The following is a 240,411-nucleotide window of genomic DNA, read 5'->3' as shown; positions in this document are numbered from 1 at the left end:
CAAAAAACATGCTATGGGCATCTCAGGCCTCAGTGCAATGCACACATACTGCTAGTTGAGGTAGATGTCTGTCCACAATAACAGACATAGCAAGACGATAAATCTGTCTTGCATCAAGAACAGTGCAGATAAAAGTAGAATTCTTTGTCCAATTATATTTAAACAAGTGAAGATGAAGGCTACAGTCATATATAATCCAAATTATCTTCATCTGAGCGTAGACTAATAATAAAAGCTGCTGCTAAGTGTTGCTGATTTGGCCACAGAGACTACAGAGGAGTTCCGTTTTTATGAACCACAACACTCGGTACTCTAGTGAGAGAGGCAGGCTGGGCCTTCGTATGTTTGAAGTAAGGTAACTATTTGCAAACTTTATACACATTTCCCTACATTTTTTCTAAATTTTAGAATTATGTACCTATTACACAAACATGTTTCCTTCATGTGCTTTTTTTCCTATAGCATTAAGAGGACTAAGAAATTACACTATATTATAAACCCTTGGGCTAGAAAATGAAAAGAGCACAGTGTATATACCCACAACCTGTCAATCTACAATAACTTCAATAACTTACTTCTGAATAACAGTCAATGACAATTGATGCATTTTTCATATATTGACATTTTAAATCATTATAGTAAGTACAAATAAATACTAGGGCATTTGTATATGCTTATATTTTTATCTTATTTTGAAGGATATCTTAGGTCAGGTGGACTAGCTTGTACATTAATTTCATTAAAATACTCAGGGGTATTTTAGCTAGTTACTCTCAGGTACCTGTTTTCAGCTTTCCAAAACATCTTAGGATGAAAGACTGCTAGGCATCATCCATCCCTTCATTATTTGTAGATTTTCTTGAGAAAAAAAGGTCATATAAGGTTAGCATCTTGCCAACAGATGACCCTGTCCTCTTGAAATCGACAGGCTACCGAGCTAGATATAACTACATACAACTTGCCTCTTCTCTGCAAATAAGACATGGTGAATTATGGCTCTAGGGTATGGGGCTCATTCTTCTTATTTCCCTTGGCAATACAAAAGGGAAAATAGGCTCTCAAATTATTGCAGTGGAAAAAATATAAATGCTATGAGGATGTCCACAAATCTCATTCTTCTGCAGAGAAAGTGAGCTCAATGTTGTCTGGGTAAACCACTGGGTCCCACTGTCTCAGGCACATTTCTGGGAGCTGGACTCAGTAACTGTGATTGCATTAGAGTAATACATCAAACATAAGACAAACTCGAAGAATCTCACTTCTCTGCACTGCAGATCCTAAGCAATGAAATTGTTATTTCTGTTTTTTAACTGGAAACTACTCCTCTTGCCAACCATTTAGTTTCAGGTCTGTACTGTTTCAGATATATACTTTTTTCTTCCCTGTATACACAAAATTCTGCTGAAGTTTTCAACAGTGAAACATAAGATAAATAATTTTAAGTGCATAGTAACTCTGGGATAAGATTAATTCAAGTTATTCAATTCCACAAGTCTCACAATTCAAATACACTTACTTTTTAAATGACACAATTCTCTAAAATTCTAATAGGCTTGCCCTATAAGGATGTCATAATTCTTAGGGATTTAACCAAATTTAACAGACAGTTGTGCTTACAAATCAATTATATGAAGTTATTTCTAAATCCCAACCTATGTTTAGGTATGAAAATATGAGCTATTCATGTGAGCCACAGAGTAGTTGCAGAAATAACACAATATGACTTTTAAGAAATTTACAAAGATAGGTTGTTTCCCTTTTGGGTACATCTGATGTTTTAGTTTCTAAGTATGGATCTTGTTTTCATTTGGTTATTTTGAGGATCCTAATTTTACAGAACAGCCAACCCTCTCAGAATGGTTGTCTTTAAAATCAGCCGGGGCTATGGCAGGACACAGTCCTCTGTTAGCAGTGGCTACTGACGCCCCTTCTCTAAACTGTTCTAAGATGCTCAGTTCTTTTCAGTACTAGAAGGCCTCAGATTGGCGCCCAAGGGGACACTTAGACGGATTGCTGAGAGCAAGAATTTATTAGGAAAGTTACTAATGCTGTGGACAGGCAGACAGTTAGGGACAGCATAAAAGGGACTGTGAGAGGGTTCAGTCCCAGCACCACACAGACAACACAGCAGGGGTTCTGGAGAAAGGAAATCAAATCTCAGCAGCAGAAGCCAGGGCCTCACAGTTTTCTGGAGGGGGCAGTGCACATAAGAGCACAAGTCTCCAGCCAGGTTCTGATCCCTGTGCTGGAGGCTGGAGGTGGGGATGGATGGGAAACGGAACCTGTGGCCACCAATACCCCATTTGCTGGACACTCAGTCCCCGAGGGACAGATCATGGAACCTGAGTCTCTTAGCTAGAAACGCAGAGACAGTGCCTAGGCTGGGTACCTGAAGGAATCTGTGAAAGAGGAAGGGGGCTGTGTGCACTGTATTCTGGGCAGCAGCTGATTCTAACATTGCATTCCTACAAGTATTTTGGGGAAGCCGTCACTTGGCCAGCTCACATGTCATGACCTTTGTGGAGGGTTCTGTAGTAATTAAGGGAATTAGACTGCCATTCTAAGTCTCTGTCACAGCACTAGCTTGGTGTCACTTTAGCACACATTTTAAAACTGTATCATAAGCCAAAAACTTAGGTGGCTAAGTGGAAGTGTGCTTGCCTATCATGCACACGGACCTCAGTTTTGTTTTTAGCATCACTAAAAAGATAATTGTATCAATTAACAGCTGGGATGTACCCCAATGATAAAGGAACTGCCTCATATGGAGAAAACCCCATTCAATCTACCGTAGCATTTAAAAAGAAATTTGGATCACAGCTAGCAGTTAATTGTATGTGCTTTCCCCTCTTATTTCTAAATATGTTGGATTTACACTTCCTCAGTCATCACCTAATAATGTTCTGTTCAGTTTGCTGAACTACACGCAACCCACTATACCTGTGTATCAATCAAACAGTGGTGGGAAGCTCCCACTGTCCTTTGCCTGCCCAGGTGTATTCTTTTTTCAGACTTTAGGACATTCACACACCCAGAATGCAGACCACAACCTCCCCCATATCAAATCCATCACCGCTGAGTGGTTGAGGATGGATGTGACAATCGATGGCGAGTTCTATAAAACTCAGGACAAACTTAAGGACACTTAAGAAAGTGTCTAATGGCTGGGCGGTGGTGGCGCATGCCTTTAATCCCACCACTCGGGAGGCAGAGGCAGGCAGATCTCTGTGAGTTTGAGGCCAGGCTGGACCGACAGCCTCCAAAACAATACAGAGAAACCCTGTCTCGTAAAACCAAAAAAAAAAAAAATTAAAAAAAGTGTCTAATGAAAACATAATGATACTTATAATAAAAACGTTTACAGCTTTGGTATTTCCTTGTTTATGCTATTTTTAAATAAAAAGTTCACACCCTAGACTTTATTTTAGGACTCTGAGTATTTATGTCTCTCTGTGTTTCTGTGTAATCCGACAGAGCACTGCAGCTGGTTTCTATGGACCTGACACTAAATCAGTGAGTGCCATTGTACACACAGAAACACAGGAGCTCCAAGTCTGCTGGAAAAGGTGTTTAAAATCGATGGTTGTTGCTATTTCAACTTGGTGCCAAACTTCACTCTCACTTGTAAAGCATCTACTGTTTTTGTTTTACCACAAAAAAAAATCATGTAGACAAAAGACTAATTTTAAATGCCTACCTGTGAGCTGAATGAAAATTCCACCAACTTCTAAATGATACTGACAATCAGGGTGAGAATATTCACTCAAGGATTCAGTAACACAAAAACTTAAATGAAGATGTGTTCTTGGCAGTCTATGATGCATGAAATGCATACCTGCGATTCTCTAACAAGGACATAAAACCCATAATACAGATACCATGATATCAAATACAATCAATGAGTACACCTGAAGTCATTTATTAAATTATTGCTGCAGCCTGTTAACTAAAAATAATCCTAAGTATCTCCTCTTTAGCTAGAATTCAATTTTCAGGAAGTAGAAACATTTCCCAATTTGACTTAATATTTTAAAATATTTTATTTGAATTTTCTGAAATTTCTGAAATTTACACTTCAATGTTTTCTAGAGACATTTATGAAAATGTTCACTTGCCTATTCTCTTTATTGTTTTACATTCTAAACTAAATGCAATTCTATTTTATTTTTATTTGTCTATACAGTTATTTAACTCTTTAAACTTATAATACCACAAAAGTGGCTAGCAGTGTCCTCACTCAGGACACTGAGACAGTCTAGAAAACACATAAAGATTCAGCCTAGTGACTGAGTGTGCAGAATTCAAGTTTGCTTTATACGAGAACCTGTGACACAAAGTCTTGTCATGCAAGTTTAGACAAATGACCTCTAGAAATGAGATACAGTACCCAAGTGCCCTTTCTTTGGCCTACTCCCGAGACGCACAGGGAATGAACAGCACCATGCTCTCCTAATTCAACTGCGCAGTCCTGACACTTTGTCAGTGAAGAGATGCTCCTCCCAAAGGTGTTAATGACCTCTCTATTCTATTTGCCACATATTTTAATTTCTAATCAAACTGTGTCTTAATGTCTTGTTAAAATAAGCTTTCAAACATTAGTAGATGTTGATGGTTTTGTTAATAACCTTTGTGTTGAGTTTATAAAATATAACCCTTTCTGTAATGGTAGCTTATTTTTTCCTGCTGTGGCAAGAGACTGGACGCAAACCCTGCAAAGGAGTAAAGAATGCTTAAGCTCACGGTTTCGGGTGTTTTCTCTCATGACTGCTTCGCTCCATGGGGCTCAGCAGTGCATCACGGTGGTCGAAGGTGGCTGGGAAGGCTGTCATCTCCTGGCAGCAGAAAGCAAAAAGAGGAAGTGACTAGAAATGAAGTGTAATGGCCACAAGTATGCCCCCAGGAACCTACTTCTTCCTACAAACCTCTCAAAGTTTCCATCTGCTTCCAAAATTCTTCTAGGAAGCATTCAACACACCAACTTTTGTCACTAAGTCATCAACGGGTGAGCCTTTGAGGGGCATTTCATACTCTGAGTTTAGCAAGCCTATAATGGCATTTCAAAGCTAATGAAGAAAACTACACTTATGTGCCAACCTGTGGAAAATACTACATTTTCAAACTTTACATTCTAGATCTGCTATTGTCAATTCTACTGTGAGAAAACATCACCCTGCAGGTGCACTGTTTAAGTTCCAGTGATGTCACTGAGGTCAAATCTATTTGGTTCCAAAGCACAGAAACTCCCCTTTCCCCATAAGGCATGGTCAAGGACGGGATAGTGCAATCTCTATTCAGCTTTCCCTCTAGGGGAGCAGCTGCTAGCCTTAGTCAAACTTTCATTTCATTCCACATGAAATGAGTGCATTTTGTGTTCTGAATCTAGTTCAGGCCAGGGTGAGTAAGCAGTGCATGATATTTGGTTCCATTGACTGCTTATTCCAGCATACTCCAGAAGGTCTTAAGTCAATGAAATCAGTGATCACACCATAAGTCATTCTTAACTTTCACATTCAGGTCAGTATTTTAAATCAGCATCAGTACTGTTTAATAACAATGTTTTAGCTACCTTTTTATATAGAGCAGGTATTGGTAAAATCAGGAAGCTAATAGAAACAATGGCTTATGAAAATTAAGTGCCTATTTAATGTATCTTGCTTACTTTGCTTTTATTCAGTCCTATGAAACTTTAAGACGAACTCATTGCAAAAGTAGCCTGTCCACGTTACACACTGGCAGGTTTGTGATCATAAGTCTGATGGTCATCAAACAAAACAACAAAATAAATTCTTCCCCATCAAAATAATGGCAATGATTGTGAAGGTAACCTGACTGGGATAAACCCTCCAGTACCAGGGTCCATTTCCTTCAGCCATGCCCACACATCTTTTCTCTTTCTGGTCCAGATTTGCAATCCTACTTTAAAATAAGTATGGCTTCAATAAAGTGGTTGATAGAAAAATACTGTTTTCATGTATCTTTTTGTAGGCTATATGTTAATTACAGCCAACTGATACATTAAAAATTCACACATATATGTAGATACCCTTAAATCAGAAACAGAGATTGATTTCTATTTAAGCCAAGACTAAATGTTTTTAAAATATAGAGTGGGATTTTTTTTGTACACTAAAGAATACAAATACAATTCAAGGACAAATCACATTATAAAGAGGAAAAACAAAACAAGTGGCTACTTTGGGGAATGAAGATGTTAAAATTTAGAGCAGTACAAATGATAAGAGGTGTGTTAAAATCCTTTAAACTACTGACAAGAATAATTTGTGAAATTCAAAAATATTAATATATAATGAGGCCATTTGGGAAACAAACAAAAGCCTGTTTGCAGGATGGGGTCAGGACTCAGCAAACAGACTAGACTTAGAAGACATCATGAGATTTTTATCACCTTTGGCCTTGGTCTTATTGCATATTTACAGATTTGGTACCTCCAGAAAAAAGGCTGGGCTACTGCTACAGTGTTTAGACCATGAAGATTCTTCATAATATTTGTTGTCTCCTTGACTGAGTGTCTGAGTCTAGTCTATCAAGGCACATTACCTACCTCTTTGTAACTCAGCGTTCATCTGCAAAATGGGATAAGAACACCAGCTCCTGAGAGGATTAAATGAATATTTCTAGCATAGAATGAGACAGATGGCATTGATAAAGCACAAGTTATAATAAGTATTCATTAGCTATATAAGTGAAAAATAGGAAGAAACAGATCTAAAAGTTTTAGAGATTCTAATTTGATTCTAATTCTAATTTGATAAAAGTGAATATGATTTACACAATATCCTATATTTTATCCATTCATGTGTCATGTTTTTGTATTATCATAACTTTACGTGGAGCTAAATTTATACTGTGGAGCTAAATTTATACCATCAGGCCTACTTTGTATATGTTGTTGGATGAGTACATATGTTATCAACTGATTTACAAAATAAAATATTTATTAAACTGCATTTTACACTTTCAGGTAGAGTCACTTTTAAAATGTTTCTAAGTCTGTTAAAACACTTTAAGCAAGATCAATAAAAAATACTATTAAAATACCCCATATGCCTCAAATACCATTAATGCATATAAAATATTTAAATACACTATGTAATATTGCCTCAAATATTCATCACACTTTTACTCACAAAATACTGACAAGGATTTATAGTGAAGGATATCTACAATATAAACATGTCTGATGATATTGATTGTGATGAAGTGTTTACTTTGTCATTTCTAAAAGTAAATATGTTGAACATTAAAACACATATCCAGAGGTGTGCACTAACAATATGTAAAACTCTAAACTTCACATGATTTTACTTAATCATATTTCTATTATGACTTTTTCACAACATACATTGAACACTTTTCAAACATAAATGGGACAAGCACAGTATTAGTGCCAGCCTATAATCCCAATACTCAGAAGTTGAAATGAGGAGGATCAGGAGTTCGAGGCCAACCTTGGCTATATAGGGAGTTTGAAGCCAGTCTAAACTGCATGATACTTGATGTCAAAAATATACTATTTTTTTCAAAATAAAGAAATCCACTCACCTTGGAAGATTAAGTAATTTAGAGCAATCATCCTGCAGAAGGCAACTAGAACATCTACACAGAATCAATGTTTCTTCAAGCAACTGGGAAATTCAAAGCATAGGGGAAAAGTTATGAGACCAAGAGACTCAAATATGAAGTCTGATATTCTCTGCATGTTTGCCCTAAGAATGCTTCATGCCTTCAGTCATATGCGAAGAGGCTAAAGAACACATGTTGGTAGTTCAGGGGCTAAAAGTTTCAAAGTGTGGTCAAGTTTCACAGATGAGTCTCCAGTAACCTCCCCATATTTCAGTCTGTGGCCTACTGAGCTGATGGTGCACGGAGACTGAAGCTCAAGCAAGCCTCCCATGAACTGCTGGGTCACCAATGGAAAGACCATTGCAGAGTATGTGGGTCACCAATGGAAAGACCATTGCAGAGTATGTGGGTCACCAATGGAAAGACCATTGCAGAGTATGTGGGTCACCAATGGAAAGACCATTGCAGAGTATGTGGGTCACCAATGGAAAGACCATTGCAGAGTATGTGGGTCACCAATGGAAAGACCATTGCAGAGTATGTGGGTCACCAATGGAAAGACCATTGCAGAGTATGTGGGTCACCAATGGAAAGACCATTGCAGAGTATGTGGGTCACCAATGGAAAGACCATTGCAGAGTATGTGGGTCACCAATGGAAAGATCATTGTTGAGTATGTGGGTCACACTGGCCCCATGGTTGTTGGGGCCTTGGACTTTTTAAAGAGCTAGCATGGTCTCTGAGCTGAACTTGACTTCATACATTTTTGAAGCAGAACATCTCCCATGTTATCAAAACTAAAAGTGTACACACAGTTATCAGTCAATATGCACAAGGGCAGAAGGAAAGGGCGATGGGAAGAGAGCCACTGGATCTCCTTAGGATACTCAGACTTGGAACACAAAATAAATGTGCTTGCTGTACTCAAAGGCTACAGGACGATACTGGAAATTTCAGCAATAGATTAGAAACATAAACTACCTAGCAAAATTTAAAATAATGTAGTCAGAACTTGGAAAAATTACTGAAATTAATGATTCCATTGACAGCATACCATTCCGAGTTTAAAGGAATGGTGAATCTGAAGACAAGCCTCAGGCAATGTCTGAATGTCACCCGTGTAGCAGATACGGGTGCAGAAGAGGAGGGGCCTGTGCAGGCGCATGCCTGACAGGTTTCTAAGTAGGTAACAGATTCCCCAGTTGTCAGTCCAGAGTCCGCTGTCTCTGTGGGTTCCCCATCATGGTCTTGACCCTTCTGCTCATATTATCACTCTTCCCTCTCTTTGACTAGACTCCAGAGATTGGCTCAGTGCCTGGCTGTGGATCTTTGCATCTATTTCCATCAGTTACTGGATAAAGGTTCTATGATGACAATTAGGGTAGTCACCAATCTGACTATAAGTGAATGGCAGCTTAGGTACCCGCTCCACTACTGTTATACATTTTAGCTGGGTTCATCCTTGTGGATTCCTGGGAATTTCCCTAGTGTCAGGCATGGGACTGAATTAGACCCTCTGAATGTGGGTGACAGTTGTGTGGCTGGGGCAGTTTATGGGGCCACTGGCAGTGGGACCAGAATTTATCCCTGGTGTATGAACTGGGTTTTGGGGTCCACTGCCTATGGAGGGACACTTTTCTCAGCCTAGATATGGGAGGGGCCTGATTCTGTCTCAAGGTGAGTGATGGGACAGACTTTTTTGACTCTCCAGGGGAGGACTCACCCTCTCTGAGGAGTAGATAGGGGTACTAGGAGGTGAGGGAGTAGGAGGAGGGGAGGGAGGGGGAAGTGGAACTGGTATGTAAAATAAAAAGATTGTTTCAATGAAAATAGAAGGCAGACAACAATCTATTGAAGAACTCCTAAGTAGCAGCCTTGCAATGAAACAGAGAAAAAAATAAGTTGAAAATGCTAAACATTTCCAGAAGAAACATTTACAAAAATAAAATAATGTTAGCAGTTTATATCAAAAGAAGCCATGGAATTATGAAGGCAGCTAAGCAACTTGAGCACCTCAAAGGAAAAGGCAGTTGATGGAGAATTGCACATCCAGACAGAGCTGGTGTCTGACAACTGAGAGTGGCTGCAAATACTTATTGAAAGTCATAGTAGTCATTTCCATTTACCTCTTCCATATGTCTAGTCTTTTCATGTATGGTCGTACTATGTATTTTGAAGAATTGTTTTTCTTTTTTCTTACATGCATGTCTGTCTGTGTATCATGTTGTAACTGATGCTCCCAGATGTCACAGGAGGGCACCAGATGCCCAGGGACTAGAGTTACAGATGGTTGTGAGCTACCAGGTGAGTTCTAGGAATTGAACCCAGATCCTGCAAGAGCACTAAGTGCTGAGCAATAGCTACTGTGTAATCTATCCAGCCACAATCATTTTCCTTTACATTTTTCCTATTTGTCTGTGGTGCAGGGTACATGTGTGGAGGTGAGGGGACAACTTGTAGGACACAGTTCGTGTTTCTATCATGTGGTTTCCCCAGGACCAAACTTGCATCATGAGGCTTGGCAATAGGCACCTTCAGCCTCTAAGCCATCTTGCCAGATGTACTTAAAAAAACTAGGACTACATTAATCATTTTTCTAGAATTTATTACTTCTACCATCACTACAAATCTTTTCTTCTGAAAAAAAACCTGGTATTATATTTAGTAAATTTGTGGTGAAGTCTTTCTGCTTTCATCTGAAACATCTTTATATCAATTGCTTCTCTAAAAAGTAAGGATATCAAATGATAAAGAATAAACTGCCACTGGATGTTTCAAATACAAGTGTTTGCTATATATGATAGTTTCATATGTAACCGAGGCAACAATTAGGAGAAAAATAATCATAGTATATAAAGGTGTGAGATACATGGATCTGACTTAACGGATATGTTGTCTTCACGAAAAAATCACAGGATGCTAATGCTTCATGAGCACATGTGGAAAATTTACAATCAATGAATTTACACTGAGTCATAAGAAAGACTCACTATAAAGAACTGACAGCACACAGATAAAACCTCAATGACAGTCTAACCAAACTAGCTCAACAAGAACAACACAAAATTCAGCATGTGTTGAAAATCAAGACAAGATATCTTATAGGAAGGAGTCACAATAGGTTATAAATCGTCTATACATGGTCAACAACAAAAGGAAGAGAAGCCGTAGAAACTGGGGAGTGGAGAGGAGACTGGCCTTAGAGTCTACAGACAGCAAGAGGAGGGGAACACTACAGGATGGGAGAAGTCTGCTTCTTCTAGGACAGAATGTGACTTTCTTCCCATACCTTCCTTGACTATTACAATTTCTCAACTTGGCACAACAAAGAAAGGTGGAAAGATTACACCTGTGTTAAGACTTGGGCTCTGAAGGAAACCATCAATAGTTCCTGGGTTTCACTTGTGCCATCAGGCTCAGGGAGAAAAAGACAAGTCAAAGGACAGGGAAAAGGTGATCCAATGGCAGGGAAGGCAAGCAGCTTTGAGATACTCTACAGAATGTACAGTGATCCTCCACATATAGAACACCAAACAAGCCATGGGCCAGTCTAGCATAATGTCAAAGTTAAAGGTGAGACTACAAGAGCCCATACTGAACATCACAGAGCTTCTAGGAAATAACTGGAGGGTAAGTGTGAATGAGAACTATCTGACAGGACAGTCGATGTTAATGAAATTAACATCAGAACAGTTCATTCTGGAAGCATATAGTAAGCACATCAGGGATTTACCAAGACAGTATCCAGGATATTGAGACATGCTCAACACTGTTTTTCTTAACATTTTGTGGAATTATACAAGATTTAAATGAAAGCCTCTATTAAAATACTAAACAACTCTAGAACACCCAAGAATTTGAGTGACCATGTATTCTTCATTTAATACTAACACACCATGAAGGGGGAAAAAAGCCTAGATAACAACACTTTCTGAAGACTGTGTTTTCACTTTTTAAGATAAAGGACTCACACTGTAGCCCATGCTAGCCTAGAATTACTTAATGTAGGCTAGCCTCAGCCTCCTAAGTATAGGGTTTCAGATAAACCACCATCAATGGGTAAAGAATGTTTTGTAAACTGCTTTGTTTCATAAAGGCAAGAACTGTGAAACTTGACAGATTTCAGTTTAACCATAAAGACACTCATCTGTGTATGCCCACGAGGGTGCTCCCAGAAGGAGCAACACTGTCTCATGGGTTGGGGTCTCTTTTCTTTTCCTGTGTGGATTTATTTATTCCATATTTTATTTTTTTATATTTTATTTTCCAGTTTAAATTTAGATAAGAAACGAGGTTGCTTCTCTTAAAGAATGAAGAGAAATCAAACCAAACACCAGCATTCATCTCTCTCCCTTCTGACAGCAGACACAACTCAAACTGCTGTCTTCAAGAATCCCTCATTATGATGGACTGTATCCCCAACTGTTTCCCAAAATAAACCGTCTTCCTTAAGTTGCTTTGTTGGCTACTGTGTCACAAAAATGAAAAAAGGAACTAATAGAAGAAATTGGTACCAAGAATGAGGCTATTGTGATAAAACTGACCATGTAGATTTGGGTTGTGAGAATGAATAGGAAAGTATTTGAAACTATATACACCTATATACACAAGATGCCCTCAAATGTTGAGCTTGAAGTCCCCTCATAAGATTTGAGAGGGGAACAAAGATTCTCTTGGGACCTTGACTAGAAGCCATTCATTTTATGGTCAGCCAAAGAATCCGGTTTAATCCTGCTCATGTCCTAAAAACCTGAATGAAACTGAGTCAAAACTTAGTGGGCTAGGACCAGTGAGATGGTGCAGCCAGTGAAAGCACTTATCACCACATATCTGACTTCAAGTCCTAGGACTCATATGGAAAAAGGAAAGAATAGACATTCATAAGTTGTCCTCTGACCAATACACATATGCCAGAGCAAGCATGTTCCTTCATATACATACAAAAACAAATAGTATCAAAAGCTAATAGCATATAAGGGACTCAGGCTGCAGCATGGCTCCTGCTTCCAATTGTTATCCAGAAAGATTAAAACATGTGCACAGATCCAGACTAGTTAAAGTGCTGAGAATACCTAAGTGCTCACCCACAAACTGACACCTCCCTCACTCTCTCCATGGCTCAGCAAACACTGTATATGGCAGCACAGAAAGAATAGCTGAAGGATGAGAATGAGTACTGGGAAACACTGTCTTCTCGACACGACAGTCATTACTCCCATGAATTCAGAGCATCTGTGGTTATCTACACACCTCTACAAGATTGGTCTGTCTACATCCCATCATGGATTAGGATGGTCATGTTTCCCATGTTCCAGTAAATAACACTGTTCATGTGAGAAGTACTAATTACATTCAGTGGTATGGAAATAGGAGGGACACTTGATGGAAAGAAGGGGTGTAGCAGAAGTATGAAAGAAAAAGAGAGGGTAATGTGGCCTGGTAGGTAAAATTATTAAGGAATAAAGTGTTTTATGTGCATCCTGGAGAGAAAAGGAACATAAGCAAGTTTAATTTTTAGACAAGGTGGAAAGAAAGCTTCTTTAATTATTAAGTATAGTCACACTACTAAGTAGAAACACTCATCACTAGACTTCTTTAAAAAGATGCCATGAAGGCAAGACTTCCCCCCACACCTCCCACCACACACCAAAGATTGCCACTTGGGAAAACTCAAGTTCATTTTTAAAGGGGGAGTCTGCACTGTGAAGGCCACTAGACCTTCCTTGCTCCACAGTGGACCTTGTGGAAGTATCTCGTACAGTCAGCCTCACTAGACCTTCCTTGCTCCACAGTGGACCTTGTGGAAGTGTTCCCTACAGTCAGCCTCAAAAGGACAGAGCCTGCTACAAAATGTGGTCCAAGAGGGCTAAGCTACACCTCAGTTTGGTTGCCTAACATGGCAGCATCATCCATATGTAACTATTTTTCAGGTATCAAAGATACAAAAAAGGGGGGTGAGTGTTACATCAACGTGTAAGAAAGCTGCAGAGGTTGACAAGGCAAGGTAGACTTAATTACAGGAATCCCTGAGAGGGCACTGCATGAACCTCAAAGAGTAAACTCACTTTGCAATGGAGACCCCAGCATACTGGAGACGTCAGGACTGTGGAGTGTCTCCCAAGACTAGCTGCAGGTGCAGAGTACAACTAGCCTAATAAAGAGAATCTGTGTCCTACAGATGTCGGAGGCAGGGCTGCCTGAGACAGGGGAGCCCAGATGGCCCCATCATAAGCTTCAGATGGCAAACAGAGAGCTACAGGGTTTGGTGTCTTCCCGGTTGGTTTTGCTCTTGCTTTGGTCTGACCTTTCCTTGATACTGCTCCATTACTCGCTCCATTCTGAAATGAAAGTATTTGATGTGCCACTGTATGTTGGAAGTCTGCAACTTGACTTATGATTTCAAGCAGTTCATAGCTAAGATATTTTCCTGAGTCTCAAAAGATACTACAGATTTCTGAAAAGTGTGTGAACCATTAAAGACAGTGGGAACTTTTAGAGATGGAGTAAATGCGTTTTGAATTATGTGGTAAGAATGACTGTAGTGGCTAAATATACAGGGTTACCACTTAAAGTGAGAGTTGGGTGTCAGGCTGGAGTTGTATAAGTAAGAGATGGAGTTGTGATGATTTTATCAATGGTTCATTAGACTGGATTTACAATCATCATGGAATGCTTCTCTGACGGTGTTTCAACAAAGGATTACATGGGAAAAGACTCATCTTGAATGTTGATGGTACCATCTCATGGGGGTCCTGAACTGAATTAAAGAAAGAAAATGAGCTGTTCACCATCATTCCATCCCTCTTTGTTTCCTGGCTGCAGAAGCAAATGTAATCCAGCTGCCTCATACTTCTGACACCAGGTTTATCCTACCAGGATAAGTGAATCCTCAAACAGTACACCTAAATAGACCCTTCCTTAAGTTCCTTTTTATCAAAAGCAAGTGTTCTGTCACAACATTGACAAAATTAACTAAATCAGGATGTTATAGACAAAATGCTATATTCAAAGACCCTTTGATCTTAGACAATGATTCAGGTTCACAGACTACTGTAAACATTACATACTGTTTGTTGAACACAACTATTCATTCCATGATGTATTAAAATGTGGTAGCTGTGCAGAAGACCCGCCCACACAGGAAAGACATCAGCCCCTCCAAGACCCCAACCCCAGCGAGTCCAGCTTCAGGTGAGATTGGGTCTCCGGCGGGGACCGCCCGCCCATCACCCATCCCCTTGATCTTCTGGGCCATTCCTGGCATCCAGAAGACCCGCCCACACAGGAAAGACATCAGCCCTTCCAAGACCCCAACCCCAGTGAGTCCAGCTTCAGGAAAGACATCAGCCCTTCCAAGACCCAAACCCCAGCGAGTACAGCTTCAGGAGACCTGCCCACACAGCAAAGAAGTCAACAATTCCAAGGCCCCAACCCCAGTGAGACCAGCTTCAGGAAAGACATCAGCCATACCAGGACCCAAACTCCGTGTCAGCATCCCCAGCTTCAGGTGCAGGAAGGAAGGAGACCAGTGGAGACGGAAAGACCCCACCAGCACCCACTGAAAGAAGAGATGGGAAGAAGACAGAATAAGAGATCACACAGCAATAAAACCACCAACATGACCCCACCAGAATCCAGGGATTCAACACCAGCAAGACCTGAAAAGCACTACATAGACGAAGAAGAGGAGACAGACCTTAAAAATTATTTCATGAAGATGATGGAGACCCTCAAAGAAGAAATGAGGAAATCCCTTAAAGAAATAGAAGAAAAAACAAACAATAAAATCCATGAAATGGGGGAAAATTAAAGAAATAAACAAATCTCTCAAAGAATCTAAAGAGCACCAAGAAAGAACAACCAAAAAAAATGAAGGAAACAACTCAAACAGTTGAAGGATTGAAAGCGGAAATAGAAACAATAAAGAAAACACAGAATGAAGGGATGCTGGAAATAGAAAAGCTGGGTAAACGATCAGGAATTACAGATGCAATTATCACCAATAGAATACAAGAGACAGAAGAGAGAATCTCAGGTATTGAAGACTCATTAGAGGATATAGAGTCGTCAACCAAAGAAAATCTCAAAACCAACAAATCCTTAACACAAAATATCCAGGAAATATGGGACACCGTGAAGAAGCCAAACCTGAGAATAATAGGTATAGAAGAAGGTGAAGAAATTCAACTTAAAGGTACAGAAAACATATTCAACAAAATCATAGAAGAAAACTTACCTAACCTAAAGAAAGATATGCCTATGAAAGTACAAGAATCTTACAGAACACCAAATAGGCTCGACCAGAAAAAGAAGTCACCTCGCCATATAATAATCAAAACATCAAACCTACAGAGTAAAGAGAAAATATTAAGAGCAGCTAAAGAAAAAGGCCAAGTAACATACAAAGGCAGACCTATCTGAATTACACCTGACTTCTCAATGGAAACGATGAAAGCCAGAAGATCCTGGACAGATGTCCTACAAACGCTAAGGGAACAAGGATGCCAGCCTAGACTACTATATCCAGCAAAGCTCTCAATTACCATAGATGGAGAAAACAAAATATTCCATGACAAAGCCAGATTTAAACAATACGTATCCATGAATCCAGCTCTACAGAAAATGCTAGAAGGAAAACCTAGAGCCAAGGAAGATAACTACATTCATAAAGACACAGGCAATATATAATCACACTTTACAAAACACCAAAAGAAAAAGGGAGGAGAAACAACACAAAATAACTTCACTAACAATAAATCAAGCACAAGCAAGGATCACCAATCAATGGTCATTAATATCCCTCAATGTCAACGGCCTCAACTTGCCTATAAAAAGACACAGACTAGCAGAATGGATACTAAGACAGAACCCTTCCTTCTGCTGCATAAAAGAAACACATCTCAACATCAAAGACAGACGTTATCTCAGAGTAAAGGGTTGGGAAAAGATCTTCCAATCAAACGGTCCCAAGAAACAAGCGGGTGTAGCAATCCTAATATCTAACAAATTAGACTTCAAATTAAAATCAATCAAAAGCGATGAAGAAGGACACTTCATATTCATCAAAGGAAAAATACATCAAGACGAAGTCTCAATTTTAAACATCTACGCCCCAAATACAAAGGCACCTACATTCGTGAAAGAAACATTACTAAAGCTCAAAATGCACATAAAATCTCACACACTAATAGTAGGAGACTTCATCACTCTGCTCTCACCGCTAGACAGGACCTCCAGACAGAAACTTAACAAAGAAACAAAAGAACTAATAGAACTTATGACCCAACTGGGTTTAACAGACATCTATATAACATTCCACCCAAATACAAAGGGATATACCTTCTTCTCGGCACCACATGGAACCTTCTCTAAAATTGACCACATAATAGGAAACATAGCAAATCTCCACAGATACAAAAAAATTGGAATAACCCCCTGCATCTTATCAGACCACCATGCATTAACATTAGAATTCAACAATAACACAAATCGCAGAAACCCTACAAACTCATGGAGATTGAACAATGCACAATTGCACCATCCCTGGGTAAAGGAACAAATAAAAAAAGAAATTAAAGACTTCCTCGATTTCAATGAGAATGAAGACACAACATACACAAACTTATGGGACACTTTGAAAGCGGTGCTGAGAGGAAAGTTTATAGCACTAAGTGCCCACATGAAAAAACTGGAGAACAGTCATACTAGAGAATTAATAGCACAGCTGAATGTTCTAGAACAAAAAGAAGCAAACTCCCCCAGGAGGAGCAGACGCCAGGAAATAATCATATTGAGGGCTGAAATCAATCAAGTAGAAACCAGAAAAACACTGAGAAGAATCAATGAAACAAAGAGTTGGTTCTTTGAGAAAATCAACAAAATAGATAAACCTCTGTCTAAACTAACCAAAAGACAGAGGGAGAGCATGCTAATTAACAAAATCAGGGATGAAAAAGGGGACATAACAACAGACTCTGCGGAAATCCAGAGAATCATCAGGGCATACTTTGAAAATCTGTACTCCACAAAATTTGAAAATTTAAAGGAAATGGACAATTTCCTGGATAGATATCACTTGCCAAAAATAAATCAAGAACAGATAAACAATCTAAACAGACCTATAACCCCTAATGAAATAGAAGGAGTCATCAAAAGTCTCCCAAATAAAAAAGCCCAGGCCCAGATAGCTTCAGTGCAGAATTCTACCAGAAATTCAAAGAAGAGCTAATTCCAATAATCCTCAAAGTATTCCACACAATAGAAGAAGGAGGCTCACTGCCAAACTCTTTCTACAAGGCTACAATTACCTTGATACCCAAGCCACACAAAGACACAACTAAGAAAGAGAACTATAGACCAATTTCACTCATGAACATTGATGCAAAATACTCAATAAAATACTCGCAAACCGGATTCAAGAACACATCAGAAAAATCATCCACCATGATCAAGTAGGCTTCATCCCAGAAATGCAGGGATGGTTCAACATTAGAAAATCTATCAATGTAATCCACCATATTAACAATCTGTGAAAGAAAAACCACATGATCATCTCACTAGATGCTGAAAAAGCCTTTGACAAAATCCAGCACCCCTTCATGATAAAGGTCCTAGAGAGATCAGGGATAACAGGAATGTACCTGAATGTAATAAAAGCAATATACAGTAAACCAACAGCTAACATCAAACTAAATGGAGAGAAACTCAATGCAATTCCTGTAAAATCAGGAACAAGACAAGGCTGTCCACTCTCTCCATATCTCTTCAATATTGTACTTGAAGTTCTAGCTACAGCAATAAGACAACAAAAGGAGATAAAGGGGATACAAATAGGAAAAGAGGAGTCAAACTTTCACTATTTGCAGATGATATGATAGTTTACATAAGTGACCCAAAAAACTCCGCAAGGTTACTCCTAGAGCTGATAAACACCTTCAGCAATGTGGCAGGATACAAGGTAAACTCAAAAAAATCAGTGGCCCTATTATATACAGATGATGAAGTGACTGAGAAAGAAATCAGAAAAACATCACCCTTTACAATAGCCAAAAACAGCATCAAATATCTGGGGATAATGTTAACCAAGGAAATTAAAGACCTGTATATCAAGAACTTTGTGTCTTTAAAGAAAGAAATCAAAGAAGATACCAGAAAATGGAAAGGTCTCCCATGCTCTTGGATTGGTAGGATCAACATAATAAAAATGGCAATCTTGCCAAAAGCAGTCTACAGATTCAATGCTATCCCTACCAAAATTCCATCACAATTCTTCAAGAACCTGGAAAGAACATTAATCAACTTTATATGGAAAAACAAAAGGCCCAGGATAGCTAAAACATCCCTATACAATAAAGGAACTTCAGGAGGCATCACCATACCTGACTTCAAGCTCTATTATAGAGCTATAGTCCTGAAAACAGCTTGGTATTGGCACAAAAATAGGCAGGTAGACCAATGGGACCGAATTGAAAGCTCTAATTTTAACCCACACACCTATGAACACTTGATTTTTGACAAAGAAGCTAAAACTGTACAATGGAAAAAAGAAAGCATCTTCAACAAATGGTGCTGGCATAACTGGGTACTGGTATGCAGAAGACTGCAGATAGATCCATGTTTATCGCCTTGTACAAAACTTAAGTCCAAATGGATCAAAGATCTCAACATAAATCCAGCCACACTGAAAATTTTAGAAGAGAAAGTGGGAGATACTCTTCAACGAGTTGGTACAGGAGACCACTTCCTAAACATAACACCAGTGGCACAAACATTGAGATCGACAATTAACAAATGGGACTTCCTGAAACTAAAAAGCTTCTTTGTAAGGCAAAGGACACAGTCAAAAAGACAAAAAGGCAGGCCACAGAATGGGAAAAGATATTCACTAACCCTACATCTGACAGAGGGCTAATCTCCAAAATTTACAAAGAACTCAAGAAACAAGTCTCCAAAACACCAAAGGATCCAATTAAAAGGTGGGGGTACAGAGCTTAATAGAGAATTCTCAGTAGAGGAGGCTAAAATGGCCAAGAGACACTTAAGAAAGTGCTCAACATCCTTAGCCATCAGGGAAATGCAAATCAAAACAACTCTGAGATACCATCTTACTCCTGTCAGAATGGCTAAAATCAAAAACACTGAAGACAATTTATGCTGGAGAGGATGTGGAGAGAGGGGAACACTCCTCCACTGCTGGTGGGAGTGCTGACTCATACAGCCTCTTTGGAAATCAGTATGGAGATTCCTCAGGAAAATGGGAATTAATATACCACTAGACCCAGCAATTCCACTCTTAGGCATATATCCAAATGAGGCAAGTTCATACAACAAGGGCATCTGCTCCACTATGTTCATAGCAGCATTATTTGTAATAGCCAGAACCTGGAAGCAACCTAGATGCCCCTCAACTGAAGAGTGGATAGAGAAAATGTGGTACATTTACACAATGGAGTATTACTCAGCAGAAAAAAACAATGGAATCTTGAAATTCGCAGGGAAATGGATAGCACTGGAAGAAACCATGCTGAGTGAGGTAACCCAGTCACAAAAAGACAAACATGGTATGTACTCACTCATATATGGATTTTAGACATGGATCAGGATAGTGCCAGTCTGCACTTCCACTGATAGAGAGTCTGGGAAACAGGAAAGAACCTAAAAGATATGCATATATGCATAGTACCCAAGAGAAGAGGATGGAGACAAGATCCCCTGAATGGATAGGGAGCACTGCGAGGGGTGGGGGGGAGTGGGACCTGGGAAGAAGAGAGGGGGTGAAGAGGAAGAGAGTTGGTCATGGGGGAAAAGGAAGTTGAGGGGGTGGGGGTAGAATAGGGGGAAGAGGAAATCATAGGATCGAATACAGATCAGGCACCAGAGCGACCTCGAGTGATCTAAAGGGATAACACCAATTGGCAAGCTAAGCAATAGTGGAGAGACCACCTCGAATGCCCATTCCTGATAATGAACTTGGTGTCTATAACCATCCAGGAGCCTTCATCCTGTGACTGATGTAAGCAGAGGCAAACACACAATTAATCACTGAACTGAACTCAAGGAACCCAGTGACAGAGAGAGAGGAGTGATGAGCAAATTGGCAAAGAATGGGCTGGCAAAACCAGCAGAGACAGCTGATCTGAACAGGGGAGAGCTCTTGGACCCCAGACTGACAGCGAGGAGGCCAGCATGGGACTGATCTAGACCCCCCAAATGTGAGTATCAGCGAGAAGGCCTGGGCAACCTATGGGGCCCTGAGCTGTGGATCAGTGTCTATCCCTGATATACAAACAGTCTTCGTGTGCCTATAGCACAAAGAGGGATGCTCGCTCAGCCTGGACTCTTAGGGGAGTGCCTGGACCCTACCCAGAGTAAAATGACAGACTCTGATATCCCCTATGTGGATGGATTTGGCAATAGGGTGGGGGGAAGGGGAGTGCGGGAGGAGGGGAGGGAGAGGGAACTGGGATTGACATGTAAAACAAGCTATTTAAAAAAAATGTGGTAGCTGCATTCAGTGTACATTCTTTTCACCAGGAATGTGAGAGGGCTATTGAAATGACCTAATTAATCACATCCTCAAGTTGTGGAACAGTTTCAACATTCTACACACTATTCCAAACATGTCTGCAGCATTGGGAGAAGCCAAAATGTAAAGTCAGGAAGTAATTATGCCCATGGTTCCAAGAAATTTTTTTGCAGAAACTGGCAGAAGAATTCACTGCTATCAACAGCGGTACGTGGATAATAGAAGAAATGGATACCAATTTTAGAAGATTCACAAGAACTGAGCTGTGACAACACACTTTAACAAAATTCTCTTCAGGCAAAACATGACATCTTCCTGAAGATCAGTATGTCCACTTATGATGACATACTATTTATAATTTACTAAAGATTGCTTGAGGGTTCAGAATGCACAGCTAGCCACAAGGTCAGGCAGCAGTGGTGCACAACTTTTATCCCAGCAGCCATATTAGATAGCCATAGAGCTAGGCAGCGATACCATACACCTTTACTCCCAGGACTCAGAAGACAGGCAGATGGATCTATTAGTTCTCTTTATAAGTTGAATTCTATTGATTTGGGATAATTGTTGTTAATCTCTCCCGAAAAATTACTGCAAGCTCTTGTTCACTTTCTGCCCATAATTTGTCAATTTCATCATTAGTATAAGGTGTTATTATTTCTGCTGGATCTATTCCTGCCAATTGACAGAGTCTCAATTTTCCTTTTAGAGTCAATTCAGAGATATTTTCCACATTTTTAAATCTTTTTGACTCATTTTGTGTGGTAAAAAGATCAATTCTATGACAATATCTTCCCTCTAGTTGGCAGGTAATATGACCAAAGTACAGCTATGCTTCAGGCATGTGTGACCTCCATCTGGCTTAGACACAACCTTCTTTTTGGAGACTTCAGAAACCACAAAATGTCAGATTATTTTTCTTGGTAAATTTTGGAGATAGTTCTCCATCTTCTTTGGATGCTTATTGATCTAACGGTCTTAATTCCTTAAATAGTTGTTTTTTTTCCCAAAAAGGCAGAAACAAAACCCTTCCCCAGCCCTAACTTTGGGTGAGGTTCCTAATCTAATTTCTATCTATTTTGATTTATGGTTTGTCCTGAAATTTTTGCTTTAGCTTATCTGGTAAAGCTCTTTTATCATCTACAGCAGTACATTTTCTTACAAAAGGAATTAGGTTCTTTATTTCCTAGCTTCTCTGGGTTTATGGATTGTAGGCTGGTTATCCTTTGCTCTATGTGTGAGAGAGATATACACAGATTCCCCCCTCAAAAGAAAAGAATGGGAAAGGAACAAGAAATCCTGAGTAGAGTGGGAGCACGGGAGGAGTGGAAGGGAAGGAGGAGAAACCTCAGGTGAGAAAGGGCAGGGGGAGAACAGGAGGCATCAGGAAGGTCAAGTTGTGGGGAGAACAGAGAAGCACAGCAAAGAAAGAGATAGCTTAATAAAGGGTGCTGTTATGGGCTTAGAGAAATCTCCAGGGATCCACACTGATAACCCCAACTAGGAATCCAAGCAATAGTGGAGAAGCTACCTTAAATGCCCTTCCCCTATAATGAGATTGATGACTACCTTATGACTACCATCATACAGCCTTCATACAGTGATGAAAGCAGAAGCAGAGATCTACAGCTAAGCACTGAGTTGAACTCCTGGAATCCAGTTGTAGAGAGGGAGGAGTGATGAGCAAGGGGATCAAGACCATGCTGGAGAAACCCACAGAAACATCTGACCTGAGCAAGTGGGAACTCATGGAGTCAGACTGACATCTGGGGAACCAGCATAAAACCAAACCAGGCCCCCTGAACGTGGGTGTCAGATGGGGGACCTGCGTAGTCTATTGGGCTTCTGGCAGTGGAACCAGTATTTATCTCTAGTACATGAATGGACTTTTGGAGCCCATTCCCTATGGAGGGATTCTCTTTCAGCCTAGACACATGGGGGAGGGCCTAGATCCTGCCTCAAATGTGATAGACTTAGATGATCCCCCATGGGAGGCCTCACCTTCCCTAAGAGTGGATGGGGGTGGGATGGGGAGATGAAGGAGGAATTATGGGGGAATGGTAGAATGGGATTGGTATGTAAAACAAGATTGTTTTAAATTTAAATAAAAATAAATTTAAAATGGAATTGGGTTCTTTAAATGCTCTAGGTAGGAGGTTCCTCCATGATGACAGGAAATGACATCATGGGACTTGGCATGGAGGCCTGCAAGAGGCTCCTCATGGCATTTTCCAAAAGAAAGGATTGCCTTGAGTGCCTTTTGTTGACCTACATTTTTTAGTGCAATACCTACCTTTGCCACACCTTCTGCATAATCCAAAAGGGAAGGGCATTCAGTTTGGATTATACTTATATTTATAAAAAGGAATGTTTCTACTGTTTCTGGGCCACCTTCCTGGGCCCTGCTCGCAACCAACTGAGGCCTGGAGACTGCCACTATGGTTCCCAGTGTGGGTACCAACCTACTCACAGACTGCTAGCATCCTAGTCCTTTTCTCCACCCATGGGATTAGGTCAGCCTGGTTCTGTTTCTGGGCCACCTTCCTGTGCCCTGCACACAACCAGCTGAGGCCTGGGGAATGTGCAGTGCAGATCATATCCTAAAGGGTCTAGCTCACCCTGAGACTGCCAAGGCCCCAGTACTAGGACTGCATCCATCCACAGGAAGAGGAGAGACACCAGAATATTGGATCTGCTTGTATCCACCAAAAGGGAACCCTGGTCCCATACCCACTAGGAGAGGAAGACACTCCTTCTGCACCCACTGGAAGAAGGGATGGGAAGGTGACAATATAAAAAAAACAATCAGCAACAGAAAAACATACATGACACCACTAGAGTCTAGAGACTCTACACCAGCAAGACACGAACATCCCAATGTAGGTGAAGCAGAAGAAAATGACCTTAAAAGTAACTTCACGAAAATGACAGAGGCCCTCAAAGAGGAAATGAGAAAATCCCTTTAAGAGATAGAAGAAAAAACAAAACAAAAAATGCAAGAAATGGAGGCAAAGACAAAGCAAAAGTTGCAAGAAACAAATCAAATAGTACAAGGGTTGAAAGCTGAAATAGAGACAATAAAAAAAACACAGTCTGAGGGAATGCTGGAAATAGAAAGGCTGGGAAAATGACCAGGTACTACAGATTCAAGCATAACCAACAGAATACAAGAGATGGAAGAGAGAATCTCAGGTGTGGAAGAGACACTAGGAGAAATAGAGTCATTGACCAAAGAAGATCCTAAGTCCAACAAATCCCTAACACAAAATATCCAGGAAACATGTGACACCATGAAAAGAGCAAACCTAAGAATAATAGGTATGGAATAAGGTGAAGAAACCCAGCTCAAAGGGGCAGAAAACATATTCAACAAAATCATAGAAGAAAACTTTCCCAAACTAAAGAAAAACTTGTCAAGAAGCTTCAGAACAACAAATAGAGTGGACCACATAAAAGAGTCCCCCTGCCACATAATAATCAAGATGCCGAACATACAGAATAAAGAAAGAATATTAAGAGCAGCTAAGGAAAAAGGCCAAGTAACATATAAAGGCAAAACTATCAGAATTACACCTGACTTTCTCTGAAAGCCAGAAGGTCCTGGATACATATTTGACCAAAACTAGGAGACCACGGATGCCAGCTCAGACTACTATACACAGTAAAGCTTTCAATCACTATAGATGGAGAAAACAAGATATTCCATGGTAAGGAAAGATTTAAACAATACATATACACTAACCCAGCCCTACAGAAAGTTTGGAAGAAAAAATCCAAGCCAAGGAAGTTAACTACAACAAGAAAAACATAGGCAATAAATAATATCACTTTACCAACAGCCAAAAGAAATAAGGGGTAGAAACCCAAACACCACCAACAATTCCAAAACAAACAACAATGAATAATCAATGGTATATTAATATCCCTCAATATTCATGGTCTTAACTTGCCCATAAAAAGACACGGGCTAAGAGAATGGATTCGGACAGAATCCATCCTTCTGCTGTATAAAAGGGACACACCTCAGCTACAAAGACAGATGTTACCTCAGAGTTAAGTGTTGGGAAAAGATATTCCAATCAAAAGGACCCAAGAAACAAGCAGGGGTAGCAATCCTAATATCTACCAAATTAGATTTCAACTATAATCAATCAATAGAGATAAAGGAGGTTATTTCATACTCATCACAAGTGAAATTCACCAAGATGAAGTCTCAATTCTGAACATCTAGGCCCCAAATACAAAGGCATCCACATTTGAAAAGAAACATCACTAAAACTCAAATCACAAATAAAACCTCACACACTTATAGTGTGAGACTTCAACACCCAACTCTTAACGCTAGAAATGACTACCAGACACAAACTTAATAAAGAAACAAAGGAACTAACAGAACTTATGACACAATTGGGTTTAACAGAAATCTATAGAACATCCCATCCAAAAAAAAAATGAAAAGAAAAAGAATATACCTTCTTCTCAGCACCACATGGCACTTTCTCAAAAATCGACCACATAGTTGGCAACATAACAAACATCAACAGGTACAAAAAATTGTAATAACTCCATGTATTTTATTAGACTACCATGATTTAAAGTTAGAATTCAACAACAATACAAATTGCAGAAATCCTACAAACTCATGGAAATTGAATTATATGCAATTTCACCATTCCTGGATCAAAGAAGAAATTAAAAAAAAGAAATTAAATACATCCTAGAATTCAATGAGAATGAAGACACAACATACCTGAACTTATGGGACACTTTGAAAGCAGCTCAAAGAAGAAAGATCATAGCACTAAGGGTCCACATGAAGAAACTGGAGAATAGTCACACTAGAGAATTAACAGCACAACTGAAAGCTCTAGAACACAAAGAAATAAACTCACCCTGGAGGAGCAGATGCCAGGAAATAATCAAACTGAAGGCTGAAGTTAATAAAGTAGAAAGCACACAAAAAAATCAAGGGAATAGAGGGAGTCTAGATAAGTCCCATGCTGGTCTCTCAGCCATCAGTCTGACTCCAAGAGCTCCCCCTTGTTCAGGTCAGATGTTTCTTTGGGTTTCACCAGCCTGGTCTTGACCCCTTTGCTCATCACTCCTCCCTCTCTGCAACTGGATTCCAGGAGTTCAGTTCAGTGTTTAGCTCTGATGTATGCCTCTGCTTCCATCAGTCACTGGATGAAGGCTCTAGGATGGCATATAAGGTAGTCATCAAACTCATTTTCAGGGGGGGGGACATTTAAAGTAGTCTCTCCACTATTTAGTTTGCCAGTTGCTGTCATCCTTGTAGATCCCTGGAAATCTCACTAGTGCCAGATCTCTCCTCAAGCCTATAAGGACTCCCTCTATTATGGTATCTTTCATCCTACTCTCTTCTATTCTTAACTCCACTCAACCTTCCTGCTTCCCCATGTCCTCCTCTCCCCTCCTCTTCTCCCCCATTCTTTTTCCCCAGCTCCCTCGCCTCTCCCCCCATGCTCCCAATCTTCTCTGGAGATCCTGTCCCATTCCCTGACTCTGGTGTACCATGCTATTTCTCTTAGGGACCTCCCTGTTTCCCAGACTCTCTGGCAGTGGGATTGTAGACTGGCACACCCCTGATCCATGTCTGAAATCCATATATGAGAGAGTACATACCATATTTGTCTTTTTGTGACTGGGTTACCTCACTCAGGATGGTTTCTTCTAGTGCCATCTATTTGCTTGCAAATTTCAAGATTCCATTGGTTTGTTTTGTTTTCAGGTAAGTAGTGGTCCATTGTGTAAATGTACCACATTTTCTCTATCTAGTTGAGGGGCATCTAGGTTGCTTCCAGGTTCTGGCTATTAACAGACGTCCTTGTTATGTTTAGTTATGTTCCTGTTATCCCTGATCTCTCCAAGTCCTTTATCATGAAGGGGTGTTGTATTTTGTCGAAGGTGTCAGCGAGGAGTCTTTGGCAATCTATGGGGCCTTGGGTAGTAAGTAGATCAGTATTTATCCCTGGCATACAAATGGACTTTGGGAGCCCATCCCACATTGAGGGATGCTCTCTCAGCCTGGAGACATGGGGGAGGGCCTAGGCCCTGCTCTGGATGAAATGATAGATTCTGGAGACCCCCCCCAATGGAGGACCTCACCCTCCCTGGGGAGAGGAATGGGGATTAGGTGGGGAGTTGGGGGGCTGGGGAAGTTACTGGGGGGTGAGGGAGGAGGGGAGGGAGAGGGAGCTGGGATTGACATGTGAAGCAAGCTTGTTTCTAATTTAAATAAAAAAAAGAAACTACACCCTGAAAAAAAGAAAGTATTGCTTCTAGAAATGTCCTGTTTACAATTCCTTTTAAAGTGACCTTGTTTGCCACAATTAAAACACTTGACATTTTAGGTTTTCTTCAAACCTCTTGAAATCACCTCTCCTTTCCCCTGCATCATCATCATAGTCATGATGTTAATTGTATCTCAGATCCATCCTCCAAAGGTGCTGACATTGCTTTTAAAGGACTAATTATTCTTTTGTATTAGTATTAGCATTTTCAAAAGTCATAGTTTCAAATACTAATTCCCAAGCTTCTGAATCTGGTATCATTTACTGCTGAGGTCAATCCTTGTAAGAAATCCATGAAGGCTTCCTTTGTGTCCTGTATAACGTTAGTAAATGACTCAATTTTCTTTGCTACTTCTCCAATTCTTTCCCTTCAAATCTGCTGCATAGCATAAACCTAAGACATGGTCATCATACAGACAATGCCTTTCTAAAGTAGCATAATCTCCTTGTCCAATAATTTGATCTTGGGAGATATCCATAACTTTTGCTTTAGCCCATTGTTCAATAGTCTTAGCCTCTTCTCTGAACCAGGAAGTCAACTGTAATTGTGGATCATGCTCTAAAACAGCTTTAATCAGACTATTTAGTCTGTAGGGATAACTCTATTACAAACTGACCATGAGTTTAACACCTGCTTCACAAATGGCGAATGGATGCCATATGAGACTACTTCTTCCTTCAATTTCCCTAAATCTAATATTGTCACAGGTTACCAAGTAGTTCTTACAGAACCTTTATCATTTGGCACTTCCAATAAGGTTGGTTTTCTTAAGACCTTAGATTTCCTTTTAACCTTAAAATGCAATGCTGAATTTGTTTGCCCATTAAATTCCTCTGTCTGGGTATGAATCTCTCTATGATCTCTTTTAATAAGTTTTTCTAGGGCCTGCATCTTGGCACTCTTATCAACCAACTTTTTAAGAGCTAAACTAAAATTATCAAAATTATAATTAACAGTATGCCAATCGCCAATCTTGATTAAGCTGAATATCCCTTCATTTAATTGTTCCATTTTTAAATCATGCATTGCATAATCATACAGAGACCCAACTCTCTCCATTGTAATATTTTTCCCATTTGTAATGTGGGGAAAATACTCTCCTTTTAAACTAATTCCCTTCTTTAAGAATTCCCAATAGACTTACCAAATCTGGCAACAATCTCAGTGAACTGTGGGGCATAGCACATCTGATCCAAGAACTAGCTTGTGGCTATAAGCTGAGAGTAGCAGCCCAAGGAGAGGGGCTCTAGGAAAAGCCTGAAACCCATGGTTGGGGAATACATAGGGAGAGAGATGCAGAGATGGGGAGACAGAGAGATGGAGAGAGAGACAGAGGCACACAGAGAGACACAGAGAGAGAAAGAGATAGAGAGACAGACAGACAAAGAGACAGAGGCACACAGAGAGAGAGAGAGAGAGAGAGAGAGAGAGAGAGAGAGAGAGAGAGAGAGAATGAGCTGGCTGTCTGAAAAACACACTCAGGATTATTAAGAAGAAACACATGTGATAGGTACAGTCTGAAGGCAAAGCTTCATGAGTTTTGGTGGTAGATTAAGACTGTTTAGAAAAGCTACAACTGAAAAATCCCACACTCACTCAAAGACTTGGGGGAAAAAAAAACAAAAGAAACCTAGCCAGCTGCACAGGAACTCAGGTAGGAGTCCTGCTTGCAGAGCAGGCCTGTGCGTTAACTGATGGCCTCAAAGTGACTTTTTTGTGGATTCATATCTTAAGGTTGGGTATCAATATTTAACACGAAAAAATACAAATGCAGGGATAGATATTGGGGTTCGAGCTGAGGGTCAGGTAAGCAAAGCAGCCAGCTACTAGCTCTTGCCTCTACCTCAGACTGAGAGTGTGATCCAGCTAGTTCCATGAATCCTCAGAGACAATAGCTCTCCCTGTCTGGAAACTAAACCTCCAGAGACCCTTTGCTCCTTCCTTTTACATCTAGTGCTGGGATTAAAGGTGTGTTCCCAAGTGCTGACATCACCTTTGTGTGAGCTGTTTCTCTTTAAGTCTGGATCAATTTCATGGAGCTCAGTGTGGACTTGAACTAACAGAGATCCATCTGCTTGTCTCTTGAGTTCTGGGATTAAAGGTGTGTGCCACCACTGCCTGGCTCTATGGCTAGCTAGTATGATTGCTGGAGTTAAAGCTGTGTATCTCACCTGTCTGACCTCTATGGCTTGTGGCTATCTTTGCATTCTGAACCCTCAGGCAAACTTTAATAAATCATAAATATCACTATATCTACCCCATCATCAACAAGCACCAATGTGTCAAGTCTTGTTCAGAGAGAAACTAGTTAAGAGTTACTACAGCATTTCAATTGCCTGCTCATTCATTTTACTTTGGTGAAGCATATGTATCATATACATTGATGGAATCAACTGGATATATTAATTCCCAGCTTCCTTAACAGTGCCAGCTGGTTACTCAAAATAATGTAAAAATCTTAGAGAGTATTCAGTTTATTCTCTTATTGGACAGAAGGCAAACCAAGTACCTGGAGACCCAACATACCAGCAACTGGGAGGACATAACCTATGCTGGAGACGGAGGAGCAGAGAGGCCCTTCAGTTGATGGAGATCAGGATACAGCATCTAAGAGAGAGAAGTCGGACTCAGGATAATGTACACCAGTGTTAAGTCTGAGCTGACACTTGTCCTTATTACTTACCGGCTATCTAAGAATCTCTGCATGTTACTAAATTATTTTCCTCTTTTCAGATCCTATGAAATCAGAATTGTGATTAAAAGAGATAGACAAATTAAATAAGCACTCAGTACACAATACAGTCAGCCACTGTAGCAGCATTATCATGGGGTGATCCCAACTTCACAAATACTCAGAAATGAAAACCTGGGGAAGTGTTTTCATCTATCAAATTAAACATTCTTAAAAGAGAGAATGCAGTGAAAGATTTGCTCCTTGTGTATGTCACTATAATTTGGGGAATTGTTCAGACGATTAGAAATACCTAAGCCTACCAATTCTGAATATTTGATTCAAAGAAGATTAAAAATTCTACAGAAGGCTCAGAAAGAAGTTAAAAAGTGACACATAACATCTAAAGATCTAGAAGCAACAGAAATACCCCACAACTGGAATGGTTAAACATTTCATATTTTTTTCTGAAATAAGTGAAATATTTTCTGCATGAATTCGGTAAATCAAAAAGCTTGGGAAAACACATGATATTAAGAGAAATGTTCCATGAGCTTGCATATGGAAAATTTACCAATAAGCTAACATTACTGATAGCTAAGTTCTAAAATTCTTTGTTAACTTCCTCTTCTGGTGTTCTTCTTACAACACCCTTATAGTGAGTGCTTTATCAATGAGGATTATTTATCTGTAACAGAAAACCTAACTTATCTGTATAGAGCGGCTTTCCTATGTTCACAATTAGCAGACGCAATCATTCAATAACTGACATCCTTGGAGCCCCAGCTCTTGTGATATCTCTACTCTGTACTCAGCATCAGGTTCTTCCAGTTCTTATAGCTGCTTAACCTCATGGTATCTAGGAAAGTGTGTTTCCAGCTTCTAGAAAGATCGTGCTCTGTGTAGGCAAGCCTGGTGGCTGCCCTGCTGGGAAGAGACTGAAAGGAAGCAGTGCTGGAAAGAGGAATAACAACATCTCTCACAGTTACTCCTGCAGTTTTTCAAAGTAAGTTTATTGTTTCTAACATCATGAAGGTAATTCATATCAGTGAAGAAATTTTGGGAAACAGAAGACATAAAAACTCACGCATAATCCTATTACATGAGACAATCATGAGATAAACATTTTAGTGCATTTCTTTTCAAGCTCAAAATACAAATAATATAAATCAACACAGTTAAATATATAGTTAATCTAAATTAATTCACTCAATTTGAAAATATGAGAGTCAATTTAATGGCTCAGTGACAGTCTGACATGTGGAAGGAGAATAGTTCATTACTCTTTCTTATAGGGCATTTGTGCGCATTTAATACTATATAAGCTGTGGCCATTATGACCACTGGACATACTATTTCACCTATCTCTGATTTACTTGTTAACATCTTCAGAAACTGAGATTACTGAACAAAACTTAAGGATCTTTATTTCCACACTGCCAAATAAACATATTACATATTTAATGTAAATATAATGAATACAAAATGGAAAATTATTCCCCTTAAATGATGGTAAAAACTTCAGGTGTTGGTAAAATCATCTGATCATATAATTGGAAGGTTTTATACAGGAAGAAATTATCTTAATGTAAACAGAACTATCTGAAACTGTCATGACAATACCCTTTAGAAACATACCACAGCTTTTAGCACATATTGCCGTCATTTTAAACAACAGTCAATACTGACATCTTCTCTGGCATTATAACAGAAGTAACTCTTCTCATAGTTTCTGATGTATTTCCCTTCAAAGGTCTTTAATTTGTATGAAAAAACAAAACAGAGAAAAAAAAACCCTAACAATGGATTAAAACAACTGTGATGTCCTACAACATAAAGGGTTCATTTCACCATGTGGAACAGGAAAGTAGTCATTCATGTCTCCCTTTCTCTTCCTAGTGTGCCCCTGCTTCTCTTGCTAAAGACAGCTCTCTTGACCAACCCTCCTAATTCTCCCTTGTTCTGACCTAACATTGGTAAGGCTTTGTTGTAAAGTCTACCTGTATGAACAAGGAACTTAACTCATCAGCCTTGCATTGTGGCTACTCCTACCCCAGACCATCTGTGCCCTGGGATGGCACTGCTCTCCAGACTTACCACCACCACTACAGCTCTCCCTCTGCGCTCCAGACCAACAACTCAAAGAACATATTCAATCAATCCTAATGTAGACTTGGGAAACTGGGATGATTTCTGGAAGTTTTAGTGAAGGAGACTTAAGTCTTAGAAGTTATACAATGTATGTGCTAATTACATAGAGAAAAACAATTATTTCACTCAAATAATGTAATGCTCAGTATATTACCTGCCATAGGAAAGGCATCTGAAAAAATCTCTAAGAGATATAAAGAAGCAATCACTTTATGATGATGAAAACCAAGAGATAGGGTATTTTCTAGCTAGCTTAGTCTCTACAAGCCAATAGCACAGCTCCTTGTTAGCTGACCTTTTACTCAAAGGTGCTGAGATCCAACTGTTTACTCTTTCCATCCTCGAGTTCTTGTGTTTTAAGACAGGAAACATTAAGAGCAAAGCAGGCAACGTCTCACAGGGAAGACTCAGGGAATGAAAACCAAATGATCACTAAGGACTTCAGAAAAGAGCTCTAAAGTTGCTTGTAAATTTCCTTCTGTTTGAATCATTACAAACTGGCAACTCCCTGTACTTAAGTGTGGTACCCCAATGAAAACCAAGGTACTAGTGGTAGCAGCAGTGACTTCTGGAACAAAGTATTCATTTTAACGGTGTAGCAAACAAAATATGTGATGATTGTTAACTCTTCGTCCTGAAAGTGCTGTAATGGAGACAAAAAGCTTCAGTCTATTGAGAAAATTCAATGATTACTCCAATCTAAAATGTCAAGGAGGTAATAAAAGACACTTTTTGAGACAGGATCATGTAGCCCAGGCTGTTCCTGGCTTTGAACTCCTGATCTTCCCACCTCTGCCTCTCAAATACTATGATTACAGTCCTGTGCTACCATGTCTGGCTTGAGAGTCTGTAACTGATAGTTTAAGACAACACACTGACCTATATATACTAGAATCCACAGTGTCCCTAGGGCCAGGTCATGTGCTGACAAGAACAATGACATACTTTTGAAACTGGCTCTGAACTGTGAAAGGCCAACCTCAAATAGATAAAATTCTGTAAGGTTAAATTAAAGCTCTTATAATAGAATATGATGGCCTGAATCTAGGCGATACATAGTAAAGAGAAAATGGGACAGTTTTTAAATTCCTGAAAAAAATCTTTAATGTCACCCAATACAAAACATTTGAAACAATTTTTAAAAGGCAGTGACACAGGAGTTACCTGGTATCAAATGCAGCTCCAGCATTAACCAAGAAAGATGATACATACAATACTTGATTGAATGAGGACACCATATCTTTGTAAACTCTGATTATTTAATTTTGGCATAATAGTAAGTTATAATTTAGCATTTCAAAAATAGACTTTCATGTTTAATAAACTATTGGGTCACACAAGGCAGTGGCCTATAAGCATGCCTTCGCTCCATACACCAGGCTGCTGTTGCATTGGAGGCAATGAGTTCCATCCCGTGGATTGTAGGATCCAGGGCTGCAGATCACTGTGAATAAACCATAAGTTAATGAGCAACATTCCTCATAGTGCCACATAAGTTAACTTAACATGACAAGTTGTCAAACAAGCTTTGTTGTTGTTGTTTTAAGTCAGTCATACAGTCAAGTTCAGCCTTGAACTCACAGTCTCCCTGGAGTATTGGGATTACAGACATATACCATCATGTCTGACTAATGATAATTTTTTAATTTTATTTTTAATTGAGGTAAAATATATAGTACAGAATTTACCACCTTATCCATTTTAAGCATTCCCTTTGGTAGTGTTAAGTATAATTGTATGTGCACCAATCTCCAGAACATTTTCATATTGTAAAACTGCATGACTATGCCAACTGAGCAACTCTCTATCATTTTTTCCAGTTGCTAGCAACCATCATGGTTCCTAATTCTCTAAATATGACTAATTAATACTCCTCATACATGTAAAATGTTTAGTACTTTGAGTCTGACTTAATTAATACTATGCTTAAAATAATTTTGTGGTCATATACTATTGAGATTGAAGGCTGAATGCATGATCATTTTTAAGTTACAGCAGAGCCCTAAGATAAAAGTAACTACTCACAAGATAGTCCATAACAACTATGTGTACAAAGAGCCAAGAGCTGCAAGAGGACTGCAGCTTATTCCTGATCTTCTTATTTCAAGTTCTATCTGGATGACTTGATAAATGTGCGGTTTGGGGGCAATTCTTAACTTAGCTTGGTTTGATCATTCCGTGCTATCACAGATACTGCTGCAGTTGTCACTGCATGGCAGGAGGTAAAACGGTGCAGCAGAAGCCATGCTCAAATACCACAGATGAAGGAGCCAAGTCTCTAGCCTTCTCTTTCCTTGTTAGCAAAAGAAAAACAGACCTAGCCAATGCCACAATATTAATGTGAAATGAAAATCAGAAGTATGATATGAAAAAGTAGGCACTCAACAAATGCTAGCTCTGGGCCAAATACTGTACTATGGACAGCTGCCTGTATTGACTGTATCCATTTCAAGTTGGGGCAAGTGTGTCACATGATCCACCAAACCTACTAAGTAAACCGAGGTCTCTGATTAACCATATCTTTTTCCTGCTGCAAGCTGGTAAATGATTGTAGATTGTGTTAAAGAATGGTTATTATGGGCCATCTAACTTTCAGCACCGTGATTCAGAACTATGTGTTACACTTAAATCTGCCTCAAACTCTATTTTAGTTTGTGTCATTTATGTTTGAGATGTATTTTCCAAAAACATAGAAATATTTTAACTACTTATTCAGAAGAAGAATTTTCCATACTATATTCTAGAGTTCTTCAAGTTACACCAAGCAATTTATTGGTGGAACCACATTTCTAATGTGGAAAATGTTGGTTATACAAAGTTACAATTCTTTTGTTTAGTAATACTGAGGCTCCTTAGACACTTAAAAAGTATATATTAAACTTACAAAGAAAAATGCAATATGGCATCAAAAGCACTCTTTCTCTCAAACAGATATTAACATATCTTGAAAAACTAATATGAACATGTTAAACAAATACACTAAAACAAAACTTCTTAAACAATTATGAAAACAGAAGAGAAATCTACATGCAGTATTTGCAACATATTTCATACTGATTGTTACAAACAGCACTAAGAGTAACATGAAAATATCTGGGTTCAGATGAAATCAAAGATCTTCTAAAGGTTTAGAAGTCTAATTTGATCAAAAATGCACAATACCATGGAATATTGGTTTAGAAGTCTAATTTGATCAAAAATGCACAATACCATGGAATATTTGTCTGTAGCACTTTTTCTTAGTACTGTACATACCAAAACATTTTGTTCTGTTAAGTGGAAATAAGGAAATTATTGAAATATAATTTAAATCTAAAGGATACTATCAAACTACATTTTTTTGGTAACTAGCCAGTACTGATATTTAAAAAGAAATTTAGAATATAAACTTTCACAAGCTTTAATCAGGGAATGTCTTAAAAGCAGAAATAAAGTTTATAAAATAAAATTATAATTATACATTAAAATTAAGACTTAATTAAAAGTCATAAAAGCAATAGTCAAAGGACAGACATGGGAAACTATTGCAGATACATTAATTGGAATGTATAAAAATTCATATATCTTGATAGGAAAATTTAAAATTGGTATATATTATAAAATATTAGACAAATAATGAATCGATATCATTTGAGTTGTATTAGTGAATATTTCTTATCCACATCAACAATGTAGGCAATTCAGACACTTATGAAAAAGTACTAAACTTAGAAAAAAGTCATCAAAGGGCTATTAGAAAGCACTGGGCCTTCATCCCTTTATGAATACATTACAAAGCTACTAGCAATTGGTGAAAAAAAAAACACTGCGAGAGCTCTGAAAATCAGACACAGATCTACAAAAAACCAAACTAACACAAAACCAAAACAACAACAATAACAAAAATCTGTCTTCAAAATGGTGAGAAGTTTTATGTTGACATTAGTTAGTCTTGTCCCCTTATGCCCAGCAATACAACTCTGTGAGGTCACTGCATACATCAGAAAAACAAGGCCTATTCAGTTCATAGCCCTGACCTTAGGGGTGCTCTGATTCTATTCTGTGACAGCACAGCTCTGAATGCGAGAAATTACACAAGAATATGAGAGAAACAACTAAGGCCTACAGAGGAGCAAGAGGTAAGACTAAGAAAAATAGGCATTTAAATGCATCCCAGACCATACGCAACGAAGCAGAAGAAAGAAAGCATATGCATGGGACCAAGGATATAAAAGGTGATGAACATGAGGAATCATGCAGGGAAAAGTAAGTCAAAAGTAGGAGAGATGTCATTTCCTACCCATTACAATACGCAAAAATTACAACCAGAAAATAATGCTTGGTAAGCATGCTTGAAACTGCATGGGGAGAGATGTTGAAGCTGTGAAAAAAAACCACATTAAGATTCACCCTTATACAAGTACCACCTAGACAAACCAATGAAAACAATAAAACTGGGGTGGTCTGGAGCTAGGACACAGAGAATGGGAAATGTATACAAAGCAGACAAATGTAGACAAAGCAGAGGAGACAGATCTTAAAAATTATTTGATGAAGATGATAGAGACTCTCAAAGAGGAAACAAGCAAATCCCTTAAAGAAACAGAAGAAAAAAAAATAAAACATGAAATGGGGGAAAATGCAAACCAAAAAATTCAAGAAATAACACATCACTAAAGAATCTAAAGAGTACCAAGAAAAAACAACCAAACAAAGAAACAACTCAAACAGTTGAAGGATTGAAAGCTGAAGTAGAAAAAATAAAGAAAACACAGAATGAGGGGATGCTGGAAATAGAAAAGACGGGTAAACGATCAGGAACTACAGATGCAAGTATCACCAATAGAATACAAGAGATAGAAGAGAGAATCTCAGGTATTGAAGACTCATTAGAGGATATACAGTCATCAACCAAAGAAAGTCTCAAAACCAACAAATCCCTAACACAAAATATTCAGGAAATATGGGACACCATGAAGAAGCCAAAACTGAGAATAATAGGTATAGAAGAAGGTGAAGAAATACAGCTCAAAGGTACAGAAAACATATTCAACAAAATCATAGAAGAAAACTTACCTAACCTAAAGAAGGATATGCCTATGAAAATGCAAGAATCTTACAGAACATCAAATAGGCTAGATCAGAAAAACAAGTCACCTCGCCACATAATAATCAAAGCATCAAACCTACAGAATAAAAAGAAAATATTAAGAGCAGCTAGAGAAAAAGGCCAAATAACATATAAAGGCAGACCTATCTAAATAACACCTGACTTCTCAATGGAAACGATGAAAGCCAGAAGATCCTGGACAGATGTCCTACAAACACTAAGGGAACAAGGATGCCAGTCCAGACTACTATATCCAGCAAAGCTTTCAATTGCCATAGATGGAGAAAACAGAATATTCCATGACAAAACCAGATTTAAACAATACATATCCACGAATCCAGCTCTACAGAAAGTGCTAGAAGGAAAACCTAGACCCAACAAAGATAACTACACTCAGAAAGACACAGGCAATAGATAATCCCACTTTACCAAACACCAAAAGAAAAGTGGAGCAGAACCTACACACAATAACTCCACTACCAATAAATCAAGCACAAACAAGAATCATCAATCACTGGTCATTAATATCCCTCAATGTCAACAATCTCAACTTGTCTATAAAAAGACACAGACTAGCAGAATGAATCCTTGCCTATAAAAAGACAGAACCCATCCTTCTGCTGTATACAAGAAACACCCCTCAACATCAAAGACAGACGTTACCTCAGAGTAAAGGGTTGGGAAAAGATTTTCCAATCAAACGGACCCAAGAAACAAGCGGGTGTAGCAATCCTTATATCTAACAAACTAGACTTCAAATTAAAATCAATCAAAAGAGATGAAGAAGGACATTTCATATTAATCAAAGGAAAAGTCCATCAAGATGAAGTCTCAATATCGAACATCTATGCACGGAATACAAAGGCCAACGACATTTGTGAAAGAAACATTACTAAAGCTCAAATCCAACATAAAATCTCACTCACTAGTAGTAGGAGACTTGAACACTCCACTCTCACCGCTAGAGAGGACCTCCAGACAGAAACTTAACAAAGAAACAAAAGAACTAATAGAAGTTATGACCCAACTGGGTTTAACAGACATCTATAGAACATTCCACCCAAACACAAAGGAATATAACTTCTCGGCACCACATGGAACCTTCTCTAAAATTGACCACATAATAGGAAACATAGCACAGATACAAAAAAATGGAATAATATAATCAGACCACCATGCATTAAAATTAGAATTCAACAATAACACAAATCGCAGAAACCCTACAAACTCATGCAAATTGAACAATGCACAATTGCACCATCCCTGGGTAAAGGAAGAAATAAAAAAGAAATCGAAGACTTCCTGGAATTCAATGAGAAAGAAGATACAACATACTGAAACTTATGGGACACTCTGAAAGCAGTGCTGAGAGGAAAATTCATAACACTAAGTGCCCACATGAAGAAAGTGGAGAACAGTCACACTAGAGAAATAATAGCACAGCTGAATGATCTAGAACAAGAAGAAGCAAACTTACCCAGGAGGAGCCAACGCCAGGAAATAATCAAAGTGAGGGCTGAAATCAATCAAGTAGAAACCAGGAAAATATTGCAAAGAATCAATCAAACAGAGAGTTGGTTCCTTGAGAAATTAACAAAATAGACAAACCTCTGTCCAAACTAACCAAAAGACAGAGAGAGAGAGCATGCTAATTAACAAAATCAGAAATGAAAAGGGGAACATAACAATGGACACTGAGGAAATCCAGAGAATCATCAGGGCATACTTTGAAAATCTGTGGGGAACACAAGTTAGAAGAAATGTGATAGCTCAGTCAACACCAACAACAAAAGTGTTAAATCTGGACCCTGATTAGAGCCACCTGATGCCCTGGGACTGCACATTGCAGATCCCAGCTAGCCAGCACCCTGGTCCCTTTGTCTACAAGTGGGAATGCCTGTTTTCGACCTGCCTTCCTGTCTCCTGCTCAGAGTCACCTGAGGCCTGGGGACTGGGTATTGGGTAGGGAACCCATCCAGGCGATCCAGCCCACTCAGAGATTGCCAAGGCCCCAGTAGTAGTTCTGACTGCATCCGCGGGAAGAGGAGAGTCATCAAACAATTGGACCGGCTTGTACTCACCGGAAGGAAACCTTGGTATCCTACATACCGGGAGAAGAAGAGACTCCTCCTACACCCACTGGAAGAAGGGATGGGAAGGCGGCAATAAAAAACAACACTCAGGAAGAGAAAAACTAATATGACACCACTAGAGTGTCTAGAGATTCTAGAGACTCTATCAGCAAGACCAGAACATCCCAGTGCAGATGAAGCTGAAGGAAATGATCTTAAAAACACCTTCATGAAAATGATACAGGCCCTCAAAGAGGATATGAAAAAATCTCTTAAAGAAATGGAAGAAAAAAACGAACCAAAAAAATCTAACCAATGCAAGAAATGGAAGAAAACACAAAGCAAAATTTACAAGAAACAATTCAAATAGTGCAAGGGTTAAGAGCTGACATGGAGACAATAAAAAAAAGTCTGAAAGAATGCTGGAGATAGAAAAATTGGGGAAATGGTCGGGTACTACAGATGCAAGTATAACCAACAGAATAGAAGAGATGGAACAGAAAATCTCAGGTGTTGAAGACATACTAGGAGAAATAGATTCATCGACCAAAGAAAATCTTAAGTCCAACAAAGCCCTAACACAAAATATCCAGGAAATATGGGGCACTGTGAAAAGACCAAACATAAGAATAATAGGTATAGAAGAAAGTGAAGAAACCCACCTCAAAGGGGCAGAAAAACAAAATCATAGAGGAAAACTTTCCCACCCTAAAGAAAGGCATGCCAATGAAAGTAAAAGAAGCTTACAGAACACCAAATAGAGTGGACCACATAAAAGAGTCCCCGTGCCACATAATAACCAAGACCTCAAATATGCAGGATAAATAAAGAATATTAAGAGCAGCTAAGGAAGATGTCAAGTAACATATAAAGGCAAACCTATCAGAATTAAACCTGACTTCTCCATGGAAACTATGAAAGCCAGAAGGTCCTGGATAGATATTCTACCAACACTAAGAGACCACAGATGCCAGCCCAGACTACTATACCCAGCAAAGCTTTTAAACACTATTGATGGAGAAAACAAGACATTCCACGACAAGACAAGAATTAAACAATACATATCCACTAACCCAGCCCTACAGAAAGTTCTGGAAGGAAAACTCCAACCCAAGGAAGTTTACTACAACCAGAAAAACATAGGCAATAGATAATCCCATTTTACTAACAGCCAAAAGAAAAAATGGTAGAAATCCAAACACAATTCCACCACCACCAACAATTCCAAAACGAACAAGAATGAGCAATCAATAATCATGAATAACCTTCAATATTAATGGTTTAACATGCCCATAAAAAGTAACAGAATGGATTTGAAGACAGAATCCACCGTTCTGCTCCATACAAGAAACACACCTCAGCTTCAAAGACAGATTTTACCTCAGAGATAAGGGACCCAATCAAATGGACCCAAGAAACAAGCTGGGATAACAATCCTAATATCTAACAAATTAGATTTTAAACTAAAATCAATCAAAAGAGATGAAGGAAGTCATTTCATACAATTCACATGAGAAATCCATGAAGATGAAGTTTCAGTTCAGAACATCTAGGCCTCAAATACAATGGCATCCACATTAGAAAAGAAACATTACTAAAACTCAAATCACACATAAAGCATCACACATTTATAGTGGGAGACTTCAACACCCCACTCTCACCACAAGACAGGAACTTAACAAGAAATAAAGGAAATAACAGAAGTTATGACACAATTGGGTTTAACAGACATCTATAGAACATTCCAACCAAACACAAAAGAATATACCTTCTTCTCAGTACCATATGAAACCATCTCTAAAATCGACCACATACTTGGCAACATAGCCAACCTCAACATGTACAAAAAAATTGTAATAGCACCCTATATCTTATCAGACCACCAAGCTTTAAAGTTAAAATTCAACAGCAATCTAAAGTGCATAAAACCAAAAAACTCCTAGAAATTGAAAAGTGTCCAGTTGCACCATTCTTGGGTCAGGGAAGAAATAAAAAGAAGAAATTAAATACTTCCTAGAATTCAATCAGAATGAAGACACAAAAACCCAAACTTATGGGACACTATGAAAACAATGCTAAGAGGAAAATTCATAGCATTATGTACCCCATGTGAAGAAACTGGAGAATAGTAACAGTAGAGAATAAACAGCACAACTGAAAGCTCTAGAACAAAAAGAAGCAAACTCACCCCCAGAGGAGTAGACATCAGGATATAATCAAACTGAGGGCTGAAATCAATAAAGTGGAAACTAGGAAAACAATACAAAGAATCAGTGTAAGGAAGAGTTGGTTCTTTGAGAAAACTAACAAGATAGACAAAACTTTATCCAAACTTACCAAACGGCAGAATGTAACATGCAAATTAAGAAAATCAGAAATGAAAAGGGGTACATAACAACAGACAATAAGGAAATCCAGTGAAGCATTGAAAACCTACACACCCCAAAATTCGAATATTTAATGGAAATGGACAATTTTCTGTATAGATATCACTTACCAATATTAAATCAAGAACAGATAACCAATGTAAATAGACATAATCCCTAATGAAATATAATCAGTCATCAAAAGTTTCCCAACCAAATTAAGTTGGACCAGATGGCCTCAGCGAGAATTCTACCAGAAATTGAAGAACAGCTAATACCAATTCTCCTCAAAGATTCTATGCAATAGAAATCAAAGGGTCATTGCCAAACTCTCTTTATGAGGCTTCAATAACCTTGATACTCAAGCCAAACAAAGACACAACTAAGAAGGAGAACTTCAGACCAATATCCCTCATGAACATTGAAGCAAAATACTCAATAAAATACTGGCAAATCAAATCCAAGAACACATTTGAAAAATCATCCACCATCATCAAGTAGGCTTCATCCCAGAAATGCAGGGATGGTTCACCATAGGAAAATCCCTCAATGTAAACCACCATATAAACAAGCAGAGTAAGAAAAATCACATGATCATGTCACTAGATGCTGAAAAAGCATTTGACAAAATCCAACACCCTTTCATAATAAAGGTCTTGGAAAGATCCGAGATAACAGGAACATACCTAAACATAATAAAAGCAATACACAGCAAACCAACAGCCAACATCAAACTAAATGGAGAAAAAACTCCACACAATTCTGCTAAAATCAGGAACAAGACAAGGCTGTCCACTCTCTCCATACCTCTTCAATATTGTACTTGAAGTTCTAGCTAGAGCAATAAGACAATAAGCCAAAAGCAATCTACAGATTCAATGCAATCCCCATTGAAATCCCAGCATAATTCTTCACAGACTTTGAAAGAATGGTTCTCAACTTTATATGGAAATACAAAAGATCTAGGATAACCAAAACAACCATGTTCAACAAAGCAATGTCCAGAGGCTTCAGCATCTCTGATTTCAAGCTCTATTATAGAGCTATAGTACTGAAAACAGCTTGGTATTGGCACAAAAACAGACAGGTAGACAAATGGAATTCAACTGAAAACCCTGATATTAACCCACTCACCTATAAACACCTGATTTTCGACAAAGAAGCTAAAATTATACAATGGAAAAAAGAAAGCATCTTAAACAAATGGTGCTGGCAAAACTGGATGCTGGCATGTAGAAGACTGCAGATAGATCCCTACCTATGGCCATGCACAAAACTTAAATCCAAAAGCATCAAAGGCCTCAACACATATCCAGCTGCACTAAAACTCTTAGAAGGCAAGGTTGGTGGTACCCTGGAACGAATTGGTACAGGAGATCACTTCCAGAACATAATAACAGTAACTGAGATTGACAATTAAAAAATGTGATCTCCTGAAAGTGAAAAACTTTTGTAGGGCAAAGGGTACAGTCAACAAGACAAAAAGGCAGCCCACAGAATGGGAAAAGATATTCATTAGCCCCACATCTGACAGAGGACTGATCTCCAAAAAATACAAATAACTCAAGAAATTAGTCACCAAACACCAAATAATCCAATTAAAAACTGGGCTACAGAACTAACTAGGGCATTCTCAATAGAGGAACCTAAAATGGCTGGGAGACAATTAAGAAAGTGCTCAACATTCTTAGCCACCAGGGAAATGCAAATTAAAACAACTCTGAGATACCATCTCACTCCTGTCAGAATGGCTAAAATCTCAAACACCAATGACAGTTTATGCTGGAGAGGATGTAGAGAAAGGGGAACACTTCTCCACTGCTGGTGGGAGTGCCAACTCTTACAGCCACTTTGGAAATCAGTATGGAGACTCCTCAGGAAAATGGGAATCAGTATACCACAAGATCCAGCAATTCCACTGTTAGACATATACCCAAAAGATGCAAATTCAAACAGCAAGGACATCTGTTCCACTATGTTCATGGCAGCATTGTTTGTAATAGCCATAACCTGGAAGCCACCTAAGATGTTCCTCACATGAAGAATGGGTGGAGAAAATGAGGTCCAATTTACACAATGGAGTACTACTCGGTGGAAAAAATAAATCTTGAAATTTGCAGGCAAATTGATGGAACTAGAAGAAACCATCCTGAGTGAGGTAACCCAGTCACAAAAAAGACAAACATGGTATATCCTCACTCATTTATGGATTTTAGACCTAGTGCAAAGTAGTAGCAGCCTATAGTCCACACCATCAAAGAAGCTAGGAAACAAGGAGAACCCTAAGAGAGACATATATGGTCCCCAGGGGAAGGGGAAAGGGACAAGATCTCCTGTGCCAACTGGGAGTATGGGGGGGGAGGAGAGAGGGAGTTAGAAGAAAGAGAAGGGGGTAGGAGGACATGAAGGAGCAGGAAGGTCGAGTTAGGGGAAGACTAGAGGAGAACAAGAAAAGAGATATCATAATAGAGGGAGCCACTATAGTCTTAAAGAGAAATCTGGCATAGGGAAATGTCCAGAGATCTACAAGGATGACCCCAACTAACAATCTAAGCAATAGTAGGAGAGGCTACCTGAAAAGCCCTTCTCTAGTAATGAGATTGACGACTACCTTACACAGCATCCTAGAGCCTTCATCTAGCAGCTGATGGAAGCAGAAGCAGACACCCACAGCTAAACATTGAGCTGAACTCTGGAATCCAGTTGTAGAGAGGGAGGAGTGATGAGCAAATGGGTTAAGACCAGGCTGCAGAAACCCACAGAAACAGCTGTTCTGAAAAAGGAGGAGCTCATGAACCCCAGAATGATAGCTGGAAAAGCAGTAAAGGACTTTTCCAGACCTTCTGAATGAGGATGTCAGTTTGGAGGTCTGGTTAATCTATGGGGCCTCTGGTAGTGAATCCATATTTATCCTTAGTACAGGAATGGATTTGGGCAGCCTGGACACATGGGGGGGGGGCTCTAGGCCCTGCTCCAAATGATATGACAGACTTTGAGGATCCTCCATGGAAGGCCTCACCCTCCCAGGGGAGCAGAAACAGGATGGAATAGGGGGCCAGTGGTCGGGGGCAGGGGAGGAGTGGAGGGAGAGGGAACTGGGATTGACATTCAAAGGAGTTTGTCTCTAATTTAAATAAAAAAGAAAACACAAACATAGTACTGAATAAAATTTTGAGGAAAATTCAGGATTTGGAAACTGAATTCAGTACGAATTCAGTAGAAATTAAGATGGAATTAAAAAACTCAATGACCCAGTTAGAAATCTCAGGAGAAAGCCTTACAGCAGAAACAATAATGTAGAAGATATAATGAATTTAAGAGAACGTAGAGGAATCATACCAAGCAAACAAAGAATATAAAATGTTTTAAAATACACAAAAGCACAAAACAAGAACTGTGATATACAATAAAAAGACCAAACCATTGAATTATAAACATAAATTAAGAATTTCAGGCAAATAACAATAGACCAGTCAACAAAATCATAGAATACTTACCCAAATTAAGGTAAGACATACTCATATGGAACTAGATCCACAGAATACCAGATAGATAGGGTCAGAAAAGGAACTCTCCATGGTATACCACAGTAAAAAACATTTAAGTATATAGCACAAAAAATAGAATACTGAAAGCAGCAGGAGGAAAATCACAAGTCACATATAAAGCAAAATTCATCAGAATAACAGCTGATTTCTCATTGCAAATTTTAAAAGCTGAAGGAGTCCAGAGAAATGTAACCCACAAATGCCAACCTAGACTACAGAACCCCACAAAACATTCTGTCATACTTTAGAGAAAAACTTTTCATCATATAACAAGCTACAAAGAGGGCATCACTGCTGGTGTAGAGGAAGCATGTTTATCATGGCTGGCACATGGATGTACAAATCAGGGTGCCAGGGTGTATACTTTAAATGGGAGGTCTAGAAGAAAAAGAAAGTAAAGCACATACATATGACTTAATAGAAGTTCTATCTATCGCTTGGGGTGGCAGTGTTGCCCCCCTCAAAGCATAGGCTAACATAACCCCCAATGCCAGGCATAGTAAACATGTCAGGAGAATCCAAGAAACACCCAAACATTACAGGCTACAGCCTACGTGCCTTCTGGAAAAAGAAGTCAGTGTACTAACGCTGAAGGCACAACACTTTAGGAGAACCTACTATTGCCGCTTTGCTAAGCCAGTATAATTTCTAACTACATTCCAGACCCCATCAAAGAAGCCTCTCTCTGCAGCCGATAAACATAATTAGAGAAGCCACAGCTGCTCATAATGCAGAGAACTGCTAAGCTTGAAGTCACCATCTCCGACTGACACATTTACAAAATACTCTCTACACTTAGGACCTAGTGGACACTGTGGGAAAGGAGACAGAACAGCTGGAAGAGCCAGAGCACTAGGACATCTGCTGCAAGATAGTTTTCCTTTTTAAAGTTTACTTTAAAGAGGACAGAAAGCAGACAAGCAGAGCAGAGGGGCTGAATCTGTGGGAAGGAGGAGGAGGAGGAGTGAATGGGATTGCATAGAATTCTCAAAAATATAATAATTTTTTAAGTCAAGGCAGTTATCCTTCTCTATACGTAGAGTGCAGTTTATTTAATATATGATTTAAAATAAGTCAAAATCTAAATGACTGTTTGAAAAGAAGACAAACATTAGTTAAACACAAGTGAAGGAAGTGAAGTTTTAGCCTCATAAAACATGAAATGGAGTTCATTACCTACCACAGCACTCAGGGCACTTTGGATGTTTGAGGGCATTTATTCCATACCCTGGGTAGCAGCGGTTAACCCACACCATCTGAAGGGTTCCTTCAATGTAGTATATCTCAGGCAGCGGCTCCACACGTTTGCCCAGAACTTCTACTTGCTGATTAAAAAACCTCTCTATGAGATTTTTAGCCTACATTAGAAAAAGAAATTTAAAAATTAATTATCTATATGGTTAACATAAATTTAGAATAAATAATTAGGGGGAAAAGTCTCAAATTCTTTATTAGTTAAGATACACATAACACCCAAATGGGAAAGTCTTCCACTCATGCAAACACCTCAAATGTTTCCAAATGTACTTTTATTTTTACATGTGATAGAAATACCTGGTTTGTATTTAGCAACTCTTTCGTTCTTTTGAACTTTGAGTAATTTTACAGATAGACAACTGCGGAAAAATAAGTCAGATGCTTAAAAGTAAACACATTTATAAAATTTAATTTACTTAAAATATTTTATAAGCCACTGAGAAGTATGTCTTCTACCACCCCATTCCTTATTTTACAAAGGAAAATAGGCTTAGAAACAAGATAAAATGTGATTAAGTTCTGGTTCTTTGTTATAAAACTAAACTTACAAATAGTAAGACATCATTTTGACAGATAATCACCTTGATATCTACAATACTGGCCCTGACTTGGCTGCTAGGAGTAACAAGAAGCTATGTTTTCCTCTATGGAGTCACATGTCTACATGAAATATGAAATAGGTTCATGAACTCAAACCAAAAGCAAACCAGTTAGCTTCCTCTGCAACAGAAACCTGTACATCCAGACTATTCAGAAGCTAGGATAACTGGGCACTTCAACCTGTCCAACTCCTTTAAATACCTCCATATAAATAATTTCCTTGATAAATTTAAGAATTATTAAACCTTTTTAAATAAACTACATTGAACATAAATAGGAATCTTGTTTCTCTATTACTCAATTACTTACATGCTTTCACATATTAAGTATTTTGTAATTTTGATAAGCTCTGTCTAATGAATTTCATATTTACTCGGTCAAACATAAATTTCAGATAAGGAAGTACTGAAAGAATTAGTCACAGGGACTGGAGAGTTGGCTCAGCAGTTCAGAGCACTTGCTGGCTCTTACAGAGAGGACTTGACTTCCAGTCTCGGCCCCCACATGACAGTCCATATCTCCCTGGAACTGCAGTTCCGGGGGCTCCCCAGATCCCAGCACAAGGCCATGGAGTGCACTTGCATACATGCTGGCAAAACACCCATACACGGAAAAGCTTACATGCAATCTGATACCTAACTGCTAACATTTAAAATGCTGTCACAATTAAAAGTTTAGAGAGACACAAACCACAATCATGCAAAATCCTATGCAAAATAAAAGCAATCAAAAGCCTACAAAAAAAATTAAAGAAAACCCAATTATCTAGATCTGAGAACACTGACAGGCACATATCAGACTACTTTCCTCATTCCCTCCCTAAAAATTACAGACAAAAAACTTTATCATAAAAATAATAGTATTAAATACCCAAACAATTTCTGATACTGCATATTTTGATTGTACATGTATGGCTAATAATTTGTACCAAAAGGTAAATGGGAGGGATTTTGAACTGGGTAGAAATTATAAGTACATATGTACATTTTTAAACAATTTAAATGATATAAGAATTATGATAATTTTAAAACGTTTCCAAAACTAAAATTCTAGTTTGAGGCAACAAATATAACTAAATGAATATCAGATCTCTTGTGCTATTCCTCTTCTTCTCTCCATAAATCTTCACAGAACAGATAATTATATTGTACAATTAAATTGTTCTGCAATGACTAGAAATGCAATTATTTCAAAACAAACTTTAAAACAACCATTTGACAGAGACAAGTCTGACAATTTACTTTGAATATTGCAATTTCCTCCATTGGACCTGTCAGATAATACTGAATAAAATTATCTGAAAATGCTTTAATGCTTTTGTTGTAAGTTAGCTCACCAAATTCAGACGGAAACAATTGCCTAGATGTGTATGAGTTTCTGGAAAGGCAGTAAATATCATACATCAGACAAAATCAGGTTTTAATTTCACTAGATATCAAAGAGGATTTACCTCTAGACCAGCGGTTCTCACCCTACCAAATGCTTCAACCCTGTAATACAGTTCCTCATGTTGTGGTGATCCCCCAACACTAAAAATATTTTCATTGCTACTTCATAACTAATTTTGCTACTGTTATGCATCATAATGTAAATATCTATGTTTTCTGATAGTCTTAGGTAGCCCCTGTGAAAGGGTCATTTGTCCCCCCCAAAGGAGCCAAAACTCACAGGTTGAAAACCACTGTACTAGACAATTATTTGAATACTTTATGTAACATACTATTTAAGAATATATGGGGGATTTCTGCTCAGGTGTAGGCCATGCCAGCCAGAAGAACAGGTAGGGTGCCCGCCTACCCTCTAAACTGTCACACATCCTCAGTTCAGTTCCCACAGGCCCAAACTACTGCCACTCCTTCCCACCTCACTGTATGCCTCTCCCCCATTGCTGTGCCCCCGCTTCCATCTTTGGCAAATATCCAGTGCTTAGATGCAGGCCACTCCAGTGAGAATAACAGGTACAGGCCAGGCCAGCCAGAACAGGTAAACTCACTGCTGGATCACAGGCCATGCCAGCTGCCAGAACTCCATATAGGCAGCCCACCCACAGACCTCCTCCACCCCTCAGTGCCTGTCACACTAGTCCCAACCCCTTCTGCCCTCCTCATTACAGTATCCACCTTACAACTCAGGTAGAAACCCTCTGCTTAGCCAAAGGCCATGCTAGCCAACAGAAGTCCAGGCCACAAAGACCAGAAGACCAATGAGGAAACAGAAACCAAACAAAACACCCATCCACCATAAACAAACTCAGAAATCAACACCTAGTCCCATCATCAACCCAAACCCAGATGGATGACAGAGTCCAGCTTAAAAACACAGTCAGCAACAGCCAGCAAATATATCCCCATCAGAGCCCAGCTGCCCTACTACACCAAGCCCTAAAAATCCCATATCCTAAAACCAAACTTACAAAGATGATAGGAGTCCTTAAATAAGAAATGAATAAATCCCTTCAAGAAAATAAGAAAAAGACAAATGAAAAACTTACAGGAAATGAATAAATCACCCCCCCACACACACACAAACACACTGCCACCTCCCAAAACAACAATGAAATAATAGGAATTAACAATCAATTGTCATTAATACCTCTCCACATCAGTGGACTCAATTCCCCAATAAAAGGACACAGGCTCATATAATGGATGAAAAAACAGAATTCATCCTTCTACAGCATACAATAAACACACATCAACATCAAAGACAGACATTACCTCAAAGTAAAGGGTTGGAAAAATATTTCCCAAGCAGATGGACCTAAGAAACAAGTTGGTATAGAACAGACTTCAAACCAAAATTAATCAAAAAAGATAAGGAACAACATTTCGTACTCATCACAGGAAAAATACACAAAGAGGACATTGCAATTATTCACATCTATAACCTAAACACAAAGGCACCCACACTTGTAAAAGTTTAAACCACACAGCAACTGAAAGACCCTGGCCCAGTTTAAACAGGCAGCTGAGGCTTATGGAGAATTCCGTTCCCCCACAGCTACATAGTCATTGCCTATCAGAAGGGAGCTCAGTCCCAAGGACACAGGTTCTCGGGTATCTGCAGGTGGCCGGATGGCCAGCTCAGCAGGATTGAGCAAACACAGAGACCAATTGTTCCTCAGATAGGGCCACGGCCAAGACTTGAGTTCCAAGAAAAACCTCAATTGCCCAATCAGGGTCCTGTTACTAGGCTTCTCGCTTCTGTACTGCGCTTTTTGCTATAAAAGAACCCCTGAGTCCCCAGCTCGGCGCGCTCAGCTCCCCGAGACTGAGACGCCCGGGTACCCATATGTCACCAATAAAGCCTCTTGCTGTTGCATCCAAGTTCGTGGTCTCGCTGTTCCTTGGGTACGGGTCTCACTTCCGTGAAAGTATCCCTATTGGGGTCTTTCATTTGGTGCGTTGGCCGGGAATTTGAGACCCCGGCCCAGGGACCACCGACCCACTTCTGGGAGGTAAGAATTGTCCGGACTCAATTTCTGTTGTCTGCTGTCTGTCTTTGCCTGTTATTTTCTCGCGCCTGCGTCTGTAGTATACAGCTGTATGCATCTGTATCTGGCGGCACCGAGGAGGAACTGACGAGTTCATACTCCCAACCGCAGCTCCAGGAGACGTCCTGGTAGCGTCTGGAGTCCTTAAGGACTCATCTGGGTTAGGAGTAGATGTCTAGGAATCTGCCCCGTCTGTTTGGGGAAGTCCCGCTGGCCGATGGATTTTCCATCCTTGTAGGGGACGAGGACAGGAGCACGAGGCCCCCGTCCCCGAGCCCATCTGAATTTTTGCTTTTGACTTTACGTCAAAGCCGCGCAGCGAAAATCTGTTTGTGTTTCTTGTCTGTTCGTCCGTCTTAGTGTCGTTAGTCATCGCTCTCGAGGAGATGGGCCAGGCAGTTACCACTCCGCTCAGTCTGACCCTTTCACATTGGCAACAGGTTCAGGAGTACGCTCATAACCAGTCTGTCGATGTGCGCAAGACGAAATGGATCACCTTTTGCTCTTCTGAATGGCCAACTTTTGATGTTGGCTGGCCACGAGATGGCACCTTTAACCCTCAAATTATCTTCCAGGTGAAGGAAGACTTCCAGGTGGGGTCATGGATCCTGGACCCCAGGGCCACCCGGACCAAGTACCCTATATAGTTACCTGGGAAGCGCTGGTCTATGACCCTCCTCCCTGGGTGCGCCCCTTTGTGCACCCAGGAGGCCCCCCTCCTCCTCCTCCCTAACCCCCGCCAATTCCAACCCATCCGCATCCGCACCCCCCCTTCTGCCCCCTTTGACCCCCTCCCCGCATCCTCAGTCCTCCCATTCTGGCCTTTACCTCGCCGTAACTAAGCAGAAAGAGAAAAGAGGAGACCCTAAGGTCCTCCCTCCTGAAGACGGACTTCTGCTTGACCTCCTGACGGAGGAACCCCCACCGTACCAGGCTCCTCCAGCAGAACAGCCAGCAGCAGCAGCTGAGGCCCTACCATTGCCATCCGCCAATCCGGAGCCTTCACCTATGGTCTCCAGGTTGCGAGGCCGCAGGGAACAGCCCACTCCTGATTCCACCGCCCTGCCTCCCCGTATGGGCCCCGATGGCCAGTTGCAGTACTGGCCGTTCTCTGCCTCAGATCTTTATAACTGGAAAAATAATAACCCTTCCTTTTCAGCAGACCCCGTGAGACTGACTGATCTATTAGAATCGGTTCTCACTACCCAACAGCTTTTGCAGGTCCTCCTAACTTCGGAGGAAAAACAGCGGGTCCTTCTTGAAGCCCGGAAGAATGTTCCTGGGGCAAATGGACAACCTACGCAGCTTCCAAATGAAATTGATGCTGCTTTCCCCCTCGACCACCCAGACTGGGACATCACCACTGAGGCAGGTAGGACCCATCTACGTCTTTATCGCCAGTTGCTTGTAGCGGGTCTCCGAGGGGCAGGTAGGCGCCCTACAAATTTGGCCCAGGTAAGACAGATAGTTCAGAAGGCAGAGGAATCGCCAGCCACATTTTTAGAAAGACTTAAGGAAGCTTACAGAATGTATACCCCATATGACCCTGAGGACCCCGGGCAAGCCACTGGCCTGACCATGTCTTTCATCTGGCAGTCGGCCGCAGACATCAGAAACAAATTACAGCGGCTGGAGAATTTACAGGGGTATACACTACCAGATGTATTGAGGGAGGCAGAACGCATTTTTAATAAAAGAGAAGCTCAGGCAGAGAGAGAGGAAAGATGGAGAAAAGAGGATCAAGAAAGGGCAGAACGTCAGAGACAGGAAATTGAAGAGAGGGAGATAGCGAGGGACAAGAAGCGTAACAGAGAAATGACTAAACTGTTGGCCACAGTAGTTGCAGAGCAGAGACAGGATAGGCAGAGAGAGGGACATTGGGCCAGGGAGTGCCCCAAGAAACAAAGAAGGACATTTAGAAACCCCAAAACCCGTTCTCAAACCTCCGACCTCCTGAGCCTCGAAGATTAGGGAGGTCAGGGCCAGGAGACCCCCCCCCCGAGCCCCGGATAACCATACCAGTAGGGGGGCGTCCGGTCACCTTCCTGGTCGACACGGGGGCCTAACACTCTGTTCTAAATCGGTCACCCGGCCCCCTGAGCCGCCGAACTGCCTGGGCACAAGGGGCTACCGGCGGGAAGCAATATCGATGGACCACGGACCGCCAGCTCCACCTAGCGACCGGTAAGGTGATGCACTCCTTTTTACATGTTCCTGACTGTCCATACCCCCTCCTGGGTCGAGACCTCCTAACGAAGTTAAAGGCTCAAGTACATTTCGAGAAAGCCAACATAAGAGTCACGGGGCCAAAAGGGGTCCCACTCACGGTGCTGACCATAGCCTTAGAAGAAGAATATAGAATACATGAGCCCAAGGATGACTCTTTTAAGGTCAAAGACCGCTGGCTGACCGACTTTCCCCAGTCCTGGGCAGAGACTGGAGGAATGGGACTAGCCCTCCAACAGGCTCCCATCATAGTCCATTTAAAGGCATCTGCTCTCCCGGCCTCAATTAAGCAATATCCCATGTCCCGGGAGGCCCGCGATGGGATCAAACCTCACATTAGGAGGCTACTGGAGCAGGGCATTCTAACCCCCTGCCGGTCCCCCTGGAACACTCCCCTGTTGCCAGTCAAGAAGCCCGGAACCAATGACTATAGGCCGGTCCAGGACCTGCGGGAATTCTTGGGAACGGCAGGTTTCTGTGGGCTATGGATCCCCGGGTTCGCGGAAATGGCAGCACCCCTGTACCCCCTCACCAAGACGGGGGCTGCCTTTGACTGGGGGGAGAGCCAGGAGAAAGCCTTCATGGACATCAAGAAGGCTCTGCTCAGCTCCCCAGCTCTGGGGTTACCTGATCTGACTAAACCCTTTGACCTATTCGTGGCTGAGCAAGAGGGTTATGCGAAAGGGGTCCTAACCCAAAAACTTGGACCCTGGAGACGACCGGTCGCCTCCCTATCTAAGAAATTAGACCCCGTAGCGTCAGGATGGCCCCCATGTCTCCGCATGATCGCCGCCACCACAGTTCTCATAAAGGACTCTCACAAATTGACTTTGGGGCAGCCTTTGACTATCTATGCCCCCCATGCTATGGAAGCGGTCATCAGGCAGCCACCGGGCCGCTGGCTCACCAATGCCAGGATGACCCGTTACCAGACTCTGTTGCTGGACAAGGACCGAATTCACTTCGGGGCTCCGGTGACCCTAAACCCCGCCTCGCTACTTCCCCTTCTTGGGGAAGCAGAGACTCATGACTGCTTGCAGGTCCTGGCCGAGGTCCATGGGACGGGAGCTGACCTCACGGATCAACCCCTTCCCAACCCCGACCACGTCTGGTTCACGGAAGGAAGCAGCTTTGTACATCAAGGGGAGGGAAGGAGGCAAGGCTGTGGGAACAGCCGCGCGGCGGTCGGAAACGCTCCGCGGGCGCGCGCTGTGGGGGGATGGAGCGGGGTTGCGGGTGGCTTCTCCCGGGCGGGGCGGAAGCGCGCCGACGCTGAGCGCAGAGGGCGGAAGAAGCGGCGGGCGCCACGCGGCCCGAGGCCGGGAACCGAGCGGAAAGTCGGCGCTGCGGTAACAACTGACCTGGACACAATCTGGGCCGAGGCCCTGCCACCGGGAACATCGGCCCAACGAGCAGAGCTGATCGCTCTGACCCAGGCCCTGAGGCTGGCAGAAGGTAAGAGACTCACTGTCTACACAGACAGCCGCTACGCCTTTGCCACGGCCCACATCCATGGTGAAATCTATAGACGAAGGGGGCTATTGACCTCAGAGGGCAGAGACATTAAAAACAAAAAGAAAATCCTGGCTCTCTTAGGGGCCCTGCACCTACCGGCCGCTCTCAGCATAATACATTGCCCCGGGCATCAGAAGGGGGACGATCCAGTCGCCCGGGGAAACCGGAGAGCAGACCTTGCTGCCCGGGAGGCTGCCCTGGCTGCAGAAAATAGCAGTCATCCCCTTCAGGCAGCGGTGGTCCTAGAAATAAATGAGGCCTTTAAGGGGGCTTCTCCATCATGGGACTATGAGATAGAAGACATCAAGGCCATGAAAAGACTGGGGGCGACCCGAGTACATGATGGTCTCTGGACCTATCAAGGAAAAACTGTCCTTCCCCGCCTAATGACTAGATATCTGATTAACCGCCTACACTAACTCACTCATTTGAGCCCCAGGAAAATGCGAGAACTATTAGCCCGGGAAGAAAATACCCGCCACCTGTTGGGAATAGAAGAATTACTAAAACAAGTGACTGAGCGATGTGACGCCTGTGCCCGCATAAATGCGACCAGGCTAAAGCTACCCATGGGGACTCGAGCTCGGGGGCACTGGCCTGGGGTGCATTGGGAAATAGATTTCACAGAAATCAAACCAGGAAAATATGGATACAAGTACCTCCTGGTTTTTGTTGACACCTTCTCGGGATGGACTGAAGCTTACCCTACCAAGCATGAGACGGCAAAGGTGGTCACCAAGAAATTTCTTAAAGAAATCTTCCCCCGTTACGGAATGCCACAGGTATTGGGGACAGACAACGGGCCTGCTTTTGTCTCTCAGGTAAGTCAGTCTGTGGCCACCTTATTGGGGATTCATTGGAAGTTACATTGTGCTTACCGACCCCAAAGCTCAGGACAGGTAGAGCGAATGAGTAGAACCATTAAGGAGACTCTAACTAAATTATCGCTTGCAACTGGCACTAAAGACTGGGTCCTCTTGCTCCCCCTTGCCCTCTATCGTGCCCGGAATACACCGGGCCCCCATGGCCTCACCCCTTTTGAAATTTTATATGGAACCACCATTCCCTTTGTTCAGTTCTTTGACCAAGATATTTCTGACTATGCCAATTCCCCCTCTTTTCAAGCTCACCTGCAGGCACTCCAGCTGGTCCAGCAGGAAGTCTGGAAGCCCCTGGCCCAAGCCTACCGAGACCAGAGGAGACACCCTATCGTCCCCCACTCCTATCGCGTGGGAGACAGCGTTTGGGTCCGACGCCACCAGGCTAAGAACCTTGAACCCCGCTGGAAGGGACCATACATGGTCCTGTTGACCACCCCTACTGCTCTCAAGGTGGACGGGATTGCTGCTTGAATACACGCCTCGCATGTAAAAGCTGCCTCCCCTGAGGATCCGGACCCAGGATGGAAGGCTCAGCGCACTCAAAATCCTCTAAAGATAAGACTCTCCCGAGTTGTTTGATTGCCTTCTTATGCTTCATGCTTACCTTTCCCCTTATTGAGGGAAGTCCTCACCGAGTATTCAATATTACTTGGGTGATAACCAATCTGGGGACGGGACATACTGCAAACCTGAGTTCCCAACTTGGGGCTCTGACAGACACCTTCCCCACCCTGTATTTTGATCTATGTGATCTGGTGGGGGAGGATTGGGACCCCTGATCATTATACTTTTGGTTCTGATGTTTGGGCCATGCATCTTAAACAGACTGACCCAGTTCATAAAAGAAAGGTTATCGGTTGTACAATCCCTGGTCTTAACCCAACAGTACCAGCAGCTAAAACAAAGGGATCTCGAGATGGCAGAAACTCCTGAATGAAAGATTCCATTCAGTTACAAGAGCAATGGGGGAATGAAAGACCCTGGCCCAGTTTAAACAGGCAGCTGAGGCTTATGGAGAATTCCGTTCCCCCACAGCTACATAGTCATTGCCTATCAGAAGGGAGCTCAGTCCCAAGGACACAGGTTGTCGGGTATCTGCAGGTGGCCGGATGGCCAGCTCAGCAGGATTGAGCAAACACAGAGACCAATTGTTCCTCAGATAGGGCCAAGGCCAAGACTTGAGTTCCAAGAAAAACCTCAATTGCCCAATCAGGGTCCTGTTACTAGGCTTCTCGCTTCTGTACTGCGCTTTTTGCTATAAAAGAACCCCTGAGTCCCCAGCTCGGCGCGCTCAGCTCCCCGAGACTGAGACGCCCGGGTACCCCGTATGTCACCAATAAAGCCTCTTGCTGTTGCATCCAAGTTCGTGGTCTCGCTGTTCCTTGGGTACGGGTCTCACTTCCGTGAAAGTATCCCTATTGGGGTCTTTCACAACCTTCACATATAAGTAGTGTGAGATTTCAATGCCACAATCTAACAATGAACAAGTCATCCAGATAAAAACTAAATGGAGAAATAGGAGAATTACTAGACATTCTGAACCAAATGGTCTTAACTGATATCAGCAGAACATTTCACCCAAACAAAAGAATATATACCCTCTTCTCTGCATCTAGAACATTCTCCAAAATTAACCACAAAGCAAGTCTCAACAGATACATCAAAACTGAAATAAACCACTGTATCCTATCAGACCACCATGGATTACAGCCAAATTTCAACAATAATAGGAACAACAGCAAACTAAACAACTATCTATTGGATGACTACTAGGTCAAGAAAAAAAGAAAGAAATTAGATTTCCTAGAATGCAATGAAAAGTAATACACAACATACCCAGACTTATGGGTCATAATGAAAGCAGTGCTAAGAGGAAAGTTCATAGCACTAAGTGTCTACATAAAAACCTGAAGCAATCTCAGCACACCTGAAAGCTCTAGAACAAAAAGAAACAAACACCCCAGGAGTAGATGGCAGGAAATAAACTGGAGGCCAAAATCAATAAAATAGAAACAGAGATCTATACAAAGAATCAATAAAACAAAGAGTTGGATCTTTGAGGAAAATCCACAAGTAAGACAAACCCTTATGTAAGACAGAGTGAGAATATCCAAATTAACAAAATCAGAAATGAAAAGACACCAAGGAAATCCAAAGAATCATTAGGTCATACTTTAAAAACCTGTATTCCACAAAATTGAAAAATCTAAAATAAAAGAATGATTTTCTTGACAGACACCACTTAGCAAAATTCAGTCAAGATCAGATAAACAATGTAAATGGACCTATAAACACTAAGGAAATAAAGCAATCATTAAAAGTCTCCCAACTAAAACCAGCCCAGTTTTAGTGCAGGATTTTAGCAGACTTTCAAAACAGAGCTAATGCCAATACTCTTCAAATTATTTCCAAAACAGAAAGAACATTTCTCAATTCATTTTATGAGGCCACAGGCACCCTGACACCCAAACCACACAAAGATTCAACAAAGAAAGAGAATTACAGACCTATTTCCTTCATGAACATTGATGCAAAAATACTCAGTAAAATACTTGCAAACCTGATCCAAGGACACATTAAAGAGATCATCCACCATGAGCTGGGCTTCATCCCAGAGATTCAGGAAGAGTTCAACATACAATGATCTATCAATGTAATCCATCATATAAACAAACTGAAAGGAAAAACAACCCACATGATCATCTCATCAGAGGCTGAAACGGCTTTGAAAAAATCCAACACCCCTTCATGATAAAAGTCTTAAAGAGATCAGGTATACAAAGACATACCTAAATATAATAAAGGCAATTTACAGCAAGCCTATAACCAACATCAAATTAAATGGAGAGGAACTCTAAGCAATTCACTAAAACCAGGAACAAAACATGGGTGTCTACTCTTTTCACATTTATTCAACACAGTAATTGAAGTTCTAGCTAGAGTAACAAGACAACTGAAAGAGATCAAGAGATTACAAACTGGAGAAGAAGAGGTCAAATATCACTATTTGCAGATGATATGAGAGTATACATAAGCAATCCCAGAAATTCTACCAGGGATAGAAAGCTATAGCTAATAAATACCTTCATGAAGTGACTGGAAACCTACTACTGTAGATGCTTCCTAAATTAGATACACAAGTGTTACCCTAAAGTTGGTGGAGAACCTTTTCTAGACACCATAGACTATTTAAAGGAAAAGCAAGCAAATACTGCCAGGAATTCTTCTCCGTGGGGTCTCATACACTCTACTCAAACATTGTATGGGACTGCCACTGCCCTTGATGGGGCTTTAGCCATGATAGCAAGATCCTATTACTAGAGATACCAATACTTGAATCATAAGACTTGAATAAATTAAGTTGTACCAGTCTGAAAGTTTCATCTCTTCTGGCTACTTTTTTTTATTTTAATTTTAAATAGCTTGTTTTACATGTCAAACCCAGTTGCCTCTCCCTCCCCTCCTCCCTCAACCCTGCCACCATCCCCCACAGCCTCCTACCCTATAGCCATTTACTTCCACATAGGGGATATCTAGAGTCTGTCATTTCACTCAGGGCAGGGTCCAGGCACTACCCTAAGAGCCCAGGCTGAGAGAGCATCCCTCTTGTGTTATGAACACACGATGTCTGTTAGTATTCGAGGGATAAACACTGATCCACTGCCCAGGGCCCCATAGGTTGCCCAGGCCTCCTCACTGACTCTCATATTCAGGGCGTCTGGATTCCTGATAATGAACTTGATGTCTATAACCATACTGGAGCCTTCATCCAGTGATTGATGGAAGAGGAGGCAAACACCCACAGTTAAACACTGAACTGAACCCAAGGAACCCAGTGACAGAGAGAGAGGAGCGATGAGCAAATTGGCAAAGAATGGGCTGGCAAAACCAGCAGAGACAGCTGATCTGAACAGGGGAGAGCTCTTGGACCCCAGACCAACAGCTGGGAGGCCAGCATGGGACTGGCTACTTTTATAATGCTGTTTCTATGCAAACTACCATGGCAGAAGTCATCATCAATCTACCCAACTGTGAGCCTTAGATCTACAATAATAACTTGCCTGGTAAGAAATGCTAACAGTGTAAAGGTAACATAAATGTTATTGGAGTAACCAACCACCTTCTGACTAAATTTACGTCTGCTCCACAGGATGAAGTTCATACCTGATATTGTTAACTGGGTCAAAGACCCAGTTATATTCCCTAGGAAAAAACTTAATACTATTACTTGGCTAAGTGCACATAGTGTTATCTTTATATCCATAGGATAGTGTATCTCTCAACTTCCAAAATCACAAACTCTATAGATTTTAAAGACACAGAACTCAAAAATGTAGTTATAAACATATTCAAAGAGTTCAAAAGCATTTTAATAGCACACAACTAAACACTTAAATGAACTTAGAGAAGATGGGAATAAAAATATCAAAGTCCCTAAACACAAACAGTTTAAAGAAGACAGTCCAGGATATAAAAATACACGCCAGACACAGTGAGTTCATGGACACCCAGGGCTGCATAGTGAGAATCTTAATCAAGAAGGTGTGGGAGTGGGAGAGGGGAAGAAGGTAGGGATGGGGAGTAGGAGGATACCAACTCCAATAAAGAAAAATAGAAGAAACCCAAATGCAATGAAGTTTGGAACAAAAAAAATAATTAGCCATATAAAGATCTCTATGGAAAATTTAAAGACAAGGTAGAGGAATTAGATCATTCAATCAAAGAAAATAACAAATTTTTAAAAGCAGAGGAATAGACGCTGGGTATTGGTGGCACACGCCTTTAATCTCAGCACTCTGGAGGCAGAGGCAGGCAGATGTCTGTGAGTTCAAGGCCAGCCTGGCCTGCAGAGTGAGCTCCAGGACAGTCTCCAAAACAATACAGAGAAACTGTCTGGAAAAACAACAACAACAACAACAAAATAAATTAATTAGTTAAAAAAACAGGAATAAATCAAGGAATCTCTTTGAGGCACCACGAAAAGACAAAGTCTATAAAATAATGGATATACAAGGGAAAAAAATACCACCAAAGACATAGAAAATATTTTGAATAAAACAAGAAAACTTCCTAAATATAGACAAGGGGAAGCCCATCAAAGAATAAGGAGCCTACAGAACACCAAATGAGAGAATCAGACAGAAAGGTACCCATTACACACTACAGTGAAAACACTAAAAACCGAGAATAAAGAAAGGATAGTTAAAGTGGCAAGAGAAAGAGGCCAAGTCACACACAAGGCAGGTTGTTCAGAATAACAACCAATTAGTTAGAAAATACAAAGGCAGAGATTCCTGGAAGTATTAAAAGATCTAAACGAACACAACTGCCAATTCAGGCTATTATAAGCAGTACAACTTAGAACAAGACCACTAAGACAGCTCTACAAAGACTATTGGAAAGGAATACCTCAAACTGACAAGAAGCATAAACATATGCTAGAGACCAGAAGGGAAAAACAATGGAAGGACTGTCAAACAAAAGACATCTAAGAAAACAAAACAAAATTACCAATTACAGTTGTAAAAGTGAACACATCCCCAATAATAACTCTAAATTATTAGATCTTAATTCCTTAAAAAACTGGATAAAAAGACAGGATTTCCTTTTGCTGCCCCCAAGGAACAGGGATGGACAGACACTATCTCAAAGAGTAGAAGGGAAAAATCATGGTATTTCTAGCAATGGAACTAAGAAACAATTATACAAAGCTAACATATGACAAAAAGGACTTCTAAGACTTTTCAGAACACAATGAAAGTCTCTTTAAAGGTATAATTTATCAAGGGAATATTACAATTCTAAACACACATCCCAATGATGTACTTTGAATTTCATAAAACACACACTAATAGATATAAATCCACAGATTCACTCCAACACAGTTATACTGGGTAACTTCAATACATCATTCTTACCAACAGACAGGTAACTCAACAAAAAATAAAGACAAACCACAATTAAATGACACCATAAATCAAATGTACCAAAGAAGAATTTATAGAACATTCCACACAAACATTACAAATACACATTTTTCTAAGCAGTCTATGAACTTTTTCCAAAATAAATCACATACTCGGACAAAAAAAGGTCCACAAAAAGTATAGAAAAAAATTGTATCACATATTGTATTCTATCTAATAAAAATATGAACACTCAAGAAAAATACATAAAATATAAAAACTCATGGAAGTAAAAACTGTACTATTTAATGTTGCATGGGACACTACACCAGATACAGCAGGACTGGCACACATAATTTGGAGCATGCTCAGAGCCTGCACAGGTCTATACCAGATGGGATCCCACCACTTAGAGAATAAATAGACCTGAACCCCTATCCCTAATCTAAAAGCTATCTCAAAGCGACAGCCACTCAGGAAGGAAAATTAGTTTTTTTCTTTTTTTCTTTTTTTCTTTTTTTTGGTTTTTCGAGACAGGGTTTCTCTGTGGCTTTGGAAACTGTCCTGGAACTAGCTCTGTAGACCAGGCTGGCCTCAAACTCACAGAGATCCGCCTGCCTCTGCCTCCAAGTGCTGGGATTAAAGGCGTGCGCCACCAACGCCCGGCTCGGAAAATTAGTTTTTTCCAATGGAGTCTCATTAGGTACACACTTAATGTCAGGCCAACACAAAACAAACTCAATGGTATTTTTAGAGATATTTTATCACATAATTCATTGTTTAGGCATGTTTTTACCTTATGTTGTCCTACTGTGAAGAGTCACCATGACCATGACAACTCTTGTAAAGAAAAATACTTAATTGGGGCTGGCTGACAGTTAGAGGTTTAGTCCACTGTCATCATGGCGGGTAGTACGGTGGCATGCAGGCAGGCATGGTGCTGCAAAAGGAGAGGGCTACATTTTGATCCTCAGGCAGCAGGCAGAGACTGTGAGTCACTAGACCTGGCTGCTGAGACCTCAAAGTCCATCCCCAGTGACACACCTCCTCCAACAAAGCCACACCTCCTAATAGTACCACTCCCTATGAGCCTATGGGGAACATTTTATTCAAACCACCACACCTGCCTTTTGCTTATCTATTATAGTTTCCTATTTTATTTTAATTTCTTCAACTTTATGTGCATGTGAGTGTCTTGGTGAGTTTACATGTCTATTGTGTTTATCATGCCTTTCCTTTTGTATTGTTTTCCTCTTTGTCTGATTTGTTTTATTCTGATTTTTGTTTTGTTTTGTTTTGGATTTTGTTTGTTTACTGCCTACATGTTTTCTAAAAACAGAGAGACAGTATGGGGTTAGAGGGTTGGGGAGATGCAGAATTTTCTGTGGAGAAACAAAGGAGAAGAAAAATGTGATCAGAATACGCTGTATATAAAAAATTATTTTCCATAAAAATAAAATAACATAAAACTGCACTATTTAAAGCTGTGTGTGATCTAAACAAATAAAAAAATGAAATAAAATATATCTAGAGCTGAGTGAAAATTAAAACATAATATACCAAAACCTATCAGATAAAAACAAAGGCAGTGCTAATAGAAAAGTTTATGGTTCTAAGCACTTACATTTTAAAAATTAAGATTTCAAATAAATGGCCTAATTTTGCAACTAAAGGCCTCACAAAAAAACAAGACTATGACAACCCAAAAGCAGTAAACAGAGAAATAATTAAGACTGGGGCAGAGCTGGGCAGTGGTGGCACACACCTTTAATCCTAGCACTCAGGAGATAAAGGCAGGAGGAGCTTTGTGAGTTCGAGATCAGCCTGGTCTATAAGAGCTAGTTCCACAACAGCCTCCAAAGCCACAGAGAAACCCTGTCTCAAAAAAACAAAAAAGACTGGGGCAGAAACTAATGACATAAAAACAATAATAACAAAAATAAAAAGCAATAATGAAATTAAGAGTTGTTTCTTTGAAAAAATAAAGAAGATCAACAAATCACTGGCTAAATGAGCCAAGAGTGAAGATCCAATTAACAAAATTATAACTGAAAAGCAGGCAATAGATAATCCTACTTTACCAACACCCAAAAGAGAAAAGAGGTGGAAATCCCCATACAATTCCACCAATAACAACCATTCCAAATCAAAGGAGAATGAACAATCAAAGGTCATTAACATCCCTCAATACTAATGATCTTAACTCGCCCATAAAAAGGCACAGGCTGACAGAATGGATTCAAAGACAGAATCCATCCTTCTGCTACACACAACAAAACACACCTCAGCCTCAAAGAAAGACATTACCTCAGAGTTAAGGGTTGGGAAAAGATTTTCCAATTAAATGGTCCCAAGAAACAAGCAGGGGTAACAATCCTAATATTCAACAAACTAGACTTTAAGCTGAGATCAATCAAAAGAGATGAAGGAGGTCATTTCATATTCATCACAGGAAAAATCCACCAAGATGAAGTCTCGATTTTGAGCATCTATGCACCAAATACAAAGGCATCCACATTCGTAAAAGAAACATTACTAAAACTCAAACCACACATAAAACCTCACACACTTATAGTGGGAGAGTTCAACACCCTACTCTCATCACTAGACAGGACGACAAGACAGAAACTTAAAAAAGGAACTAATAGAAGTTACACCCAATTGGGTTTGACAGACATCTATAGAACATTCCATCCAAACACAAAAGAATATACCTTCTTCTCAGCGCCACGTGGAACCTCCTCAAAAATTGACCACATACTTGGCAACATAGCAAACCTCAACAAGTACAAAAAAATTAGAAAAACTCCATGTATATTATCAGACCACCATGCTTTAAAATTAGAGTTCAACAACAACACAAACTGCAAGAACCCTACAAACTCATGGAAATTGAATAATGTGCTATTGCACCGCTCCTGGGTCAAAGAATAAATTTAAAAAAGTAATTAAAGACTTCCTAGAATGAAGACACAACATATTCAAACTTATGGGACACTTTGAAAGCAGTGCTAAGAGAAAAGTTCATAGCACTAAGTGCCCACATGAAGAAACTGGAGAATAGTTACACTAGAGAATTAACAGCACAGCTGAAAGCTCTAGAACACAAAGAAGCAAACTCACCCAGGAGGAGTAGACACCAGGGAATAATCAAATTGAGGGCTGAAATCATTAAAGCAGAAAGTAGGAAGGCAATACAAAGAACCAATATAACAAAGAGTTGGTTCTTTGAGAAAATCAACAAGATAGACAAACTTTTATCCAAACTCACCAAACAGCAAGAGTGTGACCATGCAAATTAACAAAATCAGAAATGAAAAGGGGAACATAACAACGGACACTGAGGGAATCCAGAGAATCATCAGATCATACTTTGAAAACCTGTACTCCACAAAATTCGAAAATTTAAAGGAAATCGAAGACTTCAAAAGAAATACCCAATTATATTCTATATTTCTAAATAAGAACATACCCCATGGCCTTGCCTACAGGCCAATACTGGGGAGGCACTTTTTCATTTGTGGTTCCCCCTTCTCCGATGACTCTAGCTTGTGCTGGCAAAAGACTAACTAGGGCAGATGCCAATGAAATCATAAGTATATACCTTAAAACCTACCCTCCACTAAATTTCAAAATACAAAAGGAAACGTGAATTTCTAGACATATAGAAACTGTCAAACTAAACCAAGATGAAATATACAAATCTATAACTGGCAACAACTCTAAAAACAATAAAAATATCTCAAAAACAAAACAAAACAGAAAAAAAACCTAGATCCAGACTGATTCACAACAGAATTCTACCCGAATTTGAAAGAGGAACTACCATCCACATTCTTAAATTATGCCATAAAAGACAAAAGAAAAAATATATTACCCAGGACCTTCTGAAACTGAGAAGCTTCTGTAAGGCAAAGGACACAGTCAGCAAGACAAAAAGGCAGCCCACAGAATGGGAAAAAATATTCATTAATCCCACATCTGACTGAGGGTTGATCTCCAAAATTTACAAAGAACTCAAGAAGCAAGTCTCCAAAACACCAAAGGATCCAATTAAAAAGTGGGCTGCAGAACTAAATAGAGAATTCTCAATAGAGGAGTCTAAAATGGCTGAGAAACATTTGAGAATGTGCTCAACATCCTTAGCCATCCGGGAAATGCAAATCAAAACAACTCTGAGATACCATCTTACTCCTGTCAGAATGGCTAAAATCAAAAACACCAATGACAATTTATGCTGGAGAGGATGTGGTGAAAGGGGGACACTCCTCCATTGCTGGTGGGAGTGCCAACTTGTTCAGCCACTTTGGAAATCAGTATGGAGACTCCTCAGAAAAATGGGAATAAACCTACCACAAGACCCAGCAACTCCACTCTTAGGCATATATCCAAAAGATGCCCATTCATACAACAAGGATGTCTGTTCCACTATGTTCATAGCAGCGTTATTTTTAATAGTCAGAACTTGGAAGCAACCTAGCCGCTCAATGGAAGAGTGGATAGAGAAAATGTGGTATATTTACACAATGGAGTACTATTCAGCAGAAAGAAAAAACAATGGAATCCTGAGATTTGCAGGCAAATTGATGACACTAGAAGAAACCATCCTGAGTGAGGTAACACAGTCACAAAAAGAGAAACACGGCATGTACTCTCTCATATGTGGATTTTAGACATAGATCTGGGGAGTGCCACCCTACAATCCCATGGCCAGAGAGTCTGGGAAGCAGAACCTTCATTCAGTGGCTGATGGAAGAAGAGGCACACTCCCATGGCTAAGCACTGAGCTGAACTCAAGAAAGCCAGTAACAGAGAGGGAGGACTGATGATCAAAGGGATTAAGACTGGGCTGGCTTAACCCCCAGAAACAGCTGACCTGACAAAGGTTAACTTTTGAAGCCCAGGCATCAGCCTGGAAATCCAGCATGGGACTGATCAAGACCCCCTGAATGGAGGTGTCAGTGAGGAGGCCGAGGTAATTTATTGAGCCTTGGGCAGTAGATCAGTACTCATCCCGAGTATACACACGGACTTTGGACTCCCATCCAACAATGTGAGATGCACTCTCACCCTGAACTCTTGTGGGAGGGTCTAGGCCCTGCCCTGGATGAAATGACAGACTATGGACACCCCCATGGAGGGCCTTACCCTCCCTGGGGAAATGAGCAGATAATGGGGGGGGGGTTGAGGGAGGGCATGGGAGGAAGGGAGGGAAAGGGAGAGGGACCTGGAACTGAATTGTGAAGCAACCTTGTTTCTAATCTAAATTTAAACTTAAAAATAAATAATAGTAAAAAAATATTACCCAGCTTCTATGAAGCCAGTATTATCTTGACAAGAAAACCAAAGACACAATAAAAACAAAAAAATTACAGATGAACATCCTTGATGAACATAAAAATTCTAGATGAAATACCTACAAACTGAAATTAAAAAATGATGTCACAAAAATAATTCATCATGATGAAATTGGCTTTTGTCCAGAAATGGAGAAATGATTTAAGAAATGAGATTCATCACCTTAATGAATTAAAATATAAAAAAAAACCACATGATCATCGCAATATATGGAGAAGAGGCCTTTGGCAGAATATGTGTGTGTGTGTGTGTGTGTGTGTGTGTGTGTGTGTGTGTATATTCTGCACAAGTGAAAAACACTTACTAGTTAAGGAAAATTAAAGAGAACATGAATGGAAAATATAACAAATTCACAGATAGCAATAACATGTGTACAAAGTTCTAATCCTAACCAAAGACTTTTTAAAAGTCCATGTATTCCTAATCTTAATTCAAGTATACCTTTTGTGGAATTATCAATTTTTATACTGCTTCAGCAGTAACAATTATTCAAAACAGACTAGGAATTTTTGAATAAGAACAATTTCGGAGGGCCTGCAGTACCTGGTTGATTTAATATCAGGTTTGTGAAAACAGTCACACTTACTGAGTAAATAGAGATCAATGAAACAGCAGAATTTGGAGACAGACCAATATGCTCAGGTTATTATTATGAATTCTAAGTCAATCAATAGGAAAAAAAAAAGAAATTGAGAGGGGAAACGAACCTCAACCCTTTCTTACTTCATATATTAATTTGCAAATTCACAAAAGTGAACAGAAAGATTGTCAACTGGAACCATGTGCCCAGCACCACACTTCATTACTGTGAATTCCCTTATCAGAAGTGGTGCAGTAGCCAGGTGCCTATAATCCCACCACTGCTGAAGCAAGACGCACTATCCCAGTCCATTTGAAGCCAGTCTTGGCTACATGAGTTCCTGAAACTGAAAGACCCTGGCCCAGTTTAAACAGGCAGCTGAGGCTTATGGAGAATTCCGTTCCCCCACAGCTACATAGTCATTGCCTATCAGAAGGGAGCTCAGTCCCAAGGACACAGGCTGCTGGGTATCTGCAGGTAGCCGGATGGCCAGCTCAGCAGGATTGAGCAAACACAGAGACCAATTGTTCCTCAGATAGGGCCAAGGCCAAGACTTGAGTTCCAAGAAAAACCTCAATTGCCCGCGCTCTGAGCCCTAGCCTCATTTAAATTGCCCAATCAGGGTCCTGTTACTAGGCTTCTCGCTTCTGTACTGCGCTTTTTGCTATAAAAGAACCCCTGAGTCCCCAGCTCGGCGCGCTCAGTTCCCCGAGACTGAGACGCCCGGGTACCCATATGTCACCAATAAAGCCTCTTGCTGTTGCATCCAAGTTCGTGGTCTCGCTGTTCCTTGGGTACGGGTCTCACTTCCGTGAAAGTATCCCTATTGGGGTCTTTCAAAACCACTGAGGCTACATCATGAGACACTGTGTACCAGGTGTTTAAGGCCCATGATAAGTACCTCTGTGATAAACATTGCCACAAAGAAGGTATAGCTATATCTGAAGTGCTTATTCCACTAATAACAAAACACTGTCCATTCCAGGACAAAGAGGTCTAGTGCAATCAACTTGCCATCAGGTACATTATAGAATATACTGGGCTCAGTATGGGGTCATACCAGGATCTCCAAAAGGCAGATTTGGTACTCAGAAGTGCTGGAAGCAGGTATACTTTTTGCTAAACTTACACATAACTTCCCTGGCCACAATGCCTGTCTCATGAACCTACAGAGGATGCTCAAAAAGAAAAAGAAAAAAGACTAGCCAGAAGCCACAGAAGATGTCATCTCACCCATGAGATTATCAAAACCACCTTCTGAGGGTTACGGAGATAGCTCTGGGTTAATAACCTAGGCTACTCTTCCAGAGGACACTGATTTGCTTCCAGGAACCTACATGGTGGCTCACAACTGCCTTTAACTCCAGTTCCTGGGGTCTGATGCTCTCTACTGGCCTCCATTTCTTGGAGTCTGACACCCTCTTCTGGCCTCCAGTTCCTGGGTTCTGATGCCCTCTTCTGGCCTCTAGTTCCTGGAGTCTGACACCCTCTTCTGGCCTCTAGTTCCTGGGGTCTGACACCCTCTTCTGGCCTCTAGTTCCTGGGGTCTGACACCCTCTTCTGGCCTCCAGTTTCTGGGGTCTGACCCCCTCTTCTGACCTCCATTTCTTGGAGTCTGACACCCTCTTCTGGTCTCCAGTTCCTGAGGTCTGACGCCCTCTTCTGGCCTCCATTTCTTGGAGTCTGACACCCTCTTCTGGTCTCCAGTTCCTGAGGTCTGACGCCCTCTTCTGGCCTCCATGCGTACCAGGCATGCACATGATGCACATACATACATGCAGACAAAACATTTATACACATAAAACCATTTTTTAAATCACTTTCTTGTGAACATTCACATTGAACCCAGAAATTTAATCTAACTTATCAGTAACCTCTGCCATATAAAATGTCTTTGTAATAAAGAGAGTATTGTTATTTCTCATTAAATCTTATTACCTGTTAGGTCTCAGACAGTCCACATGTCCAGAAATGACAATCTTGCTTCAATTCAAGCTGCACTACCAAAAGATTCTGGCAGTTAGATAAAAGCCAGCATTCATCATGAACTTGTGAGTCAGGTTTTCTGTCTACAAGAAGAAGCCATTCCCTTGCCTCTTGCAGAAGAAACTTATTAACATATACCTGCTGCAGCTATCAATATACCACAGGCTGACCTCTATGCTCCTCAGACTCTATTTATAAGTACTTGATTACATTTCAAAGCCTCCATGCTTAGCTACCACCCTCTGCCTTAAACTCCAAGACCTGATCCAGATCAAGGGCTTCCCTTCCCCCAGCTACTCACCCTCCTTGTGATGCCCCCTCTATGCCTGTGCGTGCATGCTGGGTGTGTGTGTGTGTGTGTGTGTGTGTGTGTGTGTGTGTGTGTGTGTGTTCTTTCAGATGCTTCTGGTTATCTTCTGTCTCTTATCCACAATAAAAACCTCTTCCCTAATGGAGTGGCCATCTCTGCAGAGCCTTCACTTAGCCCCTCACTTACATTAGCACAGTGCTATTGTACGCTGGACCCTGGGACACCTTCTGGGAAAGAAAAGCAACCAAGAACCCCATGACCTAAACTGGGACATAAACTTAAAGAAGTGATATTGTTGAGGAAGTCCTGTGCATTTGTCAATAAAGCACTGCTGGCCAATAGGGAATCTAGATAGGTGGGACTAGGAGTCCAGGAGAACTCTGGGTAGAAGAAACACAGGAAGTCGAGATGTAACGCCATGGGGTAGGAAGCCTGGAAACTTCTCAGGTAAGAGACATACTTAGATTAACAATTATGGGGCAATTCCTTAAGTCAGAGCTAGCCAGTAAGAAACAAGCAAGGTCAACAGCTCCATAATTAATATAGCCTCCCGTGTGTTTATTTGGGAATGATGCGGCTCTAGAACCAGGCTGGCGGGAAGGCTTCTCTCAAGGAAATAGCTTCTTTTTACATGATATAACCCCAGAAAGGGTAGTAATATATGCAGATTAACAGAACATTTAACAGAGATTTATGGCTAACCACTTATATCTTCACTAACTCTGTTCAACACCAGGCTTACAAAAAATTTAAACAAGACAACGTAAGAGCGAGGTGTAGGTGGCACACACCTTTAATCCCAGCACTACAGGAGTATATAAGCAGAAGCAAGGTCTCAGGAAAGATTCATTCTCTAGTCATGCTGAAGACAGAAGGATCTGTTCTCCAGACATGCTGAGAAGAGGCAGCAGTCTGAGACTTGTTGAAGATTTCATGTGTGGATCAACCATGTCAGCCTGAGCTTGAGGTGAGATCTGGCTGTCACTGCTTTGCTTTTCTGACCTTCAGCTTGATTTGAACACCAGTATTAGTCTCAGGATCTTTTATTTATTCATGTTATAGTTAATTTTGCTAAGTTTTTGCTATTTAGATAAACTGAGTCTTACAGAAAGAGCCTGCAATATTCTGTAATGGGTGCACTATGAAAATATTAAAAAATAAGGTCCCATGTCTTTTTATGGACTGCAATTATGAATTAAAGTCTTATCTTGATGCTAAAAGGTGTTCAATTAAATCTTTAACTCTTTCCTTTTTCTTTTTCTTTTTTTTGTTTTTTTGGTTTTTTTCGAGACAGGGTTTCTCTGTATTGTTTTGGAGACTGTCCTGGAACTCACTCTGTAGACCAGGCTGGCCTCTAACTCACAGAGATCCGCCTGCCTCTGCCTCCCGAGTGCTGGGATTAAAGGCATGCGCCATCAACGCCAGGCATTAACTCTTTTCAAGGCTCAAACTTAAAAGGGACAAAGCTGTAAAATTTCTTGTCCTATGAAAGCTAACTTGTAAACTGTTAAGGATAATTAAGACACGTAAGTTAATGCTCAGTCACTTTATAAATGATCAAATATTTAATGTGCAGTCATGCCAAGCACAAATGTAATTCATTTGCAATGACGGGCTTTATTTGGCCTCCTCTATGTATTTTCCAAGGTTAAACCTAAAAAGAAAGTTTGCTTTAAGTCAGATATACTTGGTAGGCATATTTCAAAGAAAAGGACAACAATTCAGTTTTACTCAAATGTTTCCCTATCAAGAATACAAAGATCTGATGTTTGCTGATACCTGCCAAGGTAGTCAGAGACCTACCCAATCCATACCTGAAAAACTCTTATAAAGTCAAATCTATTCTGAATCTCCACAACTCCAAGAGCATTGGAGTATACAGTTACTTTTACTTGTGACCTGTTTGAAACTGGAAAATTCTCTTCAACAAGAAAAGAGACATCTTAAATTCTTTTTTTGTTTTCTTTTTATTATTTTTAAAATTTTTATTATTTTTCATATTTTAAATCAATCTTTTACTTATCAGTCCCAGTTCCCAATCCCTCTTATAATTGCAAAGTTAAATCTCATATATGAACTATCAGTAGCTATAATCTTACATTTTTCTTCCTTTGTTGCTTTTCCTTTTGGAATTTCTGATATATATATATATATATATATATATATACTTTCAATTATTACAGTCTCACACTGTTTTCCTTTTAGTCTACAGCATCATTAGATTCCTTCGTGGAACTCTTCTTTCCTCTTCGGCAACATTCTCAATGTATAGCCAGCAGTATATAGTCTATAGACTAGAAGCTCCCATGTCTAAACTCAGAAATTTAGACAATGAAGACAGCTGCCACACCAGGTGTAGTGGCCCTTGACATTCTAACAGCACAGGGCAAGCCTATGTGATAGGATGCTATGTATATACCTCTGCTGTATGCTTTATTGTTTATATGGTTTGGGTCCTAAGTAATGGTATCATTTTTCCATATTCCAAATAATGGTAATCCTTTAATTTCCAAGGTCAAATCTTCTCATATTCTACTTACTTCAGATAGGATGAGACTATTGAGCTTTGAATAGGTAGACTATGTTCAGCAGGTATGAAGTCATGGAAATGCATCTTCAGCAATAACTAAGGGATCGAGGTTTCACAGAGGAAAATTAAGGCATGATGAAAAACATCAAACAGGAAAAGTTAAGAAAATACTAATTTGCCTCGCCTACATCTGGTCAATGTCTCACCAGCTAAAAGTCGAGTACTCCACCACAATTAACATTAATGGTAATGTGGTTTGCATAGAGAGAATATTCTTTCACATAAAGATTGTAAATAAGAATGCTAACACAGTACTGAACCATGCTTTAGCCCTACACATGTATGTCCATTGGGTATGGCTTTATACCTTTCCAAAACATACACCTAAAATTTTCTGGAAATTACACATTCAAAATTAAACTTCAATGACAGTAAAAATATCTCAACTTTCTATGCAACCCTGTGACCTAAGATGACATTATCAACTGTAATCCTAGACAATGTACTCAAGAAACCATCCTATCAACTCACTTATACCAAAAACATTCCTTAAGAGTGCTTTGGTGTCTCTTTTCTTGCTCTCCTCTATCCATCTTCCAACTCAATCTGGTACTAGGAAATTGTACAGAGTTCCACAAGGATGACCCCAACTAGCAATCTAAGCAATAGTGGAGAGGCTACCTTAAATGCCCTTCCCCTATAATGAGATTGATGACTACCTTAAATGTCATCCTAGAGCCTTCATCCAGTAGTTTATGGAAAGAGAAGCAGAGATCCACAGCTAAGCACTGAGCCGTACTCCTGGAATCCAGTTGTAGAGAGGGAGGAGTGACAAATAAAAGGGTCAAGACCACGCTGGGAAAGCCCATATAAACAGCTGACCTGAGCAAGAGGTAACTCAAGGACTCCAGTCTGACAGCTGGGGAACCAACATAGAACCAAACCAGGCCCCCTGAACATGGGTGTCAGCTAGGAGCACTGGACAGTCTACGAACCTCTGGCAGAGGAACAGGTATTTATCCCTAGTGCACAAATGGACTTTGGGAGCCCATTCCCCATGGAGGGATACTCTCTCAGCCGAGATACATGGAGGAGGGCCTAGGCCCTGCCCCAAATGATGTGACAGATTTTGATGATCCCTCATGGAAGGCCTCACCCTGCCTGGGGAGTGGATGGGGGATGGAATGGGGGAATTCGCAGAGGCCATGGGAGGGAGAGGAAACTGGCAATGATATGTAAAATAAGTTCTAATTTAAATAAAATTTATAAAAAATAAATTCCTTAGTGATCTTCTGAAATCTACTTTCCGAAATCACTGAAATCATATACACAGCTACTCTAAAGACACTTAAGCACAACAATTATGCATGGCCCCTATGCTTGGATTGTACTCTCTTTTCTTAAACAGTACCCATATTAGCTACCATGCTTAAAGGTAAGTTAAAATATCTTTTTAATAAGCTCCAAGTCTGCTTCAAACTGATTGGTCCTGAAATTCTTTTCTTTTTACAATGAATTCAAGAATCTGAGGCCCCATCTTAGTGGATATCTCTGAGAAGAACTCCTTAGGCTGGTACAGAACAGTATAGAGCTATTTCCAGCTCTGTCTCTGACAGGCTAGCACGCAAAAATCAAGCAAGATAATACATCACAGTTGAATTTTAAAAGCACATTTTTTCTCAATTGATGGCAGAAAGGTATTTTGATGTTAACACACATTCACGACAAAAAAATAAGAATATAAATGATTAGCAGAATCAAAACCACGTAGTAGTTCAGATAACATCATAGAGAATATTAAAAGACTGAAAGCTCTTCCTCCATGATAAAGAAGAAGCATGGTTTGATTCTTCTATTTAAAATAGTCTGGAGAAATCACAGGTACAACAAATAAGGAAATAAAAGAACAATTTGATTTGGGAAGGAAATTATATTATTCTGTTGTGTATGAAATAATTTTATAAGCAGCAAACCTAGAAGCCTCCACACCACCATTAACTTGGGAATCTAAAATAAATAAATTCACAGGAGTTGTAGAATGCATAATTTATAGGAAATAAAACACCTGGCTTACCATACATTAAAAATGGAAGAATCATCAAAGGAAATTAAACTCATGATTCTACTTACAATACCATCAAAAAGAAAGATAGCCAAGAACATGAAAAACATGTTTGCTGAAAATTACCAAATGTTGCTTGGAAATTAACTCTACTGTGCAGTTCAATGTTACAGGGACTTAAATGCCAGCCAACTGCTAGATAGCTACAGCCTGTCCCTCAAGCGAAGTATTTGAAGGGTTATTGGATTTTGGTAGCACACTTAAAGATCTGAGCATGTTTCCTTCCACACTTCCCAACACACTTGAACTTGGGACACATGCCTTAGTTAGAACATCCAAGTTCACATCCCTGGAGTAGGATGAGAACTTGGAGTCTCAAGAGTATGCACACAGAATATAAGCAAGTGTCCTCACTAGAGGCTAGTGGTATGCAAGGAAGGGAAGCTACTGAGGATAGCAGCTCTGTTAAACTAAGACCTGTCCAGCACCAGCCTACATCATAGGAAAGACAAGTCTCCAGGTCCAAATGATCCACCTCCTTTTTCAGCCTGGGAGCCTAGAAACTCTAGGGAATCTAGAAAAGCCACTTGAATATTCATATTCCTTCTGTCTGCCTATGTTTCCCTTTTCAACTTTTTACTATTTTCAATCATATTGTAACATTGAATTATTTTTAGTAAAGGTTCTGTTTGTGGTTTTTATTCTATTTCTGTGTTTTTTATACTTTTTTCATTATGGGGCAGTCATTTTTTTATTAATTGTTATTTCCTCTCTTTCATAACGTTCTTCCCCACTCAATGGTTTTCCTTTAGTTAATATGGGTTGTTTCCTATTCCCTAGTCCTCTAATGCACTAATTCATTTACTATCTTTACATCTGCAGAGATGAAATTAACTTCAGAGGGCATACTACAATATTGTAAATATAATTTTACTAATATTTTGAGAACTTCTTATATGTATAAAATGAATTTTTATCATATTCCTTCCCTATCTCTTCCCACATCTCCCATATGTCTCCCTACTTTCATATCTTACATTTTATTACACAATAAGTCCAATTAGTGCTGACCATAAGCACATGGGTGTGGGGCCATACACTGGAGCATGATCTCAGTCTTGCCCCCCCACACATACCCAGTTCTAAGAATGGGAAATGGATTTAATTTGGGGTATTAGGTGTGTTATTAAGAGTTGAGCTTGAACGCTTTCTTTATTGATGGCTGCTTTTAAGCCAACTATGGTTAACTGGTTAAGTATCTTATTCACTATCTGAGGTTGTTTCCATTCCTAAAGAGCTGTCCCTCTTTAGGCTACATTTTAAGCTTACATTTATATTAGTGATTTATATGGTAGGATTAAAGTTGAACTAAAATTCTTTATTGGGTAACTAGCTATCACCACCTCCTGCACTCTAGTCCCTTTTGCTGCCCATGGAACTAGGTAAGCTTGGGCCTGTTTCCAGCCTGCTGTCCTGTGCCCTGCTCAGAGTCACCTGAGGCATGGGGACTGTGCACTGGGGAACCCATCCCGGAAGTCCAGCCCACCCAGAGATTGCCAAGGCCCCAATACTAGTGCCTCCTCCATCCACGGGAAGAGGAGAGCCATCAGAATATTGAACCTGCTTGCACCCACCGGAAGGGAACCCCGGTGCCATACCCACCAGGAGAGGAAGATATTCCATCTGCATCCACTGGAAGAAGGGATGGGAAGAAGACAATATAGAAACAAATTCAACAACAGAAAAACCAGTATGACACCACCATAGTCTAGGGACTCTACACCAGCAAGACCCGGATATCCCAATGCAGATGAAGCAAAAGAGAAGGACCTAAAAAACAACTTTATGAAGATATTAGAGACCCTGAAAGAGGAAATGAGAAAAATCATTTAAAGAAATAGAAGCAAAAACAAAAAATACAAAAAATAAGGAAAAGATAAACCAAAAACATTCAAGAAATAAAGAAATCTCTTAAAGAAAACAAGGAAAGCCAAGAAAAAAACAACAAGTGAAGAAAACAATTCAAACAGTTCAAGGTTTGAAAGCTGAAATAAAAACAATAAAGAAAACAGGTTGAGTGAATACTGGAAACAGAAAAGCTGAGTAAACAATCAGGAACTACAGATGTAAGCAAAACCAACAGAATACAAGAGATGGAGGAGAAAAATCTCAGGTGTTGAAGATTCACTAGAAGAAATAGTCATCGATCAAAGAAAATCTCAAGTCCAACACATTTTTAACACAAAATATTCAGAAAATATGGAACACCGTGAAAAGGCCAAACCTTAGGATAATAGGTATAGTGCCGGGCATTGGTGGTATGTGCCTTTAATCCCAGCACTCGGGAGGCAGAGGCAGGCTGATCTCTGTGAGTTCTAGGCCAGCCTGGTCTACAACAGCTAGTTCCAGGATAGCCTCCAAAGCAATACAGAGAAACCCTGTCTCAAAAAAAAAAAAAAAGAAGGAAAGAATAATAGAGAAGGTGAAGAAATCCAGCTCAAGGGAGAAAACATATTCAACAAAATCATTATAAAGGCAGACCTATCAGATTTATACCTGACTTCTCAATGGAAACTATGAAAGCCAGAATGTCCAGGATAGATGTCCTACAAACGTTCTGGTTTCAGTGCAGAATTCTATCAGAAATTCAAAGAAGAGCTAATACCAATACTCCTCAAAGTGTTCCACATAATAGAAGCAGAAGAGTAACTGCCAAACTCTTTTTACTAGGATACAATTACTTGGTACTTAAACAACACAAAGACACAACTAAGAAAGAGAACTGAACAAATACTCAATGCAAAAATACTCAATACTCAATAAAATACTAACAAATTGAATCCAAGAACACATCAGGAAAATCATCCACCATGATCAAGTAGGCTTCCTTCCAGAGATGCAAGGACAATTCAACACATGAAAATCCATCAATGTAATCCACCATATGAACAAACTGAAAAAGAAAAACCACATGATCACCTCACTCGATGCTGAAAAAGCCTTTGACAGAATCCAACACTAATTCATGATAACAGTCTTGAAGAGATCAGGGATAACAGAAACATAACTGAACATAATAAAAGCAATATACAGTAAACCAACAGCCAACATCAAACTAAATGGAGAGAAACTCAACACAATTCTTCTAAAATCAGGAACAAGACAAGGCTGTCCCCTCTATCCATACCTGTTCAATATTGTACTTGAAGTTCTAGCTAGATCAATAAGACAACCAAAGGAGATCAAAGGGATACAAATTGGAGAAGAAAAAGGCAAACTTTCACTATTTGCAGGTTATAAGATCGTTTATCTAAATGACATGAAAAATTCTACCAAGTAACTTTCTACAGCTGATAAACACCTTCAGAAAAGTGGCAGGATACAAGATTAACTCAAAAAAAAACAGCAGACCTATTTATAAAGATGATAAATGGGCTGAGAAAGAAATCAGAGAAACAACACCCTTTACAATTGCCACAACCAACATAAAATATCTTGGGGTAACTATAACCAAACAAGTGAAAGACCTGTATGACAAGAACTTTGATTCTTTAAAGAAAGAAATGAAAGAAGATACCAGAAAATTGAAAGGTCTCCCATGCTCTTGGATAGGTAGGATCAACATAGTAAAAATAGTAATCTTTCCAAAAGCAATCTACAGATTCAATGCAATCCCCATTAAATCCCAGCACAATTCTTCACAGACCTTGAAAGGACAACACTCAGCTTTATATGAAAAAAAACAGGATAGCCAAAACAACCTGGTACAATAAAGGAACTTGCAGAGGAATCACCACCATCCCTGACTTCAAGCTCTACTATAGAAACGAAAACAGCTTGTTTTTTTGGCACAAAAATAGACAGGTAGACCAACGGAATCAAATTGCAGACACCTACAAACATCTGATTTTTGACAAAGAAGCTAAACTTATACAATGGAAAAAAGAAAGCATCTTCAACAAATAGTGCTGGCACAAGAGGATACTGACATGTAGAAGACTGCAGATAGATCCATATGAATCACCATGCACAAAACTTAAGTCCAAGTGGATCAAAGGCCTCAACATAAATTCAGCCACATTGAAACTCTTAGAAGAGAAAGTGGGAGGTACCCTTGAACGAATTGGTACAGGAGATCACTTCATGAACATAACTCCAGTAGCACAGACACTAAGATTGACAATCAATAATGGTACCTCCTGAAACTGAGACACTTATGTAAGGCAAAGGACACAGTCAACAAGACAAAACGGCAGCCCACAGAATGGGAAAAGATATTCACTAACCCCACATCTGACAGAGGGCTGATTTTCAAAGTATACAATGAACTCAGAAAGCTAGCCACCAAAACACCAGATAATCCAATTAAAAATTGGGTTACAGAACTAAATAGAGAATTCTCAATAGAGGGATCTAAAATGGCTGAAAGATGCTTAAGAAATTGCTCAACATCCTTAATCATCAGGGAAATGCAACTCAAAACAGCTCTGAGATACCATCTTACACTGGCCAGAATGGTGAAAACAAAAAACACCAATCGAAGTCTATGCTGGAGAGGATGTGGAGAAAGGGAAACACTCCTCCATTGCTGGTGGGAGTGCAAACCTGTGCAGCCACTTTAGAAATCAGTATGGTGGTTTCTCAGAATTATGGTAATCTATCTACCTGAAGATCCAGCAATTCCATTCTTAGGCATATACCCAAAGGATGCACATTCATACAACAAGTACATCTGTTCAACTATGTTCACAGCAGAGTTGTTTGTAATAGTCAGAACCTGGAAGCAACCTACATACCCCTCAACTGAAGAACTGATGGAGAAAACATGGTACATTTACACAATCGAGTATTACTCAGAGGGAAAAAAAACAATGAAATCTTGAAATTCTCAGGCAAATGGATGGAACTGGAAGAAGCAATCCTGAGTGAGGTAACCCAGTCACAGAAAGAGAAGCATGGTATGTACTCACTCATATATGGATATTAGACATAAAGGACTACTAACCTTCAGTCCACACCTCCAGGGAAGCTAAGAAAGAAGGAGAACCCTAAGAGAGACATATATTGCCCACTGGATTAGGGGAAAGGGACAAGATCTCCAGAGAAAATTGAGAGCACAGGGGGAGGAGGAGGGATGTAGGAAAAAGAGAAGGGGAGAAGAGGAGGGGAGAGAAGGATATGACTGATCAGGAAGACGGAGTCAGGGGAAGAATAGAGGGGAGCAAGAAAAGAGATACCTTGATAGAGGGAACCATTATAGGTTTAAAGATAAATCTGGAACTAGAAAAATGTCCAGAGATCCAAATGGATGACCCCTTACTAAGAATCTAAGTAATAACAGAGAGGCTACCTTAAATGCTCTTCCCCCATGATGAGATCAATGGCTACCTAATTGCCATCCTAGACCCTTCATCCAGTTGCTGATGGAAGCAGAAACACACACCCACCGCTAAACACTGAGCTGAACCCCTGGAATCCAGTTGTAGAGAGGGAGGAGTGATAATCAAAGGGGTCAAGACCATACTGGAGGAACCCACAGAAACAGTGTACCTGGCCAAGTGAGAGCATACAGACCCCAGTCATAAAGTTGGGGAACCAGCATTGAACCAAACCAAGCCCTCTGAATGTGAGTTCCAGTTAGGAGGCCTGGGAAGTCTATGGGACCTCTGACAGAAAAACCAGTGTTTATCCCTAGTGCATAAATGGACTTTGAGAGCCCATTCCTCAAGGACAGGTATGTTCTCCACCCAGATACAGGGAGGAGGACCTAGGCCCTCCCCCAAATGATGTCACAGACTTTGATGATCCCACATGGAAGGCCTCACCCTCCTTGGGTCATTGGATGGGGGTGCAATGGGGGAGGTCCGTGGGAGGCATGGGAGAATGGGAGGGAGAGGGAACTGGGATTTGTAAAATTCTTTCTAAACTAAATTTTAAAAAAGACCCATTCTATAAGTAAAAATCTATATATGATACTATAAATCTCACCCTACATTATTTTTGCCATTTTCTCATCTATGGCCCTTGGGGGTGCTAGTTGGCTTTAGTCAATTTTAAATGCATTTTTGTATCATCTTATGGTAGCTTGATTTTACGCTTTCAGTTGCATTGAGGCTAAATCTCAAAAGGAGACTGATCATTTAGTTTATATCCAGATAAATCCAAAAGAGATATCCAAATCAATAGACTACCAAATGGCAATACAGAAATACAAGACATGAAAACACAAGGTGATACAACTCCTTCAAGAGGTAATAAACCTTGAAGTACTAAATCCAAAGATACTGAGATGGGTAAAATGATAAATGAGAATCTCAAAAGTTCACTTGTAAATATTGTAAAGACTATACAAACAAGTGATGAATAAGTATATAAAAGTCAATTTAGGACTTAAAGAAAGCCAACAACATTGATGAGAAAGTTAGCAAGAAAATTGAGATTCCCTTCCCCAAAAAAACTGGAAGTAAAACATAAACCACTTCTACATTAATATTCCCAAGAGATAACACCAAACATAAGAATTAATTTCAGGAATGAAAAGGTAGGGCTAGATGGTAGAACAAACACTAATACAACCAACCAGTACACGGTTAAACTCTGTGAGTTCAAGGCCAGCCTGGTCTACAGAGAAAGTTCCAGGATAGACAGGGCTACACAGAGAAACCCAGAAGGAGGAAGAAGGAAGAAGGAAGGAAGAAAGGAAGGAAGGGAGAAGAGGAAGAAGAAGAAGAAGAAGAAGTAGAAGAAGAAGAAGAAGAAGAAGAAGAAGAAGAAGAAGAAGAAGAGGAAGAGGAAGAGGAAGAGGAAGAGGAAGAGGAGGAGGAGGAAGAGGAGGAGGGAGAATGAGGTATATTCAGATATTAATAAATAATAAATAGATAAATAAATAAGCAAGCAAGTAAGGATAACTAAAATTTCCTCCAACTGTGGGATATAATACAGAGAGACCACACTAAAAACTCCATGTCACAGAAGGAAGAACAGAGATGAAAAAAACTAAATATATAAAAAAGTCTATTCAATAAAAGAATAGTGGACAATTTTCTGAACTATAGGGAAAAAATTGACAAGGAAACAATTGGCATTAGAACTTTAAACATGTTACCCCTGCACACACAAAAAATATAATGAACATGCCCAAACTACAAAGCTAAAAGCAGTGTTAGAAGTTGTGAGAGAAAAACAGCAAGTCACTTAAAAAGATAAACACATAAAAATAATACCAGACTTCTTAACATATAATATTAAAATCTAAGTAAGCATGCAATTATTTATTTTAAGCTCTAAAGTAAAATACTGTCAACCAAGACTGCCATATCCAACAGTTTCCTCTTTAAAGTAGCAGACACACAATGGTCTTTCTGGGTAAAGTTAAAGCTATATGTGAGCGCCCAGCCAGCACTGTAGAAGGAAAAAATAAACAGAGGAACACTAAACATAAAGGGAGCTGAAAGTTTCAACTGCAAGAGCACAAGAAAGAATAAATTCATGAGAGGCCTGGAGAAAGCAATGAGAACTAGGGAAGAACCCAGCTCATCACATAAAACAGCAAACCCTTCATATACATCAGGGTGATGAGGTCTGAGGGATGCTCAGTGGTGAAGAGCACTTGTTACTCCTGGACAGGACCTGGATTCAATTCCCAAATCCAGATTTCAGCTCATACCAACAGGAACTCCACTTCTGGGGATTCCGGCACTCCTGAATTCTACAGGCAGTACACACACGGTGACATACATACATGGAGGCAGAACATTCATACACATAAAATAAAAAATAACTAAATATGTTTAAATACAGGGAGAGCTGGTTGTGGTCGCACAGGCTGGTAGGATTTGCTGAAGGAAGTGAAGGCAGGAGGATCCGAGTTTGAGGTAAGTCTGGGCTACACATTTTAAGGACAGAAGGGAAAAATGGGGAGGGGGAGGGAAGGGGAGGGGAGGGAAGGGAGGGGAGGGGAGGGGAGGAGGGGAAGGGAGGGGAGGAGAGGGGAGGGGAGGGGAGGACAGGTGGTGGTTGTGCATGCCTTTAATCCCAGCACTTAGGAGGCAGAGGCAGGCAGAGCTCTGTGAATTTGAAGCCAGCCTGATCTACAGAGCAAGTTCAAGAATAGCCACATCTGTTACACAGAGAAACCCTGTCTAAAAAAAAAAAATAAGTTAGACAGATAGATAGACAGACAGACGACAGAAAGACAGATATAGATTCAAATGTAAAACAGAATGAATCCAAATAAAAAATTACAATTAAAATATTTAACATTACTCAAAATACCAACAAAAATCTGGGTGGTTATTAGGAAATATTTTGAAAACTAAAGTTTCAAGAAAAAAAACTAAAAGAATATACAAATTGCTAGAAACACAATCTATCAAAATTAAGTCAAGGAAATTGAAATCAAAGAAAGTAATAAGTTCCTAGCAAAGCAATAATCAGATAGATTCATTGTTAAATTCTACAAGAGTTTTAAAGAATAGCTACAACAGTCCTCCTCTTAGAATTTAATAAAAATAGAAAGTTAAGGAATATTACCAAAGTCATTTTATGAAGTCACTATAATCTGGATATCAAATCTAGATGAGGACACAATACAAAGAAAAAACTAAATATAAATTTCTTACTGAACACATAAGAAAATCTTCTCAATAAATACTTGTAAACTGAATTCGACAATATACTGAAAACAACTCCATCACCAAATCAGTTTAAATCCATGAATGTGACAATGTTTCAACACATACAAGTCAATAGATAAGATATGGCAGCACATAAATTTAAGAACAAGCAATTTCAGAGGCAGAATGTCCTTTGATACAACCTTTCATATAGACTCCTGAAAGAAAGTCAGAGTAGAAGGAACATACGTCAATATTTAAAAGGCTTATACAAAGAATCTAGAGCCAATATCATAGTAAATTGGGTAAAGCTAAGAAACTTTTCCTAAAATTCAGAAAAAGACAAGTGTGTTCATTCTCTCCATTATTATTCAATATAGTGAATGAAGTCTTAGCTTTAGCTAAGGCATGAGATGGACATAAAAGAAGGAGAGGCTGGAGATATGACTCCCAGAACTCAAAGAGTGACTCACAGCCATCTGCAACTCCAGTCCCAGGAGGTCCTATCCCATCTCTCCAATCCACAGAAATTGGACATGCACATGGGGGGGTGCATACACATACTTTAAATTTTTATATAATACTATAGTTATACTATTCCTACCTCTACATGCCCTCCTTAAAATCCATGGCTTCTTTCATTAACTGTTAATATATGCAGGTATTATATACATGTATTCATAAATAAAGCCTGCTCCATCTATACACACACACATATTTAAAAAAATAGGGAAAAAAGAAGTCAAATTTTCCTTATTTTCAGATGATATGACCCTATATTTAAAAAATCCTGGAGACTCTGCCAGAAAACTCCTGAATTTGACAAAGACATTCAGCAAATTGGCAGAATTAAAAATCAACATAAAATATCAGGAGCTTTTCTATATACCATTAATGAAATTGTTGAAAATAAGTATGGAAAATAGTCCAATTTACTACCTTAAATATATCTTTAAATAAAACTAACAAGACAGGTGAAATACTTCTATAATCCATGATCACGGAATGGCAAAATTTATATTCTGGTAATGTTTATATTAATAAAACTTGAAAATTCAAAAAACTGTGCATTGAAATTTCAATGATATTATTCATAAAACTCAGTAAAAAAAATCCAAAACTTAACACGGAAGCACAAAGAACTTAAGTAACTAGTGGAAGTGTGGTGAGCACTGATGGAGACTTAGGACTGCACCTCAGTCATGGTGACAAAGATAACAAGGTAGTGGCACAAAAATAAGACATAGAAACTAATGGACCAAAGAGGAGACTCAGAAGCAGACATACAGCAGCTGTAGCCACTTGCTACAAGGTACCAAGAACACACACAGAGTCCTTTAAAGGTGTGACCCCTGGTAAACTGATGATGTTCCAAAGGCCCTACTATATGCAGGTGACAACACTAATTAAACTCAGTGGATTGAAAAAAGAAAAAGAGGGTATGAAGTAGGGAGTGGTTTATGGGGGCAATCTGGGAACAACTGGAGGTGTGAATTGGGAGATAATATGACCAAAATACATTATTTAAATCCACAGATCCAATGAAGCTAAGTAACAAGGAAGGTTCAACAGGAACACGAGAATCACACTGTGAAGGTGAAATAGAATAGATACCATAGGTAGACAGGGGGGTGGAGTGGACATGGGAACAGAGTGTGGAGGGGGAGTGGGAGATGGAGGGAGACAGCACTTGCAAAGACAACTGAAATCATAGGCATCTCTGGGATGAGCTAGAAACCCAGTGCAATGAAAACTCCCAGAAATCTATTAGGGTGACCCTAACTAAGACTCCTAGCAATGGGAGACCAGGAGCCTGAACTGGCCATATCTTGTAAGCAGGCAAGACTTGCAATGGAGGGATTAGGATCCTAACCCAACCACATAACCTCTTAATTACAATTTGCTCTGCCTACAAGATATGCTGGGACAAAGGTGGCCAAGAAATTATGGGAGTGGCCAACCAATGACTGCTCCAGCTTGAGAACCACACTATGAGAGGGAACCCACCCCTGATAATGCCTGGAGGGACAAGACCCAACGCTGGATTTCCCAGACACCTAGAATAGAACCAAGCATGACTGGCAAAAAGGGGAAAAACTCAATCCAAGGATTCCTAATGATATTCTGCTATACTCATATACTATTGACTAGCTCAACTGTTATCAGACACTTCACCCAGCAACTGATAGAGAAAGAGGCACAGACCCACGGCCAAACATTCGGTGGACCTTGGAAAACCCTTTGGAACAGGGACAAGAAGGATTATGGGAGTCAGAGAGGCCAAGGACACCACTGAAAAACACACAGAATCAACTAACCGGGGCTCTAGGGACGCACAGAGACTGAACTGCCAACCAGAGAATGTGCATGGAACTGACCTGGGCCTTTTGCACATGTGTAACAGTTGTGTGGCCTGATCCTCTGTGGGACTCCTGGTAGAGGGAGTAGGGGCTGTCTCTGACTCTGTTGCCTGCTCTTGGGACCCTTTCTTCCAGCTGGGTTGCCTCCTCCAGCCTTAATAGTGAGAGGAGGTGCCTTGTCTTGCTGCAACTTGATATGTCTTGGCTGGCTGATACACATGGGAGGCCTGCACTTTTCTGAAGAGAAGGCAGAGGGTGTGTGTGGGGGGTGAGGTTTGGGGAGAGGGACTGGGGAGGACAGGAAGGAGGGAAAACTAATCAATCGGACTAGGAAAAAATTAATCAGTTAATAAAAAATACATTGTATACATGCATAAAATTCTCAAAGAATAAATAAAACTATATAAAAACAACTACATAAATAGCTATGTATGATGAAATACACTAGGAATCTAAGAACTCAGGCGGGTTAGGCAGGACAATTGCCATAAATTCAAAGTTAGCTTTGGCTACAGTGTGAGATCTTGTCTCAAACCACCAAAACAAAAGACTATCAACAAACCTACAAGGAGATTCCATTCCATCTCACTCGAGTCAGAATGGCTGTAATAAAGAGAACAAATAACAACACATTTGGTGAGAATGGTAAAATAAAATCCTTTATACTGTGCCTGAAAATGTAACTAGTTCAGCCACCATGGAAACCTGTATGGAGGTTGCTCAAAAAGCTAAAAATACAAACTACCCTGTGATCCAGTTATATCACTACCATATATACACCCCCCCAAAATCTAAGCTCCTAACAAGAAACAGGAACATCCATATTTACAGCAGCATGATTAAAGATAACTGAGATAAGAAACTTAGCTAGATGTCCATCCACAAATGAATGGATAGAGAATGTGAACTATATATTAAGACTGAGAAAGACAAATACGTTTTCTCTCACATGTGGTACACATAAACATGTACAGACATGCACACACATATATAAAACAAGTATAAAAGGAACCATTATGAGGAAGGGGTATAAGTAGAGAATATAAATGTTACATGTTCTCTTTCATATGTTAATCTAACTTTTATATACATACATAAATTTATGCATATACATATATACATAAATCATAACATTAGTAGAAGGTTGCAACCATTTATTTAATGTAAAATCTTGGATACACCTTTATGAGATATTTCTTAAATAGGGAAAATTTTAAAACAGATTATGGAAGAATCAGTTCTAGGATTCAAGAAGCCATGGGAGAATTATAGGGACATAAACAGGCATCCCAGGGTTGGAGAGACAGCCCAGTCATTAAAGGCTAGGTATCACAAAGACCCATTTTGAAGCTGTTCTTTCTTTTTACTATAGTGGTGGATATATATGACACTACTCAAGTATGAGACTGTGTATAGCCCAATATACAGAAATGGATATCAATAAATCATGAGATTACACCAACATCAATATCACTAAATGGTAACATCCTAACTGAATGGTAACATACGTCTATACCTTACTGTTCTTGTAAAACTAAACTTTCGGCTATAATTACATCCATAGTTTTACACTAAAATACTCAAAGAATTAATGCTGAATTTTACTACCAGTTTTAAAATGTGACCACAAATTCTATAGTACACATTGCATGACGGAAAAAAAAGCCAGAAAAAAGCCAGAAAATAAGACAAATATAATACTGATGTGTCTTCTAAAAAAAAAGGAAAAGAAAATATACTAGTCAATATTAACAGTCATTCATAGTACAACCCAGTCAATGAAGAGCAAAAGAGAACATCATCCCACTAAAGGGAAAATGATGTACAGCTCCATCAGACTTGACTGCTGAAAACGAAATGCCCTAAGTGCAGGGACAAGACAGCTCCAGTCGCATCACATCTATTCATTTTTGCACCGACTCTGGCCACTCAGATTAGACAAGATAAGTGAGTAGAGACTGAGGGAAAGATGTAACACTGTGGATGACATGACAGCTGCACAAAGGTATCCATGAGTTGACAGTCACAGCAAGTGGATAAGGCTAATATGCAAACATCTATGGAAACTGAAACACCTGGAAAAATGACAGCCATGATTTCTCCTTAACATAAATTAATTAACCATATGGAATAAGGCCAAATAAATGAAAATTCACTATTTATATAACCAATTACACAATATTAAATTTAAAGTAGTTTGTCAAGTTTCAATTATATTGATTTCTTATTTTGTAGTGGATGAAGTTTTAATTCATTGTTGAAATCCCTCACTGTAGGAATTTGTGTATCTTACAAATGGCTAACACAAAGACTATGATGAATCCTTAAACACTGGGCATTTTCAATCATTTTTTTTCTTCATTTCCACCAGCACATAACATACCTTAGATAATCTTTTGGAAGTTTCACAATTATGGTCTGTACATGGCTTGGATCCTTTTTCAGTGTCTATAGATGAAACTGAGAAAATATATTATATTTTATATTTGTTATGATACACTATACCAAGATACTTAAATTTTGAAAAATGAAATATCACTTGTCAACTACATCTCTTCCAATAAAAAGTCTGAATTTTTGTAATACTCAGTGTCTCAGCAAAATCCTAAGCCAAATATTTGCTTTTATATAAATCAGGGAAACCTCATTTCTACAATAATCTTAGGAATTAAGTTTCTCAGTAACTGCTGCTGGGATGTTTTGATTTTATAGTATTTAAGAACAAAATTGTTTCAACTTTTGCAACATAAGCATTATAACTTTGTATATAGTTTTCATCCTCTATCAACTTCTATTCATATGTATTGAGTACCACTACCCTAATTCGATGCTTAATATGTAGGTACAAACTAAAAAGGAAAGATAAACTATAATAATAATACTGGAAATGCAATTAGACTATAGTTGTGGCTATTTTAACCAATACAGTAAGCATGGTCATGCATATAGGCACATATTTATTTATACACATACAGGAGCAAATATCTGCAAAATACAGACCAATTGAGATAAATAAGTGAAAAACAGGAAAAGTCAATGGACAAAGCAATATTGAACTGATTGATGAGTGTCCTGCTGTACTAAGATTTCAGTCTCAAAGCAAGGGTGAGAAACAGGCACTACCAGGATTTCCAATAGCTAATCCTTACAGGGTATAATGTCAATCTCATATCCTAATATCTTTGTTAATTCCCAGTACCAATAAAAATATATGAGAAAAACTCTTACTTGAAACCTCAGACCTATAACTAATTCAGGAACAGTATTTAGTATATTAAGACTTTCACCTTATATGCTACAAAAAGGCTTAGCTTTGTCATTATTTACAGGTATGAAAACTGTACTTCAGTTTTCCAATTAAAATTATTTATAAAATAGTCAATATTAATTTTGATCATTTTCCATTAATACTACTTATACCGCTTTAGGCATTCCAGATTATTTTCTAATAAATCCTATGTCATCTGTATGCATGATCTTAACTGGTTCATTTTCCAACAATATTCAAATAGAAATAATTTTCCATAGAGCTATTTAATTGCCCATGTATTTATTAAGTCTAATGTCCCTGAGAAGTGAGACAGATTACCTGAAACAGCATAGACACTAGACTTTGAGAACAATTTTTAATGTGCTTAAAGAGCTGAAGGAAATAATGGGCAAATAACTAAAGAAAACAGTACATGTTACCATGACAAGAATATTAATAACATAAAATAAATTATAAAAAGTCTCTAATAACTCTAAGGCATGGAATTATAGCTGAGAGAAATTTACTAAAAATAGGTAACAACGTATTTGAGAAGTCTGGAGAAACAGAGAACTTAAAGATAAGTCACTGAAATATGATCAAATGAAAAGAACACTCAGAGAACAAAAGTGCAAAATGCATGAAGAATTTTGGGACAAGTAGACCACCATACACATAAGATGTGAGTGACAGAAGGAGAGATGAAAGATTTGAGTAAATAATGGCCAAATGGCCTCAAACCTAACAGGACACAAATTTTCACACACAAGCAGATGTAGCGTATGTTTATACTGTGAAATATTCTATAACCAAACATTGTAAATGAAAGAGAAAGATCGTCCAGAAAGGATCAAGAGCAAATAATGTGTTACATAAAAGGATTATACGATACTAAATAAGAGCAGGACTTATCATTTGATTATTTAAGGTCAGAATGTAAGTTTTCCATAGAGACCTACCTTAAACATAAGGATACACAAAGAGTACAAGGAAAAGATGGAGAAGAGCACACTGGCATTATGCAAACACAAAAGAAGCTGGAAAAGCAATGCTTCTTTCATACAAAACAGAAATCAGAATAAAGAAAAGTCTTATTCCCGATTCCAATGAATGAATATGCATCTACATATACATTATAGATACATACATATATAAATATATATATATATATATATATCAGTCCTTACAAACATTTAAGAATCCCTGCCATGTCTTCAACAACAGTGAGTAAAGGTGTTTGACAACGATAATGTGAAGACCCAAGGTCAGACCCCCAGCACTCAGGTGACAGCAGTGTGGGCTGCGGTGGTGATGTGCATCTGCAACCCCAGCACTGATGTGCAGAGAAAGGCAGTCCTGGCCATTCCGACCAGTGAAGACAGCAAAGTACACTGGCAGAGAGAGATCCACATCACAAAGTGGCTGTAACAGAGGATGACACCTAAGGTCAACCTCTGACCTCCTCCACATGTACACATAAAGTAGAACGCACACACACGCACACGAGGATGACACCTAAGGTCAACCTCTGACCTCCTCCACATGTACACATAAAGTAGAACACACACACGCACGCGCACACACACACACGCACACACACACACACACACGCACACACACACGCGCGCACACACACACATTTGAAAAAAACTGATAGAAGTATAAGGAATATAGAAAAATCTAATATTATCCTCAATATTCCTCCATATCAGTAACTGAAAAACAAAGAAACCAGAACACAACTAGACTATAACTAACCCACAGAGCATCGTTCATTAACTGAACAAATGATACTTAGAGACATTTTCATATAGCAATGCAGAACATATGTTATTCTCAAACTCACATGAAATTTGACAATGAACCTACCCCATTTGAGCCATAAAAAGCAGCATGAAATGTTAAAGACTAAAAATCATGCAGTTTATGCATCCAAACCAAAAAAAAATATTAAGCTATAAATCAGTAGCAGAAAAAATACATTGAAAATCCTCAAATACTTGGGCAATGGAGAATACATAATATATAAAGTATCAAAAAAAGTAAATACTTTTAAGTTAATAAAAGTAAAATGAATTAGCCAGGTAGTGGTGGTGGTACACACCATTAATCCCAGCATTTGGGAGGCAGAGGCAAGATAATCTCTGTAAATTCCAGACCAGCTTGGTCTACAGAGTGAGTTCCAGGATAGCCAGGACTGTTTCACAGAGAAACCCTGTCTCAAAAACAAAAACAAGCAAAATCTGTGATATGAAGTGAAAAATAAAGAGAAATATATAGTAAAAATGTAGGTTATTTATAACATGGAGAACAAATATGAGAAAGACATGGGGGTAGCAAATGGCTCAGTAGGTAAAGAAAGCAACCCAAGACCTGAGTTTGTTCCCAGGAGCTGCATAGATGTAGGAGAGTAGCAATACCCCCCCACACACACACAAAGGATCTTCCAGCCTGTATGTGCACACTGTGGTACATATGATACAAATATACTGGCACACAATAATAACAATAAGTACATTTTTAGATAAAAGAAAGATTGATTTCAACAGAAGCTTAAGTATTGGAAACTGGGCAAACTAAAAGCAATTTCAGTTAAAAAAAAAGGAGAAGAAATAATATACCGAGTTAGAGTAGATATCATAGAGATGGTGAATTGGTGGCTGGAGAGATGACTCAGAGGTTGAGAGCAATTGTTGCTCTTCTAGAAGACCTTAGTTCAGTCGTATATATAGGCACTAGGTCCACACAAGTGACGCTCTTCTAACAGTCAACTATGGATTGAGAAAGCGCTCAGATGGCCTTACCGTTACCGTTACAATGAATTCCCACAGGTGAGAAGTGTAGTTTCTAGTTGTATGGCTACTAGTGAGCCCATCAAAATTAGCTCCAACCCCAGGATCACACAGATAGCCCTAGTTAAACTCTGAGTCACAAAGCAAAAAGTAAGGGATTGGAAAAGAAATCCATAAGGAATAATAGTGGCTGGCATAGATGAGAAGGCAATAAGGAAGGGTTGGGGAAGAGTAACCACAATATATGCATGTATGGATGTCAAAGAGGAAAGCTCATAAATAAAAAAGTTTACCAATGCTTATAATACATACCCAAATATAGACGCATTTGCTCCAGAATAAGGCAATGCATTAGGGATTATCTACCTAATAATATCTCACAATGAAATATTTACCCTGATACAAAACTCAGAAAAATAAATCACAAGAGAGGAAAACTTCAGACCAATAGCCCTTATGAATATAAATACAAAAAAACTCTCAACAATATGAAATCAAATCCAACAAATATATCAAAAGAACAATATGGCATAATCAAATAGGATTTGCAGCAGGCTCCACCTGACACTGTAAAGAGAAACCACCATCAGAGCACACCACTAAGGAGAAACCACCATCAGAGCACACCAATAGGCAAAGGGAGATGAAGAGCGTTGTGTGAACACAACTCAATTCTTGTTAAACATTGCTAACTCAGGACAAGGCAAATTTCTTCAGCTAGATAAAGAACATCTGCAACAAACTGCAGTCACCACCATACTTAAGAGGGAAAATCCAGATGGTTTCTCACAGGAACAAGGCAAAAGCATTCCCTCTTCCCATCCATCAAGATTCTAGGACTATAGCTAGTGCAATAAACTGAACAACAAGATAACTAAAGATGGCGGCTGCATCCAGGCAGGACCCACACAGTAGCTGCAGCACAGCCCTTAGTCATTGGACAACAACTAAGTGAGGGCTCCTACAGAGTGAGGGCTCACGGAAAGCATTCTTTTCAGCAGCAAAGAAAGGAAACAGACAGTTGAGTCTGGGGTCAATTCCCGATGCTTCAGAGCAAAGGCAGAGTGCATTGCTAACATAGAGTGCAGCTGTGGTATCAGAGCAGTGACTCCCTCCAGACAGAGCCCTCAGAGAAGAGTCACCATATCCCAATGAACATGTTATTTAGAGAAAGGTGGGCAGGGGAGGAAAGGGAATAGTGACAAGGCAAGTCATCAGAGCTGCACAACTGAGGAGGATAAGTACTGGTGAAATCCACCAGATGACAAAAAGGCACTTTGAAAGGACGCTGTAGACTCAGTGGCTAAGCAGCTCTACAGGCAAAGGGGCCACACTGCAAGGTTCATGCTGGCAATCAAGAGTAAATGTGTCACAGGACGTTAGTCTGAGGCCTGGCCTTCAGAATACTTCTAAACAGAGAAAAGCTTTGTGGTTTTCAGTTAGAATGTATTCAGTGTTCCATGAGGTGGCTATCTGGTCTCAGACATAGACCAAAGTAGACCATGTAGAGACAGACCTGGGACTCAATGCTGTTCCTTTGAGAGACTGCATACAGGCAGAACCAACAACCATGATCTGCCCCCTCCCCCACCCCATGGAAGACTACTTGGAAGCAGGTTTTATATCTCAGCTACCCAGGTCCCAACCCCATGCCCACTGAGTACTTCACCTTGGCAGGTGTGGATGCAGGCTTGGCATCCACACCCCAGCCCCATGAGACCACAGCTGCCCTGTGCCCTACTCTAGAAGAGGCTGCAGACTCAAGCCTGGCCTCTACTGCCAGGTACAAAACCACACACAGACTGCACCTCCCCCAGGTGTTCTCTTTACATTTACCTTACATAATAGCCAATTTCAGCTCAGCTCTACCATAACATGCCCTCTCTGCTCTTCTCTTTTAACTTTCCTAAGGACACTGGCTGTCTCAGAGCTCACAGCCTGCATGCCCCAGCTCTGGGACTGTTTTAGGTTGACAGATTACATTTTTTCACCTATCTCCTTTAGTTGGAGCTACTAAATCCCCTCTTCGTTTTTACTGTTCCTTCCTTTTACTTACTTTCCCTCTTCTCCTCTTCATCTATTGCTCTAGCACTAATCATTAGTACTTTCTACCCTTAGTACTAGTATTATGCCTTCTTCCCTACTCCTCTAAAGTAACTGCAGTTGAAGGAGTGGTTGTATTTAATTGTTCTATTTTCATAGCTGGCATATCTAGCAGTTGTGGCTGCTTTCACAGACGGTATCCCAAGTGCCCTGAGCAGGAGCTGAGATTTCAGCTGTTTTACTCTGAGAACAGTAGGGACAAATAATAGATCAAACTAACTACATACAGTTTAGACCCCCTGACCCAAACACTGAAAATACTTGAAATGAAAGAATACATGAGATATGAGAGACAAAATCAGCACAAAAATTGAATCTAGTAATGTACAAGTTCTATACAGAAACACAAGCATCATGGAAACCATGGCAACATGACTCCTCTGAACACTTTTACTTCTATGGCAATAGATTAAAGTGAGAGAATTTGAGGAAATGGCCAAAGAATTCTCAAGAACTATTCTAACAATGTTAAAAAAAAGTCACCAGTGAACCAAATGAATTCAGTGAGAATACAGACAGCTAAATAACTAAACTTATGCAGGCTATAAATGGGGATTTTAATTAAAAAAATAGAAATAGAGAAGGAAAGTTGAAACTTTGATAATTAAAAAAGTTCAGTGGGTCAAATTAAAAAAAAAAACAATGGAACACCTGATCAATAGATCAAATATAAGTCACAACATCAAAGTTTGAAGATCAAGGTATATAAATAAGAATAACTGAACAATGACAACTATAAAATAACAAAATGTACCATAATAGAAAAGATCTGTGGTTGGTTTTTCTTAATATGATGATGATCAGTTATAACAATTTTCCATAAAATGATGATTTCATTGTTCTTTATGATTTCATAAACTTCCACATATCAAAGACATAGTCAAACCCAGAACTCAATATTACAAAATTAGCTAAAAATGCATTTTAATATAAACAGAAAAAAATGAACTAAAAGGTGACAGCCCTCAATGACCGCCTTACAAAAAGAAAGAAAAAAATTCCTATAATCTAAAAGGTAAAAAAGAATCTGAGTTAACAATTTTCCAAAGAGATGAATGGATGACCACTTAACACATTAAAAAAATACTCAAAGACATTAGTCATTTGAAGAAGCGCAAAGCTGGGTCACAACACATTTTATACTGGAGGTCATCTCGGCTCTATGGTAATCTCGAATGTGAGTTTTCTAACGGCCTGTCCATCTATTAAAACAACCAGAAAACAAAGATTCACAAAGCCTCTGTATTCTAATAGTGTGTCCTTGACAGGCTATAGCAAAGCTTAGGCTATTCATCTGCCTTAAGGTTGGTGAAAACTATTGAAATTTCCCTGGAGAAGGGAAAAGCAGCAATTACAGAAGATAAGAGTTTATCCTGCTCTTGCCTTTGAAGTTTCATGCCTCTCTACTCTCTCTGCCAAAATTAAATCCTACATGACAAAAAAAGGAGGAAGACAGGTGAAGGAGAAGGAGGACATCGCATAAATGCACGGATGTTCACTCCTGAGGCCAGGCACCTCCTCACTCCAGCATTAATGACAACACGTTAAATGAGAGGAGGTGTCTGCTTTACAGGGTTAACCACCTTATAAGCAAAAGCTCCCACTAGCTGATCACTATAACTAAATATCATGGGTCCTTCTCACACTTCCATGAGATAGTAAAGTGTCACTTTTCACTGAGGGCTTGAATCAGCTGGATCCTACTGGGAGGGTTATCAGGGTTAAGCCAAAAGGAAAACAATAATTTAGATCTGTACCATTCATATTCTAAACAGTTGGTAGTGTCCCCAAATTGTCTTTCTTAAAAGTATTTTGTATATTTACCTGAAAATGTGAAGAATAATTCATTTTGCAAACCAGCTCTTTGCATTTTAACATGATGGCATTCGGACTTAAGCAAGGAAATTTCACAGGAAAGGTCAAGAACCAGCTTACTTAAAATCTGAAGAAGTTTCTTCTCAAAAGAAATGTTATAGATACTATTGCAGGGAGCTGCGTGATATCGTGCTGTGAACTGGTAATAAAAATGAGGTTCACGATAAGCTACAAAGATTGAAAGACAAAAACATGATCACTCAAGAATCCAAATACATTGTGACTATTTTAAATAAATAATTATTTGAAACAAATTTATATTCATTTCCATAAACAGCTACATTTTACCTTCCTCAACAAACACCTACCTCACAGTAACTAGGTATTAAATGTTATCACAGGGTTTCTAAAACAGTGACTCATTTAACCCTCACCATCATTTAAGATTCACCTTATTATTATTGTATCTAGAACAAGGAAATCAAGATACAATAATCTAGTCACGTGTGTACTGCCAATGCTATCAAGGCAAAGATTCAAACCCAGGAAGGCTGGTCTCACTACACTGCTCTCGAATGACGACATCATACCTTGAAATCTTATATTATAGAAGAAATCACACTGCTCTGTTTTAAAATATTAAATCTTAGAAGCAATTCCAGAGATCAAATTAGCAATAATACTTTAAAAATATATTTCTAATAAATATAGTTTGTTTTACTTAATTCCAGTATTATATCTGGAATTGAAGACATACATATTTAAAGCAAATCTCAAAATCTTACTGGAAAGATACAATAACTCTAAAACTGAAAAAAATCCCTAATAATAAAAACATAAAAAGGTCATCTGTGAGACACGAGCTCTTTTGCTGCTTCTGCCAACCACAGGCTCCCTCCTGGCCTGTTTCCGGGTCACAGTTTGATCAAGAGTCCCCAACTCATACTGATGTCCCTTACCACTGTCCATTTCCTACATATACTTAAAGCTAAGCACATTTACTACTGTCAGACTTAGTACCGAGAAAGGCAGCTTTTACTTACCAAGGAAACATACTAGTTTCATTTAACACATATGAAAGCCAAAGACTACCAAGACCCTAACATCAAGAAAATGCAAATCAGTATTTTTAATTTTTTAGAAGGACTGCTATAGGAGGCATTAAAATAAATTTAAAACTTACATATAATGATTAAAACGTAATCCATAAAACATGATTAGCTATAAGGCAAATGGAAGGAAAATAAGGAAAGTAGCAGACAGGTGCAGTGCTACATACCTGTATTTCCAGCATTCATGAAACTGAATCAGGAGGATTGCACAAATGAGTTAAAAATTAAATTAGAATAGATATAGATTACTTAGAAATAATAACCATACCAACAGTGAACGTTACAACTAAAATAATAACAGAAAACATTAAGTCCAAATGAATCAAAGATCTCAACATAAATCCAGCCACACTGAAACTTTTAGAAGAGAAAGTAGGAGATACTCTTCAATGAGTTGGTACAGGAGACCACTTCCTAAACATAACACCAGTGGCACAAACACTGAAATCGACAATTAACAAATGGGACCTCCTGAAACTAAGAAGCTTCTGTAAGGCAAAGGGCACAGTCAACAAGACAAAAAAGCAGTCCACAGAATGGGAAAAGATATTCACTAACCCTACATCTGACAGAGGGCTAATCTCCAAAATTTACAAAGAACTCAAGAAGCAAGTCTCCAAAACACCAAAGGATCCAATTAAAAGTTGGGGTACAGAACCAAATAGAGAATTCTCAATAGAGGAGGCTAAAATGGCCAAGAGACACTTAAGAAAGTGCTCAACATCCTTAGCCATCAGGGAAATGCAAATCAAAACAACTCTGAGATACCATCTTACTCCTGTCAGAATGGCTAAAATCAAAAACACTGAAGACAATTTATGCTGGAGAGGATGTGGAGAGAGGGGAACACTCCTCCACTGCTGGTGGGAGTGCCAACTCGTACAGCCTCTTTGGAAATCAGTATGGAGTTTCCTCAGGAAAATGGGAATTAATCTACCACAAGACCCAGCAATTCCACTCTTAGGCATATATCCAAAAGATGCAAATTCATACAACAAGGGCATCTGCTCCACTATGTTCATAGCACATTATTTGTAATAGCCAGAACCTAGATGCCCCTCAACTGAAGAGTGGATAGAGAAAATGTGGTACATTTACACAATGGAGTATTACTCAGCAAAAAAAAAAAAAAAAAAACAATGGAATCTAGAAATTCGCAGGTAAATGGATAGCACTGGAAGAAACCATCCTGAGTGAGGTAACCCAGTCGCAAAAAGACAAACATGGTATGTACTCACTCATATATGGATTTTAGACATGGATCAGGATAGTGCCAGTCTGCACTTCCACTGATAGAGAGTTTGGGAAACAGGAAAGAACCTAAAAGATATGCATATATGCATAGTACCCAAGAGAAGAGGATTGAGACAAGATCCTCTGAATTGATGGGGAACACGGCGAGGGGTCGGGGGGGGAGTGGGAGCTGGGAAGAAGAGAGGGGGGAGAAGAGGAAGAGAGAGTAGGTCATGGGGGAACAGGAACTTGAGTGGGTGAGGGTAGAATAGGGGGAAGAGGGAATCATAGGATCGAATACAGATCAGGCACCAGAGTGACCTCTAGTGATCTAAAGGGATGACACCAATTGGCAAGCTAAGCAATAGTGGAGAGACCACCTCGAATGCCCATTCCTGATAATGAACTTGATGTCTATAACCATCCTGGAGCCTTCATCCAGTGACTGATGGAAGCAGAGGCAAACACCCACAGTTAAACACTGAACTGAACCCATGGAACCCAGTGACAGAGAGAGAGGAGCGAAGAGCAAATTGGCAAAGTATGGGCTGGCAAAACCAGCAGAGACAGCTGATCTGAACAGTGGACAGCTCTTGGACCCCAGACTGACAGCTGGGAAGCCAACATGGGACTGATCCAGACCCCCTGAGAGTGAGAGTCAGTGAGGAAGCCCGGGCAACCTATGGGGCCCTGAGCAGTGGATCAGTGTTTATCCCTGGCATACAAACAGACATCATGTGTCCATAACACAAAGAGGGATGCTCTCTCAGCCTGGACTCTTAGGGGAGTGCCTGGACCCTTCCCTGAGTGAAATGATAGACTCTAGATATCCCCTATGTGGAAGGAAGTGGCGATATGGTGGGAGGCTGGGGAGGATGGTAGGGGGTGCAGTAGGAGGGGAGGGAGAGGGAACTGGGATTGGCATGTTAAGCAAGCTATTTAAAATTAAAATAATAAAATAAAATAAAACAAAAAAATCTTGTCAAAAATATAAACTTATTGTTTTTTAAAAAACTTCCCTCCTAAATTCCTAAAAGAAAAAATTAGAAACACCTAGATAACCCTCAACAAGAGACTAGATAAAGAAAATGTAGTACACTAACATAATGGAGTATTACTTAGCCATTAAAAATGACATCATGAAATTTTTAGGCTAATGGATGGAACTAGAAATAAATTATCCTAAGTGAGGTATCCCAGACCCAGAAAGACAAATATGTTATGTATTCACTTATATGTAGATATTAGCTGTTAAGAAAATGATAACCAAGCTACAATCTATAGTCTATAGAATCACAGAGGATAGAAAAAGGGACTAGAGGGAACGGATCTTGTTAGGAAAGGGAAATAAGATAGATATGGATGGAAAGTGGTGCTGGAATGAGAAGATCAAGTAGGAAGGTAGAGAGGATACGCAGAGAGACAGCTAAAACTAAGGGACATCTGAGGGGAAACATGGAAAGCTAATCCAGTACAAATGTCCTAATACATACATACATATATGTATATATCTCTATATATATGATAGCAATCTACATGAAATCACCAAATAATGGGGAGACAGCGTCCCACCTGGTCATCTCTTGTCTCAAAATGAAGCTTCCTGTACTGGCACTGGGTTACATCTAATTAAGTTGTTGGCTGAAGGGGACCCCATAGGAATACCCATAAAACCTAGGTTTTTTCAAAGACTATATAGGTTGCTCTCCACAGACAGCAAGACCCCAGTACTGAAGACAACACCTAAACAAATCTTTGAACATGGTGATGTCAAGACAGTGCCTATATATAGCTTTCACCCACACATTACAGCATCTATGGTACAGGAAAGAGCTCTGCATGCCCTCCAAAGACAAAGATAAACACCAAGCCAGCCACAGATGCTTTATCTACAATGGTGTACTACCTGCAAGATAAGCTAGGGCAATGACGACTCAAAGTTTATGGGAGTAGCCAACCAATACCTGACCTGACTTAAGACCCACTCCAGAAAATGGGAACCAGCCCACCTGAGACTAAATAGCCCACGAACCCAGGGCAAAAGCAAATAATTCTGTGAAAGGAAGAAAGGGAGAGAATGGGGGGAGGAAAAGGAAGGAACAGAGAGAGGGAGGGAGGGAGGGAGGGAGGGAGGGAGGGAGGGAGGGAGAAAGAAAAATGTAGTGATAAAATGATTTTTAATGCTATTCTGCTACACTCATTGCTCAGCCATCATCAGAGAAGCTTCCTCCTGCAGCAGATGGGAACAAACACAGAGCTCACAGACCATCACACAGAGAGTAGAGAGAATTTGGAACACTCAGCCCTAAATGGGATGTCTCCATCAAATCCCTCTCTTGGGAGCTCGGGGAACCTTGAGGAAGAAAAGTCAGGAGGGGTGTGAAACCAGGGCTATGGAAGACACCAAGAAAACAAGGCCCTCTAAACCAATGGGAGCAAAGCCCATAGGGACTCACAGAGGCTGAAGCAGCATGCACAAGGTCTCTACAGTCTGTACCAGCAGAGACTGGAGCAGCTTGAATAAGGTCTGTACGGTCTGCACCAGGTCCTCAGTGCTTACATTATGGCTTCCGGTTTAGTATTTTGATGAGACTCCTAAGAGTGTGAACAACTGGGTCTCCGATTCTCGTGCCTTCTCTTGTGCTCTTTATATAGGGGGAAAGGTCCAGCCAAAGAAATACACCCTGAGCAGAGCCAAAGAAACACACTTTGGCCCTGCAACCAGAACCAAAGAAATGTACCCTGACCCTGAAACCAGTGCCAAAGAAACACACTTTATACCTGGAATCAGAGTCAGTGAAAGAAATGCACCCTGGCCCTAAAATTAGAGCCAAGAGGCTAAAAAGGACCAGAGAAAGAAAGACACGTTGGCCCTGAAACCAGAGTCAATCCTTGACCAGGAGATTAAAATCTGACCAATCCCCACCCTGGAATCCCTATATAAACCCTGAGTCTGTTCACTTTGTGGCTGCTTGTACTACCCGGCTGTCCTCTGGCAGAGGACACCCACTCTCCTGGATTCGTCCCTCCCAATAAACCCCTAGGATGAGCTTTGGGAGAAGATCTTTTGCGGGGGAGCAGAGGCGACCCTGGGCAGAGCAGAGTGAGCAGGGCTGTAACACTTTTGCCGGGGAAACCTTCCCCCTGGCAGAGTGAGTATTACACTCTGCTCTCTACTCTCCGGGAGCAGAGCTGAACTGTACCAGCTTCACCCGGGAAACTTTCTCCTGCCAAGCAAAACTGCTACACTGGGCAAACATCCCCAGCTGGAAGACCCTCCCTCTCCTGCCGGAGCAGAGCCGATACACTGGGGAAGCCTTTCCCTGAAGCAGGGCTGTAAGCTGCTAGGCTTACTGTGGCCTGTGGTAGCCCTTGGCTCCCGAGCTCCAGGATACCTGTTCTACCCAATCTATCCGAAATGCCTACGCTTTTCCAACTTTGATGTGATAGATTTTGTTTATCATATATTTTGTTGTTATTTTTAAATGAATTAATGAAAAGAGAAATGAGGGATGGAGGGAAGGAGGAGGGAGGGAACCTAGCCACTAAAGGCTAACTACTTAACTATCATTTATACTTACTGGGAAAGGAAAAATGAATCATTTCCAATGGAATAACACTGGGTATTTCAACCACTCCAGGGCAGGCATTATATTCAGAAATAGTTGAACTATACAGGGTTCTTGGGGTGTTTTTTTGTTTTGTTTTAGTGGTGTTTTGTTTGGTGTGTGTGTGTGTGTGTGTGTGTGTGTGTGTGTGTGTTTATTTGGTTATAGTTAGGAGGGGTTTGGTTTGGTTTGGTTTTGGAGGTGGTGCTTTATTTTGTTTTCTTGTCTGGGGTGAGGTTCTACTGTTGGTATTGGTTATTTTGGTTTTTTGAGAAAGAACTTAATGTTGAGTGGGGAGGACAGGGGAGAGGATCTGGAAGGATTTGGGAGAGGTCAAGATTATGATCAAAATATTTAAATTTAAAATTTTCAAATAATAAAAGTATAGAAAAATAACAAACTTGTTAAATGTTTAAGCATTTTAAAACACTGAGATATGTTAAGACATAATTAAATTTGCTTCTTACCATAAATAACATATTTCAGTTGAAGATTTTTAACAGTTTCTTCCACAGTTGGTTTGTACTCAAGGAAACAAGTATAAACTCCACTCATGGTTTCCTCAAAGTTCTGAAATACAAGGCTTCCTGTGGACGTCACTTGTGCGGTGGTGTTTTCTAATAAAGGTATAATACACAGCTACTTAAATCAAACAGGGAGACAAAATGCTAAACACTTAAAGCAACCTAAAATTCCTCAAAATTTATGGCCACAAAAAGTAGTTACACAAAGTTAATAACTGTATTTGATGCTTACTATCAGTAGATGCTAGGAAGACCTTAAAATCAAGCTTCCACCAACCAGAGTTCATCAACTGTGGGACTGTGTAAGTCAGGGGTTCTCAATCTGTGGGCTGCGACCCCTTGTGGGATCAAATGACTCTTTCACAGAGGTCACATATCAGATATCCTGTATATCAGATATTTACAATTTTTAACAGTAGCAAAATTACACTTAGGAACTAGCAATTAAAATAACTTTATGATTGGAAGGGGTCACCAAAGCATGAGGAACTGTATTAAAGGGTCACACATTAGGAAGGCTGAGGACCACTGGTCTAAGTGGTCAGAAACTAAGAATGACATATGGACATAAAGCACTCCTAGTATTCTCCTTGCATTGAAAGAGATGCTATCTTGTTGTGGAATGTACTAGGCAAAGATGTGTTCCATTTGTTTATTCTAAAGAGTATCACTTAACTGTGTAAAGGTGTGTTCCTTTTGTTTATGCTGAAGAGTATCACTTTAACTATGTAAAGTTGTGTTCATTTGTTTATGCTGAAGAGTATCACTTAGCTGTGTAAAGGTATGTTCATTTGTTTATGCTGAAGAGTATCACTTAGCTGTGTAAAGGTATGTTCATTTGTTTATGCTGAAGAGTATCACTTAACTGTGTAAAAGTATGTTCCATTTGTTTATGCTGAAGACTATCACTTAACTGTGTAAAGGTGTGTTCATTTGTTTATGCTGAAGAGTATCACATAACTGTGTAAAGGTGTGTTCATTTGTTTATGCTGAAGAGTATCACTTAACTGTGTAAAGGTGTGTTCCTTTTGTTTATGCTGAAGAGTATCACTTTAACTATGTAAAGTTGTGTTCATTTGTTTATGCTGAAGAGTATCACTTAACTGTGCAAAGGTGTGTTCATTTGTTTATGCTGAAGAGTATCACTTAACTGTGTAAAGGTATGTTCATTTGTTTATGCTGAAGAGTATCACTTAACTGTGTAAAGGTGTGTTCCATTTGTTTATGCTGAAGAGTATCACGTAACTGTGTAAAGGTGTGTTCCATTTGTTTATGCTGAAGAGTATCACTTAACTGTGTAAAGGTATGTTCATTTGTTTATGCTGAAGAGTATCACTTAACTGTGTAAAGGTATGTTCATTTGTTTATGCTGAAGAGTATCACTTAACTGTGTAAAGGTGTGTTCCATTTGTTTATGCTGAAGAGTATCACTTTAACTATGTAAAGGTGTGTTCATTTGTTTATGCTGAAGAGTATCACATAACTGTGTAAAGGTGTGTTCATTTGTTTATGCTGAAGAGTATCACTTAACTGTGTAAAGGTATGTTCATTTGTTTATGCTGAAGAGTATCACTTAACTGTGTAAAGGTGTGTTCCATTTGTTTATGCTGAAGACTATCACTTAACTGTGTAAAGGTGTGTTCATTTGTTTATGCTGAAGAGTATCACATAACTGTGTAAAGGTGTGTTCATTTGTTTATGCTGAAGAGTATCACTTAACTGTGTAAAGGTGTGTTCCATTTGTTTATGCTGAAGAGTATCACTTAACTGTGTAAAGGCGTGTTCCTTTGTTTATGCTGAAGAGTATCACATAACTGTGTAAAGGTATGTTCATTTTTTTATGCTGAAGAGTATCACATAACTGTGTAAAGGTGTGTTCCATTTATTTGTGCTACATTTGTTTAACGATGTAAAGATGGACTGCACTTCTCTCACCTTGAGCTGAATAGCCAAGAGCTAGGCAGAAGAAAGGAGAGGTTGGGATGACAGGCAAAGAGAATTAGTAGAAGAACTCTAGACTCAAAAAGAAAGAGAAGAGAGGAGGAGGAGAGAATGAGGAGAGAGACAGGGAGAGGTCCAGGGCAAGGAGCCAGGTAGCCACCTGCCAGCAACACCCCAGAGGCAGTGAAAATAAGACGTACAAAAGTAAAAACACCCCAGACAAAAGGTAAATAACAGGTTAAATTAAAAGAGCTAGCCAGAAATGAGCCTAAGCTAGGCTGAGCATTCATAACTAATAAGGAGTCGCCATGTCATAACTTGGGAGCTGGTTGGTTGCCCAAAAGAAAAAGCCTGGTACTCTATAAGAAATACAGTACTGTTTATGAAAATTTATACACACATATATGCAGTGCAAGTAAGCATATATAGTAAGCAACATGTATATACAAAGTATATATTTTATATAGTGTATTTATCTAATTATACCCTAAATATTGTCTATATGGTTTAAGAGTGAGTCATAGAATCTCCCAATCTGCACATGAAATGGTGTGCCCAAAACAAAGTCAATTACAGTGTAACCATTAATGGCCAATAGTTCTTATCACTACACACAATGGTTTCTAGCACTAAGGATTACAGAAGAAGCAAATGGAAAATTAGATTCTCAGGCTTGTCAATCAATTACAGTGTTGCTGTGTTAGGAAAAAGGATGGGATGTAAGCTCCCTTTTTGCTTTAGCAGAAGTATTATACTGGAAGAAAGCTATGCTGTCAAATGGAGGGTAACCCTATTCTTGAGTATTAAGATACAGATGTGAAGGCTCCTTTCTCTCTCACAAACTATACAACCATGGGTAACCACTTCATCTTCTGAAGCCCAGTTCATTTGTTCAGTGAATAATGACAAGGCATAGCTGCCTAACTCATATGGTTATTCAATTCAATAAAAATAATAAATTATTAAATAGACAGGTTAAATAGACAGGTTGTTATTCTGAAAGCTCATCACTAAGTTTGTGTCATAAAACTTTCAGATACTAACATTTTCTTAATTAAGAATTGAATACTCCATTCATTAGAATTGAAAGCATTATCTCAGGAAATTACTACATATCCTTTTCCATGTTAAGTAAATGATTTAATACTTATATATCTTTAGAAATAGTTCTAAAGCAGAATGCTGTTAGCACTGACATTTTTTATTATATGAAAAGCCTTGCTGCATATTTTGAAAGAGAAATGAATAGACAGATATACCCACCCTCAAGGACCTTACATAGAGAATTATGCCTTGAGATCTCCCATTTCTATATCCTGGATGAAGCTGAAAAATGTAATATAAAAGAATATATTTCTGTTTTAATGCCTACTTGTTCATGAATAGTTTCTGATAAAAGATTACACATTTATCTCAATATGCTACCTTTTAAAATATTAATAAATTAAGAGGTTACTATATATTTCAGAAAACATAGTATTATAATAAAATATTAACATTATTTTAAATATAACATCATCAATGAAGTTACGCATTTCTTAGTAATAATTCAAAATGAAATTTTCCTACTCAGAAGTGTCAATAAATGTATGAACATATATATATACACTGTATTTGGCACAGATAATTAAGAAAGTATAAGAACTCATGTTACAACATCTACTTAGTAATCAATGTTTGTTTTATATCTTATTATGTATAGAAAAATCTATTGTTAATGAGTACAGGTTTTATAATAAACTGTAAAGTCAATTAACAAATTCAGGATTTAGAGCAAAGATGAAATAGACAGTCCACAAGAAAATAGGTACATAAGTAAAAGAAGAATAATGAAATCAGAAATTTATTTCTACATAAAATGGAACTCTTGAAACAATTGAATTTTTTACTGTCTTCATCCTTAATAAAGACAACAGGAAATGTTTGTGGTATCAACATTGCCATATCAATTCCATGAGACAATAAAAACATACCTGAATGATAAATATGTTAGATATTCCCTTAAGTGTGAGAAAATCCGAGATGTATCAATTTAATTACAATAACTTAAATAAAATCCTACCTGAAACAATTTTTCCTTTTGGCCCATGCCATTGGAATGATGGGTCTACCAGTTCAGTGTTTCTCAGTCGTTGGGTTACACATAGCACATGTGGACTCTTTTGATGGAGCATGACATATACGCTCACTGAAATACAATATTAAAATGTTCCAATAATATTTGATACTCTTTAATTGTCTAATAACACCTTACATTTTGCAGCTTGGGTTACATTCTCTGACATTTCTTTGTTACTTGTTGATAATTTAATTTCACTGTCTCCATGTAATTACATTAAGAAGCATACAATATATTTTATTTGACTGTGTACATTTAGTTACTCATGTGTGAGGGTGTTTGTCCCAAACATGAATGTAATGTGTTTTGGCTTTTTTACTCAGAGATCACATACATCGACCCTGTTCATTCTCAGTATATAACTACAGTGACAGTATTAAGATAATTCTCTAGCTGGACTTCATGTGTTTTGCAAGGACATCAAACATGAGCATAGTGCATATGCACATTTAGATGAGAGGAACAATATATTGCATACAATAATATCGCATAGAATACTAGATAAATAATGTAATTAAAGTTGACAAATATATACAATGATTGATTATTAAACATGCATTTTGTCAGACTCTGCTTAAAATAATCATGATAAACTCAAGAAAGATGTTTTAAGAGACACAGAAGGAGCACAGTCCAAGATTCAGTTGTTCTGAATGTCCTCAGAACTAAGCTTTCAAGAACTAAGCTTTCCCAGTAACCAGTCAGCAACTGCATGCCAACACTTCTCTGATTCACCACAACCAAGATTTCCTTGTGAACCAATAAAACAAGAATAATTTTACATAATCTAAATTCTTAACATTAAAAAGCCTTTGTATTTTTTTACAACAAAACATGTTTGAAATAGCCATAGCCTTCCATTAGTTATGAACGATTGTCACTGTGTTTGGTTATTTGTTTTTATCATTAATGTTATAGCATGAGCTAGAAAAATAACTATTTCTTCTACCCATGATAATATTTTTCATCTTCAATATTTCAATTAAATGGCTGATGTTGATCTATAGGCTGTCTTCCTATTATAAGCCTGATTGACTGTGCATTTACTTAGTAATTACTGGGTCTAATTTGCAAACATTTTCTTAGGATCCAAACCACTATGTTTATAAATATAATCATGTATAATTTTCTTATATTATCCTTTTACTTTTTACCAATTTAATCATTTATGATCATTAAATATTTGCTATTCAACACTATAGTATTATAAGTTAGCTAATTATTTAAGATCATAATGGTCACATGAAAAGGACTTGGTATGTTTTCTCTTATTACCTGTCTCTGTAAGAATGTATGATTTTCCCAGGTCCTTTCTTTTACATTTTGGTAAGGGAGAGAGCAGGAAAATGTATTATAAACGGCACTAAGGTTGACTTTAATAACTACATGTCTAATAAATAATTTAATAAAATCTAGTTTAGAAATTAGCTAATTTATATGAAATATAAAATTACTCAGAGTAAGCTAAAGTTTCATTTGATACTCTTTATTTCATTATTTTCTTACAGTTATTTGCTAAAAAAATGTTCATTATATGTTCCAAAGGCATCTTTTGATTCCATTCAACATCCTATTGCTCTTGGTGGTCTCATTCAACATCCCCTGCTCATCTTGTTTCTGTTCTTCGTTCTCAGTGTAAGGTTCTCCCCACCCTCTTACAAAGCATTCACACATCTTCAAGTCTTGGCACGACTCACAGCCTCTGCCTTCTCGGCCCGATCTTTTGCCTGTTTCTCCCTGCCCCCTTTCCACACCCTGGATCCTTTACAGGCACAACAGTCCTCAGGGTCACCCCTTTTTTATCTTATTCTAGTAACTACCTACTTTTTCTTAACCTTTGGAAAGTGAGTGCAGGTCTACCCTTTTGTGTGGCTTCTTTGACAGGACCTGATGCCATTACTCTGGCTTTCCCATAAGCCTCCCACTAATTCACAGTAACTTCACCTGAGTTCAAGAGTTTCTCAGCACTGTCAAGAGGTCCAAAATAAATATCATCAAAATGAGCATAACATTTTCAAAGTAAACAGATGTTAGCTACTAATGCAGTAAGACCTCTGTGAATAGCATATTCTGACTCCAGAAAAAAGTATAGTTGGAAAATACTGCTACAATCATGGGAACACACAGTTTCAATTTTTTCTGGAACATTTTAGTAATCATTTAGAAAACCACACTCAATAAGCTAGCAGTTTGTGGTTGTGTGTTTTTCATAAAATCTTTTCAATGCTTATTAATTTCAGGGAGATACACAGCAAACAACCTGGTAGTGAAGATACCCACATTTCTTATGTATTTATCAGTTCCCATTGGTACACACACACCTCTCCAAAATTATTAATAATAAGTGATCAACACTTGCCAATGTAATCATAAGTGACATATGAAGTGAAGGCTCCAAAGATTTCCTTTTTTCTTTGTAACTATTCTCAAATGCAAGCTCTTACTTGAAGAATAAAATTTTATTTTTGTGTCAGAGCCTGTTGACAATAACACTAGGTCCCTTATGGAAGAGTTCTCTATAATGTGAAGACAGACAATATGGTCTCTGGTCTTTCATATACAGAAGTGTGTTGAACAGTGAAGAATGCTAATTGTGCAAGTCCAAATCTGATATAATATAAAGATTAACAGCTTTTCCAATGGCAAAAAGCATTTCCATGGGCTACTAAGAGAGCATGTCACAGCTGACAGGCCCCAAAAGTGAATAAAGTACAGTTATATTGCTTAAATGCAATTCATCGCCATACCTAGAATATAATAAACACGTCAACTAGCAACATACCAGAAGTGTTTAAGAATATTTTACATATTGATTTTAAAATTATATATACACATATGTGGTCTGATTAAGAAAAAGTAAAAGAAAGCAACAATGAAAATAATTGAGATAGAAGAAGCTGGGAGTGGATCTACCTCAAGATCCAGCTATATCCCTCTTGGACATATACCCAAACGACTCTATATCCTATCATGGAGAGACTTGCTCAATCATGTTCATTACTACCCTGCAAACAGTCTAAATATACATCAGTGAATGAACAGATCAAGAAAACATGGTACATTTTACACAGTGGAGTATTACTTCATGATTAAAAAAAAACATGAAATTTGCAGGTAATTGAATGGAAATAGGAAAAAAATCATCCTGAGTAAAACTAATCCAGGCCTAAAAAGACAAATATGTATTGTCTTACATGTGAATGATGCTGTTAAGTCTTTGATAAGGAGGCTGTATACAATATGTATAACCACAGAGGTTAGGTATCAAGTGAACTGGGGGCAGGGATAGAAGGGAAATAGGAAGGGGAAATGAAATATATAATTAATATATAATTATAGATGGATATGGGGGAGAGTGGAATGGGTAGAATAAACAGAGAGGGGAAAATGGGGCGTAATGAAGAGAATATGAGTAGGGACAACTAAAACTAACAGTCACTTGAAAGTTCATATAGAAATCTACTGCAGTGAAAGCTTGAAATACATATATAATATTTATAATATATATATACATATATATGTATGTATGTATATGAAAGAATCTAAATGGAATCACCAAATAACGGGAGATAGAAATCCTGAATTAGACATTTCTTACCACCAAATAAAACCTCCAGCACCAGGAATGGCTTACTATGCAATTGAGTTATTGGTCAAAGGGCCCCCATAGAAACCTCACACAACCTAGACTACCTTCCCAAGGCTATTAGTTGCTCTCTACAACTAATGAAGATACTAAGACCCTATTGATGAAGATAATACCACATAATTCATTAAAATGGAGAAGTTGAACTGCTACCTATATGGAGCCTTCATCTTTACTAACTAGTGGAAGGGACTCTGCATGCTGTCAGAGATGAAAGCTAACCATCAACCCGTCAGGAAACACTGCAGTCCACACTGCAATCCACAGTCCACGATACACTTGTACGATAGTGACACAGAAGTCAGGAGTAACGAACCATTGTCTGACCACGTTTAAGACCCACTCCATAGGACTGAGCCATGCCTCACACTGTTCAGAAGTCAGGAGTAACGAACCACTGTCTGACCACGTTTAAGACCCACTCCATAGGACTGAGCCCATGCCTCACACTGTTCAGGCAGGCAAGAACTTGTGAGAATAAAGAGGCTATGGACCCAGAAGAAGACCAAATGCTACTGACTCCTAATGGCAATCTGCTGTACTCATAGATCAGTGCACTGCTCATCCATCATCACAACCTCCTGCAGCAGATGGGAACAAACACAGAGACCCACAAATACACAATTTTACAAATAGTTAGAGACCTTGGAGTACTCAGTCCTAAATGGGATGTCTCCACCCAGTCCCTTTCTACAGGGCTCAGTGAACCCTACAGAAGGGGGAAGAAAGATTGCAAGAGCCAGTGGGGATGGAAGACACCATCAAATGAAGGCCTTCTAAATACAGCAGGACTGACATACACATGAACTCGCTGACACTGTGCCAGTATGCACAAGACTGCACAGATCCAAGCTAGATGAGGTCCCAACACTGAGTGGACACAATCCCAGACACATCCCCAACCCAGAAGCTATCTCCAATAAACAACTGCTCACAAAGGAAAATTATTTTTTCCAATGAAGTCTCGCTGAGTATACAAAGCACACTTAAGATCAGGCCCCATGCCCAGCAGTAGATGGTTAACACAAACATTCTCAGTGGTATCTTTGGAGGAATTTTTGGTAATTCTTTGTCTGGGTATTGTTTTGTTTAGTTTTTTTCTTGGTCTTTTTGGTGTTTGTTTGTTTGTTTTTGTTTTACCTTACAAATCTTTTCTTATATTTTGTGTTTTTACAGGATGTTTCTGTGTGCAAGTGTGTCTGTCTTTGTATCTGTAAGTGTTTCTTGTGATTTTGTTTCCCCCCTTTGGCCCATTTTTGTCTGTTTGTTTCATTTGTTCTATTCTGGTTTGTTTGTTGTTGTTTAGTTGCCTAAAGAGAGGAAAGAATGTGCACTTCAGTGGGTGGGGAGTTGGGGAGAGAAAAATTTGAGTCAGGGAAAAAATCTATTTTCAATAGAAATTAAAGAAGACAAAATTGTACAATGACAAAATGAAAGCATCTTCAACAAATGATGCAGGCATAACTGAATGTCAACATGTAGAAGAATGCAAATAGATCCAATCTATCCTCAGGCACAAAACTCAGGTGCAAATGGATCAAAGATCTCAACATAAATCCAGTTACACTGAAGCTGATAGAAGTGGAGAGTAGCTTTGAATGCATGGGCACAGAGAGTACATGGTAAATATAACAGCAGCAACACAGGCTTTGAGAACAATCAAGGGACTTCCTGAAACTGAGAAGCTTCTGTAAGGCAATAGATATGGTCAATAAGACAAAATGGCAGCCTACAGAATAGGAAAGATCTTCACCAACCCCACATCTGACAGAGAGCCGATCTCCAAAATATATAAAGAACTCAAGAAACTAGACACAAAAATACCAAATAATCCGATTAAGAAATGGAGTATAGATATAAACAAAGAATTCTAACAGAAGAAACTCAAATTGCTGAAAGACATTTAAGGAATTACTCAACATCCTAGTCATCAGGTAAATGTATATCAAAACGACTCTGAGATTCCATCTTACACCAATCAGAATGGCTAAAATCAAAAACATTGATGACAGCTTATGCTGTAGAGGATGTGGAGTTAAGAGGAACACTCCTCCACTGCTGGTGGGAGCAAAAACTTATACAGCCACTTTGGAAATCAGTACGGCAGTGTCTCAGAAAATTGGGAATCAAACTACCTCAAGACCCAGCAATACCACTCGTGGGCATAAGCCCAAAGGATGTACAATCATACCATAAGGACATTTGCTCAACTATGTTCATAGGAGCATTATTTGAAATAGGCAGAACCTGGAAGCAACCTAGATGCCCCTCAACCAAAGAATGGATAAAGGAAATGTAGTCCATTTACACAATGGAGTACTACTCAGTGGTAAAAAACAATGACATCTTGAATTTTGTAGGCAAATGGACAGAACTAGGAAAAAAACATCCTGAGGGAGGTAACCCTGACCCAGAAAGACAAACATGGTGTGTCCTCACTCAAAGGGTATTAGATGCAAAGCAAAGGATAACCAGGCTACAAGCCACAGCCCCAGAGAAGCCAGGTAAAAGTGGGACCCTGAGAGGGACACACATGGAGGACCCCAGGAAGGAAAAATAGTGAAGATCTCCTGGGCAAACTGGGGGAGAGGGTGAGAAGGGAGGGGATGGGGATGGGAATGTGAGGGATCAAGGAGACCAAGTTGAGGGAGGGGCGGAGGAGGAGAGCAAGGAAAGAGATACCTTCATAGAGGGAGCTATTATGGAGTTAGGGAGAAACCTGGTTCTAGAGACATTCTCATGAATCCACAAGGATGACTCCAGACAAGACTCCTAGCAATAGTGGAGAGGGTGTCCTAACAGGCCTTCCCCTTTAATCAGATTAGTGACTACCCTAATTTTCACCATGGAAACTACATCCAGTAACTGATGGAAGCAGATGCAGTAACCCACAGCCACGCACTGGCCTGAGCTCCTTAAGTTCAGTTGAAGACAGAGAGGAGGGATCACATGAACAAGTCAGGTTAAGATCATGATGGGGAAACCACAGAGACAGCTGACCCAAGGTAGTGGGAGTTCACAGACAATGGTCTGACAGTTAGGGACCTGCATGGGAATGAACTAGACCCTCTTTTTTTTCTGGTTCAAATTATTTTAATGTAATTGTGTATGAAGAATTATTTTTTTGAGTTTTTTATTTAAATTTAAATTAGAAACAAGGTTGCTTCACATGTCAATTCAGGTCCCTCTCCGTTTCCCTCCCCTCCTCCTGTGCCCTCCCACCAACCCCCCAATATCCCCTCATTTCCCCAGGGAGGGTGAGGCCCTCCATGGGGGTGTCCATAGTCTATCATTTCATCCAGGGCAGGGCCTAGACTCTCCCCCAAGAGTTCAGGGTGAGAGTACATCTCTCATTGTTGGATGGGAGTCCAAAGTCCATTTGTATACCCTGGATAAATACTGATCTACTTGTGGGTGACAATTATGTGGCTTGTTCTGTTGAAGAGTGGGCTGGCAGTGGCACCAGAACCTATCCTGGATGTGTGAACTGACTTTTTGAAATCCATTTCCTATGGAGGGATATGTTGCTCAGCCATGACACAGGGGATGCAGGGTGGGAGGGTGGGTTCTATCTCAACTTTGTATGCCAGACTTTGTTGACTTCCTAGGGAGTAGGAGGGGGGGAGATGTGGGGTAGGAGAAGGAGAGAGAGGGAGGGAGAACTGTGGTTAGTATATACAATGAAAAATAAGGAAGATTTAACTTTAGAAGTAGAAGAGCTGAGTCATATTCGCACCGTGAGGATGTAGTAAGATAGCCTGTACGAGGTTCGGTTACTAGAGTTGTGAGTGACGAGAATATTCATGTCCTCTAAGGCTAAGCCTCTACCTCTACATGAAAAAGACCCCAAAACTCTTTGAGCAAGCATACAGATAGACATATAAAATGGCAATAATCACACATACCATAAAATGGAATAAACTAAGGTACATGTATAAAAAATATAAATAAACTCAGTGAAGAAAATTAATGTCTGAGTGATAAAAACCAAAACTTAACTGAACTGAAAATAAGAAATAAAAAGAGAACACATTAAAGAGGATCATAGCCAGGGACAAAAAATGGTTAAGAGACAGATGCCAAAAAACTAAGCAACAAAGGAAACTCAGGGCATTATCAAGAAAACACCAGATAGCCAGAAAATATAAAGTCACAGTATTTAAACTCTACCAATCTAAAGTTTGATAATTAAAAATAAACCTTTTATATAGACATTACCTGCACAATTCAAATGTTAATTTTAAGAGTAAATTTAATATTTTCCAATAAAAATGAGGCAAGTACATAACAATGAGGCAGTTATATAAAATATTTAAAATCCAAGTTTAAAAGTTGCAGCTAATGAAAATAGCAGAGCAATTAAAACTAAAAACCATCCCATTTATGGAACTGATGAAAATAAGAATTTTTAGAACTCTGGAAATTAATCAAATACTTTTAACAACCTAGAAAATATTAATCCAAGAAAAGTAACACTGAGGATTCAAAAGGCCTGACCTTCAGGCATAGTGCTGTTTCTTGCAGTTTCCCCTCCAGTACAGATTTCAGTACTCTGCAATGTACTCAGGAGATGGTCATAAGCTTGGGCATGGGCTTTCCCTAGGGACACAAACCAGTGGCCTTCTGAAGCAATGCAACCTTCCAAAGCACTGATCACCAAACTCATGGGGCCAAAAGAGGTTCCGAGTGTGCAAAGACAGAAAGACTGTACAGTGTACAGTTATTATACCTAACTGACTTTTTTCCCTGTGATTACTGTTAGTATACCATTTAGCTTTGATTTTAACTATATTTCTGCATTTGGTTTGTTTTGATATCCTTGCTATTTTAAAACTTCATTTTCTCTTACTTGAGTGGTACTGAAAATTGAATGGTCAGTTTCCCTCACAAAGTAGGCCACTATGAAGACACAAATTGCAACTGAGAAACACATACACACACATACACACACACACAGACATGCACACACACAAATACACACTTAAGAAGAATCAGTAAAATTACAGTATCTCTGAAAGTTCCAAAGCCCTCGATAACTACATCTGAAGATGCTGACGTGGCTAAAATGCCAAGGAATTCAAAAGTCTCGCTTTATAAATGATGACTGGCATATTAAATATGATTCAAACAGATGAAAAGAAATCAATTAGAGACCTGGATGAGAACAACAACTATAAAAGGAGTTCTTAATTGGTCTACATAATAAAAAACCAGAGTCAGATATAGAGGGAAATGCTGAGAGATCATAGAGAAGGAGCAAGCCACGGCCACACCTTATCTCCTAGGCATCTCAGCAAGAAAAGAGAGCAATTTCCTGTTTCTCCCTGCTGATAACCTGTTTCTGCCCAGCTACATCACTTCCTGTCTGTCTGTACAGACCTCCAGAACTCTATGGCTAGCTAGTGGCAAGCTCCATTCTCTGACCCCCAGACAGGCTTTATTTGTGCAAAAAAAGATATCACCATAGACAACAACCTACACAGGAAATCAGCAATCAGATTCTTAAATAAAATATATAGACAGAAATTTTGGAAATGAAAAACTCAACGAGTCAAATAAAAATCTCAATGTAAAGCATCACCAATGGCCTGGAATAGGCAAAAGAAGGAACACAAGAAACTTGAGACTAGATCAAAATTTGTGTGTTCAATCAGCAACAAAGGAAACCAGGCATGACCAGTTCACACAGCAACAAAGGAAACCAGGCATGACCAGTTCACACAGCAACAAAGGAAAAAACAGGCATGAACAGTTCACACAGCAACAAAGGAAAAAACAGGCATGAACAGTTCACACAGCAACAAAGGAAGAAAAACAGGCATGACCAGTTCACATAGCAACAAAGGAAGAAAAACAGGCATGACCAGTTCACACAGCAACAAAGGAAACCAGGCATGACCAGTTCACATAGCAACAAAGGAAAAAACAGGCATGACCAGTTCACACAGCAACAAAGGAAACCAGGCATGACCAGTTCACACAGCAACAAAGGAAACCAGGCATGACCAGTTCACACAGCAACAAAGGAAAAAACAGGCATGAACAGTTCACACAGCAACAAAGGAAGAAAAACAGGCATGACCAGTTCACATAGCAACAAAGGAAGAAAAACAGGCATGACCAGTTCAGACAACAACAAAGGAAAACAGGCATGACCAGTTCACATAGCAACAAAGGAAACCAGGCATGACCAGTTCACACAGCAACAAAGGAAACCAGGCATGACCAGTTCACACAGCAACAAAGGAAAAAACAGGCATGACCAGTTCACACAGCAACAAAGGAAGAAAAACAGGCATGACCAGTTCACATAGCAACAAAGGAAGAAAAACAGGCATGACCAGTTCACATAGCAACAAAGGAAGAAAAACAGGCATGACCAGTTCAGACAGCAACAAAGGAAACCAGGCATGACCAGTTCACACAGCAACAAAGGAAAAAACAGGCATGACCAGTTCACATAGCAACAAAGGAAGAAAAACAGGCATGACCAGTTCACATAGCAACAAAGGAAGAAAAACAGGCATGACCAGTTCACACAGCAACAAAGGAAACCAGGCATGACCAGTTCACACAGCAACAAAGGAAACCAGGCATGACCAGTTCACACAGCAACAAAGGAAAAAACAGGCATGACCAGTTCACACAGCAACAAAGGAAGAAAAACAGGCATGACCAAAACAGAGGCCTCTGGCACATGAGTTATATGAGGAATTTAGAAACCCTAAAAGATATGACAACAAAAAACAAAACTTTCTATGTTATATTATGGTTAAAATTCCAAGAACAGAGTAGCAAGAAAGAATAAACTACAAGGGAGATATACCAAGATAATAGCAGACTTCTCAGCAAAAACTCCAAAATCCTGGAGAACATGGCCTAACATATTTCAAAAGCCCTGAAACAAAACAACTGTGCACCAGGACTACCAGATCTAACAAAGTTGTCCTTTGGAAGTAAAGAATAAATAAGGACCTATGATAATCTAAACACAAACCAGCAATTACAGAGGAAACAGAAGAGGAAACAGAAGAGGAGGACAGGAGCACAGGAGCTCAGGAATGATTGTTACTAGCAGAATAGGTAACAAAGGGTGCTCACATTATTAACTCAGCAAGCCAGTGACCTCTCAGAAGACAAAAGATGTTAAATATCTCTTAATAGTAACTTTAAGTGTAGACTGGATTAAAAAACAAAATTCAACTACTCTCTCCATAAAAATCACCTCACTTGCCAACACACTAAAGTGAGATGATGAAGAAATGACATTCTAAGTAAAGGAAATTGAAACAAAGGAGGAGTTCCTACCCTCATAGCTATCTATCAAGGCACATATCCAAGCCTAAGTCAGTTGAAAATGAGAAAGGTCACAGGGTACTAATAAAGGTAACAAATCCCAAAGATAAGGTTAATATAATAGATATGAATTAAATAATAGCTTACCTAACTTCATAAAATACTTTTGAGCATAAAGGTAAAGACAGGTCTAGAAGAGTAGAAATGGGTAATTTCAACATCCCATTCTCATTAGCCAATAGATTAATCATTTGGAGTAAATTAAACAAATGGAAAGTCAGAATTAAATAGATTTAATTTAATAACAACTATATGATATGCTATCCAGTAGCTGTAGAATAACTTCTCAGCAATCCATGCATCTTTCTAAGAACTATCACACACTTTTTGGACCATAAAGCTACTCTTAACAAAGGCAAAAAACATAACAACTTCGAGCCGGGAGGTGCGCAAGCCGCAGAGACGGATGCTGTTCCTGGTCTGCAGAGCCTGCTTGGACCGAGCTTCATATGTAACCTTCCCTTAAGACTTTCTCTTCTGCTGGACCAGTTTGGGTCGGCTTCTGTTTCTTACAACCAACGGCTAAGGATTCTCATAGCTCTGCCGAATGATTGGCTGTGGATCTCTGCGTCTGTTCCTATCAGTTGCTGGATGAAGCCTCTCTGATGAAAACTGGGATTGGCGCTTCCAGGCCCCAAACCCCAGTGAGCCAAGCTTAAGGTGAGATTGGGTCTCTGGCAGGGACTCTCTGGCGGGGACACCCCCGATCCCCTGCCCAACACCCATCCCCTCGATCTTCCAGGGCTGCTCCTGGCATCCAGAAGACCTGCCCACACAGGAAATACATCAGCTCTTCCAGGCCCCAAACTCCAGCGAGCCCAGCTTCAGGAAAGACATCAGCCATTCCAGGCCCCAACCTCTGGCAAACCCAGCTTCAGCTTAAGCTTCAGTGTCAGCATCCCCAGCTTCAGCTTCAGGAAAGAAGGAGACCAGTGGAGACAGAAGACCCCACCAGCACCCACTGGAAGAAGAGATGGGAAGAAGACAGAATAAGAGCTCACTCAGCAATAGAAAGACCAACATGACTCCACCAGAATCTAGGGAAAAAACACCAGCAAGACCTGAAAAGCACTACATAGACAAAGCAGAGGAGACAGACCTTAAAAATTATTTCACGAAGATAATAGAGACCCTCAAAGAAGAAACAAGGAAATCCCTTAAAGAAATAGAAGAAAAAACAAAGAAAAAATCCATGAAATGGGGGGAAATTTTTCAAGAAATAAACAAATCTCTCAAAGAATCTAAAGAGCACCAAGAAAAAACAACCAAAAAAATGAAGGAAACAACTCAAACAGTTGAAGGATTGAAAGCTGAAATAGAAATGATAAAGAAAACACAGAACGAGGGGATGCTGGAAATAGAAAAGTTGGGGAAACGATCAGGAACTACAGATGCAAGTATCACCAACAGAATACAAGAGATAGAAGAGAGAATCTCAGGTATTGAAGACTCATTAGAGGATATACAGTCATCAACCAAAGAAAGTCTCAAAACCAACAAATCCTTAACACAAAATATCCAGGAAATATGGGACACCGTGAAGAAGCCAAAACTGAGAATAACAAGTATAGAAGAAGGCGAAGAAATACAACTCAAAGGTACAGAAAACATATTCAACAAAATCATAGAAGAAAACTTCCCTAACCTGAAAAAAGATATGCCTATGAAAATGCAAGAATCTTACAGAACATCAAATAGGCTGGACCATAAAAAGAAGTCACCTCACCATATAATAATCAAAACATTAAACCTACAGAGTAAAGAGAAAATATTAAGAGCAGCTAAAGAAAAAGGCCAAGTAACATACAAAGGCACACCTATCCAAATTACACCTGACTTCTCAATAGAAATGATGAAAGCCAGAAGATCCTGTATAGATGTCCTACAAACGCTCAGGGAACAAGGATGCCAGCCCAGACTACTATATCCAGCAAAGCTTTCAATTACCATAGATGGAGAAAACAAAATATTCCATGACAAAGCCAGATTTAAACAATACATATCCATGAATCCAGGTCTACAGAAAGAGCTAGAAGGAAAACCCAGATCAAAGGAAGATAACTACACTCACAAAGACACAGGCAATATATAATCACACTTTACAAAAACACCAAAAGAAAAAGGGAGGCGAAACTACACAAAATAACTTCACTACCAATAAATCAATCACAAACAAAAATCATCAATCAATGGTCATTAATATCCCTCAATGTCAACGGCCTCAACTTGCCAATAAAAAGACACAGACTAGCAGAATGGATATGAAGACAGAACCCTTCCTTGGGCTGCATACGAGAAACACATCTCAACATCAAAGACAGACGTTATCTGAGAGTAAAGGGTTGAGAAAAGATCTTCCAATCAAACGGTCCCAAGAAACAAGCGGGTGTAGCAATCCTAATATCTAACAAACAAGACTTCAAATTAAAATCAATCAAAAGAGATGAAGAAGGACACTTCATATTCATCAAAGGAAAAGTACATCAAGATGAAGTCTCAATTTTAAACATCTATGCCCCAAATACAAAGGCACATACATTAGTGAAAGAAACATGACTAAAGCTCAAAATGCACATAAAATCTCACATACTAATAGTAGGAGACTTCAACACTCCACTCTCATCACTAGAAAGGACCTCCAGACAGAAACCTAACAAAGAAGCAAAAGAACTGATAGAAGTTATGACCCAACTGAGTTTAACAGACATCTATAGAACATTCCACCAAAACACAAAGGGATATACCTTCTTCTCGGCGCAACATGGAACCTTCTCTAAAATTGACCACATAATAGGAAACATAGCAAATCTCCACAGATACAAAAAAATTGGAATGACCCCCTGTATTTTATCAGACCATGATGCATTAAAATTAGAATTCAACAATAACACAAATAGCAGAAACCCTACAAACTCATGCAAATTGAACAAAGCACAATGGCACCATCCCTGGGTAAAGGAACAAATAAAAAAAGAAATTAAAGACTTCCTAGAATTCAATGAGAATGAAGACACAACATACACAAACTTATGGTACACTTTGAAAGCAGTTCTGAGAGGAAAGTTTATAGCACTAAGTGCCCACATGAAGAAACTGGAGAACCGTCATACTAGAGAATTAATAGCACAGCTGACTGTTCTAGAACAAAAAGAAGCAAACTCACCCAGGAGGAGCAGACGCCAGGAAATAATCAAATTGAGGGATGAAATCAATCAAGTAGAAACCAGGAAAACATTGCAAAGAATCAGTGAAACAAAGAGTTGGTTCTTTGAGAAAATCAACAAAATAGACAAAGCTCTGTCCAAACTAACCAAAAGACAGAGGGAGAGCATGCTAATTAACAAAATCAGAAATGAAAAAGTGGACATAACAACGGACTCTGAGGAAATCCAGAGAATGATCAGGGCATACTTTGAAAATCTGTACTCCACAAAATTCGAAAATTTAAAGGAAATGGACAATTTCCTGGATAGATATCACTTGCCAAAACTAAATCAAGAGCAGATAAACAATCTAAACAGACCTATAACCCCTAATGAAATAGAAGCAGTCATCAAAAGTCTTCCAAACAAAAAAAGCCCAGGCCCAGATGGCTGCAGTGCAGATTTCTACCAGAAATTCAAAGAAGAGCTAATTCCAATAATCCTCAAAGTATTCCACACAATAGACGCAGGAGGCTCACTGCCAAACTCTTTTTACGAGGCTACAATTACCTTGATCCCGAAGCCACACAAAGACACAACTAAGAACGAGAACTATAGACCAATTTCCCTCATGAACGTCAATGCAAAAATACTCAATAAAATACTAGCAAACCGGATTCAAGAACACATCAGAAAAATCATCTACCATGATCAAGTAGGCTTCATCCCAGAAATGCAGGGATGGTTCAACACTAGAAAACCTATCAATGTAATCCACCATATAAACAAACTGCCAAAGAAAAACCACATGATCATCTCACTAGATGCTGAAAAAGCCTTTGACAAAATCCAGCACCCCTTCATGATAAAGGTCCTAGAGAGATCATGGATAACAGGAATGTACCTGAATATAATAAAAGCAATATACAGTAAACCAACAGCTAACATCAAACTAAATGGAGAGAAACTCAAAGCAATTCCTCTAAAATCAGGAACAAGACAAGGCTGTCCACTCTCTCCATATCTCTTCAATATTGTACTTGAAGTTCTAGCTTCAGCAATAAGACAACAAAAGGAGATAAAGGAGATACAAATAGGAAAAGAAGTCAAACTTTCACTATTAGCAGATGATATAATAGTTTACATAAGTGACCCGAAAAACTCCGCAAGGGAACTCCTAGAGGTGATAAACACCTTCAGCAATGTGGCAGGATACAAGGTAAACTCAAAAAAAAATCAGTGGCCTTTTATATACAAATGATGAAGTGACTGAGAAAGAAATCAGAGAAACATCACCCTTTACAATAGCCATGAACAGCATCAAATATCTGGGAATAATGTTAACCAAGGAAATTAAAGACCTGTATATCAAGAACTTTGAGTCTTTAAAGAAAGAAATCAAAGAGGATACCAGAAAATGAAAAGATCTCCCATGCTCTTAGATTAGTAGAATCAACATAATTAAAATGGCAATCTTGCCAAAAGCAGTCTACAGATTCAATGCAATCCCTATCAAAATTCCATCACAATTCTTCAAGAACCTGGAAAGAACATTAATCAACTTTATATGGAAAAACAAAAGGCCCAGGATAGCCAAAACAACCCTATACAATAAAGGAACTTCAGGAAGCATCACCATACCTGACTTTAAGCTCTATTATAGAGCTATAGTCCTGAAAACAGCTTGGTATTGGCACAAAAATAGGCAGGTAGACCAATGGAACCGAATTGAAAACCCTGATTTTAACCCACACACCTATGAACACTTGATTTTTGACAAAGAAGCTAAAATTATACAATGGAAAAAAGAAAGCATCTTGAACAAATGGTGCTGGCATAACTGGGTACTGGTATGCAGAAGACTGAAGATAGATCCATGTTTATCGCCTTATACAAAACTTAAGTCCAAATGGATCAAAGATCTCAACATAAATCCAGCCACACTGAAACTTTTAGAAGAGAAAGTGGGAGATACTCTTCAATGAGTTGGTACAGGAGACTACTTCCTAAACATAACACCAGTGGCACAAACATTGAGATCGACAATTAACAAATGGGACTTCCTGAAACTAAAAAGCTTCTTTGTAAGGCAAAGGACACAGTCAAAAAGACAAAAAAGCAATCCACAGAATGGGAAAAGATATTCACTAACCCCACATCTGACAGAAGGCTAATCTCCAAAATTTACAAAGAACTCAAGAAGCAAGTCTCCAAAACACCAAAGGATCCAATTAAAAGTTGGGGTATAGAACCAAATAGAGAATTCTCAATAGAGGAGGCTAAAATGGCCAAGAGACACTTAAGAAAGTGCTCAACATCCTTAGCCATCAGGGAAATGCAAATCAAAACAACTCTGAGATACCATCTTACTCCTGTCAGAATGGCTAATATCAAAAACTCCGAAGACAATTTATGCTGGAGAGGATGTGGAGAGAGAGGAACACTCCTCCACTGCTGGTAGGAGTGCCAACTTGTACAGCCACTTTGGAAATCAGTATGGAGTTTCCTCAGGAAAATGGGAATTAATCTACCACAAGACCCAGCAATTCTACTCTTAAGCATGTATCCAAATGAGGCAAATTCATACAACAAGGGCATCTGCTCCACTATGTTCATAGCAGCATTATTTGTAACAGCCAGAACCTGGAAGCAACCTAGATGCCCCTCAACTGAAGAGTGGATAGAGAAAATATGGTACATTTACACAATGGAGTATTACTCAGAAGAAAAAAACAATGGAATCTTGAAATTCGCAGGTAAATGGATAGCACTGGAAGAAACCATCCTAAGTGAGGTAACCTAGTCACAAAAAGACAAACACTCACTCATATATGGATTTTAGACATGGATCAGGATAGTGCCAGTCTGCACTTCCACTGATAGAGTTCTGGGAAACAGGAAAGAACCTAAAAGATATGCATAGTACCCAAGAGAATAGGATTGAGACAAGATCCTCTGAATGGATGGGGAACAGGGCGAGGGGGGAGGAGTGGGAGCTGGGAAGAAGAGAGGGGGAGAAGAGGAAGAGACAGTAGATCATAGGGGAACAGGAAGGTTGAATGGGGAGGTAGAATAGGGGGAAGAGGGAATCATAGGTTAGAAGACAGATCAGGCACCAGAGTGACCTCTAGTGATCTAAGGGGATGACACCAATTGGCAAGCTAAGCAATAGTGGAGAGACCACCTCGAATGCCCATTCCTGATAATGAACTTGATGTCTATAACCATCTGGGAGCCTTCATCTAGTGACTGATGAAAGCAGAGGCAAACACCCACAATTAAGCACTGAACTGAACCCAAGGAACCCAGTGACAGCGAGAGAGGAGCGAAGAGCAAATTGGCAAAGTATGGGCTGGCAAAACCAGCAGAGACAGCTGATCTGAACAGGGGAGAGCTCTTGGACCCCAAACCGACAGCTGGGAGGCCAGCATGGGACTTATCTGGACCCCCCCCCGAATGTGAGTGTCAGTTAGAAGGCCTTGGCAACCTATGGGGCCCTAAGCAGTGGATCAGTGTCTATCCCGGGAATACAAACAGTCATCATGTGCCCATAGCACAAAGAGGGATGCTCTCTCAGTCTAGACTCTTAGGGTAGTGCCTGGACCCTACCCTGAGTGAAATGAAAGACTCTAGATATCCTGTATGTGGAAGGAATTGGCAATAGGGTGGAAGGCTGGGGGGAATGGGGGAGTGCGGGAGGAGGGGAGGGAGAGGGAACTGGGATTGACATGTAAAACAAGCTATTTAAAATTAAAATAAAATCATTTAAAAAACATAACAACTTCTTCTATATTGTCAGATTATGATAGAATAAAGTGGGAAATCTCTACTAAGACAAACTATGTAAATACACAGAGATTTAATAATGAAATCTTGACTCATCTGAATCCTTGAAGAAATCAAGGAGAAAATTTAAAAATCCATTGAATCAAATGAAAATGAATCGTAGCCCCTAAGATATAAGGGAAGTCATAATAGAGAAGTTTGTAGCTGTAATTGAGTATATTCAAGATTTAGAAATAACTTATTTAAATAACCTGTTGATGCACATTAATGTGATTAAAAGAAAAGAATAATGTGGACGAGTTCAAACAGGAAAGCTCACTGGAGACCTTCAGCACTCCCTGCTCTCCTCTGAACCCAGCCCCCAGTCCTATCCCTGTTGCAGCCTTCTTCTCCTAATCCACCAAATCCATTGATTTACTCCAGCCCCCAACTGCAGTAGGCTGCCACAAACAGTGGGAAGAAATTAATAAATCCCATAAAGAAATCCAGGAAAACACTAAGAGTGGAAGGAAATGGGGAAATTAAAAAAAACTGTTCAAGACCAGAAAATGAAAATGTAATCAATCAAGAAAACCCAAACTGAGAGAATTCTGCAAAATGAAAAGTTTAGAAATTCAAACAAGACCTACAGAGACAAGGTTCACCAATAGAATAAAAGAGATGGAAGAAAGAATTTCAGATGTTTTAGACACAATAGAAGAAATGGACACACCAATCAAAGAAAATGCTAAATATAAAAAAAATCTGACACAAAACATCCAGGAAATCTGTGACACTATGAAAAGATCAAACCTAAGAATAATAGGAATAGAGGAAGAAGGAGAATTGAAGTGTGGTGATTTATTGTTTATGATCTAATAAAGCTCCCTGAAGATCAGAATGCAAAGCTAGAGGCCAGGTAGTGGTGGTACACACCGTTAACCCCAGCACTAGAGAGGTATATAAGACAGGAATCCAGAGTCTAATGCAGCATTCAGTCTCCAGACACGCTGAGGACAGGATCTCCCAGCCTTGACACAGGTAAGAACTCTCTAGTGGCTGGCTGCTTTGCTTTTCTGATCTTGGCCTGAACCCCAATATCTGTCTCTGGGTTTTTATTAGTCATGCTACATTGCAGGTCAAAAGCCTAGAAAATATTTTCAACAAAATCAGAGAAGAAAATGTACAAAAAGCATACAGAACATCAAATAGACCATACTAGAAAAGAAAATCTCCTTGCTAAATAATAATCAAAACACTAAACATACATAACAAAGATAAATATTAAAATTTGAAGGAAAAAAGGCTAAGTAGCATATAAAGGCAGATCTATCAGAATTGCACCTGACTTCTCAATAGAGATTCCAAAAGCCAGAAGGGCCTGGACAGATGTCTTGCACATTCTAACAGACCACAGATGCCACCCTAGACTACTATACCCAGCAAAACTTTTACCACAGATTGAGAAAAATGGTAAAAATCAAATTTAAACAATATCTACCTACAATTCCAGTCCTAAGGTGCTAAATAGAAAACGCCAACCTAAGGAAGTTAACTACCCTTGAAACCACAGGAAATTATCTTACACTAACAAAGCCAAAGAAAAAAAAAAGGAAAACAGACACCAACACCAACAAAATAACAAAAATAACAAGAAGGAACAATCATCGGTCATTGATATCTCCCAGTATCAATGGACTCAATACCCCAATAAAAAGATACAGACTAACAGAATGGATTTGAAACAGCATCCTTCCAGCTGCTCCATCCAAGAAATACACCTTAACATCAAGGAGAGACTTAGGGTAAAGGATTGGAAAAGTATTCCAAGCAATTGGGCAGACCAAGAAGCAAGCTGGTATAACCATTTTAATATCTAATGGTATAGCCATTTAATATGAAACCAAAACTAATCAAAAGATATGGTGGAAGGACACTACTCATCCAAGAAATAAAATCCACCATAATAACATTTTGATTAACATCTATGTCTCAACATGAGGGCAGTCAAGTTTGTTAAAAAAAAAAACACTACTATAGCTTAAATCACATATTGACCCTCACATGCTGATAGTAGATGTCAATACACCACTCTCATAATACACAGGCCATCCAGACAAAAACTAAACAGAGAAAGGTTAGAGCTAGTACACATTATAAACGGAATGTACCTAACATACTTACAAAACATTTTACCCAAATACAAAATAGTATATCTTCTTTACTGTAACTCATGCATGGAACTTTCTGCAAAATTGACCTCATAAGTAGACACAAAGCAAGTCTTAACAGATGAAAGAAAAATTAAATTATCTTCCTGCATCCTATTAGACCACCAAGATTCAAGTTGGTTCATCAACAATAACAGAAACAACAGGAAGCTATCAAACTCACGGAAATTGAACAATTCTCTACTAAACAAAAAGTATGTCAAGAAATGCAAGGGGGAGGAACCGATGAAAGGGGGAAGAGCTTGGTTCTGCCTCAACTTGATATGTCATGTTGACTCCCACGAGAGGCCTTACCCTTTCTGAATAGAGACAGAAAAGGATTGGGTGGAGGGAGGGGGTAGAAGGACGCTGGAGGCAGGAACAGGAGGAAGAGGATGGAGGGGAGACTGTGGTGAGTATGTAAAATAAATAAAACACTTATTTTAAAAAAGGAAAAATAGATCAAGAAAGAAGACTTTCTAGAATTGAAGTAAAATTAAATTTGGGTACACAGCGTGCCCAAACATTGGGACACAATGAACGTGGTTCACGGCACTAAGTGCATACATTTAAAAATTGGAGACTTCTCATACTAGCAACTTGACAACACACCTGAAGGCTCTGGATCAAAGGAATATATCACACTAAGAGGAGTAGACAGCAAAAAATAATCAAACAAAGGGCTGAAATCAGTAACATAGAAACAGGACTAACATACAAAAAAAATCAATGAAACAAAGAATTGGTTCTTTGAGAAAATAAATGAAATTGACAAATACTTATCCAAACTAACTAAAAGGCAGAGAGAGAATATCCAAATTAACAAAATTAAAAATAAAAAGGGGACATAATAAACACTGAGGAAATCCAGAGAATCATAAGGGCATATGCTATAAACCTGAACTCTACCAAATTAGAAAATCTAAAATAAAAGGATAATTTCCTCAAAAGGTATCACTTACCAAACTTAAATCAATATCAAATAAGCATTTAAAACAGATCTAAAATAAAATAATAAAATAAAAGAAACAGATCTATAACTCCTAGTGAAATAGAAGTGGTCATTAAAATTCTTCCAGCCAGAAGAAAGAAAGGAAAGAAAGAAAGAAAGAAAGGAAGGAAGGAAGGAAGGAAGGAAGGAAGGAAGGAAGGAAGGAAGGAAGAAAAGGATCAGTACAGATTTAGTACAGAATTCTACCAGAAGAGTCAATGACAATAATCCTCAAACTATTTCACAAAACAGACACATGGAAGGAACAGTGCCCAGATCCTTCTATGAGGCCACGGTTACCCTGATACCCAAATAAAGACCCAATAAAGAAAGAGGATTACAAATTTCCCTCATGAACACTGAAGCAAAAATATTCAATGAAGTAATTAAAAATTAAATCCAATAACACATCACAAAGATATCCCACCATGATCATATAGGCTTCATCCCAGAGATGCAGGTGGTTTGAGATACAAAAATCAATAAAGGTAACCCCCATATGAAGAAACTGAAGGAAAAAAACACATGATCATCTCACTGGATGCAGAAAAGGCCTTTGACAAAACCCAACACCCCTTCATGATAAAAGTCCTGGAAAGATCAGGGATACAAGGGACATACCTAAATATAACACAGGCTGTTTATAGCAAGCCCACAGACAACTTCGCTTTAAAAGGAGAGAAGCAATTTCACTAAAACCAAAAACAAGACAAAGTTAGTTGTCCACTCCTTATATATTCAATATACTATTTGAAGTGTTAGCTAAAGCAATCAGACACCTGAAGGAGATCAAAGGGATCCTAACTGGAAAGGAGGAAGTCAAAAGTATCTCTATTTGCAGATGATATGATAGTATCCACATGTGACACTAAAAATTCCACCAGGAACTCCTACATTTGATAAAAAGTAGCTATATACAAAATTAATTCCCAAAAAGTCAATAGTCATTCAATATACAAATTACAAATGGGTTAAGAAAGGAATCAGGGAAACAATACCCTTCACAATAGCCTCAAATAAATATGAAATATCCTGTGGTAACTCTAACCAAGCAAATAAAAGACTTTATTATTAAAAATTCAAGTCTTTGAAGAAAAATTGAAGATATCAGAAGATAGAAAGATCTCCCACACTCATGAGTAAGTAGGATTTACATAATAAAAATGAACATCCTACCAAAAGCAATCCAAAAATACAATGCAATCTCCATTGAAATTCCATAACAATTCTTCACAGGTCTTGAAAGGAAAACTCTCAGCATTATATAGGGAGAAAAATAGGGTAACTGAAACAATCCTGAACAATAAAATAACTGCTGGAGGTCACACCATTCTCTGTTTTGTTGTACTACAAAGCTATAATTATAAAAACAGCATGGCACTGGCATAAAAACAGAAACATTGATTAATGGAATTAAACTAAAAACCCAGACATAAATCCATACATGTTGGGGGGAAGTCCTGTGCATTTGTCAATAAAGCACTGCTGGCCAATAGGGATCTAGATAGGTGGGACTAGGAGTCCAGGAGAACTCTGGGAAGGAGAAACACAAGAGTCGAGATGTAACGCCATGGGGTAGGAAGCCCGGAAACTTCTCTGGTAAGAGACATGCTTAGATTAACAATTATGGGGTAATTACTTAAGTCAGAGCTAGCCAGTAAGAAACAAGCACGGCCAACAGCTTCATAATCAATGTAGCCTCCTGTGTGTTTATTTGGGACTGATGCGGCTCTAGAACCAGGCTGGCGGGAAGGCTTTTCACAAGGAAAAGCTTCCCTTTACACATACACACATGAACACTTGATTTGGTAAAGAATCAAGAAATACACACTGGAAAAAAAGACAGCATCTTCAGCAAATGATGCTGGTGAAACTGGATGCTTGCATAGAAGAATGCAAATAGAACCATATTACACCCTACACAAGACTCAAGTCCAAATGGATCAACATGAAACCAGATACATTGAACCTGAGGGAAGAAAAAGTGGAGTAAAGCCTTGAATTCACTGGCACAGGAGAAGACTTTCTGAAGAGAATACCATTAATACGTGCACTAAGATCAACAGTTAATAAATATGATCTCATAAAACTGGAAAGTTTCTGTAAGGCAAAGGACACCACTGCTGAGACAACATGACAATTTACAGAATCAGGAAGTATTTTTGCTAACTCCGTATCCAATAGGGAAATCATATCCAAAATATATAAAGAACTGAAGAAACTAGACATCAGGCAATCCCCATCAGCTAGCAAGCAGGCGAGTGACCTGTCTGCAGGCTGCACAACAACCTCCACCACCCACTGGACTCTGTCCCTCCAAGACCCACTCCATGGGCCAACCCCATGCACCTAAACATCCTCACTTTGGCCAGCCCTCCCTGAAACCCCAACAGACTACACAAGCACAGGTGTAAACCATACCAGTTGGGAAAACAGGTGAGTAACTGGCCTCCCAGCTGGACTGCCCCAAAGTCCAGACCCTAAGCCCAGATCACATCCCATGCCCCTCCCCATCCCATCTGAACACCAGCAAGAGTACTGGGACCCTGATACCAACTCTGGTGGAACCCCAGCGGGCAAGCAGATAAGAGAGAGGGAGAGACCTGTCTCCAGGATGCACCACCACCCCTGCCACACACTGGACTCTTTACCTCCAAGACCCAATCTGCTGCCCAACCCCCAGGCACGTGAATAATCTATCTGTGGCCAGCCCTCACCTGCAACCCCAGCCAACTACATGAGCACAGGTACAAAATACGCCATTTGGTAAAACAGGCACAGACACAATCCATAGGAATTGGAAGAACAGACTACATAGACACAGGTACCACCCACACCAGTGGGAAGAACGTATGAGTAAACACCAGTGTAAGAATGCATTCAACAAAGAAAATCTTAAGTCCAACAACCCCTAACACAAAATATCCAGGAAATAGGGGACACCGTGAAAAGGCCGAACCTAAGAATGATAGGTATAGAAGGTGATGAAACCCAACTCAAAGGTACAGAAAACATATTCAACAAAATCATAGAAGAAAACTTTCCCAACCAAAGAAAGACATGCCAATGAAAGCACAAGAAGCCTACAGAACACCAATCACAAAAAGTCCCCTCACCACATAATAATTAAAACACAAAACACAGAGAATAAGGAAAGAATATTGAGAGCAGCAAAGGAAAAATGTCAAGTAACACATAAAGGCAAACTTATCAGAATTACACCTGACTTCTCCATGGAAACTCTGAAAGCCAGAAGGTCCTGGATAGATATTCTACAAACACTAAGAGACCATGAATGCCAGCCCAGACTACTATACCCAGCAAATCTTTCAATCACTATTATTGGAGAAAACAAGCTATTCCGTGACAAAACTAGATTGAAGCAATACATATCCACTAACCCAGCCCTACAGAAATTTCTGGAAGGAAAACTCCAACCCAAGGAAGTTAACTACAACATAGTCATTAGATAATCTCACCTTATCAACAGCCAAAAGAAAAAAAGGGATGGAATTCCACACATAACTCTACCACCAACAACCATTCCAAATCAAAGAAGAATAAGCAATTAATGGTCATTAATATCCCTCAATATTAATGGTCTTAACTCGCCCATAAAAAGACACAGGCTAACAATAGGGTTCAAAGACAGAACCCATCCTTCTGCTGCATACAATAAACACACCTCAGCCTCAAAGCAGACATTGCCTCAGAGTTAAAGGTTGGGAAAAGATTTTCCAATCAAATGGACCCAAGAAAAAAGCAGGGGTAGCAATCCTAATATCTAACATATTAGACTTTAAAATAAAATCAATCAAAAGAGATGAAGGACGTCATTACATACTCATCACAGGAAAAATCCACGAAGATGAAGTTTCAATTCTGAACATCTATGCCCCAAATACAAAGGCATCCACATTTGTAAAAGAAACATTACTAAAACTCAAATCACATATAAACCCCCAAACACTTATAGTGGGAGACTTCAACACCAATCTCACAACTACACAAGAACACCAGACAGAAACTTAACAAAGAAGCAAAGGAGCTAATAGAAGTTATGACCCAATTGGGATTAACAGACATCTATAGAACATTCCGTCCAAACACAAAAGAATATGCCTTCTTCTCTGAGCCACATGGAACCTTCTCTAAAAATCAACCACATCCTAGGCAACATAGCAAACTTCACCACATACAAAAAAATGTAATAACCCCCTGTATCTTATCAGACCAGCATTGTTTAAAGTTGGAATTTAACAACAACACAAATTGCAGAAACCCTACAAACTCATGGAAATTGAATAAGGCACAATTGCCTCATTCCTGGCTCAAGGAAAAAGAAAGAAAGAAATTAAAGACTTCAATGAAAATGAAGGCACAATATACCCAAAGTTATGGGATACTTTGAAAGTTCATAGCACTGAGTGCTGACGTGAGAAACTGGAGAATAGTCAGTCACACTAGAAAATTAACAGCACAATTGAAAGCTCTAGAAGAAAAAGAAGGGAACTCACCTCAGAGTAACAAGAAGTTAGTTCTTCGAGAAAATCAACAAGATAGACTTTATCCAAACTAACCAAAAGGCAGAGAGAGAACATGCAAATTAACAAAATCAGGAATGAAAAGGGGTACATAACAATGGACACTGTGGAAATCCAGAAAATCATCAGGTCATACTTTGAAAACAGGTACTCAACAAAGTTCAAAAATTTAGAGGAAATGGACATTTTCCTGGATAGATATCACTTACCAAAATTAAATCAAAAACAGATAAGCAATTTAAACATACTTATAACCCCTAATGAAATAGAAGCAGTCATCAAAAGTCTCCCAACCAAAAAACAACAAACAAAAACAAAAACCAGGCCCAGATAGTTTCAGTGTCGGATTCTACCAGAAATTCATAGAAGATCTAATACCAATACTCCTCAAAGTGTCCCACACAATAGAAGGCTCATTGCCAAACTCTTTTTACATGGCTACAAATACCTTGGTACCCAAGCCACAAAAAAACACAACTAAGAAAGAGAACTTCAGACCAATATCGCTCATAAACATTGATGCAAAAATCCTCAATAAAATAATGACAAATTGAATCCAAGAACACATCAGAAAAATCATCCATCATGATCAAGTAGGCTTCATCCCAGGAATACAGGGATGGTTCAACTTTAGAAAAATCCATCAATGTAATCCACCATATAAAGAAACTGAGAAAGAAAAACCACATGATCATCTCATTCAATGCTGAAAAAGCTTTTGACAAAATCCAACACCCCTTCATGATTAAGGTCCTAGAGAGATCAGGGATAACAGGAACATACCTAAGCATAATTAAAAGCAATATACAGTAAACCAACAACCAACATCAAACTAAATGTGGAGAAACTGAAATCTTTGGGGGACTGTGACAGCCAACATCAAAATAAATGGAGAGAAACTCAACTTGATTCCACTAAAATCAGAACAAGACAGAGCTGCCCACTCTCTTCATATAATACTCAAAGCTCTAGCTAGAACAATAAGGCAACAAAAGGAGATCAAGGGGATGCAAAATAGGGTGGAATAAGTGAAATTTTACTATCTGCAGATTAGATATGATAGTATACATTAGTGACCTCAAGAATTTTACCCGGGAACTCCTACAGCTGATAAACACCTTCAGTAATATGGCAAGATGCAAAATTAACTCAAAATAATCAGTAGCCCTCCTATATACAAATGATAAATGGGCTAAGAAAGAAAACAGAGAAACATCACCCTTTACAATAGCCACAAACATAAAATATTGTGGGGTAACTCTAACCAAACAAGTGAAATGACAAGAACTTCAAGTCTTTTGTTGGGGAAGTCCTGTTATTTGCCTGTTATTTGTCAATAAAGTACTGTTGAGCCTATGGGAATCTAGATAGGTGGGGCTAGGAGTCCAGGAGGATTCTGGGAAGGAGAAACACAAGAGAGTTCGAGATGTAACGCCATTGGGGTAGGAAGCCCAGAAACCTCTCCAGTAAGAGACATACTTAGATTAACAATTATGGGGTAATTACTTAAGTCAGAGCTAGCCAGTAAGAAACAAGAAAGGCCAACAGCTTCATAATTAATATAGCCTCTTGTGTGTTTATTTGGGACTGATGTGGATCTAGAACCAGGCTGGCGGAAAGGCTTCTCTCAAGGAAAAAGCTTCTCTTTACAGAATGGTGTCAGGAGTGGGATCATGAATTTCCATGCAGAATGACAAAAGCTTTAAAGGAATTTTAGAAACAGAAGAACAGAGAGAAGCACAGATTTTTGGTAGCAACATTTTTTCAGGCGGGCTCTGTTTTGTTAGCAGAGACTCGCGACTGGCTTAAGTTAGTCTTCCTGACTCGGCATTAAAAAAAAAAAAACAGCAAGGTTCTTTTAAGAGGCTTTGTTAACGATTTAAAAGTTGTACATACAGCTGGAAGTGGCAGCTTTTGCTGGATGTCAGCATGGACTGAGGCGGTAAGCTGGAGTCATGCTTACGCCCGCCATCTTGAAACGGCAGTTTAAAACAGCCGCGGTTTTACAGATAAGACATGTGGCCAGAAAAACATAAGGATTTACAGTAAAGTCAGACTTGGATAAAGAAAAACTTCTAAAGGTTTACAGTGTGTTTAAAAATATACGTGAGATTGAGAGAGAAAATGAAACGACAAAGTGGTAAATAAATACAAAAGCTGGCTGTGGTGGCGCACGCCGGTAGGAATTGCTCCAGAGGCAGAGGCAGGCAGGTTTCCAAAGAGAAACCCTGTCTCAGAGAAAAATAAATAAAAGTGAAAGAAATTGAGTAATAATAATAATAGATTAATAAATAAGCCACGTAAAGATGGAAAATAAACAGAGAGTCTGGATACTGTACGCTATTATGTTTTTCAGTTTTTTCATTGCTAAGGAAGGAACAGCTACTGAAGTACACTTGATTATAAATGCTGCTGAATTAATTCAACTTATATCTTTTGAAAATGCCTTGACCTCAAAATGTAAGTATAAGGATATGTTACTCGGAAAAGGAGTTGTAATTTATGTTTCCACAGAAAATGAAAAGCTGAGGATTTCTTCCAGGCTTCTGTGGTTTGACGAACCAAGACCCCCGGAAGCAGTGGATCAGATGTTCCAACAATTGAAACAGCTAAGATGATGCAGTTTTACAGACCCCGAAAATACGGACTTATACAGGTTTCTGAGTTTTGCCATGATTCCCATGGTATGAACAGCGCCCCCTTCCAGCAGGAAGCAGTTTGGAATGAGCGACGTCCCAATTCCCATCTTGTTTATAAATCTTTGTTTTCATTTCAATGGGATTGTTTATAATTGGCTAATGATCACAGCCAATATTTTTTAATGGTAAAAAGGGGAATTATGGTATGGGTATTGTTTTTCATTTATTGATACAAATTCAAGGTCAATTTTGTGATGTTTATATTTCTCCTCTTGATTAAGTATTGTGCTTATACTGATCTTTTAAAACATAATGCATAATTGAATACAGACTATAGATATTTACTTATAATAGTCAGAACTTATAGTTAGGTAAGTTAGGTTTTCTAGATATATAGAGATGTATTTGAGACAGATAGATAGTCTTCAAACCTCTCAAAGACCTTCAGAAAATGGCATTTAAAATGGTTTAGGGTTTTTCTTGACAATGAGAAATGTCTGCTCCTGGCAGCACCAATTACGTCTGAGAGGAAGATGGGCATCAAAGAAACTTGTTATGGAGTTTGCTTTCAACATGGCAAGATTAGCCATTTGGGCAAGAAACTGCTCTTGCCTGTACTGCTTGACTGTTGTTGTATAATCTGGACATGCAGGACCCACAGGAAAGTGACTGCTGAACTCAGTCTTACAGGGTTCCTGCTTCATGGAAGAGTCTACGGGACTTTCTGCAGGACACAGAAAAATGACTGACAGACTGCTGATGCAGATGGACAGTTTGAAATTTCCTGCTCTGCTGAGAAGTGTTCCAGACACACTGTGGCCTATGGGCTGAAGATGGATGCCCCAACGTTACAGAGGAACTTCAGGTGACTGTCCAGGCAGTAAGATGTCTCTGTCAATCCTAGTGTTTATATATTATCCTTCTGTGGTCTTTGATGGAGTTGAAGACAGATAGTTATAGTTTTCCTTAGTTATGATAAAAGATAAGCTACATATAGGACTTTGGACTCACAAGAATGAGATAGATGATATTTTCTTTAGATCTTGCTAAATGTTAATAGACAAAATGTTGTAACTGTGTTCTTACTTGATAACTGTTCTGTCATATACAATTTGACTATGTTAAAATTAAGACCTTTCTTTTGTTTAAACAGGAAAGAGGAGATGTTGGGGAAGTCCTGTTATTTGCCTGTTATTTGTCAATAAAGTACTGTTGAGCCTATAGGAATCTAGATAGGTGGGGCTAGGAGTCCAGGAGGATTCTGGGAAGAAGAAACACAAGAGAGTTCGAGATGTAACGCCATTGGGGTAGGATGCTCGGAAACCTCTCCAGTAAGAGACATACTTAGATTAACAATTATGGGGTAATTACTTAAGTCAGAGCTAGCCAGTAAGAAACAAGAAAGGCCAACAGCTTCATAATTAATATAGCCTCCTGTGTGTTTATTTGGGACTGATGCGGATCTAGAACCAGGCTGGCAGAAAGGCTTCTCTCAAGGAAAAAGCTTCTCTTTACAGTCTTTGAAGAAAGAAATTGAAGAAGATATCAATAAATGGAAAGATCTCCCATGTTCATGAATCAGTAGGATTAACATAGTAAAAACAGCAATCTTACCAAAATCAATCAATGTAATCCTCATCAAAATCCCAACACAATTCTTCACAGACCATGAAAGAACAATATTCAACTTGATATGAAAAACAAAAAACCCAGGATAGCTAAACAATCCTGTATAATAAAGAAACTTTTAGAGGTATCACCGTTCCTGACTTCAAGCTCTACTATAGTTATAGTAATAAAAACAGCATTGTAGCCAGGTGTTAGTGGCGCACGCCTTTAATCCCAGCACTGGGGAGGCAGAGGCAGGTGGAGCTCTATGAGTTCAAGGCCAGCCTGGTCTACAGAGCTAGTTCCAGGACAGCCTCCAAAACAATACAGGGAATCCCTTTCTCAAAAAAAAATTTAAAAACAGCATTGTAGTAGCATAAAAACAGGCAGGTAGATTGACAGAGTGGAATCAAAGACCCTGATATCAATCCTCATACTTATGAACACCTCGTTTTTGACAAAGAACCCAAACAAATGGTGCTGTCATAACTGAATGTAGGCAAATAGCTCCATATCTATCACTTTGCACAAAACTCAAGTCCAAATGGATCTAAGACCTCAGCATTAATCCAGCTACACTGAAGCTGATAGAAGAGAAAGTAGGAGGTAGCCTTGAATGCACTAACAACACGAGACCACTTCCTAAATATAACACCAGTAGCACAGACACTGAGATTGACAATTAAAAAATGGGACCTCCTGAAACTGAGAAGCTTCTGTAAGGCAAAGTACACAGTCTACAAGACAAAATGACTCCCTACAGAATGGGAAAAGATATTCACCAACCTCACATCTGACAGAGGGTTGATCTCCAAAATATATAAAGAACTAAAGAAACTAGACATCAAAATACCAAATAATCCTGGACACAGGGGGCAGGAAAGATGGCTCATTGGTTAACAGCACTGGCTGCTGATGGGGAAGTCCTGTGTATATGTAAATAAAGCACTGTCAGGACTTATAATTAGGTTAGTTAGGTTTTCTAGACATACAGAGATATATTTAACATAGGTAGATAGTCTTCAAACCTTTCAAAGACCTTTAGAAAATGGCATTTAAAATGGTTTAGGGTTTTTCTTGACAATGAGAAATGTCTGCTCCTGGCAGCACCAATTATGTCTGAGAGGAAAATGGGCATCGAAGAGACTCGCTATGGAGTTTCCTTCCAACATGGCAAGATTAGCCATTTAGGCAAGAAAGTGCTCTTGCCTAGACTGTTTGACTGTTGCTGTATAATCTGGATATTCAGGACCTATAGAAAAGTGACTGTTGAACTCAAATAGTCCTTCAGGGTTCCTGCTTCATGAAAGAGTCTACGAGACTTTCTGCAAGACACAGAAAAATCAATGACAGACTACCAATGCAGATGGACAGTTTGAAATTTCCTGCTTTACTGAGAAATCTTCTGGACACATTGTTGCCTATGGGCTGAAGATGGATGCCCCATCATTTCAAAGAAGCTTCAGGTGACTGCCCAGGAAGCAAGATGTCTCTGTCAATCCTAGTGTTTATATATCTATTATCTTTCTGTGGTCTTTGATGGAGTTGAAGACAGATAGTTGTAATTATAGTTTTCCTTAGTTATTATAAAAGATAAACTACATATAAGACTTGAGACTCATACAGATAGGATAGATGATAAAATACTTTCTTTAAATCTTACTAAATGTTAATGAACAAAATATTATAACTATATTCTTACTTGATACCTGTTCTGTTATATATAATTTGACTATGTTAAAGTTAAGATCTTTCTTTTTGTTTAGACAGAAAAGAGGAGATGATGGGGAAGTCCTGTGTATATGTCAATAAAGCACTGTTAGCCAATAGGGAAGTAAGATAGGTGGGACTAGGAGTCGAGCAGGACTCTGGGGAGAAAAAACTCAGGGAGTCATCATGTAGCTGCCATAGGGGTAAAAAGTCCGGACACTTTTCTCCATTAATAGAAATACTTAGATTAACAATTATGGAGTAAATACTTAAGTCAGAGCTAGCCAGTAAGAAACAAGCAAGGCCAACAGCTTCATAATTAATATAGCGTCCTGTGTGTTCATTTGGGACTGATGCGGCTCTGGGACCAGGCTGGCAGCAAGGCTTCTCTCTACAGGCTGCTCTTCCAGAAGATCCAGGTTCAAATCCCAGCACCCAAATGGCATCCCAAAACCATCTATGATGAGATCTGATGACTTCATCTGGCCTGCAGGCATGCATGCAGACAGAACACTGTATACATAATAAATAAATAAGTCTTTTAAAAAAATGGAGTACAGAGAATTCTCCACAGAAGAATCCCAAATGGCCAAAAGACATTTAGGAACTGTCAACATCCTTAGTCATCAATAAAATGCAAATCAAAAGACTCTGAAATACCATACATCTGCACTTCGGAGCCTACTTAACAGTGTGTAATAATAGGGTTCAACACCAGTATTTCTCAAATTGAATGCATATCTCATACATCCAGGGGAATTTTTAATAAATGATGTCACCAGATTACATCTTCAAAACATCCACTGTATGACCTTGTCACCACCTAAAAGACTTTTTTGCAAGTGTTGGGAACTTCGCTCATACTCATCAGTGATCTATAGCCGAGTAACACAGAATTTAGTTGTCATTTATTAACATAATCACCATCTCTTCATCTTCATTGTGGCATGTTTCTCAGAGAAGTGACAAATTTGCTGTAACTAATATTTGAAATCACCTCCTTTATTGACATTTCAGAGTCTGCTTATTTCTATACGTGTAGAATAAGCATCCGTAGAAACACACACTTTACTATACATCCAACGTGACTTCTTTATGACACAGAGCTATTACTCATTGATTTCAAAGTCACAGAGGTCTAAATGGAACAATAGGGCATGCTGGGAGCTTGGGGAAGGTTGTAACAAATGTCTAAGACTTCTGTGAATCAGGGCTTAATTTGTCATTGCCATTGAATTTGCGGTAAACATACAGAAAGCCTTCTCAATCTTAGTGCAGTGTCTTAAGTAGCCTACATCCAAAAAACCGATAGTTCTTTGAAACAATTTCAGGGGTTCAGATTGTACCCTCTTTTTCACTGGTACACAATATTTCACAAAATTTGCAAGTGGCCTCTAGGATAACTTTATAACATCAGGACTAGACAAGTAAACTACATTCAAAGTGGATCTGTGCATTTTCAGTCTGCTGGGGTGACTTCACATGGGAAAGGAAAAATTTCAGTGAAGATGACATATTTTGGCTTCTTCATCCATTACTTGCCCTCAGCACCGTCACAAGGAATCTAATTACATCTTGGTGTGGTATTTGGATCCTTGGAAAAGGAACAGTTTGTTTTTGTTTGTTGTTTGTTGTGGCTTGTAAGTATTCCAAGTACGTATGAAGAATGGTTATGTCCTCCTCTCAGACCTGCAAAAATATGTTTGCCTTTGCTATTAATGGTATATAAAACCCACTTATAATTTTGAATTTGTGACTGTTACTGTCACCCATGGATACGTTTTTCTCTCAATTCGCATTGTGTTATTACTAGTGTTAATAGTTTCTCCTAAATAAGTGACACAGCTTTTACTGCTAAAAAAAAAAGAAATACCATACCCCTGTCAGAAAGGCTAATATCAAAAACACTGATGATAGTTTATGTTGTAGAGGATGTGGAATAAGGGTAACACTCCTCCACTGCTGGTGAAAGTGCAACTTGTACAATGCTTTGGAAATCAGTATGGTGGTTTCTCAGAAAATTGGGAATCTATCTAACTCAAGACCCAGATATACCACTCTTGGGCACACACCCAAAGGATACTCAACCATACCACAAGGACACTTGCCGAACTATGTTCATTGCAGCATTGTTTGCTATAGTCAGAACCTGGAAATAACCTAGATGCCCCTCAACCAAAGAATGGACAATGAACATGAGGTACATTTACACAATGGAGTACTACTCAGTGGTAAAAACAAGCAAACAAAAAACCAATGACATCTTGAAATCTGCAGGCAAATGGATGGAACTGGAAAAAAGCCATCCTGAGTGAGATAACCTAGATCCAGAAAACAAACATGTATATACTCACTCATAAGTGGATGTTAGATATAAAGTAAAGGATAACCATGATAAAATCCACAGTCCCAGAGGAACTAGGTAACAAAGAGGACACTAGTAGGGATGCACTGACCTCCCTCCAAAGAGGAAATAGATGTGAGGTGTCCTGGGTAAAACTGCGGGTGAGAGGGTTAGAGGGGAAGAGATGTTGGGTGGGATGGTCGAGTTGGGGCAAGGACAGAGAGGGAGAGCAATGAAAGAGATATATTGATAGAGGGAGTCGTTGTGGGGTTAGGGAGAAGCCTAGTGCCAGAGAAACTCCCAGGAATCCACAAGGATGACCCCAGCTAAGACTCCTAGTAACAGCCGGGCAGTGGTGGCGCACGCCTTTAATCCCAGCACTTGGGAGGCAGAGGCAGGCGGATCTCTGTGAGTTTGAGGCCATGCTGGACCAACAACCTCCACAACAATACAAAGAAACCCTGCCTCGTAAAACCAAAAAAAAAAAAAAAAAGACTCCTAGTAACAATGGAGAGGGTGCCTTGAATGGCCTTCTCCTATAATCAGATTGGTGACTACCCTAATTGTCATCATAGAACCTTCATCCAGTAACTGATAGAAACAGATGCAGAGATACACAGTCAAGCACTAGGCAGAGTTACCAGAGTCCATTTGATGAGAGGGAGGAGAGATTGTACAAGCAAGGCGGGGAAGAGGGAGTCAAGATCATGATGGGAAAACTCAGAGAGACAGTGGACCTGAGTTAATGGTAGCTCCCAGACTCTGGACTGATGATGGCTAAGGAGCCTTCATGGAACAACCTAGGCTCTCTGCATGTGGATGGCAGTTGTGTAGCTTTGTCTCTTTATGGGGGTCCCTGGCAATGGGATCAGGACCCGTCCCTGGTGCATAAATTGACTTTTTAGAACCTATTCCCCATGCAGAGTGCCTAGCCCAGCCTTGAAGCAGGGGGAGGAGCTTGATTCTGCTTCAATGTAATATGACATGCTTTGTTGACTCCCATGGGAGGTCTACTCCTTTTCTGAATGGAGGAGGAGTGGATGGGGGAGATAGATGGAAGGTGGAGGGAGGGAAGGGGAAAAGAGGAGGGAGGGAAACTGTAGTTGGTATGTAAAACAAATGAAAAAAAAGAAAAGAAACTAGATATCAACAAACCAAATAATCCAATTAAAAATGGGTTACAGATCTAAACAGAGAATTCTCAGTAGAGACAAGTCAAATGGATGGGAAACACTTTAAAAAATGTTCAACATACTTAGCTATGAATGAAATGGAAATCAAAATGACTTTGAGATTCCATCTTACACCTGTCAGAATGGCTAAGATCAAAAACAACAGCTCATGTTAGTGAGGATAAAGGGGAAAAAATCATCCACTGCTGGCAATAGTGCAAACTTGTATAGCCACTTTGGAAATCAATATGGTGGTTCTTAGGAAAGTTCGGATCCTACTACAAGGACATCAGATCAACCATGTTCATTGCTACTCTATTCATAATAGCAAGAAACTGGAAACAACCTACATGCCCCCAACCAAAGTGGCTAAGGAAAATGTGGTACATTTACACAACAGAGTATTACTCAGCTGTTTTCAAAAAATGACAACATAAAATTTGCAAGCAAATGGATGGAACTAGAAAAAGTTAATCCTTAGTGAGGTAACCAAGATCCAGAAAGATACACACAGTATTTTCTTACATGTGAATATTGCTGTTAATAAATGAAAACCAAGCTACAATCAATAGACCCAGAGAGGTTAGGTGTTGCGGGGGGGGATAAGCAGATGGATCTCCCTCAGAGTGGGAAATAGAACAGATTTTAAGGTTGGACTGGGAGTTAGGGGACAGCAATGGGAGGATCAGGAGGGGGAAGGGAGGGAGGATGGGGTTGAGAAAGGGAATACAGGAGAGACAGCTAAAACTGAGTGGCACCTGAGGGGTGGTATGGAAACTTTGTGCAGTTGAAACTTCTTAAAATATATGAAGGCAATCTTAATGAAGCCTCCAAATAATGAGGGAGACAGAGTCCCAACTTCCATCTCTTTTCACCAAATGAAGCTTCCAGTACCAAGACTGGATTACATGAATTGAGTGTCAACAAAAGGGGCCCCATGGAAATTCCCAAACAACCCAGGCTGTTGCCAAGACAACAGGTTGCTCTCAACTAACTGATAGCAAAACTCCATTGCTGAAGACAATACCCACACAACTCAACACACAGAGGGCAAGCTGGTGCTTGCATAGAACCTTCACCTCTACATTCTATTGTCTTTGGTATAGAAAAGTACTCGGAAGATTATCAATGTGAAATGTATACATCAACCCATGCACAAGACCTGTCCTGCCTGAAAAATGTGCTAGGACAACAGTGGCACAAAACTTGTGGGACCAACCAACCAGTGTCTCATTTGTCCTAAGACCCACTCCACAAGGTGAAGCCCACACCAATACTGCTTGGGTGACCAAGAACCAGAGACCAGATAGTCCACAGACTGAGGGTAAAACCAAATACTACTGGTCTTAAAAAAAAAAGACTCCTAATGGCATTCTGAGGGACTCATAGATCAGTGCCTTATTCAGTCAGCATCAGAAAAGCTTCCCCCTGCAGCAGATAGAAACAAATGCAGAGACCACAGACAGACACACAGAGACAAACTTTGGAACACACTACTCTAAATGGGATGTCTCCATCTAATCGCTCCCCTCTGAGCTCCAGGAACCACACAGAAGAAGAAACAAAAAAAAGTAAGAGCCAGAGTGGATGAGGACGCCAGGAGAACAAGACCTCTACATCAGCTGAGCAAGGCACATATGAACACAGAGACCAAAGCAGCAAGCACAGGGACAGCGTGGGTCGCAACAAGACCCTCTTCATATACATGGCAGCTTTCAGTTTAGGACTTTTGTGGGACTCCTGAATTTGTGAATGAGTGGATCTCTGATTTTTGCAACTTGTAGTGGGCTCTTTTCCTTTCATCAACTTCAATGTGACAGTTTTTGTTTTATCTTATTATATTTTTTCATGTTTTGTTATTCTGTTAGAACCCTGTTCCTTTGTAATGTACCCACATAAAGAAACTGGAGAGATCTCACATTAGTAACTTAACAACACACCTGAAAGAGCTAGAACAAAAAAGAACTACCAACGAAAAGGAACAGCCAGCAAGAAATAACCAAACTCAGGGCTGAGATCAATAAAATGGAAACAAACAACACATAGAATCAATAAAAATGAAGAGCTGTTTCTTCAAAACAGTCAATACAACTGATAAACCCTTAGTCAGATTAACTAAAAAGACACGAGATACAAGTTAATAAAATTATAAACCAAAGTGGGGACATCACAATAGACACTGAGGAAGTTCAGAGAATCATAGGGACAAACTTTAAAATCTGTACACCACCAAACTGGAAAACCCAATAGAAATGGTTAAATTTCTGTTATATACAATTTATCAAAGTTATTCAAAATCAGATGAGCAATCTAAACACACCTGTAACCTCTAGTGAAACATAAGCAGTAATTAAAAGTCTCCCAACCAAAAAGAGCTCAGGGCCAGATCAATTCAGTGTGGAATTCTACCATACCCTCAAAAGAATTATTGCGAATGTCTCCAAGGAATGTCAAAAGCTACATTCATGAAATCTCACCAGCATGACTGCCTAAATAGGAGCTAAGCAAGGTATCGTGTAGACATGCAAATGAGGGTGACTGTAAAGTCCAGGAGGCTCCAACTCTACACAGAGAACCACAGGCAACTATTGAGACCTGGAGCAGAGAAAACATATGCTCAGGGAAGAGCATACCAATTGCTTTCCAACACCAAATAGCAAGCCTAAAAACATGTGTACAAACAACGTTATAGAGACTAAGCAGGTTGTGTGTGCACAACACACACATGCACACATACACACACACAAAGAACAACAATAACCAAAAGTGAAACCATGAATTTGAAAGAGAACAAGGAGGGGTTGAGTATATGGAGCTAGGGGTTGAAGGGAGGAAATTATGTAAGTGCATTATAATCTCAAAAAAACAAAATAAGAAAAGATTTTTTAAGAAGAAAACATACATGAAACATACTAGTGAGGACATGGCTGGGTGTGGACAAGATCTACACACTAAGGAATGTTAATTAGTGCAGTCACTACAGAAATCAGTGTGGAGCTCTACAAAAACTAAAAATAGCACTATTATAGAATCTAGATACCAGACCTTTGGAGACACACACATACACACATACATACATACACACACATACATACACACACACACACACACACGTATGTATGTATGTATGTTTATACATACACATGTATCCATCCAAAGGAAACTAAGTCTGAATACAATAAAGACATCAGCACACCAATGATGATTGTGGCACTATTCATGACACCCATGTTATGTAGAATCCGACTAGGTATAAAATAACAAGGGGCCGGGTGGTGGTGGCGCACGCCTTTAATCCCAGCACTCAGGAGGCAGAGGCAGGCGGATCTCTGTGAGTTCGAGGCCGGGCTGGACCGACAGCCTCCAAAACAATACAGATAAACCCTGTCTCGTAAAAACAAACAAACAAACAAAAAAACAAGGATTTTTAAAATGTGAGTTTTATTCAACCATGGAAAATAATGTTATTTGGAAAAAACATGCTGGAACTGGAGATCTTGGTAAGTGAAATAAACAAAGCTTGGCAAGATATGTAATGCATGATTTCTCTCATCCACAGAATCCGTATTTTTGTGGTGTGTATGTATGGTGGAAGCACATTTACTCATTAGCCATTCCCTACTGTTCTCCCCCTCATTCTATTCCAACACAGTCTCTCAGGGATTCTGAAACTCAGTTTCAACTCAGGGTTCACCTTTCTCCTTCCCTCAATGCTGGGGCTACAGGCATGCAGGACCACACCAGCTTTTACATGAGTGTATGTATCTGAAAACAGATTCTCAGGCATAGACAGCAATGAGCCATCTCCTGAGCTCTCAATAGTTTTAACTAAGATATGAAAGGAGAAGGGGTACTATTTGAAAATGGAAGACGATGGTGTGGGATACAAGGAGAGTGAATGTGATTAATGTATGCTATGTATATATGAAAACATAACAGCAGAAACTATTAATTTTGTATAACTGATATACACTTATAAAATGGGTGGGATGAACTTGCCCAATATAGTTGTTTTTAATATTTAATTTTAAAAAAGAATGACAAGTCAGGAGGTGGTGGCACATGTCTTTAATGCCACCACTCAGGAGGCAGAGGTAGGTGGATTTCTGCGAGTTCCAGGTCAGCCTGGTCTACAAAGTGAGTTCCAGGACAACTAAGACTGTTATACAGAGAAACCCAGTCTTGAAGAATCAAAAAAAAAAAAAGAAGAGAAAAGAGGAGAGGAGAAGAGAGGAGACGGGAGGGGAGGGGAGGGGAGGGGTGGGGAGGGGAGGGGAGGGAAAGAATGTCAGACAGCAAGTTGGCAGAGGGAAGGAGGAGAGCAGAGAAGAAAGGAGGCGGGAAAAGAGGACAGGAGGGACAGGAGGAGGGAAGACTCTGTTATCTGTCCTAGTACATGGGTTGAACTGTGCCTTGTTCTCTTACACTGAATTAGTAATCCACACTGAGAATGGGAACTCAGTTGGACAAACAGCCGCTGCAAAGGAAATCAAGTCATTAGAGTAGACTCAAATCCAGTATGATTACTATCCACATAAAAGGGGAAATTTAGACCCACATACAAATACAAGAGATTCATGGAGAAGGTAGCCCATTTATAACCCAAGCAAAGCACTCTGGAACAGACCTCTTGCTTATAACCCTCATAGGAGGAGCCGGGTCTGCTTATGCCCTCATTAAAGAATTCTAGCCTCCAGAACTGTGAGACCTCTCTGATGTTTAAACCACCTGCTAAGTGGTGCTGTTGCAGTAGTCCTAGAGAACTACAGTACTTAGAAAAAGCTGACCTTGTAATGGTAAGTCCTGATTCAATTCTTAATTCCATTTCTCTAGTAGCCTTGAAAACCCAATGGTTGGAAACTACAGCAGAGCTAATAGCCTGGCAGCCACTAGAGGGAGTAAAGAGTTTTGGATGCCCACAATTTTTTTTCTCTCAGAGGATCTGTCTAAGAGTTTCTTAAAAGACCCTCTGGCCAGTTTTAGTGGATTTTATATAGTATACTGGATTATATAGTTCGATACAGTGAAATAATTGCAGGAAGCACATTACTTAAATGTTTAAAAAAACATTTGGAAACTTGAAAAATTCTAACACGTTTCAGAGAATGAAACACCAGGGTTATGCACAGGCATGGGCACGTGTCCAGCACTGTGCACGTTCATGGAAACACTAAATTCTCACCTCCGAATGAAATTGAGGCCTAGACAGCTTAAACATAACTGTACCTGCCTGGACGGAAACTAAAGTTATGCCCCCCAAAAGTCATGGAGAACCCCCAGGAAAGAAAAAAGACTAGCTGGTGAAAAGTGTTTAAATTTCTGGCTAAACTGTAGCCTAAATTAATTGATAGAGACCTCAATATTAATGATCAAATAAATAAAATCAGGCACCACCATATCTTGAGGAGACAAAATAATCTTATTTTCAGAATCATTATGTTATATCATTTTAAATATCCTGTTTTCAAATAAAAAACACACAAAAAGATCCAAGAAATATGCATGTAAAACATAGAAGATAATTGACACTAACTTTTAAAAAGAACAAATATTTGCCTCAACTGGTAAGAATACTGAATTCGCTATTTTAAGTATAAGCCAAGAAAACCATACCTAAAATAGCAATAAAAATATGGGATGCAGTCACTTCAAATAGAGAATATCAATGAAAAGATCCTAAAGAACCGGAAGAAACTGCCAATGGAAACGTGTAATAACTGAAATGAAAACCCTCATCTCTGGGACCAGCAGGAGACTCGGCAGTCAGGAGGAAGAGAGGTCTTTAAGGAAAGCCACCTGGGGATCCGGGCTGAGAGACATGGGAGTGAAAACAAAGATTTATGAGCCATGGCGTGACCTAAGGGAACTCATCAGAGCTCCAGAGTCCTGGGAAAGGTAGGGGAAAGATACAAACAATGTTTGAAGAAACTGTTATTTAAAATTCCCCCAAATCTACAAATATCATACATCTTCAAATTTACGATCACTGAATGAGTTCAGCAGGGCAAAACCCAAGAAGAAACACATCCACGCACTTCACGATCCATCAAAATCTATAAAAAAGGAGAAACATAAAAAGAGAAGTAACTAGTTTATATAAGTGATCCTTAAATAGTAGTTTGTTTCTCATTTTTCTTTGAAGAACATGATTAAATATAAAAATCTAAGTAAGCTTAAAAGCATAATTAATCACTATAAAAATATATTTCTATAAATGCCAGAACCAGATAGATTCACCAGCAAATTGTATCAAATAATTAAAGTAAAATAAACAATAATCCTTCACAAACTGTTTCAAACAATATGAAGAGGAAATATACCAGAGTCTATTCTACAAAGTTGCCATCACCCTGACACTAAAATGAAATGCTCAAGGACACTACAAGTCTTTATGAAACATCAACCTCACAGTACCTGCAGTCAAATCCAACATCACAGAAAAGGACTATATCATCATCAACCAGAGAGAACATGGTTCATCAGGGAAAGGCACTTCCTACCATGCCTGGCAAATTGAATTCAGTTTTCAGGACCCACATAATTGAAGGAGAGGACCAACTCCTTTAAGTTGTCCTCTGACTCCACACACAGGTCATAGCATTCATGCATATCCCTCCTTGCCCCCCCCCAGATATACAAATGATAAATAAATAATTGTTTTGGTACAAACAAGACATTACATCATGATCAACTGAAATGTATTACAAAAATCTAAGGCTATTTCAAAATATAAAAACCAATCAAAATAAAGCATCATATCAATATAATAAACAAAACTAAATGATAGTTTCCACAGATGTAGGAAGACAATTTAATAAAAGTCCAACACCCTTCACAGTGAAAACACTCAACAAACAGGAACAGAAGGAATCATCTTCACCCTGACTAAGAACATCTTTAAAAACAGGTAGCATTATGCTGAATATTCATAAACTGAGACATTCTCTTTCCCCTAAGATGGAGGCAACACAAAGCCATTTGTTATAATGAGTATTGGTGAAGTTCTACATGAGGCAACTTGTAAGAAAAAATTGCATTCACACTGGAAACAAAAACATACAACTGACTTCAGGTGTCATACTTTGCATGGAAAATACTACAAAATACCCCCCCAAAAAACTAATAAATTATGTAAGTGGAAGGTATGATATCAATACAAAAATGCTAATAGCATGTCTATAATCTGACCATAAACAATGTAAAACTAGCTAAATTAAATTCTTTCATTTAAATGAAATAAACATTAAATGAATAAGTAGGAAGAAACAATAGAACTATAAAACTTATATTTGGAAAACTACAACATGAAGATAAATTAGGTTTAAATAAATATGAAGGTACTTAATGTTCACTGAGTGAAAGAATTAATAAGAGGCAAAAATAATCTATAGATTCAGTTCAACTCCTATTTTAAAAGCCTGATGTACTTTTTGTTGAAATTATTATATTGATTATAGAATTAATGTGGAATTGAAAAGGATCCATAGTAGCAACAAAAAAATCTTAAAAATTGAGGGCTTCACATTTACTCACTTAAAAACTCACTATGAAGCAACAACAATCCAAACATTAAAGGTGTTGGCATAAGAAACAGAAAGGCAGACCACTAACCCCACAGCCATAGCTAATTGCTTTCAATAAGAGACTTCAACAACACAACAGCAATACAGTAAACGATCAAAAGCAAAAACTAACTCAGAATGGATCATAGTGAAGACGCTGAAACTTTTAAAAGGAAAGAATAAACTAAGACTATCAAAGTTTAAAATGTACTTTTCAAAAGATTTCAAAAGTAAAAACATAACTCACAGAATGGGAGGAAATGTAAGTCATGTTTAAAAAGTGCCCAACAGCCGGGTGTTGGTGGCGCACGCCTTTAATCCCAGCACTCGGGAGGCAGAGGCAGGCGGATCTCTGTAAGTTCGAGACCAGCCTGGACTACCAAGCGAGTTCCAGGACAGCCTCCAAAGCCACAGAGAAACCCTGTCTCGAAAAACCAAAAAAAAAAAAAAAAGTGCCCAACAGTCAGGATACTGTACAGTATTACACACAGTATTAATACAGAATAAAGAACTCTACTACGCAACAAAAGGTAAGAGCCAGACATGGTCTCAAATGGGCATTCTTGCAGAAAGATACCTGTACTATATACATGGTATATGTTGGTTTTTGTTGAGTGAGTTGTAGAGAAAAAGGACCTCATTAGTCGTCAGGAGCAGACAACTCAAAACCACAATAAGCTATCATTTCACACAAAACTAGGATGGTGGTAATCAGAACAGATGGACAGTAACAAGCGTTGATGTGAATGTTAGGAAGTCTGGATCTTCGTCCACTGCTGCTAGGAAGGAAAGCTAATTCAGACCCTCTGCAAAGTGTTTTAGCAGTTCTTCAGTAAGTTGAACATATCATTGATACATTTGCCATAAATTATTCTCCTAAGATACACTTAAGAGAAGTGAAAACAAACATTCATATACAAAAGAGCATTATTCAGCTATAAAAAGGAATAAAGTACTTATATAATCTCAAAAAAGCCCACACAAACTGTGGTTTTACTTAAGCCCAGAACAGCAAATATCAGTCAGAAAGTGTTGGCAGTGTGCAGGGGCTGGGACTACTTGCTCAATGAGCGTAGGAACTCTGTTATAATATGATGGTGATGTGGAATTAGACAGTTCTGATGTCTACCTGTCAACAAACTAAAAAAATTAAAGAAGGTGTTGCCGTAGCAAATGAAATTAACTCATAAAATCCCAAAAAGTTACAGCTGCTGTGTCTCATGTGAATACCCTGAAAACATATCCAAAACCTTTATAGCGTTTAAGATCTCAATTGAAAATTGTGTTAGCATACTTAAGCTTTCCACATTTGCTATTATAGTGAGTAGTGTATCTGCTACAAGTCAAAGCACTATAGGAAACTTTAGTTAACTTTAAGAAATAACTTTTCTTTGCACACAGAATGACTTGGATGACTCCAGCTCTACAGAAACCACTTTAATTCAGCTCTGCAGAAGGAAACTGACTTCGAGAACGAGAGTAACTGGGGAACATTAGCCTTTCAACAGGACTGTTAAATTGTAAACACAAGCTAGTAACATTCTATTACTGAAAAGCTATTCATGAGTACCCGGAAAATGTGATGATCCCACTATTTTCAGTGAATCTTGAGTCAATCGAAAACTTCTTGGCAATCGAGCCAAATATCCAACTATGAAAAACAAAAAGAAAAGAAACTATCTAAGTTTGTCTTGTAAAAATATTAAAGTAAGATTATCTTGTCTCCACATAAGAAGTATAAATCAGTCTCTACGATGTGTTATCCTCTGCTTTGCATATTCCTTAAAGAATGCAATATACTTAAAACTTACCTGTGTTAAAAATCTTAACCCAGCCTTTCTGTGCTTACTTACGATACTCTCCCACCTTACAGGAGCCAAATCACAATCCCTTCCTCCCTCAAATCCCCACCTGACCTCATTACTCAGCGATCATGGAACTTAACTGGCATCTCTCTTTAGCAACCTACAATAGGATGCAGTTATTCATACACATACATTATTGATGGGAGCCCAGTGTTTAAGTCAACTTAACAAGAATCACTTGCAAGCACCTCATCTTTGATGTGGAAACTATTAAAATAACTATGAAAAACATCCTGCTAGTCTCCATTCATTGTTGAATGAACACATATGACGGCCCGATGCTGTCAACAGAATGAACGCGAGAGCACCGCAATGACTGTAAAGCATTAACCCCAGCAAGTGTAAAGCAGAGATCACGGCATTAAAGGCTGGAGTGGAGTTTAATGCAAATTCTGCCACATACTGAAATCGAGGAAAGTTACTTTCAACCACCAGTTTGAGGGTTTCATCTGTAAATTGAAATTGACAGTAATTACAATCTTGCATGTGTATCATAGGAGCTGTGAAGTGCTATATAAACCTCAGCCTTTACTACTCAGAATTTACAAGTCATGATACTAAGTGCTTATCCTTATTTTGATAGTCCTCATTGGAGAAAAGGAAAGCCAGGCAAGATTTTAAAACAAAAACACAAGCTTTCAGTAGCAGGTATAAGGCCATAGTCAAATGCATCTTTCTTAGACAGATTAGACAATTTATCCTCACAGAAGTATCTTTGCACCAAACACCTGGTCGTTATATAAGGAGTAATCCTTACCTCCCCCCACACACACACCCGCCGCCGCTGCCCCATAGTGTCCTAGTTTCTTTCTGTTGCTGTGACAAACACGATGCCCAAAATCAGCATGGAAGGGGGTGTAGAGAGAGCTTATTTAACTTTGCAGGTTATACATCATCCAAGGAAACCAAGGCAAGGACTCAAGACCAAACCTGGAGGCAGGGAGTGCAGCAAAAGCATGGAGAAGCAATGCTTGCTGGCTGGCTTCCTCTGCTTTCTTACACAGCCCAGGACCGCCTGGCCAGCATGGCACCACCTCCCACATCAAAAACAATTAAGAAAATGCCCCCACCGACAAGCTCACGGGTCAATCTTACAGAGTCAAATCTTCAATTGAGGGTTCCTACTCCCACGTGCCTATAGTTCATGCTAAGTTAACAAAAACTAGCGAGCACGCCCCCATCTTTCCCTTCCCCTCCCTATCCTATCTTCACATTCCTTCTGCGTCTGTACTCTAGGCCACTCTAGGTTTCCGTTCTCCCTTATCTAAACAAACGTTATAACTTCTGACCAGTGTCATCTGTCATGCATTTGTTTAGGACCTACGGAACGCAGACTACAACTTGCGACACGCAAGTGCGATCAGACCCATCTAGCTAATAAAAAGCAAATCTAGCAAACACTAAGCACTCTCTTTCTCCAGCGTAAGTGTCTCTTGAAACTGTGACAGGTGTTCTTCTAGTTTAAATCTTAAAAACCCCAACGTCGTCGTGCATGTCACACCCACGGCCACCAGAGGGCGCGGTGCCACCAAGGACTTTTGAAGGCTCCCTGGGTTCAGGGCAGGGACTAGGAGCGCACACGGTCACCGCCCGGCGACGCAGGCTGGCTGTGGCCCACGCACGTCGTCGCTTGGACGGTCCAGGGCTCCCCCGGCGCAGGAGCGGGGATCTGTGCGGGCGGGAGGGGGTCACGTGACTCGGGCCCACCGCGATTCTCGTGGAGCCGGAGCTCCCGCCGTGCGGCGCCGAGCCTCACCTGCAGGGGGCGCCCGCAGCAAGGCGGAGAGCAGGACGGCGGCCACCGACAGCGCCGAGAGCGCGGAGCCCGCGGCCCCGGCCTGCCGCCGCCGGCCCCGCGGAGCCCGGCCCGGGGCCAAGGCCTCCATCCACACGACGCCGCCGCCGGCCGAGCCTCGGCGCAGAAGGTCGTTACCTGGCGCGCGCCCACCCGCCGCCGGAAGCCGGCGGACGGCGTGCCGGAAGGACGGACCGGCGGACACGCTGCCACTTCCGCCCGGGCCGTCTGCGGGAGGCGTACCAGCTCGGGCGCTAGCTTGGGAGCCCATGGGGGGCGGGGAGGGGGGCGTCGCTCGCCCAGGGGGCTCCTTTGCCTTCGAGGCCGCCGCACCACCAAGGGAACCCCGTCCAGAACCCGAGTGCCTGCTCAGAGGTTCCAGGGCTGGAGGAGAACCCTGCGCCCCCCAGAGTTCTGACCTTGGGCCTCCTGGGGCGGTGGTGGAAGGGAACCCCGACCCTGGAGGTGCACCTCTGCGAGTGGCAGCCCCTGCGGGGGGAGGGGGACTCTGTGGGGTCAGCCTCTGCGGGCCTGCCCAGGGCTGCAGGTGCTGGGGACTTAACGACAAAGCACGCGCAGGCCGCCCTCAGAGTTTCTGCCCAGAGTCATCGTGTGTGCCAACGGTGTGGACTTGATCGTTGGCGTGTGGAACTCAATGGAAGACTGATGGCAGTGAGCACCTAGAAGGGATTAAAGGTCTCGCCTAAAAAGATGACATGATGGACACGATGTATGAGATGGCCGTAGATGAACTGGACTTCCATGCATCACTCAGCTTGGAAGAATCGCCTTTTGTCACCTGGGTTCAGGAAGACACACAAACAGGCCACGAACAATGAGAGCGTATTTTAAACGGGAAGATGCTCTCCATCCACTCTTCTGCCCTTGGGAGGATTGAATGATAGTTGAGCTGTTGGTAGAAATAAATCTTATATCAATATTCTTGAATAACTTAAAACGAGCCGGCTTCACTTTAATATGAAGAAATGAGTGGTACAGAGTGAACTAAAACCTCACCGACTTTTATGTTTTGGATAGACTGTGTCTAGCACCTCATGCTGAAAGGCAACCACGTGTTTCAACTTTACCTCCTGTTTAGTATTATATCTCAAAATTTCAATCATCAAAGGTGGACGTGACCACATTCTGCTTATACTTAGTAGCATACAGTTGATCTGACATATGTTTCTGGATATTGTAGAAGCGACGTTTACTAGGGGTTTTTGTTTGTTTCTATTTTTGCTTCTTTGCTTACATATTTGCTTGCTTTCTTGATTCATTTAAAGAATGTGTGAGCTGTTATCCCCCAAATTCTCATGCTTCAATTTAGTTGCAGTTTTCATGCAACACCAAATTGTCTAGTTAAAAACAACTCTTAAGTGATCTGGTACACTTAACATTTTAAACAATTTTTTTAATGTTACTACTTACCAAAATAACAAAAACTCTCATTGCTTTCATTCTGGACATTGTTGTAGCCTTAAGGAAACTGAGGATAATTTTAGGCATACAAGGATGCACCTTTACTTTGGCTAGATTTTGTGAATTTATTGCCTTAAAAAATGAGTATAATACATGTTCATTGATACAGTGTGTTTAAATTAAGCATACCAGTTTATCACATATCAACTACTTGTAGTTTGTGTCAGAGAGAAAGAGACTGTGTGTTTATTCACTAGATTAACTTGAGTATATTCTTTAAGTGACTATCTTACCCACAAAATATAAACATGGAAAATACATATATGTAGATATGTATGTGTTATTAGTTTCTTGAGTATTTGGAGAAAGAAGTGTAATAGAAATATTATTAGTACTTTTGGGGGTGGTTCCTAAAATGCATTATGATGTACATAATAAATAGTTCCATGAGTTATGGTTCTATCTATTGCCAGGCAACAAAGGTTCTTTCTTCCTTTCTTTTTTTGCTCAGCTCTGTTTCTGAAATTATTACCTCTCCCTTCAGCAGAAAAAAATTATTTTAAGATTAAAAAAATTACTAACATTTAGAAAATTGAATTAATGATTTTATGGTAGATTAACCTTAATCTTCCATTGCTGGAAATGTGGGTTCTTAATAGTTAAAGAGAAGAGAGCTATCAAAATAATTTAATTCACAATCCTCAAAAATGATGAGAAATTCCATGGATATGGAGGTTCAGAACAAACCCGGAAAGATTAGCATCCCTGAAAGGTCCATCTTCTCAGGGGCAAAGGCTGTTGAGCATCCAGATTACCCACACTACTGTGATCTCTTAAGGAAAATGAACATGCCCTTTGTGAAAGGACCCGAAGACAGACATAACTATGGCAGATTTGAAAAGAACTGCAACGCTTCGTTTTTAAAATTCCATCCTTATCCTCCTTCAGTCCTGCCAAACTACCATTCCCACTACCCTTATCCCCCACCATACGGGCCGGCATACCCACTGTTTCCACTTCGTGATGATATGAGCTTAGGCGATCCCTGCTCAGGATTTTTGAGTCCTGGTGCTGACGCTGATTTAAAGCCTGGCGTTGGCAGAACCATACCAAATCTGGCCAGTTTCGATGATGTGAAACCTCAAAATCGAGTTCCTAGGCCAGACAACGGATTTCAAACAACAATAAAAAGGCAAACAGTGCTATTAGAGGAACTACAACAGAGCAGACTATGGAATTCCAGGAAAGTACCAGACATTTCCATCAGGGCAAAACTTGGAGGTAAGTATAATAGCATAGCCTTTACATGTCTTTCGAGTGAGACAGAGCAACATGAACTTGGACTTTTTAGAATTCAAGCAGTTAGCATAAATTATAACTGGACAAATTGTTTTAATTAGATTTTAAGAAGGTCTTATTAAAATGATAAAATGTATAAATTTGCTTGTAAAATAAACTTGTTTAAATTAAAAAATCAAATATGATTTGTAGTGATCAACAACAAATATATTAACAGATAATTATTCTAGTTAGATAGCCTTATTTTACCAGAAGAGGATTTCTGTATCACTTTCATAATTGTATAGCAAGCTTCCCTCTTTGTTTCTTTCTCTTACAATCTTCTGGTTAAAACGTGAGGTTTAGGGGGCTGAAATGAAATGGGAAAGAAGATGTAAATTGGATGAGAACAGGAACTGAAGAGAAGCAAACACTCCATAAATAGCGTTATGCTTCCGAAGGCTAAATTAATGGTACTACTGCCATCTGCCCTAGTATTCTTTGGACACATTTGTAGTGAGAAATATCCCCAAAGGAAAACCACAACAACCACGTCCTGTGTAGGGAAGTGTGCATGGTAGGCAGGGAGGGAGGAATAAAAAGATTAGCATCTTTGACTGTGGGAGAAGGAAAAGGCCAAACCTGCGGCAGAGGTACTGTGGTGTCAGAAACTGCAGAATACTCCCACAGTTCATCTTCAGCTTTCATCCAAAACCGTAGAGGAAGGGAGACTTTCTGGGAGGGAGGGGAAAGTCCACCCATGTTAGCACTGTGGGGATGCAGACTTTTTGACATCCCTCCCATAGAAAGACCATTAACAAGAACAAAACAAGAAAAAGAAATCAGAATGAAAAGGGCACTCAGCAAGTCTCCAGCCTCACCCTTCAACCACTTTTAAGCTGGAAGGGAGGAGCTGAAGAGGCATAAGCAGGGAAGAGTGGTACTTTTTGTGTGTCTCTCCAGTTACGGTCTTCAAGGTGGGCTTAGGGGAAGGCCTGAGTTACAGAGTTCCTATATACAGTGTTAGTGAGGTCAGCATATTTTAAGTTGATTATCTGAAAATTCTATCTAGGCAAATATGTTACTGAGAATCAAACACACTTGTCTCAACAAAAATAAACACTATGTTAGATATTAGAAATCAAAAAAGGACCATGGATTCATTCTTTGTTAATATTCCAACACATAATAGTTTATTACCAAGAACACATAATTAAAGGAGATAGACATTTGTAGCCTAATATGCTACTTACCAAGCAAGCACAAAACCCCAGTCCAACATAGTTTTAAAGGGAATATTGTCGGTTCCTGACAGTCATTCTCACCCTGACTTCTTCATATATATATATATATATTTATATATATTTATATATATATGCATATATATAATTCTTATTTACATATCAATCCCCCATTCCCTCGCTAGTCCCCACTGACTCCCCAACCCACCCACCCCCCACCCACTCCCCAGGGATAGTGAGGCCCTTCACAGGAGATCATCCAAGTCCATCACATCATTTGGGGGAAGATCATCACCCTGAATTCTTAAAATACCATTATGAAGGAATTTAGTTTGAAGAAAGAGCCTATTAAAGGAAGTAAATTACCAAAGTGATTTTGATAAACATCATTTAGAATAAAATTTAGGGCTTATTTGGGCTGTGTATTTTACTGCTTGATTTAGAATAAAACCTCAGAGTTTAGGCTCCAATATCAAGACACCCAATCTTAAGCTTATATGTTATGTGACAGGCCTATTTAGAATTCCAAGTGTATATTTTTACTTATAAACTATTGAAAGTAATTCATAGCATGTTAATAATTACAATTTTATATGAATATGATTCATCTAAAAGAAACTAATGTGAAAAAGAAGACCAATATACCTGTAGCATAAATTAAACCCCAGAACGCTCAGTTGCCTCATACATATATTGGAAACAATTTGTCTCTTACAAAAGTATAAGAATTAAAATGTATAATGCCCAGAAGAATTTCCAGAACCTAAAGGAGCATTAAATGAGTAATAACTGTTGCTACTAATTATCATCATCATTATTATTATCCACTAGCAGTTTCAAAGAGTAATACTTGAGAGTAACAGTGTTTTAATGACTTTGAAGACCCTAGAAATGTTTATTAATCATAAATGACAAGTATGTCAGATTTCAGCAAAACCAAACTCACATCCACAATAAATCCTGACAAAGAAAGAAATCTTAGACTGAATTATAGCACATTCAATATTTTCAGTGGAGTTTTACAAATATTAAGGTGAGATCATGAAAGATTACATTGGTGGCTTTTTCCCACGCCAACACTGCCTAATTTTCTCCCTTTTTGGTTCCCAAATGGCTCTTCTTATACTCTACCAGGCAATGGTTCTAAACTCACTCTAATTATGTCTGAATCTTTACTGGACTCTTTGCCTCTCATTGGAGCAGATGGATTGGTTTTCCTTATCATAGAAAATAAGTTTGTCTGTTGTCACCTGCTGTCCTTCACTTTGGACTCCAGCTGATACTAATATTTAAGCCCTGTGTATATCTTTCCATCTTTCTAACCATCTTTTTCATCTTTCCATCTTCCCAAGGTTAACTATTTTACCTTAGGCATTTATAAAGTATATAGAGAAGACTGTTTGGTTGAAACAACAGTCACTTTATTCTCACAGTGATAGAGGGTGAGAAATCAAAAGCCAATCAGTCTGGAGATTTACCTCTTCACGAAGCCTTCCTGGATTGCAGAAAGCTGCCACTCCCTCTTTTTGGTGACAGAGAAAAAATATCCTCTGTGAATAATCATTGCCATTATGAAAGTAATGTAAGCAATAATGTTATGTGTTCTAACCAGTGGTTCATAAACATTTTGAACACTTAAACTGCATGACACAAATTTGGCTCACTCTGTGATATTCTTGTATTTCTTCTTTAAATACTTATAACAGTAAAGATGAAGGACATACAGCTCATAATAGTCAAAACAACTCCATCTGACTAAAAAATGCATTCATTATTGGAACCCAGAATAAGCTGGGTGGAGCAGAGTGGAATTCAGAGATAACATTTGTCAACATCTCTGTCCACATAGTTCCCAGATTTTAACTTCTGGATCTAAGGTTTGTGAAGTGCATTAATTCATGGAGAAAAACTCAGATTAGAGGACAAAGAATAGTTTTCTTTCCCTAGGGTATCTCAGAAGGATTGTCTGTGGAAACTACAAGAGCTCTTACAGCATCATCACTTCTGTTAATCAGCTGGGTAGTCCCTAGTGATTTCTGGAAGCTTTAAGACTCTAATTAAAATGCTCAGAGAAACCCATCTACAATCTAAGAGCAAGGCCTTCCTGTGCTGACCCTGCCTTCTCCTGCTCTTCCACCATTCCCTCCCTGACACTGCACAGCGGCTATAATGAACGTTCTGTAGTTTCCTATCAGCGTTGTACTTTCATCGCCCTGGCTAGTTCTATACGTGCTCTTTCCCTGCATGGCACAACTGCTTTTCATCCACTTCCCCTTTTTAAAAATTTAAGTCCTATTTAATTTTCAAGATTAGATCGGTTGTCATCTTCAGGAAGATGTTCCTAACTCCTGACAATCTGGTTGGACTAGATAACCCTTTTCTGCAACCTCACAGAACTCTGGGCTCCACTATTGGCACAGTTGCCACATAGTGGTTTCAGTACTCATGTGTATAAATTTTCTGCTTGCTCATCAGTCCCTCAGGACCAACTTGCATTTCATCTTGGTATACCCATTATTTTCTACTTACATTATGGAGAATACTTTGAAGGCTATATTTTTGTTAAATATATAGCTAGTGTCTTAAGATTTCTCATCTATAATTAGATGGATTGTCTACGTAGTATCCAAAACTGATTTCTTCTACTACCATCCCTAGTATGTACACACACACTCACTCACCACTATACATACACACAGATTCCTAGTGTTCAACAGCCCTCTTATAATAGCAATTTAAGCATCCAATTCTCTCCCTTGCTGTAATTTGCTAAGTACATAAATCTCAGAAATATTGTGTCTTCATAGCAATTCACACTGCAGAGATCATCCTTACCCAGTTCTCTCAAAGATGTAGCTTTCTAGTGGGGGGATGTTGGGAGTTTTGTTGGTTGGGTTTTGGAGATGAATAATAGTTTACTGTCTTGATTCCTTCATGTCATGAGTTGGACAACTTAGCTAATATATTAATTGGCTATGTAATTCATTTCAATTCTATCTAAAAAAATAACGACCAAAACTAAATGGGAAAGTTATTTCTATTTGAACATGCATAATGTTAGATGGGGATGTGGAAAGGAAAGAAACCTGATGGGTATCAGCAGAAGTAGAACTGTGCTTTAATTAGAGCGGCTGAGAGGCCACAGTCTGTCTGCAGAATGGGAGCTTGTGTGCATGTGGTGTGTGGGTCTTGAGGCTTCAGAGGACAAAAAGGTGGGTTGGGGGGACTTTGGAGATAGAAGAGCCCATCTGCATGTCGGCTTCCCTGCAGTCTGGAAGTGGCAGATACCAAGGGTTTGGTATGTGGTCATCCTTATCAGAATTCTGCACAGGTCTTATCAGTCAAGTCAACTGTCCCATCCAAAGTTTCTCATCCCACCTTAGGCTTCTAGTTCATGAACCCTTCATTCTCAACTCTCAGGGCAGATAAAAAGAAGGGGTGAATTTTTTCTTATTGGCTTCTTACTTCAGACAATAGGACAATGGGTGAGGGGCTAGTTTCTGTCCCCAGGCTCTAAGGAAGCATCAGTTGGCTTGATTTTATATAGCACAGGAGAGTCACAACTTGATCAGCTGTAATAAATCATGCTATTATTGCCTTCATGCACTCATAGAGAAGCCTCTACACAGTAAGAGGCTGAAACAGATGATTTGGCTACAGAGTGAAACTGGGAGATTGCCCAGAAAGGTGGAATGGGAGGAGGATTAGCAGTAGGAGACACAGAGGTGAGTCTCTAAAAGGGGGTGGGTGTCAGTATCTGGGGGTCCCCAGATAGTGGAGGAAGGATTCATTTATGTCTCAGATAGCTATAGGTATTTGGCAGGAGTGAATTAGGTCAGAATGGGAAGAATTCCAGGAAAAATGATAGACTTGAGGAGAAAAATATCTTGTCAATTGTGATTTCAGAGTCTGAGGTAGTAAGAGACTGGAAAAATCAGACAGGATCAAGGAGATAACATTTGACTAGAATTATGCGATTATGCATGTCTTATCTATGTGTTTTGTTCTTAAAAGAAGATGTAAACATTTTTAAGCTCAAAAACTCATGTTAATTGTTCCAAAGAAAGATTCAGGACAAGTAACCATTATTAAACTTAGTTTTACTATGAACAAAATGAAGTTGAGCCAAACAACCTTAGTTTACATGAGCACTTATAAGTCAATTTGTTAATAAATACATGATGTTAAAAAAATCACAATCACGTGTGGACAGTCTATATGGAAAAATCATAAATAGCATATGCTTTAACAAACCAATATTTGAACACTACTGTTTGCTGGGGTTATGGTTTTATAATTTTCATTGTGAAGGGAAAACTCAAAACATATTGTTAGATTAGGCAGAAACAAAAGCAGACACATGTCAATGGAGTATTGAGGGGAAGAATGTTTTATGGCAGTTATAAGAAAATGGGCCTGAAGACATCAGACAAAAATAGCAGACAGTGTGACCTGGCAGAACCTACTGCAGTGACTCCTACTGCAGTGACTCCTGCTGCAGTGACTCCTGCTGCAGTGACTCCTACTGCAGTGACTCCTGCTGCAGTGACTCCTGCTGCAGTGACTCCTGCTGCAGTGACTCCTGCTGCAATGACCCCTGCTGCAGTGAATCCTGCTGCAGTGACCCCTGCTGCAGTGACTCCTGCTGCAGTGACTCCTTCTTCAGTGACTCATTGCTGGCAGCAGCTTGTCTAGCAATTGGCAATTCATCCTTTGAGTCTCCACTGGAACCTGTGAATCTCAAGACTGCTAGCTCCCTGTGTTAGTATGCCAGTGGACAGGGAAAAAATAGATTCTCCTTAGAAGCCAACAACTGTATTGTATAAAACTAACAAATTTAAAACCAAAACATTATAAAATAAGCAGCATTTTTAAAGTTTGATGGTCTCTCTTATACATAAAGAGATATGGGACTATGAAGTTTTATGGGTACCATCATTTTGGTTTGTGTCATATAGTGATGTTTAACAAAAATGGTGGTGAAGTCTCATGACATTTGCCTTTATGCCAACATTAGCAAAGATTGACGCCCAGACACTTGGTTGTGTTCATCTTGATGAACTCCCTAGCCAAGGTGGCAGCAAACCATGGTTGTTTTTTTCTGCTCAAGTGAAGCCAGCCACAAGGTAAAGTAAGCCCACCCTCCACTGTGGAATCCACATCCAAAGGCAGTGTGTCAGCCTAAACGGCATAGAAAAATTCACTAACACAGTATGTTCTGCTTTTGGTGAGAGGAGTTGGGGGGGAAGCGAGAGTGGGGGGTGCTCAGTCAGATTAGAAGTTTGAGTGAGCAAGCCTGAAATACAGAAATGGAGAAATAAGGCAAAAGACCGGAGTGGAGGTGGAAAGGAGACTTGAAGGTGGGGGCCTTTAGGCCTTTAAGTGTTTTATCTACTGAAGTTATCTAAATCAGTGAGGATCTGGAGGCAGAAACTCTTCCAGGTGTGGCCATTGTCTAATTAACAGGGCCAGATCTGAATTCAAAGCTCATGAGCAAGACAGTAAATCTAGATTTGTTTTTAAGACTATTGTTTTCAAGTATAATTTGTGTTAGTTTCAATGTAATAGCCCCCATAAGCTCATAGGGAGTGATACTAGTAGGAGATGTGGCTTTGTTGAAGTAGATATGGCCTTGTTGGAGGAAGTGTGTCACTGTGGGGGCGGGCTTTGAGGTTTCCTGTGCTCAAGACACTGCCCAGTCTGAGTTCACTTCCTGTTGCCTTCTGATCAAGATGTAGCCGGCACCATGTCTGCCTGCATGCTGCCATGCTCCAGCCATGATGATAGTAGACTGAACCTCTGAAACCATACGTCAGCCAGCCAAGTTACATGTTTTCCTTATAATGGTTGCTGTGGTCTCTTCACAGCAAGAGAAACCCTAAGAGAGATGTTTAGAGAAATCTGTGCAATAGATGAAACTGTACGCAAAAACCATGGAAAATGACAGAAGTCTGCTAAAGACAAAAAGGTCATAGGTTAAGCAATGGCTAATTAACCTAAGAAAGGCTTGTAGCAATGTATGAGTTAGATTATGCTTCTCTAAACTGCATGAAGTGGTTACAGACAAGCTTGTCTAACGCCGGCATTTAAAATAAGGCAGATCCATAGCAGACCAAAGAAGAAAGCCAAATGGCACCAGCCAGGTGTTAAAATGGTTTGCCTCCAGTTTTCTTCAATGGATTATTCCCGAGAGCGGTTTAGAAATGGCTCCACTATACTAAATAAGCTTTATAAAAGAACATGAGAGTTTGTTTCCAAGATATTCTTAAAGCAGAGTTTCACCCATGGACCCACATATCCTATCTGTGGGATAAATTAATCACTATTATTTACTTCAGCTGTGGTTTGTACCTTCTGTGGCTACATCTGCAGCTCAAAGTGGACACTGGTTTTACTACAGATGGCAGATATCCACAAACGCCATATAGTGTGCTTAGATTCTGTGTCTTTGCTCTAACACAATTTAAAGTCTGTAAAATTTGGTCAGCATGCACACTTCTTGTCGCGTTTGATGTGCGCAGCCAAGGTGGCAATTGGAAAAATGACCAACTAGTCCACAGCACTAAACTCTCGCTAGGACTATGGGCAGTTATCACACACATTTTTAATTTGTAATCTTACCACGCATTCCATGCTGGTTAAACATCAAACTAAACATACAACTTCCAGAAGTTTTGTTACAGTTTCATGCACATTAACTAAATGTTTCTAATGGGAGAAAAAGTATTGCTATGTTTTTTTGTTTTGTTTTGTTTTTTTGTTTTTTGTTTTTTGTTTTTTTTACCTAAAATGCCTGAATTTTTGGTTTTCAGGTTGGACAAGTCCGCAGAAAGTCACTCCTTTACCAGCTGATGATCACAAAAGAAGCTCATTAAGTCGCATACTTACATTTGATGAGGAGGCAACAAGTCCAGTAAGATTTTCTCAATAGGTAGAAGTATATAATATAGTTTGTAGCAAACTGCCAGTGTTTGCAGCTAAGGCACTACACTACTTCACAACTATCTGATCCGAGGCCAAGAGCTAAGGATGTAAATGAAGACAAAGGAGAATGGCATTTATTTTAACCAGGGTGGAGCCTTATATACCAAAGGCAAGTATGGTGGAAAAAGCACCAAGGTCAGAAGCCTACATTCCCAGGGCCCTCCGGCAAAGGGTGGGCCAAAAAACAGGAATTAGCATTTAGACAAAGTATGGACGGAAAACAGGAACTTTCACACAAGCCTTACTGGGAGGAGGGGACTAGAAGTATTTTGCTAAAAGTTTCTAGTCGAAAGCAGTCAACAGATGCCCATGGGGGAAGGGTGCAACAATAGTTTGTTTATATTGTCACATGTGATTGGTACTTTCTTCTCCAGGAAAAAAATAGTCATTCACAAAGTGCATCCCTTTTTAGCTTTTAAAACAATTAAAACTCTTTTAGTTCAGTTAGTATCAAAATGTATAAATAACATAACAGCAACCTTAAAATGCTTCATCTGCAGAGAATTGCTTTTCACATAAGGATCATCCTTTCTGTATCCCAGTACAGCACACAATAATAGTTCTTAGTTTCCTACTCCATAAAAAGGGGGCCCGTCAGAGTGAAGACTTCAAAAACCGATCCACATGATGATAATATAAACATCTTTACCTTAGCTGGCTACATAAGGAAGGCATCCCATTGCATACGTGAGTTATAATTTAATTATTCTTTCTTAATATGTAGGTCAGGTTCAATTTTGTGTACTCCATGTCATCATGCAATTATAATTACATGTATTGTTTCATACACTCTTTGTGTCTGTGTGTGTGTGTGTGTGTGTGTGTGTGTGTGTGTGTGTGTGTGTAGTAACAATTGAGAAATTATTGAATTCTGGATTATGGCAAAGATCATAATTTCCATGAAATTCTGAATTTTAAAAACCATGAAAACAGAAAAAGGGAAGAGTAGCTCCAATTGAGAAACACAATTCCTAGCTCTGTTGGTGGTGCACCAGCAGATTACACATGGTTATAGAGATAATTTGGTATGAATAAATAAATCAGAAGAAAGTGTATGTCAGGAAGCACAAATGCACAAAAAGGTAAAAATAGGGAAGGTCTGGAACAGAAAACAAAGAAGATGCACTTATTGGAGTCCCAGAAACAGAAATAGAATATACAGCTGCTTACCTATGTTTTTCTGGGGATTTCTGAGGCAGTCTTTCACATTTTGTCCTGTACATTAAATAGATGGTCTGAGACAAAAGTAACAGCAAGAGCACCATTTCTGTCAGTGTCAGCCCTAACAACATTGACCACAGCAGGTGTGTCCATGAAAATCATGAGAACAAAGTAGCAAACTTCTGAAAGTTCACTGTTTTATACAGTGTACAGTGATTGCATAATCTACAATCTGGAAAACAGTAGCCATCTTTTGTTTTATGGTGTTTGAACATGAAGAAAGTCTAAGAAAATATAAGATATTTGCAGTGAAGATATTTGTGTTACTAAGGAATTTTATTTTGGGTGTTGCTAGTATCACATTAGGATAAATGTAAATATAGTTCTGCTTCAGCTTCAATAGAGTTGTCAGAAGTTCCTAAAAGACATGGAAAGTCAGGATCTCTGCTGGTCAGTTCCCAAGAACACAAAGAAGACTCCAACAGATGTCATGAGGAGAATAATTTCAGAAAACCACATAGGTAATACATCTGAGAACATAGACTTCAAAAAAATTTCATGAAGAAACTAGGACACAAAGCATTTAGAAATAACATATAAGACCACAGTCAGGATGTAGAAGATTAATAGTCCAATTTTTGGTTTTTCAGAATACCAATGACTTACCAAAATGATGGTCAACAAGAACATGCTCCCTAGAACATGATGAGACATGAAAGTACTCAAGAGAAAGTTGAAACACACATTCACAAGTCATTGTCTCCCTTATGAAGACCAATATAAAATAGGAGACAGATGTCAGTCTTCAGGGAGTTTCATTGTTAAGAGGAAGAGAAAATTGGCATTTGATGAGTTTCCCATTCCACAAATTGGGAGCCATTTTCATATTTAAATTTCTGAGATTTATCTTTGTATGGCTCAGAATTAGTGTTGTGTTGGAAATATTTATATTTTAGAAAATAAAATAGATACAATTTGTGAAATAAACATTAGCTTAAAGAAATACAAACATTTTGTTTGTGTCAGAAATAGCATTCAGTTACATTAAATTTTCTTAAATAAAGTGATTATATTGTCAAGAAGATGTGTACATTGACATTATGCATAAAATCACAACTTTCTGAAGCCATGATCTTTCCATGCAGCATTGGCATTGATGATATACTCATACTTACTTGAAGAATATAACTTATAATGTAAGCTCTAGAATACTCATTATTAATTTCATAAGACAGTGTTGTAAAAGAAAATTTCAGAGTAACAAAAATTTATGAATAAAAATAAGATTTGCTAGAATTTTGGTGCTTAGTCATTTATAGAATTAATATCATTTATATATAATAAAATTGATAAAACAAATACTCATGTATTAGGATTTTAATTTTAATTTATTTGTGTGGAGGTTGGTATGCAAGGGCCTGTGGAGCCCAGAACAGGACATTAAATTCCCTGGAGTTGGGATCACCAGCAATTGTGAGCCACCTGGTGTGCTGATGTCAGTGTTAGGAACGAAACTCTAGTAGTCCTCTGCCAAAGCAACACTTGTTCTTGACCAGCTTGCCATCTCCTTACAGCCAAGATTCATTTTTTAAACGTTGAAACTATCAATCCAATAATTTACAGAATAAAAAACAAAGTCAGGGCATATAAAAGGAAATCCATGCCATCACCTCCAGGGGAAAGCAAAACAAAACAAATGCAATGATGATTTCTTGAAACAGCCAGTTCAAGAGAATCATTCTCCAAAGCCATTGCAGATCCTTCTAAAAATAACAGAAAGTAGGTAGTGCTAAAATCCCATCACTGCTGCGGTCCAAGTCACGTCGTTACTATCATTGCTTCATCACTCTGCCACTTAGAATTCTATTACCCTGAAGTGCACTTTAGAAATGTTAGTAATTCAAGATATTTTAGTCAAGATCAAACAGTTTATCCTAAAGCAGACAAAACTAAATAAAATATAAGTTATTCATTAGTCGGTAGGGAAAGAAACACTGTGATCAGAGATATAGGCAAGAATGAAGAGAAAAAATATAGTAAGTGCATGGCTAGTATAAATGACTATCAAATAATAGTAACAACTTTCTGGGGTTTAAATGCATGTATATTGAATGAAAATATAAGTGAATAATTAATCTGAAGGAGGATCAGAAGTTAAATGTAGAAGTGTTTTTCATCTTTCTTGAGGGAAGAATAAAAGCACTAGTTATATTTAATGCTCAAAAATATGTTTTCACATCGCAGTTTGCAGATTAAGCAGCAAAAAACAACAGAATTCATTGAATAACAGAAAATCAACCCAAAAAAGTTAAAGTAAAAAGACTATAACAAAGGCATATAGATCATGGAGAACACATGAGGCAGTAGTTTCAAACTCAGAGTCAGAAATTACTTTCTATATAAAATGTTAATGCCACAGTTAAAAGACAGATTGCCTGAATTCCTGGATATAAAACAACTGCTTACCCTACTAGAAACAAAAATTCACATGTAAGATTTTAAGCATTATGGGAAATGGCATACAAAACTATGAAAAATAATACATACCTATACCTTTTTCCAGGAGTGTTTATGCAAATTACTATGGACAATGTCATAAGACACGTCTCTACAAATTACATTTTAACTCAAATTACATTTAGTCTATGAGCATCAAACAATCATAACAATACAAAACACCCTTCCAAATCATGGATTTAGAAACAGGAAGATGTGTTTATGGATGAACCATCATCCAAAGACTTAACAACCATAAGAGAATCTAAAATGTGTTCAAAATGAAAATCAAAATGTTGTAGTCAAGTGTGTAGCCAGCAACTGAAATCAACCCTGGAAGACAGGACCTGGCTTTCAAGTGTATTGTAGAACATAAGAAAAACTGTCAATTCAAGAAATAAACAATATACATATCAAGAAAGTAGAAAGTAGGGGGAAATCAATTTATGAACAAGTACAGGAAATGAAAAATAAAGATACAGAAAACCGATGTACGATTATTCTTGTTACAGTTTGGTTCTTTACAAAACTGATCTGAGACCCTGCTCCTCTGGTAACTCATTTCCCTGTGCTGTCAGATTTGTGTGAAATTGAACCTTTGTCACAGAAGCTTCTTATAGAAGTGGGTAGGGGTTAATACAGAGAGTCTTTACTGTTCAAAGTACCATCCTCCCCAGCCTCCTACCATATCGCCACTTCCTTCCACATAGGGGATATCCAGAGTCTGTCATTTCACTCAGGGTAGGGTCCAGGCACTCCCCTAAGAGTCCAGGCAGAGAGAGTATCCCTCTTTGTGCTATGGACACATGAGGTCCATTTGTATTCCAGGGATAAACACTGATCTACTGCCCAGGGCCCCATAGGTTGTTCAGGCCTCCTCACTCTGACTCTCACACTCAGGGAGTCTGGATCAGTCCCATTCTGGCCTCCCAGCGTTCGGGTCTGGGGCCCAAGAGCTCCCCCTTGTCCAGCTCAGCTGTCTCTGCTAGTTTTGCCAGCCCATTCTTTGCCAATTTGCTCATCACTCCTCTCTCTCTGTCACTGGGTTCCTTGGGTTCAGTTCAGTGTTTAACTGTGGGTGTTTGCCTCTGCTTCCATCAGTCACTGGATGAAGGTTCTAGGATGGCATATAGTGTAGGCTTCAAGTTCATTATCAGGAATGGGAATTTAAAGTAGTCTCTACACTATTGTTTATCTTGCCAGTTGGTGTTAACCCTTTAGATCACCAGAGGTCTCACTGGTGCCAGATCTGTCTTCTAACCTATGACTCCCTCTTTTATGGTATTTCACATGCTGCTTTCACCATATTCTACCCTCCACTCAACCTTCCTGTTCTCCCATGACCTATTCTCTCTTCCTTTTCTCTCCCTCTCTTCTTCCCAGCTCCCACTCCCCCCCCCACCCCTCGCCGTGATCCCAATCTGTTCAGAAGATCTTGCCTCATTCCTCTTCTCTGGGGTACCATGCATATCTCTCTTAGGTACTTTCCTGTTTCCCAGACTCTCTACCAGTGGAATTTCAGACTGGCACTATTCTGATTCATGTCTAAAATCCGTATATGAATGAGTACATACTATGTTTGTCTTTTTGTGACTGGGTTACCTCACTCAGGATGATTTCTTCTAGTGCCATCCATTTACCTGTGAATTTTAAGATTCCATTGTTTGTTTCTGCTGAGTAGTACTCCATTGTGTAAATGTACCACATTTTCTCTATCCACTCTTCAGTTGAGGGGCATCTAGGTTGCTTCCAGATTCTGGCTATTACAAATAATGCTGCTATGAACATAGTGGAGCAGATGTCCTTGCTGTATGAATTTGCATCTTTTGGATATATGGGATATATGCCTAAGAGTGGAATTGCTGGATCTTATGGTAGATTGATTCCCATTTTCCTGAAGAATCTCCATACTGATTTCCAAAATGGCTATACAAGTTGGTACTCCCACCAGCAGTGGAGGAGTGCTCCCCTTTCACCACAACCTCTCCAGCATAAATTGCCTTTGGTGTTTTTTTTATTTTAGCCATTCTGACATGAGTAAGATGGTATCTCAAAGTTGTTTTGATTTGCATTTCTGTGATGGCTAAGGATGTTGAGCACTTTCTCAAATGTCTCTCAGCCATTTTAAACTCCTCTATGGAGAATTCTCTATTTAGTTCTGTAATCCACTTTTTAGTTGGATCTTTTGGTGTTTTGGAGGCTTTGCTTCTTGAGTTCTTTGTAAATTTTGGAGATTAGCCGTCTGTCAGATGTGGGATTAGTGAATATTTTTTCCCATTCTGTGGCCTGCCTTTTTGTTTTGTTGACTGTGTCCTTTGCCTTACAGAAGCTTCTTAGTTTCAGGAGGTCCCATTTGTTAATTGTCGATTTCAGTGTCTGTGCTATTGATGTGATGTTCAGGAAGCAGGTTCCTGTACCAACTTGTTGAAGAGTATCTCCCAATTTCTCTTCTAAGAGTTTCAGTGTCGTTGGATTTCTGTTGAAGTCTTTGATCCATTTGGACTCAAGTTTTGTGCAAGGTGATAGACATGGTTCTATCTGCAGTCTTCTGCATGACAATACCCAGTTATGCCAGCACCTATTGTTGAAGATGCTTTCTTTTTTCCACTGTATAATTCTAGCTTCTTTGTCAAAAATCAAGTGTTCATAGGTGTGTGGGTTAAAATCACGGTTTTCAACTCAGGTCCATTGGTCTACTTGTCTATTTGTGTGCCAATACCAAGCTATTTTCAGGACTATAGCTCTATAATAGAGCTTGAAGTCAGGTATGGTGATGCCTCCTGAAGTTCCTTTATTGCATAGGGTTGTTTTGGCTATCCTGGTTCTTTTGTTTTTCTACATAAAGTTGATTAATGTTCTTTCCAGGTCTGTGAAGAATTGTGCCAGATTTTTGATAGGGATTGCATTGAATCTGTAGACTGCTTTTGTCAAGATTGTCGTTTTTATTATGATGATCCTACCAATCCAAGAGCATGGGAGATCTTTCCATTTTCTGGAATCCTCTTTGATTTCTTTCTTTAAAGACTCAAAGTTCTTGATATACAGGTCTTTCACTTCCTTGGTTAACATTATCGCCAGATATTTGATGCTGTTTATGGCTATTGTAAAGGGTGATGTTTCTCTGATATCTTTCTCATTCACTTCATCATCTATATATATTAGGGCCACTGATTTTATTGAGTTAACCTTGTATTTTTGCTGAAGGTGTTTATCAGCTCTAGGATTTCCCTTGTGGAGGTTTTTGGGTCACTTATGTAAAGTATCATATCATCTGCAAATAGTGAAAGCTTGACTTCTTTTCCTATTTGTATCCCCTTGATCTCCTTTTGTTGTCGTATTGCTCTAGCTAGAACTTCAAGTACAATATTGAAGAGATATGGAGAGAGTGGACAGCCTTTTCTTGTTCCTGATTTTAGAGGAATTATGTTGAGTTTCACTCCATTTAGTTTGATGTTAGCTGTTGGTTTACTGTTTATTTCTTTTATTTTGTTTGGGTATGTTCCTGTTATCCCTGATCTCTCTAGGACCTTTATCATGAAGGGGTGCTGGATTTTGTCAAAGGCTTTTTCAGCATCTAGTGAGATGATCATGTGGTTTTTCTTTCTGATTTGTTTATATGGTAGATTACATTGATAGATTTTCTAATGTTGAACCATCCCTGCATTCCTGTGATGAAGCCTACTTGATCATGGTGGATGATTATTCTGATGTGTTCTTGAATCCGATTTGCTAGTATTTTATTGAGTATTTTTGCATTGATGTTCATGAGGGAAATTGGTCTATAGTTCTCGTTCTTAGTTGTGTCTTTGTGTGGCTTGGGTACCAAGGTAATTGTAGTCTTGTAAAAAGAGTTTGGCAGTGAGCCTCCTGCTTCTATTGTGCTAAATACTTTGAGGAGTATTGGAATTAGCTCTTTGAATTTCTGGTAGAATTCTGCACTGAAGCCATCTGGGCCTGGGCTTTTTTTGGTTGAGAGACTTTTGATGACTGCTTCAATTTTGCTAAGGGTTATTTAGATTGTTTATCTATTTAGATTGTATATCTATTCTTGATTTAGTTTTGGCAAGTGATATCTATTCAGGAAATTGTCTAGTTCCTTTAAATTTTCTAATTTTTTGGAGTACAGATTTTCAAAGTGTGCCCTGATAATTCTCTGGATTTCCTCAGTGTCCATTGTTATGTCCTCCTTTTCATCATTTCTGATTTTGTTAATTAGCATGCTCGCTCTCTGTGTATTTTGGTTAGTTTGGACAAGGTTTGTCTATTTTGTTGATTTTCTCAAAGAACCAAGTCTTTGTTTCATTGACTCTTCTTACTGTTTTCCTGGATTCTACTTGATTGATTTCAGCCCTCTCTTTGATAATTTCCTGGTGTCTGCTCCTCCTGGATGTGTTTGCTTCTTTTTGTTCTAGAGCATTCAGCTGTGCTATTAATTTTCTAGTGTCACTGTTCTCCAGTTTCTTCATGTGGGCACTTAGTGCTATGAACTATCCTCTCAGCACTGCTTTCAGAGTGTCTCATAAGTTTGGGTATGTTGTGTCTTCTTTCTCATTGAATTCCAGGAAGTCTTCAATTTCTTTTTTTAATTTCTTCCTTTACCCAGGGATGGTGCAATTGTACATTGTTCAATTTCCATGAGTTTGTAGGGTTTGTGCGATTTGTGTTATTGTTGAATTCTAATTTTAATACATCATAGTCTGATAAGATACAGGGGATTATTCCAATATTTTTGTATCTGTGGAGGTTTGCTATGTTTCCTATTATGTGGTCAATTTTAGAGAAGGTTCCATGTGGCACCCTTTGTGTTTGGGTGGAATGTTCTATAGATGTCTGTTAAACCCAGTTGGGTGATAACTTCTATTAGTTCTTTTGTTTCTTTGTTAAGTTTCTGTCTGGAGATCCTGTCTAGCGGTGAGAGCAGAGGGTTGAAGTCTCCTACTACTTCCTACTACTAGTGTGTGAGATTTTATGTGCGATTTGAGCTTTAGTAATGTTTCTTTCATGAATGTGGGTACCTTTGTATTTGGGGCATAGATGTTCAAAATTGAGACTTCATCTTGATGGACTTTTCCTTTGATGAATATGAAATGTCCTTCTTCATCTCTTTTGATTGATTTTAATTTGAAGTCTGGTTTGTTAGATATTAGGATTGCTACGCCTGCTTGTTTGTTGGGTCCGTTTGATTGGAAAATCTTTTCCCAACCCTTTCCTCTGAGGTAGCGTCTGTCTTTGATGTTGAGATATGTTTCTTGTATGCAGCAGAAGGATGGGTTCTGTCTTTGTATCCATTCTGCTAGCCTGTGTCTTTTTATAGGCAAATTGAGACTGTTGACATTGAGGGATATTAATGACCATTGATTGATGATTCTTGTTTGTTCTTGATTTATTGGTAGTGGAGTTATTGTATGTAGGTTCTCCTCCCTTTTTCTTTTGGTGTTTGATAAAGTGGGATTATCTATTGCCTGTGTCTTTGAGACTGTAGTTATCTTCATTGGGTCTAGGTTTTCCTTTCAGCACTTTCTGTAGAGCTGGATTCATGGATACCTATTGTTTTGGCTTTGTCATGGAATATTTTGTTTTCTCCATATATGGTAATTGAAATCTTTGCAGGATATAGTAGTCTGGACTGGTATCCTTGTTCCCTTAACATTTGTAGGACATCTATACAGGATCTTCTGGCTTTCATAGTTCCCATTGAGAAGTCAGGTGTAATTCGGATAGGTCTGCCTTTATATGTTACTTGGCCTTTTTCTCTAGCTGATCTTAATATTTTCTCTTCATTCTGTAGGTTTGAGGTTTCGATTATTATGTGGCGAGGTGACTTCTTTTTCTGGTTCAGCCTATTTGGTGTTCTGTAAGAATCTTGTATTTTCATAGGCATATCCTTCTTTAGGTTAGGGAAGTTTTCTTCTATGATTTTGTTGAATATATTTTCTGTACCTTTGAGCTGTATTTCTTTGCCTTCTTCTATATCTATTATTCTCAGGGTTGGCTTCTTCACGATGTCCCGTATTTCCTGGATATTTTGCGTTAGAGATTTGTTGGTTTTGAGATTTTCTTTGGTTGATGACTGTATATCCTCTAATGAGTCTTCAACACCTGAGACTCTCTTTTCTATCTCTTGTATTCTATTGGTGATACTTGCATCTGTAATTCCTGATTGTTTGCCCAGCTTTTCTATTTCCAGCATCCACTCATTCTATGTTTTCTTTATTGTTTCTCTTACAGCTTTCAATCCTTCAACTGTTTGAGTTGTTTTCTTCATCTGTTTGGTTGTTTTTTTCTTGGTACTCTTTAGATTCTTTGAGATATTTGTTTATTTCTTGAATTTTTTGGTTTGCCTTTTCCTCCATTTCATGTATTTTTTTCTTCTGTTTCTTTAAGGGATTTCCTCATTTCTTCTTTGAGGGTCTCTATGATCTTCATAAAATAATTTTTAAGATCTGTCTCTTCTGCTTTGTCTATGTAGTGCTTTTCAGGTCTTGCTGGCGTTGGGTCTCTACATTCTGGTGGAGTCATGTTGGTCTTTCTATTTCTGAGTGAGCTCTTATTCTGTCTTCTTCCCATCTCTTCTTCCAGTGAGTGCAGGTGGGGTCTTTCTGTCTCCACTTGTCTCCTTTCCTGAAGCTGAAGCTGGGGATGCTGGAGGGTAGGGTCTGAAGCTGGGGACACCGGAGGGTAGGGTCTGGAAGGACTTTCCTGTGTGGGCAGGTCCTCTGGCTGCCAGGAGCAGCCCCGGAAGATTGAGGGGATGGGTGATGGGCGGGAGATGTGGGGTGTCCCAAGGGAGGCCCAAGCTCACCTAAAGCTGGGGTCACTGGAGGTTGGGTTCTGGAAGGACTGATGCCTTTCCTGTGTGGGTGGGTCCTCTAGATGCCAGGAGCAGGCCCCCAGAAGATTGAGGTGGTGGGTGATGGGCAAGGGATTGGGAGTGGCCCCAGGGATACACAAGCTCACCTGAAGGTGGGGATGCAGAAGGTTGGGGTCTGGAAGGACTGATGCCTTTCCTGTGTGGGCGGCTTTACATTGGATTTTTAAATGCACCGCAAAGGTACAATATCTTAAACAAAAATAGAAACATATATACATATATAATATGTGTGTGTGTATATATATACATATATACAATAAAAATAACCTTAAATTGGTATCAATATACAAAAATATTTTAAACAAGAGTATAAATGTATATACAGTATAACAAAAATAACTTTAAATGTGTATCAGTATACAAAAATCCATAACAATGTAAAATATTTAAGACTGGAAGTTTTTGTTTTTGTTTTTGTTTTTTAAGTTTAAAAGTAGATTCAAACCGGGCATTAGTGGCACATGCCTTTAATCCCAGCACTTAGGAGACGAAGTCAGGCAGATCTCTGTGAGTTCGAGGCCAGCCTGGTCTACAGAGCGAGCTCCAGGACAGCCGCCAAAGAAACCCTGTCTCGAAAAACCAAAGAAAAAAAAAGTAGATTCAATAATCTACCTTTTATTCTGTAATTTCTTTTCAGAACAAGATCCCTAAATCTAATCCCCTTTGTTCAGCCTTTTTCCTGACCATTCACAATAACAGCTTGTAACCATACACTAAACAATCACAAGTATATGTAACCCACTGGGTGACCAAAACCCATCCACCCACCTCTTGGGAATGGGGGTGTTGTGCTCTCTAGACTGTTTCCTCTTGTCTGTGGGCACTGAAATCTTTGGGGGACCCTGAGAAAATTGGTCACCTCCTGGCTAGAATAGTCAGTGAGCCTGGACCATCTCAGCCAGCAGCTTGAAGCCTTTCTGGACACAGAACTCTGAGGAACTGCAACAGAGGCATTCTGAGGTTGGGTCACCTGGGTCACCCATTTTCTCTGGCATCTGGTCCCCCTTGCTCTGAAAACACATAATCTTTCAAAGGTACTATACATATCTGCATTAGCATACATATGGACTGTGCATTGTACACAAGTCAGCCAAAGATGTTTTATGTTTGAATAGGTAAAATCTATGTCACATGTCTTGTAGTTCTTAGGTTTATTTCCTTATGTCTGTAGCCAGGATTTTCAGGGGATCTCCCCCAATAAAATTTGATCCTCTTTAACCTTGAATGAATCCACAATCTTTCATTTTCTGTGGAAACAAAATATAACCTCTTCTCAAATTCAACATTATTTCCTTCCATTTTGAAGTTAAGACATCTTTTAGACTGTGGAACTAGGAAGCCCACGGTTGACTTCATTTTTGTGTGTTTGGAATCTTTTTAAAAAGCTTTCTCAAGTCTTTTGTGGAAATACGTGACTGGACATTGGGTTGGACAAAGTCCATTTGTAGTAGGACTTTTCATTGGGAACTCCAGTTTACAAGTGGCATGAAGACTTATTATTAATTGTGAAATCATGGCCAATATCTTAGTCTGTTTCTAACTAGATCTTATAACTTAAACTAACCCATATCTTTTACTCTATACTCTTACATGGCTGGCTTAACTGTGTTTTATAATGGCCATGCTGCATGCTCTGTGTCCCCTGATGTGTCCTCCCATCTCTGCCCTGATTCTTCCCAGCATCCTCTCTGCCCTGAAAAATCCTGTCTAGCTATTGACCATTAGGCTTTTTATTAAATCAATCTGAGTGACACATCTTCACAGTGTACCAAAGATTATTCCATAACAAACCGTGGCAACACATAAAGGAAAACATTTAATGGGTGCTGTTTCAGAGGTTTAGTGCATCATCATCATGATGAGAATCATGGTAAAATGCAGGCAGAAATGGTGCTGGAGAAGGAGCTGATAGTTCTACAGCTGGAACTGCAGGCAACAGGAAAAGACTGTGATGCTCTGGCCAGACTTGAGCATCTGAGATCTTAAAGCTCACCCCTGGTGACAAACTTCCTCCAAGGCCACACCTACTTCAACAAGGCCACACCTACTTCAACAAGGCCACACCTCCTAGAAGTGCCACTCCCTATGGACCTATGAGGCCATTTTTGTTCAAACCACCACAATAACGTAAGATTTTAAAAATAAAGCCAAGGTAAAGACATCTTTAGAAAACTAGTATTAAATGTATTACCAGTCTACGTATGGAATGACCACTACTAAAGAGAAGAAAGTAATGAATAAACAAGGATTTGAGTGTAGAAAATGGAATTGAGGTGAACAGACATGGTAAGAGGCATAGGCACCATAATTGTAGTGAACAAAATTAAACTTAACAAAGAGAAACAATCATTAACCAATCCAAAAAAAAAGGACAAAAGAAGTAAATAATGAAGTCACCTTCAAACTAAATAATGTTGATTGGCATGGTAAACATGACTTAATTTAATTAAATTAAAATTCAGAAGTTAGATATTAAGATTGCTACACCTGCTTGTTTCTTGGGTTCATTTGATTGGAAAATCTTTTCCCAACCCTTAACTCTGAGGTATCGTCTATCTTTGACGTTGAGATGAGTTTCTTGTATACAGCAGAAGGATGTATTCTGTCTTTGTATCATTCTGTTAGCCTGAGCCTTTTTATAGGTGAGTTAAGACCATTAATATTGATGGATATTAATGACCACTGATTGTTCATTCTTGTTTGTTTTGGATTTGGTGGTGGTGGTATTGTGTGTGGATTTCCACCCCTTTTTTCTTTTGGTTGTTGGTAAAGTGGGATTATCTATTGCCTATGATTTTCTGGTTGTAGTTAATATTCTTGGGTTGGAGTTTTCCTTCCAGAATTTTCTGTAGGACTGGATTAATGGATATATATTGTTTGTTCTGGTTTTGTCATAGAATATCTTGTTTTCTCCATATGTAGTGATTGAAAGTTTTGCTGGGTATAGTAGTCTGGTCTGGCATCTGTGGTCCCTTAGTATTGGTAGAATATCTGTCTAGGACCTTCTGGCTTTCAGAGTTTCCACAGAGAATTCAGGTGTAATTCTGATAGGTTTGCCTTTATATGTTACCTGACCTTTTTCCTTTGCTGCTCTTAATATTCTTTCTTTATTCTGTATGTTTGGGGTTTTGATTATTATGTGGCCAGGGGACTTTTTAAATGTGGTCTAGGCTACTTGGTGCTCTGTAAGTATCTTGTAATTTCATTGGCATGTCTTGCTTAAGGTTGAAAAGTTTTCACCTATGATTTTGTTGAATATGTTTCTGAACCTTTGAGGTAGGTTTCTTCACCTTCATCTATCCCTATTATTCTTAGGTATGGTCTTTTCATGGTGTTCCATATTTCCTGGATGTTTTGTGTTAGGGATTTGTTGAACTTAAGATTTTCTTTGGTCAATGAATCTATTTCTCCTAGTGTATCTTCAACACCTGAGTATCTCTCTTCTGTTGGTTATGTTCGCATCTGTAGTTCCTGATTGTTTACCCAGATTTTTATTTCCAGCATTCCCTCAGACTGTGTTTTTTTTTTTCTTGTCTCTATTTCAGCTTTCAAACCTAGCACTGTTGGAATTGTTTCAAGCAATTTTTGCTTTGTCTTTTTCTTCATTTCTTCTCCCCTCCACTCCCCTTCCCTCCCCTCGCTTAACCACTCCTCTCTTCCCTCTTCCCCAGCTCTCCTCTCTGTAGTGGGAAATAGCTTGGTATTGGCACAAAAATAGACAGGTAGACCAATGGAATCAAATTGAAAACCCTTATATTAACCCACACACTTATGAATACCTGATTTTTTACAAAGAAGCCAAAATTATACAATGGGAAAAAAAATAAAGCATCTTCAACAAATGGTGCTGGCATAACTGGATGCTGGCATGTAGAAGACTGCAGATAGATTCATGACTATTGTCATGCACAAAACTTATGGATCAACATAAATCTAGTCACATTGAACCTCTTAGAAGAGAAAGTGGGAGGTACTCATGAACAAATTGGTACAGGAGATCACTTCCTGAACATAATACCAGTAGCACAGACACTGAGATCAACCATTAATAAATGGGACCTCCTGAAACTGAGAAGCTTCTGTAAGGCAAAGGACACAGTCAACAAGACAAAAAGGCAGGCCACAGAATGGGAAAAGATATTCACTAACCCCACATCTGATACAGGGCTGATCTCCAAAATTTAAAAAGAACTCAAGAAACAAGTCTCCAGAACACCAAAGGATCCAATTAAAAAGTGGGGTACAGAACTAAATAGAGAATTCTCAATAGGGGAATCTAAAATGTCTAAAAGACACTTAAGAAAGTGCTGAACATCCTTAGCCACCAGGGAAATGCAAATCAAAACAACTTTGAGATACCATCTTGTTTCTGTCAGAATGGCTAAAATCAAAAACACCAATGACAGTTCATTCTGGAGAAGATGTGGAGAATTGGGAACACTCCTCCACTGCTGGTGGGAGTGCCAATTTGTACACTCACTATGGAAATCAGTATGGAGATTCTTCAGGAAAATGGGAATCAATCTACCACAAGACCCAGCAATTCCACTCTTAGGCATATACCCAAAATATGTACATTCATACAACAAGGACATCTGTTCAACTATGTTCATAGCAGCATTATTTGTAATAGCCAGAACATGGAAGTAACCTAGATGCCCCTCAACTGAAGAATGGATAAAGAAAATGTGGTACACTTATGCAATGGAGTACTACTCAGTGGAAAAAAAAAAACAATGGAATCTTGAAATTCATGGGCAAATGGACGGAACTAGAAGAAACCACTCTGAGTAAGGTAACCTAGTCACAAAAAAGACAAACATAGTATGTAATCACTCATATATGGATTGTAGACATAGAGCAAAGGAGTACCAACCTACAATCCACACCATCAGAGAAGCTAGGAAACAAGGAGGACCCTAAGAGGGACATATAAGGTCCCGCAGAGAAGAGGAGAGGGACAAGATATCCTGAGCTAATTGAGAGCACGGGGAGGGGGGGAGGGAGTTAGGAGAAAGAGAAGGGGAGAAGAAGAGGTGAGAGGAAGATATGAGGGAACAGGAAGATAGAGTCAGGGGAAGAATAGAGGAGAGCAAGAAAAGAGATACCTTAATAGAAGGAACCATTATAGGTTTAAAGAGAAATCTAGCACTAGGGAAATGTCCAGAGATCTTCAAGGATGACCCCAACTAACAATCTAAACAATAGTGGACAGGCTACCTTAAATGCCCTTCCCACATAAGGGATTGGTGACTACGTTATATACCATCCTAGAGCCTTCATCTAGTAGCTCTTGGAAGCAGAAGCAAACACCCACAGCTAGACACTGAGAAGAACTCCTGGAATCCAGTTGCAGAGAGGGAGGGGTGATGAGCAAAGGGTCAAGATCCGGCTGGAGAAACCCACAAAAGCAGCTGACCTGAACAAGGGAAAGCTCATGGACCCAGACTGATATCTGGGAAATCAGCACAGGACTGATCCAGACCCCCTGAATGTGGGTGTCAGTTAGGAGGCCTGGTCAATCTATGGGGCCTCTGGTAATGAATCAGTATTTATCCCAAGTATACGAATGGACTTTGGGAGCCCATTCCACATAGAGGGAAACTCTCTCAGCCTAGACACATGGAGGAGGGTCTAAGCCCTACTCCAAATGATATGACAGACTTTGAAGATTCCCCATTGAAGGCCTCACCCTCCCTGGGGAGCAAAAAGTGGATGTGCCAGGGGATGGGTGGGGGGCAGGGGAGGAGGGGAGGGAGAGGGAACTGGGATTGACATGTAAAAGAAGCTTGTTTATAATTTACATAAAAAAGATAAAGAAAAGTCAATTAGAATATTTTTAATTTTTCATCAGAAACTGGAAGACAAAAAGACAGTGAGTTTATCCCAAAAATATTTTAGTCATTTAGGGATAAAGACTACATTCATCTTATGTTGTTACTGTATCAAACTTTCAACTTCTAGCATAGACATAAACTATCTTGCTATTCAGGGGGTGCTGGTAAGGTTGTGATCCTTCTAAAGTTATTGTAAAAGAACCCATTTCTTACATTTTCAGCTCGCATGACCTTCCTGCCTTCTTTGGCTTATGGCATCTGTCTTTCATCTTCAAGGCTAGCACTGATGTGCTGAATCCTTTCACCTCAAAGGATGGCTGATGGAGTCTCCTGCCTCAGTCTCCCAACTTCAAAACAGTTGTGATTAAATTGTGCCATAAGGATGTTCAGGATAATGTTTCTACTCTATGTTCACTTGATGAGCAATTTAATTCCATCTGCAAAGTAAATTACCCTTTTCCTTGTTTAGAACATGGGTTGATGGCCCAAATGTATTGGAATACTAAATAAAGAAGTTTATGAATGAAGAAAATAAATGTTCAATAGATGTGCCTTATAAGAAACTGAATAATGTGTATTGTGCAATTAAGATTTTTCTGATCAGAAAATTTAACCTTACATATATGTTTCAATCTTAATATATTAGAAAAATGACTAAGTCAAACTAAATATATGAAAGACTAAAGCATATAAAGTTAGATAACAATGAAATAAAGAATTTATATGCAGGATAATTATTTTCATTTTAATTAAATTTATTGGTTTTTTAGACAGATATTATGTAGTCCTAGGTAGCCTCAAACTTGATATGTGGCTGAGTCTGGCCTTTTATTTCTGATTCTCCTATCTCCATGGCCTGATTGGTGGAATTACAAGAATGTGGCCCTGCCTCAGTAAAGAAGACATTTATAAAGTAAAATGTGGTTAACACCTAGTGTCCATCTACAAATGAATGTGTAAAGAAAATTGAATATAGTGGCATACAATGGAATGTTATTCAGCCATAGATATTGGTATGCTATTTACAACAACATGAATAACCTTTAAAACCTTATGCTAAGACAAATAAGCTAGGCACATAAGCAAATACTTATATTCTTATTTATGTGCAGAATCTAAGAAAGTCATAAAAGAAGCAAAGAATAGAGTAAGCATGGGGTAAGTATAGAAAAAATGAGAAGATGTTGGTAAGAGCATACAATATAAAGATATAAACAAAGATGAATACGTTCAAGAGATAGTGTGTTGTGGTGTCTATAGCTAACAATCCTGAATTGTTTGCTGGAATTTTAAGAAGAAACCAGATATATTAAATGTCTTTAACAACTCAAAGGATAATTTTTTTGGAGATGAAGGTGTTAATGAATTTGAGTTTGTTAATCTTTAAACAGCATGCTTCAAGCCATCATGGACAATCTTGAAGAATAAGGAAATTCAGAAAACAGTATATAGGAAAATATAGCAATTCTATTCATGCTTGGTCTGTTTTAACTTCTTGTTCTTATCTTGTAGGATGGTAGTGAACCACTTGCCCAGCTAGGCAAGAAATATAATATAAAGGATTCATTTTACAAATCTTCAACACAGAAGTAAGCTCTTTATCCAATGAAAAAATTTAAGTATATTTCTTAATGTTTAAGGGTGTATGTGTCAATAATGATCTGTATCATATCTTTATTAATATCTATTTAGATGCATTTTAATCCAGCAGTAAGTTGTTCAGTTTCCATGAATTTGTAAGCTTCCTGTTGTTTCTGTTGTTATTGATATCCAACTTAATCTCTGGTGGTCAGATAAGATGCAGGGTATTATTTCAATTTTTTTTAAATCTTTGGAGACTTACTTTGTGTCCCAGCATGTGGTAAATTCTGGAGAAAGTTTCATAAACTTTAAAAAAGTTTTTTGTTTGTGTGAAATGTTCTGTAATTATCTGTTAGGTGTTCTTTTTGGTTTATGGTATAATTTAGCTCCTGAAATTTGGTATCTAGTTTTTGTCTGGATAACCTGTTTCTTGGTGAGAGTAGGGTATTGAAGTCACAACTCTAACTGTGTGATGTTAGCTGTAGCATTTTTTCTTTTATGAGCATGGATGCAACTGTGTTTGGTGCTTAGATGCTTAGAATTGCAATAACCTCTGGTGGATTTGATGAGTATGACATGTCCATCTTTATCTCTTCTGATACATTTTGATTTGAACTCTTTTTTTAGGTAGTAAAATGGCTAAATATACTTACTTCTTGGATCCATTTTCTTGGAATACCTTTTTTCTATACTTTTACTCTGAGGTGCTGTCTACCCCTGGTGTTAAGGTTTATTTCTTGGATGCAGTAAAAGGATGGATCCTATCTTTGAATCCAATCAATTACTCTATTTTTATTGGCAATTGAGATCACTAATGTTGAGTGTTACCAATGAACTGTTGTCTGTAGATTCTCATTATTTTGTTGTTGTGGGTTGTTTTCTCCCTCGTTATTTGCTCTGAGATTATTTTTTCCTGTCTTTTCTTGGGTATGGTTGACCTCTTCAGGTTGAAATTTTTCTTCTAACACTTCTTTAGACCTGGATTTGTAGATAGAAACTGTTTAAATTTGGTTTTATTGTGAAATATCATGCTTTCTCCATCTATCGTGACTGAAAGTTTTTCTGGGTTTTGAAGTCTGGGCTGGTATCTTAGAATCTTCAAGCAGAAGTCCAGACCCTTCTGGGTTTTAGAGTCTCCCTTAAGAAGTCTGGTATTATTCTAATAGGTCTGCCTTTATATGCTATTTGATCTATTTCCCTTACTCCTTTTAATATTCTTTCTTTGTTCTGTATATTTAGTGTTTTGATTATTATGCACTGTGGCGACTTTATTTTCATGTTCAGTCTATTTAGTGTTCTGTGTATTCTTGTACCTTGGGGACCTCTTCTTCTTTAGGTTAGTGAATTTTTCTTTGATGATTTTGTTAAAAATATTTTCTATGCCTTTGATCTGGGTTTCTTCTTCTGCTATCCCCATAAATCATAATTTTGGTCATATTGTCCCAGGACACTAAGAATGTTTTGCCTGGATTTGTTTTTATATTTAACATTTTCATTGAGGGAGGTATCATTTTTTCTATCTTGTCTTCAATGCCTGAGATTCCCCCTTCCATACCTTGTATTCTATTGGTAAGGCTTGCCTCTGAGCTTCCTTTTTGAGTTCCTAAATTTTGATTTCTAATTTTACCTCAGTTTGGGTTTTCTTTTGAAAGTTCATTTCTAATTTTATGTTTTTAACTGTTTTATTCATTTCATTCCACTGCTTGTGTTTTCATATATTTTATTAATGGTTGTATCCATTCCCTCTTTAAGGACGTTGGTTATATTCCTAATAGCTATTTTGCAGTTCTTGTCTTCTGCCTCAGGCATATTGCATTTCTCAACACCTACTGTAGCAGTCTGGCTTGCCTCTTGTGGAAACATGTTGTGTTAGTAGCTGTCATTGTGTTTCTATGCTAGCATCTAGGCATCTGGGTTTGGGATGATTGTAATTCTAGATTTGATACAGGTCTTGTCTTTTGGGGACAGGTGTTTAATTTATTTGAATTGCCTTCTCTGGATCTAGGGAGTGTGGTGGTTGTTTGTTGCTGGGTAGTGAGTGCCTTTGATAATCTGCCAGGTGTGACCACTGGGGGTCCCAGACAGAATATATTTCTAGGTATTGGGACCTAAAAGGATGGAATGGGAATGACTTCTAGTGGGGAGATGCCTGAGAGGTTCCACATGGAGGAGAACAGTTGGGTCTGTTATAAAGATCTGCTTAGTACCCTGGGAATGGAGATAGAGAGGATGTAAAAGCCATGGCTGGTTGTCTGCTACAAAACTGGGGGATTGGAATTGGAGGGTAGGAGGGAGAATATAGATTGTCTGCCTGATAGATAACCTGCCCTCCAAAGTCAATTTTAAATGACACAATTTATTTGTAAAGTGGGTAGTCTTCCTACCCTGCTCTGAATATATGCTTTTGTATATTCTTTATTAAATATGTCCTCATTTGATAACTCCCCAGGGCTTTTGAAACTGTTCCTTGGGACAAAATGCTACGACCAAAACTTGACCCAGAGGAAACAACAGTGGAAAAGCCTACTGACTGCATCTCACAGTGTTTCACACTGAAAAGATATGAAAGAGTCCCAGCGATAACCCAGGTCAGTGAGCATTCCTGGCCATGGTGAGAGTCCCAGCCATAACTCGGCAATCGAGTGTTCTTGACGGTGATGAAAAAGTACCAGCCATACATAACCCAGGCCTGTGAGTGTCCCTGCCCATGGTGAAACAGTCCCAGCCATAACCCAGGCCAGTGAATGTTCAGCCATAACCCAAGCTCGTGAGCGTTCCTGGCCGTGGTTAAAGGATCCCAGCCATAACTCAGACCTGTGAGTGTTGCTGACCATGGTTAAAGGATCCCAGCCATAACCCAAGTCAGTGAGTGTTCCTGACCATGGCGCCTACTGTTTACTTTGAGTGCAAATCAACTCAAACTCAAGCCACGATGATATTTTATAGCTAAGAATTACATGTAAAATTAAAAGTTATACGATTTCAAGTCTTTGGAAATTGGAAACATTTTTCTCATTGTCTATACTGAAAATGTTTACTGCCTAATGACTTCTCCCTTAATTTGTGGTGGCTATTACTTTTAGAAATTACAGAAGAATGTTAAATAATGAAAGAGACACAGAGACATTATTCTTTCAGATAATCTATGGGGAGCACAGTTTTGCTCTCTTATGTTTCCAGTTATGTGATACAACAGAGCACAGAGAGCTTTTAGAGAAATGGACATCAGTTTCATCTCTGAATGTCAGAAAGAGTTTGTCGTGTGGACTATTGGTCATGAATCCCTCCCTATGCAGTTGGAGCACTTTCTCTAGAGCATAGATCTGGCCGTGTTATTACTCTGACCTGTAGCAATCATTGGCCTGTTCTGTGTTATCTTCCCTCTCTAGTGAACTCAGTGCCACTATGCTCCCTGTGGAGTCCTGCCTTTCACAGGGTCCCATCACTTTAATAACACTGCACCAGGATGGAGCCCAATCATTGGTGAAGCTCTGGCTTCTGTCATGCCGACACTGCCTCAGATGCCCTGTCCCATGCTCACAAATGCCTCCTGCTTCCTTGTCCCTTTGTGTTCCATCTGGGCCAGCTGTTGGATGATTTCTCATAATGGAGCTATTGAGCATAGAAAATCTGTAATATAAAGAGGGAAACCAATTATACCCTAAGGAGTCCCTAAGCCCCCAATTATGAATCCCACATTCTCATGTGAAATTTCTTCCACTTCCACAGAGAAAGAAATAATAAGAGAGAAAAACTCATAGTGTTAATACAAATACTCAAACATTGGATTTCTATGAAGTGAAAAATAAGGGGATAAAAATGTGTATGATTTCATTTATTTTTAAGGATCTCTAAATTACTCAAAGAAATTTTATATCTCAAAAAGTTGCACAGTTCATTTCACTACCCATGTTGAATGATTTGAGTATCTGAAGTCCTCTCTGGGTAAGGGGCTTTTCAGAACTCAGGCTCCGTGCAAACAGGTCAAGGGAAGCCTGCGGCGGGTCTCAGAGAGGAAGGATCTCTCATGAAACTGAAGCTAAACCTTTCTCACAGAGAAACTGGAGAAGGTGGCCTTGAGGAGACCCCAGCTTGTAGGAAACAAGGTGGGGTGGAAGTTTGAGCAAAGAACGGAGATCCACAGCACTCAGAAGCAAAGCCCCACCCCACCAAGAGTTGCCAGGATGCCTGGAAAGGGCTTTCCCAGAGTTAAGACTCGGTTGTGGTGTGGCAGATCTGCTGAGGACGCCAAGGCTTGAATCTACGCGATTACAATAAGATCATAAGTAACTTTTGCTTATTTCAATAATGGCTTTAGATTGTCGGAGGACTCTGGGACAGATTTCAGACAAGATTGTTCTCAGCACCAGTCAAGCCAATCAGTTTGTAAGTTTGCTTTTTTATTGTTACTGTTGCTAACTTTACCCTCATCGCTAAGGACCTGGGCCTCCACCCAGGGCAGGAGAAGGGCCTGACTTTTGATTAGGAGTGTCCTAGAGACCTGCATCCAATAGTCCTGGGACTGAGAAGAGAATCCAAATCCCATTCAGTTGCTCTACAGTTGGTCTCTCTTTACCCTCAAAATTAACACTACCAAATGTACTACATTTTTATAATGAGAGTACTGTGTAAACAAGCTGGTATGGACAGTTATAATGTTGTGATACTCCACGGGCTTCATATAGAGGGATTCTAGATGATGTCCAATCGACTTTCATATCATGCATTTGTGTTTTATTCATGATTAAAGCTATGTCTTTATTGCCAATGTTCTATGCACAATTCTGTACATTACTATGAAAAAAAAAACCTTAGTGGGCAGGTCTCCCAAAATGTCACTATTTTGTTTTTCTTTATAGCTGATACAACTCTGGTTATGGTCTCTACTTGTTTAACTCACTCAGAATATATGCTTAAAAATATGATATGTTCTGAGTAACTCCTCCCTCTATTGAGAAAAACATTACAGCACAATGGAAATACCAGAGCCTCTCCCGCAGTACCTCTGCTTACTTCCAGGGACATTACTATGGATTTGATGTTCCACATTTTCATGTATTCTTTTAATCTTCTAGCCTATTGTTTTCTTAATAAATGTATTTATTTACTTATTTATTTTACATCCCAACTACAGTTCACCCCCTCCTCTTCTCCCAATACCTACTCCTACCCCCCTCTATTCCCACTCCCAAATCCACTCTTCCTCCATTTCTGCTTAGGAAAGGGTAGGTCTCCCGTGAGTATCAACAAAGCATGGCATATCAAGTTGCAGTAAGACTAAGCACCTCCCAATAAATTAAAGCTGAGCAAGGCAACCAAGGAATAGAATCCCAAAAGCCTGTCAAAGAGTCAGAGACAGCCTCTGTTCCCATTGTTTGGAGTCCCACAAGAGGTCCAAGCTATACAGTTATATATGCAGAGTGCCTAGTCCCATGCAGGCTCCCTGGTTAATGGTTCAATCTCTGTGAGCCCCTATGAGCCCATGTTAATTGATTCTGTGGGTTTTCTTGTGGTGCTTTTGACCCCTCTGGCTCCTACACTCCTTTCTTCTCTTCTGCAAGACTCCTCAAATTCTACCAGTGTTTGGCTGTGGGTCTGCCTCTGTTTCCATCATTTTCTGTATTATGCCTCTCTACTGATAACTGAGCGAGGCACCAGTCTGGTCACAGGAGATGGCCAGTTCAGGCTACTTATCTACTATTGCTAGGAGTCTAAGATGGGGTCTTCCTTGTAGATTCCTTAGCCTGCTATTGCTAACCAACATACATACTAGTTTCCTGTTTTAAACTTTTGTAAAGGCACATGGTATCTTGCTTATGTTTATGCTACTTAACATTGTATCCATTGCTATCCTCAAAAGATTCATATCTAGGCTCCCTGACTCTCTGAGCTTTCTTTCTTTTTTTCTGTAGCTTAGAATTCCATTGAAAAGCTATACCACAGTTCATTCACCTATTCGCATTCTTTGTTTCCGATTTAATTTCAGTTGAAACAACATACATGTACTTTCACATACTCAACTGTAAAAATATTTCTGGATTTGATACATGTCAACTTATTTCAATACTGTCTTGATCAAGAAGGTATCCCTTCTTCTGATTATTTTCATATTCTTCTTCAAATGAGTTGAACTAAGGGAGTGTCCCACCAGCAGTGCTTAAGTTCCCATTACAACATATTGGGGACAATGTTAGAATTTTCCCAATTAAAATAATTTTCATTCTTATAAATATGAAGTTATACTTTATTAAAATTGCAGATTACACTTACCTAATGCATTTGCCACTGAATCTGATTCTATGCGTACATGTTGTTCCTGCAACCCACATGATGGAAGGAGAAAAATGACTTCCAAAAGTTGTCTTCTGACCATTACAAATATGCCAAAGCGTGTGTAACACTCCAACATGCCCACACACACACAGAATACATGAATAAGTAAATTTAATAAAAATAGAAAATTTCCTTTATTAACTGAACACATGGAAAGGTCTTTCTCACCATCCTTCTCAGGTGTAAGCCAAGGATCTGATTCATCACCATAACTAAGAAGTTACAGTTCTTTTGCACGAATAGTTTACTTAGTGTGCGGTGAGTCGCAACATGCGTTGGTAACAACTACACAGCCACAAGAGGCAATGTCATGAGACTGTGCTTTTCACAAACATTGTGACCAGTTATGTAGAACAGCATGTACAACCCCAGACAGTGATCACTACTTACTGTTATGGAGACGAATACCAAGTCTTCTGGAAGAAGATAGAAGAAATAGTCTCCCCAAGAGATAAGTCCCCAAGTTGGTTACCCAACACCAAGTGGTCAGCCCTGAAATCATGAACTTCTAAGTAGCACTAAACAAACTCAGTGTGTTGTATTTATGTATTTGTTGGGAGCGGGGGAGTAACAATAGCAAATAAAAAGAGGTCATGATCCCAAGAGAGAGCTGGAAAGATAACCTGAGAGGACTTGGAGGGGGAAAGTAGATTGGGAGAAATAATGTAATTATGTTTAAAGTACATTTTGCTAAGCCGTATCTAAAAACAATGTGCAAGACTTTAGAATTATTGTTAAACTGTTTTGTCAAACGTGTAATAACACCCTAATGTAGATTTTAGTACACACATTGAGGATAATTCTTATAAGATTGGAATATTTAAAAAAATAAGCTTTGTATTATCTACACAGCAAGGTAGAATTGTTGATAATACCCCTCAAGTACCTTTATAAGTAAAATACATTGTTGAATTTTTCTTTTTTTCTGTTTTGTTTCTGAGACATCTGACCTCTGCCTCATAATCCTCTCAATTCAGCCTTCAAGTGCTGGAATTATGGGTTTATGCCAAGGAGCTCAGCTTCACGCTAATCATTCATGGATGGGTGTCAATCAAATGCCTGGATGTTGATGAAAGCATGTTGCTTCCATCTTTTTGTGGTGGTTTTCATGGATTTGCTGCATTTTTAGGTGTTTTGTTTGACAGCTGAGACAGCACTTGAAAGCTCTGTTTCTAATTAATGCCACTCCTCCAAACTCGCCAGGGCATCTTTCAAGGTGGAACTTTGGGAAGTTGTTCCCAGGAGCTTACACATAAGCCTGTATATAAGTGCTCATAATGGTTTTACTCATAGCTTCTAAGATCTGAGTACAGCCAAGACACCCTTCAGTAGGGACGGATAGGAGGCATTCGAAAGTGTTACACAGCAAGCAGATGCTCTAAAACCACTCCATTGTTTCTGAAACAAAATTTTAGAGTTCCATTTCTGTATCTCTGAAGATCTTTAGAGACTTATTATAATAATTTGATGTTTACTTAAAACATCAATAACTCAATTGCCTATTTTTTCTTTTTTTAAGTGTGAGTCCAAGTTCTAGGAGTAAATACATTCCTCTCTATACGTAAGTGACATTTTTCATTGCTTCAAAATAAACCATATTTTAGTCTAAATTGTAGTTCCTTTCATCTTACTGTGCTTTCAGTCCATTCTTGAGTTAGCGTGGGTGTTTTACCACTCTCTGGGTGCTTCTGACATGTGTCTGTTTAGTACTGGAAGTTTAATCAAAAGTTCATTAGATATTTTGGCTAACTATAAAATGAGGAGTGACACGTTTTCTGTTTTCCTCAATAGGATGTTTTAGGAAATAAAATATCCCTGCTGCTCCTACTCAAGTTGTCAGTCAAAAATGACACGCAATTGGTAAAACTGTGCTCGTTAACCCTGAAGCACAGGAAGGACGAGCCTGTCCTCCTCTCCTGTAGCTCTGGCTCTGTGAGTGGTGGAAATATGCCGTTCATCTTCAGCCATCTTCTCCCCTTTCTGTTCTTACTTTGAAAGATCATCTGGAAATGAAGGAGATGAGGGGACATGGAGGAGGACCCAAGCTGTGGTCAGGGCTTCCTGCTCTTACTGCTCTCCAATAGAGCTGACTAGGGTTTTGCTCCCAAAAGCCCTTGGGACAATCACCCACTCGTGTGATCAGCCTTCCTCACAGCTCAGCAGTGTGGCCCAGGCTCCCGACACCTGCCTAGACTCTCCTCCCCACAGGAGTCTTACTGCCTCCAACAGATATCAACCCCCACGCCCTAGCCTCCACTCTGTGTCCTGTGGCTGCAGAAGCCCCAGCCCTGAACATGGAAATCCTGAACAGCTGCCACTCTCCCTGCTGCTCAAGTTTCCGATCCCAGAGTAGAGACCTCCCTCCCTCATAGTCTAAAGACAAGGAGCTGTTCCTTTCTTGTTTTTAATTCCAGTTGCCATTTGTCATTGTATTTTCTCTTCTTGGGCTTTTAATCTACTCTGACAAACAAAACATCCCTTTTTTGCTTTGCTCGACTAACCTAACTTTCCCACAACTTTCCTTTTCACCGTAACAGTGGTCATGTGCAGAGTACAAATGCTGATGATGTGGATAACCCATTTGGAAATATCGCATCTGTGGCCAAGCCTCGGCACTCCAAACTGCTCTATACAGACACAAGTCGGTAAGTGCCCTTCTCACTTACTCCCTAATCAACAAGGATGAAACTCGCTGGTGGAGTTACAAATGAAAGGGGAGTAATGACCTAGCTTGTTATTGACCAAAACTTATGAAGGAAAATGCAAGTTTCCTGAAAGAAATGATGACCTAGAAGATTACAGCTTGGGGACTCACCTGGGGTTTCTTGAGCAAGCTACTTTATCACTGTGACTTCCGTGTCTTCATCTGAAACCCATGTCACAACTCACCATCGGGGACGAGCAGCATTAGCAATAGGCTTGACCGATCAGCAGATCATCCGTCAGTCATTTAATTGTGTGGCCATAAATGCTGAGACCACCACTTTATAGAAATAGCTACAGAATGGCAGAAATCACCAGTACTTATTTATGTCCTAACCACAAACAAAAATTCATTGAACAACTTTTTAAATGAAATCAAGACAACGCAGTCATTTTAAAAAGCAAACATTCTAGGGCTGGAGAGACAGCTCAATGCTCATGAGCATGTTTTGCTCTTGGGGAGAACTCACGTTTAGTTCCCAGAACTGAGGTCACATACCCTCAGCCACTTGGCACTCCAGCTCCAGTGGATTCAACCCCCTCTTCTGACCTCCTCCAGCACCCACATGTGTGTGGTGCACAGACACACACATTCGTGTAGGAATAAAAATAAATCTTTTTTTTTTAACTCAAGGCAACTAACCACATTCTAAAGTTATACTAATTTGATATTTAAATGCTAAGAATGGTAGGATGAAACTACTGAAAGTCTGTCTTTCATAATTGAATCACAAAGTTTGTGTGAAAGCAGAAATCTCTCTCTGTACAGTAAGCCACTGCAATTCTTAGCACACGCGGTCTGGAAGCTGAGCCTGTATGTTTCAGTCAGTGTTAGTGTCACATAGCAGATAGCATGAGCAGTACAAAGTGCTCATGTTACGTGATTACAAGCAAGGCTTGTAATCTAAAATCATATATGAGGCAGTACATACCATGTTTGTCTTTTTGTGACTGGGTTACCTCACTCAGGATGGTTTCTCCTAGTGCCATCCATTTGCCTGCAAATTTCAGGATTCCATTTTTTTCCCTCTGAGTAGTACTCCATTGTGTAAATGTACCACATTTTCTCTATCCACTCTTCAGTTGAGGGGCATCTACGTTGCTTCCAGGTTCTGGCTGTTACAAATAATGCTGTTATGAACATAGTGGAGCAGATGTCCTTGTATGAATGTGCATCTTTTGGATATATGCCTAAGAGTGGAGTTGCTGGGTCTTGTGGTAGGGTGATTCCCATTTTCCTGAGGAATCTCGATACTGATTTCCATAGTGGGTGTACAAATTGGCACTCCCACCAGCAGTGAAGGAGTGTTCCCCTTTCACCAAACCTCTCCAGCATAAACTGTCATTGGTTGTTTTTGATTTTAGCCATTCTGACAGAAACAAGATGGTATCTCATAGTTGTTTTGATTTGCATTTCCCTGATGGCTAGGGATGTTGAACACCTCCTCAAGTGCCTCTCAGCCATTTTAGACTCCTTTATTTAGAATTTTCTATTTAGTTCTGTAGCCCACTTTTTAATTGGATCCTTTGGTGTTTTGGAGACTTGCTTCTTGAGTTCTTTGTAAATTTTTGAGATCAGCCCTCTGTCAGATGTGGGGTTAGTGAATATTGTATCCCATTCTGTAAGGTGCTTTTTGTCTTGCTGGCTGTGTCCTTTCCCTTCAGAAGCGTCTCAGTTTCAGGAGATCCCATGTATTAATTGTTGACCTCAGTGTCTGTGCTACTGGTGTTATGTTCAGGAAGCAATCTCCTGTACCAATTCGTTCCAGGGTACCTCCCACTTTCTCTTCTAAGAGGTTCAGTGTGGCTGGATTTATGTTGAGGTTTTTGATCCATTTAGACTTAAGTTTTGTGCATGGAGATAGGCATGGATCTATCCACATTCTTCTACATGCTAGCATCCAGTTATGCCAGCATCATTTGTTGAAGATGCTTTCTTTTTTCCACTGTATATTTTTAGCTGCATCCTCGAAGATCAGATGTTCATACATGTATGGGTTAGTATCAGGGTGTTCAATTTGATTCCATTGGTCTACCTGTCTATTTTTGTGTTGGAGAGTGCCAGCCTACAATCCCATGGCCAGAGAGTCTGGGAAACAGAACCTTCATTCAATGACTGATGGAAGCAGGGGCAGACTCCCACAGCTAAACACTGAGCTGAACTCAAGGAATCCAGTAACAGAGAGGGAGGACAGATGAGCAAAGGGGTTAAGACTGGGCTGGTTTAACCCCCTGAAACAGCTGACCTGACAAGGGTTATTTCTTGAATCCCAGACTGATGGCTGGGAATTCAGCATGGGACTGATCAAGACTTCCTGAATGTGGGTGTCAGTGAGGAGGCCTAGGCAATCTATGGGGCCTAGGGTAGTAGATCAGTATTTACCCCTGGCATACAAATGGACTTTGGGTGCCCATCCCACAATGAGAGATGCACTCTCACCCTGGACTCTTGGGGGAGGGTCTAGGCCCTGCCTGTATGAAATGACAGACTATGGACACCCCCATGGAGGGCCTCACCCTCCCTGGGGAAACGAGGGGTTATGGGGGGGAGTTGGAGGGAGGGCATGGGAGGAGGGGAGGGAAAGGGAGAGGGAGGACCTGGGATTGACATGTGAAGCAACCTTGTTTCTAATTTAAATTTAAATTTTAAAATAAATAAATAGAAAAAAAGGAAGAAAGGCAGCCTTGAAGTCAAATGGTGACGCACAGGTCACACTGTCAGAACCACCTGAGATTGATTACACGTTGATTGGGAATACATTTGGAGTTATTGTGCACCCAGAAACATTTTATCATTACTAAGTCCCCTTTATGACCCCCACACTCAACTATGTGACATATGGGTCAAGAGGCACACTCTAAGAAACATGGCTGTAGAATGAATACACCCAGTCAGCCCTTCTTTGATTTAATAAATTTATCCTAAGTTATTCTCACTTCACAACACACACTGTATGTGGGATTGGAACTGCTCCTGCTTGCAATCCCGGGGCCAATTCATGCTCCATGCTGCACCCTAGCAGCCCAACAGAGAATTGGGTCACATGGAGTCAACCAGAGGAAAGATTCACATTTAAAGTCGGGACACACTTTTTATTGAATCCCCACCACTTTTGCAGCATTATGGTGAAGTCGGAACATAAGTCAAAGTGCCAAACATCCCTCTCCATTAGATATTATAAAGTATTTTATCATCATCTTAGTTTCTTTTCTAGTACTGCAATAGGAGCACAGTGACCGAGGCAGTCATAGAAGGAAGGGCTTGCTTGGGCTATGGTTCAGATAAGTAGGGATCTGTCGCGGGCCAGCAGCTGAAGCAGCAAGCTGAGTTCACAAGAAAAGGAAACAGAAAAAGCACTAGAGATGGTACAGGGCTTTGAAACCTCAAAGCCTGGCTTCAGTGATGTACTTACTGTAGAAAGGCCATACCCCCTGGACTGCGCAGAGTGCCACTGACTGGGGACCAAGTATTAAAATGCCCTAGACTATGGGGGACATCTTCTTCAAACCACGACAGTTGTTACTGTCTGCCATAAAGTAGGCAACATATACACACATGCTCAGAGCAGCCACGTTCAGTTGTCTTTGGTATAGGGGCAGGGGATTTGGTTCCAAAGACCTGCAGATGTTAAAACTCAAGGATGTCAAAAACATATATACATGGTTTAATAATTACTAAAACCGGCTGTGCAGATCCTTCCTAGATTCCTTAGGGTGCGTAGTACACGGTACACGCATCTACATAGGTTTCATGCTGCGTTGTTTAGACACAATGACAAGAAAAATGTCATCTTGAGGGGAATCATCTTTAAAAATCATTTTGTTTATGCATCTAATTGAAATACAGGTTCTTTTCTCTTTCCTCCATGCCACTGAGTTGCCAAATATCAGAGATATTCTCACGTTGACTTCTATGATTGGCAGCTTTTACCAAGGACTTCATATAGTCATAGCATGAATTGTCACAACATTTTAAATCTAATTTTATCTTTTTAAACATGTTATGTACCCAAACCAATGTAGGTAAGTAAGTTTCTTATTAGCTTACTTCTGCCACGTTCTATTGTCTGTTAAATGTAACACCATCTCTTACTATAATTTAGAATTTTTGTTTTTTACTTATTTTTTTTCGAGACAGGGTTTCTCTGTATTGTTTTGGAGGATGTCCTAGAACTAGCTCTGTAGACCAGGCTGATCTGGAACTCACAGAGATCTGCCTGCCTCTGCCTCCCGAGTGCTGGGATTAAAAGGTATGCACCACCCATGACTGGCTATTTCTTTATTTCTATTATCTGTTTTGCCTAATTCTTTTTACTCTCTGTCAAGCTATAAAGCACCTTTTAAAACTACCTTTGACTTTAGTACACTTATGTAAATAGTCTCATCAAATAATTTAAGGATGTCTTCTAGGGCTGGAGGCTATGCTAAGAACTGTTCTAATGTAAATATAAAAAAGAAAAGGATTTGCCTCCAACAAGCTAAAAATCTCACTGAACAGATTATTTCACAAAAATCTGGGCTTTGCTTTTGACTCATGATTGTAAATAAGTCATTCTGCCTGGCGATGGTGGCACAGACCTTTAATCCCAGCACTCAGGATGCAGACGCAGGTGGATCTCTGTGAGTTTGAGGCCAGCCTAGTCTACATAGCGAGTTCCAGGATAGTCAGTGCTACATAGAAAGATCCTATCTCAATAAACCAAAAGAAGAGTAAGAGGATGAGGAAGAGGAGGAGGAATAAGAGGAGGAGGAGGAGGAGGAAGAGGAGGAAAAAGAAGAAAGAAGAATGTTCCTTCCTTCCACATGTGGCACTCTAGAGGATGTTGAAGCCTGCCATGCTCTGAAGGAGTTAGATGTAAAGTTCGTCCATAAATTTTGCAAGGAAATCATTGCTAGTAACCAATAATGGTAAAAAATTAAAGAAAGAACATATAGAAAAAGACAATCTTAAAATATTCACCAAGCATATGATGTTTTCTTTTATTCAGAAATATACTTAAATTTTGAAATATTTTGTGAAACAATCTCACTAAAAAAATCAAACTTCCTCTGGGATATTATTAAAAGACACTGAAATGAAAACAGGAGGCTTTATGTAAAAGCAGGACATGTCCTTGAAGAATTTGGGAGAGTGCTATTTACTTTGTCTCGCTTGTGTTTTAAGGACCAAGTAATGTCAATTTAGCTGTGCTTCTCCGATGTGGACACTAGAGGGCTCGCAGGTCGCAAAGTTTCTCTTGATTTCAGTTTTCAAACAGACTCATAACACAAATGTTTTCCATCTTTATCATGAAGTGTTTATGGACGCAGTGACACGTACTGTCGCACACAACTGCGTAGTGAATGTCTGTGTGTGTCCACATCGAGCTTGAGAAACAGATTTCGGGTGAATTCTTCTGAACCCCCGGAGCCCTGTGCCCCAGGAACCTCATCATTTCCTCCCTGCCTGACCAAGAAGCTCATTGTGTTGATCCCTTGCTTGCTACACCAGGTAGTCTGGCTACTTACAGAAGGATCTCAAATTAATGATGTGTGTTTTGCACAAGATGACAGTGGGATAACAATGAATTAAAGATTTTATTTTATTTTGTTTTTGTTTTTAAAGACAGGGTTTCTCAGTAGCTATGGAGCCAGTCCTGGAACTTGCTCTGTAGACCAAGTCTGTAGACTAGGCTGGCCTCGAACTCACAGAGATCTGCCTGCCTCTGCCTCCTGAGTGTTGGGATTAAAGGTGTACGCCACACTGCCTGGCTAGATTTTATAAAAATATTATTTCATCTCCACAAAGTCTGAAGTCCAGAAATTCATGTTTTTATTTTGTGCCTCTTAGGGAAAAACAGGACGCCACTGCCCTGCTCAAACGCAAGCATGACTTCCCTTGAAGCTTCACTACTTAAAACAACTTCTTACCTAGATACTCTGTGATATTGTCCTCAGTGAGGAAACAGTCACTGAGCAGTCCTCCAGGGTCTTGACGCCTGGGGCGTGATCTTTCAGACTTTCCTCGGGTCATTGTCTGTCTGTCTGCCTCACTGCCGGCCTTCCTTCTTTTCCAGTTACTAGGTCTACATATCCAGTGCGGTCTACATTGGTGGGGAACACTTTTAACAGTTTAAAATGTAGTTTATTATTTTTATTGTAGAATTAAATCCAACTATTACAGGAATTGAGTGCAGAAGACAATAGTAGACACAAAACCAAACTCTCCCATGAGAACATAGCTGCTGTTAGCCTGTGACCTTCTCACCTGTCACCTGTCTCTCTTATTCTTGTTGTGACATGCCATGGGAGCACCCCACCATGACATGCCACAGGGGGCACTCCCCATTGTGGCATGCCACGGGAGCACCCCCACTGTGACATACTACAGGGAGCACCCTCACTGTGACATGCCACAGGAGCACCTCCACTGTGACATACTACAGGGAGCACCCCCACTGTGACATGCCACAGGGAGCACTCCCACTGTGATATGCTACAGAGAGAATGCACCACTTCTACCTTACAGCATGATCATGAAACACATTTTCATAATCACCATGTCTAGTCTTGCAGATGTATTGCAATTGAATTTGTTTAAGGTCATATATAAATTGTTCACTTTCCCTTTTTGCTATGACATATAGTTCTCTCAAATACTTTTGCATACATCTTTCATGATTTGAAATTGTTTCATAATTTGAAATATTTCATAATTTGAAATTATTACTTGAAATATTCCCATGGTTAAATATACCAACATTCTCAAACCTGTCATTCAGCCACTATCCAGAATTGTTCTATTTGCTCCATGTGTGCAGGCATAGGTCATTAAACATCACTTTTTAATGTCTACATAGCCTGAGTATAGCAGTAATCCAAGCATTTTTTAAGTATAAAAAGTAAGCTAACTCTTTGGTGTTCAGTTCCAGTGTTGGAGGTTTGATGACCCTTATCTATGTATCTAAGAAGTCTGCAAACACATACAGAGTTTGATGCGTGTAAGCATTAATAAATACTGAGCATTTTCTTCACAATAAAATTCTTTGGCTGGTTGCATAGTATTCTACTGTGAGACTACACCAAGTTCATGTAGGCCAAGTTCTGACTAGCATGGTTTTCCTGATATAAAAAATGAAGAAAAATAATCTCTGCATATATTTTTGCTCAGTTGTGTCAACGTGCCTGTACATCACACCGGTACAAACAGGATTATGGCTTGAGTTTTCTCATTATAAATAAGTTTCCTAACTTGGCATTCATGCCCAGATATCAAAAGACATTCAAATTTAGGGAATTCACAGCTTGAGAGTAGGCCAGGATCCAGGAGAATGCAAACTGCCCATCTGGTGAACAGGAATTCTTGGAGTTCAGAAGAGCTTAATAGACATTCAACATGTTTCCTTGGGTCATGGTTGGGAACTTATTTAAATTATGTAATTATCCCCCGTTTCTAATCTGAATTGAACAAGAAAGTTAAGAATCAAATAATTTGGAGGGAACTGCAGAGATAACTCAATGGTTAAGAGCACTGGCTGTTCTTCCAGAGGTCCTGAGTTCAATTCCCAGCAACCACATGGTGGCTCACAACCATCTGTGATGAGATCTGGTGCCCTCTTCTGGCATAATAAATAAATCTTTAAAAAATTATGTTTTATTTTTTCCAGTCTGACTTGCCTCTTTACACAAGAGATGTCTTAGACAGTTGATCAGGCTGAACCCAAGGCCAGTTCCTTTTCAGATTGCTTCATGATCTCCTGTCAGGACAGGCAGTCAGTGTTAGCGACATGTACCTGCAGGCCTGTGCACACTCAGTGCCCAGGAGCAGCCTGCCCTCCTGCTGCCATGAGAGAACAAGAGAGCTGCTCAGGGTGTCTTTTCTTTTGCAATGGAATCTAAATGAAGGAGCGAACCCATCGCATGTGCCACAGAAACACCGTGACCTTGTTTCCCAGCAAAGAGTGAGGATTGGCCTGTGAGGGAGATGCGGGTCCAGGCCCCAGAGCCCAGGATCAGCCAGGTGGGCCACCTCATCACCGCCACCATGGCCCTCCACTACTCCATCACAGAGGTCACAGTCTCACGGACTGCTTTTTCTTTCTGTTTTTTCATTTTCCCAGTCTTTTTTTTTTTTAACTTTTTAAATTATTTGTTTTCTATAAAGTTATTTCAGTTTCTGGTGGCCCTGCATCTTGCTACTCATAAAATACTTGGAACAATTTGTACATAATTAATAGGAACTCAGGATTACAAGATTTAAAAACGGATGCATTTTATATTTCTCATGGCACAGTAAGAAAATGATATTCAGAAAATCTAAGTGATTTGTTTATTGTGGAAATAAATGTGAAGTTAACAGAAACATGGAGAGAATGCTATTGCTCTAAAATACATTTATTAGTTAGAATGTGTTAGCACACTATATTCTATCATTACAGGAAGAGAAAAATCTCTATTCCCAATCTTGGTCATATCAATACCTGTGTTAACTCTGATGTGATTATGATATTGAAAAGTCCAAAGTTTTCTAAATTTATGAAGTTAACATTTTGAAGATTCTTTTTGTGAATACACAAAGAATTTTGAGAGCCAGGCATTGGTGGTACACACCTTCAATCTCAGCACTTGGGAGGCAGAGGCACGTGGATCTCTGTGAGTTCGAGGCCAGCCTTGTCTACAGAGCAAGTTCCAGGACAGCCTCCAAAGCAATACAGAGAAACCCTGTCTTGAAAAACAGAACAAAAAAAAAGAATTTTGAAAAAGAAATTAAGACAAGACCTCACTGCACAGACCAATCTACACTCCTGGGCCAACAGATGCTCTGAGTTTGACTCGCAGAATGCACCTCCATACTTATATATTTAATCTCATGTTTGTGTTCATTTGCAAACACATTCCAAAGTGGCTTCCCATTCCCTTCTGTTTTTCTGTTGGATGCCTTCCACTTTCTTGAAAGAAGCTTCTTCAGTGGGAGAATGACGTGATTTCTGTAGATTGCTGAAAATGAAGAATTGGACATGACATTTGAAATCTTTGTCTACAATGCAGTTTGATAGAAACACCAGGAACTGAATGATGCCAAAATTTTCAAGTTGCAGACTGCTTTTTCAATGTGGGGACTTCCGTGAGGACACATCAGCCAACAAAGAGGAATTGTCCAACAGAGATTCCCAGTCACTGCATGGGAAACGTCTGGGATGGCAGAGGGTGAACTCCTGTAGCTCAATGCAGTACTCTCAGCCTTACCGAACCCACTCACAAGCCAAGCTAAAACAGGCTGTTCCCAGAACACCAGCCTGATGCTCCTCACCTGTAGCTGGGCACCTTGGCCTTCCCAGAGCACTTTACTATGAGGGTGAGGTCAGAGGACATGAGGAGCCCCAAATATTTCAGTTCACAAGCTGTGAGGTCACATCCAGAGAATGAACCTCCTGACCATGAGGCGAATCTTGCCCTTAACACACTATGTCTGTCACAGAGCTGTGTCTGGGGATTCGTCCCAACCTAGAAGAAAAGCTTTGGACCACGTTATTTCTATATCTCCTTGTAAAGAAAAGGTGTGAAGAGTGAAGACAGAGCTAAACCGTATTCATGGGAAGGCAATGATAGTAAATAAAACCACAAACTCCTGACTAAGGTTGGGACACATCTTTTATTTCCCCAGTGGGTACTGGGGACGCAAACTCAGATCCTCACTTTACCAGCTGACCTATCCCCAACCCACAGAACAGAAATCTTAAGGCATCCAGAAAACAGTTGTTACCAAATGTCATCACGAAGTAGTGGATGGAAACACCAGATCCGCCACAGCTCCAAATGCCTCCCTCCCTCCCTCCCTCCCTCTTCCCGTGACTGTGTGCTGGGCTTTTCCTTCCTCTGGTCCTCTGGGCCCAGCCTTCTCTCTTTCTCTCAATCACTCCCCCAGGCTGTCCCGAGCTGCATATCTGAGCTTCTCGTGTTGACTCTGCACGTGATGAGTTCCTTACCTGCACCGCACGGCCCCCAGGGCCCTTCAAGGGAGGTGCAGAGAGCCTGGAGAGGGAACGGTTAGGATGAGGAGGGCGTAGAAAGTCTCTTTGTCCACTGGTTATGTGGGACTGGAGACGCGCTCGGATGCTTCAGAGCATGCGCTGCTCTTCCTCGGGAGCACCCATATTAGGCAGCTCACAGCTTTCTGCATCTCCAGCTTCAGGGGATCTGATGCTGCCTTCTGGCCTCTGTGGCCACTACACTCGCATGCATATACGCAAAACTCTTAATTTTTCTATAAAATTAAATCTTTCAGGAAACTAAAAGTGAAAGATGAACTGGGCATGATGGCTCCCTTCTGAAAGCAGATCCCTCAGGAGGCTTATGAAGGAAGAGAGCCAGGAGTTCAAAGCTAGCCTGGGCTACTTAGTAAGTTTCAGGCTAGAAAAAAGTAAAGTTAGTTTTCAACTGGGTCTCAGGTTACTCAGCTGGCCAGAGAGGCCCTAGAGTTAAATGTTTCGTTGGCTGTCTTCTTTCTTTGCCACCAGGATCTTTGCCCATGTAAGTTCTCTAAGCCTTCAGGAGTTTATGTTCTCAAACGGATGAGTTTTCAGCTCATCAATAGAGAATGTGCTTAATGTGCATAAAGTCCTAGGCTTAGTCACAGTACCACAGCGGGATGGCATATGTGCATACTTGTTATCATCCAGGCTTGGCTGAGAACCTTCCAGGATTTCTCACATGCAGTCCACTGCGTGAGCTCTGATGCCCAGGCTAGGACTGGTCCTGCCTCATGCCCTCTGCTTGACTCTGAACATATTACTCTGACTCCATCCTTTCCCGTAATGTATGCACATGGGACACTGTAAGTTGTAGGATTATTGAGAAAATTGCCTACATTATATGAATTATTTAAAAGAGAATTTGTTATACACAGTGAGTATTAAGTCTATAGTATACTGGGAAACTTGTATGCATAACTAAATCTTTAACCTGGTAGGCAGTACGTACAGTCTACATACAACATGGCATTTCCCATGCTATATGGAGAATATATTTTCCATTTTACTTTAAAACACATTTCCCCTCACTTTTGTTAATGTAAGTATATACAGTGTGTGTGTGTGTGTGTGTGTGTGTGTGTGTGTGTGTAATCATGATGAACTGGACATGGTGTCTCGCATGGTATCTCACAACAGTTGGGGGCTCACGCAGTCATGCAGGAAGGCTGCCAGCACTGCTGTTTTATGTTCTGAAATCATTAAATGACTTACTTTGTTATGCTTTTTTGTGATAAAACAATCAATTGTTCAAACAAAGCAAAGCCCAGGCTCGTGAAGGAATTGGGGTTCAGAAGATGTGGTCAAAGCCATGAAGCTAGAAACCAAGATCAAAGCAGATGGGGTGTCAGTGCCCATGGGTTGCGCATGCTCCTCTGTTTTCACATGAGCAGGAAGAGGTCCCTGAACATGCAGCAAATGCAGAGGCCCATTCCACTGCCTCAGTGCCTCTCATGGCTTTGTTTCCTTCAGCTGAAAAGCGGCCCCCCTAGAGAGTCATCTTTCCTTCATATAGGGCCGCGCTTATATGGCAAGTGCATATCAGTGCTTACATCACAAGAGGGCACAAATGCCCTTAGGATGTCCCTGTGGGCCAGGGTTACAGGGAATATATTTAGCAGCAGCGTGGGTGAGGACTTTCATTTTCAAGTATGTGTCACTTTGTTGTACAGCTGAATTCATCCCCAGCCTAAGCAGCTAGTTGGTCTACTAGTTCACAGTACGTCATTATTAGGCATCATAGGACAGCCTGCATGTAATGTAGCATAGCAGCCAGTCAAGATCAACAAGCGGTCTTCAAAGCACAGAGGCTCCCAGAGCTCAGTGGAGTTTTCAATGAATCCCCTCTTGTGACTGACAGCTTGCTTGTGTCCATCTCTCTGACTTCCTAGCTGTTGGCTGAGGACTCTGACTTTAGAAGCATTTTACTTCTGCAGGTGTTTCAGAAGCAGTGGAAAAAACCTGTCACCCAGATGGAGGGGATTTCCTTGGTAACATGCATGGAAGCTTCAAAGAATGCTTGGGGGAAGAGACACACACACATCAGTAGTTTGGCCTCATCTCCGGTACCTCTCCACCTTACAGCTACACTCGAGAAACTCCCGAGAAATCCCAAGGGACACTGCCCAGAACTTGGCAGCTTTCATTCACTCATCCAGGTCCTTCCAGCAGATTTCCCAACTTCATTTTACAGCAGGTTTCTGATCCTTGCCCCATTCTAGAACCTGTGAGAAACTATGGAAAGCCCAAATTCCCAGGTCCTGCTATTCCTGATTTAGTCAGAATATTGGAAGTTGTTGCCACATATCACCATCTTTTAAATAGCTAAGGAGACTTCAGTGTGTGGAACGACCTGCAAGTCTTTGAGCTGTGTATACTTTTTAAATTTTGCATTCTTCACCTTTGAAGCTTCTGTTTTGTAAATATTTGTTTTGTTTGTTTTGTTTTGTTTTTGTTTTATTGCCTTGTCTCTATTCTTTTAAAGTCAGTTGGCTGGGCTGGGGCCTAGAGAGCTTTTCCTATGGTTGTTACCATCTCACAGGTGGTGAGGGGGTAGACAGGCTTGCAGAAGCAGGCCTCTCGACCCTCTCAGTGCAGGGCCTTGTCGTTAGCTGGTCCTTTTCCTGGCCTCAGAAAATTCATTAATTCATACCATTTATTCTGACCCGTAGTTATTGGCGCGATATCCCCTCATTTTGTAAGTATGGAGGAGTCCCCAGTTGATTAGCTTTAAGCCAGTAAGGCATCACCAATAGCCGTAGAATGGCACATTCAGAAGATGAACTCACAGAGCAACGCCCTGCTCACTACGTAGTTTCCCCCTAATGTTGTGATGCTAATATATAATCAGCACAGGAAGAACACCAAGAAATTAAGTATGACAGAACCACCTGACGTCATGGCTGAGGCAATAATGTACACAGAGAATCTACCCAGACTCCAGATCCCAGTGCTGATTACGGAGAACCATTGGCTCTCCTTCACTCTGACAGTAGAGCCCGCACTTGTCTCACTGGCATCTCTTGCTTTCCTGTCACCTGATATTTTAAGGAATGTGGTAGTCACATCTCTGTCAATAAGAAAAAAGTCCTCTGATAAGACAGCGACTATAAAGAGAAAAAGAAATACACACACACACACACACACACACACACACACACTCACATCACTAATGGTTTCAATCCATGGTCCTTGGCCATGTCATTTTGGGTCTGTGGTAGCACATATACCATGGAAATAACAAATCCTGGAGAAGTCTGTTCACATCACAACCAGTATACACACGAAGACTACCTCCTAGTCCTCCTCAGAGCCTCCTAGGAGCACTCCCCCAGTAACTGAGCCCCACTTCTAAGGGCCCTATATCCCAAAGGCTCTACCACCATTTAATGGCACCCCAAGCTAAAAATCAACCTGTCAATGCAAGGGCCTTCGGGTGATTTTTAAGATATAGTCCATGATAAGAAGCAACCTTCCTTAAGCTGCACCTTGCAAATTTTCTCTAAGGATAAGTCAGTGATTCCCAGGGAAGGTTTCCTTTGGTGCATTGGATATGTGAAAAGGACAGAGCCAAGACATCCACAGAAGAGGCATTCTCCTTCAGTAGACTTTGACTGTGCTTAGTAGCCCTAATAGTCTTAGTGTGAATTGTGAGTAAGAAATAAGCTTGGGATGTCATGCTCTCAAAGAAAGACCCCAGAGGAGGGGGCGCAAACCACAGAGCTGAAAAGTTGCAACCTGTGTGTGTTTGCGGTGGTGGCTGCAATTTGTCGGCTGTGAGGTGGCAGCAGGCTGAGACCACGGTGCTGATGGGCGGCAGCTCTGGGCTTGGGGACCTGCAGTGTGCCCATGCTCTTTGGTGTACTGCTCAATCTTCTTTTTTCTTGTGCTCGTGGTAGTTAAGGTGGCATGTTGCAATCAGTCCCCACGGTTGAGCCTCATGTGGGACCCCATGCTTCACCCTCTCCTTCCTCCTAGGAAGCCTTCTGGGTAAACCATTCTGAATGCTATTGAGAGGGAGCATATTAGTGATGTTTCATGTTTTCCTGAATGGCAGAGTTAAATCATTCTAGGATGTTGGTTGACTGCCTTTGCGAGAGATCTGTTCGCTGTCCACACTACAGAACCTTCCCCAGTGTCTCACATTTTCTCACTCTGTCCGTGGCAGGGAAAGAGAGGAGGAAGCAGACCAGTGGGTGGTGTAAAATAAACAAGTCTGTGGGGAGATGCTGCATGGATTTGCGTGTACTGTCAATGCAGAGTTTCAGAAAAGTGTCTGAAATCAAGGATATGAATACTATGATCACAAGAAATACATCTGACATAAAACACCATGAGTGTTAACACATGTGTCTTTACTGATACCAGAGTTTGCAGTACAGAGTTATATGTGGCATAGATGCACTGTTTCATCAAAACTTACATCTTCCTTCAGTATGCAGCTGAGGTCAGTGGTAAACCTGTACACACACACAGTTAAAATAATAGAGAAAGCACACTTAGAATGAGTATTTTATAGCCAGAGTTGAGATGTTGCCTGTCTATGTATGCACACGTGTGTCTCCTTTCCTGCTCTATACCCAAGCTCCAGACCTTATAAAGCAAAAACAACTCGACTACATCTTCATTCCTAGTTTTTATATTTGGGTGTAGTTACTATGATGATTTAACAAATCATTGTTTTAATCTCCTTCCATGCCCTTCTTCTCATCTTGACTTCAGTGTGGTGAATATCCCAGGATACACCGGCAAGGTTCATTTCACAGCCACCCACCCAACAAATTCTAATATTCCATCAACAACCCCATCACCAGATTCAGAGATGAACCGGTAAGTAGGAACCCTATTACTCAACTTGCTCACATACGTTAGAAAGAGAAATGATAATTATGGTTATTCCATTAAAGAACAATTAAATACTAAGTAAATTTGCAGTGCTGAAGAAAAACGGAATGTCAAGTACGAGAAAGAGAGCATTTCATTTTCTTACTGAGGGGAACTTTATTCAGAATTGCCTTGGGGTGGTGGGGGGGATGCAGGTTAATGGTCCTGTTTACCGTGCTGATGGCGGTCCCTTGGGGCTCTAATTCGGAGCTTATTGTGAGGAAGCATCTTCACCTCTGTGGCCCCCCAGTTGTGCAAGTATGTCATTAATCTGCTGTTGTCAAAGCTGCATGCTACCTAGGGTGTGCAGCAATAGCCACATTTGCTTCTTGTAAATGTCTTTTCATAAAGAAAACAGAATTCTGTTGAAACTCGTATGTATTTTAATGCCCGTTTTTGCACATTGAAACAGAAGGCAGCGGGTGGAGAGAACGGAGAAATATTTATTGGCAATCAGTGGTGAGAACAGCACACTATTCTCATCATACCCCAGATTTCGAAGCACTTGGTGGAGGTCCTGGCCCTGAACAAAAAGGACTACACAGTTCTGAAATGCGGGTGCTACCTGAGCCTAAGTGTAGCCTGTGCAAGTGAGCCACCAATGTTGGGGACCCTCCCCTAAGGGTACCCTTTTCTTTAGATCACATTCTTCCATCAGGGGAATATTTCATTTGTCACATATTCATCTCTTCTTGGGCCAGGCACTGTATGTGCATGACCCCACACTTAAATCCAGAATTGTGAAATAGACACTAAAGAACACAGGAAGACCAGGCCTGGTGGCACATGCTTTTAATCCCAGCACTCACTTAGAAGGCAGGCACAAGCACACCTCTGTGAGTTCAAGGCCAGCTTGGTCTACATAAAGTGTTTCAGGTCAGCCATGGCTAGATCATGAGACCCTGTCTCAAAACAAACAAATAGACAAGCAACAAAAACTACAAGTAACTGAAGAAATAGAATAATTTGGAAGTCCTGAAGCAGGCTAACATCATAGAGATGTCATTATGTCATAATCTCATAATGCTGGCATCTGGAGTAGGTGCCCTGTGGCTGGAAAGGACTTTCTGAGGACTGAGGCTAGGGCTTGACCACTAGTAGAACTCTTCTTTCCAAGGGCTGGAATATTCCGGAAAGCAGCAGCTATAAATGAGAACAGCATCCCAGAAGAGTGACGCCCAGCTCCTTTTGTTTAATCCGCATGATCTCTGATTGTATTATCACATACTGATGGTGTCCCAGCAGTTCATAGGAGCACAGCTTGTTCACAAGAAGGAAGTGAACAAGACAGAAACTGCAGCAAAGGATGATATCCAGAGCCCCTGTGGGACAATTGCTCTGCACACTCAGTTGCTGTTACTGTCTGGGTGGCTCTTACCAACCACATTTCCCACACGAGGAGAATGAGGCACGCACTTACAAGCTGCAGGGGCTTGTGGGGTGCCGAAGATCTCACAGGGGAATTGCTTCAAGGAGTGACTCTCAGAAGGGAAGGACTTGCTTGGTGTCAGATGTGTGAGAGTCAGGTGACAGCAGCCCCACAAAGGGTAGAAGGGACTCTTAGGAGGGTGGCAAGGGCCACCTCAAGCCTTCTGTGAACTCCACAAGGCCTCTTCTGTAAGTACAACATTAAAGGAGAGAAAGGGTTCCGCTGACAGAGGTTTTCTCAGCATATCTAAATTCCTGGCTTGACAACTACGTTGAGTATCCAGTCCTTTAGTGCGGGACATCTCAATAGGAAGTGAGTGGTCTCAAGACTAAGAGTTGGAATTCAATTTAATTTACTTCCAACACATTTTTCCAACCTCAATATTTATATGTACAGTTAAAAAATAAAATTTACTGTGTGTACCTAAAGGAATATGGTGTTATAGGACACATATACAGATAATTAAATGATTGTATAGTCAAACAGATGAACATGCCCATCATCTGTCAGTTTTGCAAGAACAAATAAAATCTGCTCACAAAAACAAAATTTCTGAATGCAGTCCTCTGTGATTTCCCGTTGTCCTCATCTTGTGTTACATCTCTAGACTTATTCTTATCTATTGCCGTGGCTTATCCTCTGACCTACATCTCTCCATTTCCTCCTACCAACCATCCATCCTCTCTAACCTCTGCTCTCTGCCTTTGTATATTTGGTTTTTTAAATATAAATTCATATTAAATGTGATCATGCAAGGTTTTTCTTCTATTTCTAAGTCATTCATTGTACACAATGCCCTCTACGTTTGTCCATGTTATAGCAAATGTCAGAATCTCCTTTTTATTTTATTCAGCCTCTTTTTTAAGACTGACAAATATTCCAGGGGGAGTTTTGATGTATATAGTTATGTCATAATTCATGCATCCATCTATAGGCACCTGGATTATTCCATATCTTGGCTATTATGGACAGCAACAAACGTGTGATATAGGTGTCTCTTTGAAGCAGCTCTCATATCCTTGGATGCATATGTACCTGAAATGGCATTGCTAGATCATCTCTGAGCTCTATGTCTTATATGCCCAGGGTCTCTCATGCTAATTTATATAACGACTGCACCAATCTCCATTTCCTCAACATTGTGAACAACTCCCTCTTCTCCAGTCTCTCCAGTGTCGCGTCTCATCTCCTTTTGATAATAATCATCTCATCCTAATTAGTGTGAGATTATAAATATCTCATTGAGTTTTTATCTACACTCGCAGGTCATTAGTGTTTTGGAACATTTTTCGCATACTTTTTTTTCACAGTTTTATGTCTTTTTTTTGAAGAATGTCTTTGAAGGTCCTTTATTCATTGAGGTTTTTGTGGTTGAGTTACATGTTTTTTTTTATATTTTGGATGTTAACTCTTATAAGATACATAGGTCACAAGTGTTTTTCCCAATCCTTATGTTAAGGATTTTATTGTTTCCTTGTTCAGTGGTGGCTTTAATTTGCTACATTTCCATCTATTTTTTGACTTGTAGCCTTGGCTTTTGGTGTGATATCCAAGATACCATTGCCAAGGTCAATGTCAAGACACGTTTCAAATGTTACAAATCCATCCTTCAAGCTGGTAGGCACGGAAGCAATTACAATTCCGTGGCATACGAAGAACATATGCCAACCACTAAATATATCCTTGTACCTGTCAGGATATGACAGTGAAGATAAAACATTCTGACTGGGGCTGGTTCATGGTTCAGATGTCCAACTCAAAGACTCCCATTAGAGCAAACGCAGGCATTGCTCACCTCTCTCCGTTTTGTCCTCCTTAAACCCCAACTGTGTGAGGGTTTACCCAGACATCCTGTTGCTGTAACACCTTCCCACACATCCGCACTGCTACAGAAGCAGACAATCCCAGAGGGGGCAAAAAGGCTCCTTTTATCTTTCAGATAAATCTCTACTTCTGAGCTAAAACATATCCCTTTGTTTTGCAACCAAAGAGAAAAACTCAACTCTTTCATCTCAGTGTCCCCATGCCATCAGGTTCTGACTGCTTCCACAGTTGTCCCCAACACACACATGGGTGTCACTTATTACCCCAGAGTGAGGACCTGGAACCCTGTTAGGTGGCTTGTCTGAGGTTCTTTTTTTTTTTTTTTAAGGAACGAGGCAAAGCTTTATTTTACATACCAAAAAATCAATTCCAATACATGATCATATAAAAATTAGTAATGAGGTGTTTTGCATTCAGCATCCTAAGCAGACACAGGAGAGAGGGAGAGAGATGTACAGGTGGGGCCAGGTACTTCCAGCAATGTATTCCTAAGCCACAAATTATTTAGGATCACTGCCACAGCCAGATACCAGGAAGGGGAAGGCAGGGTCTGCCATTCTCAGAATGTACATGGACATGTGGTATTTTTGTCTGAGGTTCTTAATCTGGGAGTGAAGAACAGGTAGAATTAGTGACAACAACCAGAGTGTTTCCCTCAACTCAGGACGGCTTGTGTTGGCTCCAGTCTGCCCAGTCTACCGCACACAGTCAGCCCACACAGAAACCTTCCGTGCCTGAGATGCTGTAGCTGAGAAAGCACAGTCCAGAGGAAAAGGAGGAGTATGGATTTAAGATAACTCCACATTGTCATAAAGATGATGTGCCCTAGCAGGAAGGCAGGCCATCAAAGCTCTCGTCCATGTAGTTCCGCCTCTGACATCTCTGACATTTTTGTAGCACTATTTAAATGCTTTTCTGAAAGTTCCCAGGGAAAGTATAAAGCCATGTGTCTGCCCACTGTGTGTGTGGTGAGGGCTCCATGAGCGTGAGCAGCTTCCCCGATTGTGTCTACATGGCCTAATGCCTGTTCCCTGTTGTGATTTGTTCTGAGCATGTTATCTGGCAACCCTGGCAATTTTGGCTCCGACATATGACATCTGTGCTTTTGTGATGTGCTCCTCTCCTTTTAGACGCCTGTGCCTGTCTCTAGAGGGACTGACCAAGCCTTTCGTAATCTTGTAGTCCTTTCTTCATGCCCCTGCAGAGACCCGGGCCATCCAAGTTGGCTGCCTGGTTTCCTCTGCTACTTTACCCTCCTCCACAGGATCCATCGCTGACTCTTTCTCTCCCTCTTAGGAAGATGTGCGCACCCGAATGTCTCCATTTCTGCTCACTTCTTTGCATCTGGCTCCTCTCTGCTCACTGGCCAGGCGCTGAGGCAAATGCACTTCTTCAGTGACTCCCGCTGCCCCTCCAAGCTGCCATTCTCTTTTTCTCCTCCCCTTCTTTTGACTTCCGAACTTCTTAAGGAAGCAAGCAATCACTCTCAGCATCCGTCTTCCACTTTCTCCCAGACTGTCCCCGACCTTATACCGTCTGGATTCTGGTTGCACCAGTAGAGTGGGGGGCTCTGGCCAGTTTGAGAACTAATGCAGAGGTAGGAGTGGGGGCTATTGGCATCTCTTCACATGGAGGATAGGGACCGGACATTTGCCAAGGATCTTTGTATTAGATAAGACTTAAGGGCCAACATGGACCTTTGTTTGCTTAGACTTTGATGGATGCATGAAAAGAAGACTCCGTTCTGAATCTCGAGACAGGTGTAGTGAACCCCAAGTGCCTTCCGATTCGCATGGGGGCCGAATGCAGAATAGATGGGAAAGAGACAATGAGGAGAGATGTACAAGGAGGAGATGGGGACGTGCTTGAGGCAGATAAGAAGGAACAGGTGTGCAAACATCTCTCTCAACTCTTGTTTCCATCGAGGTCTGGTGTTCTCTGTGTGGTCCTTACTCTAGGATGTTGCCTGCGCAAAAGCTGGGCCATTTCCTACAACACAGGTTTTAAAGGATACATAAATACAGTATCATGTTAACTACAGCCCAAATATAAAGCTATTTCAGATTGCATGGCTGTAATGTGTATTCTTTCCTGCCAGCTGCCCGGTCCCGCTGCTGTCTCTGCCCCCAAATAACACATGAGACACTATATTAATTATGAAGCTGTTGGCCATTTGCTGTGGTTTCTTAATGGCTAGCTCTGACTTAATTATTAACCCATACCTGCTAATATATATTTTTATAAGGTCTTATCTTACCGAGAACGCCAGACTTGCATCCTCTCCTCCCAAGATCACATGGCAACTCTCTACTCTTGACTATATTTCCCAGAATCCTCCTTGACTCCGAGTCCCACCTATCTTGCTTCCCTGTTGGCCAACAGTGCTTTATTTATCAACCAATAGGAGAAACATATACACAGAAGGCCTTTCCCCCATCACAGGGCTGCATGGGAGTTACCTCCCCACAGCAGCTGGCTCTCTAACTTTATGCTTCATACTAGCATTGCAGTGTGTGTTTTGAACCAACCTTATGGAGCATTCACAGCAGATTTCTACACACAGAAGGTTCTTCGGTTTGTTGGTAATAGTTGGTATGATGCCCAGCATCCCTGCTCCGGGATGGTAACCTGAGGGGTAAAGCCCTGTCTTCATAGCAGTCCACATTCTCAATTTTCTTTCTGTCAATTATAGGGAAAGTTTGGTAGGGCAGATTTATTCCTACTAAGACATAGTGACGTCATAGCTGAGCAAACATACAGCTCCACTCCAGGATAGACGCAGAAATGCAGACTCCACACCCTGCTCCTCAGGGCAGTGGCTGTCCAGCCTGTGTCTGCTTCTCTCACCCATGAGCCTCTCCTCAGGCTAAGCTGCCTGCCCTCCCATGCGCTTGCCACCTCTTTCAAGCAGGCTCCATGCAAATGCCCCTCCCCCTCCCGAGGTGGACCTGTCTCCAGGGTCCCTGCATCACGGACTTCCTACACAAGTTTTTGGGTCAGTCCGTGTCCACCTGTTTCCTAAGCATTTGCTGTAAGTCTTGGACACATTCTCAGAAACAGAGCACGGAGCAATGCGCATGGTGCGTGCACAAAGTAGGGTCATTCCCAGCCCCCTCCTCCTGTGTGTAACCCTCTCACCGTTCCATTTCTGTGGCTCATTAGTTTTACAAAAGAAAAAGTATTTGTTTTCATGTTAATTATTTATGTCATTTGTTTCTCCTTGTGCCCACTCCCGTCCTAGCATTTTACGACAAGAAATGGGAGTTGACTGCTTCCGTCACCAGGCCCCACTGTCGCGAATGGTCACAACTGTGAAGCCTTACAACCCCTTCAACAGGAAGGAAAAAGAAACCTTTGATTACTGAAGGAGACCACACCCCCGAGAGGCTTCTAAGTCCCAGCTGTGGGGAAGGCTTTGTGCACAGGAATGGAGAATCAAGAACACAGAATAGTCTAACTGTGTCGGTGTCTGTCTGTATGAATCGGGGTCCCTCTCCAACGTGGAATACTGTGCCTCCCTAGAGTGTCATGAGTTTGAGGATTAGACGCGATCCTCATGTTCAAAAGTTGAGCAGTGGTGATAGACGATGGCATTCTTTTTGTCGCCTAGGGGACAGTACAACATGGGGTGGGGCACCATTGAGAGACAGGTAGGCAAAAACGCTCTCCTTCCTACTCCAGGATTTCTGCTCTAAAGAGTGAAGCATTCCATTACAAAGATCTCTCTTATGAGTTTCACAAAAGAGGCCACATGCGATTGCCTGAAACCAACTGCTTTAATGAATTATATTAAGGTGGCATTGACATCATTAATTAATTCATGCAATAGGATGCAATTAAAGATGAAGAAAACAGGGTACTGGAATGGGTTAGACTGTTGCCTCCTCCCACTTCCTGTCCACATCCCCCCCAACCGCTGCTTCCTGATGTAATCCTGAAGCATCTGCCCCAAGACAGCCGCCATCCACACTTTCTCTCCACTGTGACAGCCCAGTTTAAAGCACTCACACTGCTTACTTTCCCAGGCTGTCCTCAAAGCATCATCAAGAATTTCAAAGGAGGCAAATATAGCTTTAGCTGTATTGTACGAGGTAGAAAGAGAAGCAGCCTGGGAAGCAAGCGTGTGGGGGCACATGGCCAACGGCATCTGTGTGTGTGTAGATGGAATCTATGTCCTCAGGGTGGGAGGCAGCCAGAGAAAACTGAATAACTTCTTCAGCAAGTAAATAGTATGAATCTGTTGTGGTTACTGTAGACCCTGAGACTACAGAGTTCTTGCTGTGCATGCTGGCACATGCCCACAACCCCAGCACTCCGGAGGCTGAGGCAGGAGGATCACCAGGTCCAGGCAAGCCTAAATTACAGAAATCTAATTCCAATTACAATAAAAATAATTATTAACATGTGAAAAAAAAAGAGTGAAGCAGCCGCAGGCTCACCGGGAGCCTTCAGGCAGGCACAGCCCACCAAATATAACAGATTAGCATGGCCCAACTGTGCTTAACCTAGGAGAACAGCAGCAATAGCAGAAGTGTCCCAGACTCTTCCCCAGCACAGGTCTATTCATAGGCTCAGGAAGCACATGCATGCAAGTTTGTGTACATCTATACGGTGTACCTGCTAAGAGTTACAAAGTACTTTCAGAATCTTAGCTCATCTGATCTTGTCACCCCATAATACATTCTTGCAGCAAGCATTGTACACATCACTTGCTGTTTTATAAATAAAGCACAGGAAAGCTTATCTGCAACTCAAATTATCTGTCTCTAGATAATTTACCTTAACTCTGATCCATTTCTACACACATTGGGTGGCCTTCCATGAATTGTTTACAAATAAAACTAGACAAGGAAGGAAAACTCTAGGTGTTTCTAGTTTTCAAAATACAGGAGAGGGGAGCTTACCACCAAGCTCCAAATAAATGGGCAAACACCTTCGAGGGAAAAAAAGCAAATGTAGCTTCCTTTCTGTTGTGGAATGGTAAGTTACCTTGGTGGACTAGGAAATGATTTTAATGTTGACTCCTGTGCAGTAACAAATAGAAAAACAATAGCCATTGGGAGATACTAAAGACATGACTTTCCTTTGAGAAAAAAGGCATGCTTTGCTTGAGCCCAAATGAAAGTCTAATTACTTTTGGCAATCACTGTCAAGTCTGTTGTTATGGTCGGAATGTGAAATGCCCCTCACAAGCTGCTTGGGGTCCAGCTGGGGTGCTGTTGGGAAGAAATGGTTGCTGGAAGGGCCGTTTGGATTATAGACTGGCCCTGGTTAGGCCTTGTCTTAGTTTCCTTCTTATTGCTGTGATAAAAACACCATGAACAAAAGCCACTTGGGCTTATTTCATCTTATATTTTATAGTCCATCATGAGGAAAGTCAGGGCAGGAACCAGGAGGCAGGAACCAGGAGGCAGGAACGAGGCAGGCCATGGAGGAGTGGTGCTTACCAGCTTGTGCCTCCTGGCTTTCTCAAGTTTGCTTTCTTACATACCTCAGGGCAACATGCCCTGAGATGGCACCACCCAGAGCAGGCTGAGCCCTTCAATATCAATCATCCATCAAGAAAATCCTCACAGGCTTGCCCACGGGCCAATCTAATGGAGTCAACTCTTCAGCGGCCACCCCCTTTCCCAGTTCATCCCAGCTTGTATCAAGTGACACACTAATTAGCGCAAGGCCTGGCCCATCTCCTGCTGCACAACCATGTGAGCAAGGGGCCTCATCCTCCCACCCCGTGGTATTGCCCGCCTTCCCTGCTGCGATGGACCGCATGCCCCAACCCGAGGCAAAACGACCCTTCCTTTAAGTTGCTTTTTCATGCGTTTCATCACAGCAATGAGAAAAGCTACTTTCAGAAACGTCAGACCAGAATGAAAACCTTCAGTTCTGTACGACTGGTAGTGAAGCGTAAATGGAGTGGAATTAGCCTATCTAGCAAGTAGATGAATGTGACACCTGAGGTTCAATTTTCAACAAATATTTCAGAGGGGCCACCTGTGGGGGGCATTGCTCCACCCCTGAGGAACCTGCTCATCCTTCTGGGCCTTTTGGTGACACTGTAATAGCTATTGTGACGTTCTGTAATCCCACACTTCCATTCTCTACAATGCAAATATCAGACCCTCAGGAGGGCTCTCGTGCCCTTCCAAAGTTGCTTCTGATAAGGTGTTGGCTCTGTCCTGCTGCAGAGGCACACTGACACTCCACTAGTGTCTATGACTCAACCAGGGTTCTTCTCATCTGTGAAGATGCAAGGTGAATTCTGCTCACCACGTTCTGAGAATATGGGCCAGAGAATGTGAGCTGTAGTAATGTTTCTATGGTCAGCAGCCCAGGCAAGGATGGATGCCACACGCATATGCACGCATCTGCTGTTCAAATTCTGCAGCCTAGACTTGGATTATACAGATTACATCAGGGTCCAGCACACCGGCACATTTTTCTCTCATTCGGTGCCCCATACAATGTCACTCTCAAAAACTTTGTATCTGTGAGACGTATAAAAGGGAACCTCTACTGTTTAATTCAGCTATAAAATGTGGTGTGCATGCCCAGTATGATAGTACACCCCTACAATCCCATCTACTCTAGAGCCTGAGGCAGGACGATTACTAGTTCAAGGCTGTCTTGAACACTTTAACTAATCTCAAAAAAATTCTAGTGGCCCAGAAATATCAGCTCAGTGGTAGAGCACATTTCTAGCTGCCCAGTTTATTCAAGACCCTGATTCACCTGGGAGAGAAAAAAAAATGCATGTTAATATTACTTCAGCCAGTTATGAAGTTCACAATATGAAAAAGGTGAACCTCATGGCAGAACAGGGCAGAAACTTCACAAATGGACAGGTAGAATCATTTTATACTCATGGGCACATATAAATTTGGTTTAGCATATGATATAAGGACAAATATGCAGAAACAAAGAAAGATAGTGGACTCTCCTCCATGGTCACTGAGCAGCCATGGGTAATTGGCTAGGTTTACAGTATCAGGCATGAGCTCCTTCCTTTTGCACAGTCCTTAAGTCCAAGTAGAAGGCTGCCGATTGTCCCTAATGTGTCACTGCTGCACTCGTGGGTTATCTTGTCACTGTTGAGGGCCATAAGCTTTATGGATGAATACACTATTAATTGCTTTTGTCCTGGTAGCAAAGTGGTCCGCATGGCTCACCTGGGAGAATGTTAGACAGAAGAACTGAGTAGCGGAAAGTATTGGTTTCTCCTGAAGACCTGGTTTTGAGAGGGGATTACTAGGCAGAGAGAACAGGCATGAAAGGGGCTATTTGCAGCCAGCTGCTTCTCAAGCACCGTTAGGAACACATGCTTACCAAGGCCAGCTTACTCTGGTAAACATGGCATTGACACAGCTGATACCTTTTCACCACTGGCAGCAGGTGCCTCCCATATCTGGGGGCCCCTCTGAGACCTATGAATACCAGTGTAGTGGCATCCTCTGACATAAACTCAACGGCCCCTTGTCAGTAACCCACTTGACAAATGTCTTCAACAATCTCTGATAACACCCTTTGGTGGAGACAGAAGGAGCATCTCTTGCCCAGAGGAGGAGACAAGGAGAAAGTCCTGCTTCACATTCTCAAAACACACCTAAAAACACCTTAAGGGATGACCGTCCCCTTAATTACATGCATACTTATACAGCCCCAAAAGACTCCCTTTATGCAATTGCTTACACAACCTCACTGCTAAGCTCACCCACTTTCTGAGTTCTAACTTAGGAAGCATTTTTTCTCTTCTTCATTTACTCTCTTTTTTATTTAGACCTTGGCATCCTAAGACTCCTCATCCTTGATTTTCTCTGTCTCTCTCTGTCTCTGTCTCTCTCTGTCTCTCTCTCCCTCCCTCCCTCCTTCCCTCCTCTCTCCTCTCTCCTCTCTTCTCTCTCTCCTCTCTCCTCTTTTCCCTATCCCCCATCTCTCTTCACCAATGTGTCTGTGTGTGTGTGTGTGTCTGTGTGTGTGTCTGTGTCTGTGTCTGTCTGTGTCTGTGTGTGTGTGTGTCTGTGTGTACACCCATACAGTGGCTAGCAAAATTCCATTGCTGGGCCTAGTTGCTTCGTGGGTCTTGACTGATAAAGATTACCTTTTGCTCTTTTTCCATCTTTCATCTCCCACAAGCTGCCAAGTTCTGTAACTTACCTGCCCTATTGTTGTTTTCTCTGAAACTTCAATAAAAAATTTCCTGTTTTCTTTAAAGACTTTTTTAAAAAATTCTTTGAGCTACAAGCCTATCAATCTTTAAAAGAGATCTTGCATCTTCAAATGACAATATCTAAGTCTAGGAATCTGATAAGTTATCCATCTCAATCTTTTATAAATTTGGGAGGCACATGGTATTGAAATAAATAAAATAATACAGAGTAAACATTTGTTTTCCTCTGCCTGCCAGGAAGCTCTGAGTTGATTAAATAATCACATTAGCATAGGGACTCAGACAAATGGAAGGCTGGTTTCACATTTAAAACTGCTATTTTAAGAAACCCTTTGATTCATCCTGGTGCACACACCCAAATTCTAGTGGTTTGTCAAGCTGCTCCCTCACCCACTCCCACTCTCTACACAAGTCTAGGCTCTTCTGTGTCTACTTCAAGGTCCTTATGGTCTCAGGAGACATCTTACATGATTGAAAATACACCTATTACACTAAAAGCAAATAAGCCTTTCATTTATTTCTCTCAAATGTCTAATGCGCAGTTGGGCAGGGTTGTTGAACTCAGGTCTCTTCTACTCTCTATTCAAATTTCCTTTGTGGCCAGAAAAGGCAGTTCCCTAGTAGGCTGAAAAAAGCAACAGCCCAGAATTATTTCAGAAGACATCAAAAATACTCTAAAGACCTCAACATAAATCCAGCCACACTGAACCTCTTAGAAGAGAAAGTGGGTGGTCCCCTTGAACGAATTGGTACAGGAGATCACTTACTGAACATAACACCAGTAGCACAGTGAGGTCAACAATTAATAAATGGGACTCCTGAAACTGAGAATCTTCTGTAAGGCAAAGGACACAGTCAGCAAGACAAAAAGGCAGCCCACAGAATGGGAAAACATATTCACTAACCCCACATCTGACAGAGGGCTGATCTCCAAAATTTACAAAGAACCCAAGAAGCAAAGTCCCCAAAACACCAAAGGGTCCAATTAAAAAGTGGGCTACAAAACTAGATAATTCTCAATAGAGGAGTCCAAAATGGCTAAGAGGCACTTGAGAAAGTGCTCAACATCCTCAGCCATCTGGAAAATGCAAATCAAAACAACTCTGAGATACCATCTCACTCCTGTCAGAATGGCTAAAATCAAAAACACCAAAGACAATTTATGCTGGAGAGGATGTGGTGAAAGGGGAACACTCCTCCATTGCTGGTGGGAGTGCCAACTTGTACAGCCACTTTGGTAATCAGTATGAAGATTCCTCAGAAAAATAAGCCTACCACAAGACCCAGCAACTCCACTCTTAGGCATATATCCAAAAGATACCCATTCATACAACAAGGATGTCTGTTCCACTATGTTCATAGCAGCATTGTTTGTAATAGCCAGAACTTGGAAGCAACCTAGATGCCCCTCAACGGAAGAGTGGATAGAGAAAATGTGGTACATTTACACAATGGAGTACTATTCAGCAGAAAAAAACAATGGAATTCTGAAATTTGCAGGCAAATGGACGGCACTAGAAGAAACCATCCTGAGTGAGGTAACCCAGTCACAAAAAGAGAAACATGGCATGTACTCTCTCATATATGGATTTTAGACATAGATTTGGGCAGTGCTAGCCTACAATCCCATGGCCAGAGATTCTGGGAAGCAGAACCTTCATTCAATGACTGATGGAGGCAGAGGCAGACTCCCACAGCTAAACACTGAGCTGAACTCAAGAAATCCAGTGACAGAGAGGGAGAATTGATGAGCAAAGGGGTTAAGACTGGGCTAGTTTAACCCCCAGAAGCAGATGACCTGACAAGAGTTAGCTCTTGAATCCCAGACTGATGCCTGGGAATCCAGCATAGGACTGATCAAGACCCCCTGAATGTGTGTGTCAGTGAGGAGGCCTAGGTAATCTATTGAGCCTTGGGTAGTAGATCAGTATTTATCCCCAGTATACAAATGGACTTTGGACTCCCATCCAACAATGCGAGATGCACTCTCACCCTGGACTCTTGGGGGAGGGCCTAGACCCTGCCCTGGATGAAATGACAGACTATGGACACCCCCATGGAGGGCCTCACCCTCCCTGGGGAAGTGAGGGGATATTGGAGGGGTAGGTGGGAGGGCACGGGAGGAGGGGAGGGAAACGGAGAGGGACCTGGAATTGACATGTGAAGCAACCTTGTTTCTAATTTAAATTAAAAAAATACTCTAAAATAGATCCATCTGCTCCACTCAGTTCAGAATAAGCTGGATGACTTCTCTGTATCTCCAGACTAAATGGTATTTATGGTTACAACTGTAGCCTAATAACCATCAAAGGCACAGAAGAAAAACTCAACACTGAGAACTACCATTAAATACGGAACAGGTTGGTTTGTCTGTAAAACATTTTGGGGATTGGTATAAAAATGTTATCATGAAACCCATTATTATGTATAGATAATATATGCTAATAAGATTAATTTGAAAAACAGAATGTTTTCATCTCTGCTCTTCTCATCCTGGGGCATTCAGCTCTGTATCGTGGCTCCCACAATCAGCCTGAAGAAGCCTGAGGTCTGCCTCCCACTCTCCAGCGGAGCTACTCCAGTCACCTAATAAAAATGTGTAAACTACACTATAAATATAAACATACCGCTGGCATTCATATTCATTCACTAGATCTTCAAGGCACGATGATGGGGAAATTCCTATGAGGGTCAGTAAGCAAGGAGGAGCAAGGTACAAAGAGACATGAAACAAACCATACTATGCCAAAGAGCCTCAATGAACATGGGCCTGCCATAGCCCCAGCTCAGACAAGCAACACGTTAAATCTTTAGCAGTTTTCTCTTAGCTGCAATGTAGTTTTACAATTTAAAATATTGTCATTTTCTAAGATAGTGGTGCTATCCATACACATATGTGTTGGGTAGCTTCACAGATATTAGTGGGCTTGGGGATGGATCTTTTCCCTTGTGATTGACTTTAGACCCCACCTCTTGTTTCCCCAATGACAGTAGAAATGAAAACACCACACCTGTCACCTTGACATTGAAACAGCCATGTGGAAATGCAGACACTTCGGGCTTTGTCGAGGCCCATCAATGGAGAGCCACTTCCTCCTGGCCAAAAGAATGGAGTCTCAATTCTCCAACTGACCCTGGGTGAAGAGAGGACATCCCCATCATCTTCCTCAAAGATTCATGCACTGCATTCAGTCCAGCAAGAGGGCTTAGCAGGTAAAGGTGCTTGCCACTAAGCCTCATGTCCTGAGTTCAACTCTAGGACCCACAAAGTAGAAAGAGTGAACCAATTCCCACAAATTGTGCATGCAATATTACATATGCTCTCTCACCACACGCATCTATGTAAACAAACAAATAATGAAAGTAATAATATTTTTAAATACATACTTTTGCTGCTTCCCTTACAAGTTAATGTAAGTGGAACCATCTGTCACCACTCTACAGAAAGCTGCCCTAGAATTCAAAAGGTAGTATAGATCCTGCTTTGTAATGTAAGTCTGAGCAGTGGATCTTTTGGTCATTGCCCACTCTTTCCCTTAGGAGTGTTTCACTTCATTCTGCAAGGCATTCCATTTCCTGCAACATGGTCTATAATAAGCTCTTTCTTCCATTCTATTCACTGTGTGTCTCTTTCAGTTCATTTGGCAGAGAACATGAGGGCCGTGGCGTCGGTGGCGAGCAGAGCGAGATTCCAGTGACAATACAAATAAATACATGTAAAGGGTGATTCAACAGATGTTAGAAATGTATCTTTGCCTTTAAATCTACTTGTTTTGTGAAAATGATAATACATGGATTATTTTAGAATGGGGAGGCCACTGTTGATTCTCGGGGAATGGGATTCTAGAGGGAGCCTACAAGAAAAAATGCAAATATTCTCAGCCAGCTACTGTCATTTTCACACCTGCTTGTTTTAGTTTTATGACATCATGACTCCTTCTTTATACAATCTACCCAAATGGTATTCAGAAACAACACTGTGGTTTTAATTAATACACATTTTAAAACTTTGCTTGTTTCTTTCTTTCATTATGGTTGATTTTGAATATACTCTCAATCGCTGTTAAAATATTTCCCACTCCATCCTCTGTAAAGGTCGTTTCCTCCCACTTGTTGAAGATTGCCCGGAGAGTCCCAGTGGTCCTCTATCTAAACTGCTATTGTGGGGTGGGGCTGGCTTCCTCCCACAGGCCCCCAGATGTTGCAGGCTACTCTGTGTGGGTTTCCAGGGCAAGCTCTGCTGATTCTAGCTTGTACCTTGTAATGGAAACAGCTTTACTTTGTCACATTCACACTTTGGAAACAAAGCCCTAACACGTGTTTGGTGTAAATCTATTTTTCCAGTGCTGGGAGACCGTTTTCATTGTGTTGTCTGCGGGCAGAGCCACAGATGAAAGATAAAGTCAGACTCAGTGAGCTGAGAAGAGGCATCTGGGTAGAGAAGGGAAGGGAAGGGCCCCAGGCACAAGGTGTCATGGGGTTAGAGGGTGTGCAGCAGTGGAGTGAGGCCCAAGCAAGTCAACCTCCCAGAAAGCCAGATAGAGGCTGCAGACTTTGGTGGGCTGCTAGGCCTCAGTGGTTACTTGCCCAGGCAAAGCCTATCCATAGGTTCTCTTGAGTGAGTGCCAGGTGTCAGGGCACCACTGGGACTGATTGGAAGAGCACTGAGCACGGCAGAGATCAAACAGACTCTGTCAGATAGATGAAGGGAAGAGGAGGCATTGGTGGCGTGTCTGAACAGTGTGTTGTCTGTTCCCTACAAAAATGATGGTCACAGGCTGGCAATTCCAAAACAAAGCCAGTGTTCTAGGTTATTGCAACTGTCTCTTAGTATCTTTGGGGGGGACTTGTTCCAGGACCCTGTGGATGGCAGAATCTACATACTCAAGAGGCTTAGATAACATGTCAGGATATACGCATAAACTATACACACCTTTCCATATACCCCATCAATCCTAGATTATATAACTAATACAATCAAATGTTATGTAAGTGGTTGTTTTATTGTGCATTACTGGGGAATAAATAGTGACAAGGAAAAAGATAGGTATATATTAGGTACAAACAAAACAATAATGTTTTCCCGAAATATTTTCAATATACCATAGATTGGATCCATGGATACAGAACAGGCAGATTTGGAAGGCCAACAATGCTCTTGCCACTTTGTGGTTTTGTGTTACGCTGTTAACATTCAATTATAGATGAGGAAAAATATAACCAAAGATTTCCACTGGAAAACTGTTTACAAAGTTGATGTCCTGAGAATCCTTTCATGAGATGTTTCTAGGACCAGTGTGAACATTAACATGTTTTTCTTTCAAGATCTAAACCTATTAAATAAACAAGTGACCACAGGTTTCTCCATGCTATTCCAAGGGCTGCTGTCTGGGAAAATCCCACACACAGAGTGCGAGGCTTCCATTCCAGGTCATGCCATAGAGAACTGCTCAGCTTCAGGGCATGATGTTTGCCACCTGCGTGCTCCTCTCCAGCATGTAGGCAGGGGTGGGAGAGAGTATTGCATCTCTGTACCCCCTTAGACATCCAGAACCACTGAGGTTCAGAGTTTCAAAAGAAAATCCAGTTGTCTTGAACAAGTTGACTCTCATGAAGTTTGGATCAACAGTGGTCAAAACTGGGAGCAGAAAAGCCAGAGAAAGTACCGGGAGCTTGAGCTGGCTTGTGTCCGATGAGGCCCCTGCGTGTTCTACACAGGTAGTTAGTTATCTTCCTCTTTGATTTATAAGCACTGATTCATTATTTAAAATTCTGTAATTATAAATGGATTAGTTTAAATTCTCTAAAAATGTGAATGAATTATGTAGGCTATGAAATTCTGGAAAGTAGAGTACCAAAAGATGTGTCTGATTGTGCTTCTGAAAAATGCCAGTGTGGTGTGTGGTATGTGGTGTGTGGTGTGTGTGTGTGTGTGTGTGTGTGTGTGTGTGTGTGTGTGTGTGTGTGTGTTTACATGTGTGTGCATGTCTCAGTGTTCTTGGACTTTCAGAAGTTCTCTTGACCATGTTTATCTTGGGAAAAGAACTTATATTCCTCAATTTGCTCATCAAACTAGGGTTAGAAACATACCTTTTAGGTCATTGGTTTTCTTGGTTTGCTATTTAAAAGGATCTGTCTCAACTGCCTTCTAGTAAAGGTCACAGAAATATTAATATGCTTCTAAAACAAAAGGACCAAAGGCTCAGCTTTCAGCATAAGTTAAAGTGTGGTGATGCAAATTGCAGAAAATCAGTGGCCTGTATCTCCAAGAATTATTTAATAATGAATTTATCAGTAGAAAAATAAAAGGACCTCTCTCAGGTAACTCAAACACAAAACAGCTAAGACAAGCACAGGGAGAGACAGAGCTGCTGGGATTAGAAGGAGATTCTCCAAGAAGGACTATCCAAAAAGGGACAGAGGTGTAGTGTTCTCATGCTCCCAAAAGCCTTGAAAATGTGTGGCCTTGAAAACATGTAGTCAAGAAGTCCAAAGAGGGTGTGTGTGGAGAGGACCCACCACAGAAGACCCAACCTATCCTAAGTAGGATAGCCCAGCCCATAGTCAGTACACAGTCACCTATTTATCCCTTGCAACCCAAAGAAGTACACAGAATTATTTGAGAAAATTCTGACCAGTTTGTCATCTCCTGGGTTTAATTCACAGAATTAGTGAACAGCATGGTCAAAAGACCCTACTTGTCCATAAGTGACCTGGCAAGCAAGTATTCAGCTTGTCAGGTCCTAGACTGCCCCTCACTCATCCAGAGTTCAGGAGGGGGCTCTGCAGCTCTGTGGAAGTGAGTGCCTAAAATGTCAGCAGTGGGCAAGGAACCTCACAGAGCCTTCTGTCCCATCAACGTACTAGGTTTTGGTTTGCCATAGTTTTAACACAGTTCCTCTGACTTTTTCATGGTTTGCCTGTCGGAGTGTCTGGGATCCTGGCTGCAGCTCACTCAGAGCACAGTGTGAACACCTCTTCCTTTCCCACAGGTCTTGCTGACTAGAGAGCTCGGTCCCACCAGCAACAGCTCTCCTGCGTGAATGCTCAAATGTACTTCCTGGTAGTGAAGCAGCAAGCCCTGACATCCAGGGAGAGAGGTGGGGTGAGGGTCTTCCGGGGACACTGGTAAAGGAATTGCTCTGTGTGGAGGGACCCTAGAGTTTCATCTTGGCTGAGATGTGCACTCCTGTATCTTCTGAATGTGAGAAAAGAGCACTTGCTTAGTGGTGATTAAAGTTTTTTGCTAACATTCACTCAGTCCTTGTTTTCCCAATGTTACAACACTTAGGAGTTCCAAAATCCATGTATATGCACCATCAAAGCTAGAATCCATTCCCTTTGAACTGCAGTTGCTCCCCAGGCCCTATCCTGGAAGCCAACACATCTAGCCCAGGTCAACACTGCATGTCCATCACACTGGCACTTCTTACTCTGCTATGAGGAAGAAGCTGTTGGTCTGAACCTTACCTTTCTCATTGGGAAAATGAAAGGCTGTTGGAGGTATTGAAGAAGAGAACATGCTCAAGTGCCTGGCAGAGTAAAGGCCTTCAATAAACATTAGCAATGATTATAATTAACAGGAACACTCCTTGGTATCATGCCTCTGGCTCTTCCAGAGTCTGGGTGTATTGTCCATGTCCCAGATAGCCTGTTTCCAACCTGCCCAGCCCATAGGAACTGTCACTTGTAACTATGTCCTTTTACCCTTCAGTTTGCCTTAGTCTCAGAAATCCTAAAAAGCCAATGACATCACAGCTCATGCATGTGTCACTGATGATGGGCTCTGGGTTGCTAGCCTCAAAAATGGATACCTTGTTTGGGTCCTTGAATATACATGTATGGCTATCCATATTTTCACACACATATTTACATATACATATTACTGGTTTTTCTTCCATAACTGAAGCCTCCAGACAAATGAGGACTTAAAATAAATCTTTTGTCCATTCAAGATTAACTTGAAGAAAGTTGGTGCCACTGAGTTGTTTCAGACAACTCTTGAGAATCACTGGTACTGAGTATTAGAAGAAATAATAAGAAAAAGTAAGCCAGGGCTACTAAAGGATACTCAAACGCCAGCATAAGAACTATGAGCTTCTCCCCATAACTGAAAATTGAATAAAGGTTATGAGTGCTGAAGGTGGACTGAGCCACAGGAATGGGATAATAAGGTGTGAGTGGGAAGAGGATTCAATGGAGAGATTTATCATTTGGTGCAGTTTGCCTTACGGCGGTGCTGTCAGTTGCCTCTCATCCACACAGGATGTAGAATCCAATTACAAGGTGCAGCACTAGGATCTGGTCCTGTTGTCAGACACTCCTGGACCTTAGCGGAGCACTACGTGGGGCTGTTAACTTGCTCTCTTGCCTTGGATCCATGCGCTGAATTTAGTTCTTTGCTGCCTGACTCCTCCCCACACCCCTACCTACTTCTTACCCAGTCCACCTATCTCACTCAGCCCTTGGCTCCACTGTGGATGGAGCCTATGTTTTAGGACTGAAAGAATCTCAGTAATCTATCTACCTGTATAAAGGGATCAGAGTGATAGAACTACATTTGTATTCGGTTAGGCATCAATAAAATTCAGCCTCCTTTGGCGGTCCTCCCCTACACCTGCCCTAAGCTCTGGCATTTACCATTGTGCTTTGAGTTGTAAGCTCTCAACTTTCTCCTGAGCTCCCTTGAGCATCTCCACCCTTTCAGGCACAGCCCTTTGGTTCCGCTGAATCTCTCTACTCCTGTTTCTTTTGTCAACATTACCTTCTTTGGTGACTATAAAATATGAATCTGTTCATTTTGCATTTCGTAAAAATATTTCAGTGACCGCACTTACCTTTGGATCTGATCCCCAACCCATTAGCCAAGCACACCAATCTTTCTAAGCATGGCCTTGTGGTCTCAACATCTGCTCTTTCCAAGCACGTATGTTTGTCTCCCTCTCAGCTCATGTCTGATGTGACAGTGTTGCTGAACATGCTTTATTTGTGTCTCTTGCCTTTGCTTAGACTGTCTGCTTTTTCTACAGCAACTTCCTTATACCAAAGGCGCAGTTACAACTCTCCCTTGAAGCCCTCTCATCCTTTTTATTGCACCATTTTTATCTCTGTGCCCTGTTTGTCCTACAAAGCCAGCGACAATGCCCTATAAGGTTAGAAAAACAGTTGTCATATTCTGGGCATAGAGTAATGTTACAAGAAGGCCATTGAAGCTCATGTGTATGAGAGATAGAAAGTTGTGGGGTCAGCAAGATGATTCAGTAGGTAAAGAAGCTTGCTGACAAGCTTGCCGTTAGCTCCATCACCAGAACACATGTGGTTGAAGAACACCTACTTCTGCAAGTTGTCCTCTGACTGCTACATCTCCTCACACTGACAGACACTATACAAGTGGGGTTCCTAAGATGGCGAGGACTTTCTGTACGGGGCTGGGTTTCTCTATTTCAATATAAAACTAGTGCTCCTGCCAGTTTGTTACCAGGAATCCTGCCCTTGGTTTTTCTGTCACATGAAAATTCTCCTCATGACTAAACCATGGCTGGATACATTTGGGGCACAGTCTGTGCTGTTCTTTTTTAAACGTTTCTTACATAACATTACTAACATCCACAGATTCTGTGTGGACATCCACCTTGTTGAATTCATTTTTCAGCCAACTGTTTTAGACTGGGGTGACGGGTCTATTACGATTTGAGCCAAAATATTGGATATAATATCCCGCATTTATTTCTGGATAGTCTAAGAAATCAGTAAGTCTTGTCAATAGCAGTACGAATCTTGAGAATTTAAGTGACTTGGAACAGTAAGCTCTGCCTCATCTAGCACCATGGTTTCAATGAAATCTCCAGGTCTCAGAAGGGCCTTCAGATACTGATATCTTTGACTCCATGGATTGTTACTTTTCATCTCCATCTTGAGAATATTCCCAATAATGAGGGCATTCCTGAATGTGTTAGCCAGTCATGAGGCACCAAAGAGGGCTGCTTGGAATAAACAGATATCTTCACATCAGTGATCCCAGAATTCTGGAGGCCAAAACAGGAGAATTGCCATTAATTTGGGGCTAGTCTGAGCAATACAGTGACTTCCAGGATAACACTGACATCTTCTCACAGAAACACTGCATTTCTGCAGTGCAGGCAGTGGCAAGCCAAGATGGTCACCTTGCACGTTTAAATTTTAAGAAAGGAATGTGGAAGACTATATGTACTCATTCCATGGCAACAGCTAGAGGCCATCATGAGTATGATGATGTACAAAGAATCGTCAGTGTAATGGTTTGATGTGGCTTCTTGACTTTATGATGGAATGTAAAAATGGCAGGTACTCAGTGGAGTCATAATTCAGATTTTGAACTCTGATCTTTTCCTGGGCACAGTGATACTCTGACATGATGCTGGTCCACAGCAGTGAGATCTCAAAGGGAAAAAGCAGACTACAGTGTGCTGTGCAGCTGAACTGAGGCTTTGATAGAGTCTTATAATTTCCAGTAGGCTTAGCAGGGCATAGGGCACCGGAAGTCCAATTGCGCCTGTATGTGCTCTTTCCCATTGTTCATTTACAGGGAGGGACTCAGACCAAGCATCCAGGTGCAAAATGAGATTTGCCCACCTGGAACCTCAGTTTATACATCACAGTCTTACGGTCTTAGATGACAAACTTCCTGTCAATTGCCTTACTTGGAGGTAAAGGGAGAAATTGGAGAACTTCAAAGGCACAGAGTCTGATTCAGACCTTGTTTTGTCGTTGTTGTTTTGTTTTTGTTTTCCAAGTACTCTCAGGAATAAGTCATCCAGATCTGCAGCCCAAGGAGCAAAGAGTACAGAGACGGCCATGACTTAGCTCCAAGCACCAGTTTTACCTTCAGTACATTTTCCAGGAGCACGAGAACTTCATGCAAACCAACCTCCGGCATGCTGTGCTCATGGCCAGTGTAAGGCTCTGATTGTTACTGCGTAACCACTTCACCTGTTGTAGCTGCTCCTTCGTCCTTCCAACTTCCCCTGGACATGCCTCCTCTCTGTGGCCTGCTTGTGTGATCTGGGATAGCAGCTTGGGTAAATGCTTTCTAATTTCAAAATCCTGTGGATTTCCTAGATCTGGTGACCCACGTCTAAGCTCTTAGGTGGAGTTTTCCTCCCTCATGCTCTAATCCCACAGTCGTGATGACAGAGGTATCCAACATGAAGCATGAGAGGCCTTGCCAGATTCCTCACTACAAGGATGCTGTGATAGCTAATTGTCACTGACAGCTGGTTCTAGAATTACTTAGGAGACATGCTTATGAATCCATCTGTGAGCATATTTGCAAGAAGTCACCTGAGGGGGAAAGACCCTCCCTGAATGTGGGTGGCACAATCCTATAGTAAAGGGTTCTGGGGTGGACGTAAAGAGGAAATAAACTGCTTTCATCTCTCTGCACTTCCTGACCATTGATTGACATCAACGGCAGTCTCATGCGCCTACTGGCAAGCCTCCCCTGCCCTGATGGATTATCTCCCTTCCCAGAAGCACCCCCAAGAATGCATTGCCACATTCAGCGTCCCTAATATTTGCTCCAAGACTGTTTCCATTTTAAGTTTTATACTGAGTGTTAATCCATAATGTGCTATGCTAGCAAGCTTGGGTCTTCACTGTCTTGTTGCTATTTATAAAACACATCTTCCTTAGAGAACCAAGGACAGGTAAACCATTCTTCCCATAAGTTGCCTCCTAAAAATATATTAAGTCTTTGGGAATTTCATCCATGATATCCCAGATCCACCCCACCAAATTCCATACCCATTTTGCCAGGTGTTTGGTCACAGTGACAAGAAAAGTCACAGATGGTGTCACACAAAACTTTCTCCTGCCGTCATCTTGGATCTCTCCTCCTGAGTCTGCAGAACTGTCAACAAGAGAACAGATTCAGGTCCACACAGAAACACTCAAGCAGAGTGAGCCATAAGCCAAGTCTGCTGCGTGTGTTTGCTTCTTTCCCTTTGCATAAATGTGTATTCATTCCATAAATCTTTGTTGATTTGGCATGGTGAATACAAATACAGCTGGATGAAACTGACTGCAACCCTTGGGATCTCATCTTTATCCTCCACTGATTTTTATTACATTCATTCATTCATTTGTTAGTGTGGGGGCAGGGCGTGCCATGCCATGCATGTGTAGGTCAGAGGACAACTTACAGGAATCAGTGCTTTCCTCCACCGTGCAGATCTCAGGGATCAAACTCAAGCTGACAGGTTTGGTCACAAGGACCCTTAACCCACGGAACTGTCTTACCAGCCTTTCCCTCGATTCAAGATTTGTGAACTGAACACATGTTGTATGAGGTGTGGAGCATTAACTCAAATCAAACTACATTTTCTGCTCTCAGAGAGCTCACAGAAGAGGGCAAGAGGGACACAGATTACCCTCCCCGCCCCCCAGGTCAGCCAACTGAAACTTCTACTGTACAATCAGCGGCGGGTACCTTAGCAAGTCCAAGGCGCCTGCCACTCTCATAGCAATCCTATGGCTGTGAGGTCAACATTTTTACAGATCAGGACATGGAGATCTAGAGGGACAGATTGCTGTAGACTCAATGGTCTTGGTCACTATAGCAAGGAGAAAGGAACTTTGAAAACAAACCCTAGGTGAAAGGTTTAACCAGAGCTAGGTGAGGACTTCTGAGGCACCACAGATGAAAACTGGAAGATGCCTGGATGGTAGCACTTTAGACCTCAAAGGCCATTATGCATTTTTCATTACTAATTAATGCCCCGCTTCCCCTGTGATTCTATGGGGACTGTGTTTACTCTTTTACAGTTAATTAAACTAATGCACTGCCCTGATAGCCAGCAATTATATTACCTAAGTGCTTTATACACAGCTGGCTCAACAATCGCAACTAACAGTCCGGTTATCTACACCACCATCGGCTGATGCCCAAGCACATAATTAAAAGAGATCGCTTTACTGATTCAGACCAGATGACTGCATTGAGGAAGCAGAGTGACTCTGGAGTCACCACTCACGCTGCAGCAAGCTTTGACAAGCCCAAGGATTCCACCTGACTCCATACCCAGAATGCCAACCATGAAAAAGCTCCCATCAACCCTTGCGCGCTACCATTCTTTCAAACTTTCCCGGAAAGAAATCCTGTCACTTTTGCCAAGTTCCTCATCCATCCAGACACTTCCGTTAGAAATTCATTTTTGTGTATAATAAATTGCTTCTACTTGGCGGAAAATCATTTCTCGCTGTTATCTCTGCTATCGTTACTTCTGCTGCACTTTAATGGACTTCGCCTGATTATACGCTAGTCATTAAAAGCTTAGTCCCGGGTACAATGGTATCTTATGTAGAAGGATCCATGAGAGCTTTATAGAAGCTTACCAGCCACAGCCTTAATTTTACTCATTCGTCTTAATTTTTTGTAATCATTTTTTGTAAAGAGGGTATAATGTCAGCCTTGCTTCCCGGCCTCTGACAGATCCAATCTAGCAGATAATTACCATAAGGAAATTGATGCTTTAGTGTGCAGGAGAGAATTTAATTTACTCAGACATCCTCCAGTACAATGCATTCCAGAAGATATGAGGATTTAAGTTTTTAAGAAATTAAATTTTACTATTTAACATGATTACTTATGTTGAACATCATTAACTAGCTTTTTTAACTGTTTGAAATAATTACAAGCACACTTGCTATGTCTAAAATCCAGGCTCTGCATTAAATATGGGTTAAGGATCCATGAAATGAAAAGAAAACCGTACTCTATTTTTTCCCCTCTCCAGTCTTCCAAACACTGCTTTTTAAAACATTCAGAGCAATGCTAAAACCATCCTTCTGAGGGATACAGAATCTCCCGGCCTACGATTTAATGTATACTTGAAATAAGTATGATGTTCAGTGGTCTGGCCTGTTGTATTTTTTAAATCCCACTGGAGCTGAGGTGAAGTTCTTAGTATGAAGGGTTAGAAGAAACGGGAAGCATTACGGTGCCGGAGGTGGTGCTTATGCCGGCGCACTTTTGCAAAGGCAAAAAATATTGGTGAGCAGGAAGAGACAGAACCACTTCCGGTGCTTCCTCGTTCTTTTTTTTAATATATAGCCTGGAGGGAAAAGAAACACACACACACACACACACACACACACACACACCTCAATGCTTGCAGGGTCAACATAAAACTGAAAAGAAAGACAAAATTAAAACAAGCTCCCGGAAGCCCAGGACTGTCCCTGGTTGCTGCAGCAGGGTGACCAGAAACCCAAGACTCGGGCACCGGCTATGTTTCTTTGCGTCCTCTGCCTTTGTTAACTGATTCCCAAGAGTTCCTCAATCCTTTCCTAAACGTGAAGTGAAACACTCAACAGGAAATTTCTGGACAAAGGCAGCCCAGAAGTTCCCTTTATCCAGTGCCTCTCCGCGGTCACATTTCCTCTCGGGAGATGCCAGCGCCTTCTGCGTCCGCTGCAGACCCTGTGACCGTTTGGGGAAGAGTGGGGATTGCCCAAGGGTCCTCGTTCAGAATTCCCCTGCCCCCAGGTGCGGAACCTGGGGGCTGCTGCGGTGGTCCCATCTGCAGGGGCTTCTGAGTGCACACAGTGGGCTCTCTTCATGGCCAGGCCGCTTCTTTGAGGTCTGCCAGACTGGCAATTTCCATTTTAAAAGAGTCTAGAAAAGACAGATGTTCAGTCAGAGCTGTAGAAGTGCCTGGGGTGATGGAGGCATCATCCTGCAGCTAGAACATAAAAACCGCATACAGCCACCCACACAAAGGTGATGGACTCTGCTCTGCTGAGCCGTCCCCTCCTCTCCCTCTGATTATGTGAAAACCTGAACATGATTCGGCTCGGGAATATACTTGAATATGTGTCTTTAAGCAAAAAAGAGGAAGGGAAGCTGTGGGTCGTGTACAAGCGTAGTAGATGCTCTGGGTTTGACGAATTCCCATGGCAAGGGCTGAAGAGAGATGCTGCGGCCTCGTTGATCCTTCAAAGCATGCTGTGAGGCAGACACTCCTGATCAGACTTCACAGAAGCAGGAAGCGAGGCTTAGATGTTTTAGTTATCTTTTTTGTTTTGGTGCATTTATAGTATTAATTCTTTGAGAAGCCCATACATCTGTACAATGTATGTTGATTGCATCCATCTGCAAGTCCTCCCCCTAACTGCTCTCAGACCACTCCTGTTCCCCACTCAGCTGCTAACCTGCTCTGAAACGCCAATCTAAGCAAACTCACCTGAGCCCTCCATACTGCTTCATTTCGTTATAGTCAAGAACCTACAGTCTATTAGACCATTTCAGATGAGTCTGTTAGTCACTTAAAGACGTTAACAATAATTATGTCACGTAACTATGCACTGAAGATGTTAGAGGCATGAGGGATGCCAGATAAAAGTATTGTCTGCCGTAGCACTCACTGTTTCCTGTGTGTAGACATACACACACACACCTCTTGGAACCCATATTAGCACATTGATTTTCCCAGATAAAAGTATTGTCTGTCGTAGCACTCACTGTTTCCTGTGTGTAGACACACACACACACACACACACACACACACACACACACACCTCTTGGAACCCATATTAGCACATTGATTTTCCCAGCCACTCCCATTAAAATCGCAAACACAATAGCAAAGGGGCCCTCATACCCTGGCTGTTCTTTTCCCAGTTCGCCACACCAAATGCTCCCCCCAGCCCTGACCACAAAAGCACAAGCCAGAGTTTCCTCTTTCCGACAGGCAGGCAGACTCTTGCCAGTTGTGGGGTCCTCACTTCTGCTCCCAAAGAAAAGCGTATCTCTCAAACACTTCAAGTTAACCATCTCATTGCTGCATTAGTCCTACACTGCATTTGCTCCTGTCCAGTTCCCTAATGAGAAAAGCACAGTTATTTATGCTACACGTACATAGCATTCAGAGTCAGCCTGTGGAATCACCTGCAGCCACAGCTAGTTCTTGTTCACAGGGTTCAGTGACAGGCATAGAAACTCAGACACAATTCTGCCCTGGTTGGGATCTACTTAGATGGACCGGATTACACATCTCACGTGGCAACCATTTAACACCAAAGAATCACAGTTATGCTCAGAAAAATGGCATAAACTAGTGTGAACATTTTCCCCTGTGATTTACCAGGGACAGTGGAGAAAACAGTAGATTGGAAGAAGAATGTCTATTAATGCCTAAACTTCCCTCCCTCCCTACAATAAGCCTCCTGAAGGCTAAGGTGGGCTGTTTGGATATTTATTTGCAACTAATGCGTCCTGAGATCTAGAAAATGGAAACTTCCTTCAGCCTACAATTACTAAGAAAATGATCTTAGGTTTTGTGGATAAGGTATGGACAACCAGGGCCATTCCTATGCCTGATGAGAGACACTTCATTATCTGATCAGATTAATTTATAGATAAGTATTCCCCAAAGCATCAGGTCCCTGAAGTAGCTCATCCCATCTGCCCTGTTACTCCAGCCTCAGTGCCAGGCACAGACAGCAGCAGGGTGTGGCTACTTGGAAACCAGGAATTGAAGAATGTATAAATGCCAGAGTTAAAATCCCAGCTTCCGTACTTTCTGAATTTACTCTACTGGACTCCCACCTTTGTGTCCTGTCATTCATTTCCTCAGTCTTAGAGTCTTCAAATCCTGATAGCAGCTGTGTATAGCTCACTTGGGGGGGATAAGGCAGGGGGTGACGGGAGTGGGGGAGGCTACAGAGAGCCAGTATGAAGTGATCCACTTACTTCAGAGACAGCTGCTGATTTGGATGAACAACTTTTGAGTCATCGAGAGTTAATTCTTAAAATCGATTTTTTTCACAAACACAAACTACAGTGTTTACTTTAAAATACAAATCTTAGTGTAGTCTGTTCTAGAAGGAAAAGCTTGCAAGGTCCTACCTCACCCCACACATGAAGTCAGGCCTAGTGCATATCCCTCAATGACCTGGCTTCCTGCAGATCTGAAATCATGTTCTGTCAGAGTTGGGATTGCAAGTATTTGACCATATTTAAAGTTGAAAAGAGGCAGGCAGAGATGTGTCTTAAGCCAAGTCACAACATGAGCAAGACTAGAAAGATAATCTTCATTCTCTCCACACTTGGGGTATTTTGGCTGCTGAGGGCTATGCCTTCCTGAGGCAGGGGCACCAACTCTTCAGGTCTGCAAGCTGTACTGATGAACATCTTCAAAGAAAGTCTTTTTCTGTCTAATTTAGTCAGTTCTTGGTGGATATGCAGAATGTCTTAACTATCCATGTTTCCTACTGCACACACAAGCCCTTTCATTCACCAAGTCATGATCACCCTATTCACCATGTAAACTGACCTCCCCTTCCTTGTTTTTGTGACTTTCAAAACCTCACTGTGCCTCGCCTGGAGGTCTGACTCCCAGGTCTCTCCATCCCTTACTTCACCCATCTCCTGCAGCTTTGACAAGTTCCTAAGCTGGGGATCTGAGCTTTTCTCAGAGGATCAACACCAGTAGGACAAGATCACCAGCATTTGCCTGGTCCTCATGGTCCTCCTGGCCCTCTCTGACATGCCCCAGCCTCAACCTTGCCACTTCCCTTCTCTGCTGCCTTGTTAACCACACCCTCACTGGGAACCTCGCTTGAGTCGCACCGCAGGTAGTTCCCACATCGTGAAATGACCTTGACCTCCTTCAGACTTGGATTCATATTAGTTCCTCAGTTGGAACTTCACATATTCTTGTCCATGTGGCAGATTCTTACTCAAACTGTCAGACTCCAGTCCAAGTCTGGCTCCTCTCTGCCTCTGGGGCTTTGCTCGTCAGGATGCCGAACTTTTTGTGTTACTTGTCCACCGTGGAGCCTTGTTAAAGCTAGTACTCTGCAGACTGGTATCCATTTTGACCCTGTCACCAGGTGACCAAGACATTATGAGGCAATAAATTTGCCTTTTGGGACCTCAGGTTCCCCACATTGGAACAGTAGTGGTAACTTCCTAATGTTTACTGTGGAAATGGATTGATGTTATGCATTTTAACTACCTAACACATTATCTAGCATATAGTGTTCAGTAAAAAAACAATTACAGTAATTATGTTGTACTACTGTATTAGATATTTCTTTGCTGAACTATGGCTACTGCACACTAAAAGAGCTTGGGTCTTTCTGTTCGTATCTGCCTCCAGACCAGGAAACATCACTGGATAAATGGCAAAATGGCCAATGAAAAAACGGTTTAGCCCACCAATACTCAAAGTTTCTGACTGCCTTGTGCAGCTCAGTGGGCTAAAAAGGAACTAACTACCTTGGGGTATGGATGTTAGACATCACACCACAGCAAGCCTTTGCCATCATGAGAGACATTCGGGAGCATCCGGTAGAAAAAACAAGACTTAAAACACAGCTCTCAGTGGAACATTATGACTTTTGCTACAGAGAGTTGGCAGAGGTGTAATTTATCATGGCATTGACATCTATAAGGAAGCACTAGAGGATCTGTTCAGGGAAATGGTCACAGCGGTGGGCTTTGGGCTCTTTGGGTGACAGGTGACTGAGGCAAAGGGAACTGAAAGGGGCAGCGGTTGTCTGACACGACAGACCAGCTTGAATTATTTTTCTGGAAATCAGAGGATCTGTGCAAACTTGGACTAGAGGCAGAAGTGACACAGTGTCACCAGGGACCCTCCCATACAGTGGGGAGCGTCATCTTCAAGAGTATGCACCCAAATGGTGCAGAAAAATTCAGCTACTAATTGACCACTCAAGTATGAATCTGGGAACTTTAACCTGAACATCGCTGAGCCTCAGTGTCCCCATAGAAAAATCGACTTTATAATCTTTAACTGTATCAAAAAGACTCTATAGAGTGCCTGTTATGTATTCAGAAAGTGCAGCAACTTGTGGCTATAAAAATTAAAGCTATCCAAAACATTTCTGTAGACTGATACGCACTCTGTATCTGGCAGAAGTCCTTAAGAGTCTAGGAAAAGGAAACTGAAGCTAACAGTTTCTGAGAGGGACTGCGAGATCCATGATTGCTCTCTGGAACTCTTCACTGAGCAGCCACATGTCCCCCATATGCTGTCTGACACCGTGTGTGTTGATTTGTTTACCTATCCTAAGACTAAATGCCAAAGTGTTTGGATATCCCTCCTTCTTCTGGAAACTCTCTTGATTGAAGAATCACAACTGCACACACAGCACTACCCAACAGCATTTTTCTTAGAACATCTCTGTACATTGATCAGCAATTACAGAGTCAATGATGCTCTCATTCAAAGAGTCACAATCATGTTTCATCATTAACACCTATTACAATGAATGGCAATGCATTGTAAGTATTGTTTCAATTTGAAATTGAAATTGTATCAATCAACCTTTAAACTAGTCTAAATAAACTGTTTGGTAGCTTAAAATTATTCAAATGCTAAAATTTTGAAACAAGTTGTTTTTAAGTTTTGTATTAGAGCTAAAGATTCAAAATGATAGTCATATCTATTTCTATAATCTCTTGTCTCATGGGGAGACGGGTGGCCAGGAACCATTGTCCCAGGCTGGCTGTGGTGTAACAAGAGTGACTATTAGCCAAAGGGGACAAAGGACATGAGTAGAGCCCCGTTTAGACTGCTGTGAAGGAGGGCAGGTTTTACATTCCAGAGAGGAATGAGATATGACGATCTAGTGAGTCTATAAAGAACACACTTTCAAAACCAGCACTGGCTGCTTAGCAAGTGTGAAGCCCTGGGTTTGATCCTGGACTATGGGGTGGGAGCTCATTTTCTGGCTACCATCTTTAGAGAGTCCTCTACCCTCGGCCGTCAGGTGAGAGGTCTGCAGCCTGAAAACTAGGTGTGACCCTACTCTCAGTCCCTACTGGGCCTATCCTGCCCCTGCTTTACTTCCTCTGCAATTGTGTATAAGTCTACCCCACACTTAGGTGTAAGCTTTATTGAAGATGATCTAAGTTTATTAATCTCTCTAGGTGCCTTCACTCTAGCAAAGGAGTTCACATTAAAAAGCATGAGCCTATTAAAATAACTAAACAGTGTTCTAGCTCATTGACATCTCCAAACAGACATGTTTTCAGTGTAATGGAGTAAGCCTCATTCCAAAGTGATGCACGAGGAGATAAGCAAGGCCTTGGGAGATGATCTGGCCACTAGGGCAGAGCCACTGTGATTGGGATCTGTATGTGTATAAAAACATGAGGCAGTGCGCTTTATATTTCTGCTCTGTTCTCTGTCATAGGAGAGCAGAACTAGAAGTCAGAAGTTTGCAACTAGGAAGAGGGCCCTCACTGGGATTTGAAATGGTTTTAAAACCGTAGCACCAGGGCCAGTGAGGTGCCCTATCAAGTAAAGGCAGTAGCCACTAAGCTTAGCAACTTGAGTTACCACAGCAGTATTCATATGTGGAAAGAGAGAACCAACTCCTACAAGTTGTTCTCTGACCTCCATAAGTTCACTGTGACACACACACACAATAAATAAATAAATGTATTATAACATTTTAAAGATAAAAATAATGTAAAGCCAGAGCACCACCCTCATGACCATGACCAAGATTCTACCTACATGACTTGAACAAATAACTTCTCCACCGTTCTACTTGTGGGGGTTGGGGAGAAAGGGGGGAAACATGGATTGGCTGTTTCTCTAATACTGGCTAAATAAGATATTAGCCCTTGCAGAGTCCCTGTAGAGTCGCTATCTTATTATTCATAAAGCATGGATAATCGTTTTCATATAATCAGACTTCTAGAAAGCTGTCTATGGAACAGCACATATATAAGAAACCAATGCTGGATACATGGAACTTTGGGACATTAAAATCACTCATGGAGAAGTTCCCACTGGTTCAATAGTGTCACAACTATGGGGTAAGTAATAGCTTTCTGATTAGATTTTAGGCTTGCTCCAAAAAAGGGAATTTCACACCTGGTATTATAATCCTGGCCAAAAGTCCATGACTGGGAAAGTCATAATCCCCAGGGTAGAAACTGCTATTGTTATTTTGCTAAATAGTCTTGCTGTGAAAGTACCTTCTAGAATTTTACACCTATACCCATAGATCTTGACTGCTCTCCAACTTGGTCAGACAAGCTTCTTTTTGCAGTGGACAGAATGCAGAGGCCCATAAGTGGTCAAAATCCACAGAATGAGAATAAGTGCTCTGCCCTAAACTGGACCGTATCATACCCCCCCCCCCGCCGCCACCATCACCACCAAGGCTCAGGGTGCATCAAGCAGAGGAGGTGGAAAGGATGCAAAAGCCAGAGGATAGTGAGGAATGCTGAACAACAGGTGGTCACAATTTCTTCATGGCACTGACTTCACACATCCATCCCAGGTCATCGAACCCGTCTGGAGCAAAGCTTCCCAGTAGACCGTGCTACAATCCACAGCCCCAGAGAGGCTAGGTAACAAAGAGGGTTCATGGGGGGGGCTGGCAGGGACACACAGATCTCCCTGGGAACGGGGGAAAGTACAGATTTCATGAGTAGACTTAGAGCAGACCGGAATGGGAACATAAGGGATTAGGTTGTAGGAGTGGGGAAACAGAGGAGGAGAGTACTGAAAGAAACCTGGAAAAGGGGAGCATTTTGGGGTCGGGTAAAACCACACACAGCACAAGGGAATATCCCTGGAATCTTCCAGGAAGACACCCAGCTTAGACTCCTAGCAATAGCAGAGATGTAGCCTGATCCAGCCATCTCCTATGACCAGATTGGTTCCTAGCCCAATTGTCATTAGAGAGGCTTCATCCAGCAACCAATGGAAACAGATGCAGACCCACAGTCAAACATTAGGTGGAGTTCAGGCAATCCTGCAGAAGAGGAGGAGAAAGAATTATAGAAGCCAGAGAGGTCAAGTACACCACAAGTAAACTCACATAATCAACTAACCTGGGCTCATAGAGGCTCACAGAGACTGAACCAACAACCAGGGAACCTGTGGTCTGTATTGACCTAGGCACTCTGCGTATAGTTTACAGTTGGGTAGTGTGGTCCTTTTGTAGGCTTCCAACAGTGGGAACAGGGGCTGTCTCTTGACTCTTTTACTTTGGGGACTCTTCTCCTCATACTAGGTCACCTTTCCCAACCTTAATACATGGTCTTACTGTAATTTAATATGCCATGGTTTGTTGATACTAATGGGAGACCTGTTCTTTCCTAAACAGAAATAGAGTGGATTTGGGAGTGGGAACACAGGAGGGATGGGAGAAATGACTGGGAAGAGATGAAGGAGGGGAAAGTGTGACTGGAAAGTAAAATAAATGAATAAATAAAGATAGATAGATAATTACAATATAAACAGTTTGGTTATATTTGGGAACCTCAGGTGGCTTCTTCTTCCTCTTCCTCTTCCTCTTCCTCTTCTTCTTCTTCTTCTTTTTCTTCTTCTTCTTCTTTTTTTCTTTTTTTCTTTTTGGTTTTTCAAGACAGGGTTTCTCTGTATTGTTTTGGAACCTGTCCTAGAACTTTCTCTGTAGACCAGGCTGGCCTCGAACTCACAGAGATCTGCCTGCCTCTGCTTCCTGAGTGCTGGGATTAAAGGTGTGTGCCACCAATGTCTGGCTCTCAGGTAGCTTCTTGGTGACATGGAGTTTTGAATGATAATTTACCTTAGAGTTCTGAGAGGATCAGATGCGATGGTCTACATGAGAGCACTTTATAAACTGAAACCGAATACAAAGGAAAAAAAAGAGCATTTGTCTGACCTGGAAAGGCTACTGGGGATTCCCGGAGCAAGGTCATTGCCCTTGATCTTCCTTTGGCCAGGAGGAAGTTACCATCTTGGGAAAGAGAATTCCTAACCATGGAGCCCAGGAAGTGCAACTCAAGACAAGCTGCTGAAAGCAGCTGGGAAGCAGTGGCTGCGTGCAGACACTCGACTGCTGTACTCACATGTCCTGGTCATCTTCTCAGGACAGGAGACAAGAAACTGGTGTCACACTCATACAGACTTTGTCCCAACAATCCTCCGTCCTTCTAAGGGCCCTTCATCGGCTCATCATTTTCCCTTATGAAGAAGGCATCTAAGCTTGTAGTCCTGGGTACATATTTTCTTTCTTCCCTGGGCTGCCCCTGTGCACACCTAGCTTTTCCATATCTGCCTGCCATTGGCTAAAGGCAAAGGGCACAGAGCCCTCAGAAAGTAGAGATAGTCTCCTCTTTCCTGCCCTAACCATGCTGTGGCTAACAGCCGCTGACTCCTAGCCACCTCTCAGTAGGTGTGTCCAGTACCAGTTCTGTCCCTGAACTCGCTCTTCTGCTGCCTTTGGCTCTGGCCTCTATCAGGCAGCCATCCTGTTGTCCATGGACGTTTCCAACAGCACGTGCCTTTGTTCAAACACACAAGGCTCCTTTTCTTATAATCCACCCCTGATCGTGTGTAAGCATCACCTATGTGAACTAACTGTGGAGTGTGGGGGGTGCCCTATTGGACAACAGTTGCAGGAGCCAAGAGTCAGGAGCACTTATGGAGCACTCTGCTCCTATACAGGAGACCATAGTGGATGGAGAGCAGAGCTTGGCAGGTGTGTCCCCCTCCCCAACCCTTGTCCCTATTCAGAGCTTCTCCTTTTGTCATGACTACTCATGAGGACTATTCTTTTCTCTGGCACCTGGACTGATTCTGCTTGCCTCCAGAAACCCTGGAAAATGTGTTGCTGCCTAAGGGTATCAAGGTAGACCCTGTTCATGTGTTTCAGCTTTGCCACGTTTGCCAAGACCAGGACTCATGGGAGTTACGAACCACCCACAGATAAGGTTCAGAAAGAAGCAGAAGCTATCCAAAGTCTATCCTTGCCCCTGCACTTAGTGACAGTTGCAACAAAAACTCATTGGAGCTTAGGACTCAGAAAGCCCGGCTACCAATACCAACCCTCACTGTTGCACAGGAGTCATTTGGCAAATGGATCCACAATGCTTAATAATAATAATTTGTCAACATTCAACAGATAAGGGCTGTGATAACTGTGAATATAATGAACTTATCCTTGTATCTCTGCACTAACAGAGATAATTTGTCTCTGTGCATTCTTTTTCCCTTGATATTTTAAAGTAGCAATAAAAAAATGCTAGTTTCTTTACACATTGGTTCTGATTTTGTCTTCTTCCTATAATCCCTCGAGCCTTAATTGACCTTTATTACTCTCTTGCTCCCGCCATTTCCCATTTCCAACAGAGTTCCAGGCGGGTGACTCTAAGCTGTTGTCTGAGACTGTCTCACCGTAAATACAATTTGACAAACTATTTCCAAGCAGTCAGTAATGTGAGAAAGGGAGGTGAGCCTTGCTTCGCGTCTCATTGAACCTCACGTGTCCTTTCAACATGAGCAGCTGAGCTGAGAGGAGATGCTGTTATTTTGCTTAGGTTTCAGACAATAAAAGC

The 240,411-nt window shown here is 40.3% G+C and overlaps 2 protein-coding genes and 1 non-coding gene across 7 annotated transcripts; 1 reads left to right on the top strand and 2 right to left on the bottom strand.

Annotated features, from left to right (window-relative positions):
* Positions 1-31,084: 31,084 nt before the first annotated feature.
* LOC101840955 (zona pellucida binding protein) lies at positions 31,085-152,205 on the bottom strand. 5 transcript variants are annotated; one of them, XM_040746662.1, is made up of 8 exons: positions 151,806-152,200; positions 149,755-149,835; positions 105,438-105,563; positions 101,378-101,527; positions 94,967-95,185; positions 87,381-87,457; positions 46,495-46,676; positions 31,085-33,687 (listed from the first exon to the last, which is right to left on the bottom strand). In XM_040746662.1, the coding sequence occupies exons 1-8, from the start codon at positions 152,113-152,115 to the stop codon at positions 33,576-33,578; spliced, it is 1,257 nt and encodes a 418-aa protein (XP_040602596.1). In that variant the 5' UTR covers positions 152,116-152,200; the 3' UTR covers positions 31,085-33,575. The 5 variants fall into 5 exon arrangements, with proteins under 5 accessions (XP_040602596.1, XP_021090294.1, XP_040602597.1 ...); XM_021234635.2 differs by having other exon boundaries at positions 46,499-46,676; XM_040746663.1 differs by having other exon boundaries at positions 151,983-152,200.
* LOC121141023 lies at positions 108,077-108,204 on the bottom strand. The gene has a single exon (XR_005877975.1). It is a non-coding gene; the product is annotated as a small nucleolar RNA SNORA24 (small nucleolar RNA).
* A 538-nt stretch (positions 152,206-152,743) lies between the features above and the next one.
* Positions 152,744-211,349, top strand: Spata48 (spermatogenesis associated 48). The gene is made up of 9 exons (XM_040746661.1): positions 152,744-154,547; positions 162,598-162,698; positions 180,647-180,723; positions 183,165-183,303; positions 185,034-185,101; positions 188,568-188,609; positions 189,586-189,693; positions 204,481-204,588; positions 211,137-211,349. Exons 1-9 carry the CDS (start codon positions 153,974-153,976, stop codon positions 211,258-211,260), a joined length of 1,341 nt encoding a protein of 446 aa, XP_040602595.1. The 5' UTR covers positions 152,744-153,973; the 3' UTR covers positions 211,261-211,349.
* The last annotated feature ends 29,062 nt before the right edge of the window (positions 211,350-240,411 follow it).

This window comes from Mesocricetus auratus, unplaced genomic scaffold (assembly GCF_017639785.1).
Source record: "Mesocricetus auratus isolate SY011 unplaced genomic scaffold, BCM_Maur_2.0 Super-Scaffold_100006, whole genome shotgun sequence".
Taxonomy (NCBI): domain Eukaryota; kingdom Metazoa; phylum Chordata; class Mammalia; order Rodentia; family Cricetidae; genus Mesocricetus; species Mesocricetus auratus.
The sequence above is the reverse complement of the archived record's forward strand: the minus strand, read 5'-3'. Positions and strand labels throughout refer to the sequence as shown.

Bases quoted from the DNA above. Each gene is read 5' to 3' on its own strand.
- LOC101840955 (XM_040746662.1), bottom strand. From the start codon at position 152,115: ATGGGCTCCCAAGCTAGCGCCCGAGCTGGTACGCCTCCCGCAGACGGC. The intron at 105,564-149,754 runs GTACTCATGAAT...ATTGTATTTCAG, and splicing joins GGGATCATCACATTTTCCGG to TGAGCGTATATGTCATGCTC. The intron at 46,677-87,380 runs GTATGTTATGTG...TTTCTAATGTAG, and splicing joins CTTCCAAAAGATTATCTAAG to GCTAAAAATCTCATAGAGAG.
- Spata48 (XM_040746661.1), top strand. From the start codon at position 153,974: ATGATGAGAAATTCCATGGATATGGAGGTTCAGAACAAACCCGGAAAG. The intron at 183,304-185,033 runs GTCAGTGAGCAT...TAATGGCTTTAG, and splicing joins GAGTCCCAGCGATAACCCAG to ATTGTCGGAGGACTCTGGGA. The intron at 188,610-189,585 runs GTAAGTGACATT...TCACCGTAACAG, and splicing joins AAATACATTCCTCTCTATAC to TGGTCATGTGCAGAGTACAA.